The sequence below is a fragment of the Mirounga angustirostris genome, unplaced genomic scaffold, assembly GCF_029215605.1.
Source record: "Mirounga angustirostris isolate CCGP_5_RB_7025 unplaced genomic scaffold, mMirAng1.0.hap1 SCAF_7, whole genome shotgun sequence".
In the NCBI taxonomy this organism is placed as follows: domain Eukaryota; kingdom Metazoa; phylum Chordata; class Mammalia; order Carnivora; family Phocidae; genus Mirounga; species Mirounga angustirostris.
The window spans coordinates 40,849,386-41,111,648 of NW_026991715.1; the positions used below are offsets into that span (position 1 = coordinate 40,849,386).

The 262,263-nt window shown below is 39.9% G+C and overlaps 3 protein-coding genes and 1 long non-coding RNA gene across 4 annotated transcripts; 1 reads left to right on the forward strand and 3 right to left on the reverse strand.

Moving 5' to 3' along the window:
- Nucleotides 1–24,531: 24,531 nt before the first annotated feature.
- Nucleotides 24,532–186,081, reverse strand: JAKMIP2 (janus kinase and microtubule interacting protein 2). The gene is made up of 21 exons (XM_054511997.2): nucleotides 185,830–186,081; nucleotides 91,992–92,265; nucleotides 79,488–79,985; nucleotides 75,622–75,831; nucleotides 73,725–73,823; nucleotides 69,907–70,053; nucleotides 69,129–69,269; nucleotides 66,717–66,773; nucleotides 65,617–65,736; nucleotides 64,383–64,511; nucleotides 60,498–60,581; nucleotides 59,750–59,812; nucleotides 57,019–57,117; nucleotides 55,288–55,386; nucleotides 53,451–53,504; nucleotides 52,478–52,543; nucleotides 47,490–47,558; nucleotides 45,536–45,613; nucleotides 43,377–43,580; nucleotides 37,830–37,895; nucleotides 24,532–24,987 (listed from the first exon to the last, which is right to left on the reverse strand). The coding sequence occupies exons 2-21, from the start codon at nucleotides 92,118–92,120 to the stop codon at nucleotides 24,967–24,969; spliced, it is 2,433 nt and encodes an 810-aa protein (XP_054367972.1). The 5' UTR covers nucleotides 92,121–92,265; nucleotides 185,830–186,081; the 3' UTR covers nucleotides 24,532–24,966.
- A 31,725-nt stretch (nucleotides 186,082–217,806) lies between these two features.
- On the reverse strand, nucleotides 217,807–224,892 carry SPINK1 (serine peptidase inhibitor Kazal type 1). Its single transcript, XM_045886698.3, has 4 exons — nucleotides 224,588–224,892; nucleotides 223,196–223,227; nucleotides 221,592–221,698; nucleotides 217,807–217,923 (listed from the first exon to the last, which is right to left on the reverse strand). The coding sequence occupies exons 1-4, from the start codon at nucleotides 224,640–224,642 to the stop codon at nucleotides 217,878–217,880; spliced, it is 240 nt and encodes a 79-aa protein (XP_045742654.1). The 5' UTR covers nucleotides 224,643–224,892; the 3' UTR covers nucleotides 217,807–217,877.
- A 142-nt stretch (nucleotides 224,893–225,034) lies between these two features.
- On the reverse strand, nucleotides 225,035–254,000 carry LOC135365249 (uncharacterized). The gene is made up of 3 exons (XR_010412884.1): nucleotides 253,771–254,000; nucleotides 236,100–236,195; nucleotides 225,035–225,292 (listed from the first exon to the last, which is right to left on the reverse strand). It is a non-coding gene; the product is annotated as an uncharacterized LOC135365249 (long non-coding RNA).
- Nucleotides 254,001–259,145: 5,145 nt separating this feature from the next.
- Nucleotides 259,146–260,513, forward strand: LOC123854363 (ATP synthase subunit f, mitochondrial-like). Its single transcript, XM_045889558.1, has 3 exons — nucleotides 259,146–259,160; nucleotides 259,798–259,927; nucleotides 260,485–260,513. Exons 1-3 carry the CDS (start codon nucleotides 259,146–259,148, stop codon nucleotides 260,511–260,513), a joined length of 174 nt encoding a protein of 57 aa, XP_045745514.1.
- Nucleotides 260,514–262,263: the final 1,750 nt, after the last annotated feature.

Below are 262,263 nucleotides of genomic sequence, written 5' to 3' on the forward strand. Positions count from 1 at the left end.
GGTCAGGATGCCTGCTCGATGGGGAGTCTGTTTCTCCCTCTGCCTGCCCCTCCCACTGCTCATGCTTGCGCTCTTTCTCTCAAATGAATAGGTAAAATCTTTAAAAAATAAATTAAAAAAATTTCAGTATACTTAATGTATAGTGTTACATTAGTTTCAGGTGTACAGACAGCGATTCAACAATTCTATACATTACTCAGTGCTCATCATGGTAAGTCAAGTTCACTGATTCTTATTGTTTACAGGTTCTTTTGTTAAATTCAAGTATAATTATTTATGGGTATTTAAAAATAGGATCTATGATAGAACTCCATTTCCCTAAAAGTAGCCTCAACCTTTACCCATACACCTGTATATTTACACAGAAAGATGTCTAGGATGATGTCTACGTATTGATGATGATGATAATTTCTATGTGGTACAATTTGGGGTTAAATTTTACTGTCATTTTCTATTTTCCTATATTGTTTGAGGGGTTTTCCCCAACTTAAAAAAATTATAAATTTGAAGTTGAAAAATTGATACAGAGTCCCATGTAGCTTCTCCCTATGGTAACAAGTTTTTTTTTTTTTTTTTAAGATTTTATTTATTTATTTGAGAAAGAGAGTGAGCAAGAGAGAGAGAGAGTATGAGAGGGGGGAGGGTCAGAGGAAGAAACATGCTCCCTACTGGGCAGGGAGACTCACGCGGGACTCGATCTTGGAACTCCAGGATCATGACCTGAGCCAAAGGCAGTTGTTTAATCAACTGAGCCACCCAGGCACCAGATAACAACTTTTTTTTTTTTAAGATTTATTTATTTATTTATTTGAGAAAGAGAGAGTGCATGAGAGGAGGAGGGGCAGAAGGAAAGGGTGAGAGAGAATCCTCAAGTAGACTTCCCACTGAGCATGGAGCCCAGTGTGGGGCTCGATCCCAGGACCCCAAGATCATGACCTGACCCCAAACCAAGAGCCGGCCTCCCAACCGACTGAGCCACCCAGGCATCCCTATGGTAACAACTTCTATAACTATAGTACAATGGCGAAACCAGGAAATTACCATTGGTATAGTACAAACTACAGACGTGATTCAGAGGTCACCAGTTTTTACATGTACTGATTTGCTGCAACTGTCTATCTTAACTCTGTTTATTCCTCAGCAAGTGCTGCTATTATGGGGGGTGGAGTACAGAGCACACTGTACTTTATAGGAATAAACACATACCTGCTTTGAAAAATCACATCACTTATCACTCGCAGTAACAAATTGGCAGGAAGTTATCTCTTCCTTCCAAAATTACAGGTAATGAAGTGCTTGAGTTGGCTTGCACCAACTCTGAAGGCCAATTGTTAAATATTCTGGAATTTTGTCATTGGCAGCTTGAAATCAGCCACGGTAGAAATGTTTATCTTCGAGAGATCTTCAAGGCTTCCCCTCTCTTCTGAGAGCCTGCTTACCAGCACACCATTTTCGCAGGGCATTTACAATTTGTCTTGGTCAATCCTAGTTGTCCATACACCTCTTCTCATCTGGGTCTCTCTGTAAAACCTTATTCCCTGGTAGGACAGTCCCTTATCATTCATGATGGTTTTTTTCCCTCAGGGTTGTAAAACAGGGCAGCTAGCTAATCCAACAAAAAGGTTTTCTGTTAATGGATTCTAATACTTTAATATATGGTCTTTCTGGATAACTCACTTCCATTTTGCCCAGAGACGTTCTAGAATATATATTTATTTTTAACTCAGGAGAACGTTGGAGGGCATGTGAAAGATAAGCAGCAGAAAAGGTGTTTGAGAAAGGAGCAGTGGGGCAGGCAGCTGTGGGTTTCACCCACACACAGGGACAGCACTGCCTTCATTGTCCCAGTCCCATCCTTCTCTCTGGGGAGCTGCAGGGAGTCACTGGGGCCTCTCTGTTAAGGGAAGTGATGGGAATGGGGAAGAGAACCGTGTGTTTGATACTTCAAAAGAGGCAGAAAGCCAAAGAGATTCTTTGCAGGTAACAGTGTGAAGCTTTTATATAGTGAAGGGCCATATCCTTCCAACTTTAGTTAACACGTTGGCTATGTTTCCTCTTAACTCTTAGTATTGGTAAAGAAAAAAAATTCAAGCAACTAAATTTGAAGCTCTAATTGACTTTATAAGGTGATTCATGAATCAGGCACCATCCCACCTTGCAAGTAGAAGGGGGTGCTGAAAAGTTGTACAAAATGGAAGGCTTTTATAGGAAAGAGGGTGGGGCAAGAAAGTTATTGGCAAAGAGAAAGGAAGGATTGTTTCAGGCAAGGTCACTTTCCATTAGGGGGAAGAGCAGGGAGTCTTATCAAGCAGATGACCTCATCTTCCTTTGAGGGGTGGAGGTGGGGATGGAGAAGGCCCACATGACAGATTACCTCATTGGTGCTGACCAGAAAATTCCTGACTGACCATGTTAAGGCTACACTTCTGGCGGGAGGTTGTAACTGTAGTTAGGTTAGGTATTAAGCCCCTGTTTGGTGACCTGGACTAGCATAAGTGACTCCATCTTGGGTCTGTGGTTTTCTTTTTAATAGTACATTAATTGTAGGCAAAAAAAAAAAGTAAAAACAAAATTTTAACTTTTCTATTCTGTAGTCTCCCCTTGTCTCCATATATTGCTCATTTAACAGACATTTGAAGACTAAGTGCTGGAGGGGAGCAAAATTTGCCACCTCAAATGTGTCTCTTTGGCATGTGGATTACTTGGGACTGATTATTTCTAAGAACCAAAAGACTCAGCAAGAAACTTTGACTTTCCTCCTAACTACCTAAAAGACTTTAGATAGGATTCCTGTTTCAAAAAGGGAACTAGCACCACAGATAAGTCCCGTACAATACGAACTAGGGGTGGTAGACCGGGAGGAACTTGGCAAAGGACCTTTGTTAACATTTCTTTCTATGCCCCACTGTTTTTATATGGCCCAGCAAACATTTGCTTACTGAACCTTTACTCTTTCTCATCTTTCTGTGAATTGTCTTCCTTCCCTTTGAAGGCCCAGACCTCCACCCTCTTCTCCTTAGTTCTGGGTGGTATATAAGCCTCAATGGCCTGACTGCCTGTGGGCCTCCTATTCTTATGATGCCCCTGTGAGTAATTAAATCTGATTTTCTCCTGTTAATCTGTCTCATGTCAATTTAACTCTTAGAGCAGCTGAAAGAATCTTGAAGGGTAGAGGAACAGTTTTCCTCCCCAACATGCTTTATGGGTAGCCTAAGCCAGGTACTGTGGGGGAAGAGTAAATATTCTCTCACCTCAAAGGCCTAATAACTGTTTGGAAGCAAAAACTCACTGGCAGCACAGTATAGTGCAATGAACCCAAATTTGAACTTTAGATCTGGATTCAAATTCTGACTCAGCCCATTGCTAACTGAATAAACTGGGCAAATTACCAAATTTTTAATGTGTTAGTTTCTTCATTAGTAAATGAAAAGTTGTTAAGATCATGAATGATAATAATGAGCCCCTACCCTGTAGGGATCATTTTTTTTTTTTTTTTAAGATTTAAGTTTTTCAAGTAATCTCTACACCCAGCATGGGGCTCAAAACTTGTAACTCTGATATCAAGCGTTGCGGGCTCTACCTACTGAGCCAGCTGAGTACCCTATGTATGGGGTATTTTATGTATCTTAATAATGTTTTATTTTATTTCACTTTAATTTAATCCTTATCATAACCTTGCCAGGTAAGTTGTATTAGTTCCATTTTATGAATGAGAAAATTGAGCCCCAGAGACATTCACTAACTTGATTAAGGTCATAGAGCTAATGGGGAACAGTGCTGGGATTCGTAAGATCACTCTAGAGGCCATATAGCATATGAAAAAGTGCATAAAAATTCCTAACGCATAGTAGGGACTCAGCCATTGTATATTGTTATTCATTTAATTTATAATTAATTAAATGTTAGTTATATTGATGATATTAATATACATATTATAGAGGGTTCTATAATGTATCATACGATGCCTTAATTATATGAATTAATATATATATATTTGAGGGGAAAGTTGACTAAACTTGGAATCAGATTATCTGAACCATGTCTTGGCTCTGCTATTTATTACTTCTGCCAATAGGCAAGTCATGCAAGTATTCTCATTTACACACAGGCATGCCTGCCACATGGTAGCTGTTCAATAAATTTTGAAAAATAAAGGAATAAAAAAATGAATAAGTAAATGAATAAATGTTTAAGGTCTCTTCCGGATCTTAAAAAGCAACTCTCCTTGTGATGTACACAAAGAAAAATGGTCAGGGACATCAAGAGCTCAAGATGCACCAGACCACAGAGGATCCCTACAGTGCCTCCCTGTGGTGCCAAGGAGGTACTTCAAGAGCATTGCGCAGGCTTCCCAGCCATGCCTGATCCTTGGTATGTTGCCAGGGATTTGCCCAGCTACTTGCTTGCTCCCCCTCTACAGCCAATTAACTCTTGCCCAAGCAGGAAGAGTCCTGCTTGGTCCTATACATAAATCACTGCTTATTCACTGAACATTGTGATATTCGGCTGCATATGTTTTTCTTGGTTTTGTCGGAATGGCAGGAGTCAGGGAAGGGCTGTGAAGGCAAGGATGTCGTACTACTGTTCTCTCATCCCTTATGCTCTTGTATTATCCTTTGTACTTCTCCCTTTCACACTCACAAATGAACTTCAAACCTCACAAATAATAAAAATGTGAGTTCTGGAGCCTGCCAATGACTGAGCCCTTGCATACCAGTCACACATTAAAACTTTTGGTACTCATCTTGCTACATGTCTCATGTAATTCTGACAACAGCCCAGCAAGGAAAATGATTTTATCCCCCATTTTACAAAAGAGGGAGGCTTGGAATGAGTCAGTGACTCACTGAATACCACATACCTAACGGCAGAGGTGGGGCGAGGGCCCAGTCTGCCAGTCTTCCAGACACATAATGTCTTTCATAGTAGGAAAAAAAGATAAATAGGTCAAAAAGAGAAAAGACCAACATGATTGTGTCTCTGCTTTACTTTCATCAGTAATTATAAGAAAATGGGAGCACCTGGCTTATTTTGAACCGTGCTTTCCCATAGCAGCCCCTATACAACCAGGGAGACACCAGTCCTAAGAAGCAGGGATGCTTTGTCAATTACACAGTGACTTACAAAATGCTGTTTATGGTTAAGAATGGCAAACTAGTGGAATAAAAGCATACTTAGCCAATGTTTTGTGCAAACAACAAGAAATTATTGCTCTTTTTCATGCTTCTTGGGAGGTAAATGTTTTAAGGACAAATCCCCTATTTTTTTCCTTCAAAAATTCCTTTAAGAAACATAATATGTTTTGGCAAAGATATTTAAAACATAATACTGTTATTAAAAAAAATTCAAGTGTATTCACATAGAGAAACTCTAGACACAATAACATACCTTCCCTCGACGATACCCTGGGGAGAGCTTGCTTCAGAGGTGGAAAATTAGGGAGTGAATCTGATGAACTGCCTTGACCCCTTTTGTCTGGCGTCTGAGCGAGTTTGGAATGTTTGGAGACTGTGTAATTGGTCACTAAGTTTCTCTGAGCCTTTTGTGTTTGCAAATGAATTTGCTGCCTGGGTAAAGACAACGACTCAGCCTCCCTGAAGTAAAGGACAGGCTGCAAAAAACCAGGATGGTGAGGAACCATAGTAGGAGAGTGGGAGAGGCGGTGCCTCTATTTAGATTATTGCTTTCACATGGATGTGAGGACGAGAAACATAAAACCAAGGGACACAAAATACCACCTAACATCAGCTTCAGATTTTCCTTGAGCTAACACTTTTTCCTGGACTTTTGGACAAATGCTCCCCTCCTGTGGTCAGATAGTAAAATGCAGGGGGATGGAGAACTTGAACCAGGATAAGGTGAAGCGAGCAGGGGATGTATTTTTTTGGCATATATTTTCTGAAGAGCTTTTGGTGGACAGAATAAAACTCTCCTTCCAAAAGAAAGAGAGGGAAAAGAGAAAAAAAAAAACAAAAGAAAAAAGGAAGGAAATAAGAAGACACACAAATAAAACCCCAGAAACAACAAAATAACTTTCTAAAAAATGGCCCAATTTGCCTATTTCTACCTTCATGGAGCTTTTTTTATCACCTCAACAAGAAGTGATTCCTCCCTCCATAGCCCCGTACATAAACAACAGAATCAGAATAATTTAGTGAGACTCAGCTAGGTAGTCGGGACTATGTAACATGCTCAAGACTGGAAGCTGACAAAGGCATATTCTCTGCCCTCAAATAACTCAGATTTAATTGGCGGGATGATGGGGTTGAACAGAGCAAGTGATTTTAATATACATGGTAAGTGACAAGCTAGGTACACACAAATGCTTTGGGAGAACAAAGGGTATTTTGTTCAACTCTTAGGTGATGCCTAAGCTGAATCTCTATAAAGATAAGAGTTATCCGGGACATCAATGGCCATACTAAGGAGAGAATGTGAGCCTTGTTTTCTGGAGTTAGCTCAGATAGCGGCCTTGTATTGGCTGCAGTGGTTTTTTTTTTGTTTTTTGTTTTTTTTTTTAAGATTTTTATTTATTTATTAGAGAGAGAGAGGCAGAGGGAGAAGCAGGCTCCCAAGGAGCAGAGAGCCCGATGCGGGACTCGATCCCAGGACCCTGGGATCATGACCTGAGCCGAAGGCAGACGCTTAACCATCTGAGCCACCCAGGCGCCCTGGCTGCAGTGTCTTAACCCAGTTCCCACTTCCATGTTTATGTTACGGGTTTAGTTCAATAAGCGTTTGAGAATTAACCCCAGGTAGGCATGGGAAACCAAGAAGGGGTTTTAACTATGAAAACAACCTGGTCTGATCTGCACATTAAATCAGGTTGGAAACAACAAGTAGGGAATATAAATTATTTTTCTATTAGATTTTTTTTAAAGATTTTATTTATTTATTTGACAGAGAGATAGAGAGCACAAGTAGAAGGAGGGGCAGGCAGAAGGAAAGGGAGAAGCAGGCTTCCCGCTGAGCAGAGAGCCCGATGCAGGACTCGATTGCAGGACCCTGAGATCATGACCTGAGCCGAAAGCAGCCGCTTAACCGACTGAGCCACCCAGGTGCCCCCTGTTAGATTTTCTTCTAGCTCTTCGGCAACATGAGGCTTGAACTCACGACCCCGAGATCAAGAGTCACACGCTTCACGACTAAGCCAGCCAGGTGGCCCTGTGGGGCAGATTCAAATAGGGCACAGCTGGAAGCAGTTATTTTACCAGGAAGCTGCTGCAAGAATTCAGGTGAGAAGCTCTTCTTAGTAGACGTGATGAAGAAGAGAAGACCAACAGATGGGAGAGCTGAAGTCACTGGTCCTTGTAAAGGACTGGATGCGGAAGGTGAGGGAAAAGCAGGAGAGAATGAGGGCTATGAATTCATGATAATCTCTCTCACTGAGTTAGGGGAACAGGAGAAGGAGCAGGTCTGGAATGAAAAATTAACTCAGGATACTTAGTGGTTTGTGGTATCATCATGGCTTTTAGTCATCCTGGATTGATTCCTTTTTTTTTTTAAGATTTTATTTATTTATTTGAGAAAGAAAGAGCATGAGTCGGGGAGGGGCAGAGAGAGAGGGAGAAACAGACTCCCTGATGTGGAGCTCGATCCCAGAACCTTGAGATCATGACCTGGGCCAAAGTCAGCCGCTTAACCGCTGAGCCACCCAGGTGCACCCTGGATTGAGTTCTATTTCATTGTTGCCAGGCCTGATCTGTCTTACTTTATAAGTTCATTGAGAGCAAGGAGCCTGTCTTGTCTCAATATTCCTTAAAATGCCTTTTGAAAAAGTACTCTTATCAAATTATTAACAATGTCATTCTTATACAAATAAGTGAACATATGTCAAAGTGTCATGGACCTCATTAATCAAGAAACCAGGAGAGCAACTAAGCTGGTTCAAAAACGTTTGAAGAACAGGACAAGATAGGCTAAACTCAAGGCAGTATGTGGGAAACCAGATGGGTTAATTTGCACACAGGACAAAATCCTAATCTTTGGGTTTTTCTATCAAGCAGAGAAAAAACAAGACAGGTCACACCTTACCAACTTTCTGTAAGTTGGTCTTTAACTGTACCAGGCCATGAAACATCAGGGCTCTCTTCAATTATTGCATTTGCCCTGGGGCAGATAACTTTCCAGCTGGCGTGTTAAAAATCCCCTCTGAAGTGAACTTGTAAAGATACACACTCATAGTATTGTCTTATCTTATTTAGCGTATTTTTCTACATACTTTCCTATAGTAGCTCTAGGAATACTTACTGTGCATTTTTACAATTTTCAATTTATATCCAGGGCTGTATAAAAATAGATTTGAGGTGGTATAGATTACAGGCAAAATTAAATTATAAGCAAAACAATAAAATCAATGAAGTAAAGAGAAAATAAAGAATTGATAGGAAGCCATAATTAAATTTTAGATTTGGGGGCGCCTGGGTGGCTCAGTCGGTTAAGCGACTGCCTTCGGCTCAGGTCATGATTCTGGAGTCCCGGGATCGAGTCCCGCATCGGGCTCCCTGCTCAGCGGGGAGTCTGCTTCTCCCTCTGACCCTCCTCCCTCTCGTGCTCTCTGTCTCTCATTCTCTCTCGCAAATAAATTTTAAAAATCTTTAAAAAAAAATTTTAGATTTGTTCGTGCATTTCTAAGTAGTCAGTGGCAAGATAATTTACACAGTAAATTTTCTCGTATTATAACGGAATAAAAATCCTGTTCCTGAGGTGGTTCTGATTTAGTTTTGTGTTTCCTCCTACACAAAAATCTGAAAAGAAAAAAGTGTCCTATGGAACTTCACGTAGATGACACAGAAGTAGTGCCCCTTGTTCTCAGCATTTTATAGTAATTGCAGGCACAGATTATCAGTGATTATGTGTTACAGACCCTTTTGATCAAAACCAATGACTTCATACTTTTAGTGCGTCTGCATGCAAAAAAAATATATATCTGTTCAAAACAGATTTTTATGTGGGGCATTGTCAGTGAGGAAAAGCACTACAACCTCACAATCCATATGGAACTACTAAGTTGCTTAAATAAAATAAGCATGATTCATCAGCCATGTGGCACAAATCTTTACCATGAGGTAGGTAAGCATTTGACTGCGTATTCTGCCCCTCTGTGACTGCTTGCTCAGGTGAGGGCAGGACCCCTCTCCCTTGGCATTGTGGGAGGCAGTGTCTCCCATCCCCTTCACTGTCTCCAGGAGACGGGGGCTGGGTCCTGTCTTCTTGAGCTAGGAGAAGTCAGTTGAGTTGCTGACATGATGGCATATTTGAGTTACGTATCAGAATTAGAGTTCATCAAAACAGAGCTTTTCATTTATAAAATGAGATAGAACCCATAATGGTAACTGCCTATTTCAGGGCATGTTGATATGCTCGGTACCTTTTTCAGAGAGGCTCAGTCAGTTAAGTCTTCATCAGATAATGTCGATTGTGATGTCTTGAGGGCTGCGGCTATGTTTTATTCTTCTCTGTTTTGAGGATTTGACTTGGCACGCAGATGGTCCTATAAACAAGTAACAGGTTGTAATGAACTGATGAGCAATGCTTTTTTGCTAAAACACTTAAGTTAACTAAAGTGTTCAAGTTAAAGATAAATGGGTACAACTGAAAGAAGAAATTGTCTTAGTGTGGATTTTTCAAGCCCACCCCCAAATACTAATATTATTTTTAGTAGTTCTTTTGTTTTTTAAGATTTTATTTGAGAGAGAGAGAGAGAAACAGCTGGGGGAGAGGTAGAGGGAGAAGCAGGCTCCCCACTGAACAGGGAGCCCGATGCGGGGCTCAATCCCAGGATTCTGGGATCATGACCTGAGCTAAAGGCAGATGCTTAACCAACTGAGCCACCCAGGCACCCTTACTTTTAGTAGTTCTTAATAATGACCTAAACTGCACCTCATATTGTGCCATCATGGTTCCTTGTTTCATGCATACATGGACTGTTGCCCACATTTATCTGTAAGCTCTTTTTTTTTATTTTATTATGTTATGTTAATCACCATAAATTACATCATTAGTTTTTGATGTAGTGTTCCATGATTCATTGTTTGCATATAACACCCAGTGCTCCATGCAGAATGTGCCCTCCTCAATACCCATCACCAGGCTAACCCATACCCCGCCCCCAGAACCCTCAGTTTGTTTCTCAGAGTCCATAGTATCTCATGGTTCCTCTCCCCCTCCAATTTCCCCCCCTTCATTTTTCCCTTCCTACTATCCTTTTTTTTTTTTTTTTAACATATAACGTATTACTTGTTTCAGAGGTACAGGTCTGTGATTCAACAGTCTTACATAATTCACAGCGATCACCATTGCACATACCCTCCCCAATGTCTATCACCCAGCCACCCCATCCCTCCCACCCCCCACCACTCCAGCAACCCTCAGTTTGTTTCCTGAGATTAAGAATTCCTCATATCAGTGAGGTCATATGATACATGTCTTTCTCTGATTTATTTTGCTCAGCATAATACACTCCAGTTCCATCCACGTCATTGCAAATGGCAAGATTTCATTCCTTTTGATGGTTGCATAATATTCCATTGTGTATATATACCACACCTTCTTTATCCATTCATCTGTCGATGGACATCTTGACTCTTTCCATAGTTTGGCTATTGTGGACATTGCTGCTATAAACATTGGGGTGCATGTACCCCTTCAAATCCCTACATTTGTATCTTTGGGGTAAATACCCAGTAGTGCAATTGCTGGGTCGTATGGTAGCTCTATTTTCAACTTTTTGAGGAACTTCCATACTGTTTTCCAGAGTGGCTGCACCAGCTTGCATTCCCACCAACAGTGTAGGAGGGTTCCCCTTTCTCTGCATCCCCGCCAACATCTGTCGCTTCCTGACTTGTTCATTTTAGCCATTCTGACTGGTGTGAGGTGGTATCTCATTGAGGTTCTGATTTGGATTTCCCTGATGCCAAGTGATGTTGAGCACTTTTTCATGTGTCTGTTGGCCATTTGGATGTCTTCTTTGGAAAAATGTCTGTTCATGTCTTCTGCCCATTTCTTGATTGGATTATTTGTTGTTTGGGTGTTGAGTTTGATAAGTTCTTTATAGATTTTGGATACTAGCCCTTTATCTGATATGTCATTTGCAAATATCTTCTCCCATTCTGTTGGTTGTCTTTTGGTTTTGTTGACTGTTTCTTTTGCTGTGCAAAAGCTTTTTATCTTTTTTTTTTTTTAAGATTTTATTTATTTATTTGACAGGGAGAGAGGGAACACAGTGAGAGAGGGAACACAAGCAGGGGGAGCAGGAGAGGGAGAAGCAGGCTCCCCACCAAGCAGGGAGCCTGATGTGGGGCTTGATCCCAGGACCCCGGGATCATGACCTGAGCCGAAGGTAGATGCTTAACGACCGAGCCACCCAGGCGCCCCAAAAGCTTTTTATCCTGAAGTCCCAATAGTTCATTTTTGCCCTTGCTTTCCTTGCCTTTGGCGATGTTTCTAGGAAGAAGTAGCTGCGGCTTAGGTCAAAGAGGTTGCTGCCTGTGTTCTCCTTTAGGATTTTGATGGACTCCTGTCTCACATTTAGGTCTTTCAACCATTTGGAGTCTATTTTTTTTTTTATTCTTATGTTAATCCCCATACATTACATCATTAGTTTTAGATGTAGTGTTCCATGATTCATTGTTTGTGCATAACACCCTGTGCTCCATACAGAATGTGCCCTCCTCAATACCCACCAACAGGCTAACCCATCCTCCCACCCCACTCCCCTCTAGAACCCTCAGTTTGTTTTTCAGAGTCCATTGTCTCTCATGGTTCGTCTACCCCTCCGATTTCCCCCGCTTCATTCTTCCCCTCCTGCTACCTTCTTCTTCTTCTTTTTTTTTTTCTTAACATATATTGCATTGCTTGTTTCAGAGGTACAGATCTGAGATTCAACAGTCTTGCACAATTCACAGTGCTTACCAGAGCACATACCCTCCCCAGTGTCTATCACCCAGTCACCCCATCCCTCCCACCCCACCCCCCACTCCAGCAACCCTCAGTTTGTTTCCTGAGATTAAGAATTCCTCATATCACTGAGATCATATACATGTCTTTCTCTGTTTGACTTATTTCGCTCAACATAATACCCTCCAGTTCCATCCATGTCGTTGCAAATGGTAAGATCTCATTTCTATTGATGGCTGCATAATATTCCATTGTGTATATATATACCACATCTTCTTTATCCATTCATCTGTTGATGGACATCTTGGCTCTTTCCACAGTTTGGCTATTGTGGACATTGCTGCTATAAACATCAGGGTGCATGTACCCTTTCGGATCCCTACTTTTGTATCTTTGGGGTAAATACCCAGTAGTGCAATTGCTGGATCATATGGTAGCTCTATTTTCAACTTTTTGAGGAACCTCCATACTGTTTTCCAGAGTGGCTGCACCAGCTTGCATTCCCACCAACAGTGTAGGAGGGTTCCCCTTTCATCTCATTCCCGCCAACATCTGTCGTTTCCTGACTTGTTAATTTTAGCCATTCTGACTGGTGTGAGGTGGTATCTCACTGAGGTTCTGATTTGGATTTCCCTGATGCCAAGTGATGTTGAGCACTTTTTCATGTGTCTGTTGGCCATTTGGATGTCTTCTTTGGAAAAATGTCTGTTCATGTCTTCTGCCCATTTCTTGATTGGATTCTTTGTTCTTTGGGTGTTGAGTTTGATGAGTTCTTTATAGATTTTGGATACTAGCCCTTTATCTGATATGTCATTTGCAAATATCTTCTCCCATTCTGTTGGTTGTCTTTTGGTTTTGTTGACTGTTTCCCTTGCTTTGCAAAAGCTTTTTATCTTGATGAAGTCCCAATAGTTCATTTTTGCCCTTGCTTCCTTTGCCTTTGGCGATGTTTCTAGGAAGAAGTTGCTGCGGCTGAGGTCAAAGAGGTTGCTGCCTGTGTTCTCCTTTAGGATTTTGATGGACTCCTGTCTCACATTGAGGTCTTTCAACCATTTGTAGTCTATTTTTGTGTGTGGTGTAAGGAAATGGTCCAGTTTCATTCTTCTGCATGTGGCTATCCAATTTTCCCAACACCATTTGTTGAAGAGACTGTCTTTGTTCCATTGGACATTCTTTCCTGCTTTGTCAAAGATGAGTTGACCATAGAGTTGAGGGTCCATTTCTGGGCTCTCTATTCTGTTCCATTGATCTATGTGTCTGTTTTTGTGTCAGTACCATGCTGTCTTGATGATGACAGCTTTGTAATAGAGCTGGAAGTCCGGAATTGTGATGCCGCCAGCTTTGCTTTTCTTTTTCAACATTCCTCTGGCTATGCGGGGTCTTTTCTGGTTCCATACCAATTTTAGGATTATTTGTTCCATTTCTTTGAAAAAAGTGGATGGTATTTTGATGGGGATTGCATTGAATGTGTAGATTGCTCTAGGTAGCATTGACATCTTCACAATATTTGTTCTTCCAATCCATGAGCATGGAACGTTTTTCCATTTCTTTGTGTCTTCCTCAATTTCTTTCATGAGTATTCTATAGTTTTCTGAGTACAGATCCTTTGTCTCTTTGGTTAGATTTATTCCTAGGTATCTTAGGGTTTTGGGTGCAATTGTAAATGGGATCGACTCCTTAACTTCTCTTTCTTCTGTCTTGTTGTTGGTGTATAGGAATGCCACTGACTTCTGTGCATTGATTTTATATCCTGCCACTTGACTGAATTCCTGTATGAGTTCTAGCAGCTTTGGGGTGGAGTCTTTTGGGTTTTCCACATAAAGTATCATATCATCTGCAAAGAGTGAGAGTTTGACTTCTTCTTTGCTGATTCAGATGCCTTTTATTTCTTTTTGTTGTCTGATTGCTGTGGCTAGGAGTTCTAATACTATGTTGAATAGCAGCAGTGATAGTGGACATCCCTGCCGTGTTCCTGACCTTAGGGGGAAAGCTCTCAGTTTTTCCCCATTGAGAATGATATTCACTGTGGGTTTTTCATAGATGGCTTTTATGATATTGAGGTATGTACCCTCTATGCCTATACTCTGAAGAGTTTTGATCAAGAAAGGATGCTGTACTTTGTCAAAAGCTTTTTCTGCATCTATTGAGAGGATCATATGGCTCTTGTTCTTTCTTTTATTCATGTATTGTATCACATTGATTTGCAGATGTTGAACCAACCTTGCAGCCCAGGGATAAATCCCACTTGGTCGTGGTGAATAATCCTTTTAATGTACTGTTGGATCCTAGTGGCTAGTGTTTTGGTGAGAATTTTTGCATCCATGTTCATCAGGGATATTGGTCTGTAATTCTCCTTTTGGATGGGGTTTTATGTCTGGTTTTGGGATCAAGGTAATGGTGGCCTCATAAAACGAGTTTGGAAGTTTTCCTTCCATTTCTATTTTTTGGAACAGTTTCAGAAGAATAGGTATTAATTCTTCTTGAAATGTTTGGTAGAATTCCCCTGGGAAGCCATCGGGCCCTGGGCTTTTGTTTTTTGGGAGATTTTTGATGACTGCTTCAATTTCCTTAGTGGTTATAGGTCTGTTCAGGTTTTCTATTTCTTCCTGGTTCAGTTTTGGTAGTTGATACATCTCTAGGAATGCCTCCATTTCTTCCAGATTATCTAATTTGCTGGCATAGAGTTGCTCATAATATGTTCTTATAATTGTTTGTATTTCTTTGGTGTTGGTTGTAATCTCTCCTCTTTCATTCATGATTTTGTTGATTTGGGTCATTTCTCTTTTCTGTTTGATAAGTCTGTCCAGGGGTTTATCAATCTTGTTAATTCTTTTGAAGAACCAGCTCCTAGTTTTGTTGATCTTTTCTACTGTTCTTTTGGTTTCTATTTCATTGATTTCTGCTCTGATCTTTATTATTTCTCTTCTCCTGCTGGGTTTAGCCTTTATTTGCTGTTCTTTCTCCAGCTCCTTTAGGGGTAGGGTTAGGTTGTGTACTTGAGACCTTTCTTGTTTCTTGAGAAAGGCTTGTATTGCTATATACTTTCCTCTTAGGACTGCCTTTGCTGCATCCCAAAGATTTTGAATAGTTGTGTTTTCATTTTCATTGGTTCCCATGTATTTTTTAATTCTTCTTTAATTTCCTGGTTGACCCATTCATTCTTCAGTAGGATGCTCTTTAGCCTCCATGTATTTGAGTTCTTTCCGACTTTCCTCTTGTGATTGAGTTCTAGTTTCAAAGCATTGTGGTCTGACAATAGGCAGGGAATGATCCCAGTCTTTTGGTACCGGTTGAGACCTGATTTGTGACCTAGGATGTGATCTATTCTGGAGAATGTTCCATGGGCACTAGAGAAGAATGTGTATTCTGTTGCTATGGGATGGAATGTTCTGAATGTATCTGTGAAGTCCATTTGGTCCAGTGTGTCATTTAAAGTCTTTATTTCCTTGTTGATCTTTTGCTTAGACGATCTGTCCATTTTAGTGAGGGGGGTGTTAAAGTCCCCCACTATTATTGTATTATTGAAACACACAATCGATGTGTTTCTTTGATTTTGTTATTAATTGGCTTGTATAATTGGCTGCTCCCCTGTTAGGGGCATAGATATTTACAATTGTTAGATCTTTTTGTTGGATAGACCCTTTAAGTATGATATAGTGTCCTTCCTCATCCCTTATTATAGTCTTTGGTTTAAAATCTAATTTGTCTGAAATAAGGATTGCCACCCCAGCTTTCTTTTGGTGTCCATTAGCATGGTAAATGGTTTTCCACCCCCTCACTTTCAAACTGGGGGTGTCTTTGGTTCTAAAATGAGTCTCTTGCAGACAACATATTGGTGGGTCTTGTTTTTTTATCCAATCTGATACCCTGTGTCTTTAGCCCATTTATGTTCAGGGTAACTATTGAAAGATAGGAATTTAGTGCCATTGTATTGCCTGTAAGGTGACTGTTACTGTATATTGTCTGTGTCCCTTTCTGGTCTATGTTACTTTTAGGGTCTCTCTTTGCTCAGAGGACCCCTTTCAATATTTCTTGTAGGGCTGGTTTCATGTTTGCAAATTCCTTTAGTTTTTGTTTTCCTGGAAGCTTTTTATCTCTCCTTCTATTTTCAATGACAGCCTAGCTGGATATAGTATTCTTGGCTGCATATTTTTCTCATTTAGTGCTCTGAATATATCATGGCAGTCCTTTCTGGCCTGCCAGGTCTCTGTGGCTAGGTCTGTTGCCAGTCTAATGTTTCTATGATTGTAGGTTACAGATCTCTTCTCCTGAGCTGCTTTCAGGATTTTCTCTTTGTCTCTGAGATGTGTAAGTTTTACTATTAGATGTTGGGGTGTTGACCTATTTTTATTGATTTTGACGGGGGTTCTCTGTGCCTCCTGGATTTTGATGCCTGTTTCCTTCCCCAAATTAGGGAAATTCTCTGCTATAATTTGCTCCATTATACCTTCTGCCTTTCTCTCTCTTTCTTCTTCTTCTGGGATCCCAATTATTCTAATATTGTTTCATCTTATGGTATCACTTATCTCTTGAATTCTGCCCTCGTGATCCAGTACTTGTTTATCTCTTTTTCTCAGCTTCTTTATTTTCCATCATTTGGTCTTCTATATCACTAATTTCTCTTTTGCCTGATTTATCCTAGCAGTTAGAGCCTCCATTTTTGATTGCACCTCATTAATAGCCTTTTTGACTTCGACTTGGTTAGATTTTAGTTCTTTTATTTCTCCAGAAAGGGTTTCTCTAATATCTTCCATGCTTTTTTCAAGCCCAGCTAGTATCTTTAAAATTGTCATTCTGAACTCTAGTTCCAACATCTTACTAATGTCCTTATTGATTAGGTCCCTGGCAGTCAGTACTTCCTCTTGTTCTTTTTTTTTTTTTTTTTTTTGAGGTGATTTTTTCTGTCTTGTCATTTTGTCCAGAGGAGAATAGATGAATGAGAGAACAAAATGCTAACAGGGTAACAATGACCCCAGAAAAATATACACTAAACAAATCAGAAGAGACCTGAAACCAGGGGAAAAGAAAGGGAAAGAAAGAAAAAAGAAAAAAAAAAGAGAAAAAGATAAAGATAAAGAAAAAAAGAAGAATATGATCAAATATGATCAGGCTGGTGAATAGATCAGTGCCACAAACTAGATTTGGGGCGTATTTTGGTCTGTTAGAAGAAACTGCCTCCCAAAATTTTAAAAAAGGAAAAGCTTATATATGTACAAAAATAGGCGTAAATGTGATGAAGGTATGGAATATGACTGTAAAGATGAAAAGTATAAAAGATTTTATAAAAGGAATTGATAAGATAAGAAGTTGGGTTGAAAAAAGAAAGAAGAGAAATTTAAAAAAAAGGGAGGGGGAGAGAATGTGATCAGGCAGGAGAATAGAACAAAGCCATACACTAGAGATTTAGGGTATATTTAGGTCTGTTAGAAGAAACTGTATCCCAAAATTTTAAAGAGAGAACAACTTATATATATATGCCAAAAATAAGGGTAACTACTATGAAGGGATATAATATGACTCTAAAAATGAAAAATAAAAAGGTTTTTTAAAAAAGAGATTGATAAGATGTTGGTTGAAAAAGGGAAAAAGAAAAATTCAAAAAAAATAGAAAAAGAAAAAAAAGAATATTAAAAAAATTAACTTTGAAAGACTAAAGAATCAGGGTGACAAAAGCCTTGAATTCTATGTGCAGTATTCCCCTAGTGCTGGAGTGCTGCCGTTCTCATTGATCGGTAAACTTGGTCTTGGCGGGCTGTTCTCACTGATCTTCTGGGGAGGGGCCTGTTGCCATGGTTCCCAAATGTCTTTGCCGGAGGCGGAATTGCCCCGCCCTTGCCGGTCCGGGCTAAGTCATCTGCTCGGGTTTGCTCTCAGGAGCTTTTGTTCCCTGCAAGCTTTCCCTACAGCTTTGGAGGCGGAGAGTGAAAATGGCGGCCTCCCAATCTCCGCCCTGGAGGAGCCGAGAACTCGGGTCCCCGCTTCTCAGTGAGCCCCCAGAGAAAAGCAGTCAGTCATTCCCGGCTTCCCGGTGTGCGGCCGCACTCCATGCTCACCCAGCCTGTGACCACGCGTTTCTATCTCTGGCACCCGACCCCGGGTGGAGTCTCCAAACCCAGCAGATCCCTGCAGTGCACTCCTGCATGGCTCCTCCCGGGGGAGGAAGGTGAGTCTCCCTGGATCTGCTGCTTGTTGGGTCCCTGCTGGAGGAGCAGTGGCTCGACTGTGCCGCGGATCACGGTTTATGGCCACCCCGAGCTGAGAGCCCGCTCCTCGGCTCTGTCTCTGCAGCCAGCTTCCCCGCTCCAATCCCTGGGAGCTCTGCCACACTCAGGAACCCCCAGTCTTTCTGTGACCCCGAGGGTCCTGAGACCACACTGTCCCTCCCCGCTTAGCCACTGGAGCGACGTCCCTCAGTGGAGCGGACTTCTAAAAGTTCCGATTTTGTGCTCCGTGGTTCTATCACTTGCCAGAAGCGGCCGACGGAGGCCCCCTCCCCTGACATCTATCCTCCCGAATATCGCCTCAGATGCACTTCTCCGCATGCATGTCCTACCTTCCAGAAAGTGGTCGCTTTTCTGTTCAGAGTTGCTGCTATTCTTTTCTTCGATCTCCTGTTGAGTTTGTAGGTGTTCAGAATGGTTTGATCCCTATCCAGCTGAATTCCTGAGACCAAACGAAATCCAGGTCTCCTACTCATCCGCCATCTTGCTCTGCCCCAATCCTATCTATAAGCTCTTTGAGGGTAGACCCATGGCATGCCAGGTTGTAAGGACGGGTACATAAAGGATGCTCACATGATACATACTTGTTAACTTGCTACATCTAGTGGCTCCGTATGGTAGGGAAGAAAGGTAGGTGGACACAGGAAAAGAAGAAATATCTAGAATAAGGATGGCAAATACCTGGCCAGATTCTCTCCCAAATTATACTCAGAGCAGGCATGCTGAATGATCATAAGTCTCTCCTCGACATGTAAATTCTGCCTTGGACTCTTCTCTACAGTGCCCCTGGCAAGTACAATAAAAATTTCAGAGTGACTAGATGAGGAGAAACCTATTTACTACCCTTGATGTAGAGTTTGATCACTGACATTATACTGAGAGCTCTGATTTTGCTTTACCTTGTTTGTCAAAAGTAGGTAAGAAGACAGTTAAACAAAACAAAAGCAAAAACCTATGAACAATGCAAGATAAAGTTTTAAAAAATGCAGCTTGTTTTATTTTTATATAAACTAAAACACCAGAGCTCATTGATTCCTATATTAAATACGTAAATTATAAAATAACTGTTCATAAAACTTTACATACAATAAATTGATTCCAATCTCTATGGTAATACATACAGTGCATGTACATGTTCAGTGTACTTCAGGGGATCATCCTGGTGAAACTCAGTCAATCTATATTTTTCTCCCATTAATAAACAAGCACTGAACCAATAGATGGAGTCATGCTAATGAGATGGAGATAAAGAACCCCAAATGAGGCAGTTGATTGGATGAAAGCTCTGAGAAATTGGTCCCCTGGCTACATGAGCACAGTAGGCTTTGGGGAACTATGTATTCAAATACATAAGCTCTCTTCTTGAGTCCCCATAGAGTTGGATCTTGATGGTTAAAACATGCATGAACCTTGTTGGAATGAAATTTCTAGCTGATAAAATTATGGGACTTTTGGGTAATATTAATACTGTCGATTGTACTGGACTTTCTGTTGCTCTTCCTAGAAAACCACTGGCAACACTACCAGACTGGTTTATGGGGCTGGGTAATTGGAAACCAATGAGCAGTTCTTTGCCTCAGTCAACAACAGGGAATCGTGGTAGTGAACAGAAGGTAGGGGAGGTGGGAGAAGAGGCAGGGAAGGAGGAGAAGAGCACAGACACCAGATGCTAACCAAAAATATGAGTTACCTAGCAGCATAGAAAAACCCCTTCCTTAAGTCCTCAATCCTAGGACAGAAGTACACATTAAGTAAGCGCTCAAACCATCACCTATGTACAGAATATATATGTTTCTATATGTACATTACATATTTATAAAAGTTTGGATTTTGATCTGCCTCATTGTAGGAAGTTACTATAGTGAATGGGGGGAAATAGGCACATTTTGTGAGATGTCAATCAAATCTAAGTGATTGCTGTTATTGATGGATGCTGGGGATGTGCTTTGGGGAAATTGCATTACCCACACTCGAGCAAGTTTGTAGAGTCTTGATTGTAGGCCAAATTGGACTTAAAGTTGTTTATCTACACCACTTCCATCCTATAGAACTTTGATATAACAAGGATGGAAATAAAAGCATGGGTACAAAGACCTCAATACAAAAACAGGGACCTTTACCCAATCAGTCACTGCCACCTCTGAGCATGATACGCTAGGTTGAATATAGCAAATTATAATCTATTTTGCCACATTACTCCTTGGAGTATATCTTTAGTAACCTGATTAAACATTGGACTTGGACTTTCAACAATAGAAGGTTTATTTAGGAAGAACAAAATTAAAGGCAGCAAAGGAATGTGACTCTTCCTTGCCCAGTACTGAAATGAAATTAGAGGATCAACTCCAACCTTCTATTATTTATGAATCCTCTCACCAATACACCTGAAATTCAGTCTCAAGGTAATATATAGAAGTGACAAGGCAGTTGAACAGAATGGAAGCTTTTGTCCTTTAAGACCTTGTGATCTACTTTTTTCCCTATAGAAAGTAGAAGTCATAAGGAGAGGCTTGGGCCCATCCTGGAAGTATTAGCTCATGACATAAAGTCATCTAAGATTTGTTTTGATTACTGATCTCTCAGAAGTTATATTGAACTTTTTCAATATAGTAGATAAATGTATATGTGTGTGTATATATACATATATACACACACATACATATACTATGTATACCTATGTATATATGTATATACATATACATATATACATATATAGTGCCACTCTTTGACAGATCAAAAAAATCAATTAAGTATTTAGAAAATAAAATGTCTATGCTGTCCATCTACTTTGATGTAACATAACACACATGATCCAGTTATTTAAACATCAACACAAAACTGATAAATATCATTTTTACAGTTCCCATGAAAACCTAGGCAGTTTTTCAAACACTTCATTTTAAAACAATGAATTTATGAATTACATTGAAGACATTAAACATGTGAGTTACACAATGGGTTTACAGAAGAAGTTGACAATACAAAAGGAAAAAATTTATCAAAGATTTATCATAAACAAAAATTTAGTTGAAATAAAATACTGTAGCAAAAATTATTTGGCAAAACTTTATTTCTTCCATACTAGTAGAGAACAAATGTCCCCTTTCTACTCCAGTGATGACCCATGAGCCCTCTACATCATGTCTATCCTACTGAAGAACAAGGCCACCTATGTGGAAGTAGAAGAAAAATCAAAGCAAAATTTATTCTTCCACCCCTAAAACCTTACTACTGGCAATAATTTCATTTATATGACATGGGTTAAAAGCACATTAAAATGTGCTTATTTTCAGCACATTCTAGTGTTTCCTAAAATAAAATTTAGCTGGCATTAAAGAAAAAGGATTAGACAGTCAATTTAGTAACAGAGGCTTTCTAGTATGATAGCCAAGTATAGTTTTTGATTTTGTTCTTCCCTCCTCATGAAAATTTTCCTGTCCTGAATAACTATCCAAATTGGGGCTTTCATTTTTATGTCAGACTATTCTTTAATATCAGGTTATATTTATTTTCCAAGAGATGAATACTTCAATAAGAAAAAATTAAGTAAAGGAACCCTGAAGAATGTTGTTCTGACCACTACTAACTCATTGGCCAAATGTGTCAGGATAGTTCAGATGCAGAAATTAAAGATCAGAGTGGTAAAAATTTTTTACCAAATTGAAGATCACAGTACTCTCTGTAAGAAGTGGGGCCACATTCAGCCTCTCCATTACTCATGAGACACATTTTGCTATTGCTGAACATCATATGCAAGGGAAGCATTCATTTAAAAATGATTCATTTCTGTGGATCCATGAGTGAAACATACCTTTACAATTTTGTTGATGTTTTTATAATTGTTGAAATGAATAATAGAGATGTACTTATCAAAAATACTTAGCCTTGGGCACCTGGGTGGCTCAGTTAAGCGTCTGCCTTTGGCTCAGGTCATGATCCCAGGGTCCTGGGATAGAGCCCCGCATTGGCTCCCTGCTCAGCGGGAAGCCTGTTTCTCCCTCTCCTGCTCCCCCTGCTTGTGTTCCCTCTCTCACTGTGTCTCTGTCAAATAAATAAAATCTTAAAAAAAAAAATATTTAGTCTCATCCAATGGTATGTTAATTTTGAGGATCAGGGGTAAGACTTGGTAAAAATATACCCTTTTAGCCTAAAATCTAGAGAACTTTGCTCATGTCCTGAAGGTTAAACAAAAAGTACAAATCCCTCCTTTTTGCATTCGCCCTAAACACATCTAAAGCAGCGTAGATGGTCATCCTACCTGTATTGCTCGTGTGATCTTGGATGTGTATGATACAATCAGATTTATAGCAGATAAGGTACATGATCAAGCCACACTGTTTTTACAAATGTTTCTAGTCATTTAAATCAAAGTCAGTGTTTGGATATAAAATTTAGCATACAAGTTTCTTGGTGGAAAAAGCAAGATGAAGAGAAGGAAAGCAGGTTTGTTATAGCAGATGGAGTATGAATTTGCTCAGATGGACCCTGGAATGACCAATAAAGAGCAGAAGAGAAAAGTCAGAGGGAAGAGTAATTGGTCCTCTTCCATGTACTCAGAGATTGGAAAGGATTGGGTCACAGACCGCAGTGGCACCTTCTTTGACATTGCCTGCACAATGAATGTGCTCTTCATACTGAGTAAAGAAACGACCCAGTTGAATAAAGAATCCAGGGGGATAATTATTTTGTATATTTCCAGTAGGACCCATTACTGTACATCTCCCCGAAATGAAAGGGGTGATGAGACTAATTATGTGATACTATTCGTAGACTCCACACCTTAATTTCAGAGTTGGCTCTCCTACGATAGAAGTGTTGTTTCGTATCATGGCATGCATGCACAATAAGGAGAGCTAGAAGATGCTTATCAGTGAAATGACGTTCTTCTATCTTGTTCAAAAGCATGAGATGATATATTTACTATAGGTTATTAGAGATCCCGGCTCTGGATCTCCCAACATTTATTGCTAGCAATATTCCAGGTAGTTTGATGGAAAAGCTTCAGTGCTGCGGTGCTGAGATTTAACCAAACTGAAGCACTATTTTATCACATGGGGGACTCTTTCTCAACAACACAAGAAAGTTGAATAATATAGCAGTCATCATTTTACAAAGCACTTTGTGCTACTTTAAGCACCTCTTGTTCCAGAATTGCAAAAGCAAACAAACAAACCTTTATGAAAAAGCATTTAACCTCATTTTGCAGATGAGGAGACTGAGGCACAGAGAGGTTAAGTGACTGGGCCAAAGACACCTGGGTCAGCAGTAAAGAGGACAAAACGTGAGACCCCAGCATTCTAGGCTTCCTTGCCTATTCTTCAGTTCCTTTTCTGGCTTGGAAAATGCCAGTGCTAAAAACCAAACAATAAGATACGGAACTCACGTATGGAAGGATTTGCGTAGCATTTTGTAGGAGTTTCTGGCTCCCTACACACATTCTTTATGCATGGGAAATCTAGCCCTGTAAATAAAACCTTGACAATTTGAAAAATTGAGGCTGTTTTGTTATCTACAGTAAATGAGGTGTAAAATTTGCTTTTCAGGAACATTTATTGGCTCTCAGAGCTGAATCCAAGGCTCAGTATTACATAACTTAGGAAAAGTATCTGTCTTCTACTCGTCTCTGGTAGAAAACGACCTTCTTGGTAAATGTATGTTACTTCTATATAAAAAAAGTAGAGCTGTCTTTTTGCTGTCAGCTCTCTGGGGAAAAAAAATGTTACCAGTCTAAACGATAAGAGGTCAGAATGCTCTGGGCATATCAGGATACTTTAAAAAATCATCATAATTGTGTTGAGTATTCACATCTCTGTGGCAAACTCAACTGTTGGTAGTTTACTTTTCACCTCTATTGTCTTTTTATTCAAATCATATATTTATGCAGGCAATTTTAAGCAGCCATTTGAAAACCAGTATTTTGGAAACGGATTCAGAGATGCTCTCGGGCCCGTGTTCCCTAGAGATGTTAGCATTCTAAACAGAACCAAGTCAGGGAGCTTGTGATTTAGAGCATCATCTTCTTAATTTTCAGTATGACTGAGATCAGTCTGTTCGTGGAGAAAGGCAGATGTGACAGAAGGCCAAGGCAGCACCACATCTGCTTTGTTTCTTATGTTACATTCGCCGAGGTCCTCCGCCTTGTTGCCAGTTTCGTCAGGGGTCACCGTGATCCGCTTCTCCTCTGTCATCCGTGGAATGCATCCCACAAACCCCACCTCTCGCAGGAAAACAAACAGGAGGCTGCTTTCCTTCCCGTTCACATCGCAGTCGTCTCTGTTCCTGAGTTTTAGACAACAATAAAGACAAAAAGCAAATCCCTGTAGTAAGAAACCAGACTTTTCAAAGGAAACATTTTATTGTAAATAGCTCCTCATAGGTACTCCTCGTGCTTCATTCCCCCCCCGCCCTTGTTTTCCCGTTTGTTTTGATTTTTGGAAATGTTTATTTCAGGACTCCTGTTTCCACGGGGTGTGGTGTTACTTTAAAATGATCCCCCTGCACAGCAGGGGGAGAATGTCTCTTTGTAACTTTGGTTCCATGCCCAAGACACCTCTTTCCTCGATCTGCTGAAACTGTTTCCACTGCTGAACTTTTTCTTTACACAATATACGTCTATAGTTCTTTTCTTCTGGCTTGACATATACATGTTTCATTAAATGCAGCATATATTGTAGATTTTCAACAGGGTCATGTGGGAACTGTCAAGTAAGAAACCTTGAATAATGGCTTTAAAATGCACAGTTGTAGTCCTGGCTACAGGGTAGTTCTTAGTTTGTGATCTCCCTCTCACTGTTGTAAACATTTCTGCCATCTCTGAAGGTCTAGAAGCATTTGCCTTTCTGGGGTCTTATCCGTGTTTTCGGTTACTCTGTAAAATAGAGGGAAAAATTTTAAATCATCATTTCTGTCATTAGCTGAAACAGGAAAAAGTTCTTTTTTTAAAGAAAAAAAAATTATTCTTTACCACCTCTTTGGGCTCTACGATCTAATCCAAGTTACATAAATGAAGTCTCAAAGCGTAATTAATTTTAAGTGAGAAAAGTGAATGGTCTGTTTCAAGGGTTATATATGCATAAAAAGTGATGAACAGGTCTTATTTCATAATAAGCAGCCTGACGTATTAACAATTATCACTGTGGCCTTTTCTTCTGGGGCCTTCCAAGACAATACCTTAGAAGCTCAAATGAATGATCATACCCCCAAATATAAATATAAGATTATTTTAAAAGCAGGTCTGTCTATGCCCTTCAGTGACTTACTTTTATGTCATACTTCCTCCTCAACAATTGTATCCAGTGGCAGGTGGTCTCCACCCTGAGGTCCTGACCTGGGGATTCCCTGGGGAATTATGCCATACGGGTTTCTTAATTGGCTCCAGAGATGTTCTTGAAAAGGTACTTCCCCGGACTATACCAGTTAGGATTCCTAGCCCTATTCCTCTTTAAGTCTCTGTGTCTGAGTTTTCACTTGGTTAGAAGTTAAGGATGTAATACTCTCTTCCCCCAAAAAGCCAGCGATGGCACAAAGGACGAGCTATCACGCGCTGCTCAAAGACATGGCCTTTAGAGCCTGAATAACATGGATGGAGAAAACTGGGATTTCCATTTTCTCACTGCATGTCCAAGGACAAATTATTTCAATTCTCTCAGCCTTCATTTCTCCATCTGTAAAACAAAAATACTAATTCTGTAGCAGGACTTTACTGGTGCCCCAGAAATAGTGATCAAGATCCAAAGTGGTGGGAGGCGATGCAGTTAGTACCCCAGGGAAGTTTCCAATCCACCAACCAGAGGTAAATGAAAGATTCAAAAGAATTCCTGCCATAAGCACCAGTCAGAAATATTTGGAATTCATATTTGCAGAGCCACTTTGCACCTAGAGACTAGATTAGACATGAATGAAAGAGTGATAGGGTCCCAGAGGAGGACCAGTGGGAAGTACAGTGGGTGAGATGTAGGAGGGAGAGACTGTTGGTACCTGCACAAATGAGACTCACATTCTAGTGCTCAAACACAGAGCAATGCTCACCTATTGCGCATCTTCCTCTGTCTATCGGGGCAGAGACAGGGGCAGGAGCTTCCTTCCCAGCAAGATGCTGTGGCTGGGAGCACCAGTGCTGAGATCCAGAGTCGCAGTGGAAGAGCTCGGGTCTCAGCCAGTCAGGGAATACTGCTGTGGGCACACCCTGCACAGCTTTTGAAGAACTCACATATATGTTCCCTCAAATGGCCAGTCTTTCATCAGCTCTCATAGAAAGGACATCAAGAACTGGTAACAGCCAGAGAAACAGCATCAACCACCAGGGAGAGAGTCACAACCACTGTCAGTGCAGTTGAGAGGCATGTACCCTTTTCCCTCTACCTCTTCCCTGCCCTCCAGGAGAACCGAGCTTTGAAGAGCGAAGAGGGAGAGATCTCTTAGAGCCAGATCATGAACCTGCCCTATACCTGGAGTAGGGAAGAAATGAGATTAGACAGAATCTGAGGTTGAATTTTAAAACTGAGCTAGACTTTCAAGAACTGGAAAACTGGGGAACCAGCTTAAGATTTATTAAAGAAGAAGAGAGGAAAATTAGAACCCGAGTGAAAGCCATGTTTTGAGAAAAACAGATTGTGTTCATATTAGCATCCCACTGAGATGAGAGCCCCAAACAACTAGTTACAACTGTAATACTCCCCTATTCCCTGGTAGAGAAGAGAATTTATCTTAATGTATGTAAAAGATACTTTAAGGTGTGTGTGTATATATATACACATACAAATACATACAGTGTATGTGTGCTTGTATGGATAAAATAAATAAGTAAACACAGAAAGTCTGTTGCTTGCAAACTTTCAATTTACACATTGTCAGAGATAAATCTTAAATTCTGTTTCAAAGCACATATGCATCATTTCTGCCTGTCACAACTGAGATAAAGCCCATCATTTGAGTAAAACAACATTGGTTTAAAAAAAACAAATGGATGTATAGGCAGTCTCCCAGAATATTAAATTTCTGTACATTGAGTATCTGTAAAGGAACTTGGGGCAGAGCCACATTTATTCAAACGGGCATTCTGAATAGCTGAAGCCCCATCCAATGGGCCACCATCGATGACCAATTTTCAGTGAATCAAAGGTCAGTACACTGTAACTAAAACTGTAGAGAATATACATTCATCTTTGATTGACAAGGCCCTTGGGATAGGACAGAACCTCAGGGATTCCTATGAGTGGGTTGCTTAATGTCACTGAGCTTTAGTTTCCTCCCCTGTCAAATAGCGATTGCAGCTACCATTTCTGAGTTTACGACATGTCACCAGACCGAAAGCGAATGAGCACAGTGATGTCACTTCTGACTTGTGACTCTAGCATCCAAGTACCCGCCACATTGCCTGGTTCATGGATGACACTTAGCTAATATGAGTTGGGTTCAATGGACAGGCTACTTATGTTCACTATTCTTTAGGGTTTTCTAACTGCTAGAAGTTAGTTTAGATCCTTTATGGGCCACATATTTAGAAGCATATTGATTCAAACTGTAGCTACCTCCTAATCCCTAGTTATCATAAATAACCCTGTAAAGGGTACCATGACCCAACCAACTGTACCATCCAGACCCCTAGGGGCCTTCCTGACACCTTTCGTTTTGTCAACCCTCATATACAATTTATCATATAGTAAAATATTCAATGAAGTATAGCTCTTATTATTACCTCCATCTTACAGATGAGGAAACCGACCCTGTTAGGTAGTCGGCCTATGAGAATCCTAGTGGGAAAAACAGATAATAGTGAATGAAACATAACTGAAGTCAGAGGATCAGAGGAGGCTTCCCTGAGTCCCTGATTTTACACTGAAATGGGTAGGACAAATGGATATTAACTAGTTGATGGTTGTGTGGGAAATGTGGTCAAAGTAGATAGCAGTACATCTCATAAAATGCATGATCCAAGACAGAATGCTTAGTATGTCCTAGGAACTCGGCTTTTAATGAGTCTTTCTACATGCCAGGTACTATACTGGTTGCTTTACTTATATAATGTCACTTAATCCGTAGAAAAATAGTAGATGCTATTACTTGCTAATTTTTTTATATTAAGATATTAATATTTATAGAGGTATAATAGTATCTATTTTGTAGGATCTCTCTAACTATTAAATAAAATAATAGATAGGAAATGCACTCGTTCAACCACAAAACAGATGTCTTCTTTCTCTTCTTTACCATAAATCGTAACTATCATTAAGAAGTATTTATGGATTGTCAAGTACAAGCTGGGCACTATCTGGGTATTTGGGTTACAGGATGAAGAAAACATGTATGGTCCTGGCCCTTGTGAACCTATATACAATGAGGAATACAGGCATTAATTAACAAAAACAACAACAACAACCAAAACAACCCAAACGCATGTAAAATTTGGCCGGGAGTGAAATCAAGGAAGACTTGCCTGCGGGAGTCATACGTGAGCTGGGATCTGAAGGATGAGTGAGTAGGTGTTTGCTAGATAAAGTAGGGCTAAAAGCACTGTGTGCACAAGGACTGCGTGGGCAAACCCCTGCGGTAGGCAGAAGGGACTAAGGCTCATCAAAGGAGCTTCTAGAGCAAGAGAAAGCCCGAGAGATTGTCTGCAGTTAGACCACACCAGGTCTGTTTGGCCACATTAAGGGAATGGGATTTCACTCTAATGATGATGCTTTCCCAGGCAGGGGGCATGGTTAGATTTGTGTTTCCTAAAACTCACTCAGCGGCTGTGTGAAGAGTCAATTATGAGTGTCTAGAGGAGAAGCACTGAGCCAGGTGAGTAGGACAATACTACCAAGGAGTTGGGGGAGAATGTATTTGTTCATGTATTCTTTCCTTTGTTCACTCATTCTTAAAGTTATTCCCCAATGACACATAAAGAACAAATGAAAATAGCCATCGTGGTATTACAGTCCCATGCTATCCAGGGCTCTGATCTAACATGTCACAAATCTGCTTTCTCAGTCATTTACCCAACCATTTACTCATTTGTCTACCCTTCAGTCCATCTGTCAACTTAAAATGTATTCAAGATTTTATTTATTTATGTTGACAGAGAGAGGCACAGTGAGAGAGGGAACACAAGCAGGGGGAGTGGGAGAGGGAGAAGCAGGCTCCCCGTGGAGCAGGGAGCCCGATGCGGGGCTCAATCCCAGGACCCTAGGACCATGACCTGAGCTGAAGGCAGACGCTTAACGACTGAGCCACCCAGGCGCCCAACTTAAAATGTATTCAGCACCTAGTATATATAAGGCACTGTTGTAGACCTTGAAGATACAAAGTTATATAAAGCATAAGCCCTACTCTATGCTTTCTTAATAGTCTAATGTATAAAACATGGAGGGAAACAATCTCAATATGACTAGATGAAGACTAATAAATGTATCTACATAAAGAAAGACTGATTAGGGGTGCCTGGGTGGCTCAGTTGGTTAAGCGTCTGCCTTGGGCTCAGGTCATGATCCCGGGGTCCTGGGATCGAGCCCCACACTGGGCTCCCTGCTCAGTGAGAAGTCTGCTTCTCCCTCTCTCTCTGCCCATCCCCTGCTTGTACTCTCTCTCTCAAACAAATAAATCTTAAAAAAAAAGGAAAGAAAAACGGATTAACTGACATATTATGAGTCATCTTATCTATTTCTCTTACCAATATAAAAGAATAAGGAACAAAAATCTTCATTTTAAACAATAAATATAGTAGAGTCATATTACCATTTGTTTTCCACAGGCCACCCACAGGCCTTGGCAGGAGGGATTGAAAAAATATAAATGTAATAAGAAATAAACATTTGCATATTTTAATGGAGATTTTGTAACTAATCAACTATAGCTGGTTTTTTTTTTAAGATTTTATTTATTTATTTGAGAGAGAGAACGAGCAGTGTGGAGGGGCAGAGTGAGAGAGAGAAAGAAAAGCAGACTCCCTACTGAGCAGAGAGCCTGATGTGGGGCTCGATCCCAGGAACCAGAGATCACAACCCCAGCCAAAGGCAGACACTTAACTGACTAAGCCACCCAGGCACCCCTGTGGCTGTTTTTATAATACAGTATATATTTTTTAAGTTGTTTTTTTTTAACAGAACAATACAGTATTATGTGCCTTTTAACCGTGTTTTATGTTACTAGACAGGAAGTGAAAATACTGAACTCTCAAGTTCAAGGGTTCATGGTTGACACTGGGATCATTAAAAACGAACAACAGTATGTAGATGAAAAATCATGATCACCTGTTCTCTGTTTCAAACTTCATAATGAACAGAGCTGGTTCTGATATGTTCTTCATTAACATGTCCCTCTTCAGAAGAAGAGGATTTTCAATGGGTCATTATAACCGGATGTAACAATAACCTGGTGATAGCTATTTCTGTACTCCTCTCATTTTCTTCTTTCCTTTGTCTCCCTGCATAACTGACATGGAAGAGTTTGTGGTGCACTATTTATTTAGAATAAATCTCCAGAATGCATGGGCAGATGATATCTCCTGAAACTACCTATTGTTCCCCTGCTTAAGATAAAAGTCCCGATAGAATCTGTGGAGCTGCATTACTTAGCAACCACTTAAAACAGTAAGGGTGCCTTCTTGGGAGCCTTCCGAAGCTTCTAGATCACTGACAAAATGACTTAGGTAATTATAAGTGCTAAAGGAGAAAAAAGTACACGTGGCTCCACTTTAGGGAGGGCATCTTTACATATAATTTAAGTGAGTCTTGGGTTTAAGAGCAGAATATAAATACTTAGTAGGAAAAATATTTTTGTGGTTATGGGCAGTACGCCTTAACTACCTGCCAATAAGCCAAACATTTTTCTCCCTTACTTCTTCCTATCTCTCCCTCATCTGCTTTGGACATAAAAGTGGCATTGATCAATTTCCAGTCATGTCTTATTTAAATTTAGATTACTCCCTGAAAAGAGGAGACAAAAATGCAATTACTTGTTCTGGTTTAGGTGGTAAACCACTTGGTAATGCTAGAGGTTATAATTTCTTTTTTTTTAAAGACTTCTTTGTTTTTTTTAAAAAGATTTTATTTATTAATTTATTTGAGAGAGAGAGAGAGCGAGCCCGAGTAGGGAGGAGGAGTGGAGGGGGAGGGAGAAGCAGACTCCCCGCTGATCAGGGAGCCTGATGTGGGGCTCGATCTCAGGAACCCAGGATCATGACCAGAGCCAAAAGAAGATGCAGAGGGCTAGAGAGAGGCAGAGAAGCAGAGTCCCCACTGAGTGTAGAGCCTGATGCGGGTCTCGATCACAGAACCATGAGATCATGACCTGAGCCAAAACCTAGAGTCACAGGCTTAACTGACTCAGCCACCCAGGTGCCCCTACAAGTTATAATTTCAAACTTATAAACTGACAGATGCAGTAAATGTGATAGCTAACTTTTTTTATAGTAACAGCTAAGAGTTGCTGATTGTGAACTATGTTCCAAGCAATGTGATAAAAGCCCTTTATATGTTTAATCTCATTTAGTCTCTCAACATAATACCATGTTGTAGGTAATATAACCATTTTACAGAATAGGAAACCTCATCTCAGGTGGATTAAAGTTACCATGACATAGCTTGTAAATGGCAGGATCCAAACTTAACAGTTAGCATCTAACTTCAAAGCTGTAACTCTAAACCACTCAGCCATTTTCCTATACATGGAAACTCCCCAGATTCATTGTCACACTAATTCACTATATTATTATTAGTTATAATCATGACTTGTCATTCAACAGACAATTACTAAGTGTCAGTTATGTGCTACTCTGGAAGAAAAGCAAATCAAGTCCTGTACAACCCTCAAAGAGTCACAAAAAGTGGAAAAAGGTATAGAGATGAGCACACTGTAATTTCAAAACCTACTAGCCAAGCAGTAGTACCCACATTGCAGAAGATACCCCTGACTGCGGATATCCATGAACACAGATGGTGCTCGAAAGGAGAAGAAATGCCCTCTTTCCTTTGTGCGGCAGTGCGGTGGTTTGTAAGTGGCTAAAATCCTCTAGAGCGAGGCTGTCTGCATACAAATGCCAGTCCTGCCAACTGTAGCTCTACAGCCTTGGGAGAGTCCTGTGTTGGTGTGTCTCCAGCTGTGAAGAAAGGAATAAAAGCAGCACCGACTTGATCTGGCAGGCGCCAGGGTGGCTCAGTTGGTTAAGAGTCCGCCTTCGGCTCAGGTCATGATCCCAAGGTCTCGGGATCGAGCCCCCCATCGTGCTCCCTGCTCTGCGGGGAGCCTGCTTCTCCTTCTCCCTCTGCCCCTCCTCCCTGCCTGTGCTCTCTCTTAAATGAATAAATAAAATCTAAAAAAAAAAAAAAAGCACCAACTTTACAGGGGGTGTTGTGAGGGTCATTATATCTATTGCTTAGACTATCCCCTGGCATGTAAGTGTTAGCCATTATTGATGTGAATGTTCAAACCTACTCCTTTTCTAACTAGTATTTATGAGTTTTGATTCTTCCCTCAACTACCACATAGTACTTGGGTCTCACTAAACTTTGTCCTGTTTATTTATTATTCTTGGTTGGGGAGGGCTATTCATTTTCTGACGCTCTAGCCATTCCTACCCTTTCCTAGAAAATCTTACCCATTTCGCCTTATATATTCTCATTCAATTTTTTTTTTTTTTTTTAGAGAAAGAGCAAGCAAGCAGGAAGGGGGAGGGGCAGAGGGAGAGGGAGCGAGGAGAAAGAATCTTAAGCAGCTTCTATATGGGGCTTGATCTCATGACCCTGAGATCATGACCTGAGCCAAAATCAAGAGTCGGACTCTTAACTGACTGAGCCATCCAGGCACCCCTATTCTTATTCAATTTAAGAGTCTCAGTCCTCTTCCTTAGGTTCTACAAGCCTACCATCCTGATTGCCAGACAAAGGATGGCTGTAGTCGGAAGAGAAACTCTTTTGGAAGAAAGAATAAGGCCAGAGGGTTGGTTATATGAGGACATAAACTTCCTGGGCATATTTGCTTAACTCCTTCCTTGTATCAGGTCATGCTAAAACACTTTCGCTTGTCGGTTCCACAACTAGGTAACAGAGTTGATACCCGTGGAGAGAGAAAGTGTCTCTTCTCTTTTTTTCAACTTGCTATAGAAAATGTTGAAGAACATGAGGTCCAGGAAAGATCCCTGTGTAATACAATAGGAAAACCAAAGTTGTCACAGACCACGATACGTGGATTTAGAAGAGCACCTGGCCCTTCCTCATTTTTAAATACTGATAATATGAGTTGTGGTTTCTGTACCTGGGTAGACATCAGAACTACCTGGTATGCTTGCTAAAGACATAGAGTATTCCTTGCTCTCCACCTCTCCTACCCTCCTTCTCACCTCTACCTCCAATAACCTGATCCATTAAGTCAGAGGTAAGAACTTGGAATCTGTATTTTTCATAACACTGGGAATCAGTGCCTAAGATGATTTATACATGAATTGGTGAGACATGGACTTGATAATTTAGTAATAATAAAACTCTTATTTTTCTAAATTGACATTGAAAATGATCTTATTTGAAAAGAAGATCCAATTTCACTTAATAGCCTGCTTTCCTGAGTTCTGTTGAAGTCAGATGGGGAGAAAGGGTTAAGAGTAATCAGTCATTTTTAGCTTGTTAGACTTAAAGAATCAGAATTTTCAAGCTGGAAGAGATACTAAACATATACTCAGATTTCTTCATTTTGCAGATAGGGAAGCAACTCCTTCCGCATAATGAAAGACTGGTGAGAACACTGAGCTCCACAGACATCATGACCTCCCAAAGCAATACTGTTCACTAGAACAAAATTCTCAATTTCCACAATACTTGATGGTTCCTTTACTTCTTTAATAATCACCCAAGTGGTTTGGATCTGCTTCTCACTTTTTTTATTTTAATTTTTTTAATTGAAGCACAATCAACACACAATGCTACGTTAGTTTCAAGTGACTTTTTCCTCCTTTTATGGCATTTAAGCTAACCAAACTAAGTGGATTTGTTTTTTTAACAAACAAACAAACAAACATGGGCATAGTAACTGTATGCAGCATCCTGCTCATCACATACCTCTTAGAACCACATTTTGAGAATTAAACGAAATCTTACCTTTAAGAGGCACCTTGACATCAAGGCCATAGAATAAAGGCAAGAGAGAAGAACAAGAATAGAAACAGAAACTGCAGAAGAAAAAGAAGAAGATTATGTAAATCTGAATTTCTGTACTGTCATTCATGTCGTACAAAACCTCAAGCTTTTCCACTTTGCTCAAGTCTGACCACTTGTCACATACACACCAAGTACCTTCTGTTTAAAAAAAAACTGTATATTTTACTTATCTATTGGCAAAGTAATGTGATGAAAACCCGGTGTCAACTAACATCAGCTCATACATTTTGGAATTCTGAGGGGGTCTAATAGATAATGGATTTAAGCCTGTAACTTTATAAATGAAAAAAATAAGCACCGAACAGTTAGTCAATAGTCGAATTGCCTGTAATTTTATGGCATAATAAAGCCTGGAGGTTCGCCCTCCCGAGTCCTACTTCAGCCCATATTATTGTCGCCTTTTTAATGTGTGGCAGGGCCTACCAAAAATACAAAAATATGATCAGAGCATACACTTAATCACGTAAGGCTATCACTGTTTGGTTAATGTGACAGGTTTTAGGAGTAAGGCAGAGCAGGAAGAATATTAATATGTAAGGTAAACATACGATAAATCATCCACCGTGGGATATTTCTGAAGTAGAAATGGGGGCACTATTAGTAATTACATCAGGGTAGCAGGCATAACCTGGGTCTGCCCTGGATGAGTGAGGATCTATAGTATAAAACGTGCTTGGACATCAGAGGACACTTTGGAAAATGAATGCATGATGCTGTTCAAATCTCCATGCTTCTCAGAGAGTTCTCTCCTTTTTGACTCATAGAAGTTAAACGGAGACTGATTTGTCTCTCTTCTCCGAGAACCTTCAACAAGACACAGATACCTGGGGGGACAGACATGCTTATGTAGCAATGGTATATAACCAACTGCCTACGAATTATTAAAGGTCACAAGTCAGATCGTTTTGTTTTGTTTTTTTCCCAAATATCAATTTCCTTGGTGATTGACTCTTACAGAGTCCGTCTTTAACCTTGTTATCACACTTCGGGAGCATTCTGTTGGCCACGACATCTTTGAATAAGGGTTGTCTACGGTATTCTCATGTTGAGCACATTATCTGCATGTGTCCTGTAATGCCATAGTTTCTAGGACTCTTGCTTCACTGTAGCAAAATTGCACGGTCAAGTTCTAAACATGGTGCCAGGAGCCATGTATTGGTGACTGTTCTACTAGTCTGGAAAGCAGAAACTCTGACCTTTTTTTTTCCACTCCTTGAAGATGGAGAGTGGTAAAATGACGCCCGTAGCCGGAGAAGATGGAGGGAATGGGAGGCTTCCGCTACTCCTCTGAGGAGGTCAGCTACCGGCGCTACCTCTCGGGGCATCGGGAGACGCCGATCACCTCGCTGGCAATGAGATTCTTTGTCCGGGCAGTGTGGTGGGCCAAGTGTGGCACTTAGCATCAGACACCCTGACCTCTGGGCTTGATTTGCCACGGACTGGTTCTACGGTCCTGGGCCAGTTGTTTAATCTCTCTGGACTGTTGTTTTATTATCTGCATAAAAGGGGATCCGAGTATCTGCCGTGCCCGACTCAGAGTAACTCTGCATGGGAGCCCATGAAGCCAGTGACCGTGGGAATGCTCGGGATGAGGCACCGCTGCACGGCTGGGGCAGTGCTGTCTATGGTTGTCATGTGACGGGCACTGTGCGTGAGGGGGTTAGGGACAGAGAAGGTATCTCAGGTCCCCTCAATAGGTGTTCAAGTACCCCAGGAAAAGAAAGAGGAGTATTTCTGACATAGGTGATCTTTAGCATTTTTTCTAGGCTTGTGTGTGAGAATCAAGGTCAAGGGCATAGAAGGTGTGTCACAAACCTCATCTCTCATTCAAATCTCCAGTCAGAAACCAACCGGTTGTTTTGAAGTGGCTTAGTTTACTATTATATGTGGAATATGCTGCTTTGATAGCTGAAGAATCCTTGTTTGCCATTACGTACATTACCCCATCATCATAAATGTTTAAGAAGTTCAGATCTGTGACATGACAAATTCAGGAAATTCTGACAGGGAACATAGTCTTAATCTCCCTCCTCCTAAAATTTCCATGAGGTTTATTAAGAAAATGCCTAGGGGAGTGACATTAATAGATAATTTAAAAAAATCCACCCCCTTTTCAGTTTGTTTTTCCTTAGATGAATGGGGACTGAACCAAACTAAAGTTTCTGGTTTTAATTCTGACTTCCTCCTTCAGTCAGTACAGAAAATGACTAGAACCAAGAGTTAGCCATTCAAAAATGTGGAAAATGGAAGATATCAGGCATGTGCTTTGACAAGCAGGGAAGCTGGGAACAATCCTGGCCTCCTGTGGGTCTTCCTGCCAAACCCTGGGAAGTCAGACTCGGTCCGTGGCACTTTACCTTTGCCTCATTCAGTCCCATAGCGCTAAATAGCACACTTCGGACATGAGAACCGTTCAAATTTAAAATTTTGAAGAGGATGTGTACTTTCTGTTTGGAAATTTTAAAAAGTACACTTTTTAATCGAACACCTCAGAGTTTTGTCATTTTCACATAAATGACTTCATTGGCTCTTCATGGAACCCATGAGAGGAGGTAAGGGCAAGCTTTATCATCCCTATTTTATCGGTAAGACTTAGACACAAGTCTAAGTCACATACCAAGGTCAAATAGATATGGAAAGACCCAGCCTACATAAGAATCCAGGTGCTGATGGTGTGGCTACTGGCCCCTACCGACTCCCTGTGATCTCACACTTAGGGAGAACTAAGAAGCAACCGGGATGAATAAAGTCCTAACCATGTCTCAGAAACGGCAGATGGTTTGCTGTTTTCGTCTTGGGTACCCACGGGAGATGCTAGAAAATAGCTATACTCTTTTGCAGCACAGGCATTCACACTGGAACTCTAGAGAAGCCTCTTGCCATCCTTGCTGTGTTCCTAGCACTGGTGCTCTGGGCATCACGGGTGGGAGAATCCTTTGTTGTGTGAGACTGTTTGCCTCACTGTAGCTTGTTCGGCACCCCTGTGTGAGCCCTCTCCCTTCTCCCGCCATGCACATTCCCAAACGCCCTCTTTGAGAATTACTGTGCTTTACCCCCGAAGTGTTGCTTGACTTGGAGGACTCTCTCCGGCCACTGGGGGAAGTGACATGGGGGCATAATTACCACGTGTCAACCTAAGTTTCTGGACTTACTGTTGAAGGGACACTGCAGCTCAAGGAAAAAAGGGCTTTTTGTGAAGAATAACCAGAATGATTTTTTTTTTTTTTCAAAAAGGTACCAAAAAGATTTTTAAAAGAAAGAGCAAAGTAGAGTCACAAAACTCAAAAGAAACTTTTAGAAAGGAAGCGAAGGTAAGAAAGGGGAAACTGAGGAAAGAAAACACACGTAGAAAAGAACAGAAAGCAACACAAAAGGCAAACACGTCCAGGCGAGGCTGCTGAAGGCAGAACCTTTGCTGAGACGCGGGTGTCTGCCTGGTGGTGAAGGTCGTGTGACTCTCACTACACCTGCCTGTGATACACAGTGTAACTGAGAAGAAATGAAACGCAGGGAGTGAAACTCCTATTATTTTCTGATCTAAAACTTCAAGACTGAAATTCATATTGAATTGAACACGTACCTTTTCTTCTAAATCCTTTATCTGTCGTTTCTGGATGTCTGTTTTATCTTCTAAGTCACGAATTCTCTGAAGAAAGAAAAAAAAACCCAAAGAATTAGTGGGCGTTAACAAGAAGACTGTTCACCAGCCTAAAACACAGAACTGGCCATGAAAACGCTAACATTAGTACTTGCGGCTGGAAATATCACAAATACGTTTTTCCATCTCCGGGAGATTGTCTGGATGTTTCAAGATTCAGGCTCACTTGTGGTGCAAAAGCACTGTGCTAACTATACATATATTTTAAAATCTGCTGCCCCTGTCTATTGCGCCCATCCCCCCAGACTCTATCCCCGTGAGAGATGGGTAGGTCTCACCCCACTGCCCTTGGGCTTGGCCATGAAACCTGTTTGACCAGTGGAATGTGAGCAGGAGTGAGAAGTGGGAATGCCACTTCCTCGTAGAGACAGCAGTATGTCCCAGAACTAGTGAGCAAGAAACCAACTTCGTCGTAGCCATTTGGATTAGGATTTTTGGTTGTTTATTACCATAGTAAAAAATGGCTGAAGGTGACACACAGAAATGTAAACAATCCCGTTGTTTTTTGCTACCCTTTCTTTCCAACCTTATTTCAACTCTGCTTCGGGGTGGAATTTCATCACAAAACAGGATTTGCCAGTTCTCATAAAACCAAACACTTCACCAAACATTCCAAGGAGGGAAGTGAATAAATTAGAGGAAAACTAAACATAGCAAAAATAGCACAAGTAAGCCTAAAGACAAAAATGTTAGTTCCGGAACTGTCTCTGAACTTACCTGTCAACTATATAACAAAATTCCAGCAATTTAAATAGCACAGATTTAAAACCAACATTACATAGACAATTATTTGCAAGTGAAAAATAGTCTTCCAATTTCGATCTGGCAATCTAAAGGCCTTTTAGGTTCACGGCACATGGGTATACAGTGTAGGCTGGTTATTTTAACACCTCTTTTGGGAATAATCAGAAAATGGGGAATTGGAGTCTGAGAAGAAAACAGTGGAAGCTAAATGGGGTGATAATACAGAAAGAGAGGTTTTTATAATGCAATGTAGGGAGAAAAAGGGAAAGCTAGAACAAAGAATACCTGAACTTGAAAATCCTATCTCCCTTTTCTCTGAAACATTGGTTCTCAGCTGAGGATGACTCTGCCCCTCAGGGGACATTTGGCAATGTCTGAACATCTTTTCAAGTTAGTTAATTTAATATGAAGTATACAATTCAGTGGTTTTAAAATATTCACAAGGTGGTGCAACCATCATCACTGTCTGATTGTCTGGACATTTTTGAATCACTTCTAGGACAGTAATGGTCAGTAATCACATCTGGGACGGGGGTTGCAACTAGCATCTAATGGGCAGAGCCCAGGACGATACACAGGACAGCCCCCTACCACAATTATCTGACCAAATGCAGGGAGTGAAGAGACTGAGGAGTCTGCTTTAAAGGGAAGGGATAGATGTGTGTGCAGGAGAGGATGAGGAGTTTTGGTCAGAGAGACGATCGAGGCTGACCTTGAAATTAGAGGACAATGAATGCTGGGTAAGAGAATGGGCCTGGAAGCTAATGGTGTGGGTACATGGGAGTGATGTGTGTGCTTGTGTATATTTCCAGGCGCCAAAGCTACACAATAAAAGAATAAATTTGCTAGACATTTCCACCTTGAGTGTGCACATAATTCCTTGATATGTCTACTGGATGTGGAGGCAAGTATTATATCAATAAAATCATGGACCTGTAAGATTACTGCAGGGCCTCTTCAGCCATCAAGTGTCTGCTTGTTGGGCAACTTCCCACAGAGGACAGGACTTTGCTGAATGTAATGGGAGGGTCCAGACACCACTGAGTTCTTGATCTCAAAGAACCATTCCGATCAGATGGGGAGACAAAGTTGGAAACACAGGGAAACCCAGCTCAAGTAGAAAAGGTAAACGATGGCAAAACCATGAGTACTATGTTTAACTTCATCACCAATCTCTAGCAACCAAGGCAGTGTTGAGTACAAAGAAGCTGCCTCTACGTGTTGATTATGAGTTACTTCAGCTAATGTGTGCTGCATGTTCTATTTCTTTTTCCTTCCCATCTGCTTGCCATCCAATCCAAGGGGGATCCCTGTCAGATCCAAATCAGATCCCTTTTCTGCCTGGCTTATCTGTACTGCTAGGAAGTCCACCAAGTCACTCTTGTTGGCATCAGTACTGGTGTGACAGCTTGCAGCCAGCCCTCCCTGTTTCTAATTTAGTACATCCGTCTACAGCAGCTGTGTGCACTCCCAACACATGAAATCACCAGGGCAGTCCCTGAGTTTAAGGGGGAGAGGAGGAGCGGTAAGAATAAGGAAGATGCAGCTAAGCTGCACTCAGAAATAAGCCCAACTCCTTCAAGGTCCAACATGACTTAGGCCTTGTCTTACCGCTCCAACTTCACCTCATGTCCACTTCCTCTTGGCTCTCTCTGCTCCATTTTTTATGGCCTTCTCTCTTGTTTCTTGAATATTCCAAATGTTCCCACAGTAGAGACTTAGACTCTGTTGTCCCTATCTTCGGGGACACTTAGCCAAGATCTTTGTGTGGCTGGTCCCTGGGATTTTAGACATCTTCAGAGAGGCCTGGTCTGACTAGCCAGTCTAAAGAGGTGAATCCTCTATTCCTAGATTCACACACACATTGTATACTTTTCTTCATAGTACTCATGGACACTCTCTACATTGCCTTGGTCATTGTTTTTTGTATTGTTGCTTTGACCCCTTTCATCTGTAGTATAGATGAGAACAGTGACCTTTAGGTCTTTGTCCACTGTCACATTCCTAGTCTCTGGCACAAGCAGGCCCTCACTCAATATGGGTGTGAAAGAGTGTGTAACAGGGTACGCAGTATAGATTTTTTTTTTTCAATAGTCTGTACTCCATTATTATCAGGGAGAACATCCTAAGGGAAACAGATCTTAAACTGGGACTGGAAAAAATGAGAACATTTGGATAAATGAAGCAGACATGGAAGGGCATTTTAGGGTGAGTGATCAGGCAAACAAAGGCTTAGAGGTGGGAGTCATGGCCCAAGTGGTACCAGGAAGAGGTCTGCATGAGTAGTGAGGAAGGTATGCTCTGCAGACTGTCTCAGGTCAGCTTTCCAGGGAAGGGGTAAGCCAGCTAATGAAGGACCTGGAGAGACCGCATAGGACCAGACTCAACTGGAAATTGGGATCAAGGAGGCTTCTGAGGAAGAATGTACCATCGGAAAAGGTGAAAGAATCTGCAGTGATTCGCATGATGAACAAAGAGGAGAGCTGGAAGTCTTCCCCACAAGTGGGTCCCCAAGGCACACTGCTTATGATTTTTTATACCCCTTGTCAAAAGATATCAATTAGAGTTATTTTTCTTTGAATTAGTCTCCTGTGACTCCATCAGTAGGTCCTAAGCTTTGTAAAGGCAGGGTCTATGTGAATTCTCTATGGCATGGTGTTCAAAGTCTAGGAGGTGCATTTAAACATGTGACAGAACAAATGCATAGAGGATGGAGCCGGGTTACAGCAGAGGACATTTGGCAGAAGCTGGGCCTGCTGCAGTATTGAGAGGTCCTATAGATGCCTGACGTTACAAGTGTGGAAAAAATGCAACAGCTTCAAAAACATTTCAGGGGAAATGCTCAGATGGACGTAGTGCTATATTAACTCCTGGAGATAAAAGACCAAGAAGACTCCAGGGTTTCCAGCCTGAGTGCTTTGGGATATGGTAATTCTACTGACCAAGGCAGGCAGCCGGGGAAAGACGGGAGAAGTAAGGATAAGAATGTTTAGATCTGTTTCATATGTGAAACATTCAAACAGAAATGTCCCATGAATAGTTAGTGATATGCTGCTCTAAATTTACCTGGATCATATACTGATATATGACAAATTCTGGCCAAGGCCTTCTGGAATAATTCTCTCAGATCAGAACTACTGATTACAGTGGCAGGCAAAGAGTAAGAAATAATAACTAGAAAAGGCATTTTCTAGTGAACATTTGTTTGAGAGAGAGAGAATTTCAGTGGGAATCTCTGAGGCTTAGAAATATAACATAACCATCCGTTCAGACTGATAAAGCAAACAAAACCATGTCTTTCGGGAGTGAATCACCTTAGCTGGTTAAAGACTCAAAAGAGATGACAGCTTTTAATCTAAATAAATTCAGATAATTATTTGTACATCTTAGAAATAAACACTGCTGTGGTTCCATGGTACAACTCCTGATTTGTTGAAATTAATTAAATGCTACTGTAGCATAAGAAATTTATGCAGAGGACACTTTCATTCCCCAACTAATGATGCCAGGGAGTCTATTATTAAAGGATTTAAAAACCCTTTCCAGGGTCAAAACCCTGAACCTTATGATGGAATCTGAAGGGCCACTGAAACAAACATGCATGCATTCACCATCTCCAGGACAAACGGCTTCAGAGTTCCCCTGCTGACTTGAATAATCTGTCCGACTATAAAGATTCACAGAACTCCTGGCTACATAGGGGGTATGCTAAGTGTCATATTCCCCATAAACCGTTCTTATTGGTGTCATAAAATAACCTGTTCCTTTTCCACTCACCTTGAACTCTGAAGACCACATGATTCTTACTTCTTCTATAGTCAGCTTCTGAGTACCAAACACGACAGCCTGGCACTACTAATTTTGGAATTCTTTTGGAATCTGCTTTTTGACCAGGGCCCTAGTCCTCACCTGTCAAGCTAAGACACGAACTAAGAGTTGGAATTAAGAATTTGGGCTCTAACTTGAGTGTCTCTTGAGCCTTGCTGGTCTAGATGAGTCCCGCCAATCGTAGTTAACTCAAGCTGTGTATGACAGCATAGTGCCATGGTTAGATGCACCAGCCTTGAGTCATGCCCACCTGAGTGGTAATCTGGCTCTGGAGCTTGCTATCTGGGTCATCTTGGGCAAACTGAAGCATTCTTGTCATCAGTATCATTATCTCCTCAATTGGGATCATAAGAATACTTACCTCAGTGGGCTATTGTGAAGATTAAATGCAATGATGTAAGTTTAGTTCCTGACATAGCAAATGCCAGTAAGTAAGCAGCAGCTTCCAGGCTTTGTTGGTGTTGCTGTTTGTTCTGGGAATAAAGAAAAAGGCCCTTGTTCTCCTTTACCCTATTCAGATTATTGGATCAGGTTAGGTTATGGACTGGGGTGAGTAACAGGATGGAGGTATTATTTCTGTCCTGGGGAGAGTCTTGCTTCCCTGCATAAGGGAGCTAATCAGGATCCAGGAGATTCAAAGGGTATTTCATGACAAAATAGTTCCCAAAATGGCAGCAGTATGCAATGCTTCCGAAATGCCAATTTTCTTAAGACTGAATCATTACAAAACTGTCCTCCTGTCTCTGAGTCTAGGTGGAAAACAGTAGTTATTTTACTCTCTGAAAATAGTTTATAGCTCCTAGGCTTCTCCACACCCATACTCAGTACAATGTACTTAGTACTAAGTCCCATTTGCTTAGTACCAACCCTACACAGATGCAGTGACTCAGTCCTCACCTGATGGGCTTGCTGTAAGAGCTCCATTCTCTCCTGAAGAATCTGACAGTCATACTCTCTGCTCTTCCTCAGCATCTGCCGCCGTAACTTTTCTACTGCTGTCCTCAGCTCCTCTTGCTGTTTTTCACTTAACAATTCACCAAACTTGATAACAGTTTCTTGCTGCAGAGCATTGTACAAAGTAGCTTCTAGTTCCTGGATTCTCTGGCAAACAGAATTAGAAAAGTCTAACTTTGGAACTTAGCATTGATGTGTGGAATGTGAACAGAGACACTTGCGTGTATGGGGGAGGGGGGTCACGCACAATTGTAATCTTACAGGATCATAGCAATATGATAAACTTCAAAGCTTGTCCAGCCTAACTACCATTTTGATAATCCCCTTTGTAAGATTCCCTAAATGTCATCGAGCTAACAATATGTGAACTTCTCTGGTGATGGGGAATTTATTCTTTTTCTTGGGATCTTGTCCATTTCATTTTGAGGAAGTCCTTACTTTGTTATAAGAACTGTATATCCTTCTATTCCCAAATGTAGCTGAGAATTAATTTGGCCTCTCTTTCATTTGACAGCCCTTCAGACATTTAGACATCTATCATGGTGGCTGTACTTTTAGAAATAAGCATTGAAAAGTGACCTAAGTTGGAATACTTGAAACTAGAGATATATTTCATGTACAAAAGGCCACCTCTCTTCCACAGGACACACCTATGAACTTGAAGATGGCTGTACAGTCTCCACATCTTAAAATACAGATTGGGAGATATGATCTAAAAATGGCCTAGAGTCTTCAGAATTGGATTGTTTTTTAATACTCTGAGATTTATAGCTGCTTTAGCTATAAAATGCCTCCTTGGTCTTCTCTGTTTTAGATGAAGAGTCTACTGCTCCTTATATCCCAGTTATTTTTTTTTTAACATGCTTCAGAGATAGCAGCCCAAACCTACAATCTTACCCCCTGTGACTTTGACAGAGGTGGATGGTCATGCCTGGGTAAGGGGTGTTTTCCTAGCTCTTGCGCTGGACTAAGCAGATCTCTTCTTTTTAACATTAAATGTGGTTGTCTGAACAAGTACTCAGTCATGGTTCACACGAACACACAGATGAACCCTATCATGTGTAGGTGGAGAAGGCAAGGATAAAAGGGTAGGAAGGGGGGGGAGAGGGCTTCCTTCTTGATTCTCCAGGGACCAACTCTCATTTTCTCCTTTCCCCATCAAATGGTGCTCAGAATCTCTTACTCATTTTGGAAGGGAAGACTAATTCATCTTTGTTACAAGCAGGGGCTTAGTGCTTCACTCTTACCCCCAAAGTGACCCAGGCTACTTCCAGGAAAGCATTATAAAAACCTCTACTAACAACTCGAAATGTTCCTCTTTTAAGTTTGGTCTTTTTCTCTTAAGTTATTACTGTGAATTAATGGGGCGGGGGGAGGGGGGTGTGTGCAGCATATGGAAAGAAGACAGGCAAGTCATAGTCCAATATTAGGAATTATGTATTATGAGTTTGGTATGGGGAATGAATCAAATGTGCTCCTCAGTCAGCACAATGTTCTGTGGGAGAGAAAAAGGCACAGCCTATTTACCGAAGAGCCTTCCTTACTGTGGCTGGATTACGGTAGTGAAGGCCACAGGGTTTGGAGTCAGACCTGAGCACTACCTGCTTGCTTTGTCAGGCAGAATTCTTTCACTCTCCAAGCCTTCATTCTCTCCTATACAATATAGGAATAATCAGATTACCTATACCTCTCAGGGTTGTTGGGAGAAATATGTGAAGTAAAAATGTACATAACAGACATTTTAAAGGCTCTATCATTCTACCACTACATTAGGCTCCCAAACCATTGGATTTTATTTAATAAAATTTCTCTTTAATCCACAGTACCATCCAATCTGTCCTTCATTAAAGCATTTTATAATAACATACACTTAATTTTTTTAAATGAAGCATAATTAAAAAGTTATTATAACAGGATTATTATTATAACAGGAAAGAGGTAGGGATGCATTTGTTCTAAAACCGGAATTAGAAACCACTGAATAAATGAGTTTTATGTCGTGGTCTATTCAAGCACTTGGCATGACAAACGAACCAGGATGCTTTACTCTGCAATAGAGAATTGTGAACTCTCTGGGTGTCTTTAGTGCTTGCTGTACCTACCATATATGCTTGGTCGAGAGCTTGTTTTCGGTAGTCTAGTTCTTCCTCTAGATAGCCTTTTATTTTGCAGAATTGTTCCTATAAGAAGGGGGCCATAATGATAAATAGAAAGAGTCAATTGAGTTTACTAGCAAGTGATATATAAATTGTACTGATTAATGTTTTCTCGAATTCCACTGCAAGACAAGTCACTAGCATTTGTAGGGTCATAGATTTTGTCTGTTAGGGAAATAGTTCAACTTTAATAGCCTCACCCAGGGAATGTGAAAATCAATGGAAAGAAGTATAAAAGATACAGTGACCAATCCACATGGAATGCTTTAAAGGATTTTTATGCCAATCCAAAAGTACATGGTTAAGGACAGATTTGATTTTGACAAGGTAAGTTAGTAACTAGTAAGTATATCTGTGCCAATATATTGGGAGAGTCTATTTTTGTAAGAATGTTTAGGAATGCACAGTGGTATAATAAAACAATTATTCAAAATTATCTGTGTACAACTAGCAAACACAAAGATGGATAATGATTTAGAGAATGGGGGTGTCACTTAATGAGAGCACTTTGCTCCTGCCACAAAACCCGGACGAGCTGGGACTTCAACCTAAAGTTCCCACGCTTTTTTCAAGTTTTGTTTTTGTTTTTGTTTTCTTTTAAGGTAAACAGTTCTTGTCACATGCTTTGACTTTAGAGTCTAACCTTTTGGCAAAATAGAAACTCTGTGTAAAATATAAGCAAATGATGTGTGAGCTGTCACATACTATGTAAATACAAGTTGTTCTTATTATAGGATTCCCTAGCCTGATAGGAATCACTACCTGTTTTTTAGTAGTAATAATACTAATGACAGTATAGTTATAAAATTCTACGTATTCCCGTAAATTATAATCAACAATTCCTATGCTTGGGGATTTAAAAAAATTTTTAATTGTGGTAAAACACACACAACATAAATTTTACGCTCTTAACCGTTTTTAAGTGTACAGTTCAGTAGTGTTAAGGATATTTACATGGTTACGCAGCTAATCTCCGAAATGCTTTTCATTTCGCAAAGCTGAAACTATACCCCTTAAACAACAACGCCCCAATTTCTCTTCCTTTTAGCCCCTGACAGCCGTCGTTCCTACTTTCTAGGAGTTTGACTACTCTGGATCCTTACGTAAGTGGAATCATCCAGTATTTGTCTTTTTGTGACTGGCTTATTTCACTTAGCATTATGCCCATGTTATGTATGTTACAATTTCCTTCCTTTTAAAAGCTTGGATAATATTCATTGTATGTATAGACCACATTTTGCTATCCATTCATCCACTGATAGACATCTGGGTTGCTTCCACATTTAAGCTATGTGAATAATGCTGCTTTGAACATGGGTGTACAAATATCTTTTTGAGACCCTACCTTCAGTTATTTTGGGCATATACCCAAACGTGGTATTCCTGGATTGGATGGTAATTCTATTTTGAATTTTTTCAGCAACCACCACAGTACTTTCCTTAGAAGCCACACACCATTTCACATTCCTACCAGCAGTGCACAGGTTCCAATTTCTCCACATCCCCACCAACATCTAACTTCTGTTTTTTTGATAGTGGCCATCCTAATGAGCATGAGGTGGTTTGGAGATTTTTAAAATCAGAGTTACATTCATCATTTCTGTACTTTTTACTATGACAACATATGGTGGAAAAATTGTTTAGCCTAAGGAAAAAAACACCTAATTGAATTCTCTTCAGCATTAGTTTTAGAAATATTATAAAAAATACAACATATTTTTGAAGAATATAACTTGAACTTGTGGGATACTTCCAGGAATTTTGTTCCATAGTCTGTACACAAAATAATGGGAAGCTGCACACTTCCATCAGTGCCAGATAAAACTGGTAGAAAATGGTTGTTTTCCATTTGCCTTGTCAAGTTTTCTTCATTTTTATGATACCTCGTCTTTGTACTCACCATGTCACTTTCCAGTTCCATCATTTTCTGGTGTAGGGCAGCCTCAGCTCCTTCAATTTGCTGGATCCACTAAGGAGTAAACAAGACAAAACAGTCTACATGATCGCTTGAGATGGTGTACACCGTGCAGTCTACTGAGTTGTTTTGTCTCTTCCTCTCATATCTTAGGAAGCAGATGAGGACTGAAGTGAAAACTTGGTGCATTTTCTCTCTTAGTTCAGGAAATACTGATTTTCATTCACTCATTCATTCATTCAGCAAATGCATTCCTTGACGCCTACCACGTGTCAGGCCCTGCACTAGATACTAGAGTTTTGATGGTAAGACCCACATGTTTTTTTGCCCTCATTATACAACACCAGAGGAGGCTTTCCTGGAAGTGACAACTGCAACTGAGTCTGATGAATTCGAGTCCGAGATGATTAAGCAAAAATGACGGGAAGATTCCAAGCAGAAGAGACATCCAGTTCTCCATGGTTGGGGGAAACATGATGGAAGAAAGAAGGCCAGGTGAGACCGGAGAAATGGCAGTTTCTCAGTGTTTGAAACTGCCCACAGCTAAGTGTTGAAGAACCATTTTTGTTGAGTGGAGACATTTTAACCACATTAAAAAAACCTACCTTTCCTAACACTTAGAATATATCATCCTGTTACATGGCACTGAGGTTAACATTGATCAGCACCCTGAGTAAAATTAGATTTTGAATAATATGGCATGAGCTTACCACATATTTGGTTTAATAGAACAAATTATTATAATGGGTCTATCCCAAGTTAAACGTAAGCTTATCCCTTAGGGAGGCAGCTGGGCATAATAATCGTGGGGGTTCTAAAGGCACATTACCTTGGGTCTAATCCCAATTCTAGCTTTTCATGGCTTGCTTATCTCATCTAAGCCTCGACCTCTTTTCTATGAAATAGGGTTAATAATTTGAAGATTAAAGGATGCAATTAATGTTAGGCACTATTCACAGTGGATTGCATGTACAGGGTACCCAATAAATTCTAGTTTTTGGTTAACATTTATTTTTGTACTTCTACACTGTTAGAAGTTAACATTTATTTTGTACTTCTACACTGTTAGAAGTTTGAAAACTTGGTGCATTTTCTCTCTTAGTTCAGGAAATACCGTTTTTCATTCACTCATTCATTCATTCATTCATTCAGCAAATGCATAGTTCAAACTAGAGAAATGTCTAGTCTCACTACTAGACATTTCTTTTTTAGTTTGTGATAAATTATGTGATGCACTGAGCATTTTTTCTATACGCAAAGGCCTTGACATTCACAAGGCGACACCATGCCCAACAGCCTCTTAGGGGAAAGAAGAAAGAAGAAATTCCCCGGGGAGACTGGAGGGGCTACTCCCTCAGTTCTTGTACACACCCGTGGTTTCCCCTTGAAGCAGATTTCCGTCAAAAGTCATGGGTAAATAGCCTCATAATGCAATTGTATACCATCATGCTTTATTAAAATGCTTCCTTTCACTTGCTGCCCATTTATCATTGAGAAGCAAATTCTCTTCTAAACAGTGTTTTTAAGAGTACAGTAAGTTGAAGCAGTTCAGTCATGGGCTCCAGACATAGATTTGTGTGTTGACTCGAAGCCCTTATAACCTGTGATGCAGGACAAGTTACTGAAGCCCACATCTCAGTTTCTTCATGTGTAGAATGCAAAGAGTGGATGAATATAGGACAGTTGTCAACAACAAGGAGATTTGTGCAGTACCTGGCCCATAACATATTCTCATGTTCTCACTTAAGGTCACAGCTCTTATATATTTTTAAGACAGAGAGAGCACGTGCGCGCACACAGGCAGGGGGAGGGACAGAAGGAGAGGGGGAGAGAGAATTTCAAGTCAACTCCCTCCTGAATGTGGAGCATGATGCGGGGCTTGATCCCATGACCCTGAGATCATGACCTGAGCCGAAATCAAGCGACGCTCAACCAATTGAGCCACCCAGGTGCCCCTGCTCTTGCTATTTTTAATACAAAGTCACTAGAGGATTTACTTGTTGGAAATTTGTCTAGGTTCAATCTCTGGTTATAGTTTATATTCCTAGACAGCAGAATGCTATTCAAAGTTGCAGTATCAGAAGCTTCAAGGTTGACATTTAGAGTTCCTGGGAGATAGAAATGTTCATTTGTGAATCCCAAAGGTAGGAGGGGACTTTAAAACTTGTGAATTGTAAAGATCTGCACAAAAGGTAATTGCCCAGACTATGAGCACTTTGAGGACAGGCCTGTGTCTTATGCATCTGGTTCTTTCACTTAGATCTTCAGCGCTAAGCACACTGTCATCACTCTGTACATGTTCAACTGGAGGTAAATGGAGGCATGAATTAATTCACCAAAGCTCTAAAAGAGCAGGTCCTATGGGCTCCACATAGGGCACCTCTTGCTTTCAATAGGATGCTTAAGGGGAATTTGGGTGCAGTGGTTAAGAAGATCATGGACTCTGCAAATAGACTGCTTGAGTATGAATCAATCCGGATTCCATCATTTTCTAGCTGTGTGACTGGGGCAGTTACCTACCTTCTCTGTGCTTCAGATTCCTCATATATGAAATTCCTCACATAGAACAGTCATACCAAGACTTTGGCAATTAGAACAGTGCCAAGTGCAAAAGAAGCACTATGCAAGTGTTAATTATGGTCAAGTTCAAGCTGCACCACACGCCACACAGGGCAGGGAATGGAAGATTTTCTTCCAACAATCTAAGCAAATGCAAGGCACACAGACCTATTTTTCCTTTTCTTTTTTCCTATTCCTATTTTCTTTTCCATTTCCCTATCCTTTCCTTCATGTCCTGAATCCTTGCCTTTTACAGAAAGGCAAGTTTTCTTGGTATTCCTAAACTAAGGTGACTTTTCTTGCAATAAAGAATTGTAGCCCTTTATGAGTCCAACTGAATGAGACACTCTGGCTTTTGCTGCCAAATGACTGTAGCAGACCTGGGAATACAGACTGTGTTTTCTTCATCCAACTGGATGTCACTGGAACACTGTCCTGTGGACATTCACGATCACTTGTTCCTTCAGTAAACAGTTGTTGACCACCTGTTAGATGTGCTGGGCTATTGTGAAAAGCTAGGCAAACAAAGTGGAGTAAACAGATACCATATTTGCCCTCATGGAGCTTAAAGTCTAGCGGTAGGTGGTTGGGGGCGTATAACAACAGCAAAAAATGAGCAGCCCTGTTATAGTTGTTAAAAGCCATAGTAGCAGATGCAGAAGTCACTGTGGAAACACAGAGAAAAAAACCACCTAACTGGCCTTGGGTGAATAAGAAGGCTTCCCCACACAGGGGCATGTCTAATGGTTCAGATTTAGCCAGACCAAGGTAGAAAAGGAAAAAGGGATTATCTTCTAAGCAAAGAGAACAGTGCAAAGGACCAAGGGATGGTAACAGTGATAGAGATGGAGAGAGAGACAGAGACAGAAGATCAGGGCCCCAGAAGCATTTGTGTATGGCTGGACCTTTGCTATGGACCAAAGAAACAAGTGGGATCCTGGAGAAGCAGGTAAGGGCCAGATCCTCGGGGCCCTCATGGCAAGTTCTGGATTCTGGACGTTATGTTAGAGATAATGTGGTGCTATTAATTTGTTGTGGAGAGGGAGAGTGATACATCTGTAATTAAAGCATAAATTAAGTTTTTTATTTTATTTTTTTTAATTTTTGTTTTTATTTATTTATTTTTTAAAGATTTTATTTATTTGACAGAGAAAGACACAGCGAAAGAGGGAACACAAGCAGGGGGAGTGGGAGAGGGAGAAGCAGGCTTCCTGCCGAGCAGGAGCCCGATGCAGGGCTCGATCCCAGGACCCTGGGATCATGAGCTGAGCCGAAGGCAGACGCTTAACGACTGAGCCACCCAGGCGCCCTCTAAGTACGTTTTTTACAAAGCAAATCCCAGATATCATTTCACATGTAAATACCTCAGTATATATCCCTAACAGAAAAGGCCTTTAAAAAAAAATCCTTAATTCAAAGACCATTTTTATACCTTGCAAAATGAACATGAACTCCTTTTGTTATATAATTCCTGATCCATATTAAAATCTCCCCAGCCGTCAGCAAAGTGTCCTTTCTTCCACACTTGGTGTCCTTGAATCCGATCCAAAAAAGGATCATTTTACTATTTCTTAAGTAACTTTTTATTTTATAGCAGTCCTTGCCTCTCCCTACATTGTTTTCCCTTTATGTCATGGTATTGTTCGAGTAACTCAATAAATCATTTGACCTGGAGGATTCCCTTACTTCAGACTGGAGAAAGCAGATCACTTGCTTGTTTATGGTTTCATTTAATTTATAACAAACTCTTTATGCATTTAGGAATTAAGAAAGCATTTCAAGGAATTTATACAGTTGTCATTTTATCCAACCATGTACACGAGCCTCTCAAGTAAGTGCTGATTCTCGCGACACCCTGAACATAGCCAGTCATCAAGCTTCTCCACTTGGCTCTTTCCTTTGTCTCTCTCCCTACCATTTACCAGGTTTCGACACAAGGGGGCTAGAACACACTCAGTGTTGCTCTTCTGCCAGTCCCCAGGTTGGGCTTTCTGAATGTGACTGCAGTGAGCCACCACTGAATTACACAATCAGTTCCGGACAACTGGTGTGTATGCAGCCAGGGAAGAGCGCATAAAAAGAGCCAGGCGCCATTTTACCACCTCTCAACGAAACCCTTCTTTACAGCTGTCCCAGCTTGGGAGGGATTGTTTGGATAATGTAATCCAGAAAGTGTTCCATTTTTTAACAGACTACAAAGCAAGAATTATCCACCCACCCCAGATCAGTGTGTAGACTTTTCTTTTGTGTGTTCTCATTCTATAGGGGTTATATTACCCTGAAAAAAAAAAGATACTTATTAGGTATTCAGTAACACAAAGTCATGTGCAAAGAGAATGTCCTTCAACCCTACCCGGGTCTTTAGGTGTGAAGTCAGACATTGAGATGGTTTGAATGTTAGTTTGATATATTACCTTTTCTGCCAGGGACAGCACAGTGCTGGCCTGAATTATGGCCACTTGTTCTTCATTTCTTAAGTTCTGCCAAAAGAGAGGGAGGGAGAGAGAGAGAGAGAAAGAAAATAAGCTGAAGACAGTTACGATATTTGCACTATCTGCCTAACAGCCTGCCATAGATATTACTGCAGGTGCATGTATGTAACGTAACAGATGTTCTATTCTACTTAGTTCAGATGTTCTATTCTACGATTCTGAACAAAAAGTTCATTCGAAACATGTAAAAGGACATTAAATGTGATTTTTTTTTTAATATCTCTAATACTGACTTGCTTTTGTGTTTCACTGTGAGCATACTTAGCTAATGGTCAGGTTATGAGAAAAGCAGAAACCAAAATGAAATAACAAGTAATCTTTTCATAGTGGTTTGATGTGATTTAATTGATTCTCTTCTCTCCTCTGATGATTTTTCAAGGCAAAAAATTGGTGACTCCTCCAACTTATATGCATCATTCCCATAGTATCTCAATGAATGTTCCTCCCACTGAATTAATATGCCTTGACCCTGCCTGGAAGGTGTTTTTAGAAAAAAAAGAGATTATAGTTTCCTGGTCCATTTTTATGGGGCTGCCACCAACCCTACTATTTAGCAGCAGTTGCAACTGCATGACTGATTAATTTCATGCTAGATGGCACCAGGCAACAGAGAGAAGGTAATTAGCTTTAATCACTGCAGATGTGGTCGGCATTCAAACGTGAAACCAGCCCATGAAAAGCACTTCACCAGTTCCCGTTTCTGCCTTCTAGAGATCCTTACAACCCCTCAACCAACTTGTTTGATAAATGATTGATTCTCTTCAAGGAGCTACATCCTTAAGTGAACGTGGCTTCTCACTTGCTATTATTTTACACATGATGCCCTGGCAAGTATTTCTTGCCCCTCTTTGGGCAAATTCATATATTTACTGCCCTTAATCAATTCATTACTTACCCCATTATCACCCAGGATATCAAGCTGCTTTATGAGATCAGGGATGTTCACATCCTGCAACATCAAGGAGACACATTCAAATCAAAGACACAAAGGCGGCTTACTATTCTATCACTGCTTGACCCGTAACTTTGAGAAGACATTTTAAGACCCATACTTCCTTGGGTTGTTTTCAATCAGGCACACGTGGTTTTATGTTTTCACCCTGCTTCTTCCAAGTTGCGTGAACCTGGGCAGACTACTTAACAGTTCATTCTCAATTTCACCGGTTGCAAAATACCTCCTTCCTAGGCTGATCTTAAGGATAAAGGGATGGTATGTGAAAGAGTCTAGGATATAGTAAGGACTTGGAATTCTTTCATTAAAGTTTTTTCTTATTAATTGACAATTTTTTTGAATTATGAAAAATTGTAGGTATAAAGAAAAGTAACAAGTAATAAATATAATCAACTAATTTCATTCTAATTAATGGAATTCTGACCTGGCTGAGATTTTGATTGCCACATAGAAAACTAGAGTACCTTCCATTTTTTAGCATTAATTTCATGCTATGGAAAATAGCTCATTTTAACTATATTTCTTGAGTCAGTTTGAAGCAGCTGAACTCCATTTGAAAAAGTTCCCCTGCATATAAATTTCATCCACCAGAGTAGGTTGTTTGTGATTTATCTAAGAAAAGTATCTAAGGAAAAGACAAAGTAGAAGTCCTTTTCATTTAATTAGAGCTGAATAAAGAAAAAACCCAACAAACTGCTCTGGTTTACAAATTTTGGGGCAGCCCAGGAAGGACAGAAGTTTAAACACCCTGAAAGAGGTTTAGGATGGAAAACAAGGAAGCGCAATTTTACTACCTAATTTTCCTCCCACTTTTTACTTCATTAGTACACCTCTCTCCTCTTACTCACAACCAGACCCCTACCACCGGGAAGGGGGAGGTCTAGCTCAGTTTCACAGGTAGAGAGAAGGCAACGAAAGCAGGTATTATCTGGCAGCTCAGAGTGGGAGCAGGGAGGGCCATGCACAAGGTCAAGGAGAGACCAGGAACAGCAGGAGGCTTCCCAGCTTTCCCTGCGGGATAGAGACCCACCATGTGATTGCATTACGTTGAAGGACAATATATTTTCCAGGAGATGGGGCCACCTCCATTCAACCTTAATGTTTAAAATGGATCCCAATATCCCTAAAGACAGAATTACATTTTATCTAAATGAACAACATGTTAGAAATCATAAGTCCTTCCAAAAGAGAAATCTTCCCTAAATTAAACGTAATCAAAAGAGATGGTGGGCTAGATGATTTTAAGGTCTCTTCCACTGCCAAAATTCCAAGATTATGAATCCCACAGCACTTAAGTCAGCATAACAAAGGGACTCGACAAATATTTTTTTATCTGCTATACTTGAAATGTGCTTCTCAAAGTACTGATATTTTATTATTTAATATTTCCCCTAGATAATTAAGGGTAATTATCTTAATATTTTGAATCTGTATCTTCTTTACCCTACTCTGTTCTAAATAATCATGATTTCCTGTGTTCTCTGCTGTTACCATTCATACATCTGTCACACATCTTTTTTTTTAATTTTTTTAAAAAAATTATGTTAAGGAGGCTCCAACGCCCAACATGGGGCTCAAACTCACGACCCTGAGATCAAGAGTGGCATGCCCTACTAACTGAGCCAGCCTGGCACCTAGATGCGACTCTTTTCAGTTGCTACATAGTTGGTATCAAAATAACATCCAGTGACTGAAAAACAAAAGTGATCAATAACCTCCCCTTTTCCAATTCCCAGTTTCTCTACTTTTTACAAACACAAAAAATTGAGTATCTGCCTACCTTGACACCTTCTTTCATACAGTAGATCTGTAGAGCACTCACACCATCAGAGAATGGGTGAATTTGTAGATTAAATGGAGGGGATCGTCTCTCTCTTTCCTTGAAATACAGTGAAGAATATATGGGAATTAAAAAAAAAAAAAAGCAACAACTGATTAAACACTAAACCAGTTGTCTGTGCTCTCTCTTTATGCTATTGCAGTAGTTTATCAATGTCATGTGGCCAAAAAAAAAGAAACACAAGATGTTCCTGCTTCAATTTAATGGAAAAGAACTGACTGATCAACTAAGAGGTATGGTAGGAGAATTTACAGATGGTGTTATTCAGTCTTGCAAATTTTTTGGTCAGAGAAATGTTGGAAGTGAAGTTCCCATTTAAACTATATGAATATTTAGAGCTTTCAGGTGTCACAGAGAATGGTCTTTTGATCATGAAGTCTTATGGCTGCTAACGGCCTTTTGCATATTCAATCCACTCAAGTTTTACGATGAAGATATGTGAGCTACTAAAGAGGACTTCGCTCTTCCTCACTGAGGAACACCAACTGCTAACTCTATCCAGATCTAATTTGAAAAAACCTCAAAAAGAAACCCCTGGCAAAGTAACAGAGTTATCAAATGGGAAATTTTCTTATCTTTCGTATCCATATACATTCAGTCAGATTCTAAGCCAGATTCTTTTTTAAAAAAATATTTATTTGAGTAATTTCTACCCCCAATGTGGGGCTAGAACTCATGATCAAGAGTTGCACACTCTTCTGACTGAGCCACCCAGGCGTCCCAAAGAAGTCAGGCTTTTTCATTTTTATTTTTCTTAGAGAGGGAAAGGGAGTAGGGAGGGTCAGAGAGACAGAGAATCTTAAGCAGGCTCCACCCCCAGTGTGAAGCCCAACATGGGGCTCGATGTCAAACCTGAGATCATGACCTGAGCCGAAATCAAGAGTAGGACTCTTAACTGACTGAGCCATCAGGCACCCCTGTTTTTTTTAAATTATTTTTTTTAAGTAATCTCTACACCCAACATGGGGTTTGGACTCATGACCCTGAGATCAAGAGTCACATGCTCTACTGACCGAGCCAGCCAGGTGCCCCCCCCGGCCAGATTCTGTGTGATACAATTAAGATCTGATTTGACTGATATGTTTTACTTAAAAAAAAAAAAAAGACTGAAATTTGGTCAGGTTAACCAAGGTATTTCCTAAAACAAGTTACCTTGCTTCTTAGCCTTTTGCGTAAGTGCACTATAGATTAAAAAAGTTTACTCATGAATTCAAGTGTATAACAACATATTTTTGTATATAGCACAATTTGAAATATAATTCTTGAGGTAACATTTTTATGAGTCAGAATTCAATGAAGGATGGAAATGATTATTTTAAAGCTATGAAATATTGATGAAGTTTGAAATCTATTACGTAAATTATTTAAAAATTATTCATTCTTGTTCTTAAAGGCAACGGTGTCGAAAAGTACAGTAGCTGAGCAGACAATTCTTTTTTTTCTGAGCAGACAATTCTGACTTGCATCAGTGCTTTATCACTTATGGTCCCAGGTTTTGGGCAAGTTATTCAAGCTCAGTTGCCTCATCTCTAAAATCTTGATTATGGTTGTGAGGGTGAATGAGAGTAGGCATCTGAAATGCTTAATTTAGCACCTCACACATAGGATGTGTTCAGTGCATGTTAATTGTTACAATTATTTTTATTATCATTATTATCATCATTTCCTTACTTCTAGCTCTAGGTTTCGAAACTCCAGCAGCTCATTCTGGTCTCGGGCATCCTGTAGTTCTTGTTGTAACCGGTGATTTTCTGCCTCCTGTTTTTCTATCTAATAAAGTAAATCCTCAAGTTAGGTGAACATTGCAAAAACCGTCTACAATTTAGCAAAGCAAGCATGGAGAGCACTCATTTAGTTGGTGAATAAATCATCCAGGCCGTGAAAAAAAAAATCCCAAGTAGATGTGAATAAAATAAGTCTTGGGCTTTCTTTCTAGTTATCCTTTGGTTGACTTTTTTGTGTCATAGAGGAAAATGCTATAAGACACCTGCATTCATTGAGATAACATCTGGGGAGCCTCTGAGTTAGTGAATCTGAGAGTACTGTGGGTCAGGGATGGTGTCCTGGCACTGCCTTCAATGGTGTACATAGTGGAGACCGACACCTCTCGTTTCTGGAGTTACAAATGGTCAGAAAAATTTTATATAGATAGCTGTGATCATATACAAAACTTTACTGCGTTCCAGTTACCCACAGAATAAAGCCAAACTCGTCAATATGGAATTCAAAAACCTTCATACTCTGGTCAGCACCTAGCTTTCTGGCCTTAAATATTCTCACGGTCATCTCTGCACACGCACACACTCACATGTGATCACACGCACACAAGAATCTAGAATGCCCCATCTACCCTGTGGACTGACTGCCAGGAGCTGTGTCTTTGTTCATCTTTCTGCCTAAAAGGGGTTCCCTCCATTTCCTTTTCTATATGAGGAACTGCTACTCTTCCTTGAACACAGAACTCTAACATTCCCTACCAAAAGAGGCTTCCTTTGTCTACCCATTTAGAAGTGACACCTTTTCCCTGTATTTTCCTGTAAGATTTCTCCTATAACCTGATAAAGCGTGGAATTAAGTTAGTTGTGTAAAACATGCCTCACCCTATAAGACAGGCCCATGTCTACAAGGGATCAAAACATTTTCATGATCTATAATAGGTTTGGGGCTGCCTTGGGATTTTAGCTGTGTGGGTGGGCCTCACACACAGGAACTATTTAAAATCTTGAATTTAGAAACAAAAACCCAGGGGCTTTTTATCATAGGATGACTCTTACTTTCCCAAGTATACCCACTTGAAGTAGGATGTTTAGCTTTATTGTCACTGTGGTTTTCTTTTAATCATAGAAGCTTGAGCCCCTTAATTCCCCATTTATTCCAAAGAAATCAAGACTGAAAGAAAGCAGATAGAAGATGTAATGGGAATTAGTTTTTAGGTGTAAAGAAATGTAGTAACACTTAATACTGGGCATCTCTAAGACTACTAAAAACCTCTTTTTCTCATAGCCTCAGGATATAGAAAAATTATAGGAAAATAAAGATGGGGAAATAGTGAAATATTAGTGACATTAATCAATGCAGTCAAATTTTTTTACACATAGATTTAGATTTACATTCAGATATTTGTGGTCACGTGAACTTTCAAAAGTTTTAAGAAATTGACTTAGATCCCAAAGAGATTCTACCTAGAATCTTGAATATGGATCCAAGATGGGATATTTGGGGAGATTTCTGGTTTGGGCAGTTAACACCGGCAATTAGGTCAGTGGCTCACAGGTTGCAATTCACAGACCAGGACCAATGTGTGATGAAGTTTCTTTATAGGGACCCCCCGCCTCTCTGAGAGTACCAGGTCTCAATCCTGGAAAACCCACCTGCCCTCTATACATATGCACTGTCTCTTGTCATTCAGAAAGCGAGGTAGGCTAAGGACTTTGCTAGACCAGAGGGGAGGGAGGATAAAGCATCTTCTTTCCCTTCTCGTGCTTCCAAAAGTGTTGTGGTTAATTTTTGACTTGCCAAGGCTACTGAATATTGGTAGAAATAATCCTAAAATAATTTCTACATAACAACTGGATGAACCTACAGAATTATTTCCCTTATTCAAATGGGCTTTCAAAGTCTGTTTTTTCCCCAAGCATGATTTATTTTGTAATCTTTTCACTAGATTTATGGAAGGTAAACACTAAAGACAAAACCACCTTAAACTTAAAATGATCTCTGTGTGTATTTCATTGTCTCAATCAAAAGCCTATGTTCAGATAACCAAATTAATTGTATCTATTGAGCCTACACCATGCTTTTGCATTCTTGATTTGTTGAGCAACCTCCGGAACGTGCTGTTTTGTGCCGTGGATGCATCTTTTAAAATGTTCTCCCCTTAAAAAAAGAGTATACATATATATATATATATATCTGTATATAAATAGCCAAGATCAGCAAAACGATTAAAAGTGAGAACAGTCTATGCTAGGTTGCAGCGTGGTCTTGGAGTCATAGTCTGTCACTGCCCTGCACAAAATAACAAGTCCTATTCGTAGTGTGCTTTTAGTAGATGGCCAACCACATAGGATGTGTGCACGTGTGGGTGTGTGTATATATATATATATATATGTACAGCACACAGACAGTATATATATATATACGGTAAACAAATCAGTAGGCGTCAGGGATCACAACCTCTCGAGTCAGCACAACACCAGCACAGAGCCATGCACACGGGCCACTAACTGATGGTGATGGCGGTGACAGGGATGCAGTTGAGCACGCAGCAGGGGAGAGCGCAGCGCCGGAAAAGCCTCCCCTTCCCTGAGCCCCTGTGCCACTCCTGAGGGGACCCCCTGCTGCTCCTGGATCTCTCATCATTTTCTCCTCTGCCCCACTAGGGTGTTGGCGCCCAACATACCTTTTCTAAAAGCTCCTGGTTTCTCTTAATGAAAAGTTGTTTATCTTCTACCCAGTGTGAGTCCTGTTTGACAAAGAATATTGCGCAGTCAGCATTTCGGAGTGGCACGGGAGAGCCTGTGTCGACAAACCACTTGGCCAGAGCTGTCTCCTCTCACCCAGTTTGTTGGCCGGCCGGTGGCTGGTAAATGACACCCACCCCTTGTCATCCGCTCCTTCTTCAAAAGACATCGGGGCCAAAGTTGCCAGGAAAATTTCACCCCCTTCTCATTGACACTCACTAAGCTCTAACTTTTTCAGTCTGAATAATCCAGGACCAGCCTTCCGGGGACTCAGAAGTGACCACACAGGCAAAAAGTGAAAAGGGTCAGAATGCACACAGGCTAGATACATATGGATGGAAAACATTAAAATGCAGAACCATAAATGTAGCATAGAGGCAAAGAATGCAGCTCGAGGGGCGGGTCTTTGTCTCAGCAGCTTGTGACCACTCTAGGCTATTTGTACAGGGCTCCTCTTCATCTGCCATTCTCTCTTGCCCAACCTCATTCGTGTTGTAGCAGGGGGTTCACGCTCTGGCCAGAAAAACACCAGGGACAGAAACATCGAGTTGAACATTCTGACAGAGTTTGAGAAAGGTCACTGTGGAGAGCCAAGCTGTGTCCCGGGTGCGGCCCATGCACAGGGGCTGTAGGACAGTCGGACGGGATTGTGTGCATCTGCAGAAGAGCCAGCAACCCGATGCCTACCTGCCCTTTCTGAGCCAGGGTCGCTTCCAGATCTTCAATTTTGGCTTTATACCTTAGCACCTCTGCTTGGAGCTGTTCTTGAGCCTAGTGAAATCAAAATTCCAGAACTCAGTAAGTAAAATGGTAACTCAGTATTTTTCCTTCCCTTATGTTCCTTGATCAGAACTCAACAAGGGAGAAAAAAAAATTTTTTTTTCTATGATCAAAGGACCTTTTAAAACTCTTTTTAGGATTGAAATTCTTGCCTAAAACTTTCCGTGGTTCCCTTTACCATTAGGTTAAAATTCAAAGTCTTTAGGTGAGATGTGAGAACTCCCATTATATTTGCAATCTTTTCCGCACTACTCATCAACAAAGTTCACCCCTGATCTGCTGGTGATCTCCTTATTTCCTAAATATGCCTTGTAACCCTCCCCACTTCTCTCTTATTTGAATAAATTCCTCTTCTGGAAATCCTTCTCCCATTTTGCCTCTCCCAAAACTTGCCATTCTTTCAGAGCCAACTTTGCCCTAAATCTAAATCTAGATCCAGATGTATGTATGTATGTATGTATGTATGTATGTATGTATGTATGAATGATGTGTATGTGTGTCGGGGGGTGAGTGTGTGTATCAGCATTTTTGGACACTGATCTTCTATGGAGCAACCTTACTTCATTTCTTTTCAGATTCTCTTGTATTCTCCCTACATAGGACCTTATTTTCTGTGAAAAATTAGTGGGTTTTTTGCTTTTTGCCCATACACATATTTTTTACTTATCTTAAGATCTCGATAGGTTCTTTAGTGTAATGTGGAATAAAGTCAGCAATGGCAGGTATCCTTTCTTTTTCTTCTTTCCTTCCTTCCTTCCTTTTTCTTTTTTTAGAGGGAGAGAGGGTGGGGAGGGGCAAAGGGAGAGGGAGAGAGAGAACCTCAAACAGACTCCCTACTGAGAAGCCCAATGCAGGGCTCAATTTTACAACCCTGACAACATGACCTGAGCCGAAATCAAGAGTTGGATGCTTAACACTCTGGAAAACTGTATGGAGGTTCCTCAAAAAGTTGAAAATAGAGCTACCATATGATCCAGCAATTGCACTACTGGGTATTTACCCCAAAGATACAAAAGTAGGGATCCGAAGGGGTACGTGCACCCCGATGTTTATAGCAGCAATGTCCGCAATAGCCAAACTGTGGAAAGAGCCAAGATGTCCATTGACAGATGAATGGATAAAGAAGAGGTGGTATATATATACAATGGAATATTATGCAGCCATCAAAAGGAATGAGATCTTGCCATTTGCAACGACATGGATGGAACTGGAGGGTATTATGTTGAGCGAAATAAGTCAAACAGAGAAAGACATGTATCATATGACCTCACTGATATGAGGAATTCTTAATCGCAGGAAACAAACTGAGTGTTGTTGGAGTGGGGGGTGGGGTGGGAGGGATGGGGTGACTGGGTGATGGACACTGGGGAGGGTGTGTGCTCTGGTAAGCGCTGTGAATTGTGCAAGACTGTTGAATCTCAGATCTGTACCTCTGAAACAAATAATGCAATATATGTTAAGAAAAAAAAAAGAAGAAGAAGAAGGTAGTGGGAGGGGAAGGATGAAGCAGGGGAAATCGGAGGGGTAGATGAACCATGAGAGACGATAGACTCTGAAAAACAAACTGAGGGTTCTAGAGGGGAGGGGGGTGGGAGGATGAGTTAGCCTGGTGGTGGGTGTTGAGGAGGGCACATTCTGCATGGAGCACTGGGTGTTGTGCACAATGAATCATGGAACACTTCATCTAAAACTAATGATGTAATGTATGGGGATTAACATAAGAATAAAATTAAAAAAAAAAAAAAGAGTTGGATGCTTAACTGACTGAGCCACCCAGGCACCCCCCCTCCCAGTTCTTCCTTTTTTAAAAGTAATCTCTACACCCAACGTGGGGCTCAAACTCACATCCCTGAGATCAAGAATTGCATGCTCTGACTGAGCCAGCCAGGTGCTCCTCCTTTTCTTATTCTTCATTGGGAGAAGAATATGTCTTTGGACTGTTGAAGATTATATTTACCTTTATTAGATTAAAAAAAAACCCAAGCTTAATTTCACTGAGAATTATTTTAACTTTAAATGAGCATTGAGTACAATCTATTTTTTTCTTGTATCAAAATGATTACATCTTTTGTTTTCATGATACTCATTCATCTATATTATCTATTTTTGCATTTCTTTTTTTTTTAAATATTTTACTTATTTATTAAAGAGATAGTGAGCATGCAAGCGAGAGTGGGTGAGGGCAGAGGAAGAGAGAGAATCTCAAGCAGACTCAGTGCTGAGCGCAGAGCCCGATGCCGGGCTTGATCTCATGACTCTGAGATCATGATCTGAGCCGAAATGAGAGTTGGATGCTTAACCAACTGAACCACCCAGGCGCCCCTATTTTTGCATTGCTACTTTCTCTCAATTTACTCTATTGCCCTTTTTCTAACATCTTGATTTGTTTCAGACTATTTTGCTGAGAATGGTTAAGGTTTTTTGACTTTCATAGCTAGAGATAACGCTAAACCTTTATTTAGAGGTGAGGGTGAAATGAGAGAAAGAACTGGTTTCTACATCATCACCTCTTCAAAAAACAAGATGTATGCCATTATCTTAATTAACCAATCCTATGTTTCATGAGAATGCTTAGTACATGCTAATCATGAAAACCACAACTATGACGTATTAAAGGCATAAACACGAAGGGACACACATACATCCCTTTCCAATGACTGCCTGCCTATCTATTCCAAATCACAGTGGGTTTTTTTTTAATGTTTATTCATTTATGTATAAACATGTGCATGTATGTATGTTACAATTTAAAAATACACAACTATAATATCTATCCTGTCCCACTAAACAACTAAAAGTAGTTCTTACAACACTGTTCAGCATACTACAGACCCTCTAAACTGGAAGTAGGATAAAATCACTGGGTGGGCACACTCCTTCTTGCCCCATGTAAATTATAAATCTATGAAGCAGTTATGGCATGGTGGTTAGGACTGTGAACTCAGAAACACTAGGTTCATATCCTAGCTTTCATCTAACTGAGCTGTATATCCTGGTTTCAACCTAGCCAATCTACATTTAACTCCTACAAAGCTATTATCTCCTCTCCTATAAAAAGGACATAGCTAAGAATAGCATCTAACTCATAGGGTTGTTTTAGGATTGCATGAGATGATGTATGTAAAGCGCTTACAATGATGTCTGCAACACAGTAAGGACTCACTAAATTTTAAGTATTAGTATTGTATGTGTGTAGCTTTTTTTTTTTTTTAATGAGCTTATGACAGGCAATTGTGATGTAATGGAAAGAACATGTGACCCAGTAAGATTTTAGGTGGAATCCAAGTTTTCCATGAATTAGCTATGTGATCTTGGGCAATTCAATTAACCTCTCAGAGCCTTGAACTCTTTTATAAAATACCTGCCTTAGGGTGCTGTCATAAAAATTAAATGAGATATTGTCAGTGAAAATTCTTTGGAAGCTGTCAATGTAATGTTGTGCACTTATTAACTAAGAAAAGAAAGTGGCTAACCACAAAAGTATTTTTTCCAAGCAAGAAGCTAAAAAAATGGATTATCAAGATTCAATATTGTCTAGCTTTGAAAAATAAAAGTTTTCAAATAGCCAGAATAAGAACTACTGTCTTTAAAGGAACAAAAGCATCGATCTAAGTTGGTTCTAATGTCTCTAGATCCAAGGTTTGTTGACATAAAAGATAAAACAGTTCAAAAGCCACAGTGGAGAGAAGGATACAGGGGAAGCTATCCTACTGATATTTTTATGTCCATGGTACTTTTATGTTGTGACTGCTGCAGGCCAATTCAGAGCACTCTCCCCAGACGTGTACCGACCTTGGCTTCCCTTTCAGCATCGATGATACCTCCAGTCTGCTCCTGCAGGAGGGCATATGCTCTTTGGAGGGCCTGATATTCTTTTGTTAATTGTCGAAATCGTAGCTCAGATTCTTCAGCTGCTAAACTCTTGAGGTTACAAAAAAGGCCAAAAAATAATTAGGTTATGTTCGGATCCTGTGTTCAACGTGAAATACTAACATTTGTCCACTTTATAAAGAGAAGTAAATATATGTTTGATACTGGATTGGGAGTGATTTTATTCTTTTTGTGGGGAGAGGGGTAGAGGGAGAGGGAGAGAGAGAATCCCAAGCAGGCTCCATGCACTGCAGAGCCCGAGATGGGGCTTGATCTCACGACCCTGAGATCATGACCTGAGCCGAAATCAAGAGGCAGACACTTAACCAACTGAGCCACCCAGGCACCCCGTGATTTTATTCTTAATTTTAAAGTATGTACATAGACACAAATACTGTAGTACTTCAAGATCGACATTGCAGAAATACTTAATGTTTATTAATAAGAGGCATTTGCTTATTTATACATTTCTGATGATTGCTCTTTTGGCTTAGATTACAGTCAATTTTGGGTCCAGATGAGAACTTACAGCTAGCTTTTGGATTCAAATGGGAGGAAATGATAGTTTTATTCTCAATTCTTTTCAACACATTCATATGCAACAATTTCTTCCAGAGATAAACTATAAAAATATAGTTTTACAGCTTTAGGTCTCAAACTTCAGAGCATGATATAATCACCAGGGAGCTTTGTGAAAAATGCAGATTTGGGGGTTCTACCCACAGGATCCTGACTCAGGAGTTGTGTAGTAGAGTCCAGGAATTTTCACTGTGATTGAACCCCCCTAGATGATTCTGACAATGGTAGTCTAGAGAGCACACTTTGCTAAACCCTGTCCTCAACTGTATCTAGAAGCTTGTTCTTCTAAGCTTGTTTCTTGGTTCCCACCTTCCCTAGATGAAGAATTGGGGAGAGTGACTTTTAGTTTGAAAAAAGTCTTCAAGTTACAGAACAGGATTTTAGACAAGTTGTTAAAAGGGTTACATGACACCGGCGAAGCTATTTTCCAAGAGGTAACAAAGTCAAAATGGATCACTATTATGTGATCATTTTGGGCAGTTCAGAAAGGATGTAAGAAGTACAACGCTTTCTCTCCACTTTAAAGCAAAAGTTTGGTGACAGTATCACAAAAGACTAGAGAAGTGGAAAAGCTTACTTCGTCCAAGTCATCATCAGGAGTAGCTGGTGTTCGGTCTGTTCTAAATGAGGCCATGGATGATGTCTCTGAATCCATGGAGTCCTCATCATAGCCAATAAATGGGTCCAAAACAGGCCTCTAGGGGTGGGAAAGTACATATTTACTGACACAACTAGGAGTGGGGAAAGTCAACATATTACCAAGGTACCATCAACTGGCATATGTGCAAATGGACACAGAAGACAGGGGTCCTTTAGTGCTTCTTGGAGGAAATAAAAACTTCGGGCATGAACACAATAATTCCAATAAAAGTGCGTCCCACTTTGTTTCACTTCTGATGTTGCTGAGGAATATTCACTAACATTTGGCTCTCCTCATAGAAACATTGGAGCCTCTTAATATATTACATTTTATATACCATGACGAGTTTATGTGACTTATCTTTCCAGTATTTAAAATATAATCAAGACAGACTTAAAGTCCAGGCACCTATCTGGGATTATCAAATTGTAAGTCTTATCCTCCAATCCAATATCCAAATCAAATAATGTACTTGATAAAAACAAAATCAAACAAATAGACAAATTAACAAAACTTCATGGATTATAAGAGGCTATACTGATATGGGTGGACTGAGAGTACCATTATTAATAATCATTATCAGTAATCGTATCCAAGTATATAATGGAATAATAAAATCAAACTACTACCAATAATACTGTCCAGGAGAATAATAAAAATACACGAATAATTATAGGGTGGGTATGAGACACTAATATTATTCACTGGAAGGCATTAAATCATGTGTATCTCTTGCATGTTCTTAGAGTTTGACTCTCCAGCTTGTCAGATAATGCTTTCCACCCCAAACCTAGTGCCTATTCACGCAGATAAAGTCATATTAAAGCAAACCTTAAAGGTTAAAATCCATAACGCAATCATTTTTGGACTTCTAAGAACTACCAAGAGAAGAGATTTTCTTCTAGCAAATAAAGCCCATGGTTTGCTGCAGTTTAGGAACATCTGATTTATCACATCTTTGCAGGCAGATTCCTTGGCAGCCTCATTTCTCTCACAGGGTTTGTGGCAAAAGCCTGATAACCTAGTTTTCCCGTTACCTTAATTGGCTTGGAACTTCTTCTGTGTTTTCTCCTACGGATGAGCTTTTCTCGGTCCTGGAAAACAGACGAAGAACTTTTCAGATGTTGAGTTGGTACATGTTTTCCTCTAGGTTTTGTGTTGTGTTTTTTTTTTTTTCTCAATGACAGAGTTGGTTTTCACCCGAGGCATTACGTATTTCTATTTAAAATAAGATTGTGTTTTGTAATTTTGGTAATTTTTAGGTTTGCTACTTACAGATCTTTTTAAAGATTTTATTTATTTATTTGAAAGAGAGAGAGAGCATGAGCAGGGGGAGGAGCAGAAGGGGAGGAAGACGGAGTGGAATGAATCTCAGACTTCACACTGGGTGTGTGGGGCTTGATCTCATGATGCTGAGAGCATGAACTGAGCGGAAACCAAGAGTTGGACTTTCTCAAACAGACTTCACACTGGGTGTGCGGGGCTTGATCTCATGACGCTGAGATCATGAACTGAGTGGAAACCAAGAGTTGGACGCTTAACCAATTGAGCCACCCAGGTGCCATTTCATATTTTTAAAGTAAAAATACACTACAACTTTTCCTGATAATCTATGTGGATCTGAGAGCCTCCCAATCAGGAAGTACACCGTCTTCCTCATCAGAATCCTTTATTATACTTGAAGATCAAGTAGCTCTGAAAATACTCATATTTTCCCAAAGCACAATTTTTCAGTTTTCTCAAACCCAAAATTACTTTATATTTAAGTATTGAAAAAATACGACTTTGCATAAACCTTATTCTTTTCATTTAATCACTTGAAAGTCATAGCAAGCTGTCTTCTGACTATTCTTAGACCCTTGTTCTCACCTGCAGCCTCTGAAGATGGGAACAGAGTGTCTACTGGGTTGGAATCATCTATTGGGCTTTTTTCGGGGGGAGGGGAATCAATTTCTTGATTCTTTTTTTTTGTGGATGGAGATATCCTGGGAATTTGGTGTTCATTAACTAAGTACTCCACATATTTACTGTACAAATTCAAAGGTAGATTAAATAAGTGGCACTTAGTTTCCCTGAAAGTCTGGATGATATGTCTCAACATGTCAAATTCTTATAAGAAACTTTTATCTTAAGTTCAGATACTCAAAGTCAAGAAAAGTCTTGGCCGAGTGAATCTGGGATTTACTAGTAATTAAGGTTGTGGATGTGAAGTAAGAGGCACACTGCACCAGAAGGCCATGTTTAATACGTTGTCTGGTTTATGCCAGTGATGTTAACCTTTAGGATTTCTCAACTTGTAAAAATATTTTGATCATATAACCTCAATATATCTGAAACTTTGAAAATGTATACTTAGATTACCCTCCTAATACAGTATATGCATTATAACATATACTCAACGTAGACAATTTTAAAAGGATAAACCACAAATAGTTATAACCAGACGTTATCATCTTTTCTCCCCTCAATAGCACTAAATCATCTTGCTCACCCTTCCTTGGAGACACTTGCCTAACCCCCCCCCACCCCTCCCATTGCTAGTTCCTCAACTCCCCAGCCCTTGGCTTGCTCCTCAAGTGAGAGCAACCAGAGATAACAATCATGGAATAAAGACAGTGAGGCAAAGAGGAAACCCAAAGGCATGTGAAGGTCTTAGGCCACTGCTGTTGGTAAAACAAGCCTTGACCAGATGCAAATGGAAGTAATAACTGCTCTAAGGCACTGAGGTCATGGTCAGAAGATCGGGACTGAAATTTCCACTCTGTCATGTAATTACGATGTCACTGTTCATTCAACAAATATTTATTAAACTGCACTATGTGCTAGATACTGAATCAAATGTTGGGAAATAAGAGGCATATGGTCTTGTTATTGTTGGCCAAATATTTAATCTCTGAGCCTCAGCATCTTGATACTGGAAGGCAATTATAAGGTACACCCAGACTATATACCTACCCACATAATGATGCATTTGGAAGTTCTTTTAGGGTGTTTTGCAGCCACTATTTGTGTTATCAAATTAGTTAAGAGGATTCTAATTGAAAGTGTATAAAACAGTTTAATAATATGAAGTATTTTTGGAATAGAGTCTCTTCAACTTACTTATATATTGAATATATAAACTCGGGCTTTTGGGGCTAATCTGAAATTATTATTATTTTTTTAAAGATTTTATTTATTTATTTGAGAGAGAGAGTCAGAGAGAGAGAGAGAGCACAAGAGGGAGGAGCGGGAGAGGGAGAAGCAGACTCCCTGCCGAGCAGGGAGCCCGATGCGGGACTCGATCCCAGGACCCTGGGACCATGACCTGAGCCGAAGGCAGTCGCTTAACCAACTGAGCCACCCAGGCGCCCCTAATCTGAAATTATTAAGTGCTTCCAGTGCATGTTGATTTCTCAGTGACTTGCCCTTGGGAACAGCTTAGAGTTTATAGAATGATCAAGACCTACCCTTGTGAGCTCATCAATAATGTTCTGCTGCTCAATGACTTGAAGTTTTAAAAACTCTGTCTCTTGTTCTTCATTAGCTTGATCGAGGTCATTCAGAGATTTTAATTTCTTTAAGGGTGGATGGGATGTTATTTTTTCTCTCTGGATTGGAAAAGAAGAAAGTATAGGTAGAGATTTTAAAAATCCTAAACTTTAGCAGTTCACACAGAAACTTTATGAGGCTCCAACTAAATTTGAAAATTGCTCAGCTTCATAGATGCACCAACCAAAACCCTCGAGTTTATTTTATCTTCTACGAGTCAAAATCACTGGGGATGTCTGAAGATCTTGACAGCTGTGTTGTAAGTCTGTTAAGGAGTGCATGAGCTTATCACTGTCCATACATAATACAAGTGGTGGCATCTATTTCTCAACTATTATGCAATGTCTCAGAAGATAAGAGGTACCCATTGTACAGTTCTATGAAGAGCATGTTAGTGAAATTCTTGGAAGGAAGTTTCTGTGACTGAGTTTGCTTCTCTACTGGGGAGATTTTGGAAAGTGTGCAGATTCCTGGAAGCAGTCCTACCGTTCTGCAAATTTAGAAACCCCTTAAAATTCAGAGCCATCAATTTTCTCTTGCTTTCTTCCTTTAAGGTTCCTTGCTTCCACAGGGAAAAAAACCCCAATTTTCATGAATAGCATTGTATTTTAAAAATGAACTGAGAAAGAGTAGTAAGTCAGGTTAGTGGAGTTGGAAGGACGGAAGCTGCAGCTTTGCAGAGTCTGTGATACACACCATTTCTGAATTTTCCTTGGTAACGGCTTTTAGCTTCTCTTCCATGCGCTGCAAAGACACCATCAGCTCATCGTTCCTCTTGGTGAGGCACTTGTTCCTTTCCAGAAGAGGTTTACATTGTTTCTCAGTTTCCCGCACCCGTTTTAACTGGGAAGACAGAAGTTACAATTTGTCTCTTGTGCTGGAGTGGATGTGGGAGCAGAGGGAGAGAATGGGCAGGGGTGAAACCCATCTGGGGCCGCCTTGGTTGGCCTCACTGTGTGTCCCGGAACTGACCATGTCCATCCTTCATTTAATAGCCCGACTGCTTTGTTTTCAGTTTCCTCGAACGGTTTGCCATCATCATAGTATTCACAACTCTGTATCAAGTATTACCTTCAAGGAGGTGCTGCCAAGGTTCTGATTTTGGAAATGCTCAGCAAGAGCAATTGCACGCCTTGCTTGCCCCTTGATTTCCGCCAGCCCGGGTACCCTGCTACACTGAGCCCCAACCTCATGCTGCTCATACCTCTCCCTGGGCCTGCAGTGACCCTTCACTGGCTCAGAGAGATAAAGCAGCTCATATGAATCACCAGTCACTAGGGAGTGCAACCAGGACTCAAACCCAAGCCTGATTATCGGCAAAGCCTGTTCTTCCATAAGAGATGTTGCTAAGATTCCTGAAACCACACTAAGACTGTTTATTTTTATTTATTCATTTTTTTTACATTTATTTTTTGGTAATCTTTACACCCAATGTGGGGCTCAAACTCACAACCCTGAGATCAAGAGTCTCATGCTCTTCTGACTAAGCCAGCCAGGTGCCCCAAGGATGTTTATTTTTAAGAAAATGTTATTGAGAAAAAAAACATACTCTCAAAACTCTATTGATATTTGTGTTGAAGAACATTTAATTCTCACCGAGCTTAGGAAAAGTATGATTATATTCTTACCTGCCCATAATTAAGAGTGACCATATTCTGGTTTGCTAGTCTAAGGCAAGGTTTCTCAACCCCAGCACTCTAGACATTTTGGGCTAGATACTTTTTGTCATGAGGAGATGTCCTGTAATGTAGAATGTTTAACAGCATCCCTGGCCTCTGCCCACTAGATGCTGGTAACATCCTCCCAGTTGTGACAATCAAAAACATCTCCAGACACTGCCAAAATTGCTTCCAGCTGAGAAACACTGGTCTAATTTTATGAATGCTATCTTGGGGTAATTGTTAATAATCCCCCCTTTTGCTCTCAAAACTCCCATCTGGATGACATATTTTATGGTCCCTCTAAACATAACAGATTTCCATGTTAAAGTTCCCATGCTTAGTTCAGTGACTTTATACTAATGTTTCTGAATGAATATGTATTGGGGGAGGGGTATTGAAGCAAGGAAAGTGGTGGAGTCTATCAGAACCATCTGACAAGATAAAGTACTCACTCCTATTTTTGAGAATCTAACGCTTTAGGAAGTGCTGGGGTAGGAGACTTAGCTACCTATAAATATTTGAAACAGCTGCTTGTGGGATTCTAAAACAGTACCCCCCAACTGTATCTTAACTGCCATTTGAAAACTCATTTTATATCAAAGGCCAAAATTTTTCATAACCTCATTTAATCCTCAGATTTGAGTTTCAGTGTCTGAAGAAATCATATTAAATATGAAGCACATACAAGGACAAATAAGTTATTCCACTAGGTTCACTATTTTAAACTTTGTCTCTTTTCTGAAGGTCAATGACAAGGGTTTTAAACAGTTAAATTTACCTAGTAGATGCTACTTATGGAAGATGCAGAAAAACACAAGGAAAAGGAGATATCAGTAATTCTACCATACCATACATCAGTAACCTTAGATGTAAAGTACCTAAAAAAAAACTGTTCCTTTTAAAAGATATAGCTTAAGTATTATAAAGGAAGTGTGAAAGTCAACATAGATATTCATGAAACCACCAAAAGAAAAAATCTGACATAGTGTAACTAACATCAGACCAAGACTTTAAATCAAGAAGTATTACTAAAGATAAAAAAATTCATGATGCAAACATTTAACAAATCTTAATTTATATGTACCTAGTAACATAACTTCAAATATATATAAAGCAAACTTGATAAAACTAAGAATAGATATGGACAAATCTGTTGGGAGATTATACAAAACAGTATAAAGATACAGGAGATTTTAAACAAAACTATTAATGAACTTGATTCAAAACACATGCAATGACTGCACAACATACCTTCTTTTTATGAGAACATGGAATGTTTCTAAAATTGACAGTATGCTACCATCATAAAGTAAATTTCAATAAATTTTAAAGAATGAAATGATACAAAGTATTCCTGACTAATGTAACACTGTGTGTCAATTGTACTTCAACTTAAAAAAAAAAAAAAGAATACGAAGTATATTCTCTGACTATAATGGAATTAAGGTAGAAATCAATAGCAGAGAGATAACTCAAAAATCCCCAAATGTTTAGAAGTTAAGCCTTATGGTGCTAAGTAACCCATTGGTCAAAGAAGAAATCATATATTAGAAAAGATTTTGAAATAGCAATACATTATGACATAAAAGAATGTATGGGATGAAGCTAGTCATGCTTAGAGATATTTATGACCTAAAATGTATATATTTGGAAAAAAACAAAATGCTGAAAGTAACTTCTTTGTACCAAGAGCCACCATGAAGAATGTAAAATGTAAGGCACAGAGCAAGATTTTTTTTAAGATTTGTTTATTTGAGAGAGAGCATGTGTGAAAAAGCATGGGGGAAGAGCAGAGGGAGAAGGAGAGAGAAAATCCCAGACAGACTCCATGCTGAGCATGGAGCCTGATAAAGGACTCAATCTCATGACCCTGAGATCACGACCTGAGCCGAGACAAAGAGTCGGTCACTTAACCAACTGTGCCACCCAGGTGACCCCAGAGCAGGAGATTTTAAATACAAATATCCAAAAATGATGCAAAGAATTCCTAATATTGATAAGAAAATAAAGGCAGCACAAAAGAAAATTTTACAAAAGACCTATGTCTCATGCTCTTCAATGAAGACATGAAGCAATTTTGGCAGTATCTGGAGATGTTTTTGATTGTCACAACTGGGAGGATGTTACCAGCATCTAGTGGGCAGAGGCCAGGGATGCTGTTAAACATTCTACAATGCAGGACATCTCCTCATGACAAAAAGTATCTAGCCCAAAATGTCTAGAGTGCTGGGGTTGAGAAACCTTGCCTTAGACTAACTAGCAAACCAGAATATGGTCACTCTTAATTTTACGAAAGACCTATGTCTTTTGTAGGTCAGATCCCACAAGGACACCCAAAAGGCCAAAAGATTTTTGAAAATTCATTCAATCTCATTATCAAGGAAAGTAAAAATCAAAATCCTACAATCAGAATATCACTCACACCCACCATACTGACTAATATGATCAACGATCTGTGCATGTTGGCAAAGCTGTGGAGAAACTGCAAGTCTCCCATGTTGGCGGTGGGAATGCAATTGTTCTAACAACTGTGGAAACAACTGTGTCACCATTTAAAAAATGGTGACACACATCTACAGTGACAGAATTCAGTAGAGTGATTAACTCTAGAAGGATGTGATTGGCAGAGGTCCCAAGAGAGGGAGGCTCGGAGGTGCTGGTAATCTTCCAGGTACTCATCTGGGTGGTGGCTATATGGTTGTATCACTTTGGGCGTATTTATTAAACTGGACCTTTATTATCTGTGCACTTGTCTTTATTATGTTATACTTCTACAACATCATATATATACTTTCTTAAACAAAATGCTTAACAAAATCACCAGATAAATAAATAATTCTGGGCAGAACTCACCAGTTCGTTTCGTTCATCTCCAAGCAGGGTGTTCCTGTCTTCTAATTTTCTTATAGTGGCATTCAATTCCGCTATTCTCTTCTGATTTCTTCTCAAATCCTAGGCAGGAAAATTAAAATGGGTATTTCTTCAAGAACACTTTTCACAAAGTTTGGGAATTCTACTCATAAAAGTAAGAGGCTTGGTTCCTTTCATCTGGCTTATGAGGTGAGAGTAAAATGTTCTGTAATCAGAGAAGAGTAAATATTTACCCTCTTCTAACCCTTGATATTCACTGCTTGGGTTGAAGACCAGGCCTAGTTGAAACTGCAAATGAATTCCATGTGGCAGATACCCTCTGGAGCCCTGACTCCTGGCAGGGGGAGTGGTAGATGGTTGGATGAGCCTATCAGATCTGTGAGTTCTGAGACCAAGGTCATGTTGTGATTACATGAGGTTCAAGGAGCGTCTCTTAAGTCATGGCTGCACATTGCTTTCCACAGCTAAGACAGATGTCCTATCACACTTAGCCAAAGAATAGAAGATAGGGCTGGGCTTTGAAAATTCCTGCATACTCCTGGAGAAAAAGGTCAATGTGAGAAGGCTGGTGCATTACCTTCACGTATAAAACGCAGTAGATTATAAGATAGCCTTTGCTGGTACATTTTGCCCAGAGCTCCTGGCTTCCCCACTGTCATAATTGCCATGGATCACTTTACACATGGCTCTCATGGATTAATTCCATGCTCTAGCGTCCATAGGACCATCACAGACTTGCAATTCCATTATCATCTTACATTTTTGATAGTGCTGCACTGTTGACAAAGCAGTTTCCCACACATTTTATCTCCAGATTCATAAAATTCTAGAGGATTTATTCCTGAAGATTCAGGAAGGTCATAACTCGTTCAAGGTCTTGTGGCTACTATCAATAGATCAATAATTAATATTTATTGAATGCTAATTATGAACCGGACACTGTGCTCAACATTTTACAGACCATTTCTTCTAGACCTCCGACCAGCCTTACGGAGTCCCATTATTGCCTCTCTTTTACAGATGAGGAAACTCTGAGCAGGAAAATGATCTGCCTGAGGTCATGTAGTAAGTGGCAGATCCAGAATTTGAACTAAAGAGTCTGACCCTAGAGCCCATTCTCTTGACAGTTTTGCTGCACTGCAGGTAAGTGTCAGGGACAGAACTGAAACTTAAATCTGCTAAATCCTGATTCCGCCACCTACTGGGATATATATATCCTGAATACCAATTCATAAATTATTCATTACTTGGTTCTAAGTACTACTTTGGAACCTATCTCTGTTCCTAAATAATACATTTTCATCTTTTTAGCAGCTAAGTTATGAAAGCCAACGATACACAAGCTGATTTCTATGCCTGCAGTTCTGAAAATAATTTCTCCTATAAAATGATGAAAATCCAGGGTAATGAGTAGCAAGTTCGATCGGACTAGAAACTTTCAGATGATGATTTAAGCGGTTCAGTTTTTTATATAGTCATACATTTTGACCCCTCTAGATGACAACCGTCTTTGCCAATTTCCAACCCAACGGTTCACACAAGGGAAAATTACCAGTCTTGGCAAGAGGCAAAGTAGTTTCATCTACTTTATGACTCTTATAATAGGCTAAAGTTTGGATAGGTATCGCGTGGGTAGAAAAATTCTATGCAAGATTTAAAAAGACCTGTAATTCTCTTGTGATCTGCTAATGCAGGGCAGACCACTTTGGTGCCTGTGAGTTTAGAAAACCCTATTCCCAAGATACTAGCTGGTTTTATAGGAGGAGGTAGAATTGATTTCTTTGTAGTAAACAGGAAAAGAGCTTAAGTGAAAAGTACAACTTGGAAGCTAAATAAAAGATGACTCCTGAGTTCTTCGCTTCAGCTCGGACAGACTTACAGGACTGCCGCAGTGCTCGGAGCCGTCTCCCGCTCTTCCTGGAATCTCTCGTTTCGGACTGCTCATGTTACACTCAGCCTCCTTGACCAGAAAGAGCTGTTCGTCCAACGCCTCTTTCTGCAGCTGCAGTTTCTGGACGTAGCCAGTTTGGGTCTCCAGTTCCTTTTCCAGGGAGAAGATGATCCTGTCCTTGGCTTTAATCTCATCCATCTGAATTAAATGACACCCAGGACATTTTATTTAACAATGCTGTAAAAAAAAAATGCATTTTTACAATGGTAGGAGTTTAACTTCTTTCCGCTGATTGTTATGGGGAAAAATTATGACTGTGACAGGTATACTGAATTTATGAACAAGACAAGGCAACACTGTGTAATGAAAGGCTATCCTTGGATAATTAGGTATCAAGGAAAGTAACTTTTTCTCTCTGATATATCCTGGGTAGATGCTTTAGTTCAGTATATTGTTTAAAATAGTCTAGGTTGGTTGGATTTAGAGAGGTTAACTTTAAAATGGGTCATTGGTAAAAAAAAAAATAATAAAATAAAATGGGTCATTTGTGTTAATAAAGACAGATACTCAGTATTCCATTACAGTGTTTCCCAGGACAATTTCTGATCTTCCTCCTGTTTGGAGGAAGAGACTTTAGTTCACTTTAACTAGGAGGAGGCACTATGAATTGGTCATTTTTTGCTGACGAAGCTGCGGACTTTCCAGGAGCCTAGTCAGTTCCTAAGACCAGTATGTTTGCATTCAGGTGGCGAATGTGGAGTGAATTCAGGTGTGAGTTTGGAGCATGGTTCACGTTATGTGGATCTTTCCATTCCTTTCCACATTTCAGAGCAAACAGATAAGGCAACCATTTTACCATTACTGTCAGAAAACCACGGTCGGGACAAGAAGAGGAATGGGAAACACCTGGTAATATTAGCCACTGTTTCCCCTCCTATATCTGTGGGACATATTTATGGATCCCAGCACTCACTTCTATTAAGTCTCAGCAGGGTCGCAGAATTATTTGTCAACTAAAGGCCGTAAGCATTTGATATCAACTGATCAAGAGTTTCATTGGACTGAAAAATTTGTGCCATTCCTGGTGAGGGCTAGGGAAGTTAATGCCTGTAAACAATTTCTGAAGAGAGCATAACCATCAGGCAAAATCTTACTTCTCATTTCATTATATTCCATAAGAATATTCAAAATGGAGATAGGATAGAGACATTTAATACAAATGATATTATACTGTTCTCTTTATAAAAATATCTCCTTATTTATAACAAATCACTTTGTGTAGATCATTCTTTGCTGTGTTCCTCATATAAATCTGCCTATGTATATATTTGGAACAAAAAGTGATGCATGGTCCCATTTTTCCACATTTAAGTTTCTGCGAGCCAATGCCTCCCAGTCACAGGATTACATTTTAGATCAATTTTGGAAGTCCATGGGGCTAAATTCTGCATGGTCCTGTGATATTATCTGATAAGTTGGTGAGTAGTCAAACATTGTCCTGTTAATTCTGGAATGAAAGCATGGTCTTTAGTTTCTACCTTCTTCTAGAAGATTTGAATCCAGTGTTATTCTTAACTAGGTAGTATATTTATTTGTTAGACCTGTCATCTCCGATGTCATTTACAGTTTACCGTGGCTCCACACCTCTGTGCTCCTAGTTGGTTCTGATGTACCCTACCTAAATGAACTTGCTGGAAATTACTCCATTACTGCCCATATAGTCATTCTCATCATCACCATCATCATAACTAAAATTTATTAATTTTTTACTACATGCAAGGCACTATCTTCAGAGCTTTACATATCTTACCTCTTTTTATAACAATCCTACTACACAAGTTCTGTTATCACCATTTTATAGATGATAACCAAGGACTTCTGACTCCAGAGCCCATTTTAATAGGCTATGCAATAATGATCCCCACATTATCCTTATACTTCCAGCACTTTCCAAGGTAGTTTTCTGTAGAATATCCAGTAATCAGTGTCGATGAGTCTCTATTGCATAGTGGTTGTAAGCATAGACCCTGGCTTCAGAATACTGAAAATCTTCCAAAGTTCTAGTTCTTAGATGGGAAGGGGTGCCTACCAGAATTCCCTGGAGAAATTTTCTAAACAGAATGGCTCTCATTTCTCTCCCTTCCAGTTCCAAAAATGGAGCTGGGTGTGGGGGTAGTGACAGAACAAGATAAAACTGAAGACAAGGGCATCTGTACTACTGAAAAACTTCTCATGTTATTCTGTTTGCATCCAGTTTTTTAACCACTCTTGAGGTACCTTAGATTTTACATTGTTACTAAGAAAGACTGCATTGTCTTCTTGATCATTATGCTGGTAAAAGGAATTCACAGAAAGAAACTACAGATCAACAAGCGGATATACTTGCAGACTTTATATTGAAAACCATCAACAAACACAAATATTTGATGTACAACATCCTTTTCATTTACCCACCTGCTGACTCCAGAGTTCATAGTCCTGGTTCTTTCTTCATCAGCTGTTGTCTTTTCAAAAACCAAAGACAGGGCAGAGACCAATATTTCTGCACTGTGTTTGGTCTTTATTGTCAACCAGGGCAACAGAATGAATTGCAGACAAAGAATTTGGAAAGTGTGGCAAAGGCAACATTTTACAGTCACGCTGTATTGCAGTACAAAGAAAATTACACATTTAGTTTTTTAAAATGTTCTATGGTAACCACTTTTACTTAAAATCGAAATCCTAGAGATATGGTCCAAGGAACATAAATGGAGTTCTTACAAAATAATTGCTTAGAATTGGCAGACACAAAAGGAAAGTGTAGTTTTCCTAAGAAAATATTATTATTATTTTTAAGGATTTTATTTTTAAGTACTCTCTACCCCCGGCATGGGGCTCGAACTCACAACTCTGAAGTCAAGAGTCGCATGCTCCACTGACTGAGCCAGCCAGGTGGCCAGAAAATATTATTGTTAGAAAAGCATAAAGTGCATTCTAACAGGTGAGGGGTAATTTGACAAGACAGAACTAAGATATAACTAATGCTAAACATTCTGAATATAGATGCATGTAAATGTTTCTCCTAAAATAATTAGACGTGGTCAACTTAGGACATTATGGCTTTTATGCAATAATCATATTTGTTTTGTTTTTAGGTATAGTGAGAGATCAATGTGGTTTTTGGTCATACGTATTAAAAAGAAAGATCCAACCCTATTGCTTGAAGTAAGTCTTGGAAATTGACAATAGCAAATAAACTACTTAGGAATAGTTTAAAAATTATAATGGCCACTGTTTTGAATGGCCCTTGTTTATTTTGAGAAAGAAGATCTATTTTAAAAATGACTAGGGTTCTTATAGCTCTAGTCCTTGCTTTCAGACACAGTTCCTGGAAAGAAGACAGGTGAATCATTCAGGATGCTCTCAGTGGCTGCCATTTCAGATACCTTGAAAGCCAGAGAAACTTTCCCCATCCCTGTAAAAACCCAGTGACATTTTATAAATAGAAAGCCCACAAAACATGTTGATTTTAGAAGAGTTCATAATTTAGAATATTTTTATAGACATTCAAGAAAACAGGAGTCATTGAATAGATACTCTCCATATATGTGAGGCTGGAAGAATCCAGTTTTTATGAGAAAGGTGATTCCAATATCTTCTACACTTTACAATTCCAATTTTGGCTTGGGCGTATCTATCTATTTATCTACCTACCTACCTATGGACCTATCTTGCATTTTGGACAGAGTGCTAGGCAGGAGGTGAGCACTGTTTATAATCCACTCATGAGAAACACCTGTAGAAGCATACCCATGGCGCTCTAAAACCTGGAAAGAGAATGATTGTACACCGACGTACTGCCCTGGGTTACTAACCAGCCTCCGAATATCCCGTTCTGACTCCCACTTGATCTTCGAGATGGCTTCCTGGTGGGATTGATGCTCACTCCTAAGGTCCCCAGCCTTGATTTTATCCGCTTGGATCATATTGCTGAGAGCCTCGTCCACCTGCTTCTTGGCAGTTTTCAGGTCCGCAATTTCCTGTAAGAGCTTAAGGCGCTCTGCATCAAACAGTTTCCGGGCCTCCTCCCGGGCCTCAATGGTGAGCGCTGTCCTTACTTTGTCACTGCTGCCGTCCCGGAGAGCACACAGAGCCGACTTGAGCCTCTGGATCTCTCCATCCCGCAGCTTCACCGTCCTTGACATTTCTTGCTCATGCTGTTTGATGAGATTCTCCCTCACGGCCTGCAGCTCCTTCATCTTCTCCTCATGGAGCTTGGCTTTGAGTTCTGTCACCAGGACCGTGTGCTTGCGCTGCTCCAGCTCACGAATCCTCTTTGCTTCTTGAGTCTTCTCTCTTTCAAGCTTAGACACCTACAGGCAGAGAGGCGAAAGGACGAAACGAGGTGAGCCTCAAAGGAAAGGTGCTCCCAAGCAGGGTCTGTAGCTCAGAGCCCTGGGCTCCCCCAATTCCTCACCTCTCTGTGCTCTGAGGGGACGGAACCACAGGCCCCAAAGCTGGGAATATAGTGTGGGAAAGGAGGAGATACCTGGGGATGCTTGTATTATTTGGTGCAGACAGAATCTGATGTTTGGGGGCCTTACTATTCCATTGGTGGTCTGCAGACAACCAACACAGGAATCGCCCAGAAGCTTGTCAGAAATGCAGAATCCAGGGCTCCTTTCCAGACTTATAATCAGGACGTGCATTTTAACAAGTCCCCAGGTGATTGTATGCACATTAAAATTAGGACATAGTGCTATAACGGTTTTCACCTTGGTGGGGAGAAGTCCAAAACAGATCACCTGCAGAGCTTTTTAGACCACATATCCCTGGCTAGGTGCAAGCTGATAAACGTGGGTGTCTTAGGACCGTTCAGGGTTGAATATTATGATCAGACTAATAAAATGGTGCCCAAAGTGATATTATAAAATATTTCTCCTGCTTCCCCCTTCTTTTTTGGCTGCTGTAATGGGGGAAATGAAGCCAGCTGATATATATCCTCAACCTCACCTGTTTTTCCTATGGCAACTTAGTTCTACCTCCAAACATTATGCAGACACACACACACCAGCCCCAAACACTGCAGTTCACTGGGCCATCTCTCTGTTCGAGGGGTCTGGTGGCTGTTACTTCTGCATGCTCCACGGATGTCCCTTTGTGTCCTTCCCTGCCCCACTCAGCAACCTCTCCCGCTACCCCCACCAACTAACCCTCCAAGCAGTTTAATAAAGTATTCCTTCTAACCCTTAGACCTTTCTGGTATTTTGGTTAAACAAAATCTCCTGTGTTTTGCTTTATTTCTGATGATAATATGGGTCTCCTTAGAGATTAGCCATGGCACTACCTTAATCTGGTTGTGAGTCTGGCTCTGATTCAGTAGATCAGGGTGGGGCCCTGGCATGTGTAGCTTGGAGAAGCCTCTTAGCAAATGGTCTTTACTACTGTCCTCCTCCCCGCTCCTCGTCTCAGCTGCCTGTCTTTGTTTCTCTGCCTCTGTCATGTACCGTAGAATCACACACTCACTCTCTCTCTCTCTCACACACACACACACAGTCACCTGGAAAAAGGGAGGAATTAGGCAACCCCGGGAGTAATATTCGGTTCAGTGAAACTGGGTCTCTGACATTTGTAAAATCGGAAAGCTTCATGAAATAATTGTGAGGAGCCTCTCTGGCTGAAAAATGTTAAGAGGCTCTTGTAATTATCATGTAAAGTGTGTGAGATTCTACTTACCTTAACAGTACCTACCTTTGGCTAGAACAGGATTTTCTAAGTCCTCATGGCAATTTAATGAATATTTTATTTTAAAGGCACAGCAATTATTACCGCGTTGGTTATTCTTTTTTTTTTTTAAGATTTTATTTATTTATTTGAGAGAGAGAATGAAAGACAGCACAAGAGGGAAGAGGGTCAGAGGGAGAAGTAGACCCCCCGCTGAGCAGGGAGCCCGATGCGGGACTCGATCCCGGGACTCCAGGATCATGACCTGAGCCGAAGGCAATCGCTTAACCAACTGAGCACCCAGGCGCCCACCGCGTTGGTTATTCTAAAAGAACTTAGGGCACAAGGAGACTTGGGAGAATAAATGGGTATCCTTAAATGACTGTCTTTGATCTTGCCTCCAGCTTCGGCCAGGGTCCCTTCCTGGATGCTTATTATTACATATGCTCTAGAGCTGTGCTGTCCAATACGGTGGCCACTTGCTACAATGAGCATTTGGAATATCCCAAGTCTGAACTGAGACTTGCTCTAAATGAAAATACACACCAGATTTTGAGGTCTTAGTGTAAGGTAAAGAATGTAAAAACCTCAGCAATAATTTTTATACTGATCCCGAGATCACTACCTGAGCTGAAACCAAGAGTCAGATGCTTAACCAACAGTACCACCCAGGTGCTCCAGTAAAGCCCAGTTCTGATCCAATTTATGTACTTGCTCAAAAATCACCCAGGGCTCCTTTATGTTGTGGAGTAAAACCCCAACACCTCAGCTTTGCCTTTCCGGCTCTCAGAAGATTTGGTTGGACTCCCAGCTCCCATTTCTGTTTCTCCCTGTACCTCTCCTCACCTGTCCCGCGCTGCAGGCCCCGGGGCTTATGCTTTTCCCTGGCTTATACTTTTCCCTGCACACGCCCTGAATCTCTGTACCTGTATGCCTACGGTTTCCTCTTCCTGACCTGCCTTTCCCTCAGCTTCCTTTGGGATCCTCTCATCCCTCATGGCCAGCTAGATGTCGCCCTCTCCACTCATGCCACCCCTGACCACCAAATGAGGACAAACCTCATTTCTCCTTGCCTATGTCTTTTCAGGGCACTTTGCTAAAACCTCCTTACTGCTCCTTTCCACATTTTTCTTTATGCCATGCTTATGGTTTTTTGTATGCTTGTCTGTCCTCATCACCTCTTCTCCTGCTCCTACTCCACGCTGCAAACTGCTAGAGAGCTGCCGATGAGCCTTGTTCATCTTTGTCTACCCAGTAGTTGCCAGCACAGCACATGATAAGGAGCCCGAGTGTGTGTGCAATTAAAGAAGGTATGCCAGTATGTTTCCCTAGCTAGCCCTCTAACCAGAGGCAAGACTAATATATCCTGTCATATAGCTTAGAGAACACAGATCTGTAGGGTTTTCTAGAGCAACCCCTTTTCCTAGAGCATCCATCCCTTCCCAGGGTACACCATGCACATGTAAGAATGCCTGTCCTCTACTCGATATTTCTCTCAGTGCTTCCGTAAGGACAATATAAATCTTACTCCCCATTTTTCTAGATTAAACTCTAGTGAGTATCTTCTACCATGGGTGGGCAAACCATGACCCATGGAACAAATACTTTCCCGCCTCCATTTTTGTGAATAAAGTTTTATTGGAACACAGCCATGCTCTTCTATTTACATATTGCCTACAGCTGCTTTTATGCAACAATGGAGTTAAGCAGTCTCAGAGAGACTGGCCCACAAAGTCAAAAATATGCACTATTTTGCCCTCTACAGAAAAAGTTTGCTGATTTCTCTTCTAATAATACAGTTTTTGTGAAAAAAGAGGCCTTATTTTTCACTGATTTAGGAACTCTGATAATTTACTTTGCATCCACACCTTGGGAAAGTTAACTCTAACTCAAGTAATAGGAAATTAGCCATCATCAATTTCAGCAGCATGTATTTACATTAGGCATTTGCAACAGTATCATGACTATAGGGCTGTCAGGTAGCAAATTACTAAGGGAAATTTTATCAGTTCTTCTGGGAACGATAAAAAACTGGTAAAAATGGACAACAGATAAGGAATTCTGGGTTTACATTTTGATTTCACAGTCTGCTATATCTAAGAAAGTTGCTTTATCCTTCTGAGGCTCTTTGATTACACTTAAAAACTACCCATAATGGGATTATTCTTAGGGTTAAATTAGCTAATGCATGGAAGAGAACCTTGAGCTGTAAAGTACTATGAAATGCAAGGTAATATTATTACTGGATATAAGAGGAGATATTCATGACCCGAAATTATTTATGTCAAATTCTTGACAGGCACGTTAGACTGTTTCACTCTGTGATCCTGTCATTTCTCTCAAATTATAAGCACTGATCTTTTGCATATACACTGGAGATGAATGAAAAAGAAAAAAATGAAAATACAGATGTATGGAAAATATATCCCAGCCTGAAGATAAAAACAAATACAAACACTGGCCTTCTTGTCCATCACTTAAAGGAATCCACAGAACCCAAAGAAAATTCAAAGGCACTGATTGATTACATTTGGCATTTTTCATGTCTGCTTTTTTTGGTTGCCATGGAAACTGGCATTTTTGCAGGATTTCTAGGTATGACTTCTTTTTTAAGCTTGGGAGAAGTGTTTCACTACGAAGGAGACACAAAGGATGTGACTGACATTTGGGAAGGAAAAAAGCCAATTAAAATTTTTGTAGTAAAACTGTTTTCTGAAAATTATTTGCAGCTCAGATTATACCAGTAAGAAAATAGAATTTACTATCTTAATGTAAATCATACACAAAAATAGAAAGAACTACTCCTGACTAACAATGAAAAATATAAAGATAATACCTGAAGTGGAAAAAAATACTTAGTAGAAGAAAGAATCAATTTTGATAAGTGGAAATGTTTCTCTGAAACATTTCTGCTGGATCACATAATAGCGTTTATTGAGGGCTTACTGTGAGTTACACAGCTTTCTAATGGCTTCACAAACATCACCGCATTTACCCTTGGCAGCACTGTGATGTAGGTAGTATCTGTGCATCAGAATCTCAGATGAGAAAGGTGAGGACAAGTCTCTGCCCAAGCACAGCGTGAAGAAGGCTCCTTAGTGCCCAGCATGGGCCAGGAGCCGAGTTTGGGTCAGGTCCCAGGCCTCCCTGTGCACTTTTTAAAAAAATTTGTTAATTATTTTATTTTAATTAATTAATTTATTTATTTATTTTGGGGGGGAGAGAAAGCACGCGAGCACACACACTAGCTGGGGGAGGGGCAGAGGGAAAGGGAGAAGCAGACTCCCTGATGAGTGCGGAGCCTGACTCGGAGCTCTTGAGGTGCTCGATCTCACACCCTGAGATCATGACCTGACCCAAAACCAAGAGTCGGGCTCAACCAACTGAGCCACCCAGGTGCCCCCTCCCTGTTCATTCTGAAACCTCTGGCAAGCTGTTCACGTCCCCCAGCCTCCATTTTCTTATGTGTAAACTGGGATTGGGGGTCTCATTGTCATATGGTCATGGTGAGGGCTGACTTAGATAATGTATCAAAAGTCCTTCAGAAAGGCTGGAACACCTAGGAGATTAATAATTATTAATACATGGTTAAATAGTACAGTATCAATTTTGATGAATATTGGCAACATATTGATATTTTTATATCATGCAATGCTATATTAATGCCAAGGACGTAAGTGCAAGAACCCATATTATCTGGATAAGACTAACATGACTATTACTATATTATTAAGACCATAATAACTATTTTCCTAACAGAAACCTTGAAAACAAAGGTAAAATTGGGTCTCCTGAGGATATCTTGAGTTCCCTGGCATTGGTGGCATCTAATCTTAACTTGGAAGAAACTCAGATTATGTGTGTGCAGGAGTGGGGAGGGACAGGGTAAGGGGATGAACCCTAAACAGGGCTTCGAAAGATACAGATCCCAAATCCCTTCTCCCCTGTAGGTTTCACAGAAGAAAAAAATCACTAGGAAAATTTAATCCTACTGGGGAGGGCTTACACTGTGTCAGGAGGAACATTCATGACTATTACCCCATGAGGGCCTCACGTGATATTTTCCTTTCTAGTCTGGCCTTTGAAAGCCAGTGTAAATTCTGCCAAGATAAAGATGGTGATGTTTGAGCTTTAATGTGACCTTAGAAATCTAAGATGAAAAATTGGATGGCCTTGTCCAAGGTGAGGAAGTTGAGAGGTTATTTAGACAAGACAAGCTAACATATAAGCTTTGGTGTGCATTATGTGCACCGGACGTTCCGGGAGATCTAAACTCACAGTAGGCACGCAGGGAGTCTCATGGGCACTAAGTAACTCGCAATCAGGAGATATGAAGCTGCCACCATACGAAGGTTGTGTATAGGGGAAATTTTATACAATCTGCAGAGGTACCAAGGCTTCTATTTTCTCATTTCTTACTTTTAGACACAACGCTTCCTGAAAACAAAACCAAAGGTGCATAAAGCAAGAAATACTGCACCCCAAATTGGGACGCTGAAAATGGAGGCTCTGGAGTAGTCACTTGAGGACAAGGTTTGGCTGATTTTCTGGGAGTTCTAGAGGCAACAAGATACTCAGCATTACCCAGGTCATTTGGGAATTCCCATTTTGGCTCCTCTACTCGCTGTGTCACTGGGAGCATATCAGTTAAACGGTTAGAACTCATTTTCTTTCTCAGTGAAATTGGAATATAATTTGGAATACACAGTAGGCTCGCTGGGAGGACTAAAAGTGCTCTGCAGTCTGAGGGCTGTTCTAGGAGCGGAAACTCCTGTCCGGAGCTGACTCCTCCAGACCCTGCCACTCAGGCCTGCTGCTTTGCTGCCCCCAGCCTGGAGCCCTGTTGTCTGCTCCTCGGCCTCCAAGCCCTCTGTCACTGTGCCTGTGGGGTTCACCGAGACTGCAGGCTGCCTCTGCGGGAAAGTAGGAAGCCCTAGGGAATCAGTGGGTGGATTCCACATCTCACAGCAATCCCTAGTGAGCTCACACACCCCTGGGCAGCAGATCATGGCCTCACGCTGTCCAAAGGAGAGACAAACAGAGGAAAATACCAAAGCCTAATGGCTACAGTGCCGGTCCAAAAAAAAAGACAGACCTGGGTGGAAATCCTTTCTTTGCCCAAGCCCGGGCTTTTCCATCAAAATAAATACTGTAACAGTATTTATGCCATGTGGTTGTTGGGAAAGTTTTTAAACGGACACATGAAAATGTTTTCTACAAGTATTACTGAGTGTCTCCAGCATGCCAGGCAGCATTCAAAGCACGGAGGACGCCTTCCTTAGGGGATTCCTTAGGAAGACATGGTCTCTTACGCATAAGAAGCTTACATTTTACTGGGGACAGGCAGGGGGCAGTTAGGCAGTGGGCAATGCACAAGCAAATGAACAAAATCACTTCAGGCAGTACAGAGTTCTATGCCGAAGATAAGAGCAGGGTGATGTGATAGAGTAAATGGATGTCAGAGCGTTACCTGGACCAGGTGGTCAGAGTGGGGCTGACACCTGCGGGTCCTGAGAGCTGTCTCAGTGCCAGAAGACCTAGAGCACACGGTTGCCTTCCCTGACCAATCCCTACCATTTTGGAAGGACCATAGCACCTCCTTACTGCTCACTATCTATTCATTTTATAGATGGAAAAATGCAGGCTCAGAAATGACAAGTACACACGGCACTGAGGCCCCACTGTGTGTTCTCTCCTCTCCGCACCCTGGTTCCACCTTCTTGGGCGTTAAGCTTGGAGTTCAGTTAGAATGACCTACTTACCTGCTTATTCCTATCACTGCTTGGCAAATCTTTTAGACAAATTTCTATTCATTAGATGTTGATTATGTCTAGTCTTTTTGTTTCATTTCCCTGCAGTGGAAATGCAGACATTTAGGAGAGAAGGATTCAAGTATGTTCGTACCCCCACTCCCAACACTTTGTTTCTTCATTTGAAATTTGCTTAATAGTGGAGAGTAAACGGGGTGCCTGGGTGGCTCAGTTGTTAAGCATCTGCCTTCGGCTCAGGTCATGATCCCAGGGTCCTGGGATCGAGCCCCGCATCGGGCTCCCTGCTCAGCAGGAAGCCTGCTTCTCCCTCTCCCACTCCCCTTGCTTGTGTTCCCTCTCTCGCTGTGTCTCTCTCTCAAATAAAGAAATAAAATCTTTAAAAAAAAAAAAATAGTGGAGAGTAAACTTCTGATATGCTCTCTTCCTTTGCCTAAGGCTTCCAGTTTTTTCAAGACCTTCACATTTTTTTTTTAAGATTTTATTTATTTATTTGACAGAGAGAGACATAGCGAGAGAGGCAACACAAGCAGGGGGAGTGGGAGAGGGAGAAGCAGGCCTCCCGCAGAGCAGGGAGCCCGATGCGGGGCTCGATCCCAGGACCCTGAGATCATGGCCTGAGCCGAAGGCAGGCGCTTAACGACTGAGCCACCCAGGTGCCCCGACCTTCACATTTTTTAAGAGCGTAGGTAGTGCAAGACCTGAAAACAACCTAAGTCCATCAGTGGATGAATGGATAAAGAAAAAGTATACATATTACATACATACACATGTTATATAATATGTATATACTATGTACACACACACACACACAATGGAATATCATTAAGCCATTAGAAAGAAGGAAATCCTGCCACTAGCAACAACACAGATGGACCTTGAGAATATTTTGCTAGGTGAAATAAGTCAGAGACAGAAAAACAAATACCATGTGATCTCACTTATATGTAGAATCTAAAAAACTTGAACCCACAGATAGAGAGAAGAGATGGGTGGTTGTCAGAGGCAGAGGCAGGGAGCTAGGGGTAGGAGAAATGGGTGAAGGGGGTCAAAAGGGACAAACTTCTGGTTATAAGATAAATAAGTTCTGGGTATGTAATGTACAGCATGGTAACTAGAGTTAACAACACTGTATTGTATATTTTGAAGTTGTGAGGAGAGATCTTACAAGTTCTCATCAAAAGAAAAAAATTTATTAACTGTGAGAAATGGGTGTTGAGTCAACTTACTGTTGTAATCATTTTACAATATATACATGTGTCAAATCATTACATTGTACACCTAAAATGAATACAATATTATATATCAGTTGTATCTCAATAAGACTAGGGAAAATATATCAAAAAAGAAAACAAGAACGGGGCGCCTGGGTGGCTCAGTTGGTTAAGCGTCTGCCTTCGGCTCAGGTCATGATCCTGGAGTCCTGGGATCAAGTCCTGCATCGGGCTCCCTGCTCGGCAGGGAGTCTGCTTCTCCCTCTGACCCTCCCCCCTCTCATGTGCTCTCGCTCTCAAATAAATAAATAAAATCTTTAAAAAAAAAAAAAAGAAAACAAGAACATAGACTCTGAAGGAGAGGCAAAGGGATTCGAAGAACTAGCTCTGCTACCTCCTAACATGTGACTCTGGGTGAATTACTTTACTTCACTGAATCTTAGTTTCCTCATCTGTAAAATGGGGATAACAATGCCCACCTATAATTAAATCATATTTTTTAAAAAAAAGATTTTATTTATTTCTTTGAGAGAGAGAGAAAGAGCTTGAGTGGGGGAAGGGGCAAAAGGGGAAGGATAGGGACAAGCAGTCTCCACAGTGAGCACAGATCCTGCCATGGGGCTCGATCCCAGCACCCTGAGATCAGGACCTGAGCCGAAACCAAGAATTGGATGTTTAACCAACTGAGCCATCCAGGTGCCCCTTGAATCATAATACTTAACATGCCTGACACAAACTAACTGCTCAAGACCGACACACACATATACATCCATATGAAGTAGACACTGCTATTCTCCCATTTGACAGATGAGGAAAGGAAAACACCAAGGGATTTTTGTAACCTGCTCAGGGTCACTCAGGTGGTATGTGAAAGAGGTGAGATTATGTCAGGATGAAATGTGCTTATGATAGCATGTGACAGATAGTAAACATTCAATAAAGTGTAGCTATTTATATAATCAGTTTAAAGCATTTATGCCTCTGCTCTGTCGGCAGTGTGTTCTGTAAATGTCAAGGGGTGATGTGTCTTTCTGGAAAAATGAGTAATGCTCCATGGCTTCAAAGGTTTCCACTCTTTAACTAGCCCATTTCCCAATAGCTGAACTGTCATTTTATCATCATAGCCTAGGAGCCAAACCGAGAATATGAATTAACATCTTGGCATTGTTTATATTCTCTCTCTGAAAGCCTGGGCCTTTGGAAACACAATCATATTTATTTTAATAAAACTGCTTTATGACTTGCTTGCCCTCTAAATTCCCTTTGCTCTTTGGGGAAGGCTGCTGACAGGCAATGGGGCTTTGTTTTAGTCCCTGTGCTGGGATCATAATTAACTGCCACGGAGAGGGAGACGGGGGATAGTCAGCAGAGAGAAGGTTAAGGACAGTGCTTTTATGCATGAGACTGACTTTCAGGCTCTTGTCTGAGGAAGGGAAGATTATGCTTGACCTGCCACCTTAGAGACCAGGCCCTGGATAAACAGGCAGCCCAGTCCAGGCTCAAGAGTTACTTACCCCTTTTAAAAGGCTTGAATGTGTGGAAAATTGGCAGTGGTAGGGTCTGCAGGACCTCTGCCCTTCTGAAACCTCATGAGTCTGCTCTCTGTAAATCAGTGTCAGTTTATAGTTACCAGTCTCTAGACTGACAGGCTTCTCCCTATGAATGTAGTTTGTCATCCTGTCGTTACTACAGTTAAAGGAGTCTGCCTCCCTTGAAATGTGACGTTGCCCCAGGGAAAGTTAAAACCAATGAAATGTTCTTAGACCGTCAGACCTGGAAGGAATCTTAAGAGTGCTGTGTTTGCCAACACAGAACTACGTCCGTGGGGACTGCCTGGACCATCTGCTAGAATTCCAAGTCCTGGTCCTCACTACGCCTGCTTTATCAAAATCCGCGGACTGTGGGCCCAAAGGTCTCAATTTTAATTAAGTTCCCCCAGGTTATTCTAATGCACAGTGAGGCTTGAGAGCTACAGATATGGAGAAACAGATTCAGTCATCTGAATTACAGATCAAGATACTGAGACACTTCAATTTGTCCCCGAGGAGGGATAAACACAATGCCCTGGTCTTCTGACTCTCAAACAAATGTTTTTGTTTTGTTTTGTTTTGTTTGTTTGCTTTTATGATATCATATTCCTTTTAGCTTCATGGAAAAAGACTTCCTCCACAAATTTTACACTGGGGTCTGGTTATCCAAGGTTTATAAGGCTTAGCTGAGATAGGAGGCAAGGGGCACTGGGCGATCCAAGCTGTATTATTGCTGAAACCAGGAGAAATAGATTTTTGGGGAAATAAATGATTAAAATTTAATAGTAATGTCAAGGAAGAAGAGATAGATTAAAAAAAGAATAAGGATATTGGTTTTTGATTGACAGCTTCATCAGGAACATTTATTTTTGTTACTATTCAAAGAGTTATCTAAATAAGGCAACTTGGTGCTGACACGGCTGTCTCTGATTTGCAGAGAGCAAAAATGTCTTATGTGTGTCGGGTATTTGAAAATGCTTTCCTATCCATGACCCTATTTGATCCACATCACTCTGGAGAGGTAAGTGTTAGCATATCCAACTATGAGATGAGATTCAGAGACGTAAAGAGACTGCCCTAAGTCTAGTTAGTAACGACTAACATGCATATTAGGAAGCGTATTAGGAAGACTATTACTACGACTGTTTAGGAGTGTACCATGTGCCAGGAATCTCTCTGAGCACTTGATAGGAATTTTCTCATTTAATCATCACGACTGCTTTATATACTTGTCTAATTTGACCCTCATCACAGCTCTATGAGATAGTAACATGTTACTGATGAAGAAGCTAAGGTATAAGGGAATGAATCACCTTTCATTTGTTCCTCTACTCATTCAACAAACCCATGCTAAGCTTCTCAGTTCTAGACATTTATTTAAGCTCTAGGGATACTCTGCTTTCGTGGAGTTAACACTGGATGGTAGAAAAAAGCACTAAACAAGGAAATGGATAAATACATGAATCGCTATGAAATGAATCAAAATAGACTGTGGGAGTAACTGGACATGGCAGGTGTTGTGTCTTGGACACTGTGGCAGATGAAAGGTACTGGAGCTGACACCTGAAACAGGTATACAGCTGCCTGGGGGAAGAGGGGCAAAGGCCCTAAATGTGATCAGCGTATCTCTTGATCCAGCAAAGAGGATGGAACAGAGTCATGGGGGGGTTGGGGAAGCAGTGGGAGAGGAGTCAAAGACAGGAGGAAGAAACATCCTGTAGTGGTAGGGAAAATCCTTTGACTTTGAGAAAGGTAGGAAGCCACGGAGGGTTTGAGCAGGGCAGTGACCTGATGTGATGTACTTTAGAAAGCTTGCTCTGTACCAAAGCGGGGAGATCCCATAGAGGGCAGAGTGGAACTTGCCCAGGGTCATACAAGTGATGGGAGGTAGTGGGGGTGCAGGTTGTCTCAATGTTTAGCTCTGGCTTCCTGAGGAGGCACGCATCAGTCTCACCAGCATGTAATCCTCACCTTCCGCGAATCCTGTGCTCGAGTCCCTCCTGCCACACACAAGAGACTCTCCACAAGGACAGGAGTTGTTGCTCTCCATGGCAACTGGCAGAGAGGAGCCACTGGGGCAGACCAGCAGGCAGAGCTGGGCCAGAGCCGTTCTCAAGGCTGTGGCCCCAGGTGGCCTCACTCACCTTGGACTTCTCTTGATGCAGCTCTATCTGGATGTCTGTGAGCTTGGTCCTGAGGTCTTCATTGGCAGCTTGAAGGGCGACGATGAGCGCTTCGGGCTTCTCGCCCTTATTTCGCCCTTTCTTGGACATTGTTCCTTTCTAAAGGGAGTCTTGTTTTTGAATGCCTTTCAAACAGGTGCTGCCATGTTACTGCTTCTTATCGTGGGTGCGATATCTCAGCATCTACTGCGTGGTGCTCCTTGGTAAGCTCTCCTCAGCCGCTGCCCTGGAAGCCCTGGGGAGAGGCAGAGACGGCGATTACGGCTGTGGCAGGGACCTGGGCCAAGGGCCAGGCAGGGTCTCTCAGCCTGAGCTACCTGTATGAGCCTGCTCCCGAGGGCTCCTGCCCCCAGATCCTCCCATCCACTTGGCACATGAATTTAGAGCCATCTTTCGAAAGACGTGGTCTGGTCCTCCAATGCCCTGCTCAAAATCCTCCAAAGACCTATGAGTATTTGAGTGTATTTTTCACATCTCAGAGTGCTTTTTATGTCTGAAACTGCCCATTCCCCTATCTTATCTCCTCCATTTCACTCACTTACTCTCCAGCCCTAAGAAATCCCCTTTTTGGGGTGCCTGGGGTGGCTCAGTCAGTTAAGCGTGTGACTCTTGATTTCCACTCAGGTTATGATCTCAAAGTTGTGAGATTGAGCCCCGCTGCTGCATCGGGCTCCACGCTGGGCATGGAGCCTGCTTAAGATTCTATTTCTCCCTCTCTCTCTGCTCCCCTCCCCCCCCTTTAGCTCTCTCTAAAAACAAACAAAAAAAATGCTTTTTATTTTTTTTTAAGCAGGCTCCATGCCCAGTGTGGGGCTTGAACTCACAACCCTGAGATCAAGACCAGAGCTGAGATCAAGACCAGAGCTGAGATCAAGGGTCAGTGGCTTAACTGACTGAGCCACCCAGGCACTCCAGAAGTGCCCTTTAATTTTCTGATTCTTGCTCTCTTCCCATAAAGACTTTCCCTACCCTGTTCATTTCTCTCCATGCTCTCCCCAGCCTCCTCACAAGTCCTCCCTTGTGTTCTCATCCTCACAGCCTCACACACATACAGCTTAGTTTGGCTAACTTTTATGCCTCCTTCAGGTCTCAGCTTCCATATCAGTTCTTCCTGGAAACACCTCTAGATTATTATGTGCCCTCATTATTTAATGGTGATCACAGCTCCATGAATCTGTAAACTTTGTGAGGGCAGGAATGCATTAATCCTATTTAAAACTTGCTTCTCAGAATCCATCATAAGACCTGCCACATACCAGGTAGTCAACTGGTATTTGTGAAAGGAAGTCAACTATGTAATGACTTCATGTCGCCCCATAGAGAGCCCCCAGTTTAAGAAAATTCTATATATAAAGACCTAGAATCATACAATGGATAAACTAATAGAGGGGGGGATTAATTATACTGGGTTAATTGAGTGACTCATTTATTCATTCAGTCAATATTGTTAGAGTTCCTTCTTTATGCTGTGGTAGGTACACCATGTTGAAATTGAAAGTAAGAGTCCCAAGACAAACAAAACTTTTATATCTATCTATCTATCTATCTATCTATCTATCTATCTATCTATCTATCATCTATCTACCATCTATCTTCATCATTATCATAATCATCACCATCACCTATCTGATAACTGCCTTTAAAAAAATAAACACTAGTTGTTTCAGAAGTATAGACAAGGACTCCTCCCTCCAATGAGGTGACTAAAGAATCTCCTTGAAGAAGGCGGCATTTCCTGGAACTTAAGGAGGAGGATGTTAACAGATGTAGAAACAGATGAGGCATCCTAAGTGAATGAAATGGCAGGTGCTGAGATACAGAAAAAAAGAAAATCACAGCAAGTATTTTGTGGGGAAAAGGATGGCCTGCTCAATTAACCCAGAGTATGGTTGATGGGCAGTAATGCTGGAGAGGTTGCCTGGAAATGACAGATTGTGGAGGACCTGGAACACCAACCTTAAGATTTTGGAATCTTTTTTTTTTTTTTTTCAGTAAGCAATGGGTAAGCTGCTGAAGTTCTTGGCAGGTGGATACCCTAATGGGAAATGCTTTGGTGTGGTTATTCTGGTGGCAGAGTGGGGAGAAACTGGGAGTGGGGAGACTGCATAGAAGGCTAGTGAACTTGCCAAGGTGAAAGATGATGCAGCCCTAAACAGAACAGTATCAACGAGAGAGGGAAAAAAAAGGGATGTGTCTTGATTTACAAATTCTTAAATGCGTCACAGGAATGAGGAGATCAGAAAAATATGGATATTAAATTGTGAAAGTCAATGGGAAAAACATAACAAGATACTAGAGAAAGTTTCTCACACAACCTTTCAGAAAATTGGGTATTGTGTACATGGAGGTGCTTCGGTCCAAAACTAAGGGGAATTCCTACTGGTCACCCATATGTTCCAGCAGCTGCTGTTCTCTCAAGCCCCCTGGTATTCAGCCTAGAGGACCATGCTGGGATCCTGGGCTTTCTGCCATCCCCACATGAGCACTGGGGCCATGCCCTTTGCAGTGTGACCCTAGGGAAAGGGATAGGAAGAGGTTAGGAGGTAGCGAGGACCAGTCTGTCTCTAGAAGTCATGGAACTGTCCACCATATTCTACCCTAAGCTAGATGTTGGAGTCCTTCTTCATGCTTATTTTGCAAATGTCGCCAAATCATTGAAGTGTATAGCTGAGAGATGTTAAAGGGGCTACCATTCTTTACTTTTAGAATTGAAATGAATTAACAAGCATTTATTGGATTTTTATGATGAATACTACTAGGCACAAAGATAAATAAGACAGTATTTAATTTCAAGCACGTGTTAGGGGAGTGAACTCACATGTTTTTGTTTAACAGGTTTCTCTTCCTCTAGCTGAGCTCTAAACATTGCTGGTCCCCTGGGTTCCCCAAAGTTATCACCAATGACACCACCAATAGGGTTATGACTCCCCATTTTATATCCATAGCCCTGACCACTCTCTAAACCCCGACTCACATATTCAACATCTTACTTACCAAATCTACTTGGATATCTGACTGGTGGATCAAACCTAACCTAACTAACATGGATGTCTTTATTACTAGCCCCTCAGAGCTTCATTCCCTCCAGGTTTTTCCATATCAATAAATGCACCACCATGGGCCCAGTTGTTCCAGATCTAAGCTTAGAAGCCCTCCTTTCTTCTTGTATCCATCATTCCTCTTCTCTAGTCCACCAGGGGTCCTGTTTGTTTTTCCTATAAAATATAATTCCCTTTGGTCAACTTCTCTCAACCCCCTACAGTGTTCTCAGAACATGGAGAAAGGAGGAATTTGAGAAAAACTTCAGTCACTTCATAGCCTTATGGTCTTCCTTTCTGACTAGAGATACAGGAATGACAGAGAAAGAGCTTGAGAAGTACTGGGAGTCATAAATTTGCCAGATGCATTTAGAGAAGGTTGTGAACAGGGAGAAGACAAACTGGGTTAGATTGCAGAGGTTCCTGCATGACTGATGGTTAGATTTCATTGATAATGATTCCATTTCATTATGTAGAAACAAAGCATTTGAATATAAGTGTAATAATAAGAGCTCAGAGTGACTGACTGCTTTGAGCTAGACATTGGACTAAGCACTTTGACATACTGCTCTCATTTCGTCCTCCCTAAAAATAGGGGGAAACGATTCACAGAAAGATGAATTAACTTAACTAAAATGACTGAGTCATAGGGAGTGAGGCCTTCATGCAAGACTGGGACCCAGGCTATGATGCCCTGGGTTGCACTGCCTCATGTTTGCATTTTAGAGAGGTAGCTCAGGCAGTGTGATGGACGGTGAGTTCCCAGGGAAGGTCACACAGGAAGCAGGAAATCAGGCTGCTCACTGGTCCAGGTGAGTGGAAGACAGCCCTGAATCTACCCATGGCCATGGGGATGAAAAAGGACATAGTAACTCTGACACATGGAGACTTTGATGGAAACATGTCTTCCTTTTAAACATTATTACTGGCTTGAACATTCTTCTCTGCCATGGTAAATAATGAGTACCAGCTTTCTGGTAATGCTTGCAGCAGAAACGTGCACTGCCATAGTCATATTTTACATTCTAATCTATAATCCTTTCCCCCAAAATATAATACTATGTGCCTGACTTCCTGCATTTTTTTTGTCCAGGAATTATTTTTCACTTAGTCCCATAAGGGCTAGGGAAAAGAAGAGGGTTAAAAAACTAGAAACAGGGGCGCCTGGGTGGCTCAGTCGTTGAGCATCTGCCTTCAGATCAGGTCACGATCCCAGGGTCCTGGGATCAAGCCCCATATCAGGCTGCCTACTCAGCAGGGAGCCTGCTTCTCCCTCTCCCACTCCCCCTGCTTGTGTTCCTTCTCTCTCTGTGTCTCTGTCAAATAAATAAATAAATAAATAAAATCTTTAAAAAAAAACTAGAAACCTGTCCGACAGAAAAAAGCATCACAGAAAGTTACTGATAGAGTCAGCTTATGGATACGGTAAGGTGAGCATCAGTTCATAAGGATGATCCCATACATCCTCGTGGTGAAGGGGAACTTTGTGAAGCCTTTTCCAGTTGTGATGGGTATCTGGCAATCTCATGATTCTCGTGTATAATTTTACTACAGTGCTTCTGTCATCCTGTGCTGCCTCCCCCCAACCCCGCTTTTTGGATAGCTTTACTGAGATATAATTCACATATAAAATTTACCCTTTAAAAGTGTATTAATTCAGTGGTGCTAGCATATTCTCAATATTGAGCAATCATCACCACAATGAATTTCAGAACTTTTTATCACCCCCCAAAAAAACCCTATACCTGTTAGCAGTCATTCCCTATTCCTCACCAAACTCTCTCAGCCCCAGGCAATCACTAATCTATGGATTTGCTTATCCTGAACATTTTCTATCAAATGGAATCATACAATATATAACTGGCTTCTTCCACTATAGCATAACATTGTCAAGGTTCATTCATATTATAGCATACAGATATTTCATTTCTTTTCACTGCTGCATAATATTCCACTGTATGGCTAAAACTGCATTTCATTTATCCAGCCATCAGCTGAAGGACAAGTGCTGCCTCTGCTTAAGTAGCCTGAGGCAAGGCTTTCAAAGAAGCTGCCAGCCAGACCAAAGACCTCTATGCAGGCAAAAGGTCTCACTGTGCATTCGTGAACCTGACACAGCACAAAAAAAAAAAAAAGCCTTTTTTTGAGAGACAGAGAAAGCACAAAGGAGGGCATGAAGATATAACTGCAAGCAGGGGGAATGTTTCTGGACCACCTTAGGAGCCTGTGTCAATGATAACATCTGACCCAGTACATGATCTGGATCCAGGAGGAATAGAAGCCTTGTTCAACTAAGGGCCAATCCTTGAGGTTAAGAGATAACCTCTTGGGAATCCTTGCCTTTTAAAACATGGATCAGGGGTGCCTGGGTGGCTCAGTCGTTAAGCGTCTCCCTTCGGCTCAGGTCATGATCCCAGAGTCCTGGGATCGAGCCCCGCATCGGGCTCCCTGCTCGGCAGGAAGCCTGCTTCTCCCTCTCCCCTCCCCCTGCTTGTGTTCCCTCTCTCACTCTGTCTCTCTCTGTCAAATAAATAAATAAAATCTTTAAAAAAAAATAAAATAAATAAAATAAAACATGGATCATTGTTTGAGAGTAAACCTTAATACAGAAGTGGATTATCAAAGGAAGAATTACAGTCATCATTCATTCATTCACTCACTCATTCAAATAGACATTTAGAAGAAATATAATGTAGTATTTGGGAGTAGAGCTTACCAAATCTTTGGTCTGGTTGTGCTAAAATCTCCTGGAAAGTTTTAGCGATTCTAGAGCTCCATCTCTTTAGATTTTGATGTAGTAGTTGACAGGTGATTTTGATGCCAGACCATTTTTGAGAATTTCTGGTTAAGAGTATGGGCTATGGGTCAGATAGACTTGAGTTTAAGTCCCACCTCTGCAGTAGATCATGTGGATCATGGATAAATTGCTTAATTCTCTAGGCCTCAATATTCCTCATCTCTGAAATGGGGAAGAGGGGAAGGGAGATATATAGGACTATGGCATTGGACTATTTGACAATTAAATGAAAATGTGTAAGTGATAGTAGTCTCACATAGTTCATGACAAACAGTTACCTCTTATTAAGAGCTCTCTATTTCTACTATTGGCTAAGGTGGTGGAAACAAAATAGCCTCTAAGTGCTGTCCTCAAGATGCTTAAATTGAGTAAGAATGATGGCAGATATGCAAAAAATAATAATTCAAGAGTCACACTATGAACAAAGCTATTCTTTTTTTTTTTTTTTAAAGATTTTATTTATTTATTTGAGAGAGAGAGAATGAGACAGAGCGAGTACATGAGAGGGGGGAGGGTCAGAGGAGAAGCAGACTCCCCGCCAAGCAGAGAGCCCGATGCGGGACTCGATCCAGGGACTCCAGGATCATGACCTGAGCTGAAGGCAGTCGCTCAACCAACTGAGCCACCCAGGCGCCCTGAACAAAGCTATTCTTATTCTTGGTTGTCAATAGACTCATTTACACACTGACACAAAACCCGAGAGAGGGAAACCACACAATTCTTTGTCAGAAGTATGGCCATGTATTTGGCTAAGAATGTGGCCACTATTTATTGAGCTCTGTTCTTGGCTTTTCATAGACGTAAAAAAAATCTAAGCATCATTCCTACCCTCCAGTGGCTTCCAGCCTATAAAAGGAGACAGGTGTGTATAAAGAGAAAACGAATTCTAGAAAGCTGTGAATGATACAGTCAGTAAATGCTGGGGTAGTGCCTTCGTTTGGACTAAGGAAGACAAAGACTTGTTAGAGAAGGTGTCATGTGAGCTGAGCCTGAATGAGGCTGGGTACCTTACTGGGTTCTTACTCTGTGCCAGGCACTGTGCTAAGGTACACTAACGTTAGGTCCATTAACTCACTGAACTGTTTCAATTCACCCTTTCAGATATTTACTCTTACTATTTCTTAGGGAACTGAGGATCAGAAAGGTTAATTAACTTGAGAAAAATTACACAGCTAAGAAATAGCAGAGCTGCAACTCAAATACACATCTGTCAGTCCCCAAAGTTGCTTCTTCTTCTTCTTCTTCTTTTTTTTTTTTTTTAAAGATTTTATTTATTTATTTGACAGAGAGAGACACAGTGAGAGCAGGATCACAAGCAGGGGGAGAGGGAGGGGGAGAAACAGGCTTCCCGCGGAGCAGGGAGCCCGACGCGGGGCTCGATCCCAGGACCCTGGGATCATGACCTGAGCCGAAGGCAGACGCTTAACGACTGAGCCACCCAGGCGCCCCTCTTCTTCTTCTTTTTGAGAGAGAGAGAGCATGCACATGCATGGGCGTGGGGGAGGGGTTGAGGGAGAGGGAGAAAGAGAACCCAAGCAGACTCCACACCCAGCATGAGCCAACGCGGGGGCTGGATCTCACAACCCTGAGATCATGACCCAAGCGGAAATCAAATAGGACGCCCCTTTCCAAAGCTTCTTAACACTTACATTAACACTTTCTTGAAAGACAGGCAGGGTTTAGCTCTGGTTGTAAGTAGGCTAAAGAGATGGCAAATGTATTGTGCAAATGTCAGCTGGGGGCTTACAAAATAGAATGGTAGAATGCAGTGGTTAAAAGATTGGACTCTGAAATCAGAGAAACTGGCTTTGAATCAACCTTCTTAGCTGTAGATTCTTAAGAAATTAAACTCTCTAAGGTTCTGTTTCTTTACTATAATATGGGGAAAGGAATATATTTATTGCAGTGAGCTCTTCCAAGGAATAAATGAGCTAAAGTGTGTCAAATGATTAGTAAATTATTATTATCATCATCATTAACATGGTTATTATTTTTCTATTATTTTTCTATTTTTCTACCTATCCACAAAAAGCCAGCTTTGATTTTAAGAGAAGAAGAAATGCATTTATCACCTATTCATGTTAAAAAGACAGGCCAGGAAAAGCCCAGAGATCTCAGAAGACTAATGGAATTCATGTTTATGCTTTTGGGACAATGGGACTTGCGTTGACAGGATCAGTACACCCAGGAGTCTTGGTTTTGTCATTGGTTCTGCCCTAAGCTATAAACTGAATAAAGTCATTATTAATCTTGGAGGTTCCAATAAGGCTGTTGCCTTGGAGTCATGATTTGCAAAGCAACTGTAATACAAAAGGGCTAAAGTTCATATGTGAACTTTTAGCTTCACCACTTCTCTGTGATTAATATTTGGGTATGTCCACTCTACCAAAGCCTTGGGAGTTTTTTCCAGCCATTTCCCCCTTTTTTTCTAAAGACAATGCTTTGAGTCAAACGTTGTTAGTCTGTAAAATGAATGAATTAAACTGCTTGCTTGATTCCCAGTGATCTGGCAGAGATATATTAACACTTCTTAAACCTTTCTCTATGCAGGCAGAAAGTCTCACTGTGCACCCATGAACCGGACACAGCAATTTGATATAAAGGATGGGGGCTGATGTTTAAGCCACTCTAACCCAGGAGTCCTAGTTTCCCTAGATAAAGGGAATGTGGTGCTGTGGCTACAGGGGGGTCAGAAGACTTTTTACCCATTACACATCTCTTAGAAGAAAATGGATCTGAAAGGCTGACATTCTGCATGGTACCAATTATGCATCTTCAGGATTGTAGGGTGCCAGGCGTATATGTCTTCCTATGTTTGTTTTTCTCTCTCTCCCTCATCTTCCACTGAAATGCCCTTTTTATCAACTAATAATAGTAGCAATTATTATTATTATTATAAATTATTTAAAGTTTTATTAAGTTTTTCATATGAAAGAATGCTAAATAAAACCCTAAACCTGGGCCTCCTGGATGGCTCAGTCGGTTAAGCGTCTGCCTTCGGCTTCGATCATGATCCTAGAGTCCTGGGATGGAGCCCCAAGCTGGGCTCCCTGCTCGGCGGAGAGTCTGCTTCTCCCTCTCCCTCTGCTCTTCCCTCCACCACCGTCCCTGCTCGTACTCTCTCTCTCTCAAAAAAACAAAACCAAAAAACCCCAAACTTATTACTCCCAATGAATGCGTTTTTTTGATCTCAGGTTTAAAATTTCACATCAGAAATATACTTCATAATGTGTAGAATAAGAGACTGCTCTCAACACACATACAAGAGACATCTAACCTCTTTAAGGGGGCTTCTTAGGAAGGCTTGGTAGAAGTGATGTCAAATTTGGGATCCAATGCAAGTAGGATTCATGCAGAACTGCTCTATTCTGCAAACCCTTGGCTTTGCTCATGCATGCCTTTCCCTCTGTCAACATCCTGGTGAACTCCCTCCCATGCATCTTTTTTTTTCTTTTTCTTTTTTAAAGATTTATTTATCTGTGGCAGGGAGGGAGAGAGAGTCTCAAGCAGACTCTACTGAGCACAGAGCCTGACACGGGGCTACATCTCATGACCCAGAGAACACAACCTGAGCAGAAACCAAGAGTAGGTGGCTTGACTGTGCCCCCAGGGCTCCCCCCCCCCAACACATCCTTCAGGGCCCAGGTCCAGGGGAATCAGTTATTCCCTCATCTGGATTTCCATTTTTACTCTGAAGGTACTTCTTAAAGTATTCATCACTCATTCCTCAATTCATTTACTCATCAATTCACATATATTGATGAAGCATCTTGAGCGGGGGATGTCGGTGCTAAACTTAAGAGGCAGGGCCCTTGTCCTTCCCAAAGGAGGAATCAGCAGTTTTGTACAGTGTGGTAGTTGCATACATGATAGGAGATAGGAATCACAGGAGTCTTGGTGGGCCAGGAAGGACTGCTCAGGGAAAGTGCTTTAAAAAAAAAAAAAAGACATGTAACATGAAGAGGAATCAGCCAGCAAAGGGTTGGAGGGGGAAAGAAGAACATTCCTCGCAGACAGAGCACTGAGTATGAAGGTCTACAGGTAAAAGAGAATACGAATGATGCTGTGGAGAAACAGACAGGCAAGAGCTTGGAGGGTCAGAGAGGAGCTCAGAGAGGCAGGCAGACAGTGGCTGGTGGAGAGCAGTTTTGGGAAGATGGACTTCAAGCCCCTAGCATGTGTAGTCACCAAAAGGTTCATACAGGGAAGTGGCTTGATCACATTTTGAATTTGGTAACAATCCCCTGGCAACTGAGGATGGAACAGAAATGCAGAAAGAAAGTGTGGAGGCTGTGGCCATAATTCATTTACACTGTAGTTAATTTTTAGGCGAGTGAGTCCCACTTAAGGGTAAAACTGTGTTTTATTCATCTTTGTGCTTATAGTACCTGTCACAGTGGCCACTACGAAGTTCAATTGAATTAATATTGATCCGAATCCAAGGAAAATACTGAGATGGAGGGATGTATTTCACAATTTCTACAAAGATCATTTATAATAAGGTCTACTATGGGAAATTTCTTTTACTTTGCAGGAGCCCTTGAATGACTGTTTTGATTTCAGGCAAAAGTTAAAGCTTGGTGTAAGAGTTAAATAAACAAAAAAATTAAATGAATTTTTATTTAAGCCATGTGTTGAGATTTCATAATCCTTGCTGCTATCCATCATACTCCTGAGCCTAATCTCACTCCTCAGTACTGAGTAAGTCATCTTGTACCGCACTCTCTTGTCTGGCTTTAGAAGGCTTTCATAAGGACTAGTTAAGCGAAGTAACTCTCTCAGTGCTATATTGTGTTATTTGCATTGTCCTTTCTTTCTGGATTCAAAGTATTTCACAGCTGTTAGAATGAGAAGTACCAACTTCATTGGACATGGGGGAGAAATCTCAAACACAGAAGGAAACTATTATGAATTCAAGGTCAGACAGCAAGAAACATGCCTCAAAGCCCCTTCCCAAGGCAGGCATTCACTCTGTATGTACACTTTTAATAAAAACAAACTGTACATTAAGTTAAAGAAAAATACCCAAATCACTGAAGGAAGTGGTCTTCAGATAATTATATTTATAAGTGTAACTTATTTTCTATTTTAGGTGTAACTGAAACAAGTATAACCTATTCGGTTGTTCCTTTGTTTTCAAAGACCTTGAATTAAAAAAAAAAAAAAAAAACTATCATAAAGGCACTTGCAAAGTGTCACACATGAGCAGAAATTTCTATATATAGGAGGTGAATCAGGGGTGTATCTGCTGTTAAAAGAGGGGGAGCAGAACAGTATCTGTATTAAGATTTACAGTGGAGTGCCTGGGTGGCTCAGTCGGTTAAGTGTCTGCCTTGAGCTCAGGTCATGATCTGGGGTTCTGGGATCCAGCCCCTGTTAGACTCCCTGCTGAGCTATTCTCCCTCTGCCCACCACCACCCCCATGTGCTCTCTCACTCTTGCGCTCTCTCTCAAATAAATAAAATCTTAAAAAAAAAAAATTTACGTTAATATGACTTAAGTAGAAGCACATCAAGTTTGAGTAAAATAACTTCTGGATATACTGTGTGGTTCAATTAGAACTGCATTTAATTTTCCACATTGTACTGAAGAGAATCTGGCTATCACTATTTTCCCCTATGTTATAATACGGTATGATGTAGTATAATATTACAGAGCAATATAGATTATTCCTTTTTTAACATTTAGGATTCTGTTTTGGATTTTGTCCCAGAGGCCAATGTATAACTACATTTTTTTTTCATTTGATGGGATCTTGGAAGCAAGACCGTTCCTAAGGAGGACTAAAGGAAGGTTGTCAACCTACCCCCAATGTAAGCTACATGCTATAGGAAAATAATTTTAAAAAACAGATCAACAGGGGTGCCTGGGTGGCTCAGTCATTAAGCGTCTGCCGTCGGCTCAGGTCATGATCCCAGGGTCCTGGGATCGAGCCCCGCATGGGGCTCCCTGCTCAGCAGAAGCCTGCTTCTCCCTCTCCCACTCCCCCTGCTTGTGTTCCCTCTCTCGCTGTGTTGTGTCTCTCTCACAAATAAATAAATAAAATCTTTAAAAAATAAAAATAAAAAAATAGAAAACAGATCAACAACTCTCTCTTGAACCAGTTACTATGTTAGAGTTGAAGATGATACACGATGTAGGTACCAAACAAAGCTGTGTATCCTTTGTGCCAAAAGAGTGGGGAAAACACACACACACACACACACACACACGTGCGCATACACACCAACAGGAGGAAGTGCAGCAGGAAGGCAAGGGCCATCTCTCTCTGGCTCCTTGTGAATTTCAGTGCCTAGCACAGTGCCAGGCACAAAGTAGATGCTGAATAAAAATTTCTGAATAATTAAATGACTTCACCAAAAGAGAAGCCTTTACGGTTAAGGCTGGGACATGAAGGATGAACAGGAGGAATCAAGGAAAGACAGGAAGGTAGGTCAAGTGGAAGGTAAGTGTGAGGAATAAGTTATAGAACACAATGTTTGATGTGCAAAGTTCATCGTGGGGAACCAGTGGATGGACAATTGGAAAAATAAAGAGAGAGTAAATTATGCATGTGTTGACGGCCTAGATACTGAATTTATGTTTTGTTTAATAATTACTGAGAATCTGATAAACATTTTTAAGAGGAGAGACATGATCCAATTTTATTTATTTATTTATTTATTTTAAAGATTTTATTTATTTATTTGACAGAGAAAGACAGCAGGGGGAGTGGGAGAGGGAGAAACAGGCTTCCCGCCGAGCAGGGAGTCTGATGCAGGACTCAATCCTAGGACTCTGGGATCATGACCTGAGCCGAAGGCAGACACCCAACCGGCTGAGCACCCAGGCGCCCCGATCCAATTTTTTTAAAGGAAGATTAATCTTGAAGTTGAGTGCAGGCAGAATGGAACAGAAAGGAACCAGAGGTTAGAGGTCTGGAGAGGAGTCCATTGTCAGTGTTCGGAGAAAGAGAGGACGTTTGGATTAGGGTAGGAGGGTAGAAGGGCTTTCTCTTCCTTAAGCTAAAAGAACTCTTACTCATCTCACCACCATCATGTTCTTCATCCTCACTCAACACCTTTTCTCTTTATTGAGCACTCCGTATGTGCTGAGCACTGCACAATGCAGGGCCTGTGTGTATCCGCCCGTTTCAGACTTACAGCAAGGCTATGAGATGCATGAGGTCACTATTCTCCATTTATTAATGAGAGAACTGAGTTGATAGGAGACCCATTCCCTCACTTAAGAGTCACAGAGTAAGGTAAATGGTGTAGTTAAGCTGTGTGTAAGCCTGAAGCTTCTTACAGACGTGAGTCCCTATACTTCTCTCCATCTGGTGTGTGGTGTTTGAAGACTCCACATAATGTGCTGATTTGGGGAAGTAATGCCAGAAAGAAGGAAAGATCAAAGATGACAACCAATGCTTGCACATGGGACATTAGAAGAATGTGGATACCATCACAAATTTGCAAAGATGAAAGGAGTCACACACGTGCTTAGAAATAACAAGACCTAGGGGTGCCTGGGTGGCTCAGTGGTTAAGCATCTGCCTTCAGCTCAGGTTATGATCCCAGGGTCCTGGGATCGAGGCCCGAATACGGCTCCCTGCTCTGCGGGAAGCCTGCTTCTCCCTCTCCTACTCCCCCTGCTCATGTTCCCTCTCTTGCTGTGTCTCTGTCAAATAAATAAATAAAATCTTAAAAAAAAAAGAAATAACAAGACCTAATATTTTCAGGGTGATTAATATAAGCCAGGTAGTATACTAAATAACATATATTCATTTTCTCATTTAATCCACATTATAAATATTACAGATAAGGGGGGGAAAACCCAAAAAAGAAATATGGATTGTGCAAACGTGTGTTGCTGGTCAATAGCAAAGTCAAGACATAACATGGACAGCCTCACTCCAGAGCCTGTTTGCCCAGGGACTATGCTGTACCAGAAACACTCCAGTTTGTTTTGAGAAAAATCATGTTTCAGGGTACGCAATAGTGTCTTTTAATTATTTATTATTTATCTACTTTTAAAATTTTTCTCCACACCTATTTGAAAACAATTCCCAAGGCCTCCATCAGATAAATGTACTTCAACATAATGAGATTTAAGACATTTAACATGAAGTAGACAGTACATGTGTACACACATCTAGAGATAGGTGTTTAAATTGCAATAGTTTTCTTTAGTAGTAGATGACGGGAGATCTTAATTTAAAACTTCTTAAGGCTTTTCTTCTCCCTCTCCAAGATTTCTATAATAATTGTTATATAACTTCTATAATCTGAATGAAATAATGTTTCTGGGAGGAAAATGAAGAAGAATTCAGTGAGGAAAGAGGAGCAAACAGAAAGTAAGCGTAGATAACCAGCTGGAGCTGGGAGTGAGGCTGGAATAAACAGGCAGGCTTTCAACATCACATTATGAAAAGCTGGAATTAACGCAAGCATAGAGATTTTTGTTCCTAAATCTGAAATGCTTTGGACTCTAAAATGCCCCTTCTCTCTGCTGAAGAGTGAACCAGCCATTAGGCAAAGCAAGTCAGAGCACACTTGTTCACTGGTAAAACTGACAGCTGAAATCAACAAGATCAGAACAGTCTCCTTCTCAATGGATGCCGGGCCCCTTCTCAGGAAGGGATTATACAGTCAGTTAGATTACACCTTGAATAAATCATTTATTGGAAATCACTGGGAACACTGTTTTTTTTATCAAACCTACCTTCCTCTTTCTTCACTGCCCACCAGCCTCTCCCGTGTATATCTCACAGACTCAGGAATACAGATCACTCAGGGCAATAAACTGTTTTGCCTATGAAATTAACTTTCCTTCCTTCAATGTCTCTATCCTTTTTTGCGTCATGGAGGCAGAGATTTTCCTGGGCCTGTTCACCACTTTTAACCCCACTGCTTAGCATAGAGCCTGACAGTAGGTACTCAGATATGAAAACATTTATTGAGTTCAGTAAATGAAGCCAAAATGCAATTTTCAATGGCAAGAGTAAAGAACTCTTTCAACCCACAAAATATTAATGTTGTCCTCCCAAATAAGGACTATTACAGGAGGAAGTGTTATTCACAATTGACTTAACGATAATGTTATTTCACCCCATGTTAAACTCTGGAGTATATTAATAGTGCTAACTACTTAGAAATGTAAGCAATACACTTAGAAATGTGTAAGCAATTTACTTCTATGAAACACATTTTTTCCCCTAGTACTTTTTTGACTTATTACTTCCTGACACAGAAAGTAGGAATTACAATTTCTCCTTTATGGGTTGAAACCACTTCTATAGACAGTCTTATTAGGAAAAGCAGTTTTTTTCCACATGGACCTTACAGGAAGATTCTGAGATCCAAATTTCCTCTTTGTACAGTAAGCAATCTTTGATATTTCCAAAACTCTGGGGTCTTGGCCTCTGGCATTCTAGCTCATAATAGCATTTGTATAGATAATTATTAAACTTCATCTGCTTACTCACCTCATACTGTGACAGATGAATGCTACTGTTACTGTTAATCATCATCATCATCATTATTATTGGCTATTTACTACTGCTGGCCGCTGTGCTAAGCTATTTAAAAGCATTACCTTTTCAGTGCTCTGAGGTGGGTGTTAAAAGCCATCTAGTCCAGCATTAACTGTATGATTTATGAATCCTCTGTACAACTCCCCACTGGGAGACACCGACATTCAAATAATGAACTGCAGGACTGAAGATGTGACGAGTTTTGAAACAGAGAAGCAAAGCAGACCAAAGCACAGAGGAGATGCAATTCCCTGGGGAAGACTCAGGCTGCTTCTAACAGAAGGCACGGTTGAGCTGAGTCTTGAAAGATGAGAGAGTACTTGTCATATGGTTGAAGGAATAAGGAAGAACTGAATAAATATAAGATTTGGTAAGAAGCACAGATGTACCAAGACTATTAATTAACCAGAGTTGTGAGGATGGGGAAGGAGAAGGAATTTGGAAAGGGCTTCTTTTTGTATCTGACGCTAACCTCATCTGAATTCTTACTTTTCAAGTAAAACTTTCAATTTTGGGTGAAGGTTTCCACATTCAGATCTGTACAGTGAAAAATTGTTTAATAATAACTACTAAACTCTTTCTGTATGTCAAGCACAGTACTTACCATTGCACATTTATTATTTCATAAAAACAAATTCATGAGATAGATATCATTTTCCCACTATACAAGAGAAGAAATTAAAATTTAAAATTTGCCCAGCATTACACAGCTTGTATGTCTATGAGGCACTCATTCATTCAACTGTTCCTCGAGAGTCTGTGATGTGTCTGTCAAAATCTGAAAGCGGGTCAGCCTGATTTGAAAACATTTGTTGTAACCACTACACAGCACCTGTCCCTCCCTTAGCATCAGAAAGAGATTCTGTATTTTTTCTTTTTCACATTTATTATTTTTTTAAAGATTTTTTTAAAAATTTGAGCAGGGGGCGCCTGGGTGGCTCAGTCGGTTAAGGATCTGCCTTCAGCTCAGATCATGATCCCGGGGTTCTGGGATTGAGCCCCATGTCGGGCTCTCTGCTCAGCAGGGAAGCCTGCTTCTCCCTCTCCCACTCCCCCTGCTTGTGTTCCCTCTCTTGCGGTCTCTCTCTGTCAAATAAATAAATAAAATCTTTAAAAATTAAAAATAAAATTTGAGAGGGGGTAGAGAGAGAGAACAAGCGGGGAGAGGGGCGGAGGGAGAGGGAAAAGCAGACTCCCTGCTGATCAGGGAGCCTGATGCAGGACTCGATTCCAGGACCCTGAAATCATGACCTGAGCCAAAGGCAGATGTTTAACCGACTGGGCCACCTAGGCATCCCTCACATTTATTATTATCTTTAAAATTCTCAGATGACTCAAGAACGAGTCGTATTCTATAGAAGTCAAAGTGTGAGGCTACCAAACACATTTCTCATCCAGAGCATGACAGAGATTTAACACAAAGCTGTGCATCATTATTTTAGCGATGCTCTGAATGCTGAGTTCATGGCTTAGGCCATTTCACTGATAAATCCCATTTTTCAGGGCACTTATAATCTAGCAGTTAATATTTTTCCTGTGTGAAATAGGCTAAGACAAGGGAGTATTTTACTCTGGCAAAATAGTACACACAAAATAGCTATTAAGTTTTAAATGTTCACAAGAGAGAGATAACTAGGTAAGACAGGATTTGAAGCCTAAATCTAGGGCTGTGGTGGAAAATCTAGGGCTTCGTACAGAGACTGACAAAATACAACCGATAGGGGTAAATAGGAATCATTAATATTTCCTTTGTATTCATTCAGATGGGGTAACGAAGACTTAGTGAAGACACGCAATTGGCTTGCGGCCCAGAGCTGGTAAGCAATGGGGTGAGGCTGTCCTCCAAGCTGTTTGCCTGGAGAGCCCATTGTCTTCGCTCTCTCTCTATCGTACCTCCCCCATAGGGAGCGGGTGAAAATGACATGCAATAATGCAGGTGAAGGGTTTAGCAGAGCATGCGTCAAATAAGCACTCTCTTTAAAATCAGTTTGACAAACACGTATGAACATTGAAGTGCTGCCAATCACTGTTCTTGGCCCTGAATAAATACAATAAAACACATAACATACATGTCTGGCTCATGGAGCTAATGTGTTAGTTGGGAGAGACCCACAATAAACATGATAAATAAAGACAGAAGTACTTCGCCGGATGACAACAAAGTGCTATAGGAAAAAATAATAGTAATAAAGCGCAGAAGTGATAGGAAGCGTCCAGGTGGGATTTTTTTTAACTTTAGATAGGGAAAAGTCTAACCAAATAGGTTCTATTTGGCTGAAGGCTGGAAGGGAGGGAGTCATGCGGATGCCCGGGTGGCGTGGCGTGGCGGGACGGGGGAGGTGGGGGCGGGGGAGGAGCATTCCAGGCGGGGTGCGGGGCAAGTGCGGGAGCTCCGCAGCAGGCACGGACACCCCAGTTCCAGGAACCGCAGGCAGCCAGCGAGCCTGGGGGCAATGAGCGAGCGAGGACAGCGGCCTGAGGGCAGACGCGAACGGGAGGGCAGTGTGTCCTGACCATGCTATGCTTTTTAGGCTACTTGACATCAGCTAGGCTTTTACTGGGCGTGAGGCCCCACTGCAGGGTTTGACAGGAGGAGGCCCTGACCTGACTCGGGTTTTAGCGTTTCACTGACTGCAACAGGAAGAGAAGAATTGGCATGCGTACAAGTACAGAGACAGGTTTGGAGGCCGCGGCAAAAATCCAGCTTCGAGATGGTGGTGGTTGCTTAGGCTGTGGAGGCAGAGAGAAGGATCAGATATAAGCTAGGGTGGAGCCTTCTTAAATTGGCATCTGGTCAAAATTACGACCGGTTGGTTGTTGAGCTGAGATGCAAAGCCACATAGGCCTGACTGAAGTTTTACACAATGTGCTAGGGGCGCCTGGGTGGCTTACTCGTTAAGCGTCTGCCTTCAGCTCAGGTCATGATCCCAGGGTCCTGGGATCGAGCCTTACATCAGGCTCCTTGCTCCACGGGAAACCTGCTTCACCCTCTCCCACTCCCCCTGCTTCTCTTCCTGCTCTCGCTCTCTCTCTCTGTCAAATAAATAAATAGAATCTTAAAAAAAAAAAACAGAACAATGTGCTATACTCTTTGTCTCTGAAATGTATTAAAAGCTCCCAGTCTAAGAAAGGCATTAGGCCAAGCACTGCAGATGAAAGAGATGAGGGTGACTATCCCTGCCCCTTTAAAAACTTAACTCTATCAAGAGGACAGTATACGTGACTATGAGCAGCGGCAACTGTGGCCATATGCGTTCCTCCAATAAATGTATTGGGTGCACTTTTAGGTGCTGGAGATAGATCGATAGAATAGACAAAAATCCCTGCTCTCATGGGGCTTATATTCTAGTAGAGTGAGACAAAAAATTAGCAAGTAGTATAAATTATACAGCATTCTAAAAGGCAATAATGAGGGACTTCAACAAGATCAAGCCCATACCTGTGCAACACTCTTAATACTGAAAAATTATGACCGATGTAATGTCCATGTAAAAGAAATTGGCTTAATAAGGTGGTATGTCCAGTCTACAAATTAGTATGCAACAGTTTAAAAATACAGAAGTAAATCTAATGAATCAATGAGATTAATTTTACTTTAAGACAGATAGTAAAGAGCAAGATAATGAGTGAAGGGAAAAGCCTGATGTTATACACACACACACCTCTATGTACACATGTATGTATATAATGCCACAGTATATTCTGGAATGACAGATGATAGGGTGAAAGGTACCACCTGGTTTAGGAATCAAGGCTTTCTAGATTTGAATCCTATGGGGAATGTAGTTCCAACCCTTGCTTTCCCAACCACGGGCCAGTCCACAGGCAACCGTCCACAGCTCTGTGGCTTTATGGCCAGGGCATGATACACTGGTAGTCCTCTGCCCCACCTTGGCAACAGCTCTGACAATTACATACTTTGATCTACTCTAGAAAAGCTGAGACCCTTCAAGAGGACAGGGTTGGTCCTGGGTGAGGACAGGATTTCTTCAGTTTTTTTCCTGTCTCCCAAGGCCTTCTTGGAGGCTTGGGGGTGACCAGGGCCCCTCCTGGCCTCCTTTCTCCGGCTCTGCCACCATCTCCTCGAGCACTGCTTCGCTCCATTCTGTCTCACCCGGATCACTACATGTGATAAACCACTTCTGCCAATGTGCTAGCAGATAAGGCTTGTGTTCACAAACTCTCCCATCCCCCCAGTGCATGAGCTTTATTTTAAAAAGGGATTTAGGAGGCACAAGCATTGCATGAGATTGTGTATGAGGAAACTAGCTGTTACCCATAAACCACTGTACTTAAACTGAGTTATTAAAATGATTATTAACTCTCCCACCCGCGCTATGGTACACACATTAAATGTTATGATTATTAATAACCTTCTCACCTCCTCCGCAGTATACACATTGGGAAATGCTATTACTAAACCCCCTCTCCCAGCCCTGCTCCTTCTGTCACTGGGAAGGCATTCACAGAAACTGTGCTAGGCTTAAAGGCCAAGGATTTTAGTCTTCTCTATTCCTAGCACTGCCTAATAATCTTTTTCCTTATTTATTTATTTATTTATTTATTTAATTTAAATTCAATTAGCCAACATATGGTACATCACTAGTTTTTGATGTAGTGTTCAATGATTCATCAGTTGCGAATAACACCCAGTGCTCATCACATCACATGCCCTCCTTATGGCCCATCACTGAGTTACCCCATCCCCCCACCCACCTCCCTTTCCACAACCCTCAGTTTGTTTCCTGGAGTCAAGAGTCTCATATGGTTTGTCTCCCTCTCTGACTTCTTCCCCTTCAGTTTTCTCTCCTTTCCCCTATTGTCCTCTGCACTATTCCTTATGTTCCACATATGAGTGAAACCACTCTGGAAAACAGTAGGGAGGTTCCTCAAGACGTTAAAAATAGAGTTTTCTCCTTATTTATAAGCTTACAAGGTATTTGAACATGCTTTATCTCATCAATATTCACAATGAGACTGAGGCAGACTCCAGTATTCCCATGTTATAGATGAGGAAACAGGCTCAGAGCATGCAGTCACTCACCAGCGTTGTTACAAGGCTGGGAATTAACCTAACTTGTCTTCTTCCAAACACATGTTCATGTACCACAACCCAAGCTTGGTCCCTGAAGGAGCCTTGCCCAGAACAGGGGAGTGTTTCCCCTCCTTCTACTCAAGAACACATGAGGGTGCTGGTGGATTAGGAGGATGCAGAAGGAGGAGCCCAGGAACCAGAGTGAAGACTACATGGTTTGCAAGTGTCCACACCTTGTGTGAGGACATCTGTATGGGAGCCCACAGGCCACACCTGCAGGTGCACACTCTTTCTTGGCTCCTGTGTTTCCCTGCACAGGTATCTGTTTCTGGATCCTCTTTCAAGTCATCAAATAGAATGCTCCCTAACACACTGCACTTCCCTTGCAGGGTCCTCTCTCCTTTAAATTCTAATGATCTCAACTTAAATGTAATTGACTCAAGGAGACTGTTGTAGGTTGAGTTGTGTTCCCTAAAAAATTATGGCCAAGTCCAAAGTCCTGATACCTTTGCATGTGACCTTATTTGAAAATAAGGTCTTTGCAAATGTAATCAATTAAGAGGAGGTCTTATGGATTAGGGTAGGCCTTAATCCAGTGAATAGTGTGCTTTTAAGAAAAGGAAAATCTGCACAGAAACACACACAGACACACATACAGGGAAAAACGCCTGGATGAAGGAGGCAGAGACTGGAGTCACGCGTGGACAAGCCAAGGAACACCAGGGATTGGCAGCAACTACCAGAAGCTTGGAGAAAGGCCCAGAAGAGATCCCTGAGCCTCCAGAAAGAACCAACTCTGCTGACACCTGGGTTTCAGATTTCTGGCTTCCAGAACTGAGAGAGAATACATCTCTGTTGTTTTCATCACCCAGTTTTTGGTAATTTGTTGCAGCAGCCCCAGGAAGTCTTCCTGTTTTTTCCAGATCAGGCCAGGTTCTTCTCCTGTACATTTTCACAGCATTGGCTATTTTTTTCTAAATAGTGTTGTGTCGCAGCATGTGGTTATATATTTGTTTGATTTTTTTATCAATATTTATTGCCCCACTAAAAAGGAAGCCCCGTGAAAACAGATGATGTGGGGTTTTGCTCACTATAGTGACTACCATAAAAACAGTACAGTCTGCAATAAACTATTTTTTAAATAAAAGAAAGAGTGAATGAATGATTAGAATGATGAACGCAAGAAGAGAGCAGAGCGCTTGCAACTATGGCCTGAGGGTGTGGGAGAAGTGTTCACCTGAAAGCAAAACAAAGATCTCTCTCTCCATCTCTCTCTGTCACAGACCTCTGTCTCTCTTCCCTCTCTCAATCTCTCTGTCTCTCTCTCTTGCTTGTGCCAAGTTAGATTAAGAATATTTGTCTTTTTAAAAATCTGTGGGGAAAGAAGAAGGTAGCGGGAGGGGAAGAATGAAGCAGGGGAAATCGGAGGGGTAGACGAACCATGAGAGACGATGGACTCTGAAAAACAAACTGAGGGTTCTAGAGGGGAGGGGGATGGGAGGATGGGTTAGCCTGGTGGTGGGTATTGAGGAGGGCACATTCTGCATGGAGCACTGGGTGTTGTGCACAAACAATGAGTCATGGAACACTTCATCTAAAACTAATGATGTAATGTATGGGGATTAACATAAGAATAAAATACAAAAAAAATACAAAAAAAAATCTGTGGGGAATGATAAGATTGACAAGACAGTTAATAATATCAGGGAAAACTGTCAACTCTAACAGTGATGATAAACACTGTAAAACTGTAAAAAATGAAAACAAACGATTTCTTTCTACAAGTTAGAGAAAGTGGATACTCTTTATCATTTTGTCTTATCAAACAGCGCAAAAGTAATTATTTGTACCATTAATTTTGTATACATTCTAAAACGGCAGACTATATTTATTTGATGAAAACAGTAAAAATCATACATATTTTTTCTATCTTTAGAGTTAGCTATTTATAAATATAGTCACATACCCATATATCTTAAAAATTACAGAAAAATGATGTTGCACAATGGTTAAGGGTCAGAGCTCTGGAGTCAGACCCCAGGGCGAAAAGACCAGCTTTAACCAACTACAGTGGTTACATTGGACTTGGACACATTATTTAACTTGTCTCTGCCCAGCTTTTAATTTCTGCCTCATAGGGTCATGGTTTGGATGAAAAAAGCTAATATATGCAAATACAAGAGTAATTGGCACACAGTAAAACTCAATACATTTTAGCATTATTATTACTATTAGACATCTGACGTTTGATGAGACCTTGGTGAAGAGTCATTGAGATAATCTCATCCATTTATGTCATAACTATAAATTACAAATCATTTTCTTTTTTCATCTTTCAGAATTAAAAAGTGATGAACGAAATAGACTGGTGAGTGATGCGTGGGGTTACGGATGGCAAAGAGATTTTGCAAAGACTTTACTTTGTAATAAAAAATGCTGAAAGCTTAATTAATCTTTTGGGGGGTGACAGAGAGTGGGGGGCATAAAATAAAATGTCCCAAAATATGGAATTATAATACCTTATTTCCATTCTAGTTAAGGCATTAACTTATTTTTATGGTAATTTTTTAAGTTCAAGTTTTTGTCCTTTAGTATCAGTCTTGCCAAGTCCCAATTTCAAAGGATTTTTAAAAACTCAGGTTTAATGGCTTAAGTGGTTTAAAGATTCAGAATTCCAATTAATTTTGGGGTTGAACTTCTGATTAGACATGTCAGATTTCAGTACAAAGTCAAATCTATTAAGTATATCTGTGGTGTTTCCTCCTTCCCAAAGAAATACTTTCTTCTACTGACATTTTCAGTAACTTGCTTAACGAGTTTTAGGGACAATTATTTAATATATTTAAACTTAGCTCTTGGTGTCAAATAGGATCATTTTCATCCAATCTGAGATTTAATGCTGACCAGTCAGCTGGCAGGTGCTACTGCCTACACTGGAAAACTGCTGAGGTTTAAAAAATTCCTTTAAGGTTCTATTTTGGCTAGAGAAGATAAAGTTCATTTTCCAGAGGGATGCCGCAGCTCCTTATCTTTTTGGGTGTTTCCAATCTTGTCTCTGTGGCTAATTTGGGGATCACAATCATAGGATGGGCAGCGAAAATAGAAACAGGACTCCTCAGTGGGCTGTCTACACCACAAGCAGTCATTACCCCAGGCCAGAACTTCCTGATAGATGGAGAGGCCATGCAGGAAAATGAGCCACCCAATGATCCCTACAGGTCCTATAATTGTCTAGTGAAATTGATAGGCTATGCTTATCAAAGCTGCTATTTGTCATTCTCCCGGACTCCCTCCATCTTTGTGGCTGGCAGTTTCCATCTGCAGCTTTCACATTCTGATGTATAATTTGGCCACTCGTGGCTCTCTGAATTTTGCCTCCATGTTACTTCTCCTTTTGAGACTGCATATTTCTCAAACTTTTCTTATCTCTTAGTATTGTTTGGATTCATTTTTGCTGTTGGAAGAGTCAGAGTTCATCTTGCAAAAAATACAGTAAAGATGAAAACCACTGTCAAATGAAGAAAATAAAACACAGAAAACAAAAGTTGTTTTTAAAGGCATAGGAATCCAATTTTAGGTCTCTTGTCCTTTTTTAAAAATTTATTTATTTGAGAGAGAGACCAAGTGGGGGTGTGGGAGGGGCAGTCGGAGAAAGAGAGAAAGTCTTAAGCAGACTCACACTCGGACCCCAACATGGGGCTCAATCCCACAAACCTTGAGATCATGACCTGGGCCCAAATCAAGAGTCGGATGCTTAACCGATTGCGCCACCAAGGCACCCCTTATGCCTCGTCCTTTTGACCAAAGTAATAAATATATGTGGCTCAAAGCTTATAAAATTGTGACAAATTTTGTGTTAGAGGTTCTAAATTAGAGGCTGAATAGACTGAAGGCACAGAATAATAGAAGCACAGGCAAGCAAGTCAATCTGTTTTGTATGTGACCATTTTTGGACATAGGACCAGAAGGATTTTCTCCCCTTATTCTCAAAGTTAAGACTATAGATGAGTATTCACAATCAAGTTAGAGTCAAACCAAATTGAAGACATGACAAGTATTGACACTCAGGACTCTTATGGAGTGATTTTTGTACCAAATTTGGCAGTTTATAGGTAGTTACCAATCGAACTAAATTAAGGGCTCTTTAGCACAAGCTTAAACAAAGAAAAGCCTATTCATTGGTTGACAGGATAAAAAGGAAAAGAAAATGGCACCAATTGCTGGGTTTCCTTCCACACCCATTTTAGAAGGCAGAAGACCCTCAAGGATCCAGGCTTTCTTTCCTTAAGACTCAACATAGGTAAAATTTATGATGGCTTCTCTTAGTCTGCAGCTTGGCTACACCAGTTCCCATATTTCCTCTCTAGGGAGAGCCAGAATTCCTTCTTATGGCATGACTAACAGGGATAGCAGTGCTCCAACTGAAGCAGGCCTCACTTGTGCCCTTGGCCCAGACATTTCTATTCTTCCTTAGCTTCTGACCAGCAAAGCAGGGCTTGCTTTTCTCTTTTCTTCTCCTACTGTTATGGAAGCAAAGGTGTATCTGTGTGTGTGTGTGCGTGTGTGTGTGTGTGAAAGAGACAGAGAGAATGTCAGAGAGCTAGCTAGTTCAGGGATTTTTCTCCCTCATTTATACTCATTTATTATATAATGATTTATAGGAGTTGAGAACTAATGTTTGGCATACCTGCTTGACTTAGATATAAGTTAAATAAATCAAAATATTTTTTTTCTGGTAAGGTTATGCAGAATAATACATATTTCTATTATACATTTGAAAGCCACAGCACATCCAGTATCTAAAATCTGTGAATATAATATTAGAATATTGCTTCCTTTTCAAAGAAGAGACAAAAACAAAACAATATTCTGTGGAGATCTTCTCAATATTACAGATCATTACCTGTCTTAACTCTCCTCAATCCAACAAGGTTAGGTAAATACAAAAATAACGTTAAGACATATCCCAGTGGAGACTGGACAAAATTTAGTAAGCAGGTACCAAACACCAGTCATGCTTAAGATTTTATTTGGTATAAGGTTTACTGAGACTAACCCACTACACAATTTTGGGAGATGTCATTCATGTATGCTCCCTAGAATTGTGCAAAGTGGTGATACAAAAACAAATACAGTATGGTCTTTCATTCATGCCCTCTGGCGCACAGAATAAAGACAACCTCTCTGGCATTGAAAGCTCTTTACAATCTGACCCAAATCTCATTTATCACAATCTGTGTAGCCTAACATTTGGCTCTAAAGAATCTATTTGCTACCCACCTTTTCCTATAATTGGCCTATACTCTTCCACCCCTTCTTGTCTTGCTCATGTTGTGACCCCAATCATATAAAGCAGATTATAGATGGAGATAGATAGATAGATAGATAGATAGATAGATAGATAGATATTGGTGTGCAGATAATACATATATGTGTGTGTGTGTGTGCGTGTTTTATTATTATATGCTGTAGGTAAAGGAAACTGAGAGAAAATAGAGCTGGAAAGGTAATTTAGGCCAGCTAAAAGACTTATTCAGTAGGCCAAATGGATAGCTAATGGTTTGAATAGGTGTGTGACATGAACAAAGTTGTGCATTAGTAAGTCAAAATGGGTTACAGTAAGAAAATTACTGCAATTGTTAAACAAGATAGAATTAGGCTTTAATCTTGGTGGGTATAGAGAAGATAGATGTAGAAAGATTTCCAGGGTAAGAGAAGGTAATTGACAAACAGATCCTGAAAGTTATCTACATTGGTAAGAAAATAATTAGAGAAGGAGTGTTTTATATGAGTAAGACCATGAAGAAAGAAGGTAGGAAGACAGGCAAGTGAGATGGGAATAGGGCTGAGTGGCTTGGGAAATCGAGATGAATTAAAAAGAATTTCTTTTCCAGCAATATACTGATCTAGTTTTCTTGAACATTTTGCCCACTTACACACCTAAATTTACAGTTAACAACAATAGCAACCACCAATAATGGACCAAAAATAGGATTCCAGGAATGTAAACAAACACCACAGATGATTCAATCCTAGGAGTATCATCAAAATGTGATGATTCTTGGACACTAGGGACAGGAAATAAACCCTAGTGTCTATCAAGAATATGGCCTTTTATTTTAGGAAGGAGGCTGCATATAATTGGGTTACCAAAAAGAACTAAATATCAGCCAACTCTACCAGAAGAATACCAAGGCAAAGTGCCACAAGTCATCCATCCTTTATGATGGTGTGTGACCTGAAAATATACTACCTATGTTAGTTGAAAACATGTTGGATGAAAAACTAGTGATCTAAGTGAACAGACAGAAGCAAACTGAAAACTTATTTGGAGAAGCATACCATCAAAATAGATCTCATAAAATTCTCCCAGATAAAGTTCCAAGGTAGAAAATTTTACTGGGAAAGAGGAGCAGACAATAAAATCAGATTTACAAAGGTCGAAATATTGAAATCATCAGGCAAAGAATATAAGTTATATATGCTAAAAATACTAAAAAATAAAGTAAGATTTTAAATACAAGCACTAATTATAAAATATACAATTTTTATAAAAATGATGAAAATAATCACACAAATAGAATTTCTAAAATAACCAAAATTGAATCTATATAAGTGTAACAATAATTGAACATTTAGGAAGGAAAAAAATAAGTATAGTTGAAAATTAAATGGATGGTGACTATCATGTTAGATATAAATGGGAGTTTCACAAGGCATAAAAAAAGCCAATCTTAGAATTTCAAAACAGAAGAACTTCAGAGATAAAGAGTATGTTTTGACTTGCTTCAAGTCCCAGAGCTAGTTAATGGTAGGCTAGTGATAAAATCCAGATCTCTCATACTTTCTGCTCTCAAGAAGAGATGGTGTTGTGCTCTCCCTTTGTCTCCTTGCCTTCCCCTACTGGGGCCTCTGGTGCTAAAGAGAATGAGAGGAGGGATCTCCAACATCGGAGGTGGGGCAACGTAGGAAGAGAGCGAACAGGGGAGTTGGGGGGGTGGATATGATGCACTCTCCTGTAGGACTAAATTATCTACTAAATTTCAATCAGCTTCTCCATGGAAAATCAATGGATCCTCTTTGATAATCAATCAGCACGACCATTACTCAACAGTGAAGTCTGACAGGTTTTGCTTCCTTAACTTGTACAGATCTTCAGCTGTCAGTAATTTTTGTGGTTGATAAGGCTGATTATTTTGACTTTGAAGAAAGGATCTGAGGTGGAGTTAGGAAGCTTCTCAGAAGCGGAAACGCTGCAGCGTGGCTGTGTGTAAGGGCAGCCTGAGGCCCAATGGAGCTGTGTTTGTTCACTTTTCTGATGGATGCAGCATTTACTGGATGAAGCCAGAGAGCGAAAAATAGCACTCACAGCATAGCAGAGTGTGAATAACAAGGTACAGGCAAACATCTGCACACAAATCAGCCGGGATAATTTTATCTCATCATCTGCTATAGCCAGGATGCGTGAGAGAAATCTCTTTTTGGAATCTGCTCCTTGGTGCTCCAAGACAGACTATTCCTTGCTCTTAAGGATAATTATCCTCTGATTACTCGATTCCTTGGAATGCCTTTTGAATCAGACAAGCCCATCGTGAATGTGTGGAAAAACTTGTCTTGCTCAAGGTGGGTTTGAACCCCAGAGTTCTAATACAGCCACTTATCTTTTCTGCACCTTAAGCAGTAGATTATCGGAGCCAGAAGGGAATTCGAAGAGCATTTAACTCAGAGACAGTAAATGGTCACTTGTTAAGTAAAAGATATGTTTGAGATACTATGCGACTCTTGGCAAAACTCTCTCCACTTTGGGCTTCAACTTTCAGACCAGCAAAGTGAGAGTTGGGCTAAGTGAAATCTAAGATCAATTTCAGGGCAGAAATGCTCTGACCATCTATTTTCAGGATAAAGTGGCTGGAAGGTTGGTCATTTAGTTTAACACAAAGCATTGAAAGAGAGCAGTTCAATCTTCTGCATAACTAAGGACTTGCAATTTAAAGCTATAATTCTGTTTTTTATGTATCAGAAAAAACAATTTTTTTAAGTGCCGTTTTGGCATGGATGTGGGGAAATTGTCCTATACTGTAGTGGAAGAGTAAACTAGCACAATCTTCCTGTACAGCTATGTGGCAACATATTTGACAATTGAAAATGCATGCACCCTTGACTTAGACATTCTACTTCTAGGAATTTCTACTATAGGTAGACTTGCACATGTGTGAAAGACTTTTGTGTAAAGCTAGTCACTATAGCATTGTTTGTAGTAGCAAGAGACTGGGAACAATTTAAATATCCGTATCTACAATGGAATACCTGTGCAGTGGAATATCATGCAGCTGTGATAAAGAGTAGAACGGAGAGAAAAGTCTTAAAATGTGTTAATAAGGGGCGCCTGGGTGGCTCAGTCGTTAAGCGTCTGCCTTCGGCTCAGGTCATGATCCCAGGGTCCTGGGATCGAGCCCCTCATCGGGCTCCCTGCTCGGCGGGAAGCCTGCTTCTCCCTCTCCCACTCCCCCTGCTTGTTCCCTCTCTCGCTATCTCTCTCTCTGTCAAATAAATAAAATCTTAAAAAAAAATGTGTTAATAAGAAAACACTTTTGCAGAAATGAATCACCTTAGCTACCTGATTAAAGAATGGCTTAAAAGGGATGCCTGCTCTTTTCGTCTTCCCCAAGTCTTGAGTATCAGGAATGGGTTCAAGGCCAGTAAGTACATTCTAACAAAGAACTGACCAGTAACTCTTTGCAGTCAGCACTTGTAAGGATGGGGATGGGGACTCTGGCTGAGGTATTCTATTCATGATCTCTTCCTCTGTCTTGTCCCTCTTCCCAATGATGCCTGTGTGTTGACATCTTCTGTCATAAATACTCACAATTCTCTTTCTTTTTTTTTTTTAAAGATTTTATTTATTTATTTGAGAGAGAGAATGAGACAGAGAGAGAGAGCATGAGATGGGGGAGGATCAGAGGGAGAAGCAGACTCCCTGCTGAGCAGGGAGCCTGATGCGGGACTCGATCCCGGGACTCCAGGATCATGACCTGAGCCGAAGGCAGTCGCCCAACCAACTGAGCCACCCAGGCGCCCCACAATTCTCTTTCTTAACACCTTTAATGGCCACCTGATATAATGGACATCTCTTTAAAAAAAAAGAATAACAGTTATAGTATTGAATACCCACAATGTGCCATGCAGTATGACTAGAAATTTATGTAAATTCTGCCATTTATCCTAAAAACTACGATCTACCTAAATATTACCTCCATCTGTCAGATGGGAAAACACAGATGCTGAGAAGCTTAATAATCTACTCAGAGAATGACAGTCAGTGAAGGGTTCTTTCTGCTGTCAAAGCTTATGTGTGTTTATCTTTGTGTTGTCCTCCTAGAACATGTGACCATTTTTTCTTTGAGGACATGTGAACATTTTTTTATACAGGAAGTTGAACAGTTTAAACAGACATTGTGACTTAATACATAGTTATTAATCCTACGCGCCAGGCATTGTGCTGAGTGCCTGGCAAGTGCAGCCAAGCTGTAAAGTCCCAGAAAAGACAGAAATGAACACGTGCTCCTAGGGATGCTGGATGCCCATGACGGATGTACAGCCAATATTGATAAATACACTGCTTCCCAAATGTCAGACATTTTCATACAACTCTCACAATTTTCACTATAGTTACATGCTACCTATAATATTATTTAATTAATTTTTCTTTAAATCAACTCATTTTTTCCTTAAAGTCCATCTATTTTAGCCTTCATTTAAGCAGGCATACCTGTAAACCCGAAGTTCTGGTGTGTTAGTAATATTTTTCTACTAAATGCTACAATAAATATATAATTATAGGGAGAAAAAAATCCATCCGTGTCCCATTTAACATCACACTTTAGGAAATACTGGATTACTGCCAAATTGTGGTAGAGTGATAGGGTCCCTTTCCACGATCCATGAGATTCTCTCATTCAACTTTTAACAATGCTATTCCTCACAGAAATGCAATGTGTAGCTACCAGTTTTGCTAACATTGGTACATCCTCCCTGGTGACATATCCCACTCCAAATTTGACAGACATATACATTTTCTGTCATGCATTCTCCTTCCAAATGTTTGACTAAGACTGTTGATGTGATATGTAACAGCGGGTTTGTGACACTGAATTCGGTGAGTCAATGTTTGCTACATAAATCAGGTTCAAAATAGCAAGAGTCTTCCTAGCAAAAAGGAATTGAAACAAGAGGTGGGAAAGAAGCCATGATCTGAATTGATGTTTCCATAGAACTTGGGCTGTTTTGATGTAGGCGAAACATTGACTAGTCTGAGAAAAATCAGTTACAAAAAAGCTTAAGCTGGGGATGATTTTTTTAAAGATTTTATTTATTTATTTGACAGAGAGAGAGAGAGGGAGAGTGCACAAGCAGAGGGAGAGGGGGAGTGGCAGACAGAGGGAGAGGGAGAAGCAGGCTCTCTGTTGAGTAGGGAGCCTGATGCAGGGCTCGATCCAAGGATCCTGGGATCATAACCTAAGCCAAAGGCTGACGCTTAACCGACTGAGCCACCCAGGTGCCCCAGCCGAGGACGATTTCTGAGTACTTTCTTCTAAGAGTACAAGTCAGAAAGAAGGGAGATTTAAATTTATATTATATACTACCAACAAATACTTAGTTACTTTCTAAAAGATTTTCTTAGGAGATATTCTTGAAGTGTTAAATTATTGAATATGAAAATATTCTACACATTTAGATACATATGATGAAATTCTAACGAACTAAGGTTCAAGTGACAATGGAAGCATAGTATCAATTTCAAAAAAAAAAAAAAGACAAACGAAAATCAAAATAAAATTTAAAAAAGGAAAGTGGGCCAAAGAAAGATCCACACTTCTCTCAGCAATGGGTTTCAGACACTGACTCTTAAAACTTTGAAGAGATTTAGTGTCACCTGAGGAGTCAGTTAAAACTATCGAAGTTCGGCTCCGTCTCTGCACATTCTGAATCAGCTCTGAGGTGAGGACTTGGAATGTCCATTTTTAGCAAGCTCCCAGGTGATTCTGACGTGCTGCATACTTCAAGACTTAACTGGCAGCTGGTCAGGTGGGAGGAGGAGCAAGTTGGAATTATGTTTACCAACACTTATAGTTTAATTATGATTAATCATCAATCTACAGACTAAACATCTCTTTAAACTTGTTCTTTTTCATCCACAATTTTAAGTTCTGTTGCTTCCATTCTAATATGACCCCCATACACTTCAATATTCTGGAAACTGAGACACTGCTTACAATCGAAGTATTTTCTTTTCCTGAAAAGATGTTAGTAAATCAGTGTTACAAAATACAGTGAATTGTATCTTAATCAAAGAAATACAACATTTGTGAGTGACCTCCAAGGTCCATGGCATGAGGCCATGGTGTAATAGTGTGGATTCCTAGGTTTGAACTGTGGGCACCCTGAAACCAGCGTGTAGCCTGGGTTACTGCTGGTGAGTGAGCATGGGCAACTGCCCACATCCCAAAGCAGCCTTACTCTTTAGAAATGCAGTGATTTTCCTAAAGTATATGTGCTGCTGAAGCCAGCCGTGACTTTCCTTAAAGTGAAGCAACCATCACCACCTCACCAACAGCACATTTTGTTTCCTGGTGAAAATGATGATCCAGATTTAGCCAGTGGTTGGCTCTCGTGTGGGTATGGAAAGACCTAAGAGTGATCTTCGTATCTAAAAAGAGGTCTTTTGAAAAAAATCAAGAAGTTGAGCTGTGGCAGCAAGTAAGGTGTGTTAAATGAATCATATACGTAGTTTAGATTTGTGGAGCTGTCTTACGTTTAAATTATATTTTATAACTGTGTTAGGAAAACTTCATTATATTAGGGGAATTGCGAAGATCTCAGACATCTGCTGAGAATGTTAAGGATCTACATTATGCAACTATTATATAAACTTGCATGTATTTGTGTATGAAGAGATACACACACAAGTAAAATAAGTCAGAGAAACACAAATCCTGTATGATCTCACTTACATGTGGAATATAAAAAAACCAAACTCATAGAAACAGATCAGATTTGTGGTTGGCAGAGGTGCGGATTTAGAGGATAAGGGAAATGGGTGAAGGTGGTCAAAAGGTACAAATTTCCAGGTATAAGATAATTAAGTTTTAGGGCTGTAAATGACTACAGTTAACAATACTGTATTGCATATTTGATAGTTGCTAAGAGAGTAGATCTTAAAAGTTTTCATCAAAATAAAAAAAATTGTCACTATGTATGGTGACAAATGTTAACTAAACTTATTGTGGTAATCATTTTGCTATATATATATATATCAAATCATTATGTTGTACGTGTAAAACTAATACAATGTCATACATCAATTATATTTCAATAAAACTGGAAAAAATTTAATTATATAGAAAAAAGGAAATATACATGCACACATTCCCTTAAAATGTTTATGTAAACATCTATAATTATTTATGTATGCACCCATGCCTAAAATTACATATTTGTAATTATTTCTATGCATTTGCACATGGATCTATAAGCATCTTTATTTAAATAAGTACATATATACTAATGTACACAGTATGCCCTTTAAATTATGTAAAAAATGCAATTGAATAGTTTCTGTGGTCTATCCTACTAACAGAGCAAGTCACATATTAATTATTCTGAAATCAATATAAAGTAAATGAGAGGGGAAAAAATTAATCTTTCTTTTCTTGCTTTGCTTGTATTTTTTTAAAAGATTTATTTATTTTGAGAGAGTGAGAGCATGAGTGGGGGGAGGGGAAAAGGGAGAAGCAGACTCCCCACTGAGCAGGGAGCCCCATGCATGGCTCCATCCCACGACCCTAACATCATGACCTGGGCCAAAATCAAGAGTTAAATGCTTAACCAACTGAGCCACCCAGGTGCCCCCCTAAAAATTTTTCAAAAAATATTGCCACTGTTTTATAATATTACAGAGATACATACATTCTGCGGTGACACACAATTTTATCATCTCTTCCATCAAATGTATTAGCTATCAAAAAAGAAAAGTCAAATAAAATATCTAACACCAACAGGTATGCATTGCATGTATAGCAAAGTGTCAAGAAGTGAAAAACACAATATACAATTTTTTGCAACGGGCTCATTTCACTTAGAAGTCAAAAATCGTAGAATCTAATCTGAGCTTTGCCACCTACTAGCTGGGTGACCTTCAGAAACAAGTCATTTACCTTTTGAGACCCCATTTCCTGGTCTGTAAAATAAAGATTAAAATACTTGCTTTATCGGGGTGCCTGAGTGGCTCAGTCGGTTAAGCGTCTGCCTTCGGCTCAGGTCATGATCCCGGGGTCCTGGGATCGAGTCCCGCATTGGGCTCCCTGCTCCGCGGGAAGCCTGCTTCTCCCTCTCCCACTCCCCCTGCTTGTGTTCCCTCTCTGACTGTGTCTCTCTCTGTCAAAAAAATAAATAAAATCTTTAAAAAAAAATAAAAATACTTGCTTTATCTCCTTTCAGAGTTGTTGTGAGGTCCACTACGATAATATATGTGAAAGCAGTTTATATAGTGCTGTACAAATGATGGTTGTAGTTCTATCCTTCAATACCAATGTTTTAATGGTACTCAACTCTATATTATTATGGCACAATAAATTCAAAACGCACCAAGGTTTTGCTGAAGAGAAATGTAAAATAAAATGATAGATGTGATGGGGTACAGCTCTGAAAACTTAATTACATTATGCAAATGCAAGGTACTACTATTCCTTTATATCTTGATGCAGATTTCTGAATCAGTTATAGGGACACATTCCAAGGAGTGAAATGTTTAGGTAACAAATGACTGTTTCTGAACAGAGAGGAATAAAAACATTTACATTATTTTGTAAAGCCAAAATCTCAGGCTCTTACATTTTTCTGAAAATTATTCACTTTGTTGAAAAGGTAACACATTAAATGACAGCATTTTACAATGATAGAGACATGAATGGATCCACCTTAAAAAAAAAAACTGTCCTTATTTTCATGTTCATAGGGATTTTGAGAACATGGGCTTGAAGGAAAAGACAATAGGACCATGACTGCCAAGAAATAGATGCTTGTGCCTAATAGGGGAAACATGCCATCAAACTCAGAGCCTGTGGTTTTCTAGAATCATGATGAGGTGGTTGCTGGTCCACAGGAGTGATGACAAAATGGTATATTCTATTCATTTATTCCTTTATTAGTTTATTCAACAGGTATTTCTTTTGCATTGGGTACTATGCTTGGAGGTGGAGACTCAGTGGGTGAATAAAAGGGATGGTTTCTTTCCTTCCCGGACTTTTCAATCAGGCAGCGGAAATGAATGTTAAGGAACATGGAAACAGGGTGACATACTGGTGACAATGCAGACAGCTTAGAGACAGATGCTGTAGGAACTGGGGACAACCTGATTTTATTAAGCCTCAGTTTCCTCTTGGATAAAAGTGGAACAGTACTATCACTGACCTCGCAAGTATTTTAGAAAATTAAATGAAACAATGAATGTAAATTATAGTGTGTAACACACAGTAAATTCTTATGAGATGGTAGACTTTAAGGTGTTGATAAAGAGATCTTTACCAGCTATACAACTTAAAACTAGTTGTGCAGACTTTACGCCATTTAGAACATTCTACAAGGAACCTTGATTTTTCCAAATTTAGATTTCAAAAATGTATGCCATGTTTTCACTTTGAACTTTGTCTTCTGATTCAGATCCTCTCTGTTCTGATCTTTGGCTTTGTCTCAGCTCTTCAGTTGCACACCTACTATCAGCCCCATGTCTGAAACTCTCCTCTTGTTCTGGCCTGACCTTTTTGGCTACACTCCACACTCATCTGCAGAAGTCATGCTTTGCAGCTACTCCAGGAAATAACTGGAAGGCCCATAGGACCAAGATTCCCACTGGGTTTCCCCCAGCCAAGGGAAGGGATTTGGTCAAGTTTATTTGTGATAAAGCAATTTATGTTCCCTAGGTCTCAGTTTCTGCATCTGTTAAATGACAAGATTTGATTAAATAGTGCCTTTTTATCCATCATTTTATAAAGTCCTGCTTCTCTTTCATTTTAATTTTGGTATGAAAAAGATCATGTTTTGCATATAGTCCCTTGTGAAATCATATGACTGTTGAAGCAATAGGAACATGCAGGATGGGAAACAAATTTTAAAGTCTTTCCACTAATAATACCTACACAAGGCTTCACGCACATTTCTTTGTGTGGCTTTCTTGCATCAAAAAATTGCTTTGCCAATATCAGTTAGTGGAGGGGGGAGGAGACATTTTAAAACTAGGAATTGGATGTTTCACTCGGTTGCTCCCTCATCCATCTTAATCTAGACACCATAACCACACAGCACCTAGCACCCCCCCCCCCACTCTGATGGAAATAATGGCCACATCCATGAATGTTTAAAAGCAAAAATGGAAGGGCACACATTTCAGCTTCAAATGTAGACACTTCCCACTTTCTTTCTCAAGTAAAAACTTAAGCAGTAACTCTTTTGAGAATTCTGAATGTTGAAATAAATACTCTTTGTTATGCTGAGATCACAAACCCAAGTAGTTCTAGGTAGACAGGGCTTCTCTGAGTAATATGGTTAACAATTCAGAAATATGTGTAAAAGGAGGGCAGGAAAGTGAGAGTATAGGGAACTATCAAAACTGGCCATCTCTAAAAATAAAACACACCATCCCGAATATTGATAATATGTTGTATAAATTTGTGACATTTTATAGTTAAAATATTTCTAGCCAAGAGTGATATAATGCAGCTGGTTCAGCTCTGTTTTCATTTTAAGGACGGTAGAATTAGCATATCTTTATTATACTAATACCAAACTGCTTAACATTTGTTTAACTTTTTTGATAGTTCACAAACTAAGCCTTTTTGCAAGTGTGAACCTTCATTAACATCAAGCCTCCATTTTTTAGGAGGTATTTTTTTTCACCATTTTAAAGATTTATTTATTTGAGAGGGAGAGAGAGCACACAAGTGGGGGAGGGGCAGAGGGAGAGAGAGACTCTCAAGCAGACTCCCCACAGGGCGGAGCCCAAAGAGTGGGGGTGGGGGGCTCAATCTCAGGACCCTGAGATCATGACCTAAGCTGAAATCAAGAGTTGGACGCTTAACCAATTAAGGCACCAAGGAACCCCATTTTTTAGGAGGTATTTTTAACAAACAGCAATAATGTTAGGAAAAACAGTATTTATATTTATATTGAACATTCAGTAAGTACCAGATACTATTCTCGGGGCTCTGTATGCATCAATTTGCTTGAAACAGTCTGAAGAAGTAGGTAATCCCGTTTTAGTTATAAAGAAATTAATAGTAGGAAAAATGGTAAAAGTTTAAGTACACTGAGGATTCTCATTAATTAATGGGAGACCAGATAATTCTGACTAACCCTCAATCAATAAAGACAACTTAAAAGTCTGGGAAAAAAATCCAACTTTTAAAAAGCACTGAAGAACAAACAAGATTTGTAAAGAATTCCTAGGCTGAGATTTGGGGAGAAATAGGAACCCAGAGTCAAGAACACAGAGCAGTCAGGGGCTTTTGGTTTGATGGTATTTGCTAATCCAGAAGCGATGGCCAAGAGGCTGAAATGAGTTTTTGATAGACTAATGAGACTAGAGAGGAAAAAGCTGGGATCTGGGTAAACTGTCCTTGCTTTGGGCTGCGACCTCAGAGTGCTGCATACTTAAAGAAAAGATGAAGTAAAAGTAAAAGAATATTCATAAAGACTCCAGCCTGGCTGTGAGTCATCTACATGACCCAGAAAATCTCAAACTCCAAATTTAGACTGAGGTAATCCCAGATTGCTATTACTCACAGAAGACTGGGAAAAGCAAAAGAAAATTGCCATGGACCGGTCAAATGATTTCTACTAACGATTATTGAAATACCATGCTCAGCACACATTCAAAGGTGACATGAGGAGACAAGATAGCATTTGTGAGAAACCAGCAGAATCAAGAGACAACAGAAACATAAAGTCTTCAAGTATTGTAATCACCAGAAAGGTCCCATAAAACAGCTATGGTTACCTTAATTCAAGGAGATAAAAATTTAGCTTGAAAGTTTTGAAAGGCAACCTTAAAATATAAAGAGTGACACAGAAGAGAAATTATAGAACTGAGAAGGAATAGCAACCAAAATTAAGAAATCAATAGATGAGCTTACTGGCAGTCTAGGTGCAATAGAAGAATCAGTGAATGAAAGACAGGTCAACCATGGAGAGATCAAGAGATGGAAAATGAGGCAAGATGCAGGAGAAGACATCAAGGATTCTGCATTGAAGTCTGGTCTATATTCAGTGGAGCCACAGAAGGATCCAAGAGACAGAATGGGGCAGAGGCAGTGTTTAAAGAGATAATTGCTAAATTTTTCCCGGAATTGACAAAGCATACCAATCCATAGACTCAAGAAGTCCAATAAGTACCAGTAAGAATCAAAGATAAAGAGAAAAATCTTAAGAGCTGTCAGACCAGAATAGATGGGCAGCCTGCAGAAGAACAGCAGTTATACTGATGGCTGACTTCTCAACAGAGACATGAGGAGCAGAAGACAGTGGAATGATACTTTCAGTCTGTCAAAAGAAAGTAAATGTCAAATAAGAATCCTGTATCTACTGAAAATATCCTTTAAGAATGAAGGTAAAATAAAGACATTTCAGATGGATGTTAAAGACAATTCTGAAGAATGTATTTCAAGCAGAAGGAAAATGATACAAGGGAGAAATAAGGAACAGGAAAGTGATAAAAATCTGGGCAAATCTAAATGAACACAGACTACTTTAAAATTTGAATATTTCTTGGGAATATTTATGTAGTCTGTGTGAGCCATCATTACACATTATAGGAAAAAACAACACATGGCTTAAAAAGTCCCTATTCTGTTATATCTATTAGCTGTCACTACTAGTTTGTCTTTTCATAGTAGTCTAGGGATAATAATCCCAAACACAGTAACTCTTTAAAAAAAAAAATACAATGAATGGACCAAAAATTTTTTCATATAATTATTCACAAAAATAATAGCACATAGTTCTAGAATTCCAAAGGGGTAAATATGGTTTTAAGGAGTAGGAGGAAGATAGATGGATTAAAGTCAGGTTTTGATAACCCAAGACTATGTTACAATGACTAGGTTAGCACTAAAAGAATAGTTTGTAACTGCTAAGTTAACAGAGAGAAGAAATTAAATTATTTTAAAAATTTCGTATTGGGGTGCCTGGGTAGCTCAGTCAGTTGAATCCAACTCTTGAGTTTGGGTGAGGTCATGACCTCAGGGTCCTGGGATGGAGCTCCACATTGGGGTCCCCCTGACTTGGTGGGGAGTCTGCTGGTCTACCTCTCATCCTGCCCCTCTCCCCTCTCCCCACTCGTGCTCTTTCTCTCCCTAAAATAAATAAATAAATCTATTTTTAAATTTTTTTGAAGATTTTATTTATTTATTTGAGAGAATGTGAGAGAGCATGAGTGGGGGGGTGGAGGGAGAAGCAGACTCCCTGCTGAGCAGGGAGCCCAATGTGGGACTTGATCCCAGGACCTAAGATCATGACCTGAGCTGTAGGCAGATGCTTAACCTACTGAGCCACCCAGGTGCCCAATAAATAAATCTTTAAAAATAATAATAATAAAAATTCCCATTAATCCAAAAGAAATTAAGGAAGGAGAAGAAAATAAACTAATATAGAACTCTTGGGGCAAACAGAAAATATATAATGAAGTAGTAGATATAAATTCAAATATCAGTAATTACATTATATTTCATCAAATTACATTAACTTAAATTAAATACGTCAGTTAAAAGATAAAATTGGCACACTGGGAAAAAACAAGCAAAAAATCCAAAATTACATGTTCTTTAAAGAGCTCTATCTATAGTACAAAGACATAAAATAGTTAAAAAGTATAAATGCATATTTATGTTATATATTGTATAAACATAAAAACATAATTGAAAAAAGTGTTGGCTGCATTAATAACAAAAATAAATTTTACAGGAATAAATAGATTAAATTCATAATGATAAAATTCAATTTCCCCAGAAAGATATAAAAATTCTAAATGTGTATGTATCTACTAACATAGCCTCAAAGAACATAAAGCAAGTTGATCAAATTATAAATTAAAGTGGAAAAATCCATAATCATAGTGGGAGTTTTTTGTTTTTTTAAACTCTCCTCTCTGAGTAAAAGATGGCCATTTCAAAGGGTGCCTGACTGGCTCAGTCGGTGGAGATTGCAACTCTTGATCTCGGGGCCATGAGTTCAAGCCCCATGCTGGGTATAGAAATTACTTAAAAAAATAAAATCCTTAAAAAAAAAAAAAAGATGGCCCCTTCAAGCCATCTAATGACATTATTGTTTTTCAATCCTATTTCTTCCATACTTGGGTGTAGGAGAGAATGGGTGTTACCTTCCTTATTTTTCCCAGGGCTAGGACCTCTTAGGAAGGTTTAACCTTAGAAACAAGCATTTAAGATCACCATGAGAGACTATGGACTCTGAGAAACAAACTGAGGGTTCTAGAGGGGAGGGGGGTGGGGGGATGGGTTAGCCTGGTGATGGGTATTAAAGAGGGCATGTATTGAATGGAGCACTGGGTGTTATACGCAAACAATGAATCATGGAACACTACATCAAAATTAATGATGTAATATATGGTGATTAACATAACATAATAAAATAAAAATAAAAAGATCAATTATAGAACACTATACTACCTGTCAACAGGTATTAGTCCTCGTTATCCTGGGTATTCATAAAGTTTACAATACAGAAAGTACTTGAAGGTACAACATTTTAAAACCAGTGAACTGAATGATTTCTAAAGGGTCCTCCACATCCGTAACATTTTAAAGATCAACTCATTGCTCTTTGCACTCTCTACCCAACTTTGCTGCAAATGACTAATCTAAGTATTTTGCTTCTGGTTGCAATTCTCACCCTTGCGGTTTTATAAATACCTGTGCACTTTTTCAGGGATGCTGTTATAAATTGCTATCACAGATTTCAGGTCTGTGTCCTTGCTCTTTTTAGTTATTCCCTTCTTCCTTTCCCTACCCTTCCTTACTCTTCACTTCACTTCTCTCTCCCAGCTCTATCCCTTTAATTTTTTCTTTGTTTTTGATTATGCATTGCACATGGGAGGTTCCTTGTGTAAGGAGTGGCTGTTTCCTGAAAATTCCTCTTCATGATTTCCCCAAATTCCTAAATCTTTGAGAATTCGCACCAGCAGCCTCCAGAATATCATAAACTGAAATTTCTTATTTCTTTTTTTCCTATAGAATAAAGGGTATTTGACCTGAGACTTTTAAAGTACAAGACCAGCCCCAGCGAAGTACAGCCAACGAAAGGATAACGTGGGGCAATGTTGCTCATGGAAGGATGGTGACAATATTTGGTTTACATCAGAAGTGCAACTGAAACCTCTTAAAAGCATAAAGTTGAACAAGAATCAAAATGACCTGCACTAATGCTTCAGCCAAGCTTGATTTTATTTATTTTTTATTGTTTTTTTTAAAGATTTTTTATTTATTTATTTGACAGAGAGAGAGACAGCGAGAGAGGGAACACAAGCAGGGGAGTGGGAGAGGGAGAAGCAGGCTCCCACCCCCCAGGCGGGAGCCTGATGCGGGGCTCCATCCCAGGAACCTGGGACCATGACCTGAGCTGAAGGCAGACGCTTAACGACTGAGCCACACAGGGGGCCCCAAGCTCAATTTTAAACTAAGTATCCTTTCTCCTCTCTTCTGCAAACCTCCCCTCCCCACTTCTTAGCCTTTTGTTCCAGGAACACGTACCACCCCAAACACAGAACAGCCCAGCTGACAGCACATACACAATTCCTGTCAAAACCGGCTGAATCCTGTACTTCCCTCCAAAGCCCCCCAGCCCCTTCCAGGGGGAGCGGGGAGACTTGCAGGTTTTGAAAGCCTGAGCCTGCTGCAGCTTCCTTGGCCCCACCAAGCAATAAAGCTATTGTTCCTCTTTATTCCCAAACTCTTCTTTGCATTACATATTTCAGCTCCGGGGCCCAGAGGTCAGTTTTTGACAGCAAAATGAAGAAACTAACTCATCTGATGTTAAAGATGTCAAGCTTGGTGTTCTGACAGATAAAAGAAAACTAATTTGCTGTTCTCTTGATACCGCAATACCTAATGTTCTCAAAGAATCGTCTGCTTTTAAAAAATTAAAGGTAGAAAATCGCTACGGTTCCTTTTCATTCCCATCCTCTTTCTCTCCGCCTGCAGCCCCTTTCATGTTGTACTGCAGGAGAGACACTCGACTTTCATGATGCTTACAGTTACACAGCAGGAGCAAAGCACTTCTGGAACAGGAAAAACAGTGTGTCATTAATTACATTTTGCAGTTTGAAAAATGCAGCCACAAATTATTAGTATGGTATTGAATATAAAGGAAATAGTGGGAATTCCATTTTATTTAATAGCGGAAATTTTGCAATTTAATCCATAACTTTTGCATTTCAGTAAGGTTGGACTTTCTAAGCTACTTGGCCTTTTAGGCCTTGTTACTCTCAATTTAATACTAAACCTAGAGAAAAGCACTATCATATGTCCCACGTAATCAGACACAACAAAACCCAGATATATGTGTATTTTGTAAACACGTTGATTTACATGGTATTTAGTATGCTAGCTAAACATTTTATAAACTAGCATAAGATACAGTGATTTAATACCCACTCTCTGGCTTACATAAATCTTTTAGAAAACAAGAGAGTTCTATTTCGACACTATGAGAGACGATTTCATCTTTAGAGAATGAAATTAATTAAAGTCAACAAATTCACAAGCCTCCCACATATGTTAACTAAAATATGGAGACCGTGTAGAATAAGAAACGTTTGTGCGATTAAATTAATTATTATTCAAACGGGGTAGGGGAAGAGTTTAATACAACGACTTTGTACATTCTAGGTGGGACATTCTATTACAGTGCCCCATTTGGGTTATTAACATTAATTGTGGGCAATGCCATGGGATGAGGTGTGACCACTGTTTTCAAAAAAAGAACTCTTCTCTCACTGCTGGGTGTTCGGTCACAGACAATTTTTAAAAACAGGTAATCACTGATCCAAATATAGTAAAAAGTTAATATCCCTCCTTAATATTCACAAGATGATTCTCTCTTACTCTTCTATGCCTTTTGACAGTTATTTTTAGTAATTATAGCTCTGCCTATGTCTCATTCATTATGCAGTCTGTACAAGCCATCATTACATCATTACACATTACAGGAAAGAACAGCACCTGGCTTAAAAAGTATTCATTCTGTTGTATCTATTAGCTGTCACTACATAATTGTCTCTTCATAGTAGCCTGGGGATAATAATCCCAAACACAGTAACTCTTTAAAAAAATACAACAAATGGACCAAAACCTGAAAAAAGAGATACATAACGTATCTGGGAGATACTGTGGTAAAATGATCTTATAATTTCCCACTACCTGTGGCAAGGCCTTTTCACACCTCCAAAGGAGTTTTAATCAAATGCAATTCAATGTCTAGAAAATGCTATTTGTTATAAAGAAGAACAATTCACTTCACCAGATACCTAATTGAGGACTTATTTTGTGGCAGGCACACTGCAAGATAATAGGGTTACAAAAACAAATGAGAAGTTAATTGAATAAACTATTCCTTTATGCATAATTCTACCCTTTTTTTGAACCCTCACTATTACCAAGCACTGAAATATGTCCTGAGGATACATGACACCTGACCTTAACTCAGTTTTTTATTCTAGAGAACTTACAACACAAGGCAGTTTTCTTTTACCAGCTAATGTGGCACATGCTTATAAATGTAGGCTCAGGTAAACATGCCAAACATACATTTTCTAACACCATTATTTATGTCACCTTCCTCTTACTTGTTATCACACCTGCAGCTTCATATAATGAGACAAAGTGTTCTACAGCAATATGTTTTTATTTCTTGCTCTTCAATAACAATAACAAAAAAAAAAGAAAGAAAAACAAAAACATCAATGTATCATGCACTTATTGTGTGCCAAGCATTGGACTAAGTGCTTTATAGGCTTTGAATTTAAAAACTCTATCAGATAAGAACTATTATCATTTTAATGTAATGAGAAGAAATTGAGGTTCAGAGTGATTTACTAAATCCCTTGAGATAACCAGGATAGTAAGGGGCTCAGCCCAAACTCAAACTCAGGTCCATTATATGGGATGGTGATACAAGGGGAAGATCTTCCCATACTCACCCTTCTGTAATAAGTCTTCCCAAGTTGGGGCACTTTGAACTGATTTTTAAAAGAGTTGGATCAGTAGTTTTCTTTTCCTTTTTAATCACTGTCCAGATGGATGGATGGATAGATAACAGATAGATAGATATTGCACTCCCACATAATAAGTCAGGATGTCCCTGAATTAAGAATTGGCCAACATCAATTTTAGGCACAGATGCAGGACCCTGTCCAACACATTTAACCCCTCCATGTTGGTTTTCCCATCTATAAAGTCTTAATTCCATCCTTGCCTAATTCACCTACTCGCTTTCAAGAGAATAAAATGAAGCCACTTGAGCCAGCACTCTGGCAACTGGATGAAGATGCTCCAGCATCATCAATAAAAACTAGGTAGAGTGGGGAAAATGAAGGACAGAAAAATTGCCAAGCCTGATATCTCTAAAGTGTTATAATTTCAAAAGGCTAAGGCAAGGTTAGATGATGTCAAATAAAAAGTTTTGTTCTGTGAAATATTTATTCCCTGAAAACCTTTCCCAGCAGAGCAAATGCAAGATTTTGTCTTTAAAGAGGAAGCAATGGAGTGTGGTGGTTAGGGAAGCAGACTTCAAGGTCAGCTGTGCCTGGCTTGAAATGGGCTTGGCCATTTCATTATCTGCAAGACTGCAGAAGTTGTATATGTTCTCTAAGCCTCACTATCCCATCTGTGAAACAGGAATAATAATAACCTGAAAATACAGTTGCAAAAATTAAATAAAAATAATGTATGTAAGGGCTTGGTATTGTGTTTGGCACTGTGTCTGGCACATAGAAAATGCTCAATAAATGGTCTCGGCAGAACCATACACTGGATGATTTCCTACCCATAAACTCATATTGGTTTTGTTTTTTTTTAACTGAGTGATTTCAGTCCATTTTAGGTTCATCAAGAACGCAAGTGGACAGAGGGGCTAAAAGAATTGTGGCAAGTTTGTTAGACTGGAATAAAGTCAGTGACCAGGGAATGAGGGTAATGTCCCAGGCCAGATGTACAGAGGCCACGCGACAGAGAAACAAGAATCATTTAGTTCCACTTTGAATGGGGGTGCCTGGGTGGCTCAGTCGTTAAGCATCTGCCTTCGGCTCAGGTCATGATCCCGGAGTCCTGGGATTGAGCCCCGCATCGGGCTCCCTGCTCGGCGGGAAGCCTGCTTCTCCCTCTCCCACTCCCCCTGCTTGTGTTCCCTCTCTCGCTGTGTCTCTCTCTGTCAAATAAATAAAATCTTAAAAAAAAAAAAAAAGAAGTTCCACTTTGAATGGACTAGGCAGGAGAGGTCAATGAGGACAATGAAGATCTAGTATGACAATAAAAGACCCTGCTTAGAATTTTTAGGAAAAGAAATCATTAAGCTGAAAGAGATCCTTGGGGGGTGTAAGGCAACCTAGGCTTCTGAGCAGAGCAATGGTAAGATTCCATTTTGCTCAGGACAGACCTGATTAAACCTGCTATCCGGGCGCCTGGGTGGCTCAGTTGGTTGGGCGACTGCCTTCGGCTCAGGTCATGATCCTGGAGTCCCTGGATCGAGTCCCACATCGGGCTCCCTGCTCAGCGGGGAGCCTGCTTCTCCCTCTAATCCTCCCCCCTCTCATGTACTCTCTCTCTCTCTCTCAAATAAATAAATTTAAAAAAATCTTAAAAAAAAAAAAAAAAAACCTGCTCTCCTAGGGTCACTAGTCCCAGTGCTCTCCAAGTATCCAGGGCTGGACAATTACACATAGTCTCCTACTTCTGAAACCTGACAACAAAGGGGGCCTCGTTGGAGGGATTCTGGATGAGGTTTCCACGGGAGTGAAAGCAACAGCTCCTCCAATCATGGGCTGAATGCTGCAAAGGTTCTGCACTGCCTCTTAAATTCATGGCTATGTTTACCAGGAAAAAGCCTTGGTTCAGAGTCCCACAGAACATAGCAATGCTCACCTCTTCCTTTTATCTAGATTAGTTTCCTCCAAGATAATCGCAACAATAGTTTGGAAAAATAGGTCACCTAGATTTCAAAACTATTTTGTTTCAAGCCATCTGGGGCTGAGGATGATTTTGAAATGAGCTGTTCTCGGCAGCAGCGCGGCAGAAATGCGACAGAGCACATTTATTTGCACATCTGCCAGGGCCGCAGCATTGTTCTGGGTATTTGATATGCAGAAGATGTATCAAGAATTGGAACCTTGGAGAAACAAACTACTCAGCATTTCAATTAGGATCAGTGCATTGTGCATACAAAGCATCACTACAGAAAATCTTGTAACACGTAACACATGGGCTTTTAAAACTAAATATTGCCGAGCTTTGCAAGTGAAATTTTATTCTGCAGGGGTGGTGATCTCTTCCTCTGTCCCTGAATAGCTGTTCTAAGAAAGATGGTTAATATAGACTCCTCATTTACATCTCCGAATTCCTACCATCACAGGTTTCCAGTCCGTGTTTAGTGAATTATTCTCAGCCCATAATTGACTCTATATAAAGATTTGATTAAATGGCATCTAAGAAAGCAGGTCATGTGACTCCATGTATTTCCAATAACACCCAACATAACTATAAAAAAGATTAGTAGCTTCATTTGGAATTGCTGCTGTTGGGGGGGCCTTCCCCCCACCTTTCTGAAATATTTCTTAATGTTCTTCTCTTTTGCCATGTGTTTGGGGGGCCTCCAGTGTTCTATTCACAGCTGCTATTATCAAAACAGAAAAAAGAGATGGCTCCATCTCTTGTAAGAAGTGGAGTGTGCTGGAATTTAAACATGGCAATTTCTCCCCATCTGCCTTGATAGTGGATACTGGAAAAAACAGAGGGCTTATTGTGATCCTTCAGATAATAATGAGGGATACTACTACAATAATAACAAATGTACATGGAACACTTTTCAGGTGCTGCAGTTCTTACCTGCATCATGTCACTAATTCTTACAAACCTGATGCAGTTAAGTACTGTAAGGTCTATTGTTTGATTCAGGAAATAGGCTTACAGAGATTTAACAGCTTTCCCAGTGTCATATAATTGGTACTTTTTCATGAGATCAGGATTTTAGCCCAGATCTGTCTGACCTTTGAATTTGCTCTTACCTCATGCTATGATACTTCTTTTTCACAGTAGGAAGTTCTGAATGCCCACCACCATCCTGCCATATGATCTTACAGTGTTATATTAAAATTCTTCTGTCTTCCCAGCACCCACAAGGAAATATCTAAAATTAAAATATTTATGATGCTTATAGAATCTAAAATTGACAGAGATTACCTGTACAAAACCATTACTCATAATTAAATCATGGTCTAGGTGAGGATATTTTTAATCCATTAAACTCTGAGGTTCTTAAGGGGAGAGATAGTATCAATCATTTTATCCCCATTGATGAGCACGATGGTCGACAGGTAGTTGTCACCAAGAGATGTTTAGTGAATGCATGTGTATAAAAAGGAAAAAAAAAAAAAAAACTTCATTCATGATAACATCATTCACTTTAGTTGTGAGAGCAGTTCAGACATAGAAAACCTGAAATGGGCAGTGTCAGCCCAAGCCAGGCTCTATGTTTGCAAAGTTCGGTAAAGGAACAAAGGAGAAGGTGTGTTTTTATAGTTGTGCTGTTACTGCACTACCTCATTTTTGGCTTTTCTAATTATTACGTTTTTGTGCTGGTATTTTTCATGTTGCCCCCGACGTCCTTTGTTTTCCTGCTTATTCGTGATAGAACTTTCCATCCTTGCATTTGCCGCTGCTGTTTCAGCATCTTTGTAGGTAAGGTTATTGACAAAACAGATTGCTTTCCAAGAAGAACAACAGAAATTGATTTGGGGGCAAGATTTACAAACTACATGCAGATCATAACAAACTGCTAATAAACTGCTTTCTGTATATAATGAGTGTGAACACAGAGCATGATTTATTCTCTGTGTAAAGGGAGGAGGTGTAAGGGGGCACCCTGAGGGCTCTTGCAGACGTCTCATATGAGAAGGAAACGTTCTGCTATGAGAGAGAGCTGACTCCCTCCTTCCAGGCAGATTTTCTACCAGTTTTGCAAGGTTCTATGCAGAGGGTAAGAGTGGAAATCCCCTGAAAATAGATTCTTGTGGATCTGCATATGCCAGGGTCAGCACCCAGAAAGATCCTTGCTATTCAGGTGTCCCTGTTTCAATGTGTTTCTCTCCTGCCAGACCTCAGTTTGAGTCCTGCCTCTGTCAACCATGTCACCTCGACCAAATTACTTTAACTATCTTAGTTCCCTTGTCTGAAAAAAAGTGCCTGGTGCAAAACTCAAATCAACAACTTTCAGAATATGAAAGTGATTTTCAAATTATAAAGCCCACTTCAAATGTTGCATGTTATTATTATAGGCATCATCTTCCAAATGTTTCCACCAACTGAATTCTCATATTTCCTCCTAATGATTAGCCTTAGTCAATCTTTGGCCATCTCGAAACTGTTTATTAGTCATGGTACTAAATGTTTTTAGCTGTTGTACTTTCTAGCAAACGTTGCTATTAGTAAATCAGTTAAGTACCGCTTCCATGAAATAATGAAATCAGCACAGTGGGCTAGAATGAGCACTGGTTTAGAAGTCGGGAGGTGATAGTTCTGGTCTCAGTTTGGAGTCCAATTTACTACACTCTGGGTAAGTCATTCTCCTCTCTGAGCCTCCGGGCAGATTAAACAAGGCAATTCCTATAAACAAAGGTCCTTTCCCATCACTCATTCTGTAACTTGGCTTAAGAAAGGAATATAGTAAACTGTTTCTCACCTACAATTCTCAAGACACACAGATCAATGGATCAGAACAGAGACCCCAGAAATAAACGCACATTTATATGGTCAATTAATTCGTGACAAAAGAGGCAAGAATATACAATAGGGAAAAGACAGTGTTTTTAATAAATGGTGCAGGGAAAACTGGACAGCTACATGTAAAAGAATGAAACTCGACTGCTTTCTAACACCAGACACAAAAATCAACTCAAAATGGATAAAAGACCTGAAATGTGAGACCTGAAAGCATAAAAATCCTAGAAAAGAACACAGGCAGTAATTTCTCTGACATCAGCCATAGCAACATTTTTCTCGTTATGTCTCCTAAGGCAAGAGAAACAAAAGCAAAAATGAACTATTCAGAATACATCAAAATAAAAAGCTTTTGCTCAGTGAAGAAAACCAAACCAAAAAAAAGCCAAAGGTAACCCACTGAATGGGAGAAGATATCTGTAAATGATATATCTGATAATGGGTTAATATCCAAAATACATAAAGAAATTATACAACTCAACACTGAAAAAAACCCAAACAATCCAATTAAAAAATGGGCAGAAGACCTGAATAGACATTTTTCCAAAGAAGACATACAGATTATCAACAGACACATGAAGATGCTTAACATCACTAATCATCAGGTAAATGCAAATCAAAACCACAACGAGGTATCACCTCAAACCTGTCAGATTGGCTAAAATCAAGAAGACAGGAAACAACAAATATTGGTGAGGATGTGGAAAAAAAGGAACCCTTGTGCACTGTTAATGAGAATGTGGAAAACACCTCCACTGTGGAAAATAGTATGGTGGTTTCCCAAAAAATTAAAAATAGAAATACCATATGATCCAATAATTCCACTATTGGGTATATACCCAGGGAAAATGAAAACACTAACTCGAAAAGATATATGGGCCCCCCATGTTTACTGCAGCATTATTTACAATAGCCACAACATGCAAGCAACCTAATTATCCATCAATAGACGAACGGATAAGGAAGATGTAGCATATATCTGTATCTCCACTCATAAATGGGATCTAAAAAAGAAAATAAACAAAAAGCAGAATCAGAACTATAAATACAGAGAACAAACTGGTGGTTGCCAGAGGGGAGGCCATGGAGTTTGGGCAAAATGGGAGAAGGGGAAGGGAAATACAGCACTCCAGTTATACAATGAGTAAGTCATGGGGATAAAAAGCTGAGCATAAGGAATAGAGTCAATGATAATGTAATATAGATGTAATGGGACAGATAGCAGCTATACTTCTGGTGAACACAGAATAATGTACAAACTTGTCAAATCACTAAGTTGAAACTCATGTAACATTGTGTGTCAACTATACTCAAATTAAAAATAATAAAAAAATAAAATAATCTGAGAAGAAAGAGTTGGGTTTTCTAGTTCATTTAATTTCCTGATTAATTAAAAGTAAATTTTATTTCAGTCATTGCCAAGAACATTCTAGGAAGATTAATCTACTTCTTTTATAAAATATTAGCTACAAAGGGGTATTTTAGAGTTCATTTATCAAAACCCTGGATTTTAAAGATTTCTGATGTTGAGTATTTATCGGTATCTTTCACATATATTTTATGTGAATCTTATATTGTTTCAATGTTAAAATACTGGAAATACTCAGGTAATTGGTAGCAATTTAGGAAATTTAAGGTCAATACTTCACACATACTCAATATTGAGTATTACTATTTCCCAAGTGAGTTCCCAAGGGAAGAGAGAAGTTTACTAGGAGACACTGCACCTGATAGGGAGAGATTTGTGGTGTTCCTAGTCACTATTATTGCATGAGAGAACTGATTTTTAAGACTGTCTAAGGGTTCACTTATCTCTCTTACTACAGGGATGAGCCTTTGTCTTTTTAGGTAAGGTATTAGCTGACTATCTATCTGATATCAGGCCCAGTAATCTGCACTAAAGGACATAAATTTAGAGAAAAAAAGCCAGAATATTTCTAGAAATATTTATTGTAATGGAAACTTTGGTTTCTGTATTTAATTTTAATTTCTTATGTTTAAGTATTGCCTGATCTTTCAGAATGAAAATACTTCCCACTTTACTGTCAAAACATCTCCTAATGAAATTAATTATGGAGCTGAAGCATATGATTATCACTAAATTTTTTTGTGTGCCCTGTTCTAGCCTTGCTGTAACTCTGCTCTTGCAGTGTTATAAATCAGAACTATAAATAAAGAAGGATGTAACTTTTTGTTTTGTCATTTTTAGACCAAGACATTCAAGTTCTTTTTTCTAGAGACAGGGAGAAATTAAGAAGAAAGAATTCACTAACAAATAGCACTGAGAATTTAATTTCCCTTAACTGAGATGGTAATGATACAAATTTAGAATTGAGGTCCTCAAAGGTGGGAAATGTTACACTGAGGAGGATATTCCCACAATTCTCTTACTTTTGTAAGGGGTGTGTGTTGTGACCAAGAATGCATTCAAGCTGTGACAGACTTTCAGATTTTGCTATTTAAAATATTATACAGGAATTGTTTCCAACAGCCGCTGATTGATTTTAAGATTCTGCTCATAAAACATGTTCATTCTTCTATTGGAAAATAACATTCTCATTAAAGGGAGCCAGAATTCTTGATTAATTAATGTGAGTGACTTACATGTCTCAGTTAATACAAGTGTCTTATTGAGCACATACATATAAGCATACTTTTTCCTCCCAAAAACGTTAATATAATGGGTTTAAGCAGCAATGCCTTGAAGACAAGTTAAATTTAAGCTGTGCATTTTATAAGAAAATTCAAGGTATGGAAATTCAATGTATAGTTCAGGCAATTCCTTAGTACTGAGGGCTAGTTTTGAATTTCCTTTATAGAAGTGTTAGAACTGTTAGGTTAATAACGGTTAAGTGTGTTAATAAATATGAAGTTGATGACTAAGAGCTTGGGTATTGGAGTAAGAAAGACTTTGGATCAGATCCTGGCTCTGCCACTTACCAGATGTGTGACCCTGAGCTAGTTACTTTTCTAAGTTTTAATCTTCACATCAGAAAAAGAATGTTAGCTACCTTCCATGACTGTTACTAGGATTGAATGAGATCATGAGATGATCGTAAGTAGAAGAATGTTAATGTTAATCTTTTCACTAAGGCCAAAGATAGAAGAGATGCTACAAACCAAAGAGAAATTTCAGATCAAAATATAAGTGTTCAGTGTGTGTCCTGAGAACCAGTTTTATGACCCTTAGGTCTTCACCCAACGATGTTAAAACAAGAGGTAGGATATAAAATGTCTGAAGGTGGAGAAAAGGGGGCTTTTGTTTAGCTGATTTTGGAAAACAGGCTTCAGAGGATGGTATGTCACACCTGTTCCTTAACCCTCCCCAAGGAGAAGGCATGAAGGAGTGCCTTTCCTCTCCATTGAAGCTCATCAGGGGCTTTAACATAACCACTGGGAAAGCTTGGTATCAGTCTCCCAGAACTCTTGAGGCAATGGACTTGAGTCTGACTCCCACCAAAGAAATTTGGAGGGAAGCAAAGCCTGGTGAGCTGCTTTTCTGGAACAGGGGAGAGAGTTCCTTCTGTAACAGCTTTCCCTCTAACAGCAGATCAAAGAACATGTGAGTTTACATTCAAGTTTAAGTCACATGAGAGGAAAAGTTGGCCACAGGTTGTTTTTACTTATACCCAGGAGCACCATCTGGAAGGAGCAATGGGACTCCAACTGTGAGGGTCCATATGGACGGTCCTCCCAGACAACCAGTAGTGGAGTGACGGGGTGGTTCATGAGAGTACAGTTCCAGGGGCCACAGAACAGCCTCTGAAGAAAACTCAAAAATGTCTACAAGGCAAGCGTCAGCTTTGAACTCTCTTCTCTTGTGGAAAAAAGAGAAACAGTCCATAAGAGAAGAGAGCATGAAACCATTTTGAAACAGTATCAGTTCAAGTGAAATCAATTTCTATATCCTCCTTTGCCCTTCCATTTTCCAAAGCTCCAACCACAGAGGAGGTCGTGGGTGAGAAAAAGACAGGAACACCCCTACACACACACACACACACACACACTCTCTCTCTCTCTCTCTCTCTCTCTCTCTGTGTCTGCAAAGGCTAGGCTTCATTGTGGGTGGGAGAAAAGCCAACATTAAATCAACTTCAGAGTCTTGATCATCCTCTGGGACTAGACAGCCTAATTCCTAAAATGAGATTTTCTGTGATTTTAAAAGATTATAGGACTTTCTATCAACTGAAACTGACCAGAAAAACCATTTGCTGTCCAGGGTCATAGAAAGACTATGTCCACTAGGCAAATTTTAAAGAAATAAAAAATTAAAGTGTTTTGATTATGTTCTACGAGCTATCCTTGTTCAAAGTACAATTGATTATAGGTATAAATTTTTTAATTTTTTAAATCTTTTAATACACTGGGAAACCTTATTTATTGCACACTAGACTCTTAGCCATACAATTACATGGTTGTTTTTCATGAGCCTCACTCAAGATGCCACCATGGAGAAGGTGTGCTCATACACACAGTCAGCGCAATGTTATGTAAGGTAAATAATATGTAGAGTGTGAATGTACATAGCACTAAGACCTGATGCTTAATTATAGATTCAGAATGCAAGAAACACATTAATCTCTCAGATATAAAGAAAAAAATTAAGGACTGATTGGCATTACACACATAAAAAATACACTTTTATTGTCAGTGCACCCTGAAGCCTGAGTGGACATTGCTGGGGGCAGATAGGGGTTAGGGAGCTAGCAACCATGGCAGATAATAAGCAGGTCTCATCACACACTTGTTTCTAAGGAATAAGCCAGTTTCATGAGATTTCTTTTTTCTGCCGGTTGATTTTGAGCTTTTCCCATGCTGGAACCTAGTAGTTGTCTCAATAAACCTTCTCTGCAATGCCAGGTCTTTCTCCACTGATGCTCGGCATGCCTGCATTTGCGAAAACATCTGGACATCTTAGAAGCAATATGGGATGCTCACAAAAATCCTGAAATTGTTGTCTTGCAGGTTCTTCTCTCATCTTCCAGGAACCTCTAGCATAATAAACAGGCTAAAGCTAAAGCTCCAGTATCAGGTTCTGCCTCTACTACCAGAACTTAGAACAGTGATTGGCACTATGTATGTGCTCTATAATAAATGATGGCTTGGAGGGAGGGGAGTGTGTCATTATCATTACTGCAATCCCTCTCAAAGAGCAAACCTCACCTTTAGGGTTGGTGAAGAACACTGTCTCCAAAATGAGCTGTGGGTTCCTTTTATGTGGGAAGCAGTGTAATATAATCATAAATCACTAGAGCTGGAAGGCCCAAGGAGGTGCTTTGCTGCAACACCTTACTATATCCTACACAGCTAACTCTTCATATGGGCCGCACTTCTTAGGTTGGTGTTGATCAGTATACAGTGCCCTGTCCATTCAGGCCTGGAAGTACATTACAGATAAATCCTGCTGCAAAAACAAAACAAAAAACAAAACCCAATTAACTAAAATACAAACATGTTGAGCTAAATTAGATGTAGGGATATCACTACATGAAAATTTTTTTACCTTACCTAAATACTAAAATGATTTCAGTACTTCTCCAAATGTAAATTAAAAACATTTGCACAGAGTATATTTTAAATAATTCTGATGATAACTACAGGGCAAAAAACTTAGAGACATAATTTTCAAAAAATACACTTTTTCAAGCTTTTGAATGTGAATGTCAAAAATGCTGTCTTAGACAACAGAATTGTGGGTGGCATTTATTACGTATCTCTTCCCTGGAATTTTATTACCTTACTTTCTACGTTTTCTAAAATGAACCCATATAACTTGTTTAATATATAAGAAAGTCAAAGGCATAAATATAAGTATACACTTTTTCCTAGAAGCAAGGAAGTTTGCACACCTCCTTAATTAATCCACCAGAAAATTAAGAAATCTTTGCTTTATTTTGTAATTATGCATAAAATTTGGTAACATATTTGTTATTTGGTGAAAGAAAATACTTATAAAGAAAACTGATAGAGATGAGGAAATTCCTTTAAGATTTTAACGTAAAGAAAAATAATTTTTCTTCCACAATACACAAGAAAGTGTTCTCTTTCTAGCTTCAGGGAAAGCTTGTGAGCTATAATTAAGTACTGAACTAACACTACTAGTTTAGAATTAATAGTACAATTAATACCTGAGCTTGAATGAAATGTGAGTATGGGCATCAGCAAAACTGCTGAAAAGTTATAGCACTCAAGATAAATTCCATTTGCTGTTCCGTATCACCTAACCTTAACAATCAAGGTGACAACAGTATTAATGTTGACCAAGAGAAGGTTCAGATCAAGATTTTATTTGAACACACATGTGCATACACACACACACACACACACAACATTAAAAGACAACAGCTTTGCCATTATCAAACCATACTGCCAAACAGTATATTGTTACTTTAATATAGCATCATCTGTAACCTTGTCTCTTCCCCACAAGCCATGTGGATCATATATATGTACATTACTGTATTGTATTTTTTGGTAATTTTTTTGTGGACCTTTAGTGGGATTACAGCATGTTTATTAAGATAAATAAAGACACCCTGAGCTGTCACAAAAAGAGGGCTAGCAAATACTGACCTACTGGCTTAAATGTGCATATTATACCCTGATGCTTGTTTATTTGATGCAACCAAGATGCAGAGCAGCTCCCTCTCAACCCTGGCCTCCCAGGATCATGCCGTCTGAGATCCTGCCCTCTTCTTTTTTTTTAATTTATTTGAGAGAGAGAGACAGAGTGAGAGCATGAGAGGAGGGAGGGTCGGGAGGGTCAGAGGGAGAAGCAGACTCCCTGCCGAGCAGGGAGCCTGATGCGGGACTCGATCCAGGGACTCCAGGATCATGACCTGAGCCAAAGGCAGTCGCTTAACCAACTGAGCCACTCAGGCGCCCCGATCCTGCCCTCTTCTTAAGTCAATTCATTCTTGAGCTCTTCTGTGGCAAGGAGCAAGCTTATTTTCATTCATTCATTCCTTCACTTATTCAAGGAATATTTATTAAAATGCCAAAACTTATATGGAATCACAAAAGACCCCACATAGCCAAAGCAATTTGGAGAGAAAAAGAACAAAGCTGGAGGTATCACACTCTTTGATTTCAAATACACCACAAAGCTGTAGTAATCAAAACAGTATGGTCCTGGCACAAAAACAGCACATATCAATGGTACAGAACAGAGAGCCCAGAAATAAGCCCACACATCTATGGTCAATTAATCTATGACAAATGAGGCATGAATATACAAAGGGAAAACGACAGTCTCCTCAATAAATGGTGTTGGGAAAAATTGGACAGCCACATGGCAAAAGAATGAAACTGGACCACTATCTTATACCACACACACAAACTCAAAATGGATTAAAGGCTTAAATGTGAAATGGAAACCATAAAACTCCTAGAAGAAAACAAAGGCAGTAAAATCTTTGACATCAGTCTCAGCAATATATATATGTATTTTTTTGGATCTGCCTCTTCAGACAAGGACAACAAAAGCAAAAATAAACAAATAGGACTACAGCAAACTAAAGAGCTTTGCAGTGAAGGAAACCATCAAAGACATGAAAAGGCAACAGACCAAATGGGAGAAAATATTTGCAAATGATATATCTGATAAGGGGTTAATATCCAAAATACATAAAGAACTCATACAACTCAATTAAAAAAAAAAAAAAACACCACAAACAATCCAATTAAAAAAATGGGCAGAGGACTTGAATAGACATTTCTCCAAAGAAGATATACAGATGGCCCAACAGACATGCAAAAAGGCTCCTCAATACTAATCACCAGGGAAATGCAAATCAAAACTACAATGAGCTATCTCACCTCACATGTGTCAAAATGAGTATTATCAAAAAAATAAGAAATAGCAAGTATTGGAAAGGAAGTAGAGAAAGGGGAATCTGCAATTACTGTTGGTGGGAATGAAAACTGGTGCAACCACTATGGGAAACAGTGTGGAGTTTCATCAAAAAATTAAAAATAGAACTACCGTACAGTCCACCAATTCCACTTCTGAGTGTTTATTCAAAGAAAATGAAAACATTAATTTGAAAAGATTTACTGTAGCCCTGTGTTCACTGCAGCATTATGTACAATAGCCAAGATATGTTAGAAACCTAAGTGTCCCATCAATAGATGAATGGATAAAAAAGATATGGTATATATATATGTGCAATGGAATATTACTCAGTCATAAAAAAGAATGAGATCATACCATTTGCCACCAAATGGGATGGAAGTAAAATAAGTAAAGCTAAATAAAATGCTAAGTAAAATAAGTCAGACAGAGAAAGACAAACACCATATGATTTCACTTACATGTGGAATCTGAAAAACAAAACAGATGAACAAACAAAATAAAACAGAAACAGACTCATAGATACAGAGAACAATCTAGTGACTGCCAGAGCGGAGAGAGGCAGGAGGATGGATGAAATAGATGAGAGGGATTAAAAGGTACAAACTTCCAGTTATAAAATAAATAAATAATGGGGATATAATGTACAGCATAGGGAATGCTGTCAATAACATTCTAACAACTGTGTATGGAGATAGATGGTAGCTAGACTTATTGTGGTGATCACCCAGTAATGTATATAAATGTTGAATCATTATGTTGTAGACCAGAAACTAATATACTATTATATGTCAGCTACACTCCAATAAGAAACAAAAAAGAAGTATTTATTGCATATTTACTATGTGCCAGGAAACAAGTGAAGCAGTGCTTGCATGGAATTTTCAGTCTTGTGAGGGCAGACACATAGTTACAAAACAAAACTGTGTATGCAGTGGTGATAAGTGCTAAGTAGAAAAAGTAAAGCAGGGTGAGGGAGGGAGAGATGGGGGTTTATTTATGCAGCATGGGGAAGAACGTGTGTTGCTGGTGCTCAATAAATGTCTATTGCATAAGTGAATGAGTGCAACTATACACAGTCTCACATTTGTTCAGTTCGTCAGTCCTTCAAGAAATGATGTCCTGTGCTTAACTCTGTTATCCTCTCTCCCAGGTGTTCACATCTTAACTTTTTGAATTATCATCCCTACACTATTTTTATGTTTGGAGCAAATTAATTGTGGAAACATAAATATTAATGGCTTAGAAAAATGTCTAGCACAATGCTTGGCATATAGTAGGTATATTACAAGGCTGGTTGGCTTACAGCACTGAAAACCTGAAATGGAACTGAATTTTGACTCTCCCTCTAGAATTCCATACACTATCCCAATCCTCTCTCTGTGAGAAACTTTTCAGATAATAATTGTAAGCATAATCGACCTTATTGAGTTCTTACTGTGATAAATAAATGAGTTGCTATGTTAACTCTTTAGATTATCATCATATGAATCCTTATACCAATACTATGAAGGAAGCACTCATTGATCCTCTTTTTCTATGGATAAGGAAACATTCTCAGAGAGGTTAGGTGACTGCTCTGTATCACACAGCTTGTATGAGGTATGAAAGGTTAGGAGACAAGGCTATCTGATTTGACCCGAGCTAGCATTCTTCATCACTCACTTGCATTGTCTAAATAAACTTTATGTTATCCATTCAATTTTTTTTAAAGATTTTATTTATTTGACAGAGAGACACAGCGAGAGAGGGAACACAAGCAGGGGGAGTGGGAGAGGGAGAAGCAGGCTTCCCGCGGAGCAGGGGAGCCCGACACGGGGCTCGATCCCAGAACCCCGGGACCACGACCCGAGCCGAAGGCAGACACCCAACGACTGAGCCACCCAGGCGCCCCTATCCATTCAATTTGAAATAGCTTTTATGTAGAAGGCTGTTTAACCTGTTAAAGGCACAAAAATTACTAATGGTACTTGAATAACAGTACTTGAGTGGGTGTGTATATGGAGGAGAAATGCTCTCTTCTACTTGGAATCTGTGCATTCCTCATGATAAAATGCAAACATTAGACTCTGATCTCAAAGGAAGCTAACAGCCCAGATATTTTAAAAATCTCTGTCTGTTCACGAATAAGATGAAGTTGAAGTTGGGCAAGACAGAAACCCAAATTAGTACATTATTCTTATTGTCTCTCCATTATCCTAGAAAATAACCCATGCATGAACTACCTGATTGGAAAGTCTAGTGCTATTCAGTTTTTATTTGAGAATATTCCATAGAACCTAATGGATGCAGGGAATCTGTCTAGGGGATTGGTTTACCTTCTCTTGCTTTTGGTCTAGGATATTACATTCTAGTTGGCTCTCATTTCCTTGTGAACTCTCTAGAGCTACCAGAAGACCCCTGAAGTGCTTAACCACGTAGTAATGTTCTTCTCCAAAAGGCTCAGTGTTGAAAAACAGAACTGAAAGTCATGCTCCACTGATGAGGCTTTTTCCAAGGTTAATCAAAGCCTGAATTCAATATCCCTTCCCTGCAGCACCCAGCTGTTTCCCTCTTTCTCTCTCTCTTTTTCCCTTCCTCCTTCCTTCCTAGCTAGCTGCCTCACTTGTTTCTCAAAGAAAAAAGACAAACAAATGAGCCAACACAGAGAGTTGTCCCATCTCCAAAGGGTAGCTGGAAATATCAAGAAGACTCAGGATGGCTAATGAAATTTTTTCCCCATTACTCTTGGCAAAGCAAACCAAGTCATCCCCAGCCTGTCATGTCATATTTTGTGATGACAGGGGACACTATGCCTATGATAAGGAGCCACCAGTTTCCACCTTGACCCTTGGTATGACATTATTAAGAACATGCTCAGATTCTTAAACACTCACTGAAGAAACATTCTATGACATTTATAAATAAACTCTTAAAGGCCAGTTGTATTAAAAAATGAATAAAAGTCCAAAACAGTTGTCCAAAATTTATTATATACTTTAAACCTATTAAACCATAAATACCGTTTCAAAGCAAAAGATGCAAAGCAAACTAACTGCTGCTTACAAAAATAATTGCAGTATTTATTTTATAAAATGAATCACTGTTCACTAAAGATCTTAAGGTTTTGCAATGGGACAAAACTTTTAGAATTTATGATGGATGTATTTCCATCCTGTCAAGGTATTATTCTGACTGTACATAGATCCTTACTTGGACATAATATCAAAGTTTAAATGGGAGACTCTCATTGGAAACGAGATCTGCCTTCAGCACCTATTAGAGGCCTATTGGGCACCCCCCAAACAACAGGTCTGTTGGGAAAACACAGATAAACCTTGAGGGGTGAAACTTGGATGTATACTAATAAACACCAATGACCTGAGAATAGCACATTAGCAAAAATGTTTGCCAGTGCAGGAAAATGAAGACTAAAACTGTCTTGAAATGACTTGGACCACTCAAGATCTCTTCTTTTAGATCCCCAAACTTTTGCATTTGTTACATTCTGCTTGATTGACTATTCTTTGCTTTATTAAGCAGAAATTACCAAGAGTAGCAGTTTTGGCTTGCGGTCTCTGCATCACCTCTGTAATGACTAGTGATTGACTGTCTTTGCTGTGGCCTTAGAGTCCACCCAAGAGGATAAGAATGTCCATCCTTCCTTCATCACTACAGACTGACATAGAGGTTTCAGCTCTCATGTCTGATTTTTATGGCCTTTTGTACTCTCCCCTTTACTGTTAACAATTGTATTTCTCACATCTGCTATTGAACCTGCAAATAATAGACTTTCCTCTGACCTGTCCCTTTGTTTTTCGCCTGAGAGCTTAAAGACTAAAGAACCAACTTTGATGGCTGAGTTTAAAAACAAAAATAAAAAACACAGTTCTGGAGTAATGTTATTATGAATTCCAAATACAGGACATTAACTTTAGTTCCTGAACTTTTGTGAATTTATTTTTGTTCTTTTGCCTATTCAGAAGCTCTCTGAGCTTCAGATTCATCATCCGTAAAACTGTGCACACAATTTAGGTAAGTATTAATATGTCATATAGTATAATAGAGATAGATGACATGTCCTTACAGTAATACAGATAGGCATTTACAGTTATTAATGTTTCTGATTATTAGTTGTGTTAAAGATAGATGAGGTTTCCAGAGAGCTGAATTCTGGGGAAGTGATATCAGATTTTGAACTTCTGAGGGTATACAATCCAAGTTGAGAAAATCCAAAATAAATATGTGGTTAGAAAGAAGTAGATGTTTGCATTTATCAGACTCAGCCACAGGAAATAGATACACTTTCTCAGGATTCTTTGGAGCATCCAAGCTATCCTAACATAGCAGGGCTTCAGCAAACTTCAAACACTGCTTAATGGCCTTTCATTCAGATGTGTCTGATAGAGGTATTTTCTCATCTAATTCTCCCTAGAAAACCCTGATGACCTAAGTTGTACCTGTGGATTAAAAATAGCAACAGAATTCATCAGAAATAGACCTCGGATCTGTCAGAAGAATCATTTTATGAAGCCAACTGCTCATCCGAGACTTTAGATGTTCTTATGCTTTAAGAACTATTTATTTACATATAAATATATGTAAATATAACATATAGAAAACAATAAATGCATGAAATGAAAATATATAATTTATAAATGTATATGCAAAGCATTTGTCATGGAGCCTGAAACATGTATTCATGAAAAATTAGCTAGTCCCATTATTGCAGAATTATCTGCCAAAATATCAACCAATTATACAACTGTATTTTTGTACATGCATCTTTATTCACTCATTCACTAGTATAAAGATATGCACTTTTTATTTTTGTAAAATGATATTACTCAGAAATTCTCACTTACATACATTTGAGGCATTACTGCTATTCACATATTTGACTTTATAATGGGTAACTCAGTAGTCTACTGGTTTGCTTCAGCATAGCTTATTTTGTGATTTCTATGTCTTTAAACATTTATAAGCCAATTATTCTGCTAATAAAAAAATAAAGTCACTGAATGGGCCAGGGCCCATAAATTAGTGCTTTAAGGCAGAAGATTGAATTTTTCTCATAATAGCTTTTCCCAGGACCAACCCTCCATGCAGAAAAAGCTGTCTTACATGTTCAATGTTCATTAACAATGAGGCAGCGTTAGGATTCCAAGGACATGAAAAAGACTCCAGGTAAGTACAAATGCCCTCCTCCTTGCCCACATGCCATAGAGCTGGCATTTCTGTACCCAGTAGAGTCATTCCGAGTTCTTTTAAAAAACAAGGTCCTTATCAATTTCAGTGGTGCCATGGTGCAACCAGAGAAGGCTGTGTAACCAAGCGCAGAAAAATGAAATGCGCCCCATTTCCCGGCTGGGGATAAAGGCCGAGAATCACGACATATATAAACATCACTGTCAGAGAAATTACTTCAAATATCACTTCTATCTAGCCACCAACAGGTTCTGTTATACGGGCAAATTAAACAAGTTGAAAAACAAAAATTGCAACAATGAACACAGCTGGCCTGAAAACATGAGGATGCTAGCAATAAAAACTAGTCATTACCAATGATGTAAATAAACAGACAGAGGCTGACTTTTGTTCTGATGCGGTCTCATGGCCACTTGGTCTACCCTATCATATGTCCTGTGGACTAATTCGGGAGACTTCCCCTTGTCTTCTCTCTTCCTGCTTCTGCTTCCTGCAATCCATCTTCAAAGGGCCATGGAGTTATTGCCTGACTTTGTCTCTTTCTACTCAAAATCAGAAGTGACTTCCCCTTATCAGATCACTTGGTTTTATTTAAACTGCTCCAAAGTTCAACTCCAGATGATCTTTTTCAGGCTTATTGTCCCAGACTCTTCCCTCATCCTTTGTTCCAACCAAATTGAGCTCTCGCTATTCTCCATATACGCCCTGCCTTTATATCTTTGCATGAGCTATTTACCCTGTCTAGAATGTCTAAATGCAAAAATCTCAAAGCCTGGGTTTAACTGTTTACTTGCTGACATATATTCTTCAAAATGTATCTTATATATGCTACCTCCTGGGAGGAGCCATTTTCCCAAACGTTATTATTTATAACAAAACCTGGAAACATTTACTGATTGTTTTCACTGTGCTAGGCACTCTACTAAACGTTTCATAGACTTAAGTAACAAATGAGAAAAGTGTAACAGTGTGAAAGAGTACAGAATGCCAGGGTTCAAATCTTGGCTCTACAGATTGTTTGCTGATGAATTTGGGAATTTCTTTACTTTCTGTGTATACAGCGGTGCCATGTATAAAAAGGAGAGAGTTATAATAGAGCTAATACTAATAAAGTTATTATAGAGATTATGTGAAATGACACATAGAAAGCCCTTGGAACAATTCCTAGCACACTGTAATTACAGTATAAATATCTGAGCCTGCTATTATTATACCTCACAATATGCTATGAGGTAGATGTTGTCATTATTCCCATTTAAGAGATAAAGAAACTGAGGTTCACTCATGCTGAAAACATGTCCCAAGTAACACAGATAACAGGTGACAGATCCAGAACGTACACACACAAATCTATCAACGGTAAACCTTGGTCTTTTCTGCAAGGCAGGCAGACTAGCTGTCTTTGGTTTCAATCTAGTGGTTTTCCTGAGTGGAAGTTAAACAATAACAACAACCACGTTTGCTGACATTTACTGAATTCTCACTATGGAGTATGTGTCAGGCACCAGTACTCAACGCTTCATGCATTAGCTCATTAACTTTCACAGCTGACTTCACTGGAAACCATCTTTATCCAAGTTTTACAGAGGAGGAAACTGCTTTAGAGAAACGTGTTCAGTCACACAGCTTATAAGTGACAGAGCTAGGACTCAAACTTAGACTCTTATTGAAATGATACTCTGCCTTACTTTTAGCTGCATTATTCCTTTCCTTCTCTGTCCTTCCAGTTCTCTTGGCAGAAACTGTTTTCTCTGTCACTGGGCACTTGGTTAGTTGTGCTCACACCTGACACCACTGCCAACCTGTCAATCACCTGAAAAGCTAGACCCTGTCCCATTCACATTACCTGCAGAACAGTATCTTCCAAGCAGCAGAAGCCTAAGAAATCTTGGGCTGAATTGACCTTCATGTTGGAACTCGGATCATAAAGAATCAAATGTTGCATAGAAAATATTTTGCATATATGCTGACACTCTAAATTATAATGACAAAGGGCTTGAATCCAGTTCCTCTAAGAATGACTAATGAATGACAGACAACTTTCACATTAGTTGAAAGGCTCCGCCTCGAAATTGGATTGAGCTGGAATCAAGACCCAAGCTTATGATATTTTTGCTTGTTTTACCTATCCATTCCGAACCTCAGTTTCCTTATCTTTGAACAGAAGAATAATACCTCCTTCTTAGGGTTTTTGATATGATTAAATGAAAATATTCATGAAAGCTACTTAGCATGGTGACTCATACACAGTAAGCACTCAGCAAGGTTCGTACGATAACTAAAAATTGTTTTAAAAGTCAAATAAATAAAGAATAGCTCCTTGATCACTCAAGCAAATTGCTCTTGCTCAGATCTAAAATCTTCCTGAAGAAAGATCACAAATATTATGAAATAAACTTGAGTGAAGGTGTAAGAAGAGAAAATAAATAACTCTCCAAGAAAAGGTGCCCTGAAAGGGCCAAGCATGTGAGAAATGGTAGGAAAGCAGGCCATTTGGTGGTAAACAGCTTCATTCTTAACCCAAGGGACACAGTCTTCAGAGGATACCTTTGTGTCGTTAAGATGTGTCATGAAGGCCCCACGGTGAGGGTTTCCCTTTGTTCTCTAGTCTCACTGAAAGAGTGAATTTCACTGTAGTACCCATTTATTTGTAAATTCCGATCTCTAATTTACTAAGAGTTGCAAGACTGAGACTGGCTGAAAAGTGTTAGAGCCAATAAGAAAAAAAGAGTAAGCACAGATTTCCCAAGGAAGATATCACTCATATTGCCAACAAATACAAATATAGACACAGATATATTCCTTTAAGCAACAAGGAAGTCTGTATTACATGAAATTACAGTTTTAAAGATTCCTGACTGTTATGGACTGAACTGTGTTTTCCCAAAATTCATATGTTAAAGTCCTAACCCGCAATGTGACTGTATTTGGAGATAGGGCCTTTAAAGAGGTAATGAAGGTTAAATGAAGTCAAAAGGATGGGACCTTAATCTGATAGGACTGGTGTCCTTACATGAAAAGGAAGACACCAGAGGTCTTTCTCCATATAACAGGGGAAAAAACATGTGGGACAAAGTGAGAGACCGCCTTTTATAAATCGGTAAGAAAGGTCTCACCAGGGACCAACTTTGCTGGCACCTTGATCTAGGGCCTCCAGAATTGGGAGAAAGTGAATTTTCTGTTGTGAAGCTACCCAGTCTGTAGTATTCCATTATGATAGCACAAGCAGACTCATATACTAATATTTGTATTAAACGGTTTCCTGTCCTCCTATAAAAATAATGGTTATATTTTTCCAATGATGAGGCAAGATGGCTTACTGGATAAAGGACTTTTGTGTCTCTTTCAAGTCAAGGAGTCCATTGGGGAGCTGTAGTTTGGATCTTCTAGCTTTCACACTTCAGACAAAAAGAAAAAAATATTAACACCCCACACATAACACTTGTTTTATAAAGTATCTCTTTATTAGGAATCTCTTCCCTAAGTACCTCCCTCCAGACATGAAGCACAGGCAAAGTTCCACAGGGAAACAAAGACCAGTCACACAGCAGAAATCAGCATAAACTTAGCTGATACAGGCTCTTTGTTACATAGATTTTACCCTTTGTCCTTCTGAAATTTAAATTCTTTCTGGTTGGAAGAAATTTTACAATTCTGTCTTTTTAGGCTAGCCACACTTGGTAATTTTCGGTCAAAGAGGGCAGAATAAAGCCAGGGTCTGCAGAGACTGATGAGGCTCTGCTGACCTTCGAGAACTGCAGGCTTAAAGAGGTGCTGTGGTTTATACTGATTGAGAGCAGTCATTCATTCATTCATTCATTCATTCATTCTTCCAAAAAATACCTTTTGAGGCCTTCTCTGTGTCTGGTACTGGACAAGGCTCTGGGGATACATACAGCCCTAGTCTGCCACCAGCTTACAAACGAGTATGTAAATACAGACTACCATATGAAATTAACCAAATGAATAAATAAGGCATTTACCGATGACAGAAAGTGCTTAAAAGATCATAAAACAGAGTAATGAATGACTTTAAGCTGTCATGTGGAGTGAGTCTGAACTGCAATCCACTAAGATGGGGGGAGGAAAATCCAGGACAACCAGTACCAAGGCTCTGGGGAAGGAAGCAGCTCTGTGTGTCTGAAAATCAAAAACAAGGATGGTATGGCTGGGGTCAAAAGGGGCACAGATCCAAAGAGCCAGGCAGAACTTGATCAGGAGCATTGAGGAGGTATTCTGCTTTGAGAAAACACAGCAGGAGTTTAAGGTAAGTGAGTCCAACTACAAACAATGGCCCATAGGCCAAATGGAGCCTCCAGCCTGTTTTGGTGAATCAAGTTTGTCTGGGGCAGAGCCAGGCCCAGTGGCTTAAGTATTGTTTATGCTTGCTTTTGTGTACAAGCGCAGAACTCAGTGGTTGTAACAAAGACTGTATGGCCCACAACACCTAAAATCAATTTACTATCTAGCCCTTTACAGAAAGTTTGGTCTAGTGGAAGCAGGGAGAGCTCTTGAGAGCCTGTGCATCATCCACTGGAGAGCTGATGATAGCTCGGACCAGACTGATTGGTAGCAGTACAGAGGTAGGGAGGTAAACAGATCTAGGGCATGCTTTGCAAGAAGAGCTGACTGAATCTGTTAAAGGATGAAACATGGTGGGGTAGAGAGGAGAGGATAGAGAGGAATCAAAATATTCTTAGCTTTTTCGCATGAGCAACAGAGTGGATAAGAAGGTCATATGCTGCGTTAGGGGGTTTTGGATGGGGGGAGGGCGGGTAGCTTTGTGGGGCAGGTGAGAATAAAGAGCTACTGGGGAATGTTTAGTTCAAAAAGGGAAATGCCTTTTTATAAGGCCTGAGTGTTGCTTTTGCTTTTTCAACCCAGTGCAGGGATTCTCAAAATAACCCAATGACTTCTTCTCCTTCTGTGTTCTATAACACAAACAAAAGCCACATGGCCAGGAGAATAATAACTGACATTTCCTCGGATGCTAAGCTATAAACATTCTGCAGGCAGGGACCATGCCTGTATTCCTCACCACTGTATCTCCATGCCTAGCCCAGGAGCTGCCACATAGTAGGAGCTCAATAAATACAAGTTTTGAAAGTGAACTGAAGAAATAATCAGCAACCATTTACTATAACATCAGGAACTTGATGAGGTACTTCACAAAAATTACATTATGTAATCTTTACAAAAATCCCTCAAGCTAGGGGCGCTTGGGTGGCTCCATCGGTTAAGCATCTGACTTTGGCTCAGGTCATGATCTCAGGGTCCTGGGATAGAGCCTCACGTCACACTCCCTACTCAGCGGGCAGTCTGCTTCTCCTTCTCCCTCTGCCTCTCCCCACTGCTTGTGTTCTCTCTCTAATAAATAAAATCTTTAAAAAAATCCCACAAGCTAGTTGCTGATATACCAATTCTACCGAATTAGGAACTGAGACTGAAGGAAGGGATCACAAATATGAATGTCTGCCCTACAGAGTTGAGTTAGGAGGCAAAAATGGGTGAAAGGAACCAAATATTGATTAATGGGAACTGGTACAATGACATCTTTCCTTATGCTATCCATCCAACTGCTTCTTAGCTTCCACCAAGAATTGTTCTTTGAAAAAACAGCCACCCAATATTGCCAGGTCTGATCTTCCAAGAGAAGCTGGAAATCCAGTTTACTTCATAAATGTAAACTCTCTCAGTTAAAGGAAAAAAAAAAAAAAGACAATGTCCTGGAGCAAGCATTAAAAAATCCAGTCCTACCAAGCACCCCTTACACTTTCCTTTATGTGCCATCTCTCTGGTGGGGAGAAAAAAAAGCTCACCTACTCCTTAGTAAATATTATTGGTAAATCTGGTATAACACACTGTCCCTGTGTGCTCAGCCAAATGTATTTTTTGTTGAAGATGTTTCTTATACTAGCTAAGGGTTGCACTAGGCACTTGCTTTTTGTGTCTGGAACACTGTAGCCATTCTCTGGTGTTTGAACATCTGCCTGATGACTAGAGTGAAAGCCCAAATCATACTGTGCAAGTGACTAATGAATTCACGTAGTCGTCCTGACACAATGATGCAACAATGCTGACCTCGCTGTGCCAACAAGCCCTGCAATCTTAGAACTAAAGACGCCAAATGCTTCCTTTTAAGATTCCTTTCTTGTTACTAAGTCTGGTTTTTGGACACTGGGTATCATGTTGATGGTTCCAACTTAATTAAATTTCATAAAATAAGGGATTAAAAAATGCCATCACTGGCTTCTCCTTTCAATTTTAGCACAACCTCCTCCACATAGTGTTAACAAGGAGGGAAATAAGGCATTTAAAATATCTAACAAATTCAGTTTGAACAATTACTGACTGCCAAATATATGCCAGGATCTGTGCTAGGTCCCAGGATACGAAATGAACAAGCCATTGCCCCTGCCCACGAGTACTCATGTTCCAGTGGGGGAAACAGACTCATAAATAATAGATTGAGACACATGCTATCATAGAAGGATTACAAAATGCTCTGGGAACTTAAATAAAAGGATGATTAATAATGACTTCATAGGGGCAGAACTGGGAGAAGTCTAGGTCAAGGGAAGCTACATAGGAAAGGTTACAACTTAGCTCTAACTTTAAGGATGGCTGGCAGTTCATAGGTGCATTCTGGGTAATACAAGCAAGAGCTATCAAAGATTTACCATGAGTAAGGTACTGTGCTGAGCACTTACACCTTCACAACTATCCAATAAATTAAACTTGTTTTACATTCCCATTGTTCAGGTTAAGAAACGGAGTCCCAGAAAGGTAAAATCACGTAGCCAGGCCTCACAGCTAGTTATTGACAAAACTTGCAGACTATTTCATGTCTGTATGACTTGGAAGCCTGGGCTTTTAGACATTATATTCTATCACCAAGCAGGATAAGCAGCATGCAGACAAAAAACAGAATTGTGTGAGGTTTAGCAATTAGTCCATTATAAGTAGAAGATAGCTTGCATTCGTGTGTGTTGGGGTGGGAGGTACAGGTAAGGAGCAGCTGGGAAAATTTCAATATAAGACTTATAAACTGGGTCCAGACTTTAAGACTACAGAGTTGGAGCTTTACTCCACAGGCAAGCAAGGACTCTGGATGCTTGAAAGGACCAGAATAATGTGATCAAGAATGAGCTCATTAGATAAACCCAGGAGCTCTGGAGCAGCTTTGGAGAAGCCAAATGCTAGAAGTTACTTAAAGTTTATTGAAAATAGTCCAGACAAAAGATGATGATGGTCTAAACTCAGGTACTGGCAGTGATGACAAAGAAAAAGACAAGGATGTATAAAGATGCTGTGGAGGGAGAATCAACATGATTTCAGAATGACTGATTGGAGGGATGAAGGAGAGGTACCATGGATGACACTAGGGAATCTGGCTTGAATAACTGGTTAGGTATTGACATGAAATTTGGGATATAAGGGGCAGGTCCATGGACATTCAAGTTGATAAGTCAAAGAAATAATTGGTAATATAAAATCTTTTCTTGAAAACATAGATTTAGGAGCCATAAAAAGGGAGAGATCCCCTGCACCTAGGCAAAGTGTGACAATGAGAGGAAAAGGAGGACGTTAAGACACAGTAGCAATGCCAGCAGTTATACTCATACATGGATGTTCCCGGTAAGGTTTAACCTGACAATAAACATGATTCTTCCCAGTGCCTCTGTAATCTGTTTTTGCTAATTGTTTGAAATTAACCAAGCCTGAGTAACTTTTCTTTTTACGACTAGTCCATGAGCGTTTAATGGCTGGCGGATCTGAGCATGACTGATACCCCAGTATCAGTGTATTGAACCTATTCTAATTCTAATCTACAATGAGAACTTAGCTCATTTAATGAATCTACGTATGTGTATATACTATATACTACTTTAACAAAGAAGAACACAGGTTACCTACAAATGTCCATATGAAAGTATCATAAACAGGTAAGTGTATCACTGCAAAGGGAAGGGTCCATTATGAATATTTAAATGTTTTTTAAAAAGGAACAGTCACTGTGATTACTAATATTTCAACTAGAGTGAATTAAATGGAAGTACAATGCTTTGAAAGAATTACTTTTTAAAGCATGTTATAGAAGAATTCTATCAAAGACAATTTGCATTTGTGTTGTCTTCACAGGAAAAATCATTTGTCAGTAAAGGTCAATAAAAAACAACAGGGAGACTCTTGCCCTCACCCCTTACCCTGGTACGTGCAGAGATTAGAACATTCTAACCACTTAGCTTTAGAATTACTGCACACTTTACTTTCTGAGCTACTCAGAAAGGCTCTGTTCATGAAAAGTTCCCATGGTTATAAAACATGAAACAAAAAAACTTGTCCAACATGTTATGTTGTATTTATTTTTCTTTTTGTTTGAGGATTTGAAAAAGCTTTGCAAACAAGACCTAATAAATCTCTTTAAGGTAGTTGCTTGTGGGAACTCTTCGCCCCTGAATGGAGGCTGGGGACAGGTAAAGGGAGAACAACAGAGAGGAGACAAGGAGGGTGGACAGGCACCTGCTGTCATCTAAAGTCTCCAAAGAAGCCCAGGGCTGCACACATTTGTCCGGCAATAGGACTTGTCAACATAAACAATGAGTGCTCTACCCTTCCCCTGTGACGGCTGCTACTTCTAGATTTTGCCATCTATTGACACAGGTGAGCAACAGTGAACAAAACACCAGAAATGCACAGGGTAGGGAAGCAGAACAAGGAAGACAAGAAAGAATAATGACAGTGCTTCATGTGTTCAGCAAACTGTGCTAGAGACTGTCCATTTATAGTAGGTACTCAGTAAATACTTAGTCTCATCCCTAATTTATGCTATGTTCAATGAACATGAGGAAGAGACTGGCGGAATTTGACATAAATGCTCTAATTTATTCTTTTTGATTAAGGAAACTGGTTTTTATAGAGAAAAAGAAGAGAGTTTCTGTGAATTACAACTGCTGATCATGACAAAGCTAATTTATTTATCGGTACTTGGAGGCATGAAGGAAAGAGGGGGCACAGTGCTGGGTCAAGGTTGGCTTATATGCTGTGTAAAGTGATTACACCCAGGTAAGACACATTCCATTAATAGAAAATATTACTACCAAAAATGAAGAACCTAAGGGATAAGGGACAGAAGTAGCCACTGGGACGAAGAATACCGATTATATACAAATCTCTTCTCTAGTGGAGTGGACTATTCAGCGTAGGGAAAGTCTTCATAAATGAAGTCATTGCCTTAGTTCCTGATTTTGAAAGCAGAGCAGAGACTGTGATGTGGCAGTAGGGAGACATCTTACTCTCTCTACCTACAAGATTAAACTTGTTCTTAGATCTTCATAAAAATCTGAAGATGACCTTTGAAAAATTATAGCTTTCACAAGACAAGAGAACTACTGAAATCAGCCAAGTCAGGTATAGTACCCCAGTGGCTCTGTTGTCAGATATGACAACATACCCATGGTATGAATCCAGCCCTTGCCACTTAACCTGGGCCCAGTTCTGTAATCTAGTTATATACTCTCTAGGCCCAGTTTCCTTTTTTCTGACATGAGTAATAATAATAATAATAATATCTATAATATCTACCTCCCAGGGCAACATAATGAAATGAAATAAGGCATGTGGACACTTAGCAAAGCGTCTACCAAGTAGTAAGAATTCAACATATATTAGTTTATGCTGGTAGCAATTTTTTAAAATCCTGGGATGATAATGCACTTACTGTGAGGCTTAGTATCCATCCATACCATTCTGAAAAGCATTCTCATGATTTTTGATAAAACAGATGTGATTTTGACATAAATATATTTGATTTATATATATATCAATTAATGCAAAAGTTTATATATACTTATCAACCCATAACCTGCAGGATCTGCTTTTACTTTTTCTTTTCTGGAATGTATCAAATACTAATAGTGATTAACTTGTTTTTCTTTTCAAAATCTAAGCCATGTTTTTTTTTTTAAACTCATGCATAAGCTATATCATGTGTTACTTAACTTCTAAGGACAAATTTACCTATTAAAATGTTATTCCGGGGGCGCCTGGGTGGCTCAGTTGGTTGGGCGACTGCCTTCGGCTCAGGTCATGATCCTGGAGTCCCTGGATTGAGTCCCGCATCGGGGTCCCTGCTTGGCGGGGAGTCTGCTTCTCCCTCTGACCCTCCCCCCTCTCGTGCTCTATCTCATTCTCTCTCTCTCAAATAAATAAATAAAATCTTTAAAAAAAAATAAAATAAAATAAAATAAAATGTTATTCGGGGCCGCCTGGGTGAGATGGTATACCAATGAAATTAATGATTAAAGATAGACCATACAGTCACATGGGGAAACGCTTCTGTGAACCCTAGTCTAGGGCATTCATCCAGCATATATTTTTAACCCCTCCTTAAATTAAGAGAGAAGAGCATTCCAAGAGCGTGTTTAAGAAACAGAAAGGGGAGCACATGAGTAAAAGACTAGTAGAATTTGACAATTAAGAGGTGTGTGAGGTCAATTTGTAGGACTATATAAACTTTGACAAGGAGGCTGTCTTTATTCAATGGCTCTAAAGTGAAAACTGTGATCTGGTTTATGTTTAAAAAGATTGCTCTGCTTTCTGTGAGGAGGGGAGAGAGGCAGGCAATCCCACTAGTGGGTTAGCAAGGTGGTTCCAGTAGGAAGCTGGTGACTTCAACTAGGAAGAAATAGAGATGGAAAAGTAAGCCAGTTTAGGGAATGTTTGGAGGTAAAATTATACAAATGTCAATAGATTGCATGCGTGGTGTCAGAGAAAGAAAGAACCCAAAAGCAGCTCCATAAACTGGCTTTAGAAATTTAGAGCAGGGCACCTGGGTGGCTCAGTTGGTTAAGCGACTGCCTTCGGCTCAGGTCGTGATCCTGGAGTCCCGGGATCGAGTCCCATGTCGGGCTCCCTGCTTGCTGGGGAGTCTGCTTCTCCCTCTGATCCTCCCCCTCTCATGCTCTCTGTCTCCCATTCTCTCTCAGATAAATAAATAAAAAATCTTAAAAAAAAAAAAGAAATTTAGAGCATATTAATGCCATTTACTACAACAGAGACTGGGGAAGGATGAGCTTGTCCTCAGTGTGACAGGCACATAAGTCAAGAGTTCTACTTTGTCCCTGTTAAATACGAAAAACTAGTAAACACATTAGTGGAGATGTTAAATAGGTGACTGAATCTGGACTTCCAGGAAGTAGGACCGGAAATGGTGTTGTCATCCTCCAGATGAGAATTTGTGAAACGACCCCGGGGGAATGTAGCTAGACAGCTGGAGGAGATCCGGGATGGAGCCTGAACTCCAATATTTAGAGGTGAGAAGTAGAAAAGGGACCAGCCACAAGAACAGAGGGAGCCAGGGAAACAGGAGAAACAATCAGCGAGTGTGTAGTAATAGAAACCACAAAGGGAAAACCGATAAGGGACTGGAGAATCTAACCAGAGAGGTCAAAAGCCTTACCTGAGACATCAAGATATAAAAAGGTCAGGATAAGAAAAGGACTAAATGACTAGAATTTGGCATCTCAGTGGTCACTGGAATTTAAATGCAGTCCCAGGGGAGTGATGGGATTGGATGCCCCTCTAGAGCTGGTTAAGGAGGTGTGTAATGAGTAGGTGTAGGCAGCATTGAGAAACAGCTCAACAGGTATTGCTGGGAAGGGCAGAATATAAATGAGGCAGTGATTAAGGGAGATGTTGAAGTCAAAAGAGATGTAAGAGAGTATTGTATGCTGATGTGAGTAGTATAGTTGAGAGGAAGAAATGGATGATTCAGGAAAAAGAACACAACTGCAGGAGCCAAGACCTTGAGAAGGGGAGAGGAGCTCCACCCTGGCCTCCACAGGCACAGGCATCCTTCGACTGTGAAAGGTAGGAGGCCCATACATATGGTAGAACTATGACCTCGTGTAAGTATTAGGCAGGCGGGAAGGAAATAGGAGTAATTAAGGAGTTAAATAAGGGCACTGGGGAGAATCTTCTTCTTCTAGTGTCCCTGTATTTATAGTAAACAGAATTTTATAAAGTAAGAGGTTCTCAGAGCACCTGGGTGGGTCAGTCAGTTAAGCATCTGCCTTCAGCTCAGGTCATGATCCCAGGGTCCTGGGATTGGGCCCCACATCAGGCTCCCTGCTCAGAGGGGAGCATGCTTCTCCCTCTCCCTGTGCCCCTCCCCCTGCTCCTGCTCTCTCTCTCTCATGCACGCTCTCTCTCAACTAAATAAATAAAATCTTAAAAAAAATTCATGTAAGAGGTTCTCAAAAAAGCTCCTAAATCAAGGCGTTCTTACTAGTTATACAGCAGGAAAAGAGTTGACAAATATACAGTTGTTTCCAATATATACAAAACACCTGGACTATATGTTGACAGTGTGGTGCTCTTGATGATAAACACTATACACCAGCCACTGTATTAATTCTTCTTAGAGTTAATAAATGCCTATACAGTCTTGTTATGTACCAGTACTGTTATAAGAATTTTATAAATATTAACACGTTTAACTCCCAAAATAAGATTGATTAGGCAGGTAGCATCATTCCCATTTCACATATGAGGACTCTGAGGCACAGAGAGGTTAAGTAACTTATCTAGAGCCACACAGCTAATTCAGAGAGCTAAGACTCAAACCAAGGCACTTTGATGCCAGAATCCTCACCTTCTGACTGTGTCCTCACATGGCCTTTCCTCTTTGTCCCTTTTTCTAATAAGACACCACTCATATTGGATTAGGGTCCCACTCTAATGACTTTAATTCTAATTACCTCCCTAATGGGCTTAACTCCAAATATGTCACATTATATGTCACATTAGGGATTAAGGCTTCAACATATGGATATGAGGCAAACACAATCCAGTCCATACCAGGTTGTTTCCAATTTTTTGGTAGTATAAGTCATGCTGATGACAAATGATAAAGTGATCTTAATAGCATAATTGCTAGGTCAAAGGGTATGTCATTTAAGGCTTTTGATATTAATTGCCAAGTTGTCTTCTAGAAATGTGTTCCCCTGGAAACTCTTGCCAGTAGAGTATCAGGATGAAAACACAACCATTTTAAAGAGTAATATATGTGTGTAAAAATCTCTAGCCCTGAACTAAATCTTAGCTCTATCATGTCTTGACTATCTGTGACAAGAGGCAAGTGACCGCAGACTATTACTGGCAGCCATTTGTTTGCTCCTTCAATTTCATCTGAATTCTGGGAAGCGAAGGAGAACTTCGTGAAAACAAAGAGACAGAATAGCCTGGATTGATGCATTCAGACAGCTTCCTTTAGTATCTTTGTTGCTTGCTTTAAATTACTCCCTTTCAGTTCTTCACATTGCATTAATGGGAAGAGGAAACCCAATTTATCTCGCTGAAAAAGAGGAACACAGCAGGGCAGAAGAGGTGTGGGAATGTGCTGGTTAATTTGGGATGGGCTCCGAGGCTGTCTTGTCTAGCTTCCTGCTAAGCTAACACAGTTGAAGGGGAGCCTTTTCCTACTCAGCATTCTCTCCATAAATACTCTGTTCTGCTGTCTCCTGCTGGGGTCAGGTTACCACAGGCTTCTGAAGATCCGAGAGGCACTGCAGGGAAGTAAGTTTGGAATCACTGCTTCCTCTTCAGTGCCTTTTGTCTCTGAAGCCTGATGCCTCCACAGCTGGGAGAATATTTTTAATTTAGAGGCAGAAAGGAATCTCAAAATGAACTAGAGAGAAGGTCATTCTTACACGCAGGGAATAGAGAGAGCTTATCCATGTGTCCATGTCTTTAACATGGTTCCTGGGCTACAGGAACAGTTAATGAATTGGGCACTTTTAGGTTGAATGTAGTTTTGGTGAGTCAAAAATTATCATGGAAGAGGGAAAGAAAAATTTGGTAGGAAGAGGGAACGCTATTTAAAAGCAAATAACCGAAAGTTGACTATATTTAATGTTTCTATCATTACATTTTCCCTCACTTATGTCAAACAAAGCAAGAGTATGGAAAAGTAGAAAATTAAATAAAATTATAAGTGACCTATCACATAAAGTGACTTGTTATCCGTCAGACAATATGGTGGTATGCAAAATGTTTAGAGATGCAGAGGCAGACAGCTGTAACCAGCTGTGTGGCCTCAGCAAAGTAAACCTCTCTCAAGTTCACTCTCATCCCATGACATAGGAGGATGTTTATACCCACTTAACAGAGTAGTTATCAGGCATTAATGATAAAACATGCAAAACACCCAGGATGCCATGGTATATGCCATACAGGATTCACTCATAAAACAGAGGTTTCCCTCCACTTCTGACAGAAGCAGGAGGACTGTAAATTCTTCAAAGCCTTTCAATTTAGACGTGGAGACAAAATGAGAACATCTGAAACAAGGAGAACAATTATGTGCTAAACAGTGTGATAGTGATCGCAAATAGGATAGGAATTGAGACAAGGGGAGATCTGAGTGCTCCAGATTACTCTGCTGGTGAAAGATTGGCCTAATTATTGGATCTTACATACTGGGTGTCTAGGATAAGTCACAGAAACAGAGTGAGGAAAGAAGACATTGAAAGGGGGTGGGAGGGATGGGGAATGTGGAAGCAAAGACACAAATAAATGGTAGAGAAGTTGAATAAAATTAAGCAAAAATGACAAATGAAACTAAGCAACTGATCTATAATTTATGGAAAGAGCAATGCTCATAGGGGATACATTTAAAAAAGAAGCAGAATGACTAAGAAGAATCACAGTATGAGTATGTACTTAATAAATACTAATAGATGACAATAATAGTTTATCAGAATTCATTTTTTAAATTAAGGAAACGATCTGTGAATATAAACCAATTGGTCATATTTTCAAAAAAGAAATGACCCCAATATTAATTTGCATAACTATTAGTACAAAGAACATTAAGAAAACTCTTTTTAATTGTTGATGATGACATAATCACTTTGCTTTGCTTGACATGATCTTGGGGCTGTTCCTTCAGTATCATTCCACTTTAATACTGACAGGACCCTGCTGCTGGTCTTCATTTGGCTAGTCTAATTCCTAGGATTTTCATTCCCTGCATTTACTTATGGTTGACAGTTATTTTTTTTAAGATTTTATTTATTTATCCTAGAGAGAGCACGCGCTCGCGCAAAAGCAGGCATGGGAGGGAGGGGCAGAGAATCTCAAGCAGACTCAGAGCTAAGCACACCACAGCCCTACTTGGGGCTCAATCTCACAATCCTAACATGATGACCTCAGCAGAAACCTAGAGTCGGTCACTTAATCGACTGAACCACCCAGGCACCCCAGTTGATAATTATTTTAATTCACATTTTTTAAAAAGTAACAATGAAATCATTTGCCCTAATATGAAAGAATATGAGCTCTGCCTTTTCACCTACCTAATATCCATCAGGAACTTACCAAAAGTGTTCAGGTAAAGGCAACTTCAAAAAGTCTTTTTGGTTTGCTTCCTTTCTTATTAACCAAGTAATAAATGTTCATTGGGAAAAACTTAGGAAGCCTTGATCAACAGAAAATTAAAATTAAAAATTAAATTCACCTATATTTCTATCACTTAACACTTTTTATATTCTTTTATTTCCTGCAGGACTTTTTTCTCCATGCACATATGAACACATTTTTAACAGACACAGTGCTGTTAGGTCTATGTTTTTACTAAATGTACTCTAGACATCTTTCCATGTCATTAAAAAAATTGTTTAATCTGTAATATTTAAAACATTGATAACACATGCCATCTGCAATGTTCATTCACCAGACTTTCACTATATTCCAACCAGTGAAGGCAGTTTTACATTTTGTAGTCAGATATTACAAACTCAAAGGTTAAGCTGTGTTTTCGTGCCATCTGCAATTCCGTCACCCCTTCCTGAATTCTGAGTCCCCCTTCTTTTCTCACTCTCTCTCCTCCCCTACTGCCCTCATCAAGGAGATTGTAGGCTAGTGGGGGAAATAAGTCAGGTCCATAAATACTACTAGAGGCAAATAAAAGGGCAAATAGAAGGACTTCCAAATTCAGAAGAAGATTCCTTCAGTCAGTCTGCAAATACACTGACACACCTGAATGCAAAGGAATTAAGAAAACCCTTCTATTCCTTACTTATTTTTTCTCCTTTCAAGGATAGCAACAGGAAAAAAAAGAAAAGGAGGTGATATCCTTTCTCTCTTTTTACAGTTGGAAAAACCAAAATCGCTAATGGACAGGATACCTGTTCACGTCACCCAGCTGTTAGCTAAGCAGAGATTAGACTTGTGATTTCTGAATCCCAGGTTTGTGCTTTCACAGCGGCACAATGGTTCATCCTAAAAAAATACCTAAACAATACTCCCATACAAAACTGTGGGAAAAGAATCCTTGTCAAGTCAAGGGATTCTCTAATTTTTTTTTAAAGATTTTATTTATTTATTTGAGAGTGAGAGACAGAGAGCACAAGAGGGAAGAGGGTCAAAGGGAGAAGCAGACCCCTCCATTGAGCAGGGAGCCCGACGTGGGACTCGATCCCAGGACTCCAGGATCATGACCTGAGCCGAAGGCAGTCGCTTAACCAACTGAGCCACCCAGGCGCCCCAAGGGATTCTCTAATTTTTTTACAACAGCAAAACATGTCCTGAAAAATGGAAGGGAATAAAAAAGATAATCCTGTATCCTTTCATTTGATTTTTTCTTTCAAGTACAGCTATATTTATACCTTGATTAAAATATCACACAAATGTTGGGCAACCCTCTTGGGTCCCCTCCCTCCTCGGGAGCTTTGTATTATCACTTTGCTATCGTACAATAAACCTTGCTTTGCTGCCCACAAAAAACAAACAAACAAATAAATAAAGATAAAAAATAAATACCACACAAATCCAAACTGGGCTTCCAACATGGTCTCTAAAAAGAAAAATCTAGAAAGTGACTTTCCGAATGTGTGAGAGCAAATATTTTATGCGCCAGAGAATGTTCCTGCCTGAGGGGTCTATTTACCACACATTCATAATGTCGAATGGAAAGAGACTTTAAATATAATCAAATATAACCCTTTAAATAACCTAGAAACCCTCTTAATAACATCTCTGTCAATCAATCATTTACCTTGTGCTTGAACATTGGCAATTATTAGATGAAGCATCTGGGTTGAAATCAAGAAAAAGTAAACACAGTATCTTTATGCACTGGACTGACTAATTAGTCCAGCAGCATACCAAATTATATGTCTTTTAAGCTGTATGGCTTGGATTTAATGAGTTGTTTCCTGAGTTGAATGTCAACCTCTCTCTCTCCCTCTCTCTTTCACATACACACACACACACACACATACACACACATACACACACGTACACAGTGAAGGAGGAAAATGATCAAAAGCCAATACTGCTATATTATCTTGGGAAGTATTTATTATGACACAAGACCGACAGAAAACATGATGGGCAGTCACAGACTCCTAAACCTCTAGGTTTCCGGCTAGAATAGTCATGTAATCTAGCCCATGACTTTCCTTTTACTTACAGGGAAATAAGGAGTTTAAGAGATCTGCCAGGGTTTTATAGGTTTCTGCCTGAGTGGCATTTGACTACGCACAGAAAGGGAGAAAATTTACAGATTATTTAATACCGAGGTTGGAGTAGTAATAATCACAGCTCAAAAAAGGGAAAACACCAACGTGAAGGCCGGCGAATCAGAATCAATACTCTCATCAAATACTCAATGACCTTTCCCCTCTGGATTTATATTTTTCCTCATTTTCTGGGATGCTTTTTATGCATTAAATACAGAAAAAAATAATAATGAAAAGAGTCCCTTGACTGTGTAACTGGAATCAATGTATCTAACATGTTTCCCAGTACTTACTGTGCACATTGCCTCATTAGATTGACTGCCACGAAGGGTTCAAACAGGAAAAAAAAAAAACTTTAGAAAGCCATTCATAATTTTCTCTTCGGGATTTAACGGTCATTCCATACTCGTCTTATGGTCTCTTTCCTAATACATCCCAAGTGAAAAAGCTTCAGGTATGCTGGAATTCTGAGTCCAGCAAGAAAATATTTGCTGCAAAGTGCTTGGTTTATGTGGTTTTGTTTTGCTTCATTTTGAAAATCCATATTCTGCATTATTCTCTGATAAAGGCCAGTAGTGGCTTGATTCCCTGTCGCTGTAACATTATTTTTTAACTTCAAGGAAAAGGCAGAGTACAATGCCCCTCCCACACTTCCAGGTCCATAAACTCAGTCTTCGTGAATTTGCTGTCTTTCTTCATTTGTGCTCCTTGATTGATGTTCTTAACCAAGTTTTCTTGGTTAGATGTTCACATGTTTGATACCCAATTTGCAAATGTCCTTACGTTCTGATAAAGTCGCTGTGTCTCTTGGCATGATTTTAGTGTCTAAGTGCTTACTGCTTTACTATATACTTTTAAGAATGAGTCTTACTCATCTTTGTAGATTTCCCACTCTCTACTCCTCCACATATACACCTAACTGAGAGAATACATCATAGGTGTTAGAATTATTTTTAAATTTAAGTATTTCTTTGTATTAAAAGCCTGACCACAAATCTAAAGAACACTCATTTGCATTTGAAGAAAGTTTGAAGAAAATATTCAAGTTCCATTTTAATTCAAAATATTCAAATATATCCCTAGTTTTTAATTGAACAGGTTTACCAGGTGATGTCATGAAGAAAATAGGTAACCATTACTTAGTAATTCACATAAGAAACAAGATATTTGAGTTACCTTAAGATTCATCACTGAGACAGGTTTGCTCACATAATATTAAAATACACAATCTAGGGGCACCTAGGTGGCTCAGTCGGTTGACTGTCCCACTCTTGATTTCAGCTCAGATCATGATCTCAGGGTCCTCGGATGGAGCCCAGCGGTGGGCTCCGCACTCAGGGGGTAGTCTGAGGATTCTCTCTCTCCTTCTGCCCCTCACCCAGCTCACATTCTCACTCACTCTCTCTCTCTCTAAAATAAATAAATCTTAAAAAAAAAGAATGCTATAATAATCCTTGTTTAAGGTTTCCAATAAAAATGAATTATGAATCACATGGAGTTAAGCTTGGAGTTCTGTCCTATTAATACTGAGTCTAATAAACTACTGTGAACTAAAACCACTCAAGACTATGACAATAAGATGAATATCCAAGTGAAAATTGAAAAATTTAGCTTTTAAAGAAATTAGATATTTGGCACATAGAATATCAACTTTATCAATTATATCATTGAGTTTTCAAACTATTTTGTGACACGATCTTGTTCTCAAAACTTTAGGAGGAGGACATCCAGTGGGTATTTTGTGTAGAGAGCCTATATCCTGTTCTCTTAGCCATTCCCTTCTCTCTGTGGCTCACCAGAACACTGTTGTTGTATGTAGACACCAGTTTGGAACCTCTGATCCAGAGAGAGCACATCTTCCATGTTCCAGAAGCTCTGCAGAGTCACTGCAGATAGTTAAATATTTGGGTTTATGGATGTTTTACCGATTTTAATGACAAAATCTGTCATTTAAAAAATTTACATTTTGCTAATTAAATAAGTAAAATACATTTTATTTATTTATTTATTTTTTAAAAGATTTTATTTATTTGACAGAGAGAGACACAGCGAGAGAGGGAACACAAGCAGGGGGTTGTGGGAGAGGGAGAAGCAGGCCTCCCGCGGAGCAGAGAGCCTGATACAGGGCTCGATCCCAGGACCCTGGGACCATGACCCGAGCTGAAGACAGACGTTTAACGACTGAGCCACCCAGGCGCCCCAGTAAAATATATTTTAGTAAATTTGGAAATCATAAAAAACTCAACGAAGAAATTTTTCATAAAGTCACCACCCAGAATTAATTCTTGTTAATATTTTGATGTACACTATTTTAGTCTTTTAAAAAGCATATATGTGTTTGCATATTTTTTTCTCTTTTCATAAAATTGGGATCAAATTCCCTCTGTTGATTTTTGAGCTTTTAACTCAAAAGACATATCTTACATATTGTTCTATGTTACTAAACCTTTTTCTACAACATACTGTTTGAAGGGCCTCTTTGTATTCCACAGTTGGGGTAGGTCACAGTTACTTTGTCATATATATTGGATCTATACAGAGACAGATAAATCAAGGTTTCAGTGTTTTGTCACCCAAACCTATTCTTGTCGAAACTCCTGCTATTCACTATAAGCAAAAATTGAAACAAAAAAGTCTTATGTTGCATGAATTTTAGCACCATGAACTATAAGAGCACAGAAACTGTATTGTTCATATCATTAAGTTCTGGGATTTGTGCTGCTCAGTCTATTTTGCACTTGGGGATTTTTTTTTTCCAGAGATAAATTCCTGTAAAACTGCTCTCTGAATCTCTTTAGAGGAAAAGAAAATGTTCATAGTTTACAGAACTGTGGAAACACAGCACAAAATGTTTTCTTGCTCCTTTATTACTTGAAAAAAGTAGGAAGGAAAACTAGGTAATTTTCTTTTATTAAAATACATTTAATGCCTATTTAAAATTTTGCTTTAAAAAGAGAATCCCAGACTATATTGTACAAATACACACAACTCATGCATGATCAAATAGTTACTTAAACACAAAATCTCTACATGGTTTATAATAGGACTGGGATTCATTCCATCCCTACCTTGTTTTCTTTCTTCACTGAGGAAATTGGTTATATGGACTTCGTTCTTGAATATATTTTTGCAGTGTTGCTATCCTTTACTTAACAAGAATTGGGTCTTGATTAATATTTAACAACAACAATAACATTAAAATATATTTGCCTTTCTCTTCACTTTAATTTTCAGGAGCAGAATCAAATTTTCATTACAAAAGGGAACTAATTAGCATATCAGTTAAGAGCGACCTGGGATGGGAATCTGACATACTTGGGTTCAGAGTCCGCTTCCATCAGTCACTAGTTAGATAATCTTGAGAAAGTATTATGTTGCTTTATCTCAATAAACCTTAGTTTCATTTTGTATAAAATAGGAATACTATTACTTTCTTGAAAGCATGTTGGTGCGGGTTATGGGATGACTTTAGTGCAATGCTTGGCATCTAGGCAAAGTAGTAAAACAAAAAACAACACAGTAACCACTGACATTAATGTCAAAATATGTTTTGAAAGTAATTTTTTTAGACATTTTAAAATCTAAATTCAGTCTAAAAAGTAGATGAATATGCCTCAATAATTTTTATTTGTTGGGGCACCTGGGTGGCTCAGTCGTTAAGCGTCTGCCTTCGGCTCAGGTCATGATCCCAGGGTCCTGGGATCGAGTCCCACATCGGGCTCCCTGCTTGGCGGGAAGCCTGCTTCTCCCTGTCCCACTCCCCCTGCTTGTGTTCCTGCTCTCGCTATCTCTCTCTCTGCCAAGTAAATAAATAAAATCTTTAAAAAATAAAAAAATAATTTTTATTTGTTAATGGGAACATTATTGCATTTGGCTCATCAAATGAAAGATATACCTTGGGAGAGAAAGGTAGGTTAAATATTGATTCAAAACCATCCTCATCAGCACGTGCATCCAGAATTCAGGCTTATTAGCTAGAAGCTATAGTGGTCACTTCACAAAAACAGAGCAGACTTCTGCTGGCAACGGTGGGGCTAGTTATACATTCTGTGTGTTAACAGGTGCTAACATTCTATTAAATTTGACTCTTTTTCCTTATAAAAATATAAGTTCCTTTTGGACAGGGACCAGAGTCTCTGAATGCTATTTTGAGGAACTTCACTTAAGCTCTTGTAGTGTTAGTGATGATGATGATGATGATGATGATGATGATGATGATACACACGTGGGAACTATTTATTCATACCCCCGCCCAAAGCTCTTGATTTATTTAGTTGTTTCCAGATACAGACACACACACACCTAGATTATATGTGAAAAGAAGAACCTGGGAGGAAGAACCAAAGACCTTAAGTTACTTAGCACCTGAATTAGGGCTTAGAGGCCAAGTCAGATCATGTCATAATTCTTTGGCCCTGATTCATGTGACTGATGTATCATTTGGTTGTTTTGGGGTGGATCTTAACAGAAAAAAATTTCTGAAGTAAAGAAATCTGGATTGGAGTTCCATACTTTTCAATTAGTCATTAGGTGATGCTAACTAAGCACAAGTAGACACTTTGAACTTTACTCTTAGGATGATTATAAATAATATAATACCAAATAATGTAACATAATATACAACATCTTCTCTATTTGTATGTCTGTGAGAATTTGAAGTATCAAAAGTTCTTTGTAACCTATAAAATAAAGTTTTAAACACATATTGTGAAAAAAATGCCTTAGCTTACTAATTATAAAAAAGTTGAATAATTGTTGGGGCATAAAAGGAAACACTTGAAGTTGCAAATTATCATTGTGTCATTGTGATTGCCCAAAAACCAGATCAACAGCATTAAAGTTCACAGAGATAGTTTATTTTTATCAAATGCTTATCTGCTGGGTCATTTTTTACATTTTCAGCTTCTATATTAATGAAGTCTGGATGTTTCCCTGAAGAATAAAAACCATGTTTTACTGGAAATAACATGGTGTAGTGAAATGAAAATGGGCTAAATAAGAGTTAAGACCCCAATTGTCTCAAGTGCCAAAGAGTTAAAGTGAATCAAATGAAGGGGCAGGAGGCTTGGGGGTCAATGAAGCACACACTGTAGAGCATAAGACTCACCAGGAAGAACACCCATTACCCAACTCCAGATGTGTTTGTCATGAGGAGATGTGGGCCTAGTGATGCCACATTTTCTTTTTTTTTTTTTTAAAGATTTATTTACTTATTTGAGAGATAGAGAGGCAGAGAGAGAGGGAGAGAAATCCTCAAGCAGACTCCCCACTGAGTGTGGAGCCCCATAAAGGGCTCAGTCCCAACACCCCAAGATCATGACCTGAGCCAAAATCAAGAAGAGTCAGCTACCTGGCCAACTGAGCCACCCAGGTGCCCCAGATTTTCTTACTTTCTAAGAGGAGGCAGATGCTCAGGTGTTTTTTTTTTAATGTTAAAATAATATAATCTGGGGATAAAAGTGTGTTTTTAAAAATACTGGGCTGGAAGCATAGATTGTTGTTTACAAGCATTTTACACATGTTTACAAACACTTCCTGAGCTGGGTCCAGTCCACAGGCTCCAGCTTTGAACTACTGTGCTATAAAATCAGATAGATCTTACTTCAATCTCAACTCTAAACTCACTAACTGAATGACTCTGGCTAAGAAATTTAACCTATCCAAACCTCATTTTCCTCTTGCAAAGTGGGAGGAGCAATGCCTCTGTTGTGAGGATTGCAAAAATTGGACATGGATGAAAACAGTCTAATAGATACAGAATAGGTACTCAATACAGCTCTTTTTCTCTTTTTGTGGATGACTTAGAAAAAGTAAGTTGTTCTGTTTTCTCCTTTTCATTCTTGTTATACTCGGAGCACGTCAGATATGCGTGTTATTAAGAGGGTCAGGGTTATCTCATTCATTGTTGGAATAAACTGTTTTACTTGAATTATAAAGAAAATTTTAAATGATGGATGTCCCCAATTCTAAAGAATTGAGACGAGTCAGCATCAAGTCTGAATTTTTTTTTTTTTTAAGATTTTATTTATTTATTCATGAGAGACAGAGAGAGAGGCAGAGGGAGAAGCAGGCTCCCAAGGAGCAGGGAGCCCAATGCGGGACTCAGTCCCAGGACCCTGGGATCATGACCTGAGCCGAAGGCAGACGCTTAACCATCTGAGCCACCCAGGCGCCCAAGTCTGAAATTTTTTTCAGTTTGATTTAGGCTTCTTTGCAAAACGACAGTCTCCTGAACAAAATGCTTTTCCACAATTTTATCTGCTCCTTCTCTGTCATAAAGATCCTTTTGTTAGTCAAACAGCATTTAAGGACATCAAGAATGTGGTAAGTGATGGTACCATATGAACTAAGAATGAATCAATTCTGCTTAGATTACAGTTAACTATACAGCCAAAGATCGATGTTTCAAAGCAAGACGATTACATAAAATAAATTTAGACAGTTAATGTTTTCCAACTATACAAATGTTAGTGAAAGTTCAATAAGCAAATGACCAGTGACTGACTAGCAATATTAATCTTGCCTGTTTCTTACCTTCCAGAGCCATTTAGGTCTGATTTCAAAAAATGTAAATAAAGTGAAAGAAAAATATAAAATCATATATTACAGTTAAAAGAGATTAGACAGTATGTGCAGTCAAACTTGTCCAAACAAAAGCATTGGTATGAATCAGGCATGTTTAAGCATGCATTTAGAGACTGGGCTCATTTAAATCTATAGGGATAAAAACCTAATGGTCACAAAATGGTGGAAGAATCAATTTCCCTTATATCAGGCTATTTTCCTGGTGTCAGAGTGTAGCACTGCACCCTGTGGATCCCCAAATGTGCACAGTCTAGCTAAGAGGAGAGCAAGGTGACTAAAATGCTCCTTCTATGTAAAACTAACTAGGGTAAGGGGTTCCTTGTTCCATCATTTTTTAAAAGCTAGGGTTTATTTTTAATGATTGCTGATGTTTTAGGCATCTGGCTCAAAACACTACAAATTCTACACTTTGTAGCTGCTTTTATTCAATGAAGTGTTTTTAAAATAAAAGTAAATCATAATTTAAATGTTTTCCTTAAGAAATCAAAATCATATATTTTCTAAAATGTAAAATTCATTTTATGGTTAACTAATTGCCACTTAAATTCCTCCTTAACAGATGTAGGAGACAGAGACTGAACCAGGGGAGTGGGAGTAATTCTAGGTCTAGGTAACCAGAGCAGAGCAGATGATGGAGAAACCCCAGTAATTCCAGAGTCTACATCTTCATAATCTGAATTAGCTAGGAAATTCATAAGAAAGCAAATATGGGATCTATAATATCTTCAAAACACTTAGATCCTTCTCTCTGTCTTATCAGTACCAATTAGCAGAATTTCGAGAATTCTCATGAGAATTCAGAGTGTTGATTTTTTTATACACCTCCAGGTTGGGAATTGTCATATAAAAAATTATTGTCAATTGTCTTGCTATTCTTTTAATGGCTCGTTGGTAGAATGGCACCCATGAGTACAGAATGGTACTCATTTAATAAGTATTCTGACTAGTTGTTTTCATCAGCATCCTTGCATTAAAAAAAGTGGCTTTTGTTCTGGAAAATATTTTTAAAGTACGTATATCTGACCTAAGAGTAGTTTATGGGACACAATATGGATCAGTAATGACCACAGAGTATGAACTCAGCTTATTTTTGGAAGGTACCTCTCTCCATGAAATGCTGCACAAGAAAGGACCAGATAAAGAATGTGGGTAAGAAACATTTGCTTGGTTTACATTTTCCATTGTCGTGATACTGGTAGCATTTTCCAGGGGCATATTTCCAGTTTGGAACAGAAGCCATGAGGGAAAATATCACCCTTTTTTCTTGAGCACATGCTCACAAAGCTTTTTTAGAGTCCCAATGATCTCAGCAAATTTCCTTCTTGAAAATAACGAGCGAATTGTTTTCTGACCAAATAGTGTCAACTAAACTTAGTCAGACTTGGTTTTCTATGTATATTTTTGCTGCAGTTAGACTCCAGAATTTCAAGCATTGCAGTAAATGATCTTGATTTAGATTTAAACAAAGAAAGGGAACAAAGACTTCTACCTCATACTTAAGTTTCTGAACTTCCAAGAAAGCAAAATGCTACCTTAATTTATCTTTTGAGTAAGATTATTACATCCATTTCTGTTTAGTCTTAATTTCTGGATACAGATATGAAGGGATGATTTATTTACGATTAGGGAATTTACTAGAGTGGATTTCCAGAATAGCAAAAGAACTGTGAGTGTGGAACATGTAATTTGATGTTAATAATAATTACTAATTTACTTTAATAAATTCAGTGAATCCAAAGGTATTTCCTTACTGGTGGTGTCATTATTTCTGACTTGCAATTTAGTTTTGAAAGGGAATAAAAGGAGCCACAGAAATGTTCCCAGCTTTTCTTATTTATGTCATAGCACATAGTGAACAAGTTTTAATTAGGGATTTTTAAAGTGTTGTGATTTATTGCCTTTAAGAATTTGATTTCCCTTTATCAGAATCTTAGAATCCTGAGAATGTCACAGATATGAATATAATCCACTTTGTTTTTACAGCCAAAATAAAAAGATGAATAATCACTGTCCAAAGAACTACCAGTGGAAAGCCATAGAGCAGAGGTCCTTCAGGAGACCATCCATCCATCCATCCATCCAGTCAGTCAACCAACGTTAATTAAGCACATATGTTGTGCTATGAGATTTGTCATTAGTGGTTTCATTTTCTGCCCACTTAGAGCTTACAATCTACTGAAGGGTAAGGAAAATCAAGTAAGCAAATAAATAGCTCTATAATTACGACTTTGATAAATGCTATGAAGGAAACCCACAGGGTGCAGAGGATAATAATGGAGATACACTTAAGGAAACCTATCCAAAGAGTTATATTTAAAGCTCAAACTTAACGTATAAGGAGATTCCAACCATTCATATATTAAAAGGGGGAGAGTCAGATGACTGGCCTTTTATTTTATTTTATTTTTTCAAGAGAGACTGCCAAGATGTGTGAGCTGGGAGGGGTTGTGAGACAGAGCCCCACCTTGGGCTTCTACTCAGTGTGGAATCTGCTTGGGATTCTCTATCTCTCCTTTTCCCTCTGCTCCTCCACTTGTGCGCTCGTTCTATCTCTAAAAAAAAAATAAAAAATAAAATAAAATAAATAAAATAAATAAATATGCTTTCATAGAGGATTTGACTTGGACACAGAGATTAAGACTGTAGGATGCCACTACCATACTGAGGAAAAATGATAAAATTCTGGAAGAAATTTATTTTTGTTTTTTTGCTTGTTTGTGTGCTTATGCATGCATCTGATGACATTTTCTGTGATTCAGACAAAGATTTCATTGACTTGGGCTTAAAACTCACTCATTATGAGCACACAAGAGATAACCAAGGTTAATTTAATAGCCATTGTGAGATGTAATGGCAGGTCAGGGTAACAGATGTCAGATTTCCTAAAAATAATGCTTGACTCACAGCTGCTGTAAACCAAGCAGGATCTACCTGTGTCATGACAAGTATTTAAAACAAAGTATAAAGACCCCCAAGTGGGAAAAAAACATCTTGAATCATCATGGAAAAATGCACATAGAGATTAAAAATTTAGTAGAGACATATTTCATTGACATGGAATGACAGTCACCTTATATAAAGTAAAAGAACTGCAAAACAATGCTTAGAGTATGCCCCCACTAATGAAATTATATGTCTGAGTGTGTTTATATTCACATGTAAAAAAAATCGAGAAGGAAAATTTCCAAAATGCTAACAGTAATTATTTCTTGATGGTAGGCTCATGCGTGATTTCCTTTTCAATTTTTTTATTTTCTTTTTATACATTTCTGTATAACCTTTTTTTTGTTTATCACAATGATGTATTTTTTAAATGTGGAAAAAAAAACCTTTAAAAGACAAAATTTAATTGTATTGGTGAATATTGATTTAAAGCAGACTGTCTTTAGCGTGACAGATCTCACTTGTACTGCAAGCTAATTAGTTTTAAAGGACACTTCCCAAATGTGGAATGATAGTTCAGATGGCATAATTTGCTCTTTGGCCAGTGTTGAATGCCAAATAGTCAGACACAGAGTATGTGCCTAGCGCATTAGCAAAAAAAGAAAGACACACACACACAAAAAAATGTATTTTTGGAGAAAAGTATTAAACTTTTGAAATTTCAGAAAAGTGTAAAAGCATTTGCCTAGGGAAAATATTAGAAAGTTGATGAACTGATGTACAACTTTTTTATTTTTATAGATTTATTTATTTATTTGAGAGAGAGTATGGGCCGTGCAAGCGGGGGGAGGGGCAAAAGGAGAGGGAGAGAAGCAGACTCCCCAGTAAGCATAGAACCTGAGGAGGGGCTCGATTTCAGAACCCTGAGATCATGACCTGAGTGGAAACCAAGAGGTTTCCGGCACCCCCTGATGTATACTATTTAATGATTTAATATCATTTTTAATTTTAAGAACATGTAGATGAAAAGATGCTTAGGACATATAGGTGGGAGGTATGGCTGAGTTTTTTTCAAGATCCAGGATCTATAGGAATCTTAATTTGGTCCTAAGCACAGAAAAAAATTATGTTACCTCCTAACCTGGATGTCACTAAAAATAAAGACAATACTTAGCCGTAAAATAAGGGCACCTCAATCCAATGAAGTTCTGATTTTTCCCAGACAAATGCTTCTATGCTTTTCTAAAATATCAAGAATCCCAGTTTTTCTCCAAAATTTTTGTGTGCACCATTTTTGGGTGGGGGGCGGAGGTTGATACCCTAAGCATACATTTAGTCTATTAGCAATTCAATATGATCAAAGAGCAAATCATGACACCTGACATATTCAAATAAAATGAGTCACATTTAATGCAGATTTACCATATTTGATATTTTTAAATTCTAATTAGCAAGATAATATGTTAAATGTTCTAACATGGCAGATTTGGGCTCATGGGATTTGGAATCCAGGTCCAATTAGACCATTTACCAAACCCAAACTGGACAAGTCTAACTTCTCTGAGCCTGTTTCCACTTATTTAAAATAGTTATGATGACACAGTTTTACTGGCACGATAGAATTTGGGGGAATATTAGATGAGAAATAAAGAATGTAAAATGACTTTGAGAACTACAAAAGATTATATTAATAATATAAGGTATAATGGTGGTACTGTATTGTTTTCACATCTGTATATCTTATATACCCCAAGGAATCCTATGTCGCTAGGATATGCAAATTGTTCTAGTCATATAAGAGCTCTACAAATAGTTTGATTATATGATTGATTGCTCTTGTGTAAAAACACATTTTTAATTGATAGAGTAATACTTGGGATATAAAACAGGAGGAATTGTAACTAACCTCTCATAGTAACACTCAAGTATAAATCTGGTTTATTTATTTCAGAAAAAACAGAATGTTGAGTTATGTTGAAACTTCCATGATAAATTCGGTTTTCTTTTAGGTTACAATCATGGAAAACAAAGAATTAATCCTTTCATGAACCTATGAGAAATGTAAAAAATGGTTTTGTCTCTCCTAAGTCATCCTGATGGAGAGTAGAGCGTGTACATAAAATTGAAATATGTTCTGAGGTCACTTGAAGAAATAAGAAACATCCTATCACAAAGTGAGGAATTAGATAATGTATGTTTTACTCCAATTAAAACAAGTTTTACTAAAGTTTAAATGCCAGTCAAAATATTTAATATTCCAATAAGAATGGCATTTCCAAGACAGTGTTTGAGAAATTGGGAATTAATTAAATTAGAATATTGCTAAACAATACATTTAAACAATAACTCACAGGTATCCTTCATATACTTTGTTCTTTCTGACATCACCTTATGGCTCTTGAATTATTTTGTATCTAGACCCCACTTAACCCCATTTTAGTTTTCAAAATTAGCAATACAAAAGGGAATAATTTTAATATGGCTGTTAAACATCACATTCCAAAAGTTGCTGAAAAAGGACTCTTATGAAGAGGTCAGTGTTCAGTTCCCTGCATCGTGACAAGATAACATATATTTTCCAAGCAGATGGTCAATCAACTTCTTTAAAAATATCCAAATTCTGTAACTTAGAAGCCCATTGCAAAATAGAGCCTTACTGTTATAGATCTAGAAGTACCAGATATTAAACAACCAAAGCACACTCTAAAATGGGCAATTTACACTAGAAAAAGCCAGATAAGTTTTTGAGAAAGAATCTAGCCCATTCCATCCCAAATAAATGCATGTCTAGGTCATACTCTCAGAGGTTTTGGTGAAAGAAGAATGCACTGCTTTATCTGGTTGCTCAGTTGACAACTCAACTTTGCTATCAGGAAGTTCCACATCCTGTATTTCTAATCCTCATTTTTCCTAATGAAGTTGAAGCTCATTGACTATATTTTAGGTTCCAAACAACCCCCAGCTCTTCTGAAACAAATGATTGTCATCTCTTAATTTTCTCTTCTCCTAATGAAATAATCCTAGTCTCCTTATCCTTTGTTAGAGAATACAACTTGTAGTCCTTTAAACACACTTCACTTTCGTGTGGCCCCTTAGTAAAGGCCATAAAATTGTCTTAACCTGTGGGATCAAACACTAGGTCTAAGATTCCCATCAGGGTCTGACCACATAGGTAAAACATGCTACCACTGATAGTTCTGTGCTGACAGCCTACAGTCATTGGCCTCCGCCTAAACTGTACCAACTTCACCTATAAAACCACAACCCAATGAAAACTCAACACAAAGGAAATAAAACAAAGCCCCAAGACAGCTGTTTTCATTGCATGAAACAGGGTCAACTAAATGTGTCTTTATTTTTTAAAGCTTATTATAGATATATCTGAAATTTTAATTTTTGGAAGTCAAAAGTTATCATTAAAAGATTTAGGATGCAGTGTGTCATAAAAATTTTATGTGACATATAAGCCCAGTACTTCTTTCCTTGCTCTACTTTATTTAGTTATAATTAGGCACACGATAGCATGACTTTACAGAGTTGTGAATCTATGTAATATACAAGATGCCGTGAGCAATTAAATCCATTCTTCCCATTAAGTCTTCCTATATATAAACCAAATAGAACATTTATTCTCTGAGAAATTAAAACTATAAACTTCAAATACATGTAAAAATTTAAAATGAAGAAGGGGCAGCAGTGTATAAAATAAAATGCAAGATTAAGATAAAAAAATGTTACTTAACATTATAAAAAATGTTTGCACTGACAATGATATGTTTGAGAAGAGATCGATGGATAAAACTAGTCCATATGATGAATGTAATAAATACACTTTTACCTGCAAGGATTTTTCTGGCTTTAATTTAATTAAATCCATTCTCCTGGGTAGTAATGGAGTCCTGTACCCTACTCATCTCAGGCATCTTCAGTCTCCTGAGCTGCCTTAAAGCCTTGACATAATAAAAGGTCAAGCAGATCCTAGTAAGCATTTGTAAACTACAACAGCCCCCCATTTCGGGCTCACTCTCTTGTTTCATTTCATTGTATAAGTAGGCTAATTTGGAAATAGCTAGGGTACTTGGGAACACCTAGATTTTCAAAAAAATCCCACTTTCCTACTTAACCACCTAAAGAAGTAACCCATAATACAACATTTGAGAGAACTGTAAAATGGTGCCTGGATACTGAAGGAATGAAGACCAAATAGCAAGCAGCACTATCAAATAAAATGAATGCATTTCACCTTCCAGCTCATGTGTGCTTCCTGGGACACAAGGCACAAACATGAAAGGGATGGAGCAGAATTTCGAGAAAACTGATTTGTTTCAACATTGACTTGGCAAGATGCTGAACACAAAATAACACCTCAAGGCACCTCCCTTTCCCATCATTGTAAATTCAGGGCTCTCAAGTCACCACCCCCCCCCACCCCGGCAAAACCAATTAAAAATAAAGAAAAGAGGCAGGCTATGAATTTGCATCTGGTACTAAGATACAGATTAAATGATAGGCATCTGTCCTAATTGGTCACAATGAAACTAAGGGACAATAACAAGAATAAATCTCACATTAATCCAAATGAAGCCAATGAATAATACAAACCAGAAGCACAGTTTCAAAAATATGCAATTACCTCCGAGAATGCAAGGGCATTTATAACCCATAACTATGATTGCAGAGCACAGTATGCATATAAATATATTTAATAAATGCACTACTTATGCTAAGAAACATGTGTATATATGATATGCATATCCATAGGATATACATTTGTATGTTTACAATCACATCTACTTACTAAAAATCAAACTCCATCCAGCAAATGGTTTCTCAACAAGAGTACATTAGAATATGAAATAGAATGCTAAATTCTGAGGCCACCTTTTCTTAGCGATAAAGGAAATAAGCAAAATCACCTCGTAATTAGGCCGGGAAGCTTAAGAGGCACCAAATGGGTTTCTGAGGAAGGCCCAACCCTGTATGTGAGAGCTGCAAATTAAACGAGTCCTTTCAATAACACCCATTTCTTGTTAGCTCTTTTTCCACCCCCTGATTCTGCTGCTAAGCTTGGAAGGAAAGGAACCAAGTGGCTCAGTCTGCATTCTGAGCCAGTTCAAGATAAAATCAGAACACCATTTCTTCTCTTTTAAACGCCGCGGATGTTTTCTTACTTCTCTCTTCCTGGCAACCTTCCTCTCTCTCCATCCCCATCTCTGTCTCCACATCTTCCTCTCCTACTCCGAGGGAGTCATTGTTCAAGTGCTGGCCACAGATGTACACTCAGGTCCTTTAACCGGCAGCTAAACCAAGAAGATAGCCCCACAGTCTCCTACTCACCATGCTGAGACCCGGAGAAGCTGCTGAAAGGAGGGAAAGCTGCAAACTGAATCCATTTTCCTTGTGACCGAGTCGGATGCAGCCTCCGAACCCAACATCGGCAGCTGCTGCTGGGATTTTGTTCCCTCGCTCTCTGGTTGGCGATGGTGCGAACAGGAACCACCCTTCCAGCCTCACTAGAGCATCAGCGGTCGAGGCGGCGGGAGCAGCGGCATCACCACCTGCCTCCTCCCTCTTGGAGGATGGGGTGAGCTCGGAAGCAGCCAGGAACTTGCAGCAGACACCTCCTCCGGCTCCTCCTCTCCTGCCCCCTCCCCCAAAGCCCCACCCCTGCTGCGGTAGAGGCTGCCGGTCCCGGCCGCTGCTGGTTGTCATGGCAACGACCAATGGTGAGCCACCAGACTAAGGGGGAGGGGAGATGGGTGAAAGGAGCCGCAGGGGCTGGAGGGGAGTGAATTTTGTGCTGTTGCCCTCTGGGATGCTTTTGGTCTCTCCTACCGGGACTCGGGGTCTTTAAAAATGGGGCAAAGGTGCATGGGCACAGGAAGAGAATCATTTAAATGTAGTCCAAATCAAGACTGAAACATACAAAATAACTTAGCTATTTGTTGCACTTACTATGGTTTTCCAACAAAACCTATTAAAATTTGCCATCAGAAAAAAATAATAACAAACGGGGAAAATGATATCGAGTACTGGGAGATTATAATTACTCCAAACATGTTTGTCCTTGATGGTATCTTTTATTCAATGTCACTCAAGACTGTTAAAAAGCAAAGTAAGTGGCTGGACTTTACACTAAAGTAAGAGTCTGATTCCTTAGCACTACCCTCTGCTTGTTCTTCTCAAGTGAGTCACTTGGTCTCACTGTTTTTCCAGTTTATCCCTGAACAGGACTTGGAGGTATATGGCACTCCCCTGTGGACAAGGAAGTTGGAACAGAGGGAACAGAAATTTCTTGAGCAACCACATGGTTCTCAGGAACACCAACCAGTTGGTGGATAGTTGAAACCTTTGGAATGTCAAACTCCTGGAGTGTTGTTTCCTGCAGAAAATTCTAAGCCATTTTCATGGACGCCATTTTCATGGATGCCTTGGAGTTCCCAAGCTGGTAGTCAGGATGGTAGGTAGGAAAAAGAAAGTGAAATCAGCAGTGTTCAGAGTTCTTTGTGAGTTCTGTTTAGTTCTGTTTCTAACTATAAATTATAGATGACACTAGTATTTATCTTATGCAGTAGTTGTAAAGAGTAAATGAAATAATGCATTAATAGCCCTTGGCATGCAGTAAGTGTGTAAATAAATGTTTACTAGTAGTAGTAGTAGTAGTATACTGTAACTGCCTCTTAATTCAAGGGCTCAAGGGAATAGCATGGCAAATTCAGACAAGGCGAGAAAACAATACATGATAGATGTGTTGGTGATGATGATGGCAAAGACAGAGAGATCCTGAAAGAAGAAAAATTCTCTAAAATGTGACAGTCGAGGATATTCTAAGTCTTAAAGGACTTAGATAAATTTCCCAAATTCACACAGCTAATTAATGATATGGCCACAATGAAAACTCTGACCCTTCTAATACTAACATTTGCTCCCCGCCTAATGATCATAGTTTTCTGCCACTACTCCATGGAATGGAGATACCCTTTGTTCTTAACCTATAGGGTTATTTATAAGTTCAAATAGGATTAAGGTAATTTTCAGAGTCAGACAGCCTGGGATCCATTTCTGGTGCCAGTATTTACTATAGATATGACTTGACACACAATAATTAACTTCCCTGAACTGATGTTTTTGGAAATAATCATAGAACCTCATGGAGTCATCATGAGAACTGAACAGAATGATGTATGTAGAGCATTAACACAGTGTCTAGCACATAGTAACTGTTCAATAAATGGTAGCTATGATTATTTGTTACTCGTTCTTAAGTAACTAATATTAAAATGTAAGATTTTTTTTCCTAGATGGGGTCACTTTTGATGCCAGGGCCTTATTCTAACAAAACTAACTTGAAGATAATTAGGTGGTCAAGGAAAGGGCTGCAGTCATCCTTGGCCTTACCTCTTGGTCCTCTCCCATGGGAAGCCTGCATCCTGCTCTGTGCAGCTGGGGGCTCCTGCCTCCCCTCAGAGACTGAGCCACTACGCAGTCTGCACATACTTCCACACGAGCATCACGTAAGTGTAGTCATGCAACAGAAAGGAATGGGTTGTTTTGCTTTTTTGTGTGTGTTCTTCTCTGTATTTCACCTTCTGTTGTCTCCACAGAGATGGTCCTGTAAGTAAGCAGAAAGGAAAGCTGCAGGTTGTAGAAGCTCAGGCATGTCTGAGTGACACAACCCTCCCCACCAGCCTTGTGAGGGAGCATTTCATCTTTCACGCCAAAAGCTGACTTGGTTGGGGTGAGCCATTCCAGTTTTCTCGCCTCCCATTAACAAAGGCAGAATCAACTGGGGGAGAAAACAGTGTTTGGTGTTCAAACAATTTAGTCATTCAAATGCTCTCCCACCTTTTACTATATCCATGAAGCACTGTATTTATTATTTTATAATAGTTTTTTTTTAAATACTTAATTATTTACTATTTTATCTACTTTATTTGTTATTTTAAAATGAAATTTATCTCTGCCTTCAGTAGAATATAAATAAAAATAAGCATGGTAAAGAGAGTGTCCTCAGAGAAAGGAACTTAGAGCAAAATCATACATTTTGGGGGGCTGAAAAAGACACTAACTTTTTTTGTAATATTTTTTTATAATTTTAAAATCTCATTCCTTCTCTCCATTGCCATCTCCTCTCTAATCATGCTCTATTTTTCCATGGTATTTGTCATCTTCTATTATACTATATTATTTATTTGTGCTTCTACATATTTTGTTATCTGTTTCTCTCCACTAGAATGTAAGCTATGAAAGGGCAGGGATTTTTGTTTGCTTATGTTTTTGAACAGTCCCTGACCTTTATTAGGTGCTCCATAAATATTTGTTGAATGAATAAACCAGTAAATAAATAAAATACCAACAACTTCTGCATTGGATCATGGCTATATAAGCTATTGTTAGAATATTATTTGTCCAGTTACATATTTTTGATATTTCTCAAAATTAAAACTAAGATAATTACACAAGTTATCTTATTAGCATAATGCATATTAGCATAATGTCTATCTGATACATATTTTAAATATACATAGTTATGAAAATGGAAACGTTTGCTCATGCATATTCAAAGTCATCTAGCATATCGCCAGTAGTATGCATGGTGTTGAGAAATACTGATTTTGTTCTAAGAATGTCTTCTCCAGTAGTACTAACAGTGAGCAGACTGTCTACCTCTCCTGGGACCTTTCCAATTTTGACTTCTGGATTCTATGAGATGTCTGAAAAAGTACAGGGTGTGGGTCTTGGCTCCAAAAGTGGCATTAAATTTTCAGGAGAAACCACAGCATAATGGGAGGAAGCTGCAAAGTGTAGGCTCTGAAGACAGACTTTTTGGAATGAGTTCATGCTTCACCATTCGTTTTCTGAATGACCTTGGGCAAGCTGCTTAATTTCTGTATGCCTCAGTTCCTTCATGATATGACATGCTAGGAGTACCTACTTCATTGGGTTGTTCTGAAGATCCAAGTTATTGTTGCAAAAAGCTAACAAGTACTGGCATATAATAAACAATAGATAATATGTAGCTCACACCATTACAAATATCATTTTAAATAACTATGGTCATGCATAGCATATTATTCTGGATGTTTCCAAAACACTCAGCTCACTCAAGGTTATTCTAAGAACTTGTTATGACTGCAGACCTGCTTTCAGCAGACCATGAGGATTTCTACAGATGTTTATCTCAGAGATAGGCCAGTGTCTTGATTTCCCCAAAAAGGGGACAAAAAGGGAGAAGTCACAGTCAGAAGTGAATGTTTATTCTTTGTCTACTCTGTAAGAGGTTATTAACATATTATGTATTTACAGAGAACATTAAATGTAAGCTGTCAGGATCTTTCTGAGTTCGTTAAGAAAAAAACACATCATTTGGACCTCACTGCATATCCTTTATCAATACTACCAGTAATGGGGCACCTGGCTAGCTCAGTCGGTAGAGCATATGACTCTTGATCTCGGGGTTGTAAGTCTGGGTGTAGAGATTACTTAAAAGAAAATAAAATCTTAAAAAAAAATACTACCAGTAAGCAAAAATATTAGAACCCTCCCATGAACTCCATACTCCCAAAGCCAACATCTTATGAATTACTGCCTGCATAGTAGGTGGACACATCGGCCTTTACTCACCCTGTTCCCTGCCCCAATTCTTCAATCTTAATGATTTCTCCATCACCTCCTTTGGGTAGGCTTCAACAACGATACCAGGATTAGGATTAGAAGTGATGTTCCCATTGTCCCCTGTCACATCTTTATTGCTGCCCTCATGATGTTGAATGGCAAATAGTTTTTTCTTTGTCTTTCTTTCCTGTTTGACTGTAAGCACTTTGAGGTCAGGAATATACTGTTCATTCATTCATTTATTGCTATGCCAACCTAACAAATATTTATTGCTAGCTGCTACTGTGTGCTGTCCTAGGTGCTACAGATACAGCTGTGACTAAGACAACATGAACACGCTCTCCATGGAGCTAATAATCTAAAAGGAATGACAGACTACGTAATTAAACGTAATTAAATTATGTTGAGGGTTAAACAGAGAACCATCAGAAGTTCTGATAGCATATAAAGAGAAGATATAACTGAGCCCAAGGAAGATATTACCGGAGGGATAATAGAGTAGGGTAGGGGCAGTTGGTTTTGGAAGAAGGGAAGGAAATGTACTCAGGTGCTGAAATGTGCAAGAACTTGCAAGTTACTCACGTTTTATTTAATGTTGGTACCTAGCACAGTATCTGTGCATATTATGGGCACTTAGGTGTTTGTTGAAAGAATTTGCCTCCTTCCCCCGCAACCGCTCACACACATAAGCACACAACTTCTTTCCATCATGTTTTTTTTCTGTTAATTTATTTGAAGAGTTAGAGTTTGTCAATAGCTAAGGAGCTGACAGGCTGTGTGCGATGAGAAGGAATGATGGGAGGCCGAAAGATTAACTGTTTCTACTGTAGAAAAAGAGGTGTAATGCTAACAGTGACCACTGTTCCAGTACAGATTTATTGAGTAAGATTTACATGATAATACAAACTTTTGCTCTGATATTGAAACGTGAGATAGTTTTTCCCTTTCAGGTCCAGGGCAGTTGTATATTACCCAGTGGCAGACAACACATGGACTTAGGTTACCAGCAAATCAGGGACACCAAAGAAATGAGAAAAGTTCCATTTCAGTGGCCTTTTCCAAGATTTTGCAATCAGAAAATCTACAAATAAGTTGGTTTGATTTCAGAATATATGCAAGTTTCATTTTAATTTTAGCATAGTTTTTACTTTTAATTGTCTATGGGAGGCACCATAATTTCTGTAATTCTTACAGTGCCTAGTAACTCAAAACATCTTATTACACACAGCACTGAGTGGAGAACATGAGCTACATAACACAAAAAGCACATGCATCCCAGAGTGAACTGTCATGATGGAGCTTACAGTCTAGTAGGTGGGGCAGCCAAAGAACAAGAAAACAAACCACTAAAATAATAGGAAATTTTCATGGGGTTCCTGGGTGGCTCAGGCAATTAAGCATCCAGCTTTTGATTTTGCTCAGGTCATGATCTCAGGGTCCTGGGATCAACTCCCACCTCAGGCTCTGCACTCAGTGTGGAGTCTACTTGAGATTCTCTCTCTCCCTCTGCCCCTCCCCCCACTCGTGGGCACACACTCTCTCTCTCTCAAAATAAATAAATAAAATCTTTTTAAAAAATAGCAAATTTTCACAAGTGCTATGAAGCAATGAACCAGAGAGGAAGATAAGGAATGGGGGTGGGGAGAATGGGCATGACTCACTATGGAGGCGGCATTTAAACTGAGAAATGAAGTATGGATTATGGCAGTTATGTAGGAGCTGAGAAAAGAGAGGTTCACATGGAAGGATGAGCTCCGAGGAGAGAGAAAGTCAGGAATAAGAAATACTTTTGAAGGTCAGTATAGCTGGAAATGGTGAGCGTGGTAGAAAGTGGCAAGAAGGGAAGCTGGGAAGGCGGCAGGAACCAAATTATGCAGCACCTTGTAGCCCACTGTCAGGTAATTGGGAGTTTTTTTGTAAATGTAGTGAAGAGCCATTGAAGATTTTAAATTCGGTTTAAAGTATTGTGGGGAAGGAATTGGTAGTGGGTAAAAGTGGATGCCATTAGGGTGCTGTGGACATCTAGGCTGGAGGTGATATTGGTTATATGAGGTAGTATCAGTGGATATAGAAAAAATTAAACTATTTTGAATGAATACATTTGAGAGGTGGCACTGTGAGGACTTGCTGGTGGATTGGATGCTGGAGCTGAAGGAGAGGGAGATAGCAAGATCGTTTCTAAGTAGACAGCCAACTCTTCCATTTCAGAGGTCACGCTGGTCCCTTCTATAGGGAGGAAAGGCCTCAGCATTCTCACTCTGGGAAACTGTGGGGAAACATGAAGGGTTCTAAGTGCCCCACTTTCAGGGACCTTTCCTCCCTTCCTCCCCAGGCCTAGCGCTCTATAGAATTAGGCATTAACCACCAGTCCCTGCGCTGGACAAGTCACTGATGAGCTCATGGCAATGGAAGCAACTTGGCTGAGAAGGGTAGATGAGGCCTGGAAGAATACCATAATTTTGATTCAGAAAATCCCCCAGATCTGGAGAAGTGGATTGCCATCAAGAAACGGCCTTCCTGGGGAACCCTCCTACACTGTTGATGGGAATGCAAGCTGGTGCAGCCACTCTGGAAAACAGTATGGAGGTTCCTCAAAAAGCTGAAAACAGAGCTACCCTACAACCCAGCAATTGCACTACTGGGTATTTACCCCAAAGATACAAATGTAGGGATCTGAAGGGGCCTCTGCACCCCAGTGTTTATAGCAGCAATGTCCACCACAATGGCCAAACTCTGGAAAGAGCCTGGATGTCCATCAACAGATGAATGGATAAAGAAGATGTGGTATATATATACATTGGAATACTACTCAGCCATCGAAAAATTTGAAATCTTGCCATTTGCAACAATGTGGATGGAACTAGAGGGTATTATGCTAAGCAAAATAAGTCAATCAGAGAAAGACAAGTATCATATGATCTCACTGATATGAGGAATTTGAAAAACAAGACAGAGGATCATAGGGAAAGGGAGGAGAAAATGAAACAAGACAAAACCAGAGAGGGAAACAAACCATAAGAGACTCTTAATCTCAGGAAACAAACTAAGGGTTGCTGGAGGGGAGGAGGGATGGGAAGGATGGGGTGGCTGGGTGATGGACACTGGGAAGGGTATGTGCTATGGTGAGCACTGTGAATTGTGTAAGAGTGATGACAAACCTGTACCCCTGATACAAATAATACATTATATGTTAATTTAAAAAAAAAAGAAATTTGAATTAAAAAAGAAAGAAAGAAAGAAATGGCCTTCCTCTGATGCCTGGGTGGCTCAGTCGATTAAACGTTTAAACATCTGCCTTTGGCTCAGGGATCAAGTCCTGCATCTGGCTCCTTGCTCAGCAGGGAGCCCACTTCTCCCTCTACCTGCCACTCCCCCTGCTTGTGCGTGCCCACATTCTCTCGCTCTCTGATAAAAAAATAAATAAAAACTTAAAAAAAAAAAAAAAAGAAAAGAAATGGCCTTCCTCTACTCTGAGCCTCCTGAACATCTAAACCATATTCTCTACCACAACTAGTTTGGCTTCTTCCTGGGTTACAGTCCCAAGCCTGCCACCTTCTAACCGTGAGACCCTGTAACCATATCCTCCCTCAGCCTCAATGTCCTCCTCTACGAAGCCAGGGTAGAAATCGCCTTTGCCTACTAAATGAAGATCTAAATGAATTATGTTTATAAAAACCTTAGCACATGACTGGCATGTAGACAGGTCTCTGTGAGTTCTAGCTGTTCTGTTATACCCAACCCCATATCTGAACCTTTCTTATGAAAGCCTTTATAGCCCCAAACATTTGCCTACCGATCTCAAATTTTAGAAAATGTTTCCTCCCACCTCCAACTCCCCCCAAATTATCTTTTAGATATCTCAAACAGAACTTACTTTCATCTGGCAGGTATGCTAGGGGCAGAGGCACTGAAAAGAGAAAAGGGTTGTCTATAAGTGGAGTTTACAGACTGCCTGGTCTGTCTCATATTTATGAGCCAACTTTCTTTAAATATTTACATTTTATTACTATTCGATTTGTTTCTTACAGTTGATCTGAAGTGTGAAATTAGGAGCCTGGAGCTTGCTAACACTTCCATGTTAGAAAAATGCACAGGGAAGGAATTTGAGTTCTGTGGGTTCCCCGCACTCCCACACCGAGGACAACAAAACCTTGTGAGGAAATCTTCGAGATGTCTGTGTCTGCCCACTGCCTCCTCCTGAGGCACTCTTGCTTAACAGGCCCCTAGTTCTAGCCCATGGTGCAAGCTAAGGGGCCTTTCAAAGCTAAAGAGCCAGAGACTCCCATTATGGACCAAGTGGCTTGATTCTAGAATAGGGATGTTGGAGGGGAGGCTAGGTCAAACCCAGAGAGGGGGAGCTCAATTTTGGGAAAGCCACTTTCCTACTTTTAACTCTTTTAAGCCTCTTTTCTTTTATCTTAATTCCAAATTCCTTCACTTTTCTCAGCATCTGTTTCTCCTTATAATAAACTTTTGTCTTTAACAAAACCCAAACCATCTCTCAAATAAATCTGTAAATCACTTAACTCTTGTTGATGTCTAGTTTTAAAATGATAAAATTGGGACCCTCAGGCAAATGTAAAATGTACACATCAATGATTTTATTTTAATTATCTAATTAATCAGAGGACCTATAAGATGCTAAAGCTGGGCCAAAGAGCATTTGAAAAGCTAGATATTTATAGGTAAAACAGAAATGAGAGGACAAGAGTGGTTTTACTTATGCAGTCTCATGTGAACTTTAAGCCTTGAGATACAAATGTATCCACAGGATTAATCTTTATGACCCTGAATAAACTATGCTTCTGGTCAATCTTTTGTAGGTCATACTAGCCAGCCGTGTACCACCTGAATCAACAGATGAAATGAATATTAATCTCTTGTCCCGGGAAGAGACTTCACACAGGATGTTAAGGGCACAGTGGTCTGATACTAAAGTCAAAGAAATGGAATGTCATACTCTTTCCCCTAACCTTCCTAGGTCTTATCAGATGATTTTTTAACTTCATCAACTGGATCACAACATGCCAAGGACAACAAAACCTTTTAAGGAAATCTTCGAGATGTCTTGTCTGCCCACTGCCTCCTCCTGGCAAAGTTAAATTTGGGGGTTCTCATTTCATGCAATGTCTTCATCTCTCACAAAATCCTCCCATTTTATAACCATATTTATGGCAGAGAGATAAATAACAGAAACTATAGGATGAAAAAGGAGAATGGGTGAAAACAATGTTTCCAGGTGGAACATAGCCCTGGGCCTTACATCAGCCTGGACCTCACCACAATGGGGGTTAGGGGTGCGTTAGGGTTGGAGGGGGGTGGTGTCAGCTCTTCTGTATTTTGTGTGGAAACTGTAAGATCCATCCTACTCAACACTTCCGCACACTGGGGCCCAACTAGTCTTGCTTTGCCAACTCTTCTAAAGGAGGCAGAGAAAATTGTTCTAACCTCACTGAAAGAGCTTTACATGGAGAGAAAAGAGCTTTCCCCTTCCCTAAAAGAGCATAAGGCAGAGGTGCGAGTGAACCCTCCCTACTTTGAAAGGAACTGCTAAGCATGTCTGCCTGACAAGGATGGTGGGCATCGGTGGGCAGGGTGAACTGGTCCACTACCACTCCATGGAGGAGACGTGGCCTTGTGCAGAGCAGTGGGAAGCATAGCAGACCACATGCTAGAAGCATCTAGAAGCAGCAGGGTCTGTGTGTTTAGTGACACCAAGGAAGACCTAGTTGTGAGAAGGGAAGACCAGAAGCTGCTTGATTCTTGAGCTCACATACTAATCCTTTTGGTGACTTAGAGAGAAATATTGAAACAGAAGATATGGAGGGCTTAGGGAGTGTATTTGGCAGGAATGTGACCTACCTTTCAGTGTGAGTATGTCAGGGCTCATTCATTCACCCAGGCAGGTCAGGGTTCAGGATCTCTTGGTTATACAATAAGCAGCTATTTTTAGGTTTCATCTCCAACCCCTCATATCCTCCTTGCAGTCAGGTAAACTGAGAGTGAGCTACAGACACGCAGTGCAGCACCATGCTATGTCCCCATCATTTGTCTGATTTTTCATGCTTCCTCACCTCCATAATACAGTGAGGTAGGACAGGGGTAGAAAAACAGATTTTTACTCAGAGAAGTTGCTCATGCCCAAACCACCTATTAATTTCACTGTTTGTCTTCATAAAAAAGAATTTCTTGAAGGCACAGGAAGAAGAGAAGGATTTTTGCTTCATGAGTTTCCCTTGATTTGTCTAGTGTGGTCTGGCAGAGGCCTTCATAGCCCAGAGTCAATGTGAGAAATCAAGCCAAGAGAAAGGACATTATGCCTCTCCTGTTCCATAGAACTGTAAGTTCTGTGGCCCCTACTTCTCTAGCGCCCCTTCCAATGGAAGGTCCTCTTAGGAAGCCTGCCACAAATGCAATCCCAGTTCCCCATAGAGTTCTGATAGCCACGCTTGGGGGCATTACAGTCAGTCCATGGGTTTTACACCTCAGAGAACCCCTGAGGGTCACTTACATCATCCCAATTCTAGGTAGATTTAGATTTTACATTAATATTATGGAAAATTGGGCCAGACCCTTTTCCCAAGTTTTGGGTGTTTGGCCTTCAATATGAGAGCAGAGGATCAGTGGTAGAATCAAGACTGTATTACTGTTAGACCATCCTCATATCTTGTGAAAGGGTTATGCATTAGAATGCCATGAATAGTGAATTTCAGACTACTGTATCGTCTGAGATGAGGCTTTAAAAGTCACTATAGAAGGAGAAAATTAAAACTGAATGAGAAAAATGTCCCTCTTTCTACATCTCCAAACAGCTCAATTTCCAAGCCTTCTTTATTTTATCCATAGTCACTGAGTAACTGTGGAGACCCGGACAGGAGGAATAGATCACACTGCTTCATGATTATTTTTGCTAGATTCCCAGCAAGCTTTAATCTGCCTTTGTAACATGGGACAATTTTTAAATACAAGAGCAAAAGGAGATGTGGCATATTGAACTTCATACAAATTCCTCTGTAACTTTTTTTTTAAGATTTTATTTATTTATTTGAGAGAGAGAGGGTGCACAAGCAGGGGGCACAGCAGAGGGAGAGGGAGAAGCAGGCTCCCCACTGAGCAGGGAGCCCAATGTAGGACTCGATCCCAGGACCCCAGGATCATGACCTAAGCTGAAAGCAGTCACTTAGCCAACTGAGCCATGCAGGAGTCCTCCTCTGTAATTCTTCAGATTTGTCTAGCCTTCATAATTGAGAGTAGAACTTTATACTTTCTTTTGATACAGTGGAATGACTAGTGACTATCTGGTTTTAATACTTAATTACTTTGGATTAAAACACCTACTGTGAATCAGAGGTGATGAAGCTCCTAATATTTTCTCCATTTTCCAACCACTTTTACTTTGGCCCTAAGACATAATAGCATGAAGATGTCAAAGAGGAAGAGCAAAGTGTTTTATGTCATGTAATGCCCTAATTTCCCAGAATTTTCTGGAAAATGACCTGGGTCTGACTTATGCAGAGATCTGTACAGAGATATTTTAGAACAAGTGTAGGTTTGTTTCCTATATCTTCCCTGAAGGAGAAGTCTTCATTTCCCAGACCTCAGTATGGGATATAATGCCAGAAAGAATATTTTATGTCTAACTGTGGCCCCTGTGACCTAAATTAGACTAAGTCAAAGGCCTGGCCTTTTGTAGGTCATCATGACAATCTTTGTTATCTCTTGAGCCAAAGGTTGGAATGAGTATTAGTTTGTGAGCCTCAGTTCCTCAGATCAACCTGGGTAAGTCTCTATAATCAGGATTTTAGGAGCAAGTGATATGAGACCAAGAAAAAAGAGCTTCATACTTGGCTACAAACATCTCCTGGGCTCCCCAGATTTCTTTAATCTAAGCTTTAGCTAACAGAGCACCAAATAACTGTTTCATCCATTGTCCTCAATTCTCTTCCATCCCTTCTTCCATTCTGCTCCCTATTCTCAGGTCAGACAGATTCATGTATAAAATGGCAGATGAGAAAATGGTTGAGACTGAAAACTCCAAGTACATGATGGCAATTTTTTAGTCCAGAGCTTGGTCTGGGAGACCAAACTTGGGAGAGGATTCCTGATGCTGTTTCTCTTCTTTTCTTCCAAGACATATTGGAATAAAGAGCCACCAGCATTCCTAGTGTCCTGTAGTAGGGCATCTCCCCTCCACCTTCACTGCTCAATAGAGAAGTGACTCCATAGCTGTTATCAAGGTCCCTGCAAGACCCTTAGTCTTTCTGGCTGTGCATGGCAGCTGCAATTGGAAACCAGAAATGTACCTTTCCTTCTCCAGTGAAAAGCCTTCTTCACTGAAACACATCTTGCTTAACTCCTCCTCCAGTCTTGGCTTGATTAGAAATTCATCAATAAAATATTGAATCTCACCCTGCCCCAGGATGATCTCCAGAACTTGTTCAGTCTAACCATAAAGACCAGGATCTTTTCAGTCATGCCTTCTGGCAGGACCTCATATGAACTATGGAGTGGTCATGGATCTATCCTGTGTCCTACGCCACTAAACAGTCTGGGATTGGTTTTCACACATACACTCTGGTGAACAAATTTGCCATGGCAGAATCAAGTGGAATATAGCTTCATGCTGTCTTTTTTAAAAGATTTTATTTTATTTTATTTTATTTTATTTTATTTTATTTTATTTTATTTATTTACTTGAGAGAGGTGGGGAAGGGATAGAGCACAAGCAGGGGGAGCAGCTGAGGGAGAAGCAGGCTCCCCACTGAGCAGGGAGACCGATGCTGGGCTCGATCCCAGGACCCTGGGATCATGACCTGAGCTGAAGGCAAATGCTTAACTGACTGAGCCACCCAGGCATCCCTCGTGCTAACTGTCTTATCCTATTTCTCCTTTCAGTCACTGTACTCTGGCCAAGAATCTTAGCACTGAGGGCAGACAAAGAGGAGTAATACAACCCTTTGCTTTATGTCATATACTCATCTTCCCAATATTCCTTTCTACTCTCAATTGTCTTTGTTTTTATGTGCTGCCTTTAAAGCCAAAAGAGAGGATTTTTTTTTCACTGAGGTATTCCTGAGGACTCCAGAATCAGCAGAAGTCTTAATAATCCAAGTCTAATATCAGGGAAAGCCTTTCAGACAGGGCTTCATAAACCTCCTATAATTTGTGCTCTGATTTACATTGGCCCTTCTTATGTCTCCCATATACAAGGGGATATAGGTAGACAGAGATTACTGGGAAAGAGATTACCTAGCCTGTCTTGTCCTAAAAGCTGTAAGCAGAACTTCAGTCATAGACAGCTACAACAAGGGGAGTCCTTTGGAGACATGTAACCACCCTGTGCCTCCAGGCTGGGACAGAGCATACACTTTTTTTTTTTTAAGATTTTTATTTTTAAGTAATCTCTACACCCAACGTGGGGCTCGAATTCATAACCCCAAGATAAAGAGGCACATGCTCCACAGATCGGGACAGCCAGGTGTCCCCAAGGCATACACTTTTAAGTGGCATAATGACCATTGCCCCTTCCTAGATCTTTGTGAGTCTGGCCTTTATGACCAGAACACACCATTGGAAACTATCTTATGAAATCAGATTATTATAAAAACAACTTTTGTTGATGAGGTTGTGGTGAAACAGACACTCATAGATTGCTTGTGTGAATGCATATTGATAGTGAGATGCAGGGGGCGGGGGGGGGTGGGGTGGAGAGGGCCTAGCAGTAATGACACACCAGTATCCAAATCATGATTTCTAAATATCATTAAAAGAAAAAAAGCCAGGGATCCTTGGGGAAGTGGCTGATTCTGGGGCTGGGGCGGTAAAGTACAAAATGAGCTGGAACATCTTGCCATCCCAGAAAATAAAGAAGTACTCAAAGAATGATGGGACACTTCAAAAGTCAAAGGAGACAATTTGAAAGGGCTGCCATTAGCACAGTATGGGAAAGTTGGAACATAAAAGTGAATGATAGTAGTAATGGAATACAATCCATACAATAAAGTTAGAATCCATGTTTCCATACTATTATAAACATATAAATAAAGTGGAATAATAGGGAAGTAGGGAAAGCTCTTTCTTATAGTAGAATGCCAACTGATAACTATACAGAGAATGATTGACCCATCATTTGGCAAATTGCCATTTAGCAAACATCATAACAGTATGTTTAGGCATGAACCATAAGTGGATCCTAAAACTAGTAAGTGCAAGTTTGATGAGGAAGAGGATATTTACAGAGTCTCCAACTATCTCCCCACAAGATCCCTATTAATTACAAAAGGCAAAATAGTGACTTTACAGTGAAGAAAGCTAAGCTGGTTCACATCTCTTTAATCAAGTGATTACAGTTAAAAGTCCCAAGAGGAGGACAAATAGAAATCACGTGCCTCTTTAACATGACTCACTGAAAAGAATGCAGCATCACTTTATGATGGTATTTCTGCTCAAGTACATTATGTAGCAATTCTAACCCATTAAGAAACAGCAGACAAACCCAAACAGAGATATTCCACAAAATAACTGACTTGCACTCTTCAAAAATGTCAAGGTAATAAACAAGGTAATAGAACTGAGAAAATCTTCTAGATTAAAGAAGACCAGAGACATGATAATTATTAAATGCTGTGGAATCTTGGACTGGATCCTGGGGAACCAAAACAAAATAAAACAATTGCCATAAAAGACATTAATGGAATAATTGGCAATATCTGAATGAGGTATATAGATTAGAAAGAATTCTATTAATGTTAATTTCCTGATTTTGATAATTGAACTCTCGTTATGAAAGAAATTGTCCTTATTTTTAGAAAATATGCACAGAAGTATTTAGGGGAAAGAACATGATGTCTGGAACTTATCTCTGTAAGTTTTCTTTTTCCTCCCCCTCTTTCTCCTCTGATTCTTTCTACCCTTCTCCTCCCCCCCTTCCTCTTCTCTTCCTCCCAGTGTTGCTGGAGTGATGCTCACAAGAACCTCAAGTACACAGGATGCAAATGGAAAAAAACAAGTCCCTTCTCTCTCCTACAATCTCCTAGTCTCCCTCTAGCACTCCCCAGTTGGCAGAATTGGCAGAATTGGCTGATTGGTCAAGCAGCAATGGGATTTGCATAGTCCCAGCCCTAATATCACAAATCAAAAGTATTGAAGGGTGAAGACAAGGTGTGAGAGACAGTGCTTCCTTGTCTCTTAAGCTTTCAGAACTTTGTGGGAGGTGTCTTCATGATTTATACTTCAGTGTAAGAGACAGTCTTGGAGGGGGACCTTCATGTTGCTGCTTAAGTAGGCAGAACTCTCACTTATAAGCGCTCAAAATTCCTAGTGTCCTTTCTTAGAAGGGACACTTTCATCCCATAGGAAGTGAGCTATATGCTTTATTCTTGTGGTGTGAAGTTTCTATAAAATTCTCAAGTTTTTCACAGCACTAGAGAATCAAGAATCAAGCTCCTTCTCCAGGGAAGACTGTTTAGAAATCATCTACTTCTTTTCTCCAGACTGTATTAGATGTAAGATCCTTCCATTGCATATTGAGTGTCTCTCCCTCCCAATAGCATAACCAAGTCTCTCCAAATTTGACCTTCAAGGCTGAGATGCTTATTTATTATTTTTTAAATAAATGATGCCTTCTGGAAGAATATCATCAAGTTATAAATCAGCAAACTGTGTGGTGTGCTCTGTTTAATACCAAAGAATTGAGGTGGGCTTTTATAGGTACAGTTTGACAGCAAATTCAGCAATGCAGAATTGAGAAGGATAAAGCTTCATATTGCATCTTCTATTGTGCTCCCTTATTCCCAAGGATTTTCCCCATTGTCTCAAGCCCTGACGTGTAGAGAAGAGTGGCAAGAAAGAACAGGATTCTGTGCGTCAGGTAATGTCTTTATTCCTTGAGATTCTCACCTACTTTATAGCCATGCTTAATGGCAGAGAAATGCAGTCAGGAGACATCAGGGGAAGGGATTGCTTCTTGCAACCTCTGCTAAGTCTGTCAGATCTGTCTAGGAGGGGTCTTCATGCCCTGGTTATTAGCATGAGAGACCCAGTCTGTGAATACTTTAAGAAGGTATACATGTCCAGGTTTTCTGTTGCTCAATTAAAAGAAAGCAAATTATCCTGTCAGAGCCTGATACACCATTATTGTGGTTGCCGTTGTCTCCCAGGTTTTCATTCAGGTTTCGTCACTGCACCATGGGTAGCCATGACAAGTTGGAGTCCCCAAAGTTAGACAGGGACACTTAGAAATTGTCTAATTCTACCCCTTCCTCCCGGGACGGGCTAAATTTAACTCCTTAGAATGAACACAAAGTCTTTTACGATGAAACCTTGGAAATGCTTTAACAGTCAGAATGATGGGAAGGGATTAACTGAATGTCAGAGAAATGAAGATTCATACTCTATATCCTAAACTATTCTGCATTCTCCCAGACTACTTCACTCTGGTTATAGTGCTGCATCTTAGTGAACAAGAAGGGGCAAGGGAAGGATTATTTTCATTTCCCAGAATTTCCTGTACTTTGGCTTCATGGACTGAGAGGATGTCAAAAAAGGATGGTTTCATGCAGGTTTTTCTTATTCCCCAATGGCTAAGAAGGGTCTTTATAGGCCAGTAAAAAAAAAAAAAAAAATTCTGGAAAGGGACTTTATCTTCTGTCACCCACAAATAAGTGAACTCTCCAGGGTCTCTGCTCTACTGTCCCTTCGAAGGGCCTCAACTCCTGGACAGTTCCTGTAGGTCATAGCCTTGTGTGGGCAACAAATCAACTCAAGTGAAAGCAGCAGGAATGAAGTTTTCTGTGTACTCCCAGTGCATACTCTCCATTCTCCCTCGGCTCTTAGTTTCAGCATGGATGGAATCAGAGAAGTATAACAGAAGGCTGGGTTTTATGTCAGACCCCTTTACTCTGTTATTTCTGTCCTTCCTTTGTGGTGGGGATCTGGTATAGGTAGGCCTAGGAGAACAAGGAAAGGAGAAGCCTCATAAAGCCACTTAGGAGCTCTCCAGCACTGTTGGGTGTTGTCTGTGGGGCCCAGAGCATATCTGAGAAGCCAGGATGGAGGGTGAGACTTGAGTCCAATGGGACACTCATTTCTATGCCCCTCTCACTTATGTCCCTGGTATTCCTTCAAGGAATGAGTCTTCTAGTCCTTCCTCTCTCCCTCCCTCCCTCTCTCCTTCCTTCTTTCCTTCCTTCCCTCCTTTCTTTTTTTTTAAAAAAGATTTTATTTATTTATTTATTTATTTGACAGAGAGAGAAGGAACACAAGCAGGGGGAGCGGGAGAGGGAGAAGCAGGTTTCCCACGGAGCAGGGAGCCCAATGCGGGGCTCGATCCCAGGACCCTGGGATCATGACCTGAGCCGAAGGCAGATGCTTCACGACTGAACCACCCAGGCGCCCCCCCTCCTTTCTTTCTTAAGAAAGCTCTACACCCACTGTGGGGCTTGAACTCATGACCCTGACATCAAGAGTCGCATGCTTCACCGATTGAGCCAGCCAGGTGCCCCCTTCTAGTTATTTCTTCATTAATTTAGGGAGGGCTTACTATTTGTCAGGAAAGTGAGATGTAAAACAAATCAATCAATATACCCCGAAAATTCCAGCTGAATCCCTAAAATCAGTTGCTGTTATTGCTTATCTTCTTTCCTCTCAGTCTTCACAGCTAAACCACTTGAAGCATCACCTGCACTAGAGGCTGGAGTTAAGGGTTCTCCCTGGAGGTAATTTATAAAGTGCTCTGGGCCCCTCCCTCCCAGCCGTCCTTCTGGGCCAATCAAATGTCCCCTTTATAGAGCTGCCCTGAATAGCCTTCCCGCATCAAGGAGAAACCCTGAGAAGCTGACACTGAAAACATGTTTATGCTTCATTTCCTTCTGTTCTTCCTCTCTCAGAAAACTAACATTTCACAATATGTCTCTGAATCCAGACATTTATAATTCATTTGATTTCTATCATGACATGACAATGTATTCCTTGTCCTTTCTCTCCTCTTCTCTGGACCCTTGTAGTCTAGCTCATGTTTTCTTAAGCTTTGAGATGCATTGTAAACCCTATTCCCATGTCAATGCCTAGTGGAATATTTAGATTTAATGCTGTGCCCCGAGTTGAGTTCCTATTTCCCCAAGAATTTCTACCAGACCTCTTGGTTGCACTCAGGGATATACTCTAACTACACTGAAATCACAAAATGTTTAATCAGGAGGTGCCTTTATAGGCATCTATTATCCCCTCCTCTGCCCAAAGACTGGACTAATATTAAATATGGGGACACCTGAAAGCTTTATGTGTAACTATTTATCTTGCTTAAATCAGCCCAGGGTTTGGTATCATCAGGAGAAATTTCTTTAATTCACTTTCTAAGGCTCTGGAATAAACAGGGCCCTAAATATTATGGAAAAGCCCCTTCTCCTTCAGAGTTTCTTTCCTCTTATGTGTTGACTCTCCCGAAATGATAAAGCCAGCCAGTAAAAGACTGAATAAAGAAAATGCACACTTAGTTTACAGGAAATGAGTAAAGCAGGAGCTAGAAGAGGTAGGAAATGAAATACTGTCTCCTCCGCTGGACTCCTGAGGTCCTGCTCCATGGCTCTCGCATGACACAAGGGCTCAGTTGAGCTGAATGGCTGGGGGATTTTCTTAGCCCTGTACCCAGTCCAGTACCAATTTTCATTGTTGATCAATTTTATGATGTAGTTATTCTTCAAGGAAGTACATTTCAAATGCCCTATAGAGATTGCTTACGTAGGGGAGTTTAGAAACAGACAGACCAGACCCTGCCTTTTCCATCCCCGCCTCTCACAAATCTGACTGCTTGGGCACTGATGTGATTCTCTGCCCATCCTTGCTAAAAGGAAATACCTCAAGTATGGTACACTAAAGAGCATCAGGAATACGTTCTCTGGAATGGGAGAGAGTTCCCTGAAATTAGTCATTTAGGAAAATAGCCTCCATAAAAAGGACAGTAAGAAGACTAATCAGATAGTCAAGGTAAGCAAACGTGGCAAAAACAAGTTTACCACTAGGGCAGGTTTACTGCAGGATCCAGATAATCGTATAGAACATGCTACACCAATCTGTAGAAAGAAGTCTTTTAGTCGGAAACTCCTATTCATTTTTATAATAGTCTTTTAGGCCTGAGAGTCAGTATTTCTGATTTTTAAAATTCTCATATGCTTCAATATATGGATCATCCTTGGTGTAAGTGCTGAAAGTTAGTGATTTTGTATTTACCTAATGACTTTTAAAAATACCAGTTTTCATATTGAAAATTGATTCATTTGTGGTCTAGTATTAATCCTAAAAGAGGCCACTTAAATAGCTCTTTTTTATTTCAACCAAATATATTTTCCAAAAGAAAAAGCTGGAAAAAAATATTTTCCATTGACTACATACTGAAAGACACAGTACACACTGAGTATAGACTCCTTTGGTTACATATGGTGAAATGCAAACCTTGTCTCATCAATTATTCTTTCCCAGGGGCTTTGAATAAAGAAATGCAGCACTCTATCTTAGCGGAAGTGACTCCATTCCAGTTTTCCTGAAACATCAATAAAAAAACCCTCTTGTTCGCAGCAAGAGGATGTACCCACTTAAATTAAGTTGATCTGGGGAGACAGATGGACATGTCTAAAACCTGGCCTGCCTGGGGCAAAAGATACATGCAGCCAGAAATGTTGAGAAAACAGCAGGTTAAACGGTAAGATAAGATTTACAAGCTGGGTCAGGTGAGTGCCTAGGTTAACCAAAGACTTGGCAAAGAGAATTGGAGAGTTAGTTGGGATGGAGGGAGGGGAACACTAAAAGTGGTCCGTCATGTGGGTATAATATTGGTATGATCTGAGCCCTGGGAAATCCTACCCTAGCCAGTCTCGTCCTCAACACCCCTTACACCTGTGGTTTTCCTTTTCTCACACTTAAAGTGTTCTTTCCCAGTTCAGGGGGACCAACTCATCCTAGCAAAACTTGCCCACTCGAAGCTAATTTCAAATGATTATCTTGAAGTATGCTTAACTGGTTTCTGGGATGTAGAGGCAATCAGGGGGAGAAACTAAAGTATACACACCTCTCTACTCCTTCATTTCCAAGGGGGAATTAGACAGGTGGTAATTTTGTGACTGTCAAAGGGGAGAAATCAGAAGTCCAGGAAGATACAGGCAGATATTTCTTTCTTTTTTTTTTTTTTAAGATTTTATTTATTTATTTGACAGAGAGAGACACAGTGAGAGAGGGAAACAAGCAGGGGGAGTGGGGGAGGGAGAAGCAGGCTTCCCGCCGAGCAGGGAGCCCGATGAGGGGGCCCGATGCGGGGGCCCGATGAGGGGCGATCCCAGGACACTGGGATCATGACCTGAGCCAAAAGGAAGACGCTTACCGACTGAGCCACCCAGGTGCCCCACAGGCAGATACTTCTATCTGTCGCCCAACTCTTGGTTTTCCTTTCTAGGGAATGAAAAACAAGTGAGCCCTGAAATTTACTTTATTCTGAAAGGATGGGTGGATAATTACACGTAACCTCAGTGGCTGGTGTCAGGGCTGTGCCAGGCATCATAAAGAGCATCAAGTCTTCCCACGTGGCTTTTCTGGGTTCTAAGAGAAACTTCATGTCAGACAATATAGGACTCTCAAGGGTGCATAGGTCAGATTGGAAAGGTCTACTCCTGCTTTCTCTTTCCATCCATTCTAGGGAAGTTCACAATTTCTTCTCCTAGGACCAAAGCACAGACCTTCTCATTGCTCAAAGGATACTGTTACAGTGCCGAGTTTTTCCTTACTTCCTTGCCTAGCACCTGAAAATGACCTCCAGACAGTGTTGTCATGAAAAAGCAGGTGCTGAGTGTTAGGGAGCCTTGTTCTCTGTCCCAGCCTTGGTCTCTGCCTGCTCCAGTGACAGAATATTTCACACAAATTCCTTAAAATAGGACAAATTTTACCTCTTCTCTCTTTTAAAACTTACATCATTGATACCAGCCTCTCTGTTATGCTTGGTTCAAGTATTTTGTAGCAGGTAACTATTTGAATGTCTGAAAGGAAAACTCTGTCTAGCTTTCTGAAATCATAATTATTAACAAGCCTCCTTCCTTGTTAGGTGGGCAAAATACCCCTTTTGGTTCTCAAAGATACAATTGGTAGAGAGGATATGCTTCACTGTCTTGCAAGAGAACTCTAGCTACACATGATAAAAACAAAGGCAAGATCAGAGGAAGGTAGAAATGACAGAAGTAAGGGCATCCGTTACACTGGGGTAGGATTTGGTAGTAGGGGCATGAAGCAGGTGAGAAATCTATCACAGGGATATCTGAGAACAGTGATAATCTTTTCCTTGCAGACAACTTGCCCTGATGCCTGGGTATGTTTCCCCAGGCCTTACATGTTTCTCTCCTCTGACCTCTAAGAAGCCTTGTTCTCACTGCTGTCTACACAGAAGGCAGGGGGCTAATTGGCATCAATCCTCCATCCCTAGACCTTGTCTCCTTTGATGGCTGTGCTTTCTTTTTCCACGGACAGTGACCTTTTCTCCTATCCTAGGGTGTTGAGAATTTTATCTATCGGACATAAGGAGTAGCTCATCCAGGAATCCTCCAGACTCAGGACATTTTGCTTGATTACGCCTGTGATCAGCAGCAGTCTCATGGAGGAGCCTTGGGAGGTTGAGTGTCTGGGCACTTTCACCTTTGGACTCACAAGAGGCTTCCCATTAGCAGTAGCTGTCAGGGGAACAGGTAGGGGTAGGAGTAGGGGTAGGGGCTCTTTGGATGAGGAGAAGGGAGCATCTCCTGCATACTTCTTCCTTCCCCAGATTGACATCTTCTCTTTGTATTGGCTCACAGACCCAGCATATTCTTTGACTTTTTACCCCTTTGCTCTTTCCTTCTTTCCATTAGCAGAGAAAAGAAGGGCAGTGAGTGGTAGTTCTATTCTAGGATCCAACAACCTAGCAGCTTCATCTCTGGATAGGATTCTGATCCTTCACCCTCAGCATGGACCAATATCTTGCTTAGCCATCCTCTTCAGCCATGCCATGCTTTTCCCCTTGCTGAGACGATCAGCCGAATTTCCCAAACGATATTCCAACTTAGGGTAGGAAATAGTGGCTAGAAAGAGCAGGCACCTTTGGAAAATAGTTTTCTCACCAATTTTACAAACTGGAGGTTCATATCTGTATCAGTCAGTGTCATGCCCAGACGCCAGAGACTACTCTAAATATTTAAGAGAGGTATTTAATGCAGGGAATTGGTTGCAATGCTCTCAAAAGGGTTGAAGGAACAGAAGAGAGAAGAGGGTTACCTAGAAACTAGAAGTTGCTATTGAACCTGGCCTGGAGCCTAGCTTGCTCTTGCAGCACGAGCCAGAGGTGCTGCCCCTGATGCTGAAACTGGCCCCCACGGTTGAGCAGTAATGCAAAAGCTTATACTCCTCCTGCTGCTGCTGAATGCACGGCTCCTGCTTCCATTTGCCTGCATACCTCCGAGCTAAGCAGGAACTCAGATTACACTCCGACTGATGTTGCAGATACTTCCTGATGTGCCATCAGTAACAGAAAATCAAACGGCTTTCCTCTTACCTCCTTTTGCGTCAAGGGAACCTGGGAAATATAGTTTGGGGGCTGCCATTTTTTCCAGTTTTATAGAAAAGAGCCCTGAAGAGTGGGGATAGAGCTGACAATTAGCAGACAAAGAATCACCATGGGCTACCGCTACCCCTTGGTTATTCAGCGTTCATTCACTTCTCTTCCACCCTCACACTTCACTCAACAACAATCACAACAATATGGTACTCTTACCTAACACAGTTAGCTACTTTGTATACGAACAGGAATGTTCTCACCCTGGATATCCTGTCATCTAAATACTAAACTATGTAGAAAGAAAGAATGTAAGAAAGAAACGGTATGTAACTGCCACAAGTCATCATTTCTATAAATGGTTGTCAGCTGATCTTGAGTCTATGGTAATAATTGTAATTCACTCTTCTCCTCACTCCAGGTTCCCTTTGACCTCAAGCAGCACCTCAGCTGGTTAAGATTCTCTACCTGGTGGGGTAATTCAAACTTCCGTACTTCAAGTTCTTAGTCATCCTTTTTGTTGGGTTGCTTTAGTTTTCCATTAGCTGTGTTACTGAACTTAGAAGAAATAAGAGGCACCCTGGAGAATCCACTGGGGTCTAGACATAATCCACCCTGTCCCCGGTGTGGAGTAGCATCCTGCTTTCCCTTAATAATAGAGATCAAGGCCCCTGCTTTGCTTGTTGTCTCAGTGGCATGAGGATCCTCAAATGGCCAAGTGACGGTGTAATCTTCCAGTTCAATGAAACCATTATGTCATGTGGTGGAAACAATGTCCCTTGGGAATTAAAACCTTTTTAAAAAATCACAGTTTAAATTCATAGGGACAGAAAAACCAAAAAAAAATTTTGAAGATTTTATTTATTTATCTGAGAGAAAGAGACAGAGAGAGAGAGTGCACAAGAGTGGGGGGAAGGGCAAAGGACAAGGGAAAAGCAGACTCCCTGATGAACAGGGAGCCCAAAGCAGGACTAGATCCTAGGGCCCTGAGATCATGACCTGAGCCAAAGGCAGACACTTAACCAACTGAGCCACCCAGGCGCCCCCAGAAAAACCAAAATTAGTTAAGTTGGTCATTAACATACTTTTGTCCCTTGCTTTCCAAAGGTGTCTATTCTTATGATGATTGAAACAACATATTTTGACTGCTGGTTCAAAGTATATGTCACATCCTTAATATTATCTGCTAGGAAGTACTGTAACTAAGTCTTCAGAAGGTCATCTAATGATCTATAGGACTGTTTCTAGGTGATGAAGTGTATCAGAATATCAGTGAATTCCATCAGTGTGGCCCCAATGACTCACTTTGTTTCCTGTGGCATAAATTCACTAGTAGTTGTAGTAGGCTGAATAATGGCACCCCAAGATGTGTACCTACTAATCCCTGGAATTTATTAATGTGTTATGTTATATGGCTAAAGGAATTTTACTCATGTGACTAAGTTACAGATCTTGCGGTAGGGTGCTTATCTTAGATTTTCTGGGTGGTCCCAATGATGTGACCACAAGTGTCCTTATAAAGGGGACATACTGGTATAGGAGAGAAGAGGTGATGTAATGATGGAAGAAAAGATTGGAGTGGTATACTTCAAAGATGGAAAAAGAAGCCATAAGGCAAACAATGCAGACAGGCCATTAAATGTTGGCTCCTAAGGCAAAGTTAACAGTCTCCTCTCAGAGATTCCAGAAGGGGCCAGTCCAGCTGACACCTCCAGAATAGTAAGAGAATAAATTTGTGTTGCTTTAAGCCTTTAGTGGGTGGTAATGTGTTATAGCAATAAAAGGAAACAAATACAGCAGCAATGTTATGTGTAATATTAAGATGTCAAATAAAGCATTCACAATGATACCTATAGAAGCACTACATACAGGAGTGAGAAATCCAGTCTCAAAATACCTATCTCTTCTAATGAGGACGAATCACTTACCCTTCTATATTAGGGAAAAGGTCCAATGAAACCAACCTGCCACCAAGTAGCAGTCTGGTTCCCCCTGGAATAATGTTATTACAGGGACTCAGCATCAACTTCTACAGTAGAGTGGATTCTCAGCAGAGGAGTTAGCCAGATCATGCCCTGTGAAATCTACGATGTTGAGCCAAAGTGTAATTTTCACTCCTACAGCCAGAGGCAGCTTTAACCTGACCACACTGAGTTACTGTCAACTAAAAATAACTTCACATCATTTTAAGAAGGAACCAAGAAAATATACAAAAATTATTTTTAAATTTTATTATTTATTAATTGAAAATAAATTTTATTTTATGTACATATTTTGTCACCATAATATATCTGGAATAACAGAATCCATCTATCCCTTGCATTTAACTGGAATTTGTTTTCAGTCTGAAAAAGCTTTCATTTAATTTATGGATGTGTAGTTTTGGGGAGACTCTAATAGTAAGAGTTATTTGGGAAAGTTCAGGTTAATAAGCATTTACTGAGCCTCCTGAAGACAAAGATATGGATAAGACATGTCCTCTGTTCTTATGGAACTTTAATGAGAAATACAAATCACACAAATGGGTAACTAGAACATTATGCATGCAGTGCATGCTGAGTGGTATGCGCACAGGGCCACCAGAGCGCAAAAGGGTACTGACCCACTTCCTCCACCCATACAAGAATAAAGTAGTGGGAGAGGGGTAGTGAATGAACCGAAGAAAAATGTTTTCCAAGTAAATAGAAGTAGATTTAATGTGTGAGGGAGAAAGGGCAAGGTAACTGCAGTTTAAGCTAGCACCTAGGCAAAGGCTGAATCCCAGCAGGTATATGAGGAAGTAAAAGCTCTTCTTCTATCCTGAAGGCCACGGGTTCCTATCATCTTTGCATTTAAGGGAATTCTTTTTAATGTCAAAAACTGGAATGCTTATTATCTGTTAACTGAGAAAACACTCAGACAAAAACTTTGTTTTTAAAGTTAAAAAATATAATAGTGCTTTTAAGTTATTTTTTAAGAATCAAAACCTCAGATAAATACATACGAACACTTTTGCTACTACTTTGTGGGAGCTGTTTCCTTTGTCTACCAAATGCATGGTACATGTAGAGATGAACTGATCTCTTTTATTGTCATTCGCATTGAGAGACAATATTTAATGTATGGAGGAAGCAGCATGGTGTCACGGGAGTCAAATAGTTAGGCATTCTCATCCTTCTTCGGCAGTAGGCAATTATTGAACTTCTTGAAGTTCAATATCCTCACCTGGAAAATGGACTAAAAGGTCTTACCTAGATTGATTTTTAAAGGAGTAGATATAAATGACCTTGTGATATAAGGGGAAGGGAGAGATTAGGAAGAAAGAGTGTCCTTATAAGAGAGACAGGAGAAGGCAGTGTGAATCCCAGGTTATAGGATGATGACTAAGGGGATGGTTGAGTCACTGGGAGAGAATGAAAGAAAGGTCTAGTCCCTGAGGGGTCAGAAGGATTGGGTTGCTTATTTGATGATAGTGAATACCCACTCCCTATCAAAAGCAAACTTCACTTACTTCGCAAGTTAGAGCATAATAAGAGTAGAGATAGGAGTACGGGAGCCTATTTTCTAAGCTGAAGAAGAGGAAGGATGAAGGAAGACAGACAATGTAAAAATAGTGCCTGAGCATTACTGTCATGTTCATCATATACTTTATCAACAACAACAAAAAAGCCCTGACAAATTAGAGTATTTTGACAATATATTAAAATATTGGTAGTTTTATTTGGTATTACAGGTCACATGTCATAATAGGAGGCAAATAAATGGGCTCCATTTTAAGTTCCAGTTTCTCATCAACAACTACCAGGTGTTATGGAGGTTAGGAAAGGTCCTTCTACAAAATACTCCAATCTCTTCAGCTACTAACTACCCTTTGCCTTTTTCCTCTCCTTTCTTCCCCTGAGAACAGAGGCAAAAACACATACATTATTCACCTAAGGCTAATGAAGGTAAGAGGTGTTGGAAGGACAGTACCAGAGTCCCATTCAGTTTAAGGAAGTAGACTGGAGAAAATTTTACATTTTCCCCTAATCATAATATTATAGTGATTAATATCCTTTATTCCACATGTAACAATTCAGAAAAAATTTCTAATTGGTATTCATTCCTGGAAATATCTAAGAAATAACTCCATGAACAGATAATTCCTGGCAAACTCAGCCCAACTCCTTCCTTCCCCCCAACCCCTGACAACTATCAATCTGTTCTCTGTATCTATAAGCTTCTGTTTTGTTTTGTTTTTTAGATTCCACATAAGTGAGATCATATAGTATTTGTCCTTCTCTGTCTGACTTATTTCACTTAGCATAATGCCCTCAAGGTCCATACATGTTGTCACAAATGGCAAAATTTCATTTTTTATGGCTACATAATATTTGTGTGTGTTTGTGTTCCACATTTTCTTTAACCATTCATCCATCAGTGGACAGAAGTTATTTCCATATCATGACTATTGTAGATAATACTGCATTGGACATGATGGTGTGGAGAGGGGTGCTAGGGGTTTTTTTTAGGGTCCTTTGGATTATGGCAAGGAAAGATTCTGATGCCCTGATAGCGGGAGTATCTTTCAATGAAAGCAAAACAAATAGTTCATTAATTATTGTAGCACAGTAAAACTGTAGCTGTAGCTGCAGAATCAATGTTGGATATTATATATGTAATTTAAAACAAAACCTAAATTGGGTTTTGAAGGTCACAAAAATATAAATATACAATATTCAATCAAGTAGAAAATAAAAGGTTAACCACCTAATTAACGAAGGCATTATTTTTCCTGTAAGGATGTCTTATTTCTTTTTAGGTTTTTGCTTTGATCTCCAACCAGCCTTATTTGCTTGTTGTTCGGAACTTTTCAGTGGATACTGATTTGCTGAAAAGCAGATTTATGTTATTCCTTTTTCCTGAACATTATTTTATTATCTATATATTCCATAGTTTTAGCTCCAAGTTAGCTACCACTTAAACAATGAAAAAAAAAGCAAGGGAAATTGTTGGCAGTGCTAAGGCTTTGAAAGGTAAGAGCTTTGTATCTTTTTATGTAATTACTTCCTGTATTATGCAAATCAATTGCATTTTTACTTAGTTGGGTTAAACTAGGGCCTATAGGGCACAAATTGGGTCAAAGAAAGGGAAATAAAATTACAGTATCAGTCATGTCCCTATTTCTCAGGAGGTTTGTACAGTTTTTTTTTTAAATGTTTCATTTGAAATACATGTACTTCTCCAGTGAGACAAAAATCTTTTTTGTATACTATTCCCCTCTGATAGCTTCACATTTCAAATACTCTGAAACTAGTAAAGGAAACTACAAAAATCTATTGGCCCTGTGACCATGTCTTCTTGGAGTTTAGCTGTAATTGTGTTTTTGCATTTAAAGAGGGCTACAGTTCTTAGGTTTACCCCAAGATGGAGACCTAACAGTAGGGACCACAAAACCCAGAAATAAAACTCCATCCATAATACTTGTTGTCAGTCACGTTCCTATTTGGAAGGGTGTGGTTTATAATTCTAAAATTTTTTTAGAGTTAAAAGCAGAGAGATTTTAGTGTGATCTTGTACCCAGCTGAGGAATCTCTTCCACAAAACCACTAATAATTCAATAATGCAATGAACTAGTACCTGAAGAAGCAAAATTCCTCCTATCAGGGAAATGTTAATGCACCAGGAGACGTTTTTAGTGGGTTCAAATTGTTACAAGATGAAAAATAATAGTAGTAACAATAATAAACAGCTGATAATTCTGAGCACTTACTGTATGGCAGACATGGTGCTAATTGTTGGGAAACTGTTATTATTCATCCCATATTAGAGATGAGGGGAAAAAAAAAAAAGAGATGAGGAAATTCTCTGGATTCTCCAAGGTCATGTGGTTAGATGGTAGGAAAGCTGGATTCCGGCCCAAGTGCTAGAAACCAGAGCCTCTGATCTTAACCATCCTAGTGCATGCTTTCCTACTGAGCCCAAATCAGCCTTCTTAAATCCCTAGCCAATTAGTCTAAATTCTCCCTTTGTGGCCAACCAGAACATGTTTATACCTTTTCCCCATTCATTGAGGTAACAAAAAGAATATTAATCGAGCACCTCCTAGATGTTACTGTCCTCCAGTTTATAATACAGCAATCAAAAAAGGAAGGAAGTCTCTGCTTTCATGGTGTTAACACTCTCTCTTAAATGGTTTGAAAAGACCTACCAGATACCTAAGGGTTTTCCTTTCTTCAGACCGAATTTTCCTACTTCCTTCAACCATTTATCACAGGACAAAGTTTCAAATTCTTATTAATCCCAGCAGTGTCTCTCTTCTAAACACATTTCCGCTTGCAAACATGTCTTTTAAAACGTAACCATCAGACGTAAACACAGTAATCCACATGCTTTCTGATAGGTCTGTTAAAAGCAAGGCAACAGGCCCAGAATGGAGTCTGTTAGGCTAAGCCCCACACCACCAAATCAAGACTTACGTGCAGTTTCTGCTCTCCCAGAAATGGAATCTTAAATCAGTCAGTCAGGAATCCCCTGATCAGCACTAGTTACGTCATCTGCCTGACAGACCTCTGCTGTGCCCTAAAGGAAAGCGACCTTGCAATAACCAGCCCGCTCTTCTGCTTGTAAAGTAACGTCTTTGTGCCCCTCGGAGCTCCTTTCCGTCTGCCAGATTGGAGGCTGCTCCATTCGATTACATTTTTGTCCACATAGACTCTTGAAACTGTAATATGCCTCAAGTTTATCTTTTCATGGTTACGGAGACAGAAGAGGGAACCCAAGGCGCCCAGGAGCGACGAGCAGCCAGACGCAGGTACCTGCGGAGCCCCTGGAGCTCGCGGCTTCTCGCGGCTTCTCGCGGCCTCTCGCGGCCTCTCGCGGCCTCTCGCGGCCTCTCGCGGCCTCTCGCGGCCTCTCGCAGTTTCTCGCGGCTTCTCGCGGCCTCTCGCGGCCTCTCGCGGCCTCTGGAGGTCGGGGTACAGGGATCCCAGCCCTGCAGCTTTTACGTTAAAGCTCTTAGCTTTACTGGCGCACTTCTTTCTCTCAACTCGATCTAGGAACTGGCCGCAGTCCGACTGGGCACGACTTCAAAACCGGACCAAGTCGGGGTCACACTGGTTCCGGCTTCGAAACCTGACTGGGTCCCACGTCAGACCCGGTCCGACTGGGAACCTGAGCTGGGTCCAGGGAAGGGCTGGGTCCAGCTTGGAAAGGGGACGCAGTTCGGCGGGGACTGGGTCCGACTTGGAAGCAGGACCGAATTCAGGGTTGGACTGTGTCAGCTTCCAAAACCCTCTGGTTCCAGGGCCGGAATGGGTCCCGCGTGAGGCCTCCGGTGAGAATTTTCGTTTGAAGGCTGAACGAGCAGGTGAACCTCACCAAAGATAATCTTGAGTTACGGTGGCCCCAGTAAACTTGCATCGTAATAAGCCTATCCATTTATGAGGTGCCCTACAGAAAAAGGCGTCTCAGCCAAGCGCTCACCGTTGAGGGTTGAGGGAAAACTATTTTTTCCTCCCCTCAAGTACCTGGTGACCAGGCCGAGAACGCTGGGGTATCGCGCTCACTCCGGAGCCTGCAGAAGGGATCCTGGGGAAACTGGCCGAAGTGGACAAAGGGTAAGAATTCTTACCAAAGAAGCTCTTCTGTCTCTGTCTGTGGCGCCTGGTCCAAAGAGGAAGGTAAAATTTCTCTTTGTCCCTTCCTTTCCAAATACAGATTGGCAGGCAAACAAACAACTACCCCCCAAACAAAAAAAAACAACATTGGATCTTCCAATTGTGACTCATGAATTTGCTTTTAGATACCATTAGTTGTCGATCCTCTCCCTTCTTGTTTGTCTTGTTTTGTGTCTTGAGAACTTGGCCTGGCATCTGTCAGGTTGGCAGCTCCAGAAAATATGGCCAGGCGGAGAGGTGGGTTGCCTCTGTTTACCTTTTAACAGGTCAGAGAGAGGGAGCAGAACCACTGAAGGTAAACAATCTGGGTTTATGTATTCCTTCTACCTATAGCCTTCAAACCTCTTCTCTCCAGACCTGTAAAATGGTCCAATTAGACATGACAATTTCTAGCATTCAATTATTTAAATTCCGTTGACTGCGGCAAAGTTGTTTACTATTAAGGGTGCCCTTCAAGTGTCCTCTAGCATCACAGACGAGATGCAGGAAGCCATCTTGCATCCATAACTTCTGCTAGCATGGTATCTGGCGAGCTTTAGGCTCTGGTTTGGCTGTCACGCGGGAGACCACAGCATCCTCTAGTGGTCAGATTTAAGCTTCAAGACGTGAATATTCTGAACATGACAAGAAATTATCCTAAACCTTAAGAGTGTCAGGCAACTGTGTTGGGAAAGATTTTGATGCACCTGATACATCTCAGGTTTTTTTAGGCCTCCATCCGCTTCTCCCTTCTCGGCTAGTTCTTCATAAGGGCTCAAGAATTCAAGCTGCTTTTCCATCTCTTTTTTTAGTGATTATAGGTACTTTTTCTTTTGAGGTACTTCTTATTTCTACCTTATTTGCTGTCCCTACGCACATAGGTCTTTTAATATGAGGAAGCTACCTAAAGTTCCTATAGAAGAACTAGGCAAGGAATAATCCACCTCAGGTGATTGTGGTTTAGACGAAGCATTCGATTTTTGAGTCCACCCTGGATTAAAAACCTAACTCTGCTACCTTATTTGCCGGTGCTATTAGTCAGATTACTTAACTTTTCTACATCGACTCACAAGATAAGGATAACCTTACAGGGTTATTGTGGCTCACATATAAAGCCAAGTCAGCTACACAGAGTCCTCGTACAATAGATGCTCTATTAAATCCCAAGGCAACCTAAAGAAATTATTTCAGTCACGAAAGCTAACAGATAACATGTTTCTGGACTGAAAGTTTTCCAAGTATTCCTTCTGAAGCTAGTTTAATTCTCTGTGGGATTATTGTCCTCAGGATCAACTGGGTCCTGTCAGTTAATAACTGTAATCACATTTTCCTGAGACAGTAGTCAGTATGTGAGGAAGGGAATGGAGAAGGAAAAAGCATCATGATGGAAACCTTGTCCAACATTTCAGAATTGCTGTATTTTGCAAAATCTGGTCTATTCTGAGTTTGTGTCAGTCCCCTGACCCCAGTGTAATCAAACATGCCTTTGAGGAAAAAGCATACAGGAACAACAGGAAGTATTTAGATGCATTTTATTCAACAGTCAGGTCCGCTAGGCATTGTGGGGACCACAGGAGATTTTAGAACCTTGGTTCTCAGCAAGGTCCAGATTTTTGAATGAGGATAGGGATCTGGCGCTTCCTGTAGAAGAGAATGAAAAAAAAATCAGCTTGAACTTTGCTGACAAAAAAGTGACTATGGGAGAAAAACAATGAAAAAACATCAGCTTTATTTAAAATAGAAAGGTTTCAAATTTTTATTCCCATTTCCCTGCCTTTCATTCATGTATTCATTCACTTATTCATTAATCCATCAAATACTGACAGACACTCTTTCTTATATACACTAGGGATACAACAGAAAGGAAAAATGTCCTTACAGAGTTTACAGATCTACTGTGGCATTACAGTAAACCTCTGAAATCAATCTCTAATTCATTGTTGCTTCTTTTTCTCCTAATATCATTGTTCTAGCCACAAGGCATCCAGCTTAGCTGGTGCCTGGGCTACTACAGGATGTTCTAATTGATCTTTTGCCTTAGAACTCTGGGGTTTAATACCTGTGAGATCTCACAGAAGGAAATCATATCTATATCCTATCTGATACCTGCCAGGTCTGAGCATCCTCCCCTCCAGATAAAAACCTCTCTGCTCCCCAGGACACTACCTTTCCCAAACCAGTTTTCTTTTCTGTCAGTTAAATATTCCTAAATCCTGTAATTGTGCCTCATGAGGTTGTTTTCAGAGCTCTCTCTCTCTCTCTCTCTCTTTTTTAACCATCCTTTCTTTGAATATACTACTGGTTTATAAAAATTCTTCTATTTCTCTGTTACTTGAGGACACCTGACTTCCATATATCTATGCATGTATTTACCTGGACCTTGATGATTCTTCATTTTAAGAGTTTTTATTGTTTTCTTGTTCCATAAATATTATCCATGCATAATACTTGTCTGAGTTGTTTAGCATACATAGCACAAACATCTAAACACAGTACACAGGTTGACTTACCTTCTTTAGCTGTGTTGTCCAATATAGAAGACACCATCCCTATTTAGCTATTTAAATTCACATCAGTTAAAGTTATGTAATATTAAAAATTCAGTTTCTCAGTTGTACGAGCCACATTTTAAGTGCTGGTGGCAAGGCTAGTGGCTTCCATACTAGACAACACAGTTACAGAACATTTCCGTCTTTGCAGAAAGTTCTACTAGAGAGTGCTGGTCTATAGAACAGAATTTGCCAGTACAAATTCCCTGAGAAGACAGAGAAAAAAGTCCTTACCGATTATATCTGACAAGCACGTAATGATCAAGGAGATGCAAGCCTTTATCTACCCATCTCAAAACCCAACAACTAGGGTCAGAGCCTGGTTCTAGTTAACTCAACAAAGTATTTTTGGGGGGCTTTTAACGGGCAGTAGAGAGAAAGGCAGTATGGTACATTGTAAGTATTTTACACTAGGAAAAGCCACATTTTCTCTCTAGACCTGTTTTCTTTTTTTTTTTAAATCAATTAATTTATTTGAGAGAGAGTGAGAAGAGGCAGAGGGAGAGGATCTTCAAGCAGACCGACTTGGGCTCAGTCCCATGACTCATGAGATCATGACCTGAGCCAAAACCAAGAGCTGGACACTCAACTCACTGAGGCACCCAAGCACCCCTAGACCTGTTTTCTTATCTGAGAAATACAGGAAGAGAAGTTACAATTTCTGGCATTCAAATGTTCTTCCCATATTTAAATATTTTTGAGAAAAAAGAATGAGTAAGCAGGACAGGTAGGTTTTAAAGGCTAAGGGAGTGGGGTGTCTCAGCTGTATGCTCATATTTTTACAATATTTCATTCTAAACATTGGGCATTTTGGTCTTGGCACTTGGGAGTTTGCTAAATCTCAAGGCTATTATGTTGCTTTCTCCTCCCCTTGGATGGAAATATGATGTTTGACCTTTATGTCAACAGCCTAGGTCATGAGAAAATTAACAAGTGTTTTCCAGTCCTTTTACAAATCTTTAGTGTGGAAATAAATTCACCACAAAGCAGAACACCTAGTATTTTGGTTCTAAAACTTAAGGATATTAGATCTCTCTCCCTGGGGCCCTATTTCAACAGTCCTTGCTAACACTGAGGATTTTCTGAAGTGATTTAAAGCAGACCAAGAAGAGAGGTCATGTTATTGGGAATTTATACTACGGAATAATGGAAATGCGTGCAGTCATTTGAGTCTAAGTCAAAGTCGTTAATGCTAAATCAGTTCTAAGAATAACAGTTTTCTGGGCTACTTGTGGAATCTCTTTTATTTGTTTTGCTCATTCTACACCTTTATTTAACCTGGAATGCCTTTGCAGTGTTGCCAAAATTCAGAGCCCTGTTTAAATGACATCCTTTTCATGAATCCTTTCTTGACCCTTTTGGTACTAAGGAATCTGTGTCTCTCCTTCACTCCTGTGGTACTTTCCTCACACCTCATTTGATGGCACTTGTCCCAAGTTACCAGAAGCTTTCTTATTTGCACTTAAGACCTATTTTCTTTCACTCATAGGCACAAGGAAAGCAGAGGAAACCGGCACAATGCTGGGCACATGTTAGGTGTTCAGGAGCTGAGTAAAATAGAAAATTAGTGGCAGATCTGCTTCTCTCAGGGCCTGAGTTTGATTCCCAGCACCTACCTACGATCACTTCAGAAAATGAGATTCACTGAGGCTGGCTCTTATCTCCATAAAAGAATGTTACAAAAGTATGTTTTTGGTCACCTGATCCATATAATTCATATTTGCATTTTTGAGGGCTTTCATAAACACAATCATTACCATCACCAAGTATGATTTTTTTTCAAGATTTTATTTTTAAGTAGTCTCTACAGCCGACATGGGGCTCAAACTCACAACCGCAAGATCAGGAGTCACATGTTCTAGCAACTGAGCCAGCCAGACGCCCCTGTGATCTTTTAAACTTAGGTATTTTGGGTGTATTAGCTTTTTAAAAATCTAGACTATCTGTTGATTTGCTGTAAAGCATGGGTTTTTGTTATACAAGTGGTTTTTGAAAAATTAATTCAGAGAACCATTCAAACACTTTCCTCTATTCCACTATCCTTTCCTTAACACATTTATCTTGTACCATGTTATTAATACCTTCCTCCCTTTTGTTCAGATTTTTCTTCTTATTGGAGTGCCTCTCTCTCCTTTATGGCCTAAACAAAGCCTCCAAACTTTTCCAAATTGTAGCAGCATAATTAGTTGTTTTTAATATTGTGCTCTCAGAGTACTTTGCTCTTATTTCCACTGACTACACTGTATTAGCATTGAGTGTAACCAAACTGAGACTTGAAACATGTTGGACTTCCTTCTGTATCTCACAAATACTTAGTCTGGTACCTGACTTTAAAGCATAGTTGAAAGAGCAAGGATTTGGACCCACGTCTGTCACTTACTGCTGGTTGATCTTGAGCAAGTTACTTAAGCTCAGTCTCAATTTCTTCATGTGCATAATGGGTTTAGTATTCTCTGCCCCATAGATTTGTGAGTATTCAGTGCCTTGCCCAATGCCTGACACAATAAGTATTGTTTTGTATAACAACACACACACACACACACATAAACACATGCACATCTCTGTAGCTTATCATACCAGATATGTAATGAGAAAAAGGGATTGGGAATTATTTTTGGAAAGTCGAGATGTTTTGTTTCTCTCATGGTAAGATTGATGTTATTGGTATATTGATTGGAACTTAGAGGGATAAGATATATGAAAATTTGAAGACAACTAGCTTAAAAATATGTTTTAAAAGACATTCAAGTTTGTACTCACTTATTTTGAACACATAACACACATTCATTAGAATAAGTTTCTCCATCAGTCCCACAGACAGGATTATAGATCTTGGTACATGCAGTCGTTTCAGTGTTACATTTAGCCTAAAAATGGAATTAAACAGAATTATTTTCCATCGTTTAGCATTCTTTGAGTTTATAGCAAAATCTCTAAAAGGGTTTTCACTTCCTTAAGTTGGTTAGCTTAAAGATGGAAGCCCGGCGGTGATGGGGGGAGTGATACTGAGTGTCTGAGAGGAAGAATCCAAGGTTTCGAATCAGAATGCCTGATTGCATGTAATACCTCTGCTGTTTACAAGCTATAATATGCTGGCAAATCTCCTGGTGGCTCCGAGCCTCAGTCACTTCATCTGCACGATGGGAAGGATATTATCGCTTCCACACCTATCTCATGGTGGCGTTGTGAGGTTTAAATAAGGTGAGTAAGATCATGTTCCAGTTTGCAATGATGGCAGGTGCTGGTTCCTGTCAGGTCAGCCACACTGTGGGCATGTCTTCCTTGCCCACTGTGATCCAGTCACACTGCCCTTCTCTTAGTCATGTGACGACTTCAGGTGCTTTCTGCCCTGGGAGCCCTTGCACAGTCTGTTTCCTGGACATCAGTAAGAATGCTGTAGTTATTGGGATGTAGTTATGGGATGACTGTCATAGGCATGTGCTTTCATGTATTACTCTATTTAAATCTTACAACTATCCTATGACTTTTTTATTATACTCTTCTTCCAGTGAAGACAGTGAAGCACAAAGAGATTAAATCACCCAAGGCTACGCAGCTGGTAATTCCAGATCCAGGATTCAAACCCAGTTGGTCTAGGTCCTGAGCTTTGGCTCTTCACCACTTCAGTCTACTACTTTTACCCACCAGTTATATTTTGCTAACATTCTCTTATCCTTCATGGCTCAAAATATATCTCACTTAGGGGCACATTCTGTGATCTAACCAGGCTAGGTTCCAGATGGTACCTGAATTTCTTTAAACCCTTATCATTAGTGTAATAATTTATTTACTCATGCCCTTTTGGTTTGCCGTCTATCTCCTCACTATATATAAATGAAAAGGGACACTTCTCTTCCCTGGTCTTCAAATTTACCGCAGTTAATAAATTTATAAACCCAGAACAAAAAAAGAAAAGTTAGGTATAGAATATTTTTCTAGAGGAAGAACCTAGTTTATTATTTTCTTTTGCTCATTATAAATTAGAGCTTCACCTTGGGGATTGGGAGAACTTTATGCCAACATGGTCAAACTGGCTGTAAGGAGGAAGGCTGCTTGGGGGGAAGTTAAGAAGAATGCCCCCCCTCGAATCCTTGCCGTACCAGATAACCTCAGAACATTCAGAATGCCTTCACAGCAAGCATTATATGACGACATGGAAACTGCCTGTGTGTCGGTGCATTTGTCCTTCAGCATAAGACCCTGTGGGGCACTGCTGTCACGATCCACACTTAGCAGGTGAAGCCTCACTAGTACCACACACCCGTCCTGACTTCAGGGGAACTGAAATGTCACAGCTTGGCCGTGAGTTGAGTGGAGTAAATAGTTCTAGCCTGAGAGATAAAAAAGCACAAAGTTGTCTTTACCTCTCTTCCCACCAAGCCAGCTCTAGTGGTACCTAGAAAACATAAATGAGACATATGAGGTCAGGTACTGAGTGGGAGAAGCCGGGTCTGCTCTTATTTGCAATCTTCCACTTCCATTGAAGACTTCTCTGCTGGCCTCTTCTGCTCCCCACCTTTCTTCTTCTTCTCCTTCTCCTTCTCCTTCCCCTTCCCCTTCTTCTTCTTCTTCTTCTTCTTCTTCTTTCTTCTTCTTCTTCTTCTTCTTCTTCTTCTTCTTCTTCTTCTTCTTCTTCTTCTTCTTCTTCTGATTTATTTATTTATTTGAGAGAGAAGGAGAGAGCGCATGAACGCATGAACAGGGGGAAGGACAAAGGGAGATGGAGAGAATCCTCAAGTACACTCCCTGCTGAGCACTGAGCCTGATGCAGGGCAAGATTATGACCTGAGCCAAAATCAAGAGTCGGATGCTCAACCGACTGAGCCACCCAGGTGCCCCACCCAACCCCTTCTTATTTCTGCCTTCTCTCAAGGACATCCGACTGGTGCCCCATCACTTCCTGCCTACTGAAGCTTTAATAAAATGAAGCAGAAGTTTGATTATGACCAAAGTATCTCAATTGGGCATTTCATGATAGTTGACCTATGTCTTTTGAAAATAGAAGTGATTTACTTACTGCTTGAAATGTGTCAGGCGCAGAGCAAATATCTTCTGAATCTTCACTGCCTTCTCACAACTGGTTACTAGACCTTTGATCTTATAATTAGTGATGTAAGAAGTGTCAGTGTATAAACAAAGATGTGGAGAGTTTATATGAAAATTTGTGAAACAGTTACCACTAGCACCAGCCAGATCTTGTGACACAAAACTAACTTGCAATTACATGTAAGTCTTCTTTAGTAAGTAATGTTAAAAATAGAACTCTTTTGACATCTCACCATCAGTCCCCAAAGAGCTCTTTCCCTCTATTACATTACACTGTTTATTAGTCCAATTCACATTTCTTGAATTTACAGATAGGTACTTAAAATTGCCATGCTGCATTCCCTAGAAAATAACAGGTTTGTTGACGTTATGTAGGGGTTGGTGATCTTGAATGAGCTTATTGAAGGGAAGAGGAAGTAGCTTGATAGTATCCAAAGGAAGAAATTTTGGTGAGATTTGATTTTGATATTGACAATTTCTGAGGTGATCTAGGTAAGGAGGTAGCTCCTCCTAGCTAAATTTTATGAGAAGCAGCAAGGCATCTCTGGGTTTGAAGAAGCCCCCTGGAATAGGTCCCTGACCTTATTTCATTTCACTGGGACCAAAAGATCTGTCCAAGACTAGACTCTAAGTCTAGAATGTAATGAGCTCAGTAATGCAACACGTCAAAAAGGTTTTACTCAATCAGAAAAATATGCAAAGGCACCTACCAGATAAGCTCAACAGGGCCAAGGCACTAAGAAGAAAGATGCTCGTTACCTTCATGGCTGAAAGTTCGGTATGCAGACCTCAGTGGAAAACTGCACTGAACTTACCACTTCTCTTCAGAACCCCGGGACTGGAAGGGTTATATAGTTAGGTTAGCCGTCCAGGCGCCACCTCCTGCCCTGTCACAGATCTTTGGTTATTGATTGACTCCGTAACATAGCCTGGCCCCAAGTTTTGGGAATGTCACTTGCGTAAGAAAGATGAAAGAAACAGCACAGGCCTGCCATATGCAAGGCCAAGACTCTGTCAGAAAAGTTCTGGTGGTCGGTTAGTTGGTTCTCCCCCTAACTTCCTCTGTGACTATGGGGGGCCCCAGTGGCCTCATCCATAAGGTGAACTCAAAGGTCCCCTGTACTCTAGCTCTGGATATATAAATGGGTATGGATATCCAAAAATTGCTCTCTATTCTTTCTTCTTTTCCTCCAGCTTTTCCCTTTTTTTATTCTTCCTCTTTTCTTTTGTTCTGTCACTCATCCACAAAGCCCAAGGTAGCTGACAGAGAGACAGGTTAGAGTTAGAGAGGGGTCAGGTCCCTAAGGTGTGTATGTGTGCTCTAGGGCCAGACTGTGCTCACCAGACACTCACTAGCTCTGTGTTCTTGTACAGGTAGTTCATTCATGCTGTGCCTCCCTTTATTCATCTGGGATCTGAAATGATAAAAGCATTTAACTCAGAGTGTTTATCTTTCATTCAAGCATAAGTATTGTTCTACCACGTGTTATTGGGAGACAGTTCTCGATTCTGTTTTGTGTTTCTGCCTGTCTTCTGAGGAGAGGCACTGACTGCCTGCCTGTGCCTCAGTTGCTCTTTTCAAAAGTTTGTACAACAAATGGACTTGGAAAGCGGAATAGTGTTTCTCTCTGGAGCAAAGGGGAGGTTTGTTTCCTGTTCATTATAATAAAGATAATATCTCTCACCTGTGCAAAGATTAGGTGGGTGTGGTGCCCCTTAAAAAAGATTAGGGATTTTTAAAAAGCATGGCATCCTTCTTATGGAGCACAATGCACTTTCTCTGTAGGTACCACTTGGTCCTCATCATGTCACCCTGTAAAAACTGCGGCTTGGGAAACTGGATGACACTGGCACTCTGGTTATTGCTATTGAATAATTAAGTCCCTTGTCTCTGACTCAGCAGCCTGTGTCTTCTGCCAGCATCCCTTTAACTGTGGCAGGCTAACTTGTTAGCTTCCAGAAGGGTAAAATCTCAGATCCTCCCTGGTCTTGAACTGTGCTCATGTCTGTGGATACATCAGTGAGTAAAAATGACAGTCCCTGCCCTCAAGGAGCCTCCATTGCATTTTAGCTGGGGGAGACAGGCAGTAAGAAAGTCATCTGATAATTATAAAGCATATCAGATTATGATAAATATTATGGAGAAAAAGGATAAAAAGGATAATAAGGGTGCTGGAGGATCGGGAGATAGTTGTTATAGATTGGTCATTAAGTGACGTCTGAACAGAAACGTGAAGGAAGTGAAGAACTGAACCATGCAGATATCCAAGAACAGGCACTCCAGACAGAGAGAACAGTCAGGGCCCAGGCTCTTAGGCAAAAATTTGCCTGACCCGTTCGACAAACATCCAGGGTGATGGATAATCTGGCTGGAGCACGGTGCTGGAAGGACACCTAGGCAGTGCGGTAAAGGAAGCAGGGAGGCCTGGACAGTGAAGGGCTGGGTAGGCTGGAGTAAGGACTTTGGTTTGGAACCTGAGGGAAAGCCCTTAGAGCTGTGGTGCAGGAATGACAGGATATGGTGGTCATCCTAAAAGGTTATTTTACCTGCTTAAGACTTAAACTTGAAGACAAGGGCAGCAGCAGGAAAACCAGCTGCTGGGCTCCTGTACTAGTCCAACCAAGAACTGATGGTGGAAGAGGAAGGAAGAGGTTGACTCTATAGTTCAGGTGAACTTCATACATGTAAAGCGTTTGCAACAGTTTCTGGCACATGGTAAACACTTAGAAACATTGCCCATCACTATAATTTCATTGTCGTTATTTTTTCAGGATTTATAATGCCGTTCCATCTAACCGGAATGTTCTTCTTTACCCGTATGCATCGATGAATTCTTCCTCTGTCTTTACGGTTCACTTCAAATGTTGTTTCTTATTGGAAAACTTCTGCTCTTTCTGGGCTGCCATGGTGGTTGAATGCAACACATAACACACTGTTGAAACTGTGTATGATGGTTCCCCCATCTTCCATTTATGTCAACCTTCACCATCCTAGCTTCCTCCTGCCTCTCTACTGCCACTGAACTTCCTCTTGTTTTGGTCACTAATTCAAATCAATTCCATGGACAATTTTTCGGAACCCATGGTCTCTAATTCTTCACACTTGATCACACTCAATATCATTTCTTTTCTTTTTTTCTTTTTTTAGATTTTTTTACTTATTTGTGAGAGAGAGAGAGAGAGAGAGAGAGAGAGGGAGGGAGAGAGAAGGAGGTTGTGAGGGGGGGAGAGGGAGAGGGACAAACAGACTCCCCGCTGAGTGCAGAGCCCAATGTGGGGCTTGATCCAGGCTGCCGAGATCATGACCTGAGTGGAAATCAAGGGTCAGATGCTTAACCTACTGCTCCACCCAGGCGCCCCAAGATATAATTTCTTTTCTTGTGTTTCATGACTGCACAGTCCTCTGCATTTCTTCATTCCTTCTCCATTCTCATATCATCTTTGTCCTTCTTATTGACTCCTCTTCTTCTAATGAGTGAAGACTTGGGAGTTTCTCAAGTATTGGTCCTATGCCCTATTTATGTCTCACTTTTCATTTTCCTTAGGTAAACTCATTGATTCACATCATTTAAATTATATCTTTATAAAATCCCCAGATATGTATCTCTTTCCTAGACCTGCCTTTGGATCTTCAGACCAGATATTAAGAGCCTTCTTGAGGCTCTTTTGGACATCCTATGGGCACTTCAAATGTGACATGTCCCATAATACTACTTTGATCATTCACCACAAATACTTTTCTCTTCAGGCTCCCCTTTGCTTCTCTGCCTTCCAACAAGTTGGTTAAGCCAAAACCTAAGCGTTCCCCTTACTGCCTCTTTTTGCCCTTACCTTGTACCACCTCCAAGCTTAATTTGTTACCATGTTCTCTTCTTGAATCTGTATCCAAAATAACCTCAATGCTGAATGTTTCTCATAATTTTATACCAACATAGCAAAGATAATGGCATCATTGTCTGTGTCCCTCCCCGAGGGTAAATCTGGCCTTGAGAGGTGTTGATTAACTTTTGAAGTCCCCTTTGGCTTTCTGAAATTTCCTTCAAGACAGTATCTACTGTTATTTCTTCCTCAAAGCTACTCTCCACAGGAAAAAAAAAAAAATAGATTTTAGGTTTTAACCTTCAAGACTCGGGCTAAATATAATTTTCTCATGGAGCTGCTTTTCCAATTAGTTCCTTACTCTGTTCTGCATGTACGCTAGGGCTTGTTGTTATATTATTTCCTGATACCCTGCATCACTTAAATTTTTTCTGTGGCTGTTTATATGATTATTATGTAATATCCCTTTCCCTTTAGGGAGCAAATATGGTTGTTTTGTAACTGCAGTACCTCACCAAGTGCCTGGTTAAATAGAAAGTTCTGAATAAATATTTGCTGAAAACATGAATAAAGTAATACATGTGTATGCTTCTTTTCTTGAAGACCCAGATCTATGCCTTGTTCATTTCTGTGTCTCTTGCCTGCCACAGATAGTCACTTACTGGCTCACTCAGTCTTTTATTTATTCAGCCGTCATTATAATTCAGATGCCCATTGAGTTCCTCATATTTAAAAGCCCTGGCCTGACTGCTAGGGAAATAGATTTTGATTTCTGTGTTTATGGAGTTTAGGCTAAGCATTGATAGATACAGGTTGGGTGAGTAAGTTTTTTTTCTTTTCATAATTTATTTATTTTAATTTTTTATTTATTTATTTGACAGAGAGAGAGAGAGAGACAGCAAGAGAGGGAACACAAGCAGAGGGAGTGGGAGAGGGAGAAGTAGGCTTCCCGCCGAGCAGGGAGCCCGATGCGGGGCTCGATCCCAGGACCCTGGGACCATGACCCGAGCCGAAGGCAGATGCCCAACGACTGAGCCACCCAGGCGTCCCTCTTTTCATAATTTAAATAGCAGTTTGGTTGACAATAAGAAGGTTCTAAGAGCCACTGTAATGGGAGTTAATATTTGAGAGAAGGTATTTTTCTTTGGTTTCATAAGCAGTCTGAGGAGAAGGGAATTGGCTGGGATCTCATTGCAGGAATTCTTTAGGTAATGATACCAGCAGTAATAACATTCAGATTTAGACCTGTCTCATGCCAAACACTGGGCTCTTTGCACCGAACCTTGATTTTTAAACATTTTGACTGTGTATCCAAAGCAAGAAATAAATTTTGTGTTACAGCCTACATATGCGTAGACAAATTAAATTGTTAAGAAACAAAATATAGCCTTATTATATGGGATGACTCTTCGTGCCTTTTATTCTATTCTAGCTCATAATTCACCAGTTCTGACTTGCATTTTGAAAAACACTTAAGTACAGTAATACCCTGTGCCCTCATACAATCTTGTTTTCTTAATTGCTATAGAAATAGGATAAAATTCTAGTTAGAGACTAGTCCTAAAACTGTGGTGGGAAGTGGCTCTTTGGAGGCGGCAAGTTGAAGAGCACATGAAGGCACACCGGGTAGCAATTACGGGTCTGCCCTTGCAACTGCGATGTGACTCTGGGTAAATCCTCAGCTACCAAAGTGTGTGTCATGATATATTCATTTGGTGTGAAAAATAAACATAGAAAAGCAAATAAATACTGTGCAAAAATACTATCCTCCATTTCCCCTGGAATGATCATTACTAGCGGGTAATAACATGAGCCTTCCACTGATTGGAAATAAATGGGTAATATATTAAGGCTTTATATGATCACTATCTTGATAGAATAAATATTGTTTGCCTTAAGGGATGAGATGGGATAGGCATTGGCTGGAACAACTCTGCTACCCTGCTAGGCTGTTAGTCATATTTAGTGTGTCTACATGGCCTAGCCTTGTGTAAATCTGTCTGTCTTCTTTTCTTCTGTGTGTACATATTTATGTGTGCATGTCTTCAGGAACTCAGCAAACATTCTATGACCTACTCACCTCTGTTTCAAGGACTAATTATTCACCTGAATAAAGAATGATGACAAAACTTAAGAGGACTGTTCTAATGGTTGCTGATAATACTTGCTGGAATGGGGATGTTGCTTGAGCACCTGTTGATTTTCACATCCTGTGCCCAAGGTTTGACTGGTAAGAAAAATGACAGGAACTAGTGACATGGAGCCTAATACATTTAGCCTATATGTGAAGACCTCTGACTTAGCTGTATCTTAACTCTTCCATCTTATTTTTCATTATTCGTGGAACGTCATGACTTATTTTTTTTTGGAGAGATAGAGAGCACGTGGGCAGGGTGGGGGGAGGGAGAGAGTGAATATTAAGCATGCTCCAAGCCCCCAGCACAGAGCCCAACGTCTGGCTCCCTCTCAAGATGCTGACATCATGAACTGAGCCAGAATCAAGAGATGGATGCTTAACCAGCTGAGCCATCCAGGCGCCCCTATGTGCTGTTGAGTTCTGTCAACTCTGTAGTGGTCTCTTGTTTGTTTGTTAGTTTTTAAAGACTTTATTCATTCATTTGAGAGAGAGAGAGAGAGAGCGAGAGAGAGCATGAGCGGGGGAGGGGCAGAGGGAGAGAGAGAAGCAGACTCCCTACTGAGCAAGGAGCCCAACGCAGGGCTCCATCCCAGGATCCTGAGATTACTGCCTGAGCTGAAGGCAGACGCCCAACTGACTAAGCCACCCAGATGCCCCTGGTGGTCTCTTCTTAATCAGGTTCCCTTGCTTTGCTGGTAGACCACTTGATCTGAATCCTAGTCCAGTTATTTTGAAGAAGGTCAGGTGGTGACACATGACTTTTACCAACTGTTTTTAAATTTTTTCCAGAGATTTTATTTATTTGGGGGAGGGGAGAAGAAGAAGCAGACTCCCCACTGAGCAGGGAGCCCTATGCAGGGCTCCATCCCAAGACCCTGGGATCAGGACCTGAGCCGAAGGCAGATGTTTAACCGACTGAGCTACCCAGGCTCCCACCACTGAAAATCTGTCTGAAGTTTTTGCAAGGTCTCTTTACTCTACCAGCTTCAGTTTCCTTAGATATATATGTTATAGTTAACTTATATTGAGTAGCTTACATTTTCACCCTCTTAATAATATCTTTTGATGGAAAAATGTCCTTAATTTTAATTCAGTCCAATTTAGCAATCTTTTCCTTTACTGTTAGTCTTTCTTGTATCATATTTAAGAAAATTTTTCCCACCCCAAGATTGTGAGGATATTTTATGTAATCCTGGAAGCTCTATGATCCATTGTAATTAATTTTTGTGGCTGATGTAAGTAGGTTGCAAAATTCAATTTTTTTAACATGGATTTGTGGATGGTCAACCCAATTTTATTTATTGAAACTACCATTTTTCTTTTCTTTTTTTTTTTTTTAAGATTTTATTTATTTGTGAGAGAGAGAATGAGAGACAGAGAGCATGAGAGGGAGGAGGGTCAGAGGGAGAAGCAGACTCCCTGCTGAGCAGGGAGCCCGATGTGGGACTCGATCCCGGGACTCCAGGATCAGAGCCAAAGGCAGTCGCTTAACCAACTGAGCCACCCAGGCGCCCGAAACTACCATTTTTCTTTATCACTCTGCAATCTTATTCTTGTCAGAAACCAGTAGGTCACATAATTGTGGGTAAGTTTCTGTATCCTTGTTCATATACCTTATGGGATATTTTTCCCATTTTTTTTTTAAAGATTTCATTTATTTATTTGAGAGAGAGAGAGAGCAAGCTCATGAGCACGGGGCAGGGGTGTGGGTGCAGAGGGAGAGGGAGCCCAAAGTGGGGCTCAATCCCCAGAGCCCTGGGATCAGGGCCTGAGCCAGCCGAAGGCAGACGCTTAATTGACTGAGCCACCCAGGCACCCTGTTTTTTCCCCAGATTTATTGAGAAATAATTGACATATGTCACTGTATAAGTTTAAGGCACACGGCATGATGGTTTGATTTACATATATTGTGAAATAATTACCACAGTAGATTCAGTTAGCAACCATTTCCTCATATAGATACAAGAAAAAGAAAAGAAAGAAGAAAAGAATAAAGGGAAAAAATGTTCTCCTTGTGATGAGAACTCTCAGGATTTATTCTAACACCTTCCCTCTATAACTGGAAGTTTGTACCTTTTGACCATCTTTCTCCAGTTCCCCCTACCCGCGTCCCCTGCCTGTGGTAACCACAAGTCTGATCTCTTTCTCTGTGAGTTTTTCTTGTTTTTCAGTTTGTTTGTTTGGTTCCACATGTGAGTGACATCATATGGTATTTGTCCTGTGTCTGACTGATTTCACTTAGCATAAAGCCTTCAAGTTCCATTTGTTTTGTTGCAAATGGTAGGATTTCCTCATTTTCTATGGCCTAGTACTATTCCATGGTGTGGGTGTATATATACACATATATATACCACATGTATATACCACTTCTTTATCCGTTCATCCTTCAGTGGACACTTAGGTTGTTTCTGTGTCTTGGCTATTGTAAATAATACTGCTGTTAACATGAAGGTGCAGATATCTTTTCAAGTTAGTGTTTCATAAGTCTTTGGAAGAAGTGGAATTGCTGGATCATATGGGAGCTCTATTTTTAATTTTTTGAAGGTCCTCCATACTATTTTCCACGGTGGCTGCACCAATTTACCATCCCACCAACAGTGCCCCAAGGTTTCCTTTTCTCCACATCCTTGCCAGCATTCAGTATCTCTTGTTTTTGTGTGGATGGCTGTTATACTAGGCATGAGGTAATATTGCATTGTGGTTTTCATTTGCATTTCCCTAATGACTAGTGATGTTGAGCATCTTTTCATGGACAATTGCAGAAATGTCTATTCACCAAGAAATGTCTTCGTGCATTTTTTAACTGGGTTATCTGGGGTTTTTGCTATTGAGTTGCATGAATTTTTTGTACATTTTGAGTATTAATCCTTTATTAGATAAATGGTTTGTAAAGATTTGTAATATTGTAAATATTTGTAAAAAGAAAAATTGTCTTTTCACTCTGCAGAAGCTTTTTAGTTTGATGTCGTTCCATTTATTTATTTATTTATTTTTTATTGTGTTGCTTGTGCCCTAGGTGTCACATCCAAAAACTCATTACCAAGAGCCATGTCAAGAAACTATGTTCCTATGTTTTGTTCTAGGAGTTTCATGGCTTCAATCTTACATTTAAGTCTTTAATCTATTTTGAGTTAATTTTTGTGAGTGATCTCAGATCCAGTGGGCCCAGTTTCATTCTTTTACATGTGAATGTCCAATTATTGCAGCACCATTTTTTGAAAAGACTGCATACTGAACTTTTTATCTAATGGGTTTTTCTATATATATGCAGTCAAATGCTCTACTCCTGAGCTATATCCCCTGTTTTTCTCTCTATATAAAACACCTATTTGGACCTCACAGATGCACTAAGTTTGTTTACTGTTACGCACAGTATATGCAGCCTTCCCCTGTATGATTCTTGTCTTGCTATGGGAGGATGTTTCTTGATTTTGTAGAGGCCCACCCTGTGGCTTTGGAAAATCCACCCTGACCTGTCTCTCGGACCACTTTGGTCTCATTGAAGTAGGTCTTTATAATACTGCTAAGAATCTAACTGGAGTTGAAATATTCTTCTCTTTCTTGGGCTTGCTTTTTTGGTAGTCAATGTTGAAAATAGTGGATGTGAGCACTTGTAGTTTAGGTGTCAGTGAGGTACTGAGATCAGAGGTTCCTCATGCTTCCAATAACATCATCATCACAAACACCTCATAGTTAACCTTAGGGAATGTAAATACTATTTTATTACCAACACAGCTTTAAGGCAAAATAAATGTCAGGTGGTAACATGCCTTTCCAAGATTAGCAGTTGTTCTCTAGAATAACTATGTTCCTCACAGGACTAGGAAGAACATTCATCTGTTCCAGCTTCAACTCTTGTGTTTAAATCTCACCTGTTAGTGGGCATCTAGTCAATGCTTAAATTCTTCATGTGACAGATTAGGATCAGCAGTTGCTTATATGGTGCTGAAAACTCTCTTGGAATTTTGATTTATTTATCCTAATTCTTGACTTCAGAAAAATTCTATCTTATTATCTCCATGATCCTCCTTAACAGATGTTTGTTAATAACAACTATAGTCCACTTTAAATTTTCTTTCTGTGAAATAATCCAGTCCATCAACTACTTCTCATTTGATAGTGCTTCAAGTTGTCCCCCCTCAGCATGTTTCCATTTTGTCTTTGTGCTTTTGAAAGGGAACTACCTTGAAGGCTGCTCTAGGACAGTATGATGACCACAGTGGTCTTAAGGTCTGCTACCCTCCCCCACACCTTCCCACCCCCACTCACTCAATGCACAAAACTCTAATAATTATGTCTAAGATCTCGTTAATTATCTTCTAACTCAAAGCTGTACTTGCACTTCATCACACAAAATGTTAAGTATTTCTTTCCGTGCCTCATATGATGCTGCTAAGTTTCTTTTCTTGCATCTGTCCTTTTGTTGACACTCAGCCTATTAATTCATCAGGATAAGCCAGATGGGAAAGCACCTCGACCTCACTGCTTTCAGAGCACATTGAAATTTTATAACTGATGTACTTTTTCATTCAACAAATACGTGAATAGACTTATTATGTGTTAGGTGTTGGCAGAAGGGATGCGTAGGTTAGAAATGAACAGAATGTGAAGAGATGGAAACAAAGAACATCTATTTCAAGAAGTTTTTCTCTGAAGAGAGTGAGAAATAAGAGTCATTGCTGGAAATGGACATGGAGGTAAAAGGAGTTTTAAGGTGGGAAATGACGTACTTCAAACAAAGGTTTATGAAGACAAACTGTCAGGCCCATTCTAAATACTTTTTTTTTTCCCTGCAGGCTCAAAATTCTGAGTTCCTTTAATCATTCATCAGAGTGGCAAGAAGATAATGTCATAGAACCTCTTTAGAGCTTTCTAGTATTCAACACAGAAAAAACAGGTGGTGAGTGTCCACTGTTGGGGTAATTAAGGAAGAAAATAGCTTAAGAAAATGTATTTTTGAATACAGGACTGCTAAGAAATATCAAAAGCAAACTGTGGAGCTCAAGAGGGAAATTTCCTCCAGCATTAGGGATCCTAGTAGTGAATTTCCGAATAACAGTTACTACAGAAGCACTTGTCAGTATCATGTGAAGATGGTCTTCCCTGCCTTGGCTGTATGTGTGGAACCACAGGGAGAATAATGCAACTCTGCTGGGCAGACTGAGGTGCTCCTTTATCTCTGCAAACCCTGCACTTATGCATGCTTCTATTACAGAATGTTAAACTGGGAATTCTATTTTTTTCACTTTTTTATCTCTCTCTTCTACTAAACTACTAGAGGTCATGACCTTTTGTTTTTCATCTCCAGAGTCAAGCACACTGTTCAATCTAAAGGTACCTGATAACCACTAAATTCTATTCCTGAGCCAATATTTCACTCTATGTTAACTAACTAGAATTTAAATAAAAACTTGAAACAAAAAAAAAGGTACCTGATAAAATGGGAAAAATCCATTCACCTCAAGCTTTTGAGGGCAGAGAAATGGTGTAAGAGATAACATCACATACCAGACGACAAAATACTCTAACACCGCACCTCAGAATCTTCAGCAACCTTAGTCTTCTGTCAATAAATTAATAAAATCTTTTAAAAAAATCCATTTAAAAAAAGGGGGGGGGCACCTAGGTGGCTCAGTTGTTAAGCGTCTGCCTTCGGCTCAGGTCATGATCCCAGGGTCCTGGGATCAAGCCCCACATTGGGCTTCCTGCTTGGCAGAGAGCCTCCTTCTCCTTCTGCCCCTGCTTGTGTTCCCTCTCTTGCTGTCTTTCTCTCTGTCAAATAAATTAATAAAATTAAAAAAAAATCCATTAAAAAAAGAAAAGAAATAGCCTTAAGTTGACTCCTGATAGGTTTAGCTGTCAAATGGATTACAAAATAAACAAAACAAAAACCTCTGGTTCTCAAAACTCTGTGGGGTTCGGAATGATGAATAAGGGACTGTGGATCTGTATCTACTTCATGGGCTTGTCACGAGGCATAAAGAGGATAATGCATGTCAAGCTCATAGCTCAGACCACGACACTAAAGGCTTACTTAATACATGGTTATTATTACTACTGCTGCCCTACTTCAGCACGTGTTAAACCTAGGATCAAGTTCCTGTCCTTTCTCTTTCCTCTTACTGGTAAAATCTTTCCATATTGTGTATTTAATTTATAGGAAACTTCCAAACTGCTCTTAATACTAAGTTGTTTTTTTTTAAACGAGTAAGCCTTCAGTGTTGCAGACAACCTCCGTTAGACCCAGCACGGTTGTGAACACCTACCGTTCTTGCTTCCTTGTTGACAGAGCCCTGAGTCTCCCCTTCCAGCAGCTTTACCTTCTCCCAGACTGGCACTGGTTTCTTTCCAGGAATGATTAACTAAGTTCAAACAGGGGAGAAGAAAGCATTCCAGTTGACAAATATAAATGTTTACTGAAAGAAGAAAAAATATTTTTATGACATATGGGAACAAAGAAAAAATTTTTATAGCCAAAGGTAGAAGCCTGAATTTGGGCACAGAAGGTCAATATGCAACTAACCACATTTCAAATAAGGAAATAAAGGATGGGTATGGAACAAACATAGCAAGAGGAAGAGGATGTCAAGAAAGTTAAAATAAATGGAACAGATTTTGATTTCTGGCCCTACTGCCCTTCTTTAAATTTTTTTTAAAGATTTTATTTATTTGAGAGGGGCGCCTGGGTGGCTCAGTCGTTAAGCATCTGCCTTCGGCTCAGGTCATAATCCCAGGATGCTGGGATCGAGCCCCGCATCAGGCTCCCTGCTCGCTGGGGAGCCTGCTTCTCCCTCTCCCACTCCCCTTGCTTGTGTTCCCTTTCTCACTGTCTCTCTCTCTGTAAAATAAATAAATAAAATCTTAAAAAAAAAAAAAAGATTTTATTTATTTGAGAGAAAGAGAGATAGAGAGAGAGCAAGAGCGGGGGGGTGGTGTGGGGAGAGGGAGAAGCAGGCTTCCCACTGAGCAGGGAGCCCGATGCGGGACTCGATCCCAGGACTCTGGGATCATGACCCTCACTGAAGGCAGACGCTTAATTTACAGCTGAGCCACCCAGGCGCCCCTGGCCCTATTGCTGTTAAACTCACATTTTATTAATGAATTCATTCCTGCTGATTCTAATGATCCTTTGTTAGTCTTTCTCACATCTCTAGATACACAATATATGTCACCAGATTCTACCTGCTTTCATTCTACTGTGGGGCATTTCCACTGAGGCCTTGAAATCTTTTCAGACATACTTTATAAAACAAATCTGATTATCTCTCCTGTCAATCCTTCTTTTCCAGACTTCTGTTTTCTTGAGAGCATCATCATCATTTTGGATCTTAGGCTTAAAGGCATCTTTGGTGGCTACTTTTCTGTGGCCCTAGATCTAACCAGCCACCAGTTTTCTTAGTTCATCTTGTAATCCACATCCTGTTTCTATCTCTCTTCCACCACTCTGCCCCATGCCTGGATTATTTCCCTGTGTTCTTTCAGATGGGCTCTCCTTTGTGCTACAGTGTGCATCGAATTGTCATAAAGAGGCAGAGGCCCTGGATTTATGAGTTGGCTTGACCACTCACCAACAATGTATTCTCTGTCCCTTCTCTATACCTCATCAGTTACCTTTGACCCCTGACACAGTCACCAAGTCATGTTGAGCCACTTTCAACATATTGACTCTGTTCTCTTTCTGATACAGTGTCTCTCTACTTCCCTAATTCAGACCATTATTTACTCCTTGAAACAGTTTCCTAACTGCTCTCACTACATCTTGCTATCTTTTAAGCAAACTTTGGATTTTTGGATAGTTTTAGATTATAGAAACGTTAAAAAGATAATACAGAGAATCCATGTATACCCCTCATCCAGTTTACCCTATTGTTAACATTTTACATTACCTGGTACATTTATCATGGCTAAGGAAGCAACACTGACATGTTACTATTAACTAAACTTCAGACTTGATTCCAATTTCACTATTTTTTCCACCAGTGTCCTTTTCCTGTCCCAGTCTCTAATCCAGGATACTATATTAAATTTACTAGTCATGCTTCCTTAGTCTCCTCTGGTCACACTTCCTCATTTATTCCTTATTAATATAACCTGCTTATTCCTGGACATGCTTTACGGAGCTCTAGCCATTTTTAGAATATCCCTCAATTTGGGTTTGTTCAGTATTTTTCTCATGGTTAGACTGAAGCTGAGGATTTGGGCAGGGATAGCATAACAAAAATGAGGCACCCTTTGTGCCGTAGACCATGGGTGTGTGCTGTCCATACGACTTGCCATGATAGGGTTAAACTCGGTTACTTGGTGCAGATAGCACTTGCCAGTTTCCTTAACTGCAGAGTTAGCTTCTATCCCTTTTCATAGTCTGTTATTTAGCACAAAGTCAGTAAATGTGGCCCACACAGGCGAGGAGGGAAGTTAAGCTCCATCTCCTAAAGAGTGGAGAATCTATATAAATTATTTTGAATTCCTCTCTAAGGAAGAATGGTCTCTTCTCCTGTACCTATTTACTCATGTATCCAATAATTTATTTATATCAATATAGAAGGACAAAGTTTCATGGATATTTATTTATTTTGGTTATTTATTTTTTTAGTCACATTGTTCCAGCTTTTGCCAGGGGGGAGTGCTTTCCACTTCTGTAGCCATGTGGCAAGCTCTAACTCTTTTGTTTTCTGCTCAGTTCCTTAGTTTCAGGCACTATAAGATGCTTGCGAGCCATCTTGTATTTTGCCTGCCTCAGCCCTAGAATCAGCCATTTCTCTCTGGTCAGCTTTTTAATCCTCTAATCTGTTCTTCACTTGGAAGCAGAATGGTCATGTAACTCTTTTTTTTTTTTTTTAATGTTTTTTTGTTAACATATAATGTATTATTTGTTTGAGGGGTACAGGTCTGTGATTCATCAGCCTTACACAATTCATAGCGCTCACCATAGTACATACCCTTCCCAATGTCTATCACCCAGCCACCCCATCCCTCCCACTCCCCTCCACTCCAGCAACCCTCAGTTTGTTTCCTGAGATTAGGAGTCTCTTATGGTTTGTCTCCCTCTCTGGTTTCATCTTGTTTCATTTTTTCCTCTCTTCCCCTATGATCCTCTGTCTTTTTTCTCAAATTCCACATATCAGTGAGATCATATGATACTTGTCTTTCTCTGATTGACTTATTTCACTTAGCATAATACTCTCCAGTTCCATCCACGTCATTGCAAATGGCAAGATTTCATTCTTTTTGATGGCTGCATAATATTCCATTGTACATATATACCACATCTTCTTTATCCATTCATCTGTCGATGGACATCTAGGCTCTTTCCATAGTTTGGCTATTGTGGACATTGCTGCTATAAACATTGGGGTGCAGGTGCCCCTTCGGATCACTACATTTGTATCTTTGGGGTAAATACCCAGTAGTGCAATTGCTGAGTTGTAAGGTAGCTCTATTTTCAACTTTTTGAGGAACCTCTGTACTGTTTTCCAGAGTGGCTGCAGGTCATGTAACTCTCTTAATTAAATATTTTCATTGACCCCTTTTTGTAGTTATAATAAAATGCATAATTGATCATTTGTGATTTGTCCCTTGCCTAGGAACCAGTTCACTTTCATCTTAGCTTAGATTTCACTTCTTCCAGGAAGCCATCTTCCACTCATCCCCCAACTCTCCAGACATAGGTTTAGAATCCTTTCTATGCATTTTCTTAGTGCTCTGACCACCTGGTAGTAGACTCTGAATAAACTACACTGAATGAATAACATTCTGATCTTTATAATGGCAACTAACCATAGCGTCCTCATTTGAAAAATGGGCATCTGTAATCCTTACAAATTAATAGTTTGAATGCAGTGAAGTAGGTTTGTGAAAATTCTATGTGAATTTTAATCAACTTCCAGATATAAGTTATGCTAGCAGATAGAGGTGAGGAAGGAAATAAGTTTCATTACTTTTAAGGCAGTGTTCTTAAAGCATTGACCCCTTTATCATTATGTAATACTCTTCTTTATTTCTTATAACTTTCCTTTGAAATCAGTTCTTTCTGAAATTAATATAGCTACTTTGATTACTGTTAACATGGTATATTTTTCTCCATCCATTTACGTTTAATCTGTGTCTCTGTATTTAAAGAGGGTTTTTGTTTTTTTGTTTGTTTTGTAGAAAACATACAGCTGGGTCATGTTTTTTTAATCCATTATGACAATCTCTTATCTTTTTGTTTATCTGTATGCATATATGTAATGTATTTTTGAGAGAGAGAGAGAGAGCAAGTACGAGCAGGGGGAGGGGTAGAGGGGGAGGACAAGTGGACTCCACGCTGAGCGTGGAACCCAACTCGGGGCTTGTTGCGGGGCTAGATCCCATGACCCTGAGATTATAACCTGAGCCAAAATCAAGAGTCATATGCTTAACGAATTGAGACACTCAGGCACCCTGACAATCCTTTATCTTTTAATTGGTGCATTTAGACCACTGACATTCAAAGTAATTATTGATATAGTTGGATTAACATATACTACGTTCATTGCTGTTTTCTGTTTTTTGGCCATGTTCTTTGTTCTTATTTTTGTCTTCTACTCTTTCCTGCTTTTTGGAATTTTAACTGAACGTTTTGTATGATTCTGTTTTCTCTCATTTCTTAGCATATCAGTTACACTTTTAAAACTTTTTTTAGTGGTTGTCTTAAGAGTTTGCAATATACATTTAAGATTAAGTCCACTTTCAAATAACACTACACCACTTCATGACTTCATGGGTAGTGTGAATACCTTATAATAACAAAATAATCCCAGCTCCTCCCTCCCGTTCCTTGTGTCATTGCTGTCATTCATTCCACTCGTATATAAGCATAAATAAATATATGTATAATATATACATATACATAAATATGCATAATCAAATACATGGTTGCTATTATTATTTTGAACTGTTACTTGTTAGATAATTAAGAATAAAAATAATACAGGTTTTTATTTTGCCTTCACCTATCCCTTGCTACTCTTCCTTACTTTATGTAAGGAAGGCCAAGTTCCTGACCTATATTATTTTCCTTCTCTCCAAAGTACTATTTGAAAACACTTTTTACAAGGCAGGTCTACTGGCAACAAATTTCCTCAGTTTTTGTTTATCTAAAGAAGTCTTTTTCTTTCACTCATGAAGGATATTTCACAAAGTACAGAATTTTAGGTTGGTGGATTTTTCTCCCAACACTTTAATTATTGCATTCCACTCTCTTCTTGCTTGCATGGTTTCTGAGAAGTCGGATGTAATTTTTATCTTTGTTTCTCTATAGGGAAGGTGGTATTTTTCCTCTGGCTTCTTTCAGGATTTTTTCTTTATCTTTGATTTTCTTTCTTTCTTTAAAATGTTATGCATAGATGTAGGGGTTTTTTGGCATTCATCCTACATGGTGTCCTCTGAGCATTCTGGATCCATGGTTTGGTGTCTGACATTAATTTGGGGACATTCTTAGTCATTGTTTCAAATATTTCTTCTGTTCCTTCCTCTTTCTTCTCCTTCTGGTATTCCCATTACATGCATGTTATACCTGGGATATTCTGTGTTGTTTTTCAGTCTTCATTCTCTTTCTTTTCAGTTTTCAGGGATTGTATTACTATATCCATTAGTTCAGAGTGTCTATCCTAAGCCATGGGCAGTCTACTCATAAGCCTATCAAAAGCATTCTTCATTTTTGTTATAGTGGTTTTTTTTTTTTATCTCTCGTATTTCTTTTTGGTTCTGTCTTAGGAGTTCCACCTCTCTGCTTATATTGCCCTTCTTGCATGCTGTCTGCTTTATCTATTAGAGCTCTGAGCATATTAATCATACTTGTTTTAAATTCCTGGTCTAATAATTCCAACATCACTTCCATGTCTGGTTCTGATGCTTGCTCCATCTCTTCCCATTGTGCTTTTTGCCTTTGGCTGCCTTATAATTTTTTTTTTTTTTTGATACCCAGATATGATGTACTAGGTAAAAGGGACTGTTGTAAATTGGCCTTCAGTAATGTGGGTGGTGAGGAGTCAGGGAGAGAAAGTGTTCTCTGCCCTATGATTAGGTCTCAGTCCTAGTGAGCCTATGCCTCTGGACTGTGAACTTCACAAATGTTTCTTGGTATTTGTTCTCCCCACTTAGATGGGACGGGATGGCTAAATGGCCTGTAGCTGGGTATTTCTCTTCCCCACATCAGTTAGGCTCTGATAATACTCCAGTTGGTTAGGCTCTGGTTAAATAGTTTCCCTGAAGGGCATGCCTTGTTAAGAACAGATTGCTCTGGCATATTTTAAAATGGTCCTTTTTCAGGCACCTGGGTGGCTTAGTTGGTTAAGCGATTGCCTTCGGCTAAGGTCATGATCCCAGGGTCCTGGGATCAAGTCCGCATTGGGCTTCCCTTGCTCTGTGGGGAGCCTGCTTCTCCCTCTCCCTCTGCCTGCCACTCCCCCTGCTTGTTCTGTCAAATAAATAAATAAAATCTTAAATAAATAAATAAATAAATAAATAAATAAATAAATAAATAAATAAATAAAATGGTCCCTTTTCCCCTTTCCTCTGCTGGAAGCCCAAGGGATTTTTCTGTATATACTGTGGGAATCCTGTCAAGCTCCTGGAGATAAATCTTACAATACTGTGGAGTCCCCTTGAGTTTTTAACTCTCAGACTTGTCCACATTGAGCTTCCAGCAATTCATCAATTACAGTTCAGGGTTTCCTACCCCAGTACTGGTGACATGACAGTTTCCACTGATGAGCCTCTTCTCTGGTAAGCCATGATTCCCAGTAATGGCCTGGCTGTCTCTCCAATCTTGCAGCAGCAGTTTGTCTTATGGATCCAAGAAGAATTGTTGATTTTTCAGTCTCTTCAGCTTTTTACACGTTAGGACAGAACAGCAACTCACAGGCTCCTTACATTGGAACCTGAATCAGCTCTGTCCCTTCTAAATGCTTTCTGCTAAGTTGATGATAATGTCTTGGAAGTCCTGGATTTGGCATCCATGCTAAGAAATGCAGAGGATTGAATATTAATGCAGCCTGTGTTCAGCAGAAAGTCTGTTTGTTTATCAAGGTTCTGGCATGACAAATCTTGAATGTCTCCCTCTACACTCCTAAATATTTAGGGATGCTGTAAAAATCTCTGAGGATTAGAGGCTTCCAAGGCTTCCAGGTTTATCGGTCAGTTTGATTACTCTGCCGTCACTCCATGTACAGCCCCTCCCCCAGATACACACACACACGCCCCCAAATCCATTGTAATAGTTTCCACACCTTCTCCTACATTTGAGATAGTGTTTCTTTTAGCTGGCTTATCATCTGAGAAGTAGAACAAAAACCAGAAACGATAAGCCCTCCCTTCCCTTTTTTTAAACTTTGCAATTCCTTATTTTCCTCTAACAGGGTGCCTAGCACAAAGATATTCACTAACCTATTGTCTGTTGCTTTGCTTTGTTTCGTTTTCTAGACAAACTGTAGCTCCATCTCTGAACTGGCCAGAAGAGGGCACTGGTGAACCATTTTTAAAATGATTCCTTTCAAATTTCACAAACCCCATGGTTTCCCATAGTTTTTCCTTTTATTCTGCCCTGGGAGAAATAAAATGTACAGGGATGCCTGGGTGGCTCAGTCAGTTAAGCATCTGCCTTCGGCTCAAGTCATGATCCCGGGGTCCTGGGATTGAGTCCCACATTGGGCCCCTTGCTCAGTGGGGAGTCTGCTTCTCCCTTTGCTTGCCGCTCTCCCTGCTTGTCCTCTCTCTTTCTCTCTCTCTGGCAAATAAATAAATAAAATCTTAAAAAAAAAAAAAAAGTACAGTTATGGGACTTCTAGAGCAGAGAAACATCACACATTATCTAATCCAGCTGGTCAACCTGAAGGCCCGGCTCCCAGGACCTGTGAAAGTGTCACTCTTTAAAGTATTGGTGAGATAGTGCGAGCTATTTTAAATATTTCAAAAGAGAAATATTTTAAGTATTTAAATTGGTTTTGAGCATCAAGTAGCTTTGCTTTTGACTTAAATTATTATAGTCTCATTTATCTCATAGCCAAAATCTTAAAAAAAAAAAAAATGGGACCCAGAGAAAAAAATAATTTGTGCATCAACATTTACTGTGCTGAGGAATTCTGCTTGTGATAGAGTCCAAGAAATGGCAGATGAAAAGCTTCACCAATTCTAAAATGGTTTCTTCTTGAATTAAGCCTCAGGTTAAGGAAGCTGTTAGAATCTGTGATCATAGAATTGGAAAAGGTATTAAAGATGATCTAATCCATCTTCTCTTCTATTATAAGAACATTTCTACACTACCTCAGCCAACCACTGTTTGTTGGTTTCAGTACTGAAATACTAAACTGTACATTCCTGTAATTTCTCATCACATTTCAAAAAAAACTCTCAAATCCTGTTCTATATCCTAATCTAGTCTTCTTTCATTAAGATAGCCCTCCAAGTATTTGAATAATATCTTAAGGTCTCCTTGATTCATTTTATCTCAAGGCTGATGTTACCATATTCATTAACTGTCTCTCATATGATCCTTTGAAAGCCTTGGACAACCTTCTTAATATAGGTTTGTAGTGGATTAAATATGGCCATGTCGTTTTTGCAATAACTTTCACCAAAGAGTCTGTTTCCTCTCCCCTCAGATCTGGACTGGTCCTAAGGCTTGACTGTAATCACAGAATATAGCATAATAGATATTGTGTATCTGTTGAGGCTAAGACATTAAGACATCAACAGTTTCAGTTTTCATATCTTGGAATGTACTTTCTTGAACTTACAACCAAGACTTCTTGTGGACAGCCTCTACTGAGCTCCTAGCCAAAGCCAACCATAAATGCCAGTATTTTGTATATCCACCATCCCAGTGCCCCAGTAAACATCCATGAAGCAGAAGAAGAATACAGTCATTTTCAAGAATCACGAGAAATAATAAACTGGGGTTGGTTCAAGCCAAGTTTTGGAGTACTTTGTTATGCTGTCTGAAATAACTGATAGGATTTTGCAAATGGCTTCAAAGTGTTGAATTCAGATCTAAATAGGTTGCCTGTGAATAATAACCGATAATGAACTTTTTTCTTCTTTGATTTTGATACCACATTCATAGATAATTCTCATAAATTTTTACATCTGTGTTTTCATAACCTGTGGAGTTTTAAATGATTTCTGAGACCTGAATACTTTTTGCTCATGTTGAGTTAAAAAGAAAAGACCATTGAACTTATGTCTTATTTCTCAGTTCCCTCTTCTGCCAATCAAGGAATGAGGCCTGATTTTTTTTTCTAGATTTGATGGAATGAGAATGATGATTTTCATTATTGTAATGCCAACTGTAAACCAAGGGACTGAACATATACCATCTAAATTAATCCACACAGCCCTATATGGTAGGCATTAGTGACCCTTCTTTATAGATGAATAAGCTGAGAGTCAGAAAGGTGAAATGATTTGCTACAGGAATTAAATGAAGGAAATTGGGCTTGATTAAACTTCTCTGACCCCTGTCAACTGTTCTTTCTATTTCATCATCAATACAAGTGGATGGAGCTAGTGAACTGAGGCATGAATACAGGATAAGATCAGACCTTGGACACCCCAGTTGAAATGAGCAACCTAGTACATGGATGATCCCCCACGATTACTCTTATACTAAGTACTAAGGGTCACTCCTTGGAGAAGGTATTTATTCAGGGCTGGGGGCAGAGAATTTTGATCCATAAACCTGAAATACCTGGTAGTGCCAGAAAGCAAGGCAGTGCACAAGGAATGTTGGGGACACACCCAAAGGCAAAGAGGCCAGCTCGAAGAGGCTCAAAATTTGGGGCTCGAGTAAAACTTTAGAGTAATGGATCATAATTCATTTAACAAAGTAGGAAACCATGATTCCATTTTGATATTTAAATGATAAATTGAAAATTTGATTAGGAATGGGGTATTTACATAGTTTCAGAGTAACTTCCCACAAAATACTTGTTAATTACAACAGGAAGAAAGTATCCTGGAGAAGTCTGGCAGATTTCACCTTAATCAAGTGATCGAGATGAACAACATAAATCAGTAAGGGGACAAGCCATGTGCCAACTTAAATAGAATCCACTGGGAACACAGTGTGGCTTCTTCCATAACCTGAACCTAGCCACAAGGAAATATCAGATAAACCCAGCTGAGCAACATTCTACAAAAAAGCTGACCTGTAATCTTCAAAAATGTCAAGGTCATGAAAATCAAGGAGAGACTGAGAGGTCTTCCAGACTGAAGATGACTGAAAGACCTGACAGCTGAGTGTAACGCATGATTCTGAACCAGATCCTTCACTGTAAGGGACATTACTCAGACAACTGATGAAATTTGAATTGGATCTAACTCTTAGATGGTGGCAAGGTATAAATGTTAAATTCCTGATTATGGTCATGTTGGAGAATGTCTTTGCTTGTATGCACTAATATTTGTAAGTGAGAGAGCATCAGGTCAACAGTTTACTCTCAAATGGTTCTGAAAAAAAAAATTTTTTTACTGTACTCAGATCTTTTCTGCAAGTCTGAAATTGTCTCAAATTCAAAACCATATACCAAAAAAACCTCCCTCGTTTGTTTACAAGATACAGTGATTATCTATTCTCCTCCCCCTTCTATTCTTTGTAGCAAGCTAAAGAAATATGGAATTCCTTAAAGAAGATTGTAAATCTTCTAAACATCACTCAAAATTAAATACATGAGTATTGTTCATGAAGTTTTTGGTCATGGTGGCTGCTGTGTTTGAGGTTATGGTTAAGAGGCTGGAAAACTAAGACATGGAGAGGTGGTGAGGATGATGGTGGTGGTGGTGGTGGTGGTGGTGATGTTAATAGTAATATCTAACATATATTGAGTGCCCATTCTGAAGTACTAATTTTTATAAGCATTTTGTATGCGTTAACTTATTATTCTTTTTAACAATCCCATAAGGAACTCATTTTGTTGGCTTCATTTCCTAAGTTGATAAAACTGACGCCTAGAGAGATAACATAACTTCCTCAATGGAGGAGCTAGGACAGGAATCCAAAAACAACTAGCCCCAGGACCTGTGCTCTTAATCACTAAAGGAAGAATAAGGGCATTCAAGGAACAAAAGAGCAGTTGCAACGCTGGAAAGATTTGGAGAAGGTGGAGACACTGTTGAGAAAAGATCATCTATTGTGCACATTTGTATGAGACTTGCCAGGGGCCCACACACCTTAGTAAAAATGCCACTTCAAACTGTACTGCTGGTCAGTAGAGTCATAGTTTGATCAATAATAACTTGGAAAGGAGGAAATGATTTATAGCTGAGATGCTGAGGACCTAAACTTGGCAGTGTACCGTGAAATTTCCCTGTTCCTCTCCAAGTCGCACCCACACGGTGTACATGCTATTTGGCTGTGTTTTGGAAGGGTGTCAAGCACACACATTTAAGACAAGGCAAGGCTAAGCCTGTTTTGTTTTAAGTAGAGCCTGATGCAGGGCTTGAGCTCACAAGCCTGAGATCAAGACCTAAGCTGAGATCAAAAGTCAGACACTTAACCCACTGAGCCACCCAGGTGGCCCAAGGCTAAGCCTGATTGATTCAACTGCTAAAGAGACAGGAACCGCTTTTAGATCAGGCAGTTTGTCACTTACATAGAGAGCAAAGAGAAGGATAAACCAAAAGTGTCAGCTCCCTGTCCTCTTTGTCCCATACAGCAAAAAGGATGACACCAGACAAGAAGGGGTTGGATGACTACCTCATGATTTGTGAGGTATCCTCTTGCTTGAGTGTCTGTTCTAGACTATAGCAAAGAGGTTTTGGTTTTGTATTCTGCAGCTCTTTTCTGAGTGGTGTAGAACAGGAAGCCTTAGACCTCACAGAACCTGGGAGGTGATGAGGAATGTCTTAAGACAGCCTTCCAGGAGAGATGGAAGGGTGAGTGGGAGATGACCTCACAGTAGCTCCAGCAGGCCCCCACCTCTCAGGTTCAGGTTCTAAGAGAATCACAGGTGTTCCCAAGATTCACATAAGCTACAGTTTGACCCTTTGCCTGAGTGGATCTCTGCAAGGTTGCCAGGGTACCATGGTGAAGTAGAATTCTTCTATAAAGAGCAGTTGAAAGGCAAGACTTTTTTTTGGAAGGCAAGATTTAGGATAAGATCATGGTGTGGAAATGCATGCTGGACATTGAAGAGCTATCTTCTGTGAGGGCTTGACATTTTTGCTGGAAGTAAAGTGTGGCAGATGCTCTCCTGGTCCTCTAAAAAGAGAGTGACATTAACTATGAATGTGGGAGTGGGCCATAGATTGGGAGTATGTGGTCATCTGAGCCCAGAGTCCTCCTGGTCACTAAGAGATCTTTCTGCCTCCCTTTCCACTAATCTGCTTATTAACTCTTATGACCAGATTTCCCTCTGCATAAGAATCCATATTTCTCACTATTGATCAAGTCTTGCCAGATAAGCAACAAAAGCAAAAATAAACAAGTGGGATTGCATCAAATGAAAAGCTTTTTGTACAGCAAAGGAAACCAACAACAAAAAGAAGGGGCAGCCTACTGAATGAGAGAAGATATTTACAAATCATTTATCTAGTAAATGGTTAATATCAAAAATATATAAAGAACTCATTCAACGTGATACCAAAAACACCCCCCAAACAATCCAATTAAAAAATGGGCAGAGGATTTGATTAGACATTTTTCCAAAGAACACATACAGATGGCCAACAAGTACATGAAAAGATGCTCAACATCATTAATCATCAGAGAAATGCAAATCCAAACCACAAAGACATACCACCTCACACCTGGCTACTATCAAAAAGATGAGAAATAACAAGTATTGGTGAGAATGTGGAGAGAAGGGCACCCACCCTGGAGAATTGTTGGTGGGAATGTAAATTGGTGCAGCCACTATGTAAAACAGTACAAAGCTTCCTTAAAAAATTGAAAATAGAACCACCATATGATCCAGCAATTCCACTTATGGGTATTTATCCAAGGAAAATGAAGGCACTAACTCAAAAAGATGTATATACCCCCATGTTCATAGCGGCATTATTTACAATAACCAAAATTTGAAAACAACCTAAGTGCCCATCAGGAGATGAATGGATAAAGAAAATATGGTGTGTAGATAGAATGGAATATTATTCAGCCATAAAAAGAAGGAAATCCTGCCATTTGCAGCAACATAGACAGATTGAGGGCATTAGGCTAAATGAAGTAACCCAGACAGAGAAAGACAAATTCTGTATGATCCCAATTCTATATGCAATCTTTTTAAAAAAAGAAACAAAACCAAGCTCATTGATACAGAGAACAGATCGACAGATTGGTGGTTGCCAGAGGTGTGGGATGAGGGTGGGCAAAATGGGTGAAGAGAGTCAACAGGTACAAACTTCCAGCTATAAAGTAAGGCATGCACATGTCATGTACAGCATGGTTGCTATAGTAATAATATTCTATTGCATATTTAAATTTGCTAAGAGAATAAATCTTACAAGTTTTCATCACAAGAAAAAAATTCTATCACTGTATGGTGATGGATGTTAACTACACTTAATTGTGCTGATCATTTTGCAGTATATACAAATACTGAATCATTATGTTGTACACATGAAGTTAATATATGTCATATGTCAATTATATTTCGAAAGAAAAAAAAAAAAGTCTTGCTGGATCAAGTGCTAGTCTCATTCAGGCAGTCAGCATTTAGTCTTTTCTAGCCATACCTTCTCAGCGAACTCATGACCCAACTCATTGTTTGATTGCAAACTAAACTTTTGTTTGAAATCTGCCTTGGTCAGGCACTGTGAATGAACAGTGCTAGGTGTGGAAAGGTAAAAGAGACACTGTCCACACACTTCATTCTTTTTGGCCCATCTAATTGTCTTTGTTGCTTTCTAAAATAAAACATTGCAAATTATAGTTTTATTTCTTATCTTCTCTGTTTATTCATATCTTTGAATTTAAGAACCACTTAAATCCATTGAAAAATCAACCCCTGGACCCATTACTTCTCTCCCCTTTTGATGCTCCCCACATTTTGCTTCAAGTTGGTCTTGGTTTACCCATTACTTCCTGTGTTTCATCATCCTGAGCTCCCATTCCATTTGGGGTTCCCTGCAGTGCCTAGAAAGGAGCTAAAAGTTAGCCTCAAATGACAAGGGACTGACTGATTTTCACTGAATCTGATTCAATCAATATGGAAGGGAGCCAGGAACAGATTTTTTGCTTTTCTCCAATCTTTATGAGGTTGACATACTGGGCTGTGACATTTGATTACATTTTATGTGGTTGTGTATGTGTGTGCTTTTTAAAGATTTTATTTATTTATTTGAGAGAGAAAGAGAGAGCACGAGCAGGGGGGAGGGGCAGAGGGAGAAGCAGACTCCCCACCAAGCAAGGAGCCTAGCACAGAGCTCCATCCCAGGACCCCAAGATCATGACCTGAGCCAAAGGCAGACACTTAACTGACTGAGCCACCCAGGGGTCCCTAAGAGTGGTTGTGTTTTTAAAGACAGATTTTAAGACTATTTCCCCCTCTTATGTGGCCTTCAGTTTAGGGTACGTTTGACCATCCTATTGTCGCAAGTAGAAGAGAGAAAATAACAAGCTCTAGTCTGACATTTCCAGCGTAACTTCCCAATGACAGTCTCCTCTGCAGCTAGAAGGAAGCGTGTTAAATGAAATCTCAGGCTGATTCTTTTCTTTTTCCTGATCAGTGTCTTGCATTGCCATTCAGTTGCCTTCCTTATAACTTCCTCTTACAGAGGAAAAAAAAAAAGACTTACTGACTTGCTTCTAACAGTTTTCTTTGATATAATTAAAATGAGGCAAGAGTCGTTCCTGTTTTTGCTCCTGCTGTATTCCTAACATCTACCACAGAGCCAGAAATACTAAACATGCTCAGTAAATCATTGTTGAATGACTAATGGAATTTCCATTCCTGATTATAAATTTAATCTCCACACAAAAAATTCATTCAAAAAGCACATCCCAAATTAACTTAGAAACACTGGCACTTACTCCTTTTTCATTTTATTTATCTTAATGAATTAATTCATTTTACCAATGCTTACTGGAAATGCATATTAAGTGTTCAAAAGTGAAGAAATACAAATCAGAAGAGGAAGGACTTAAATTCTGGTTGCATTATTTATTATCTAAGTAATCTTGGCAATTAATTCATTGCTTCTGGCTTCAGACTCCTCATTTGTAAAGTGGGATAAAAGCTCTTAGGGTCAGGGGTTTTGTGAAGTAGATACTATATGCAAAGTGTACTGCCTGGCATTGATTAGCAGTTCCCAATAATATTATCAAGTGCGTAAGCCTCTGTATTAGGATACAAATGTGAACAAAATAAAGCCCCTCAGGATGTTTACAAATTAGTACTGGCAGAGAAAACATTAATTGAATAATTACACTGCAAGAAAGACAGTAACATTAGCATCACAAAGGCATAAGAAAAGACTTGATTCCTCTTCTAAAATATAGGTTTTATTATTTTTCAGGCCAACAGATCAGGAGATGACTGCCATTGGAAAGACAGTTTGTTACATTCACAGATTCCCCTTGCCACATCACAGGGGGTAGGAGCACAAGGGAAGAATGAGGTCTGTCAGAAGGGTGATGGGGTGGGGTGTGTGTGTTGTGGGTGAAGTGGGCATGAGCCTTTACTGCTTCTTTTGGAAGGGATGGATGAGTCAGGGTAAGCAGGTTTAGGATTGGCTAGTTTGAATAATCTCTGTTGGTTCTGGGATGTAGGGGCTGTCTCTAGTTGTCTGGTACCTGGCCCTGGGTGATTAGGGTAGGGATATAGTGGCTCAGAGTATGAGTTCCATAAAGGAGGTGGTTGGCATATGGGCTCTAGGTTAGTTGGTTTGCATACGAAAGGAGCACTCCCAAGTAAATTATTTGCTATCTCTAGGAATTAGCTAACCCTGGGAAAGGCTGTACCTCTAAGGTCAGCAAGGCCCCACCATCTCAAAGCATCAAAAATATGGAATAAAAAGACCTGATGAATGCAGTAGCTCTGAACTCATGAATCACGGAAGTAGCCAAGTCCAAGTTTCTTTTCAAGTCTGACTATACTCCCAATCCCCTTGTTCCCTATCACAACACCCTGTTTGCTTCTTACCACTTACCTACCGCTTGTTCTTTTCTTTGCTTACCTGTTCATTCTCCCTTTATCCCATTACACTGTCACATCCAGGAAGGCAAGAAATTTGCTTGTCTGGCTTACTGCTCCAATTTTAGTTCCTGACACACAGAGGATGATCGATAAACATTTGTTGAACAAGTGAGTGAAAACAGTAGTCCTTGATGGTTATGTGTGTATGTGTGCATAGGCACATGTGACTGTTCATGCATGTGTAAGAATGTGGGTATTTGTTTGTGTTGCTGAATGTGTGTGTGTGTGTGTTTTGCATGGAGCAGGTTCCAGCCTTCAGTCTAAGCTGTGTCTGCTACTAGGTTTCAGCCAACACTGCATGTCTGGTAGGTTATTTGATAGGCATATCAGAATCTAGCACACAGGTCTTCCTGGAGAAGAACTCATGCTGGTCGGGCCAGCAGACAAGCTCAAGAGAGTACCAGACACCTCCAGGGTTGGAAGAGAGAAGCATTTTTGTGTGTATAACGCTGTATTTCTCTTGGAGGAGTCTTGGCCCTGCCCCCCGTGGACATATAGCTTATCACTTGTGAGGAAGACACCTCTGTTTAAAACTGAAAGATCTGTTTTTAACAAAAACTCTACAATATTTTAGAATGCTTTATTAGTCAGATTCCAGCCAGAAAATCAAAACCATACCAGGTGAGCAAATAGGAGGAATTTAACTTGGAGGTTAATTTACAAGGTGCTAGAAATGCAATTAGAGCAAGAAATAGGGAGCTGAGTCAATCCAGATATTAGAAAATGCTGGAAACTGCTACTGCTCTTTGGCCAGGAGTCAGAGAGTGAGGAGCTAGGACCAGGAGCTGGGGCCATGCTGGAGAAGCTGGAACAATAATGGGTTGGCCTGGCTTGGGTGGGACCACAGACACAGGGCCTTTTTGGAAGGAGCTGGAGCCATAAGGAAGATGGAGTCACTGGTCTCAGTGACAAAGGGAGAAATAGCCTGGACTCTCCCATTTTTCCCTTTGAGTCTTCTACTAGTGCCCTCCGTCCGCTGAACCTAACCAGACACAGGGGCAAGGACGCCAGGAAACCATAGTCTGGAAAACTCAGCTTCCTCTAGGACAGAGCAGAGGAGGGGATATGCAGGGAAAGGATCTGAAAAGCAACTGGGAAATGACAAGTGCAGATGAGGGCAGTGTTGGCTAGTATCCCATAAAGAGGTCACAACATAAAAATTTTTATTTATTTTTTTAGCTTTTTGTTTTAAGTAGGCTCTATGCCCAACAAGGGGCTTGAACTAACAACCCCAAGATCAAGAGTTGCATGCTCAACCCATTGAGCCAGCCAGGAGCCCCTCGACATAAAAATAAAGGCTGGCATCAACTTACCACCACTTTCCCACACAACCTTGGCCCTTTGAACATTCTGGCAGATCAATATGCCTGGCTAGGTGTTAATACCCAGGAGAAATGGAAGCAGTCTCTGGCAGAGACAGCCAGCAGAAGTGGAAGGAGAGCATTAGCATGGTGGTAAATCATCTTCTCCTTCTTGCAGCTTATAAAGTAGCATAAAAATAAAGGAATGGCAGTTACAACGCAGTACCTTGTATTACAAGAATAAATAACAGGTGACACATAATAAGTATTAATCTTGTTTTGGTACAGTTACATTTTCTGTTTCCATAATTTTACTAAATTTTCCTGACAGTACCACACCCTCAAGCAGAGCCCCAACTCCTTGCCGTGCACCGTAAGGGGCTCATGCCTTGGCATGGCTTCCTCAGAATGTTCTGTGTCCCTCCTGCATGGTGGCGATGGCTGAGGCCAGCAGTGCTATTTGACCTGGGCCTGGCACTTACCTGGACCCTGAATCCTCTTGTCCTCCTTCAGGGTTCTTTCTTTCCCTCTTTCTTGCATGGGAGACACCAGATGTCTCAAGGAATTGCAGGGCTCATGCTTACAAGTAGGGATGTCCTGGAGCTCCTTGGTTGAGTCCTGGCTCCAGAGGGGGCAGCCTTGCAAGCAGATTGCTCCTGTGGCTGGTACGGTGTTTCTTTTGTGTGACTGTGTGGGATTGGATTGCCGGAATGGTTCTGAAATGCATGTTTTGGTGACCTAAATTATTTATGTAGACAAGGTCTTGCAACAAAAAAAAATTTTTTCCCCTTAGGGTCACACACCCACATTTTAGATGAGGAAACCCATACTAGAAATTTAAAAAGTTTACTCCAAGATCACACCAAGAGTAAATATGGAATCCTAGGTTTTTACAAAGGCATTTTGAGTTTTAGGTCATATAGCCTATTATTTTATATGAGAACAGAGAAGGCACACCCGAGGGATTCTCAAATTAACTGGGAGATACTAGAAAAAATAAGAGGTATTGCCATGGCAGATGTGTGAGTGGGGATGGGGTGCGTGGAGGTAAATTCTAGAGAAATATGGTACTAAATGCAATGAAGCTGAGTCTGTATATACTACAGCTGATGGGACCTCCCGATTGCTTCCACGACTAGGTCGCTTATCAGGTAATGTGGTTCTGCAAACTTTAGATGAAGAGAAAGCTGGAGGAAAACAGAACATTTGCTCTTTTTAATCCCAATATAAAGCTTCCCCTTCTTCTCAAGATTCTTTCAAGACAAGGACTCTTAGAGCTCTCTGTTCCCACTGGCATCTCTGGGCAAGGAAGGGCTTTTATGAGAGGACCTTGAGAATGCTTCAAGTTAGGGCTTTGTTTCTCGTGGGAACATGAGGGAAAGTGGAAAAACCACCAATTTGTTTAGTGAGGAAACATGATCTTCCTGCTCTTCTCTGGGGTGAGTCAAGTGGTAGGGACTAACATTAGGTCATTCCTGGGATATAAATATGTGCCTGTGCAGAAAGCAGCCCTCACACCTACTACCGTAAGTGGGGCCACTAGCTCAGTGGATTCACTGCATTTTGCAGTTCAATTTTAAACTCCAAGTAAGTATCACAGAAACCCTGTCATGAAGCTAGTAACTCTGTTTCTGCTGGTGACTGTCAGCATTTGCAGTTACTCTGGTAAGTAGCCTGAACACGTATCTCTACTTTCTGTGATAGGAATGTAATCAGTAAGCCTAGGCTTCCAGGGGAATATGGTGGAGGGAATTTTAGAACCACAGAATGGAAAGGTCAGAAGGGATTTCAGATGCAGCAACCTCACCCCCACCCCAGCCCCAGCCTACCAAGCTCTAACCCAATAGAAGTACTATCCGTAGTGAATCCTACATAAGAAGTTAGCCAACTCTTACTAGAGGTCAACACTCTTGAACATTGTCACCATAGTTTTTCTTTTCTTTATTAATCTTGAGTCAAAATCTCACTTGGTAACTTCTTTCTTTTGAAACTATATGGAGTCATTCTTTCTATCGTCTAATCAGTTGCCAGGTTGTTTCTCCTGAGACATAGCTACATTTATCATTCACACAGTCAATGGATAGTTGCTGAATGGCTACAACATGTTGGGTACTTGGATAAGCATCGGAAGATTTAGATATGAATCAGACACAGAGATTGTTTACAAGGTTCTTGTAATCTGATAGGGGAGATAAGGCTTCTTCAGACAGAAGTCACTATGATGCTAGACTAATGCATAGAGACATACACAGCCAGAGCTCTGTGGGAGAACTGAGGGGTGAACAGTTCAGTTTCTAGGTGGGGTATAGAAGTTGGATTCTTGATCCATTCTTTTTGAAGGGAGTCATTTTAACTACAGGAAAGTATATTTGGATGCATCTACAAAATGCATTGGGATAGCCACTGTTCATTCAAAGAACAGAAAGCCTTGAAAGTCTTCCCCTGGAAGTGTATAAGTATATGCAGAGAAGACAACCACCAGAACCTTTAAAATAAGTAGGGAGACTAATCCTGAGAAACTAGGTGCTGTCCACTCCCACATTGGCAACTCTGGTTTGTGCTTTTTACTGAAATTTTGGACCAATTTGTAACTTTACCAGCTTTGGCTATTTTGTTGTCTTTAGTAACTAGCATCAAATATCTACTGGCGGAGGTGGCAACAGAAAGCTGGGTGGAAGGAAATAAATATCCCTCCTATGCGGGAGGATTTGGGAGGGAAAATAGGTGGTAGATGATGAAGGGAAGATAGATGCATAGGCTCCACTTGTATGATTTGAATGGGGAATGAAAAGGATTCCAAAGGAAAATGAATTATGGCAGGGTCTTACTAGGAAGATGTGTGTTCTTATGTGTGTTCTCATGTACGTGTGTGTTTACATATTTGCACATGTGTTTTGTAAAAATGTATATTGTATGTATTTTTCTCATTCTCTACACTTTCCCTCTATTCATCTTCTATGTGAAAGTTCTCTTTCTAAAGCCAAAGATACAAAACGCAATTGTTCCATAAAGGAGTCTTGATACCTCCCCATTGCCCTTAGGGAACAAAGTCTCAAATGCATTAAAATATGGCATTCTAGGCTCTGAAAAATCTGACCTCACCTGGGTTTGGCTGCCTTACCTCCTTCCCCACCTCAGCATACCTCACTGGAATTCTGCACTCTAGCTGCTCTGGAAGGTACAACAGGCAGTGTGCACACTTTCATCCTCACGTTTCAGTGCCCTTGTTAATTTTGTTCCTTTTTAAAATGCACCTCCCCTACTTTACCTTGTGACCCTGGATTCTGCCTCAAGATACAGCTCCAGCAACATCTCTCTGGGAAGATTGCTCCAACACTCTACCACATTAGAATTAGTCATCCCTTCTTTTTTGTTTCCACAGAGCTTTATCCACAATGTTAGCACAGCACATGCCACACTGTGGCATGTACAGATCTTTATTGTCCACCAGACTGTGTAAGTTCTCTGAACAGAATATCCTTGTCTTATTCATCTATGTATCTGCACTAACCACTACAGAGTTGGTGTTCAGTTATGTTTGTAGCATTGGGTTGAATTGGTTGGGAGCAGTTTCCTGGGCTGTGGTTGATTGGGTTCATGCATGTCCCCAAATGAAGGTTCATTATGGAATCTACTTTTTGGCCTCAAAGCCATGGATTGTGGAGATAGCCACATGCAAAGTACATTCCTGTTCAGTGAACCACCAGTTTTTACTGAGTGCTTACTAAATGCCAGAGTCTAGTATTCTAGGCATGAGGTACAGTAGTGAATAAAACATAAATTCCTTGTTCTCATGGAGTCTGCATATTAGTGAGAGGTTGAAGGCACAAAATAAATAAGTGAGTTTTACTATTTTACGTAATGGTAAGAAAAAATAAAGGAAGTTAGAGGATAATAAATGATGCTATTTTAGGTACCTTTCTGAGGAGGTAACATTTGAGGAGAGACATGTAGCTAACTGGAGAAAGAAAGTTCTGAGGAGACAGAACAGCAGATGCAAAGGCCCTGAGGCAAAAGTTTTCATGGGAAATCAAGTGAGACTGGAACAGAGTTATTGATGGACACAGTGGAAAGTAGTGCAGTCGTGGACAGGAGTCAGATGTGCCTATTTCACTCAGTTTCCTTTTTGCTCTGCAGCTACCACCTTCCTTATCAACGGTTCGCCAGATGCTGTCAACAAAGCCTTACCTTTACCTGTGGACAACATTCTCCCCTTTATGGATCCATTAAAGCTTCTTCTGAACACTCTGGGCATTTCTGTTGAGCACCTTGTGGAAGGGCTAAAAAAGTGTGTGAATGAGCTGGGACCAGAGGCCTCTGAGGCAGTGAAGAAACTGCTGGTAACTATAGGTTGTGGACTAATTTGTCAATGGGGAGAGCTTAGTCACCTGAACGCCCCCCCCCCATACTCCCACTCACCCTGTTCTCACCTGTGGACATGTATTTCCCTGGATGTACTCATACAAAGCTTGCATGCCCAGGAATCTCAAGGAAGGTGCAGCATCTACATTTCTAGAAGGGATTTTTGAATGAAAGAGATCTATGTTATGATTGTGACTTTGCATTTCTCAGCTTAGTGATTCTAGTTGGGACTTAACCACTCTGGGCCTCCATTTCCACATCAGTAAAATGGTGGCTAAATAGGTTGGTGACTATATTTGGAAACATGCTAAGCACATGTAAGCCATTTATTTTTATTCTTGTCCTTCTGCTTTTCAGGAGGCGCTGTCGCATTTGGTGTGATGTCAGCACAAAGCAGCGGTGGAGGGGAAGGGGAATGGTGCTCTCCTCTGGGGCTGGAACTCATTTCATCCTAAGGTGTAGTGACCCCTGAAAAGAGTGAATAAAGCAATGAATAGATTTTTGTCCTGTGTTTATTTCTAGGGGCTCTATTCAGAAGGGCCCACTAGATAATTTTTCTCTTGGGTCATAAACTCCAGAGAGCCTCTTGTTATCAAGAGAACTGGCATTTTCAGGAAGACATAATCATGTCTTCCTCTCTGCTTGACTCTAAGTTAAACATCATCATTTTCTTCAACTGCTCTTTGACAGTGTTTCTATACCCCTCAAGCTCCTATTCCCTCACTTCTAAAGAATTTTTTAAATATAAAAATTTAAAATTTAAAATATAAAAATGTAAAATATAAAAATGTAAAAATTTAAATATAAATATAAAAAAAGAGTTTTCAAAGTATTATCTGACAAGACTAGGGTCTTTCACTGACTCGGCATCTACAACACCAGAGTGCGAGGTTCTATTAAGTTTGTGGTTATACTATGGCCGCTCCATAGGTCACAGACCCTGCCACCAAGTTAGGTCTTCAATGCATCATCATTTGGCTACTAGGTTCTGAACTATCCTTTCCTTTTCTCCATGCCACCATCTATGATGATGCCAGAATTATCTTTCCAAGACCATAATTCTGGTGATATACAATCACCTATAGATGTCAAGTTCCTTAGGATGGCTACAAAGCCCTTTATGACCTGGCCTTTGTTTGCATGTCTAGTCTAATCAATCTTTTTCCTCCCTTCCTTCCTTCCTTTTCTTTCTTGGAATATTCCTTTCTTGAAATGTGCTCTAGCCCCATTCACACTGAGAAAATCACTAAATCTCTTTCCTGCTAACATTTTTATGCCTTCATGAAAAACCTAGTTTCTTCCTACCAAGAATATCTGCCCTGATCTGCCTTCAGGCCTGAGCTTGTACCAGTCTTGGAACCATTTGCCCTCAGAGCCACTCCCCACCCTTTCCCTGCTCTTCTCTGTGATGCTGAGCCCTCAGGTTCCCATGTCAGCTGAACTTTGGGCTGCATTCTGACCGTGGGAGGCTTAGGCAGGAGATAGGAGATGGGAAATGGGAAAAACCAGAGTATGTTTTGTTTCTTGTCTGTATCGTATCAAAGTACTGGTTTTGATATTGTAGTATAGTTTTCCAAGATGCTGTCATTAGGGGAAACTCAGTAGAGAATATGCTGGATCTCTCTGTGTTATTTCTTACAACTTCATGTGACTCTATGATTATTTCAAAATAAAAAGTATAATTGAAAACTATTATGAAGGGGGGGCGCCTGGGTGACTCAGTCTGTTAAGCATCTGACTCTTGATTTAGGCTCAGGTCATGATCTCAGGGTCGTGGGATCGAGCCCCGTGTCAGGCTCTGCACTCAATGGGAGTCTGCTTGAGATCCTCTTTCTCTCTTTCCCTCAGCCCCCCTCCCCGCTGTCTCGTTGCTCTCTCTCAAATAAATATTTTTTTAAAAAATAGAAAGAAAAAAAGAAAAAGAAAGAAAAAATATTGTGAAGATAAGGAGAATGTAGAAATAGATATTATATATAATTAGTGCAAGTTATATATAACCATAATGATATGTAACTCTGTATAATTAAATATGTAACTTTAATTTCTTTACTCCATAAATCTCACAAAGTAGAGGAAACCACTAACAACTTTATGTGATTTTTCAAAATATTTTCTGCTCATTTAAAAAAGTGTATATGGACACCTAGGACTCCAAGGTGGTGTCAGTCATACCAGTGAAGGAGAAGAAGCTCATCGACGTCAAAATAGGAGAGCTGCCAAGCTGGATACTGATGTGGGATTTTACTCCTAAAGGCATTGCTGGAATGTTTCAAAGGGGTTAATACTGATGTTTCATTTAGCATGTTAATGTGGAAAGTTATTCAGCTATCAGAAAGGATGAATACCCAGCTTTTGCATCAACATGGATGGGACTGGAGGAGATTATGCTAAGTGAAATAAGTCAAGCAGAGAAAATCAATTATCATATGGTTTCACTTATTTGTGGAACATAAGGAATAGCATGGAGGACATTAGGAGAAGGAAGGGAAAAATGAAGGGAGGGAAATCGGAGGGGGAGAAGAACCATGAGAGACTGGACACTGAGAAACAAACTGAGGGTTTTAGAGGGGAGAGGGGTTGGAGGGATGGGTTAGGCTGGTGATGGGTATTAAGGAGGGCATGTATTGCATGGAGCACTGGGTGTTATATGCAAACAATGAATCATGGAACACTACATCAAAAACTAATGATATACTGTATGGTGACTAACATAACATAATAAAAAAATTTTTTTTTAAAGTATGTTAATGTGAAGAAAGGAAGTGTCCCTGGGATTTCTATGGTGTTGGCAGCTTACAAGTTTTTCAACTACTTCCTTTCATACAAGGAACTCAAACATGAGCAGCTACACAAGTACCACTGAAGAGGGCCCGATATTGAGGGCGCATTCTGCATTCCTGACCATGACCTTTTCCTCACACCCCTGAATCCTTTCATATCCTAATTGAGAATTAATGCCCACTAAAAGATGATTGGCACATGGAATATAAATAAATAAAAACAAGCATGTACGAATGATTCATACTTCATTTAAACTTTCATTTATGCAAACACTTAAATTATTTTTAGTAACTTTTTTTCTTTTTAAAGATTTTATTTATTTATTTGACAGACAGAGACATAGTGAGAGCAGGAACACAAGCAGGGGGAGTGGGAGAGGGAGAAGCAGGCTTCCTGCAGAGCAGGGAGCCCGATGTGGGACTCGATCCCAGGACCCTGGGATCATGACCTGAGCCGAAGGCAGACGCTTAACGACTGAGCCACCCAGGCGCCCCAGTAACTTTTTTTCTTATTATAAAGAGTACTACAGTAAGTATCCATTTACTTGCATTCATTTCTGTATCGCTTCACAAAAGTCTTAGAAGTGGAAGTGCAGTGCCAAGAACTATATGATATTTAAAATTTTGAAAGCTAGTAACAAATTTCCACTGGAAACAGCAGCTGGGATCTGAAGTGATTGAGGTCAGAGAAGTTCCATTCCTAAAGATGAGATTAGCGGCCCAAGATAGTTCCTAGGATATGTTTGTTCTAACCTGAGAAAGCAACGCATTCCTCTTTACTAGGTGTTGGGGGGTCAGGAGGTGCAAAATAAAAATCATATTATTTCTTGTCTCTATATTTGAGTTAGGTGATACAAACAGATAAATCAATAAAATTAATTTGCTGCATTTTTTTTTAATTTTAGGAAGGATCCAGTTGAAAAGCTCTCAGGCTTTAAGTAGGTTAACGACAGCAGGGGTGCTCACAGGTTGTTAGCATCACCAAGGAACACAGATTTTGTTTACGTATATAAGATGTATATCAAGAAATATCAGTATCTTCTATTGTATTAAATTTTTCCCTGGGAGAAGCAACTAAATCAAAATTATCTGATACTCCTCCATTCTATTAATTACCTCTGCTTCATTTTGAGCTTTTTTTTTTCTTTGCTCTGCTATTAGCTAGGTGTGTATCTTTATCAAATGAGAATTTATTTCCTGATCAAATAATAACAGCTAATGTGACTAACATGACTTATAATCATAGTAATAGTTATCGGCCATTTATCATGTTCTATTATATATATATATATTTTAATTCAATACTGATTGCAGTACCTTTGCTAAAAGTTGAGCATTCTGTGATAAACAAAATGAACATGACCCATACCCCCACAGATTTTTGCAGTGTAAAGAAAGACACAGGAACCTCGGCCTCAGCAACTTCTTGTTAGACACATCTCCAAAGGCAAGGGAAGCAAGGGCAAAAATGAACTATTGGGACTTCATCAAGATAAAAAGCTTTTGCAAAGCAAAGGAAACAGTCAACAAAACCAAAAGACAACTGACAGAATGGGAGAAGATATTTACAAATGACACATCAGATAAAGGGCTAGTATCCAAAATCTATAAAGAACTTATCAAACCCAAACAACAAATAATCCAATCAAGAAATGGACAGAAGACATGAACAGACATTTCTGCAAAGAAGACATCCAAATGGCCAACAGACACATGAAAAAATGCTCCACATCACTTGTCATCAGGGAAATACAAATCAAAACCACAGTGAGATACCACCTCACACCAGTCAGAATGGCTAAAATTAACAAGTTAGGAAATGACAGGTGTTAG

Coding starts and splice junctions, on each gene's coding strand:
- JAKMIP2 (XM_054511997.2), bottom strand. CDS start 92,120: ATGTCCAAGAAAGGGCGAAATAAGGGCGAGAAGCCCGAAGCGCTCATC. Junction 73,824..75,621: donor CCGAGCACTGCGGCAGTCCT/GTAAGTCTGTCC, acceptor TTTCCTGCCTAG/GATTTGAGAAGAAATCAGAA. Junction 24,988..37,829: donor TAAAGGATTTAGAAGAAAAG/GTACGTGTTCAA, acceptor TCTATTTTACAG/AGTAACCGAAAACACGGATA.
- SPINK1 (XM_045886698.3), bottom strand. CDS start 224,642: ATGAAGGTAACGAGCATCTTTCTTCTTAGTGCCTTGGCCCTGTTGAGC. Junction 221,699..223,195: donor CTGGCTTGGTGGGAAGAGAG/GTAAAGACAACT, acceptor TTCCATTTTTAG/GCTAAATGTAACACTGAAAC. Junction 217,924..221,591: donor GTGTTATGTGTTCAAAATAA/GTGAGTACAAAC, acceptor TCTCTTCTACAG/GAAGCGCCAGATCCCTATCC.
- LOC123854363 (XM_045889558.1), top strand. Junction 259,928..260,484: donor TGCTGGAATGTTTCAAAGGG/GTTAATACTGAT, acceptor ACAAGGAACTCA/AACATGAGCAGCTACACAAG.